This window comes from Sarcophilus harrisii, chromosome 2, assembly GCF_902635505.1.
Source record: "Sarcophilus harrisii chromosome 2, mSarHar1.11, whole genome shotgun sequence".
In the NCBI taxonomy this organism is placed as follows: domain Eukaryota; kingdom Metazoa; phylum Chordata; class Mammalia; order Dasyuromorphia; family Dasyuridae; genus Sarcophilus; species Sarcophilus harrisii.
Genome location: NC_045427.1, coordinates 291,706,443 through 291,994,800, shown reverse-complemented (window position 1 = coordinate 291,994,800; position 288,358 = coordinate 291,706,443). Strand labels below are relative to the sequence as shown.

The 288,358-nt window shown below is 33.9% G+C and overlaps 1 protein-coding gene across 10 annotated transcripts; it reads left to right on the top strand.

The window, feature by feature from the left end:
• Positions 1 to 130,307: 130,307 nt before the first annotated feature.
• Positions 130,308 to 244,037, top strand: FLRT2 (fibronectin leucine rich transmembrane protein 2). Of its 10 annotated transcripts, none has more exons than XM_031952416.1 (6): positions 130,308 to 131,318; positions 189,768 to 189,876; positions 196,805 to 196,807; positions 197,740 to 197,817; positions 229,506 to 229,637; positions 240,522 to 244,037. In XM_031952416.1, exon 6 carries the CDS (start codon positions 240,927 to 240,929, stop codon positions 242,910 to 242,912), a length of 1,986 nt encoding a protein of 661 aa, XP_031808276.1. In that variant the 5' UTR covers positions 130,308 to 131,318; positions 189,768 to 189,876; positions 196,805 to 196,807; positions 197,740 to 197,817; positions 229,506 to 229,637; positions 240,522 to 240,926; the 3' UTR covers positions 242,913 to 244,037. The 10 variants fall into 10 exon arrangements, with proteins under 10 accessions (XP_031808276.1, XP_031808273.1, XP_031808274.1 ...); XM_031952413.1 differs by having other exon boundaries at positions 196,579 to 196,807; XM_031952414.1 differs by lacking the exon at positions 196,805 to 196,807.
• Positions 244,038 to 288,358: the final 44,321 nt, after the last annotated feature.

Sequence of the window (288,358 nt, the reverse complement as noted above, 5' to 3'; positions counted from 1 at the left end):
ACTGGGACATTGATGCATTGTTGGTGGAGTTGTGAACGAATCCAACCATTCTGGAGAGTAGTTTGGAACTATGCTCAAAAAGTTATCAAACTGTGCATACCCTTTGATCCAGCAGTGTTACTACTGGGCTTATATCCCAAAGAGATTATAAAGAAGGTAAAGGGACCTGTATGTGCACGAATGTTTGTGGCAGTCCTCTTTGTAGTGGCTAGAAACTGGAAACCGAGTGGATGCCTATCAGTTGGAGAATGGCTGAATAAATTGTGGTATATGAATATTATGGAATATTATTGTTCTGTAAGAAATGACCAACAGGATGATTTCAGAAAGGCTCTGATGGACCTGGCCATTCTCAGCAATGAGATCATGAGCAGGACCAGGAGATCATTATCTACTTCAACAACAATACTATATGATGACCAGTTCTGATGGACCTGGCCATTCTCAGCAATGAGATCAACCAAATCATTTTCCATGGAGCAGTAATGAACTGAACCAGCTACGCCCAGAGAAAGAACTCTGGGAGATGACTAAAAACCATTACATTGAATTCCCAATCCCTATATTTATGCCCACCTGCATTTTTGATTTCCTTCATAAGCTAATTGTACAATATTTCAGAGTCTGATTCTTTTTGTACAGCAAAATAACGGTTTGGTCATGTATACTTATTGTGTATCTAATTTATATTTTAATATATTTAACATCTAGTGGTCATCCTGCCATCTGGGGGAGGGGGTGGGGGGTAAGAGGTGAAAAATTGGAACAAGAGGTTTGGCAATTGTTAATGCTGTAAAGTTACCCATACATATAACCTGTAAATAAAAGGATATTAAGTTTAAAAAAAGAAAGTACCATCATTCCCACCCCCATCACCTTTTCCAAAGATATTTAAGCATTCTGTGATCAAAGATTTCCCTCTGGTTACTGAGAGAAACCACTGACAATTTATTGATTATCAACTAGCCTAATTAATAAATTGGTTATTAATAACCCAGAAACTCTGTGGCTCAGGCTTTCCATTTGTCTCAAATAAAATGCTTCAGATATGCTGTTACAAGGATGGTGAACATTAGGAGAAGGGGTTTATCTCCCTTTTCCAATATGGTCCACAATGTCACAAAGACTAAAGGAAGAAGAAGTATCAAATAGCAGGGAGTAGTCCACTGGTCCAAATGGTAAAAGTGCAAGGAGGATAAAGATTGAGGAGATCTTTGGAATGTAATAAGGAAGCATCTTTGAAGGAAAAAATCTTTAAGTTTACTTTGCTTTCCTATCATTTAAAATACAACTAGTATTTTTTTTACATTATTATCAAATATCTGGACCTTAAGATGATAATAATTTGAATGGTGTCTTTATTTGAAGTCAAATTTTAAGTCAATCACTGTTTGAAGTAGTGTTGCTTTCTCTATAAAAGTAATTTTAACAATAGATAAGGTAGCCATTATTTTCCCTTTTTTTCTTTTTAATGTTCTTTTTAAAATTATACATTTAGCAAATATTGACAAATGTAAGTATTTCTAAATACAAAGGACAGAAAAAAAAAGGATTAGATAAAGTCATGTATCAAAATAATATCCAGTGTTTTTAAATACAAATCAAATTCACCATACTTGTCCTAATACTACATGTCTATTCTTTCATTATGTGTAACCCAGGCTTTTTAGTTTAGAATTGGGTATAAATTCTAACATGGAAGACACTAAATCCTCTATTTTATATATAGGGCAGCCCCCTTTGATTGACTACCTGTGTTTTTAAAACTGACTAAGGAGCTGTTCCTTCCTCCCCCCACCCCCTCTCCCCACCATTATCATTTTGGTTGTGGTACTTTTATGACTCCTATCCCCTCTGCTCTGATTTTTCTTTTTTAACCTGGATTATGAAAAATGGACTAGGAATGTTTGTTTTGATTTTTGTGCTATTTGTCCTCAGTTTCAGGTGTCAGGAAGTGATTTTCATTGGAAGAGGAGTACAAGTCATGGTGAACTTGGAGACAGGACTCTAGTCAGGGTGGTGCAGCCTGTTAGTCTGTCATGGAAACTGTAAAAAGCCAAGGATGCCTGGGACTCAAGCTTAAGAGGGATTTTCAGACTTACAACTGGGAATGTGCTCTGTGGGAACTGAGCTAAAGGGTGAACCTGACCCTGTTCCCCTCCCCAGAGACTGAGGTAGTACAAAGGGGATAAAGGATTATGTCTCACACATGCTGGGAGAAGGAATAAATTTGTATTTTTTATTATCTTTTGATGTAAACTTTTCTATGTAAAAGGCTCTTTGTTAAATGTGATAATATGAGAATTATGTATCTAAAAATCAAGTTCATATCCCATTATTAAATAGTGTTAAAAGAAAAACAGACTTTCTCAAGCAATATTCCAAAATGGACTGCATCTTTACTATCTCATAAACACATGAAAGATATAAAAAATATTAAATCCCAGTGGGCTTATTGTGCATTAGTCTCTGAATAATACTTGATTTAGGGAAACAAAATACCACTTTACAGGGGCTTGGTTTTTGTTTTGTTTTGTTTACCAAAAAGTTTTTTTTCTATCCATACACCAAGATTCCTTGAGAAACAATAATAAATTGTTTTGTTGTCCTTTGTTCTAGAAGAGGACCAAAATGACTTTACTATGTTAAAGTTCAGTTACATTGTATCTGAGTGTAACTGATCGGACCAATATGCTCTGCAACAGGTTAGATACAAATAGTTCTCATGGAAAGAAAATTATAGACCAATCTCCCTAATGAATATTGATGCTAAAATCTTAAATAAGATATTAGCAAAAAGACTACAGAAAATCATCTCCAAGATAATACACTATGATCAAGTAGGATTTATACCAGGAATGCAGGGCTGGTTCAATATTAGGAAAACTATCAATATAATTGGCCATGTTAATAACCAAATTAACAAAAACCATATGATCATCTCAATAGATGCAGAAAAAGCATTTGATAAAATCCAACATCCATTCCTATTAAAAACACTTGAGAGTATAGGAATAAATGGACTTTTCCTTAAAATAATCAGCAGCATCTATTTAAAACCATCAGTAAGCATCATATGTAATGGAGACAAACTGCAACCATTCCCAATAAGATCTGGAGTGAAACAAGGTTGCCCACTATCACCGTTACTATTTAATATTGTATTAGAAACGCTAGCTTTAGCAATAAGAGCTGAGAAAGAGATTAAAGGAATAAGAATAGGCAATGAGGAAACCAAATTATCACTCTTTGCCGATGATATGATGGTATACTTAGAGAACCCCAGAGATTCTACTAAAAAGTTATTAGAAATAATCCACAACTTTAGCAAAGTTGCTGGTTATAAAATAAACCCACATAAGTCATCAGCATTCTTATATATCACTAACAAAATCCAACAGTCAGAGTTACAAAGAGAAATTCCATTTAAAGTAACTACTGATAATATAAAATATTTAGGAATCTATCTGCCAAGGGAAAATCAGAAACTTTATGAGCAAAATTACAGACCACTTTTCACACAAATTAAGTCTGATCTAACCAATTGGAAAAATATTAAATGCTCTTGGATAGGGCGAGCAAATATAATAAAGATGACAATATTACCTAAACTAATCTATTTATTTAGCGCTATACCAATCAGACTCCCAAAAAACTATTTTAATGACCTAGAAAAAATAACAACAAAGTTCATATGGAAAAACAAAAGGTCAAGAATTTCAAGGGAATTAATGAAAAAAAAATCAAATGAAGGTGGCTTAGCTGTACCAGATCTAAAATTATATTATAGAGCAGCAGTTACCAAAACTATTTGGTATTGGCTAAGGAATAGATTAGTTGATCAGTGGAATAGATTAGGTTCAAGGGATAAAACAGTCAACAAATATAGCAACCTAGTCTTTGACAAACCCAAAGATCCCAGCTTTTGGGATAAGAACTTACTGTTTGATAAAAATTGCTGGGAAAATTGGAAACTAATATGGCAGAAACTAGGCATTGATCCATACTTAACGCCGTACACCAAGATAAGGTCAAAATGGGTTCATGACCTAGGCATAAAGAATGAAATTATTAATAAATTAGAGGAACATAGGATAGTTTACCTCTCAGACCTGTGGAAGGGGAAGGTCTTTATGACCAAAGCAGAACTAGAGATCATTACTGATCACAAAATAGAAAATTTCGATTATACCAAACTGAAAAGTTTTTGTACAAACAAAACTAATGCAGACAAGATTAGAAGGGAAGCAATAAACTGGGAAAATATTTTTACAGTCAAAGGTTCTGATAAAGGCCTCATTTCCAAAATATATAGAGAATTAACTCTAATTTATAAAAAATCAAGCCATTCTCCAATTGAAAAATGGTCAAAGGATATGAACAGACAATTCTCAGATGAAGAAATTGAAACTATTTCTAGTCATATGAAAAGATGCTCCAAGTCATTATTAATCAGAGAAATGCAAATTAAGACAACTCTAAGATACCACTACACACCTGTCAGATTGGCTAAGATGACAGGAAAAAATAATGATGATTGTTGGAGGGGATGCGGGAAAACTGGGACATTGATGCATTGTTGGTGGAGTTGTGAACGAATCCAACCATTTTGGAGAGTAGTTTGGAACTATGCTCAAAAAGTTATCAAACTGTGCATACCCTTTGATCCAGCAGTGTTACTACTGGGATTATATCCCAAAGAGATTATAAAGAAGGGAAAGGGACCTGTATGTGCACGAATGTTTGTGGCAGCCCTTTTTGTAGTGGCTAGAAACTGGAAACTGAATGGATGTCCATCAGTTGGAGAATGGCTGAATAAATTGTGGTATATGAAAATTATGGAATATTACTGTTCTGTAAGAAATGACCAACAGGATGATTTCAGAAAGGCCTGGAGAGACTTACACGAACTGATGCTGAGTGAAATGAGCAGGACCAGGAGATCATTATATACTTCAACAACAATACTAGATGATGACCAGTTCTGATGGATCAGGCCATCCTCAGCAACGAGATCAACCAAATCATTTCTAATGGAGCAGTAATGAACTGAACTAGCTATACCCAGAAAAAGAACTCTGGGAGATGACTAAAAACCATTACATTGAATTCCCAATCCCTATATTTATGCACACCTGCATCTTTGATTTCCTTCACAAGCTAATTGTACAATAATTCAGAGTCTGATTCTTTTTGTACAGCAAAATAATGTTTTGGTCATGTATACTTATTGTGTATCTAAGTTATATTTTAATATATTTAACATCTACTGGTCATCCTGCCATTTAGGGGAGGTGGTGGGGGGGGGGGGTAAGAGGTGAAAAATTGGAACAAGAGGTTTGGCAATTGTTAATGCTGTAAAGTTACCCATGTATATATCCTGTAAATAAAAGGCTATTAAATAAAAAAAAAAAAAAATATAAAAAAAAAAAAAAAAAAAAAAAGAAATGACCAACAGGATGATTTCAGAAAGGCCTGGAGAGACTTACACGAACTGATGCTGAGTGAAATGAGCAGGACCAGGAGATCATTATATACTTCAACAACAATACTAGATGATGACCAGTTCTGATGGATCAGGCCATCCTCAGCAACGAGATCAACCAAATCATTTCTAATGGAGCAGTAATGAACTGAACTAGCTATACCCAGAAAAAGAACTCTGGGAGATGACTAAAAACCATTACATTGAATTCCCAATCCCTATATTTATGCACACCTGCATCTTTGATTTCCTTCACAAGCTAATTGTACAATAATTCAGAGTCTGATTCTTTTTGTACAGCAAAATAATGTTTTGGTCATGTATACTTATTGTGTATCTAAGTTATATTTTAATATATTTAACATCTACTGGTCATCCTGCCATTTAGGGGAGGTGGTGGGGGGGGGGGGTAAGAGGTGAAAAATTGGAACAAGAGGTTTGGCAATTGTTAATGCTGTAAAGTTACCCATGTATATATCCTGTAAATAAAAGGCTATTAAATAAAAAAAAAAAATTATCCATGTGCAGGTATAAAAAAAAAAAAAGAAATTAAAAAGCTCTTTTATTGACACAGAATTTTTTTGTGTAAGCACAAATCCAACCTTTCTTCACTAAAATTTTATGAGTTGCTACATAGTAGCAAGACATGGAATAACAATTCCTCCAAAGAACTAAAAACAAATACCTTTCACAAGACAATCAAGAGGCATGTAGTACTTTGAACAAGATGTGCTATTTACTCTAAGAGTCTTCATTGTAAACTCAAACTGGAATCTGAAGGCCCTCAGAATGAATTCAACCAAGATATGGACCCAATAAAAAAAAATGAAACAAAAGTTTTCCTATTTTTGATGATAAATAAAAGAAAATAGTCACCACAGGTGCTTATTTTAGGAGAACAGGATTATCATAGTTTGCGTTTTCTTTGCTTCTGCACATGAAAAACATGATAGTAATATGATTTTCTATAGGTATGTTGCACATTGATCGATTTCCTTAAACTTAGTTTTCTAAGCTCATAGAGCCCAATGAAAGTGTTAATTCTATGGCAATCCTTTTTGCTTTAGTCTTTGATATTGATAATTTAATCTCTTTGATCCCCTTTGTTGTCTTCTCCTCCTCCTCCTCCTCTTCTTCTTCTTCCTCATCCAGACTGTGGTGCTTCTTTATATATTCTGCTACTGCTTCAATGTGTTAAAACACAGTTAATGTTAGGATCACATGAACTACCTATTCTCCTCTTTCCCGCCCCTAAAAAAGCACCATTCCCCAAAGGAGACTATACAGTCGGCACTAGCCAGATCAGGGAAAAATCAACTACATTTTTTTTCCTTTGAATCTTCTAGTCACTTTGTTTTCTGTTACTCAGTTCATAGTATATAGCCTTGAAGTTCTACTCAATATAGTTAAGAAAGACAAATAATATTTTAATAATTTAAAAATCTGGTCACTAATTTTTAAGTTACATTAATTTCTTTTTAAGGAAGAATGGGAAGGGGCCACTGAGGGATAAAAATTCACTTTTAGTCAAGAAAATAAAGCTAAAAGGGTTGATTAAAAGGAACTCTTTGCACAATTTGTAAAATGTAGTTGTTGGAAAACATTGCTTTAGTTTCCTTAATTTTTTGAATAATAAAAATGTCTTTTTTGATTAAGTATTTAATATATATTTGTCTTTAAAATAATAAATGAAATTACCTGTGTGCTCATTTTACTTAAAGTCAATTTGTTGCATACAGATTATGATGATTCTCCTCTCTTGAGGAGATTTGAAAGCCTATGTAACTGTAATATATAGCATTATCACCATCTCTGAGGATAGTCTAGGAACTCTTGATACTCCATTATTGAACCAAGTATGGTCATGTCTTACACAAAAAAGAATACTATTGGGGGAGGGGGGTCACAGCCAAGATGGTTGACAGGACACACATTTCTTTTTGTGCTCTTCCCCCAATCTTCAAACTAATTAGCAAATTCAGCCTTTGAATTAGTTCTGAACTGGCAAGACCCACAAATATTGGGAGTGTAACAAATTACCAGCAGAAGATAATTTTGAAGATCTCCAGAAAAGGTCTGTTTCAATTGGGCATGAAGAGAGATGGGCCAAGTGCAAGCAGGTGGAACATAGAGACCAGGGAGTACAGGCAGCGCAAAGTCCCAGGGTGGTGTGAACTCTGTACACTGGAGAATTTACGGGGAGGAATCTACAGCAGTGTTGGCTACTCTTGCCCTGGTTGCAAGCCAGTAGATCAGCAGAGAAGTTATAAAACATCCAACCCAAACACAAAAGGTAAATAGTGAACCCCCAAATGCCAGAATTTCAAGAAATCTGGCCACTTCCACCAGAACCCAAAGTCAGTTAGTGCTGACTCAGTGTAGCCTTCACTGACCCAGTGCAACTGCTGTTCCTTGTAGAGAAGGCTTGGATAATCTCCCTTGCCTAAAAGCAGATCTCAACTTAAAAAAAGAGTAAAAAAGCAAAAAGAACTCTGATCATAGACACTTTTTATGGTGAAAGAAAAGGACAGATTTCAAACCCTAAGAAAACTAAAAGTAGATCCTCTCCAGATGAAGCACCAAAGGGTGCTATAAATTGGCCCCCATCAGCAAGGCTCTCCTAGAAGAAAATTATAAAGATCTTAAAAGAGAGCTAGAAGAAAAATGGGGAAAAGAAATGAGAACTTTGCAAGAGGGTTCAGAAAAGGAAACACAGAAATTATCTGAAGAAAATTCATTATAAAATAGACTTAGTGAAATGGAAAAAGCATATAACTCCTTTAAAAAAATAGATTTGACAAAAAAGAAAAAGAAAACAACTCCCTGAAAAACAGAATTTGTGAAATGGAAAAAGAAAATAACTCCTTAAAAAAATAGAAGAATCCATAGAACAAAACAATTCATTTAAAAATTCAATTGGAGAAATATAAAAAGAACTAAAGAAGTAAGTGAAGAAAATAATTCACTAAAAATCAGAACTGAACAAATGGAAATGAATGATTCAATGAGACATCAAGTATCAGTCCAGCAAAGCCAAAAAATGAAAAAAAAATAGAAGAAAATGTAAAATACTTACTTGGGGAAACAACTGATCTGGAAAATAGATCTAGAAGAAACAATTTAAGGATTGCTGGACTTCCTGAAAAATATGATGGAAAAAAAGAGCCTGGCATTATTTTTCAGGAAATCATCAAAGATAACTGCTCTGATGTTATAGAATCAGAAGGTAAAATATCCCCTGAAAGAATTCACCAAACACTTACTGAAAGAGACCCCAAAAATTAATACAAAGAATATTGTGGCTAAATTTCAGAACTATCAAACTAAGGAAAAAACATTGCAAGCAACCAGAAAAAAAAATAATTCAAATACCAAGGAGCCACAATAAGCATATTAAGGATTACCAGAGACCTAGCAGCTTCCATCTTAAAGGATAAAGGGTCTGGAATTTGATGTTCCAAAAGGCAAAGGCACTTGGAATGCAGCCAAGAATAAACTACCCTGCTAAACTGAGCATTTTCTTTCAGGGAAGAAGATGGACATTCAATGTAAAAGGTGAATTCCATTTATTTCTGATGATATCCAGAGCTAAACAAAAAATCTGACCTCCAAATATAAAACTCAAGAGAAGCATAAAAAGGTAAAAAGAAAAGAACTCTTGAGAACTGTATTTCTGTTATGGGTATACATAGAGAGTGCATTATGATTTGATTTTACTGTTATAATATAAAAAAGAAAGTAGAGGTGGAAAGGAGATTGTACCAGAAAAAGAAGACAGTGGAGTTAAAATGAGGGAAATTACATCTCAAAAAGAGGCAAAAACAAAAACAAAAACAAACAAAAAAAAAACCTATTTTAATTGAGGGAAAGAAAGGAGGAGGATGAACATTGTATGAATCTGACTCTCATCAGATTTGTCTCAAAAAGAGAATATTAGACATATTTGGTTTTACAGAGAAACCTCTCTCACCTTATAGGGAATTGAGAAGGGAAAGAGAAAAAAGGAAGGAATAGGCTAATAGTAGGAGATACAGAAATAGTAGGGAAAAGGTAAAAGAAAGGGGGAGGGGGTCTAAAGGGGAAAGACTATGTTAGGCCAGTGGTGCTTATAAGTAAAATATTGGGTAGGAGAGAACTGAGAAAAAGAAAGAGAAAAGTATAATTTGGGGTAAATAAGAAGGTGGGAAGTATAGAATTAGTAGTTTTAACCATAATAGTGAATGGGGTGAACTCTTCCATAAAGCAAAAGCAGATAGCAGACTGGATTAAAAGCTAGAATCCTATAATATGCTGTTTATAAGAAATACATTTAAAGCAGAGAGATACATACAAAGTAAAGGTAAAAGGCTGGAGCAGAATCTATTATGCTTCAGGTGAAGTTAAAAAAAAAAAAAGCAGGGGAAGCCATTGTGATCTCAGATCAAGCAAAAGCAAAAATTGATCTAATTAAAGGAGATAAAGAAGGAAACTATATCTTGCTAAAGAGTACCATAGATAATTAAGCAACATCAAAATTAAACAGATATGCACCAATAGCATCTGAATTCCTAAAGGAAAAGTTGAGAGAGCTACAAGTAGAAATAAAGGGCAAAACCATAATAGTGAGAGATCTCAGTCTTGCTCTCTCAGAACTTAGATAACTCGAACCACAAAATAAAGAAGAAAGAAGTTAAGGAGCTAAACAAAATACTAGAAAAGTTAGGTATGATAGATCTTTGGAGAAAATTGAATGAAGACAGGGAGGAGTACATTTTCTTTTCCGCAGTTGATGGAACCTATACAAAAATTGATCATATATTAGTACATAAAGACCTCAAAATCAAATGCAGAAAGACAGAAACAGTAAATGATTTTTTTTCAGATCACAATGCAATAAAAATTTACATTCAATAAAAAGCCAGGGGAAAATAGACCAAAAAGTAATTAGAAACTAAATAATCTCATCCTAAAGAAGAAATGAGAGAAAGATCAAATCATAAACAAAATTAATAATTTCATCCAAAGAATGACAATAATGAGACAACATACCAAAATTTATGGGATGCAGCCAAAGTCGTAATAGGGGGAAATTTTATATCTCTAGATGCTTACTTGCACAAAATAGAGAAAGAGGTCAATGAATTGGGCTTGCAACTAAATTAAAAAAAAAAAAAACCTAGAAAAAGAACAGATTAAAACCCTGTAATCGAATACCAAACTTGAAATTCTAAAAAATAAAAGGCGAGATGAATAAAATTGAAAGTAAAAAACTATTGAATTAATAAATAAAACTGAATTGGTTTTATGAAAAAGCCAACAAAATGGATAAACCCTTAGTTAATTTGATTAGAAAAAGAAAAGAGGAAAATCAAAATGTTAGTCTCAAAAATGAAAAGGGAGAACTTTTCACCAACGAAAAGAAAATTAGAATAATAATTAGGAGTTATTTTGCCCAATTTTATGCCAATAAATTTGATAATCTATGTGAAATGGAGGAATACCTACAAAGTTGTAAATTGCCAGATTAAGAGAAGAGGAAATAAATTATTTAAATAGTTCCATTTTAGAAAAAAGAAATAGAACAGTCTATTACTCAACTCCCTAAGAAAAAAAATCTCTAGGGCCAAATGGATTTACATGTGAATTCTACGAAACATTTAAAGAACAACTAACTCCAATACTATATAACTATTTGAAAAAATAAGGAAAGAAGAAATCCTACCAAATTCCTTTTATGATACAAACATGATACTGATACCTAAACCAGGTAGGATGAAAACAAAAAAAGAACAGTATAGACATTTCCCTAATGAATATTGATGCAAAAATCTTAAATAAAATATTAGCAGATTACAGAAAATCATCCCCAGGATAATACACCATGACCAAGTAGGATTTATACTAGGAATGCAGGGCTGGTTCAATATTAGAAAAACTATTAACATAGCTGATTATATCAATAACCAAACTAACAAAAACCATATAATTATCTCAATAGATGCAGAAAAAGCATTTGATAAAATCCAACATCCACTCCTATTAAAAGCATTAGAGAGTATATGAATAAATAGACTTTTTCTTAAAATAGTCAGTATCATCTATTTAAAACCATCAGTTAGCATGTAGTAGAGATAAACTGGAACCATTCCCAATAAGATCAGGGGTGGAACATGGTTGCCCACTATCACCATTACTATTCAATAGCTGGCTTTAACAATATGAGAAGAAAAAGAGATTAAAGGATTTAGAATAGGCATTGAGGAAACCAAATTTTATCACTCTTTGCAGATGATTTGATAGTGTACTTAGAGAACCTGGATAATTAACTAAAAAACTATTAGAAATAATTAGAAATAAATTTAGCAAAGTTGCAAGATGCAAAATAAATTCACATAAATCCTCAGCAATTTTATACATCACTAACAAAATCCAACAGCAAGAGATACAAAGAGAAATTTCATTTAAAATAACTGTTAATAGTATAAAATATTTGGAAATCTATCTGCTAAGGCAAAATCAGGAAGTATATGAGCAAAACTACAGAACAATTTCCACACAAATAAAGTCATATCTAAACAATTGAAAAAATATCAAGTGCTCTTGGATAGATCGAGTGAATATAATAAAGATGACAATACTACCTAAACTAATCTATTTATTTAGTGCTATACCAATCAAACTCCCAAGAAACTATTTTACTGACCCAGAAAAAAACAACAACAAAATCCATCTGAAAGAAAAAGGGAATTAATGAAATTAAGGGAATTAATGAAAAAAATGCCAATGAAAGTGGCCTAGCTGTACCAGATCTAAAACTATATTAATAAGCAGCAGTCATAAAAACCATTTGGTAATGGCTAAGAAATAGAGTAGTCAATTAGTGAAATAGGCTAGCTTCACAGGAGAAAATAGTCAATGACTAAACCCAAAGACCCCAGCCTTTGGGATAACAATTCACTATTGGACAAGAATTGTTGGGAAAATTGAAAACTAGTATGGCAGAAACTAAGCACTGACCCACACCTAACACCATATACCAAGATAAAATTGAAATGAGTTCATGATCTAGACATAAAGAATAATATTAAAAACAAATTAGAAGAACATAGGATAATTTATCTCCAGGATCTGTGGAGGAGCAAGGAATTTGTGACCAATGAAGAACTGGAGATCATTATTGATAACAGAATAGATAATTTTGATTATATTAAGTTAAAGCGTTTTTGTACAAACAAAACCAATGCAGACAAAATTAGAAAAAAAATTTACATTCAAAGGGACTGATAAAGGTGTCATTTCTAAACTATATAGCAAAATGACTCAAATATATAAGAATTCAAACCATTCTCCAAGTAATAAATGGTCAAAGGATATGAACAGACAATTTTCAGATGAAGAAATTAAAACTTTTTTCTAACATGTAAAGGTGCTCTAAATCACTTGTTCAGAGAAATTCAAATTAAAACAATTCTGAAATACTACCACACACCTCTCAGATTGGCTAAGATAACAGGAAAAGTTAATGACGAATGTTGGAGGAGATGAGGGACACTGTTGTTGGTGGAATTGTGAACTAATCCAACCATTCTGGAGAGCAATTTGGAACTATACTGAAAAAGTTATCAAACTGTGCATACCCTTTGATCCAGCAGTGTTTCTACTGGGTTTATATTCCAAAGAGGTCTTAAAGGAGGGAAAGGGTCCCACATGTCCAAAAATGTTTGTGGCAGCTTTTTTTGTAGTGGCAAGAAACTGGAAACTGAATGGATGCCCATTGATTGGAGTTTGGCCGAATAAATTATGGTATATGAATGTTATGGAATATTATTGTTCTGTAAGAAATGACGAGCAGGATGATTTCAGAAAGGCCTGGAAAGGCTTATATGAACTGATGCTGAGTGAAATGAGCAGAACCAGGAAATCATTGTACACAGCAACAACAAAATTATATGATGATCAATTCTGATGGATGTGGCTCTCTTCAACAATGAGATGATTCAAACCAGTTCCAATTGTTCATTGATGAAGAGAGCCATTTACACGCAGAGAAAGGATTGTGGGAACTGAATGTGGTTCATAACATAGTATTTTTACTCTATTGTTGTTTGCTTACATTTTATTTTGCTTGTCTTTTTTTTACAGGTTCGATTTGATTTTTCTTGGGCAGCATGATAATTGTATAACTATTCATGCATATATTAGATTTAACATATATTTCTTTTCTTTTCTTTTTTTTAAATAACTTTTTATTGACAGAACCTATGCCAGGGTAGTTTTTTACAACATTATCCCTTGCACTCACTTCTGTTCTGATTTTTCCCCTCCCTCCCTCCACCCTCTCCCCAAAGATGGCAAGCAGTCCTATACATGTTAAATAGATTGCAGTGGATCTTGGATATAATATATGTGTGCAGAACCGAACAGTTTTCTTGTTGCTCAAGGAGAATTGGATTTAGAAGGTATAAATAACCTGGGAAGAAGAACAAAAATGCCAGCAGTTTACATTCATTTCCTAGTGTTCTTTCTTGGGGGTAGCTGCTTCTGTCCATCCTTGATCAATTGAAACTCAGTTGGATCTTGTCTTTGTTGAAGAAATCCACTTCCATCAGAATACATCCTCATACAGTATCGCTGTTGAGGTATATAATGATTTCCTGGTTCTGCTCATTTCGCTCAGTATCAGTTCATGTAAGTCTCACCAATCCTCTCTGTATTCGTCCTTAACATATATTTCTATCACATTTAACATATATTGGACTACTTGCCATCTAGGGGTGGGCATGGGGAAAGGGAGAGAAATTGGAAGACAAGGTTTTACAAGGGTTCATGTTGAAGAATTGTCCACTCAGATGTTTTTAAAAATAAAAAGTTTTAATTTAAAAAAAAGAATGGTATTTCTGAGGTTGGAAGAAGAGAATGATCAGTTGGTTCCTAGTGTAACTGTACCAATGCATGGGTTTACTCTACCTTACCCTTACTGCCCACCAAAGCCTATTGGTAAGGATCTGTATTCTATCTTAATGAGGGTAAGAAGGAAGGAAGGAAAGAAGAAAGAAAGGAAGGAAACAAGGGAGGAAAGAAAAAAGACAGGAATGATGGAGATATATGTATATGTATGTGTATATTTGTGTGTGTGTGTGTCTGTGTGTGCATACCCAGATGTATTTTTGTCTAATGGGGAAGGAAAGCCATCTTGGGGAATAAAAATAGTTATATGGTAACTTTATCATACATTTAAATGGAATAGCAATTTGTACATAAAAGATTTGTAGTTTCATGTGCAATTATCTTTTTTAAAATTTTATGTCGTGAAAATGTTTTCTATTTCATAAATTAAAAATAAAAGAAATATTTTTTTAAAATGAAAAGAGAAAAGAACTAAATCTGCAATTAATGGAATAAGAGTTTTGCAAGGGTCAATGCTGAAAAATTACCCGTGCACATATCTTGTAAACAAAAAGCTATAATAAAAAAATGATAAACAGCAAGCATGATAAATGTGGAAATATGTTTAGAAGAATTGCACATGTTTAACCTACATTGGATCATTTGCTATCTAGGGGTGAATGTTGAAAACTATCTTTGCAAGTATTTTGAAAAATAAAGAGCTATTATTATCTAAAATAAACAAACAAACAGATAAAAATCTGCAATTAAAGTCCTTTTTATAGATCTCATACAAAAAGGTGACTCCTGACTCACAACACTCCAAGCTAAACAATTGATGATCCTTAAATCTACACAGTCCAAACTAATCAATCCAATCCCAGTGTATGTCACTTGAGGAGATGCTTTCAAATTTCATTAATATGCTTCATTCTCTTAACCAGAAGATATAATCAAGGTCCAAAAACAGGATTCACCTTGCTGTAATCTCAGCAGTTTGATTAGGGAATTTCCCTGATAAACCTTAAAGACCTATACACTGACAAAAACATTGTCAGTGTCAATTGAATTTCTGATGCTTCTTAAGCCCCTTTATAAATCTTTATAATTATAAATCTTTATAAACCTGGGAACAGCTGTCCTAAGTTCACTTTTAGTAGTTACAGGGCTATTTAAGCATTTCAAAACTAAGGAGGCAATGCACACTCCAATTACAACTGCTACGATAGAATTAACCACCTTGACCCTAGACTAGAAGAAGCTGTTGAGTTCTTTAAGCGACTGAAATGTATTCACAAAGTTGTGAGGAAGATTATGACAGAAAATTTTCTCCGTGGAAATCTCCTGAGGCTGCTAACATCCTTTGGTAGCAGCAGAAAGGCAGCACAAAGAGTACAAGATAATTGGTCCCTGGAATGGTTTTGCTTTACTGAAACCCATCTGAAGATTGCTGAGGCTGTCACAAATCTGGGGTAAAAAGAACATAGAGATGGATAAGTTTTGCAAAAGTAAAATATTAATGAAGTGGAATAAGGCAAAATGTAGAGGGAAGAATATAATATAACATACATGGTAGGAGGATATGGAGCCATTGATGAAGTGGCAGCTTGGTACAGGTGGTAGAGTACCAGATTGAAGGGGTCAGAGGATAAGGGTTCAAACCCCAGCTTTGCTACTCCCATGATTTTGGGGAAAGCAATCAATCCCCCTGAATCTTAGTTTTATCAATAAAACAGACTTGATGTCTCTAAGATCTTTTCTAGCTCTTAAGTATGTATGATGAAAATCGTGCATTGAGAATAGAAATGAAATATATTTAATAACAATAATGAGCATTTATATAATACCTACTATGTGTCAGGCATTTGAAAATATATGTATTCCAGGGTTCACACAATTACACTGATAGATATGTGATATTATTCTCATTTTACAGTTGAGGAAACTGAGTCAGTAGCATTCAAATGATTTATTCAAAGTAAATTTCTTAAATTAGATCCAAACTCAGATCTTCCCAATTCCACATCTGTAGTTATATTATCTACTATACCACCAGCTGTTTCTCAAACACCTTGGCAAAGGAGAGTTTACAAGATGAAGTTATTTCATGTTTTTGTTGTTGTTGTTGTATTTTGCTTACAGGGTAGTTCCCATATGTTTTTTTTTTTTGTTTGTTTTTGTTTTTGCTTATAGGGTACTTCCCATATTTTTCCATCATATGCTGCTAGATGTTAGAGTTATATAGTCAAAGGACCTAGATCTCTTTTATGATTGTGACCTGGATCCAATCATTAACTTTCCTGGGACTCATTTTCCTCATCTGTAAAATTAAGGAATTGTTCTAGATGCTCCTTTAGGTTCCCTTCAGCTCCAAATCCATGATGGTATATTTATCTAACTGTTGTTGTTCAGTCATTTTCCAGTTGTATCTAACTCTTCATGACCCCATTTAGAGCTTTCTTGGCAAAGAGACTGGAGTATTTTATATTTTACAGATGAAGAAACTGAGGCAAACAGGATTAAGTAACTTACTCAGAATCAAATAGCTAGAAGGGGCCTAATGACAGATTTTAATTCAGGAAGATGAGTTTTCCTGATTAGAGGTCCAGAACTCAATCCACTACATCACCCTAGATGTATGTCTATCCTTATTTTCATATCACATTTGCTTACAATTTTATCTTTCTCCAAAATTGGGTATTTCAATTTGGACCTCTTATATAGTCTCAGACTATGAACTTCCAGGGGTCAGACATGATCTCTATTAATCTGCTTTTTATTGTATCTAACAAAGTGTCAAAGTTCAAACGTAAAGCCTTTTTGATTATGACAAAAGTCCTTGAAACAGAGTAAGGACAGTAGAAGGAGAGTTGGATTTGGAGTAAAATAATTTGGGTTTGAATTCCAACATGATTACTTACTACATATTTGATATTGTTGTTCTTCAGTAGTTTTTTTAGTTGTATCTGACTTTGTGACCCCATTTGAGGTTTTCTTGGCAAAGATACTGGAGTTTTTTTATTTCCTTCTCCTGCTCATTTTACAGATGAGGAAAGTGAGGCAAACAGGGTTAAATGACTTGCCCGAGGTCACATCTACAAGTGTCTGAAGATAAGTATAGCTGCCCCAATCTGATTTTACACAATTTATTTCATTTCTCTGGGCCTCAGTTGCTTCATCTGAAAAGAAGCTGAACAGTACTAGTTTACCAAATTCTCTTTCAATATCTAAAATCTTGACCTTTGATCTACTATACCACAAGAGGCTGTGTCTCCATAGCCCCACCTCATCATTTTGACTAAAACATGAATAAAGGATAATGTAATGCCTTGTATATAGAATACTCAGGAATGTTGAAGATACAGTTAATGAATACAGATATTCAAGATAAGTCTGGGCCCCAAATTTCCAAAACTAATTTATGTATTGTGTGTATAACACATAAACATGATTTATTTTAAAAACTTTAATTTTTCACTTAATTTAACTTAGAGATAGACTAAAATTTTTCCCTCCACAACAAAGATTAAGACAGTTTTCCTAATTTAACAGTTATGAGTTTCTGCTTATAACATTCAGATGAAAAGAGAAAAAATTGTTTCCATATAGCTGAAATGTGATGTTATTTAGATAACCATGTGGATGATTGAGTGATTAAAAAAAAAAACAAACTAATCTTCATTGATGTATTTGGGCAATAGACTGTTCCTTTGTATTGCTGTTATTTCAGAGGCAAGATTATTTTTCAACTTCTAATTGATTTTTTTTTTGGGGGGGGGGCATTGTCCATATCAATCTGAGGAAGATTTCTCTAATCCTAAGGCTTTTGGTGAAGTAACTAATGAGCTACCTATGAAATAACATTTAAATTCAGTAAAATGTAGTTGTCAGTTTATGTGACTTCTCTTTAAAAAAATAAGAAATTATTTTAAAATTAAATAGTTATTTTGTCTTCTCCCACCTCCTAGTTTTCATCAGTGGAGCATACATGTATTGATTTTATGTCTTTATTAGAATAAACATTATTTAGGTCCTAACAAGAATTCTCTAAAATATGATAAGATTTCAAAGTTTTTTCCGTTAATGATCTCTGACTCACAGGGAATTTTCTAGTTATAGCATGCCAGTTATCATGTGAACATATGCAGACATACTTCAATGACTTCAGTGAGGAACTGTAGTGAGAGCATCATTACTTTCTTATAGGTTCCTTAGAAATATGGTAACATTTCCAAATATCCACATATCTTATAATTTTCTAACATTTTCCTTCTCTTTTTCCCACTATAAATAGTCAAGCAAAAAAGTGCAATAATAAAATTACTCAAAAATATCCAACATCTTTTGAAGAAGGAAGTAATAGAAAAAAAAAAAAAAAAGCAAGCCAACAACAACAAAAAAGTGAAAATACTATTGTTGTGATCAACATTCAGTCCCCACAGTCCTCTTTCTGGTTGCAGATAGCTTTTTTCATCACAAGTCTATTGGAGTTGGCCTGAATCACCTCATTGTTAAAAAGAGCCAAGTCCATCAAATGATCATCACATATTCTTGTTGTCGTGTTTTCTTGGTTCTACTCACCTCACTTAGCATCAGTTCATTCAAGTCTCTCCAGGGCTTTCTGAAATCATCCTGCTGATCATTTCTTATAGAAAAATAATATTCCATAACAATCATATGCCATAACTTATTCAGCCATTCCCCAGCTGATGGACATTCATTCAGTTTCCAGTTACTTGCCAATACAAAAAAAGACTGCTAAAAATATTTTTGCACATGTGGGTCCCTTTCCATTTTTTATGATCTTTGGGGGATAACATGTCCAGTAGAGACACTGCTGGACCAAAGGGTATGCAAAGTTTGATAGCCTTTTGGACATAGTTCCAAATTGTTCTTCAGCATGATGGATTAGTTCACAACATCAACAATGTATTAGTGTCCCAGTTTTGCCCTATTTCTTCCAACATTTATCATTATCTTTTCCTGAAATCCCTCACTTTTAGATAAGAAAACTAAAACTGAGAAATTAAATCCCTTGACCAAAGTCATCCAGTCAGCAAGTGTCTGAGGCAGACTTTGAACATGTCTTCCTGATTCCACATTCCACATTCAACTTACTTTACCACCAAAGCACCTTCTATGTACATGTCTTTGAAGACAGAATATGAGATTCTTGAAGGCAGGGCTTGTTTTACATATTTTTCTTTGTATCTTCAGAGCATAGCACATAACTGGGATGTAATAATGCTTTTGACTGATGAAAAGGGTTTTAGTGAAAATACCAATTATTCCTATTAATAAAATTTATTATTGCTAGTACATTTTCCCCTTTTTCAAAATGGAAAAAAAAGGGTTTTTTAATTTTTTTTATTTTTCCTTATGGAGAGTGACAGAGCAATATCTGGAAAAATCAATTGCATCACCTGAAGAGTTGATATGATAGGTAATTCATGCATAACAGATGACTAATCAGAGTTATGATCTGAAGATAACAAAAAGTTTCCTGTCTCAATCTTATTAAGTGTCTGACTTCAAACACCTGTCTCAAGCAAAATATTTCAACTAATCCATTCAACTAAACCATTTGCATTTTGGCAAATTTTCCATTAGTACAAAAGGCTTGTTAATTCCCTTCTCCACTAGGACAAGCACAGACAGGGTAGGGGAATGATTTTGCCTCTCGAGGCAGGAAAAGGCATTAATATACTATTTACAATATTCAATATTTGAATAAAATCAGTAACACTGATGTGTTTGACACATCGATAGTGAAGTATCTATGGAAAACCATTTGGGAATCCATTTTTTCCCCTCATTAATAGATGAATGTCAAAAAGAAACTTTAGAATGCAGAATCAGAAAAATCAGAAAAAAAGTGTATTCTCCCTTTAACCCTTGTCTTTTGCTTTCATGAACAAATAATTGAGTTTTCATTTGTTAAAAACAAAACAAAACAAAACAAAACACCTTTAATCTTTTAATTCCCTCTGAATGGTCAGAGTAATAGCATCTTAAAATTGTTGATACACAACCTCAAATAAAACTAATTTCAACATGAGTAGTACCTGTTTTAAAAGTATTGACAATTTGTCACTAGAATATGTGGGTTTCCCAGAGAAGCTGATTGGTTAAAAAAAAAGTCTCTCTCTCCAATTCTAGGGTAGGTTACTGGGGAATACAGATCAGTCTCAGCTGTGAGTTAGCCAGGTGGCTGCTTTTACTTTATTAAGTGAACTGATGAATGAGACTTGCTTCACATTAGAAAGGATTGGCTTGTTCAACTCTATAAAAGCTAAAGTATAGAGAAGCAGTGGATTTGTTCTCATTGAATGTTTACCTGAATTATTGATAGCTATGTGAGATACAAAACAGCTGGTCATTCTGGGTTGTGATACTTTTCCCCCCTTTTAGTTACAAGAGCTGCACAATAAATTTTAAGTTGGATGGGGGTTTCTTTCATCTTTTACACTTGTGACAGGTGCCTCTTTGCAGAACTGACCTTGGGTCACTTAAAATTAATTGCTAATAAATCTGTGTAATGTTCCATTCAAACATCCACAGACTAAGTAGCATTTTAGAATATGTTCCCTTTGGCTTTGCTTTGACTAACTGTGTATTTCTTTTATTGTCTATGTTGGTTTTATAAATTTCCTAGATGCAAAAAAGAAAAAAAGTCCTGGGATTACAAACATATTAAATCCAAGAAGTAAAACAAATCATCTGTAAGTTAACTACAGCTCTCATGCTTTTGTCTAATGGCAGATGAAGTGTTTTGACTCATCAAATTCAAATGGAAGGGGAGTACAGGGCTTGCTTTGTAAAGTAGTTCAGTGTGGTGTTTAAATGGGGGCAACATAGAGAGGATCAGCTGGCCTGAGAAAAGGCAGCGATCTCACAATGCTTGGACCACCCAAATGCAAAATTGGCTCCAAGTACAGGAAGAGTGGGTGTCTTCCTGCATGGTGTGATTTGAAGGGAATTTAAAGTCTCATTGGCCCCCCCACAAATTGTCTCCTTCTCCTCCTTCAACTTATCCTGATGCCTAAAACTCTGATTCCCACAATCATTCCTTTATTTAAGTCTAATTTAATTAATTTTCAGGAACCCTGGTTAAAATGCAGGTCGCTAGCTCACAGATCTGAAAAGTGGAAAGCATGTGAGAGAGTATCTAGTCCAGTTCTCTCATTTACCAGGTGAAGAAACTGAGGCCCAAGGAAATATCCAAGGACATACTAGAAATAACCATCAGAGGAAGCATTTTTATCCAGTCCTCTGTCTCCTGAGATGTCATTTTCTACTGCTCCATACTGCCTCTTCAAAATTTTAATGGTGGGGCTATTCACTTTCCACTAACAATTTTTGCACACCCATAATTTTATTGGTCTAAGAAACTTCTATCACCACCCCATCATTCCCTCTTCCAATACAGATCAACACAGATTTCTGTTATTTAAAGAATTGCCTAAGAGGTTAAATGACTCAATATTTAATTAGCAGTGACATACTTCTCTTCTCCGGACATGTCTTCTCACCTGGAAAACAGGGAATTGAAGAAAATTTTTGATAAGGGTGTAATTTCCAAGTTGTCTGATATAGACAACTGACTGCAATATAAAAGAACAAAAACTAGTCCCAATTGATAAATGTTCCCAGCATATGGACACACACACAGGTAGAGAAAGAATTGCAAATAAACAACCATAGGAAAGAATGCTCCAAGTAACTAACAGTAAAAGAAATATAAATAAAAAAAATTCAAGTTCCACTTCATGTCCATCAAATAATAAAGACTGAGAATATCCAATTTTGGAAGAATTGTGGAAAAAATGGGCATACTGATCGGTCCAATCATTCCAAAAAGGCATTTGGAATGATGTGACAAAAGTGACTAAAATCTTCATACTCTTGGAGTTGGAAATTCTACTTTGAAACATACATTTCAAGGAACTCAGTGACAAAAAAGAGATCTCATATCCACTAAAATATTTCTATCAGTACTTTATATAGTAGCACAGAATTGGAAACAAGATACTCATTAGTTAGGGAATGGTTAAAAAAAAAACTATGGTACTCAAATATAATGAAATGTTACTTGCTGCAAAATATGATCAATATAATGAATATAGAAAAAAAATTGGGAAAAGACAAATTAATGCAGACAAAAAGTAAACAGTACCCATGAAAATAATGTAAGCAATGACAATGATATAAATGAAATTATTATTACACAGAATGACAAATAAACTTATTCTTATAGAAGAGATATTAGAAGATATCATTTTTCACTTCACAAGAAAAATGGAGGCTTTGTGGATATGGAACACTAAATTTAATGTCACATTCTCACTATGTGGATTAGTTTTACTGAACTGTTTTCGCCATCTTTTTTATTTATTGTAAAGAGTAATTGAGTGGGGGAGAAGAGAGAGATAATTGAGTGATGGTGCTATTATATATGTATATCTTTCTGTGTGTGAGTATGTAATTATTTTTAAGATGCTCCTCTGTTTCATGGTAAACAGCAAGAAAACCAATTTTAGGGAAAATAAATAGAAACAACCTACAAATTAGAGACAGTATATGGCTAAGGTCCAATTACTGTAAACAGTGAACTCCTAAGTCGTCACATTATTCAATTTGCATTGTATTTCAATTGGGTGCCATATTTTACATAATAATAACTTCACATAGTGCAAATTTGAATATAATGCAACCAATTCATGGGATTCATTATTCTCATTCATCAGGACCTGGCAAGGAATCTTGTACTAGAATTTTGAAGAACTCAATTCTAAGACAAACTTTGTTGTTGGGGATAAAATCTTGAACAGGTCCCTTCAAAATTTTGGATTTCTATTTTACTTCTCTATATAATAAGTAGGCCAAACTAGAGGAATTCTAAGCTTTGTTACAGTTCTGCATGCATGAAATTAGAAAACACATGGGATTTAGTGTTGAAAAAAATGTGTTGTTGTTTAGTTGTTTCAGTTTAATTCTTTGTGACCCCATTTGAGGTTCTCTTGGCAAATCATTTCCTTCTCCAGTTCATTTTACCAATGAGGAAACTGAGACAAATGGTAAAATGACACATGTCTGAGGTTAAATTTGAACTCAGATTTTCCTGGCTCCAAGCTCTATCAACTGTACCACATAACTGCCCAAAAGAAAACTTAGAAATCATTTAGTCTGAATGATTAATTTTATGGATGACACCCCCCCCCCCAAGAGATAATTTGACTAGTCCAAAGATATACATATAAATACTTAGCACAGTTGGAATTTGAAACTCAGATCTTCTGAGTCCAATTCCAAAGCTTTTTCCACTATCCCATACTGACTCCAAGTCATCAGTAAAGTGGCTAAAACATAGAATATTGTTTGGGACATTTCTTACTTCACCATGTCCTAAGGAGTTTATTATTGGGATATCCTCATCATCTTATTCAACCTGATTATCATTGGTATGATGGGTCTATGAATTCCAAACTTCCATTTAAGAAGAGAGCTTAGCTCAGATTTATTCTCATTTCTTACTTGATTGTACCATTTTGGGACTTTTCTGCCTTCTTTCTCATTTTGCTTTCATTTTATGAGTCATCTTCTCTCATTAGATTACAAGCTCCTTAAGAGCATCTTTCTTTTCTAAGTTTGTAGCTCCAGTGTTTAACATAGTGCCAAATACATAATAGATGCATAATAAGTGCTTATTTTAATCCAATAAATATTTATTAAAAACCTATTATGTGCCAGGCACTGTGCCAAGTACTGGGGATATAATTTGCTGAAAATTTTTGTCATTCTTTTTTTAAAATTTTGAATGTTATATTTTCTTCCTCCCTCCCATTACTCCTCCACATATTAAATAAAAAGTAAAAAGTGTGATATGGATTATACATATGATTTTAAGCAAAACATATCCATAGGAACTATATATTTCTTTTTCTTAAAGCTTTTTAATTTTCAAAATATATGCTTAGTTTTCAACATTCATGCTTACAAAAAACCTTGTGTTCCAAATTTTTTCTCCCTCTCTTCCTCTAACCTCCCCCTCATTCAAAAAATAATGTAATATATGTCCAATGTGTAATTATTCTGTACATATTTTCCACGTTTATCATGCTGTACAAAAAAAATCAGATCAAAAAGGGAAAAAATGAGAAAGAAAAAAGCAAGCAAACAAAAAAAAGGTGAAAATATTATGTTGTAATTCATATTCAGTCCCCACAGTTCTTTTTCTAAATACAGACAGCACATTTATTTGAATTGGTCTTGATCATCTCATTGTTGAAAAGAAGCACATCTTTCAGAATTGATCATTACATAATCTTGTAGTTGCTGTATATGATGTTCTCTTGGTTCCACTCACTTCAATTGGCATCAGTTCATGTAAATCTTTCCAGGCCTTTCTGAAATCATGCTGGTGATTATTTCTTATAGAACAATAATATTCCACAACATTCATATACCATCACTTATTCAGTGATTTCTTCCAACTGATGTTATCCACTCAGTTCTAGTACTTTGCCACTACAAAAAGAGCTGTAGGCAAATCTGTGAAGAAGAAAGGAATTTGTGACCAAAGAAAAACAAGAGTACATTAATGAATACAAAATGGTTCTACTCACTTCACTTAGCATCATTTCATGTAAGTCTATAAAATCAGCTTGTTCATCATTTTTTTTTACTTCTTTTTTAAAATTTTATTTAATAGCCTTTTATTTACAGATTATATGTATGGGTAACTTTACAGCATTAACAATTGACAAACCTCTTGTTCCAATTTTTCACCTCTTACCCCCCACCCCCTCCCCCAGATGGCAGGATGACCAGGAGATGTTAAATATATTTAAATATAAATTAGATACACAATAAGTATACATGACCAAAACATTATTTTGCTGTACAAAAAGAATCAGACTCTGAAATATTGTAAAATTAGCTTGTGAAGGAAATCAAAAATGCAGGTGGGCATAAATATGGGGATTGGGAATTCAATGTAATGGTTTTTAGTCATCTCCCAGAGTTCTTTCTCTGGGTGTAGCTGGTTCAGTTCATTACTGCTCCACTGGAAATGATTTGGTTGATCTCATTGCTGAGAATGGCCAGGTCCATCAGAACTGGTCATCATATAGTATTGTTGTTGAAGTAGATAATGATCTCCTGGTCCTGCTCATTTCACTCAGCATCAGTTTGTGTAAGTCTCTCCAGGCCTTTCTGAAATCATCCTGTTGGTCATTTCTTACAGAACAATAATATTCCATAATATTCATATACCAAAATTTATTCAGCCATTCTCCAACTGATGGGCATACAATCAGTTTCCAGTTTCTAGCCACTACAAAGAGGACTGCCACAAACATTCTTCCACATACAGGTCCCTTTCCCTTCTTTATGATCTCTTTGGGATATAAGCCCAGTAGTAACACTGCTGGATCTTGTTCATCATTTTTATAGAATAATATTATTTCATTATCTTCATATACCACAACTATTTCAGCCATTCTCCAAATGATAGATATCTACTCATTTTCCATTTCGTTGCTCTCACAAAAAGAACTGCTACAAACATTTTTGCACATATGAGTCCTTTTTTGTTTTTTATGATTTCCTTGGAATACAGACCCAGTAATGGCATGGCTGGGTCAAGAGGTATGCACAGTTTTGTAGCCCTTTGGGCATAGTTCCAAATTGCCCTCCAGAATGGTTGGATCAGTTCACAATCTACAAATAATGTATTCATGCCCCAGTTTTCCCACATCCCCTCCAACATTTATCATTATCTTTTCCTGTCATCTTAGCCAATTTGAGAAATGTGTAGTAGTACCTCAGAATTGTGTTAATTTGCATTTTTCTAATCGATAGTAATGTACAGCAGTTTTTCATCCAAACATAGATGGTTTTAATTTCATCATCTGAAAATTATCTATTCATATTCTTTGATCATTTATCAATTGGGGAATGACCTATATTCTTATGAATTTTACACAGTTCTTTATATATTTTAGAAATAAGATCTTTATCAGAAGCAATGACTATAATTTTTTCCCCTAGTTTTGTACTTTCCTTTGAATCTTATTTCTGTTGGTTTTGGTTGTGCAAAATCTTTTTAATTTAAATTTGTTCATTTTGCCTTTTAAAATGTTTTCTACTTCTTTGGTCATTCCTTCTTCAAAGATCTCATAGGTAAATTATCCCTTGTTCTCATAATCTGTTTATAGTATCATCTTTTATGCCCAAATAATGTACACATTTTGACCTTATTTTGGTATGGGATGTGAGATGTAGGTTTATGCCAACTTTCTGACATATTGCTTTCCAGTTTTCCTAGGAATTTTTTTTCAGATAGTGAGTTCTTATTCCAGAAGTTGGAGTATGGAGATTTATCAAATAATAGATTGCTATAGGCCTTGATTATTGTGTCATATGTATTTAATCTGTTCCATTGATCCACCACTCCATTTCTTAGCCAATATCAAACACTTTTGATGATTGCTGCTTTATAATATAGTTTTAGGTTTGGTACTGCTAAACCACCATCCTTTGATTTTTTTTTTCATTAATTCCTTTGATTTTTTTGACCTTTTGTTCTTCCAGATGAATTTTGTTATAATTTTTTTCTAATTCTATACATTTTTTTTGTAGTTTGGTATGGCACTGAACAAGTAGACCAATTTAAGCAGAATTATCATTTTTATTATATTAACTTGGCCTACTCATGAGTTATGGATATTTTTCCGATTCTTTAGATCTGTTTATTTGTGTAAGAAGTGTTTTGTAATTGTTCATATAATTGTTTGGTTTGTCTTGGCAGATAGATTCCCCCCTTCCCCAAAGATTGTGTTTTGTTTACAATAACTTTAAATGGGAATTTTCTTTCTATTTCTTGCTGATGGCCTTTCTCAGTAATATATAGAAATGCTGATAATTTGTGTGGGTTTATTTTGTATCTTTCCACTTTGCTAAAGCTGTGAATTATTTCCAGTAAGTTTTTGGATGATTTTCTAGGATTCTCTAAGTATATCATCATATTATCTACAAAGAGTGATAGTTTTATTTCTTCAATGCCTAGTCTAATTCATTTAGCTTCTTTTTCTTTTCTTATTGCTAAAGCCAATATTTCTAATACAATGCTAAATAATAGTGATGATAATGGATATCCTTGTTTCACCACTAATCTTATTAAGAATGTGTCCACCTCTCCATTACAAATTGTGCTTGCTATTGGTTTTAGATAGCTACTTTATTCTTATGGTATCTAGTGTTTTTAATAGAATTTAATAGAACTAGTGCTGTATTTTGTCAAAAGCCTTTTCTGGATCTATTGAGATTGTCATATGATTTTTGTTGGCATTGTTATTGATATGGTTATTTGTGATCATTATTTTCCTGATATTGAATCAGCCCTGCATTCTTGGTATAAATCCTACTTGGTCATAGTATATTATCTTGCTGATAAGTTGCTATATTCTATTTTTTTTTTGCTAATATTTTATTTAAAGTTGTTGCATAAGACTGGTCTGAAATTTTCTTTCTCCTTTTTGGCTCTTCCTGGGTCAGGTATCAGTGCCATATTTGTGTCATAGGAGGAATTTGGTAGTACTCCTTCATTACTTATTTTTGCAAGAAGTTTACATAGTATTAGAATGAATTATTCTTTAAATGTTTGGTAGAATTCACCTGTGAATCCATATGGTAATAAGGATTTTTTCTTAGGGAGTTCATTATAGAATTGTTCAATTTATTTTTTTTCTAAAATTGGACTATTTAAGTAATTTATTTCTTCTGTTAACCTGGGAAATTTATATTATTGTAAAAATTTATCCAAATTATCCAAAACTTTATCCAAATATTGTAAATATTTGGTTAGGTTGTTAGACTTGCTGTCATACAGTTGGGAAAAATAATTCTTCAAAAATTAAAAGCAAATTAAAAGAAATGAAAGCAGTAGTAAAGTTGTTCCTCATTATTGCTTTAATTTCTTTTTTCATTGGTGATAAGTTCACCCTTTTCATATTTTATGTTATTTTCCTTTCCTTTTTCTGATCAAATTAACCAAACGTTTATCTATTTTGTGGGTTTTTTTTTTCATAAATCCAACTCTTAGTTTTATTTATTAGTTCAATAGTTTTCTGGGTTTCAATTTTGTTAATCTTTCCTTTGAGTTCAGAATTTCTAATTTGGTATTTAATTAGGAGCTTTTAATTTGTTCTGTTTTAATTGCATGACCAATTCACCAATAATATCTTAATGTCTCAATTTTTCCACATCCCCTCTTACATTTGTCCTCTTTTGTTTTGTCATATTAGCCAGTCTGATAGGTGTAAGGTGGTACCTCAGAGTTGCTTTTATTTGCATATCTCTAATTAATAGTGACTTAGAGCATTTTACATACATATATATATATATATATGCATATATACAGCTTTGATTTTTTTTTCTTCTGAAAACTGCCTATTATATCCTTTGACCACTTATCAGTTGGGGAACTCAGTTTTCTATATACTTGAGAAATAAGGCCTTTATCAGAGAAACTCACTGGAAATTTTTTGTTTTCCTATTTTCCTTCTAATGTTGGTTGCATTAGTTTTGTTTATACAAAACCTTTTTAATTTAACATAATCAACATTATCTGTTTTGTACAATAAATGTTTGTTGATCAGTGGCTTTTCCTTCTAGAATGGACCTTAAAAATCAAGGAGCCTAACCTTTTTGTTTTACTGATAGGGAAACTGAGATTGAGACACAGGGAAAAGAGAAATGTAGTCAGGGTCACATATTCAGAAGAAGATCTAAAAAGCCTGATTTCATTTTTCTAATGAAAGTTATTGGGTATATAGGAGATGGACAGCTTTGGAGCTTATTATCTATTTATTTTCTAGATTATTACTCTTTTCTTCCAATTTATAATTTCTTTGCTAGAGAAATAGTCCTACTATCTCTTTCCCAATTGTAGATAAAAAATTCGCTTCATCTTTGAAGAAGAAGGCTTAAGTCCAAATGTTCATTCAGATAGCTTGCTTAAGAGAGGCTTATTAAAACAACTATATGTCAAACTGAAAAGGCAGGGAAAGTCTTGCTTTGTTAGCAAAGAGCATTTTAAAGAACCAGTCCCCAAATGTCATAACATTTCATACTTAATCTACACTCCAGAAGATGTACTGAGAAGTTATCAACCTTATAAGGTTTTCCATCTTTTCTTTCCTCCCCCACCCCCTTGCTATAATCATCTCAGAAAAATAATGTGAGTTCCTATAACTTCTCTTGTGGATATGCTTTGTATAAGGACATTTCATTACTACTTTAAGATTCACACTCTGTAATACTACAAGCAGCAGTATTCAAAAAGTCTGACAGTATGAGTTTTAAACATAGATTTGCCTCAGGTGTTTGACTTCTGAGGGTTTGGGGTGTATTTCATTAGTCCATAAGCTCATAAGAATGAGGCTCCCAGGAACACAACATGATTATGGGACAGCTTAAAGTTATGCCCAAGTGGCAATTAGTGATTTTAGAACTGACTATACTATATATCACAGAATTTGTGTGATGATATTCTATAAGAATTATTTTATTGCCAAAGAACTGGTGATTTTTTTTTCAGATTTGCTCTCACAGTTACACATTTCCAGAGGTAGAAGTCTCAAAACTGGATCATTTACTGTAAATAACTCAAATAGTTAGCTATATCAACTATCTCCCAAATCCTATTTTGAGAAAAAGTAAATGGTATCAGAGGTAATCAGCACTGAATGATAAGGAAAAAAATTAACTTAATTTCAGTATCAAATTTCATAATGTAGTGATTGTACTTAAGATCATAAATGAGACCTCATAGGTCATCTTGTTCAACCTCTTATTTTATAGAGGAGAAAACATGAAATCTGCAGAAGAAAAGTAATATGCCCAAGATCACATAAATAGTTTCAGAAGGGAGATTTGAACTTAAGCCATCTGACTCCAGTGCCAGTGTTTTTTCCACTATACTATACTATACTAAACTATACTATACTATACTATACTATACTATACTATACTATACTATACTATACTATATTGTACTGTACTGTACTATATTATACTGTATATAGTATATATATATTATATATACAATTTTTTCATTGTCTATCTTTTCATTTCCAGTAGAAGCCATTTATATCTTATTTATTGGATCTAAATCTTTTAAAAGTTCTTACAGTTGTTGGTAAAAGTGTATACTGCACTTAAAACAAACTGAATCTATGGTTTCACTAATAGAGGGAGAGCTCTTTCATGAATTATTTCTACAATTGTATAACACTGCATAACATTTGAGAAGTGTTTGAGGCACTGAGAGTTAAGTGATTGGCATAGGGTCAATAAGTATAAAGAGCATGACTTGAACTCAGATCTTCAAGGACAGCTCTGCTTCTACTATGCCATAGATCCCATTTATTAGGGAAAATAATATGTTTTACATTATTATAGACAGCTTAGTTTGTCCAAAAAAAGTTTGACAGCCTTTTCAAAGTTATAAAGAACCTAAACAGTCAACAAAAGCATTAAAAAAATTGGTCATCAACAATGGTCAGTGTTAGTAATTCACTGTCCATATTAAAGGAAGACACCTTCTTTCTATTAGTAATAAACACCCAAACTGTTTTGTTGCAGGGGAAGAACTTTGTAGGAAGGGTTATTTGTTGGAAGTTGTCTGTACTGTAAAAATAAAAGATGAGGGATAATGCTTAATAACTATTTTAAAGTAGTACAGTAATTTTAATTCTGATGTATTTTATTTGTGGGAAAAGCAAAAGTAGGCTTGTCTACAAGGTAACCACTAATTCCAGAACTTTGAGAGGGAGTAAAGTTTAGCCAGGGCAATGATAATCAGCCTGCTCTTTTTAATAAGAGGAATAAAGTATTGATTCTGGGTAGACAGATCAAGGACATGCTACTCACCAGATACTATTGTTTTGTTCCATGTTTACAGACCATACCACTGAATTTGACCAGCCATGTTATAAATATTTGCTGCTTGTCACCTTGAGAAAAATGGTGTCAGAAGGGAGATACTGGAAATAGTCCAGTTTAAAACTACTCCTATAAGTAGAAAAAATAAAATACAATAACAGAGACTAGCTTTTTCATTACCAGTTAGTTTACAAGACTAATTTCTTTATTGCCAGTTAGTTCATAGGACCATAGATATTATAACATCATAGATTGGAAGGACCCTTAGAGATTATTTAATTTACCATCCCCATTGCTTACTTTATCTTATAGATGATGACACAGAGTTTGAAAAAGGACAGTGACTTTCACAGTCATGAGTGACATAGGCAAAATTTGATACCTCCCATTATCTGACACAATAGAAAGAGTATAGCTTTGAATTCCGGAGAAGCTGGGTTTATATTCTACCTCTTAAGCATACTATGTGGGTGACTTTGGACAAGTAATTTAAATTCCTTGGACCCCAATTTCTTCATCTGTAAAATGAGGGGTGTGGATAAAAAAAATCTCAGCTTCTAACTCAAAATCTATGGCACTATAACTCCATATCCAGAGTTCTTTCTGCTGTTATATATTCCATTATGTCAATGGTCTTCTTTGAAAACAAAGTATAAACAACATCACCACCACTATATTATACTATACTATACACATTCAAGGACAATCAAATGGCAGAGAAGTGGAATAGAATTTTTAACATCTTAAAGAAAAGTTAATGGCTAAAAAATAAAAATATTTTCAAATTGGGCTTGAAAAGTAATTGATGAGTTATGAACTTCAATCAGGAACATGAGCTCAGATTTCCTCCTATAGATTCCCTATGCCCTGAAGTAGATCATGTGACAATCATAAGAGGTGATAAACTTGTTTGATTACACTTCACAGGTGCTGCTAGGTCCAATTATCTTGGTGCTAAAATACCCTCTAATTGGGTGTGAAATACACATCATAGTTAATTACACTGTACACCACTGTAAAGGCTTGAAATAATTAAGAATGTTTTCATTTCTCCTCTGGCCTAGAAAACGTAAATGCATTTCAAGTTCAAATCCTTAGAGGTTTCTTTGAAACTCATGAGATCAGCTAGATATGAATTTATGTAAATTTCTAACCCCAGAATTTTATTGAGACCATAAGCCTTTTATCATAACCTAGATATTTTCATCTAAGTATAGCTATCTATGTCTTATAAAAAGCATGTGCCCTTTGAAACAGAAGGCATCAAGGTATTAATGAAGGTGCTAGTTTAAAAGATCATATAAGCCATTAAATATGACATATTTTCCCATCTCTAGCTTTGCAATTCATAGTTCCCTAATGATAGAATGTTGGTTATATGAGTAAAGGATCACAAGACCAAAAAGTAAGTTAGTCCTCCAAATCTAAGAAAAAAGTGCGACAATTTATTTCAGAAAAGTCAGATAATTTATTTCAGAAAACACTGCTCTGTAAGTGAACAGTAAGAGAAACTTTAAATTATGCTTGGATTAATGATTTACACCTGACTTGTAAAAAAGTAATCTACTCTGCAGTGATATTTGAAGGCACATTTCTGATACAATAAAGATGAATTGCTATGTATCATCAGGAAACAGGTTATCTAAAATTCAATCATCAAAGCAAAAAAATAAACCAAAAAAAAAAAAAAAAAACCCTCTAACCTTGAAATTGTAACAAATAAAAGTTTGTGATCTCACTTTAAGTGAACACCCCACATCATAATCAAAAACTTCACTAATTATGATTAAAAAAATAAATGAAACTTTACATTCTGATTCATAACTAAAATGTAGTTCCTAATGACAAACACATAGTCTATCTCTGAGACTATATTTGAAGTTTTTCTAGTATGATAAGACCTTTCTGGATTTGTTTGATGCCATAGATTTGCCACAGACACTATTTATTTGATATTATTGATTTTGAGAACCCAACTTTCCTCCATATTCACAAAGTAGATATCCGACTAGGATTTAAGTGAAACTAAAAACTATATCAGTTATACATATATGTTGAAATACAAATAGAATGATTTAATGACAAATGCAAAGAGAAGATAATGGCCTTCCAGTACTATAGTACACTAGATGGAGAGTAAGTATATGTTAATGTTTATTCAGTACAGTCAAAGGGGAAAAAGTACCCTAGAGCCTTCTAACCCTAGAATATTTCTCCACCTTCATAGGAGGTCCCTTCTCCCTCCATCTTTCATCTTCCCTTCCCTACATTCTGACTCTGGACTTCAACACTTAACTTTTTTTTTTCCCCAGCCATTCCCCTCTACCCCTTCAACTGCTGTTTGTATGCTATCTTTGCTCATTAATGTGTAAATTCCTTCTAGGTCAGGGATTATCTCTAATTTTACTTATATTTGCATCCCAGCACATATTACAGTGTCATACTATAATGCTCTCCCTTTAATAAAAAGCTTGTTGCCTTGCTTTGCTACCCCATTAACTTGAATGTTGTGCTCTGACAGGTCAGTTTCAGACTTTCAGAGCCTATCATACTTTAAATAATACGTTCCTCAAGATCATCCAATTTGTTTGGCTCTAATTCAAAGCAATCTCTATTGATTCATTTGGTATCTCAGTGCTCAAAAACTGGGAAATTCCAAAACATTGCAACTTGCCTAAATAATGGCACCAATCATTCTGTATACCTCAGTATCTTCTATTTCCTAATGTTGTTTGAAATCTGCAATTCATCTTTCTAAAAGCTTAAAACCAATTTAGGTTTTTAGATTTCTTAGATTATTCCTAGATCAACCTGTTCTTTATAATCCCATCTGCTTCCTAGTACCTTTTATCTTCTTCTTTAAACCATATTTATCTCTCTGGACTTAGACTAATCCCTCCATCCTAGGGGGACACCAGGTCTTAGCTTCTCCAAACTGACTGTATCCCCATTCATATTTTGGTATGGCAATGTTTAATATATATTAAATCATGTTCAATCAAGCACATATTATATGCCTACTGTGATAGGTGCTAAGCTACATAGACAGAAATGAAAAGAATCCCTGGCCTTAGGTAGTGTATTTATATTCTATTAGAAGAAGCAACATATAGTCATTAGATTAAGAGTATCTTGAAGACAAGATCTGTCTTTTCCCCTCTTTTTGGATTCCCAGCTCTCAGCATAGTGCTTGGCAAATAGGCACTAAATAAACGTTTGTTGATTGAACATATACATACATACATATATAAGATAATATGGATATAATGTATTAATAATATGATATATAATAATATATAAAATATAAGTTAATATAAATACAATAAGATAATAAATATAAAGTAAAATATAGTGATTTTGAAGGGGAAGGCACTAACAGCCGGTATAGTCAGATGGTGCTTGAGCTTAATTTTAAAGGAACAAGAAATTCTAAGAGGGAGAGGTAAGGAGGGAATTCATTTCAGGGAAAGGAATGATAAGTTATTTTCTAATATGAAGTACTATAAAGATACTAAACAATAATGTAACTAGGGAAACTTTGAGTCATCTGCATAGTTTCACCGATCAAGACATTTTGTTAAGAGTTCTTCTAACTTATCTTTCTTTCCCAGAATAATTTGATTAAACTTAAGTCTCAAGTGATACATTTTGTTGCCTCTATTACTGACTGTAATAATATGAGTTCCAGCTCATGTTAGAATCTGATTTAACAGCTTTTCCCTGAAGTTTCAAATGCACTAGTTCATTAAACTTAGCTACGGTCTAAAACCAACTAATGTTCTTTTTTTTTCCTTTTTTCTTTTCTTTTTTTTTTTTTTTAATTTTTCTCCTGTGCCTCTGTCACTTTCCAGAATGAAAGTGTTTACAGAGTGAGTGTCATGTTTGCTAAATAGATTCTTGACTCAATAGCTAGGCAGTTTAGACACTATCAACGGAGAAGGAACACACTTGTTCTTTGCCCAGAAGTTTGTAGTCAGAGATTACACAGTATTCAGAAGTGTTATTGACTTTTCCTTGCTACATACTTCAGTTATGCTCTGGCTGATGTTTTGAAATTTCCTTCAACTACTTTGAGAAGGGAGAAAAAAAAATGTGTAAAAGGAGAGTACGCTGTTATTCTTTTATTAATCCTGGAGAGTCAGACAATTAACCTTTTATAATGAAGAGAACAAGACTCACCTACTCAAACAGACTTTCACCTTATTAACTTGGTGAAGGCAGAGTACAGCTTTGAAAGTAAGGTAAAATAACATTTCTAGCATGAGAATCTATTCATTTTCTTGATATTTCCTTGCACATGATTTAAAAATTTCTAACTGAGCTATGTAGCTTTCATATATGTAGAAAAATTAAGGTAACAGGTCCCTTGGACACTTGTTTTTATTCTCCTTCTTCCTCTATATGTAATTATTTCCAAATCTTCTTGACTCTATCCCTCACTGCACTTCTTATATTGGTCCTCCTCTTGATTCTACCTCTCAATGCTATTCTTGTTTTGGTCCTCTTCTCTCCATTTAATATCATCACTCTAGTTCAGGCACCTCTTGTCCTCACTACTGTAAAAGCATCTTAATTGGTCCCTCTGGCTCCATTTTCTTTTTTTTTTAATAGTATTTTATCTTTCCAAATACATGTAAAGATAGTTTTCAACATTCATTTTTGTAAAACTTTGTGTTCCAAATTTTTTCCCTCCCACCCTTACCACCCCCTCCCCAAGATAGCAAGCAATCTGATATAGGTTAAATATATACAATTCTTATCAATATATTTCCAAATTTGTCATGATATTATATTTCTATTTTCATTCCTCTTCAGTCTATTCTTCTTATCATTGTCAAAATAATCTTCCTAAGGAACAGATCTGATTATATTACTCCCCAACACAAAATTTTCATTAATTCCCTAGTACATCTAGAATAAAATAAAAACCCCACAGGCCTAATATTTAAAACCCACTATAATTCATCTCTGATGTACCCCTATAATCTCATGATGTTCCTTATTTCATACATGCTAAGCATGCCTAGCTATTCCTGAATTTCACCTTCCATAGTGACCAGATTACCAATCAGATTACAGTCCCTCCTTCCACTTTCTTTGTTCAGAGATCAGTTTAGGTGCTACCTCCTGCATGAAGCCTTCGTCCTGATCTTCCCAGCCAAAAATGGGATTTCCCTCCTAAAATATTCTTAAGAATTTTAAGATTCCTTTTATGATCTAACCTTATATTATGACATTTCACTTTATATTATGACAACCTTATATTGATCTGTATACATATTCTATCTCAACTATTTTCCTCATCAGCAGAATATACACTCCTTTAAGATACTTTGGTTTTTGTTTTTGATTTCTGCTGCCTCCTCACAATCATTGCTTTCCCTCTTTCAAAAATTATTTTTCACATATAGTTTGCTTTCTATATATTTGTTTGCATGTTGCCTCCTGTATTAGATTGTAAGTTCCTTGAAGACCATGAGTGACTTATTCTTCTTTCTGAATCCCTAGAATTTAATATAGTGCCTATCCATAGTAGATATTTGATAAATGTTTAAAGAATGAATGAATGACCCCTAATGTCTAAGAAAGTGTGTAGTACCCTTTCCTCCTCAATAAATTAAACACAAAATAGATGTAGTTGGAGTTTGCTATTAATTTTTAAATTAATCAATTAATTTTAAAAATTAATCAAATAATAGTTATTAAGAGCCAGATGTGTGCCAGGTACTATATGTCTGAAAATAAAATATCTACTACATAGCTCTGTAAAACTTCTTTTGAAAAGATATTGACTCATTCTTTGCATTTGTATTCCTAGCATCTAGCACAGTACCTGGAACACAGTAGGCCATGACTAAAGATTCAATACATAGAAAGAAAATTAAAAGTGTCCACTCCAATGCTTTATTATGTAGAATGCCAAAATATCAGAATGAGAAAGGTCCCTAAAAATCTCTAAGTCAACTTATACCTAATAGGAATGCTATCTACTACACATATACAATGCAGACCAAAGACCTAAAGTTATGGGGAAGTTTCTACCCCATTGAGGTGTCTCATTCCATTTTTGACAACTAATTACGTGGAAATTTTTCCTTTCAGAAAATCTAAATCTGTTTTCTTGTTTCACATCATGATTCCACTTTGCCATCTGTGTTCAAGCACAATGAATTTAAATAATCTTCCATTTGACAACTTTCCCTCCTAAATCTTCTCTTCCTTCTACTTATCCTCTTAACTTCAATTGGACTTAGAGGTTTTTTACATTTGCATTTTTACATAAAAATCTGTTTTTATATTTAATATATTTAAATTGCATTTTAATATCAAAATATCATTGTTTTCTTTATATTCCTATATATTTTATCTATTTATGTATTCATTTATTTAAAAAACATAATTCCGAGACTGAGATGCAGTCTACTGGCTTCACCAGGGGTCTTTGTCTCTCTCTGTCTCTCTGTCTCTTCCTTCCTTCCTTCCTTCCTTCCTTCCTTCCTTCCTTCCTTCCTTCCTTTCTTTCTTTCTTTCTTTCTTTCTTTCTTTCTTTCTTTCTTTCTTTCTCTTTCACACACACACACACACACACACACACAGGTTCAGAACCCCACCTCTAGTCTCTTCACTGTCCAAATAAAAAGGTTCATGTGCTAGACATTTGTGGGAGTAGAAATACCAAGAATTGACAATTAATAGGATTTGGGGGTGTGTGAATTATGAACAGTCATAGGTAACACTGAGGTTGTTAACCTTGAGTGACTAGAAAGTTGGTAGAGATCTCAACATTGATAGGGATGTTGAGGGGAAGATAATGTAATGAGATGTTCTTTGTAGTCATAACCTGTTCATAATAGTTGATTCTGTGGGACACACTTTGAAAAGGGAGAGTGGGGCAGAGCTCTTACTCACTCAAAGTGACTGCTTTGAAACTACACTTCAGGGATTTCCGCCACAACCAAGAGGTAGAATGAAGGGGATCTGGGGGATCATGAGATAATGTGTACAGGAAGTAGGGCAGGGAGAGGGAGTAGACTTCTCAATGGGATCTGTACAGCTGCCATTTTGTGACTAACAGTACTGAGATGTCCAAGGAACTTTCACAGAAGAGGGAAGAGATAGAATAGACAAATGAGGCCAAAGGGTAGGTGAGGTGTGTCAGAAACAAGTACTTTGCCTATCAAGAATAGAATGTAACACCTTACACTGAGCCCACTTGGGATTTTAGTCTACCTGTGAATAAGACCACAACCTCCATCCCCACTTTGAAAAACACTTGTCTATAATGTTTTTGTGATTTATTATAACTAAAGAAACTTAGAAACCTATAGCATCATAGAATTTAGAGTGAGAAGGGGCATGGCAGATCATCTGATTCAAATCTCTAAATTTTTATATACAAGGATATTAATCCAAGAGGATCAGTGATTTATCTTAGATCAAAGAGGAAGTAAGTGGCAGACTCATTATTTGAATGCAGGTATTTTGACTAAAAGGACTGTTCATTTTACAAAATATTTGGTTTTGAACTTGTATCTTCCAATAATAAAATAAGTGTTATTATTAAGAACAATAACTCTTATATAGCATTGTAAGGTTTGAAAAGCACTGTGCTGTTTCATCATTTGATCCTCACAACAAACTTAAGAGGTAGGTGCCATTTTTATTATTATTTTACAGATAGGAAAACTGAGACATATAGAAGTTAACTAACTTAACCATAGGCACACTAGTAATTGTCTACATCTGTATTTGATTTCTGTTCTTCCTGACTCCAGGTCCTGTGATCTACTCATCATGCAAGCTCACTGCAGATACAGCAGCACAAATATAGACAAGTTATTTTACACTTCTGGCCCTCAGTTTTCTCATTTGCATAGAATTAGGGGCCTAGATAATCTTCTGACAACCCTAAAATTCATTGAGTCACTCATTTTCATGAAGTCTATAGGGGCCATTTTGTAAACAGCATGATCAGTGACAGCACATTACTTTTTAATGAAGTCTGCTTTTAAAAGATAGTTCAAAAAAAAATTTGAGGTCCAGAACACATCTGCATCATGCCAGATTTTGTGCTGTGGCAGATTATGTTATTGCTGGTCATTGATATGTTCTCATCTAATCAGAATAATTTCAAAATGAAGACTAGATTTTGTCAAGAAAAATGTTTGAAGAGTTGTATTTGAAATGCTTCAAATTTTCAAATCAATGAGATAACAGTTAAAAGTGTATTTTTCCAGCCTTTAGTGTTTGTTTGTATCATTTGGAGGTTTCAAAGAACACTTTTCTTTTCTTTTCTTTTTTACATAAGCAACCTCCTACACCCGAAAGTTCTGAGGATTTTATCAATAAATAGTTCCTGAATTGTAGTAAAAATATATAATCAAGAGAAGAGGTCACAAAGTATTTTTCATAAACTAATTAAGTATGCTTCCTATTTCAGGAATTCTTCTCCACGTCAAAGTTTAGAATGAGCCTGTAGACAACTATGACCTGATATCTGTCACATCTGCAAAAGGTCCACTTACCTGTGACATGATTTTTAAAAAATAGAGGGAATCTGAAATAGTTCATCAATAAGCATACTTGGAAAACTAGCTGTGTGACCATAAGAAAGGCATTAAGCCTTTCTAATGTAGAGATAATAAAAGCTGTATTGTCTAACTCATATTGTTATTATGAGAATCAAATGAGATCATGAATATAAAACTTTACTATCTTAAGCTTTTATTTTTCTATCACTCCATTTTCTTGCATTCAATGTGACTTGACTCCCCCTGATGTAACACATCCTCCTTACTGCCTTCTAGAATCAATTATACTTCCACTTATACCCATGCAACTCATTAGTTATGGCAGGGAGTTGGAATGGTCATTGCCACTTCTGAGCATTCTTACTTCTGTCACTCAGCATTTTCTTTTTTGAGGTGTATTAAATCCATATGTGTCAAATCAATCAAAGTTCTGATAGCTATTGTCCATAGTCTTCCAGAATAATCTCCTTCCTTTCTCAATGAGTTTAGTACCTGGCTCACAATCTTTATCTTCTCTCCAACTCCTGCCCATGTATTAGGGGCTTTCAACATGTTATTTGTTGCTCATCTTTCATTCTCAAAGGGGACCAATGATATCAAGGTACATCATGATACTCCCTTAAGCACTTTAACTTCCTAATTCCTCAACTAACTCATTCCCCATAACCTACTCCTCCATTCCCCATAAGCTAAATGCAGAAATGGTTTATCCTTGATCTTGCCATTATATGCAAGTGCTTTGAAACTATTTCATTTCTACATAATCTATGATCATTCCACTTCTACTTTTCAACTATAATTCCTTGTCTTTCAATCCTGTGGCAGGGAGACCTTTGTGGTAGCATGCAGATTGGTCTCCCTGCTCTCTTCACACTTTAGTCCATGCCCTATTCAGATGTCAAATGGATCTTCCTAAAATTCAGGTCTGACCATGTCATTTTTCCTCCTCATTCATTCTACTCCAGTGGTCACCTGCAAGATCAAATATATGAAATTCTTTCCTGCTTCATTTCTGCTTCCTCATTTCCTTTACTTTCTTTAAGACTCAATTAAAATCTCACCCTCTATCAAGAAGCCTTTCCCATTCTTCCTTAATCTTAGTTCTTTCCTTCTGAGTTCTTTCCCCTAATTGTTCATAGTAAAGGAATGAATGATAGATAGATATGTAGCATATATAAAGAAATGAATATCTATCATCTATGCATATATGTATTATGTATTGTTTGCACATTGTCATTTGTGTTTTCTACTCCTGTTAAATCATGAACTCTTCAAAAGCAGAGATTGTTTTCTTTTTGATGTTTATTATTATCTTTTTCTTTTTGCCTTTTTTGGTATCATGAGTATCTTCCACAGGCCCTGACACAAAGTAATTCCTAATATTAGTTGAATGACTGAATGATAAAAATGTCAAATTTTATTAATATCACTTATATGTGTTATAATTAATAATATATTAAGGATTATTGTAACATTTTAGTAATATAACAACAATTTATTGTTGATAGTATAGCAGTATTTTGTAAATATCATATTACCATTAATAATATAATATTACTGATAACTTTCAGCCTTATTTTTTAAAAGAAGGCAAATTTTAGGGCCAGTTAATATCTTACTCATCCTCTTTACCCACATCATCTATATCTACATCAGCACTAAAAGAATATCAAAGTGGGGCAGCTGGTTGGTGTAGTGGATAAAGCACCAGCTCTGAAGTAAGGGGACCTGAGTTCAAATGTGACCTCAGACCCCTAATACTTCCTAGTTGTGTGATGCTGGGCAAGTCACTTAACCCCAATTGCCTCAGGAAAAAAAAAAAGAACATCAAAGTACTTAAGCTATTACTGATTATCCAGAGTTATCATTATGTTTGAATCATCACACAAAAGTTGTTTTATTTAGTCAACTCTAAATAAGAATTAGGAATCTGAGGAAATCTATATTCTAAAATCATTTCCAGCACAATCTGTAACCTAAAACAAATTGAAAGTAAAGATTTTATGCACTTTGAAAGTACATGTTCTATACATTTTAAGAAAACATTTTCATATTTCCTTTCCATAATGACTTTCTGAATTTGTTTAAGCTGGTCCTCCATCAAAAGTCATCATTAGGCCAGCAAAGTCTTTCCAGATTGCTAATACCTATTAGTTCCTGTGTGATACTGGCACAGCCCTGAAAACCCAAGTTCACTCACAGATCATGATAAGGAACTAAAGTTCCACATAGAACTTTAGTGGAGATTCTGTCAAAAAATAATGAAAATTTAAAATTCTTGGCACTTTTAAGCTAAAGCTTAACTCTAAGTTTACTAGGGAAATTCTACAACTAGACTATGCTTTATAAGCACAGGAACTATGTCTTATCTAAACTTTCTTCTCTTCCAACACCAAACAATAAAGAGGGGATATAATAAAGAAAGGGTAGGAAAGAAAAGAAAGAAGGCTGAAAGGCAGACTGGACAAAGGAAAAGAAAAAGGAAGAGAGTGGAAAGAAGAGGAAAAGGAAAGAAATAAATAGAAAATAGTCAATCCTTCAAATAACTATTGATAAAAAGAATTTATAAAAGACCATGTATTTTTTTAAAGAGCTGATTCTTGTAGTATAGCTTATGCCAAAGTTAGGGAATAGAATCTTGACAAGACAGACTTGGCCTATTATCCTGACCTACAATCAAATGGTGAATCTAAGAGAGGAAGACAGGCTAACCCAAACAGAGACAGACAAACATCTTGCTTATCTGTATCAGTTTCATATTACAGATGAATGCAGTCTATCCAGAAGGACCATGACCTTGAATACCACGACTGAATGTGAATAAAGACCACCAAATACTCTATTCTGACAGCAGCTCAATTACCTCCACTCTTCCAGTGGCAGGTTCCCATTTTGTATTAGAAAGAGATTCAACCCTAATTCTCTGGTAGGTGAGAAAATAAATACCTTGAAAATAGTAACTCCCTCCCCTCCACACACAAGGAAATTAGTGATTATTAATGGCTAAGAGTGAACATTATTCAATCTCACTGGAATAAGTCAGTTAGTGATTAGTGATTTATTTTTTAAATCAGTTATTAACAGCCACTGTGTCATATGTTTACAATCCAGGTGTCTGCTTTCTCAGGGCAAGTAAGAGGTTCACAGGGCTTCTTATCTCAATTCTGTGAGCAAATTCAAACATACCCAGGTCTAATCTAGATTACAGCAAGTCTGTTTGACTAATCACCATGATGGATCATTCACATGATGGCTAGTGTTGTCACTGCACACAGCCTAGCATGAGATAGCACATGGTTAACCCTTGACCTCCCAGGTGCCCTGATTATGCTGCTCCAACACTAAACCTCCTCCATCATCACTTCCTCCCTGTGGCAGTTATGGAAAGAGATCTGTTCCTAAGCAAATACTAAAGGCTCTGACCCCTTCATGAGTCACCAGTCTGTCTACCCACTTCTAAGATTCCCTCCCTGTATTTTTTCAGCTTGTCAGAGTTCCTAGTATGGAGAGTGGTGATTGTGATATAAATTGGGTTCATGAAAAGTCAGGTAATTGTAGTTTCATAAATCTAGAACTGCTCAAATGGATTCTATCACTTAGGATCATCTGAACCCCTTTTAAAAAGATTTAGCTTCTCTTCAGGCAAAGTCATATCCTAGTAAAAGCCTTAGGGGAAGTGAAATAAATAATTCCAGGTCAAAGTTTTAAAAATATAGAGGAATATCTCAATTATTCTGACTTTGGTGACACTGACTTACAAAGCAAGTTAAATGTAATCCAAATGTGTTTATATTTCACATTTAATTTGTCATTAATAGACAATGTGGCATAGTGAACAAAAAATTAGCCATGAAATCTGGAAGACCTGCCTTGTTGCCTTGCCTCTGATACATGTAGCTTTGTAATCCTGGGCAAATCATGTAACCTCTTAGAGTCCCAGAACAATTTTTTAGATTACTTTAGATTACATACACCTGGTATGGAAAGAATTCCCATGCCAGGTGCACCCTACATTAAGAAGATCACAGGTCTAGACTAAACAAAACATTTTCCCCACATCTTAACCAAAGCTTTATTTTCATCAACTTTTAACAATAAGCAGTTTAGAATTAGAGATGAAGTCTATTAAATAAAAAGAGTGCTTTGATTTATCTGGAGTCTCCTTATATATGCCATCTTCATTCACCATTAATGCTAGTAATCAATGAGATGTTTTAGTAAGTGTGTGCTTTTAATCAGTGTCCAAAGATCTCAGGCATTGATTGCTCATTTTACCAAACTTTTCTGGCAGGGCTTGTAGAAGATAATTCAATGTAAAAAACAAATCACATTGACATAGTCTCCTAGAATGTAAAAAAGAAAAAAAAAAGATTCTTCAGTAAATTCTCATTTTTTAAGTTGTATTATTTGCAATTTTCTCTGAATACCTACCCCCCAAAACTTTTCCTCATAATAAAGGAAAACATTTATGCAAAGCAAATCTATGTAACTTACATGACAGAATATATCCCATTTCCCACTTGCAGTCCCCACTTCTCAATTAAGTGGAAACTGTGTTTCCTTAGCTCTATTCCAGACTTAGGTTCATAATATTTCTAAACATCTAAACATCAGCAATAAAATTCAACAAGAGGTATAGATTTCCATTGTCTACAATCAAGATGAAGTGCTTTTTAGTCTGATTTGCCTGAAAAATACTGGAACTTAAGAATATCTAGAAGGACTAAGCTGTTTCAGGTGGCATAGTGCATTTGCAAAAATTACAGATAGTAGGATGAAAATTTTTATTTCAAATCAAAATTGTAATATTTGCTTATAATCATTTGTCTTTGAAGTATATTTGTCAGATAGGAAAAATTAAAGTAAATTTATCAAAATAAAAAAACACCTTTTCATCATTATTGTTATAGGAAATACAAAATAAAGAAAAAAATGATAAATAGTAATTTAAGGCTTTAGATGTTCTTTTCTGACAATTGCCTTTTAATAGATTAAAATTTATTTTTTAAATGAGCTTGTGTAAATCATAAGCATGAAAAATAGAGATAATTATGAGTGTAAATTTTACTTATATTTTTACAGAACCATATATTTCAAAACCTGTAGATTATAGTTTCCTGATACTTTAATGGTTTCTGTGAGCTTTAACCATCTTTAAACAAAAATGCACATTTGTTTTGTGAGGTACATTCCTGAACACTTAGATCATTATTAATCATTACTATCCATCCTGGATAATAATCCCATGGAATTTCCCTCTGACCACTGAGGAAGTAAAAGTTTTGACACTTTTAATTTTGCCTAGAGGGCAAAGTGGCTGACACTCTTGAAAAGTGAAATTAGTTCTGAATATTCATAGTAATGTTCATATTTGCTTCTAAGGAAAAGTGCTTTAGAAGAAAATCCAAGAAGGACAAATCTGTAGCAGGCCAACATGGAATCCTGGAAGCTTTTTTAAATGAAACCATAATAATGTTTTTCCTCCTTTTCTACTCTTCTGAGCAATAGTTATAGACATTTATGAAGTGATTTAAATTTTACAAAGCACTTTACACTTATCTGTGTATCATAACAGTCCCAAGAGTCAGTCTGACAATAAGTACTATATTAAGGACCCACTAAGTAGCAGGGATTGTTCATTCTTGGGGCAGGGAATAGAATCCCCGCTTTCAAAGACTTCATAGTTTCATTTAACAGCAAAGGAAACTGAGATCTATAGACAGTCACCTGCCCACAATTACACAGCTAGAAAATGTCAGAGGTAGGCTTTAAACTCAATTTTCTTCCGACTCTAGGCCTAGCACTTTTTCTATTACACCTTGCTCTTTGAAATAGGGGCAATCTTTCCTTTGAATTGTTCCCCCACCCAGAATTACAAACTTCTCAGTAAAAGATTTAATATCAGCTAGCTCTTTTAAAATATGAAAGAATTTCCATCATTAATATCCTGCTATCAATATTCTTTGAGGTTCTTAAAGGTTCTATCACCTGAGCTCTGGCACTTTTGACCAAAATGGAAAAGCTTTGAGGAAGAAAGGAAGAGGGAAAGGAATAAGCATTTGTATAGCACCTATTACAATTATTCTAATTTGATCCTCACAGCAATCTTGAAAGTTAAGTGCTTTTAGCTCCCTTTTACAGATAAGGAAATTGAGGCATAGATTAAATCACTTGCTCAGGATTACACAAAGAATAAATATCTGAGGTCAAGTTTACACTCAGGTTTTCCTATCTCCAGGCTACACACTGTATCAAATGAGTAACCTAAGCTTAACATCTCACTTCTTAGGCATGCTCTTTAAATATTAAAATATGTCAAAGAGTTTGGGATCCTGTATCCCCTCTGCATTGTAAATAGAGGGGGAGAGACTTCCTCATACTCCAGAAACTGTATCTCAAAAGCATCTTCTCTGTGGGTAAGATTGGTTCCTTAAGGCAATAGTTCTCAAACTTCTTGGTCTCCTTTATTATCTTAAAAATTACTGAGAACCCTGCAAAACAACTTTAATTATTCAAAAATATCAATTAACATTTACTATGTTATAAAAGTAAAATAAATTAATATTATTGTGAAAATCATTTTGACGTAATGAACCCCCTGAAAGGGCTTCAGGGAGCCTTAAGGGATCTTAGACTTTAAAGATTTACGGTTTAGGAAAATATGCTCTAGTCATTTCAGAAGAGAGGGTATTTGATTTCCTTTTCCCACTACTTCCAATGTTATGCTGATTACCAGAAAACAGTAACTAAGCAACAGTTGGTTAGACTTAATCCAGTGAAGTTCTAGTCCAGTGATTTTTAATAATACTCAAATTTTATAGAATTTATGTTTGAAGGGATATACATGTGAGCTAGTTTGCCATAATTTGTGTAGAACTTAAACTTGCAATTGGCATCTTAGAGGAACAGTCTCCCAATTCTTCTTATTGCATTATTTGCCACGAACCATGATGGTTTGAGAATCCTGTTTTAGTCCCTGAAGCTGTCAGGATGAAGAAGCATTAATTCACTAAGGGTTTCTTCCAAATACAAACATAAAATAGGAAGCTTGTATTGTTCATCCACCAGGCTAACCTCCCATCAAATATTGTCCCATCTCCTTTCTTATTCACGTCCTCTCCCATTTCCAATACTATCTAGACTCTCCCTAACTCTCTCCTTTTTCTTTGCTGCTAGATTATAGAACAGGAACAGAGACCCTGGATATACTTATTTCTGTTAAGTATTTTATGATTTCTTAGATTCTAAGGACATCCTTGATATATATGTGTGTGTGTAGAAATATATATATATATATGTGTGTGTGTGTGTGTAGAAATATATATATATATATATAGAGAGAGAGAGAGAGAGAGAGAAAGATTTTACATATATATGTATGTAAATATAGATTAAGGGTCATAATAGAAAAATCACAGTCAGGACTCAAAGAACCTGAGGTCAAATTTAAATTCTCTGGGCCTTAGTTTCTTCATCTATGAAAAGAGATTGTTTAATTAGATGGTTTCTGAAGTCCCATACCGTTCTAGATCTGGGATCCAATTACCTGATAGGAGTAGTAAGATTAGAGTTATTAAATGAAGTGAATCCCTTTCTCCTATTTTGCTATAGGGCACATATAGTCTAACCATACTTCATTTGAATTCTTTACATTCCATGGTATTGGTTTCTTTGATTTTTGCCAAAGAGGATAAAGGGAAAACATTTCATCTTAAGGAAAGCACATGAGCAAATCTGAATAGACCAAGAAATAAAGTATGCCTCTAACTCACACAAAGTGGCTGAAATATAGGGAATGTGTTGTGTATGAGATCCAACTCAGCAGCATTTAAAGCCCACCATAGTCTAGCTTCAACTTATCATTTTAGACTTTAGTATAAAATATTTTCTAAGAACAAAAACAACCCATTTGTTATTTCCTAAACTCAGCATTCCATTTTCCAATTCTGCCTTTGCAAGACTGTTGTGTTTGTCTGTAATTTTCTTTCTCCTCATTTGCCTTTTAGCATTTATATATCTATATCTATATCTATATATATCTATATCTATCTATCTATCTATCTATCTATCTATATATTTATAGCTCAGGTCAGACATTACTAACAATGGGAAGCTTTCCCAGTTTCTCTTAATTATGAGTGCTTTTTCCTCCTCAAATTATCTTATATTTACTTATCTGTGAAATTATTTTATTGCCTCATAGAATATAAACTCTTCAAAGGGAGAGATTATTTTTCCTTTAATCTCTATTTCACCAAACCTTATTAGAATGTGTATATAAGGCATTTAATAATTACTGGTTGCATTTTCCTGCATTTTTCTAGTCATTGTTCTAGGTTTATTTCACTTCCTTCACAGCTCTGACTGTGGTAATTTTTTTTTTTAACAAAGTACCATCCTGCATCTTTGAATTCTGTTCTCATTTTATCTATACAGTTCTTCCACTTCTACTAAATCACAACTCCAAGTCATTCCTCAAACACCTACCTTCTAGATTCTTGGCAGGTGGACAAAACCACAAAACAATGTTAACTAATACCAATAGAAATTTGCACTCTCTCACCTCAATTTCTTGGCAATGCTGGAATTCACATCTTATTGACCCCCTCCCACAATCTCCCCTAACTGTTCTTAATCTTTTTCCAGTTCCAAATTTGCTCCATTTCAGTCCTAACAATAAACTTTTAAATATTTTACTTTGAAGTTTGAGACTATCTACTTTGAGTTTTGTCATTTCCTACATGCTTACTTCAAAACCTATGTCCTCTTTTACTTTGTTGTCTCAGAAGATGAGGTGGTCTATCTTGCCATACTTAACCTTTCCACTTATACTCTTCATCACATCACCTCCTAGAAATTGGTCCACTAATGATCTCCCTTCTCTCCTTCCCTCTATCTCATCTTCTATTCTTTCCCCCTGCCCCTCACTACTGGCCTCATACTCTCTCTCTTTCTTTCTGTCTGTCTATAGATAGATAGGTGGATGGATAGATATAGATAGATTTAGATATAGATACATAGATATAGATAGATAGATGCAGATAAATATTATATATGTGTGTATATATATATATATATATATATATATATATATATATTTATTTGTTTATTTATTTACCTAATCTGGTTTCCAAACTTCCCTCCCTACAGAGAATCTGCTCTTGCCCATATCAAAAGTGAACAACTAATAAGTACACTAAGTCTTTCTTCAATCTTTACCACATATGAACAATGCAGAATATTTGTTCCCTTCCCACTTCTTTATACTTTTTCCATTGAACTATCAGGCTGTTTCTTCTTAATTTCTTTTTCTGTCACCATTTTCTTCTCATTTGCAATTCTGGGAGGTTATGTAAATTTTTAATGCTTCCAAGGTGCTATGACCTAAGGAGAGGTGTAATCACTGCTCTCAGGATTCGTGCTTTCCTTTGACTCTTGGAAGGGACATTGTTCCCCTATAGCTACAAGTTCTAGTGTTCCCCTTTACAATAGAACTGTGTATGGCAAATGCAACAGAGTCCTGCAACCAGGATTAGCAAAGAGTCCCCTGTAATTTCTTTCCAATATCCTTGCCATCTGTGGGCTATGCTATCTCTCAAAGCTACTGCTGCCACTGTTCCAACAGTCATCAAGACTTGCTTTTGGCATTGGCTTTATCACCACTCCAGTGTGACAGATCTTTCTTGCCAATTCTTGAGTTGTCTTGTGCTGGAAATTTATTTTACCCCATATTTTGTCATTCTGCTGCTTCAGAATTCAATCTGAGGTATTATATTAAAATAGCTTAAAGGGGAATGTTAGAATAGTCTGGAGAATTCCCTGCCTGTAGTCTGCCATCTTGGCTCCACCCAGTTCTCCTTGACATATTTAAGTGCCATGTAAATGTTAGTTATCTGCTATTATATATTTTCCAAATTTATTTCTCACTACTATCATTTTACATATTCTCCATTCTAACCCAACAGAGCTGCCAATGTCCATGTCTTTTCCTATCATTCTCTGTATCTATGAATTCAAGAATGGTCTTCTTCCATTCCTAGAATATTGCTTATGTTCTGAACATTGAAATTTTTATCTAATTTCAACATCTAATTCAAATGCTATACCTACCATAAAACCTTCCTTGATGCCTCCAGTTCAAGATGATCTCATCAAATTTTCCTTAACCACTTTATCTTTTAAACTATTTTATACATTTTATGTATAATCACACAATGGATAGAACACAGGAGTTAGAGTTAGGAAAACCTGAATTCAAAACCAGCCATCAAACTCTTACTAATTGTATGACCCTTTTAAAAGTTTAATTATAGATAGACAATTATACATGTACATATGTAATTATTGTTATAATTATTAACTCAGGAATATGGGGGTTGGCTAGATTTTGCCCTTATAGTATAGTTTGCTGACTCTTGGAATAGAGAGAGAAGAAAAGAGGATGGAAGACAGAATTTGGAAAATGTCTATATCTGAAAGGCAAGAGAAAGAAGAAAACCAAGCATAATTGGTGAAGTAAGTACAGAAACTGATAATACAATATCTCAGGAGCAAGTGATATACTGCTAAATGAAATGTGCTCTCAAAAAAGAAATTATATATAGTATATTTTTATGCTTAATCTAAATTAACTTTTTCCCATCACTTTCTTATGTCTAAATAATCAACAAATCAACAAATCAAATATTGACTTTTTGTGTTTGATGATTTGTGTATGTAAATACTTGCTTTCAGTAGCTCTTTTAAGTTAATTACAGCATACCTCTCTGCAGAAGCCAGAAAAAAAAAATGTATCAAGGAAGGTTAAAAAAAATGTCAGTAGTACCAAATGCCTTCTATTCCCATTGGCCACAACATTTAGACACATCTTTAATATCAATTAATGATAATATATTTTATATGTCTTGATTTTTTCCTCATTTCTTCATTAATTCTCTAGCCAATGGAACTCATTCAACTTAATGTAAATAGAAGATCGATCTGATCTTTAGGATCAACTCCAGCATGGAAGATTAACATGAAAAAATGTTTCTTTATGATATACATACTGAAATCCTAAAATTAATCTTCTATTCCATCATTTGGAATTGTTGATATACTACACTGTGAAAAATAATTCACCAGATTTTCAATGAATTTGATTAAATTTTGACAAACAATAGAAAAATTGGCTCCAAGACTCTTCCACACCTGGTGTCAATCTATCTGTATTTGTATTGTTTGATGCTCTGACCAAAAGCCAGAACTTCACAACTCTTTGTAGTTATTTAGTCTGCAATAAAGGAAACCTACAAAGGGGGAAAGGGATATGCTTTTAAATTTTATGGCAAACTTTGGAATTCTCCTCAGTTTAAACATTCCAAAGAGAATCTAAGGGCTTTGTAAGATAGAAATATTTTAAATTATCAACAACTGATAGGCACTTTCTTGTTCAAATGAGAAAAGGACTGTTGTTCCAGACACACCACCAGGGAAATGATGTTTTTATCCCCACACATTTCCAAAAATTTGATGCAAGTAATGAGATTTTCTTTGGAAGAGAAAAACATGATAGTTGTGTTGGCAAAGTGCTATAAATCTCAAAGTGGAAAAAAGAGGGCATAACAATAATTTATGCTCCAAAATGGAATGTTTCAAAATTTTTGTTTAACTAAACATATTTTATATTACTTACACAATAATCTATAGCACCCAACTGATTACAAGGTTGTAAATAGCATGAAGGGCTCTGTAGAAAATCTTAAAGAGCAACAAGGTGCCTTATGTTACAGTGTCACTGGAACTCTGAGATTCAAGCAGACCTGTGATATGTATTCTTATTAATAATGAATAGAGCCCCTTATTTCAATTTCACCAGCCCAAAACCCTAAAGAGGTGAAATTTTATTACCCATGACCTGGATAGTAGTTCTTTGGCAAAAATTGTCCATTTTTCAAATGTTGACCCAGTGTTAAAACAATGAAATACAACTTTTCCAATAATTTTGGCATGTTGAAATATGAAAGAAGAGAGCCTCATCTTTTTTTTTTTTTTTTCTGGAAGAGCTATTAAAACTGCTTTGCTCAACTTTATTTAAATACAAAGTAAAAATCTTAGCACTCATCCAAAATGATAAATCTCCCCCTTCCACATTCCTCTTCCCCAACAGCAGCTCAAAAAGATAGAAAACTGCACACTTATAAGCATTAGCATCTATTATGGTAGATTCTTAGCAATGCAAAAATAATATAGTCCAGACACTTAATTTGAACTAAGTCATCTTATTAACAGATGTTGTAATCTAATAGACTTCAGGCTACAAAAAATCATTGCTTATAAAGCTTTAAAGGAAAAACAGTATGGGATAATTTTTCCCTTTTAAAAATTTTTTCCATTAAAATATTTTTAATTTGATAAATATCTCCAAGAAGCATTTCAATATAAAATAGAACATAAAAGTTTTATATGTGAAAATATGAATCTATATTAAATATAGCTTGCCTTAAAAATATATATGTATTATGCAATAATGACATATAGTATACATATATACAAATTATATATATGTAGAGTCATTATCTATTACATATATTTGTATGATAGTTATTTTTTATATATTCACAATATTGTTGTTCTCCTGGTTCTGCTCATTTCATTTTGCCTAAAGTCTATAGTATCAGTGTTTCCCTATAATATGGCTTAGACCTACCCTCTACTGTCCCTTGTACTACTTGAATTAGTTTTCTCTCAAAGGAGTCAAAATGGTCCCACAACCTAAATGGCACCTGTTTCTCTGTGATAGTTTCTTAATTAGCTCTAAGGGTATAAACATCTACCTATGAGTAACTGAAAAACTCCAAGTCAGTGGATTTCTTTTTAAAGACAATGCTAGTAACTGTTTCCTTATCATATTCTGAGCTAATGACCAGATAGATACTTTTCCATTTGGAAATAGGGGAGTGGAGGAGGGGATAAAGAATCTAGAAAAATGAAATGCCACTGTATTCTTCTTGCATATCCTTATTGTATAAGAGAAAATTAAGCTTTGTTTTGTTAACTATTCAATGACTTTTGAGTCTGTCAAGATTATCTCAACATTTTACCTCAATATCACCACTGAACTAAAAGAGTTTTAACTCATACTTAATGCTTCTAAAATAATTCTTCTCAGATTTACTTGAAACTTTTTCTCTTATAATTTCTTATGGTGCAATAGTATTATTATCTATATACCAGAATTTGTTTAGTCATTCTCTAATTGATGGACACCCCATTTATTTCTAGTTTTTTGCTATAACAGAAAACGACTATAAGATATTCTACACTATTTTATACATATGACATATAGTATTCTTTCACTTTTTTTTGGATTTTCTAAATAAAACATATACTATTCTTTGATTACATTTTACAGAAGTAATTTGAAAAAAATCTTGAGAATCTATTAAATTTATCTATTTACATGTAAGGCAGAACTCCAGTGAAATCTAGGAAGAAGATAGCTGCAGAAATTCTCCAGTTAGCCTGTTCCCTTGGCTTATAACCCTGATAGTCCACAAGGTTTTTCTGATATCTAATCTAAATCTTTTTTTTTTCAAGAATGAAAGATCTTTTCCCTACCCTAGGCATAAAAAATAATTCCTTTGCTGACATCTGTTGAGCTACATATATGGTGTACATGCAAGCATAAATGGACAGGGGGAGAAATGGAAATAGAATATGTAAAGTTAAAACTTCCCCTATTACTTATTGGCCTATTAAATATGTATGCCTACTTACTTATCACTACGTCTAAGTAGGTTTTACCCAGTTCTTCAACACAAAATTGAAAACAAAAAGTTTCTGAAATAAATTATTTTGCAATTATATTTAGCTTCCTTTTAGTCATTAGTTTCCCCTCATAGATGGCAATGAGATTACAGAAGAAGATAAACCACATAATGAGAAAAAATTTAAAGAGTATTTCTTCTCTGTTATATTCTAGGACATTATCTTATTCACTTATGCAGATACTGGTTGGTTTTGATGGTCTCTGATGTTCCTAATTTTGAGATTCCATGATTAACCCATATGTAACATATTCTTGCCCCATTCTTTCAGGACCAAGATTGCTATATTTTACTCCTCTCCCTACCTTCTCCAATGGAGTTGGGGAAATTGTCTTTTGCTTAAATCCCACTAATTGTTTTTATTCATTTTAGTAGTCCAATAACAAGCAATACAGTTCCATTTAACTATTTAACATCAGATTAGCTATTACAAAGAGATACTTACTTCAGAGATATAACAAAAATAAAACACTTATTCAATATCTTAGGGATATAATTCTTTCTTTCTACAACACCTGAATTAAAGTGGGATGGATTAGATTCACAGTTTAGTTCAGTTCATATATAGCATTAATCCCTCCAAATCCAAGTCCCAAGTACCACTGGGCTGTTGTCCTTGATTTTTACTTCTCAGAAATTCTGGGCTGGCTGCAGAACTCAGCCTATATTTCCAAACTCCCAAATTTGCATTCCTTTAGCTCCTTTGTGAGAGAGTTTTTCTCCACATTTAGGACTGAAGAGGAGGAATGGAGAAGACCAAAAGCCAAAGCCCATTTCTCAGGGCTTTTGCCTAAGAGGTAGGAAAAAATGGTTTTAATTCTTCCCCACCTACATGTACCCTGTGACATTAGCTGCTATGAAGAAATGCTCACACATGAAAGAAGGAAAAATCATTAGTACACTGAGTCAAACAATTTTAAAGATATAGACATGGTTGGGCTGCTCCTAACCATGTGACAGACCGAAATAGAATGACCACATATGTAATAATTCTCTTATGTTCCAGAAACAGGTTTCTTAGAGTCTTCTACATCAAGTGGTTTCCTCTGCCAAACTCTTCCAATTCAGATTTTTTTTTTCACTTTTTCCCCTGAGGCAATTGGGGTTAAGTGACTTGTCCAGGGTCACACAGCTAGGAAGTGTCTGAGATCAGATTTGAACTCATATCTTCTTGACTTCATGGCTCGTGCTCTATACACTGCACCACAGTGCTATCCCCTTTTTATCTTTTTCTTATTTGTTCCCTGTCTTTTTTGCTCCTTGAGTTACATACATACATGTTACATACATATCCACCCTAAGGGAGGATTAAGCATGAAGATTATTATTATTAAATATAATTTATGTCTTGATAACTTCCCTTTCTTGGTTCGAAGAATTAATAGTTAGCCATGTTTTTGAAAAGACTAAAGTATCATTTTTCCTGACAAAACTTTTAGAAAAGGCTTCTAGGATGCTCATATTTGAGGAGTAATATCATGGTGTCATGGAATGGAGAACTGAACCAATTATCAGTTTTATTTTCTCTCTGCCATATATTTGATCTTTGAGTCTTAATTTGATCTATTCCATGAATTGACATTATGACCTGGGCAAGTCCCAACCACTCAGGATCTAAATTCCTTCATCCATCTGCTATTTAACTTATAAAATGATAGGGATGAACTAGATGCTCTGTGGAGTCTCATTTTACTGGAACACTCTGTGATTCTGCTAGTTATATTTAAGCATATTAATATAGACATCCTGATGGGCCAAAGCAAGATACTGGAAAACAGAAGCAATTGACCAAGCTCTCCCCGTATTCCCCTTCAAATAACTTTAAAATGCCAACTTAAATTAAATTCTAAAGTAGCAGAATCAAGAAAAGGTAAGAGTGAAATATCCTTCCAATTCAAAATAACATAGGAGGTCATAAAGAGAGATCTGTGACACAAAGAAGGAAACTGTAGGATCCCATATGGATGAAATACTGTCATAGAATTTGGTTGTGAGGAGAGAATCAGTGGGAACTTTCAAGTCACAGACAATAAGGGGACTTATCAATTAGTCACAAAGAGATTATAAGGTACCATTGTGCTAGTGTTTGACAAAGAATTAGGTGCTATTTAGGAACTCCATTGTTTATATCCATTTCTGCATCATAGTCCAAGTGCAGAAAGGAGCATTTTCACTCAAGAGGGAGTGGAAACCCTGAAGGACAATATCACTCCCTAGTCCAAGGGAATTTAAGGAACAATATTGTTTCCAGTCCCAAAGGAGGATGATCTCTGAGGAGTAGTATCAATTGTAATCCCAAGGGTAAGGGATCCTTCTTTAATAAGTACCAGAGTCCAAACCAAGAAAGCAGTGACACAACACTCTTCAGACCACATCACCTTGGAAGCATCTAAACTTTCAAACCTTTACTCTGCAGCATCCTCTGAAAACAGTAGTAGACATAGAAAACCCTTAATTTACAATGCCAGAAAGAGACCCAATATTATGATAAAATTCCAAATTAAGAAAATGGTGGGGAAATGAGCAAACAGGATGAAAAAAGAACTTTATTACAAAAAGCTCCTGTGGTGAGAGAGAAATCCAACACACAAACTCAAAGATAATGAAATCAAAACAGCTAAAAGCAAAGCTTCAAAGACAAATGTGATGTCTACCAAAAATTTCTGGAAGAAGTTAAAAATATTTTCAAAATCAAAGTGGGAAAAGAAAAATTAGGGGAGGAAATGAAACCATAGGAAGAATACTATGAAAATACAATTAACACCTTGGTAAAAGAGGCCCAAAAATGGGGAAAAAATAAGACAAGAAAAAAAGAGTTACCTTTTTGGAAGAAGAGAGAAAAAAAAATGCTGCTGAAAAAAACTTTTTAAAAAGCAGACCTAAGGGGGCAGCTAGGTGGTACAGTGGATGGAGCACCAGTCCTGAAGTCAGGAGGACCTGAATTCAAATCAGAACTCAGACATTTAACTGTCATAGGTATGTAACCCTGAGCAAGTCAGTTAACCCTAATTGCCTAAGGGGAAAGAAAAAGCAGATTTGACCAAATGGAAAAAGAAACACAAAAATTCACTGAATATAAACAAGATTACGTGATGATCAACTATGATAAACTTTGCCCTTCTCAATAATAGGATAATTCAAAGTACTTCCAATAGACTTAAGATGGAAAATGCTAATCACATCTGAGAGAGAATTATAGAGACTGAATGTTGATTAAAGCATAGTGTTTTCACCTTATTGTTTGTTTCTTTTTTCTCACTTTTTTTTCCCCCTTTTGGTCTGATTTTTTCTGGCATAACATGATAACAGATATTTAATCTATATTATATTGCTTGCTATCATAATCAGGGGAATTGAGGAAAGGTGGGAGAAAAATTTGGAACACAAAGTTTTACAAAAATGAACATTGAAAACTATCTTTACATGTATTTGGAAAAATAAATATTCTTGAGGAAGAAAAGTTCACTGAAGGAAACAATCCCTTAAAAATTGGAATCAGACAAGTAGAAGCTCCAAGAGGCACTAAGAAACAACAAAACAAAGTCAAAAAAAGAAAAACAAAAGAAAATGTAAAATATCAAAATGAAAAAAAACAACTCACCTAGAAAATAGAGAGATCATTTTAAAAATTATTACTTTACCTGAGAGTTGTTATAAAACAAAACAAAACAAAACAAAAACCCTAGACATTATAATTTGTGAAATTATCAAGGAAAACTTCCCTGATATTCTGGAACCAAAGAAGAAAGCAGAAATTAAAAAATATATACCAATTACCATCCAAAAGAGATCCTAAAATGAAAACTCCCAGGAATAATATAAATTCTAGAACTTCCAAGTGAAAAAACATGCAGAAGACAGTAACCTAGTCATACAAGACCTAAAATTGCATTATAAAGCAGCAGTCCTCAAAATCATTTGGTATTGGCTAAGAAGTACTGTGATGGATCAGTGAAATAGACACATTAGTCAATGACTCTAGTAATCTACTGTTTGATAAATCTAAAGGCTCCCTCTTGTGTGATAAGAACTTCCTATTTGATAAAAATAGATGGAGAAACTAACAAATAGTGTGATAGAAACTAGGTATAGAACAATATCTCACACTTTGTACCAAGATAAGGTAAAAATGAGTTCATGATTTGGACATAAAGAGTAAGACTATAAATAAATGAGAAGAGCAAGTAACAGTTTATCTGTCAGAGCTTTGGAGATGAGAGGAATCTATGATCAAACAAAAAATAAATGACATTATGAAATGAAAAATGGATAATTTTGATGGCATTAAATTAAAAAAAAGTTTTGAACAAACAAAACCAATGCAGCCAAGATTAGAAGGGAAGCAGAAAGCTAGGAAACATTTTTTACAGAGAGTGTTTCTGGTCAAGGCCTCATTTCTCAAATACAAAGAGAACTGAGTCAACTTTACAAAATACAGGTCATTTCCTAATTGATAAAGGGTCAAATGATATAAACAGACAATTTATAAAAATAATTATTTAAAAATTTATAATTTTTTCTATTTGTTTATTTTTTTATCTTATCAGACATTATTTTATGAATCATATTGGGGAAAAAAAATCACAGCAAAAGGGAGAAACCATAAGAAACAGAAAAAAAGAAGTGAACATAGCATGACTTGATTTACATTCAGTCTCCTTACTTCTTTTTTGAGAGGTAGATGGCATTTTTTGTCCAAAGTCTTTTGGGATTGCTTTGAATCACTGAGCCACTGAAAAGAAGCAAGTCTTTCATAATTGATCATTACACATTCTTGCTCTTATTGTATACAATGTATTCCTGGTTCTGCTTGTTTCACTCTGCATCAACTCATGTAAATCTTTCCAGGCCTTTCTAAAATTGGCTTGTTCATCCTTTTAAAAAGAACAATAATATTCCATTACCTTCATATACCACAACTTGTTCAGCCATTCTAATGGGCATCCACTCACTTTCCAATTCTTTGTTATCACAAAAAGGCTGCTACAAACATTTTTTTCATGTGTGGGTCCTTTCCCCTCCTTTATAATAGACAATTTTCAAAGGAAGAAATTAAAACCATCTATAGTCACAAATAAAGCTCTAAATCACTATTTATTAGAGAAATGCAAATGAAAACAACTCTGAGGTATACTTTATACCTATCGAATTGGCTAAGATGATGGGGAGAAATGGAGGGAATGCAGGAAAATTAGGACACTAATGCCCTATTGGTGTAATTGTGAAGTAATCTAACCATTCTGGAGAGCAATTTGGACCTATGCCCAGAGGGCTATAAAACTGTGTATAGCCCTTAATCCAGAAGTGCTACTTCTGGGCCTGTATCCCAAAGAGATCATGAATAAGGGAAAAGAACCCACATGTACAAAAGTGTTTACAGCAGTTCTTTTTGTAGTCCCAAGGAATTGGAAGTTGAGTGGATGACCATCAATTGGGAAATGGCTGAACAACTTGTACTACATGCATGAATATAAAGGAATATTATATTCTATGAGGAAATGATGTACAACCACGTTGTGATTCAAAACAATTCCAGTGTACTTGTGATGGAAAATGCCTTTCACATCCAGAGAAAGAACTAGGGAGACTGAATGCAAATCAAAGCATATCTTGTAGTCTGGGGTCCTACAGAGCTAACAATATAACTTAGCCTTTTTAGAAACTTAATCAAAGTTGGAGCAGATAAAAGGAGACCATGTGAAACTTGTTAGGAGAGGAATGAAGAGAGGACTGTCTTTAAGCAAATGCTATGAAATCTAGGTATGATGGCATAGTCCTTCACATAACAACTATTATTTGTCTCTAAGAGTCACATTTTGCTGAGTCTTATTTGCAAGTCTAGTCCATTATTTCAACCCTTATGTACAAAATCTCTCTTTTTAATTTTTGACTGCCTTCAGATCTGATATTTTTCTCTTTTCCTACAATTGCCATTTTGGTATTGTTATCCATCCTTTCATGGATGTACTATTGCACTAGGTTTCTGGCTGGTCTGTCTCAAGTATCTCCTCCCTCCAGTCCATTCTTTATTCAGCTGTCAAAGTGATTTTCCTTTAGCACAGGTCTAATCATATCATCTCTCTTTCCAATAAATCCCATTGTCTCCTATTATCTCCACAATCAAATCTGAGCTCCTCTACAGTTTGTTCCCAACTTTCTAGCCCTGTTAAACTTTTTCCCCTCCTCTTGTTTTATGGTCCAGTAAAATCAACTTTCTTGCTATTTCTTGCATATAATGCCGTATCTCTTTACTACATGCCTTTTGATGGTGTACCTCACACCTAGAATACTTTCCTTCTTTATCACTGTCTTTTGGTTTCCCTAGTGTCTTTCAAGACTTGGATTAAATTCCATCTTCTTCAAGAAGTCTTCTATCTTGGGTTACTTGATCATTGATAGTGCCTTCCTCCTGACATCACCTTCTATGTACTCTGTAGTTATCTTGCATGTATATAGCTACTTGCATGCTATTTCCCCTATTAAAATGTGAACCTCAAGAAGGCAGGGGCTGCTTTTGCCTTTTTTTTTTTCATATTTCCAACCTTAAGCACAGTGTACAAAACACATAGTAAATGCTTAATAAATAACCAGCTGCCTGGATTGAACTTCACACCAATCTTAATGCATATATGATTAGCTGAAATGGTAAGAGGCTCTTTAAAACAAAGGACAAATGGATAGAAGTGATAATAATGAAATACTTTATTGGCTGATCTGCTCTGCCTTTTAATAAAGGTTGAGTGTGAGAAATCATAATTCTAATGTGTGAGGTTTCCTCTTATCCTTCTTCATTTGTCCTTTGTTCAAAGCTTATTTCCAACCCCCTTAAGTTTAGGGAATACATTAGCGATTGAAATAATTTAGAGAAAACTTACTCTGAATGATGAGTTCACAGAGATGAAATTACTTTAGTAGAATTAATCTTGTAACTATTTAAAAACTTTTTTAAATTAATAAGGATCATATAGTACAAATATGCAATTTGTATTACTCAGGCTGTTACATAGTCATCAAACCACCTACAAGCATTGAATGCATTGAGAAACTTAAAAGGTAACTCTTCAAATATAATGCTCCAAATATATTTATCTTCATGGGCAATTTGTAGCAAATATAGAATAGCTTTTTTTTTTTTCTGCCAAATGAAACAGTGCAGTCAATGATTATTAAGAACAGGTTCTAGGCAGGAGATTATAAAAAAGGTTCTAGTCAAGAAAAATTATCGACAGTCCTTTGGGCCACATAATCTTGGAGAAGGTCATGGATATTGGCTCCACAGTAGGCTGTCTTGTGCAGAGGAAATAGCAGCTCACTAAGGAAACCAGGGAGGAGTAAATTTTCAAAGCCATGGGCAAGATGGAGCTACAAGACTTCCCATTAGCACTGCCAGATTGTTTAGGTAACAAATTTACATTCCTCCAGAGAAAAGGAGAGCAGGCATAATCCAACAATAGTGTATACTCCCAAGAAAGTGCTTTTAAATAGGAAAAAAAAATGATGGAATTTTACACTCATTTTCTAAATTGAACCTAGTGACAAAAAATAAATAATAAAGTCCATATGTATAAAATGGATGAAGCAAAGAGGAGAGGAAATCAGTTTCTTCTTTCCTTTTAAAAAATAAATTGGTAAATAAAAATTGAAGTATGGTTGTTTAGGATAAGATATATATATAAAAGTGAATTTTTTTTCCATGACAGCTTTACTATCAAAGGTGAGTTTATTGACATTAATCAAAAAATCAATGGTTCTTTTCACCTGAATCAGCAAGGAAAACACTGCCCATTCATCCTCTAGAAATAATGTTATTTGTAAACAAGGTCTGAGAAGCAGTACAAAATAGTAGATAAACTTTAGCTCCACAACTTAGTTCCAGTTCTGCCTCTGAAAAATAGTATCTATGTGACTAAGTTGAAAAGTCAACAGAACTGGAGTCAGATGTCTTTGTGTAAAATCCTGATCCTGCTCCATAATCCTGGCATGTGTCACATTGAACAAGTTACATCCCAATTACAGCCTTGATTTTTCATCCATTATGAAGAATATAGACTAGGCAATCACTAAAGTCCCTTCTAGATCCTAGGATCTAATGGATACCAATGATCAAGAATCATTTTACAAATTTTATTTTGCCTTGTTTCTACTAGACTGCAGCATAAGTAAACCCAAATTTTTGATGGAAATATATAGATGCATAAATATACATATCTTTGTATATACATAGGCAAATATAGAGATTTCTTTGAGTATATGTATACATATATAAATATATAACATATATATATATATACACAGTATACATTTCATATTTACATATGTAAATTCTAGTTGGCAGTGACTGTAGAATGGTGACATTTGGCATAGAGGGCACACTCGCTGCTGACCTGATTCTTTCACTTTTAAGGAAGAAAGAGGAAAAAGCATAATGAGGCCAATAGCAAGCACACCATAAATTCTAAGTACTACTGTCCTATAGCCACAGCCCACAGGAATACAGGAGACAGGCTAAGAGCAGAACCTGATATACCTCCTAAAATATAGACTATAAAGTGAAAAACAAACTCTTTTTTTCTTTTTCTGATTTTCTCTTCCCACAATTCTCAAAGTCAAGTTCAAAAAGATGTCACCAAATTAATGAATCCAAGGAAAGAGATGATATGACCATGTTTTGATGTCTGGTATATCTTATGGCAACACTGCCTCCGTATATATGCTTTTCCTTCATGTTAGAAGATGGCATTGGCAAAGTTGGTTTTCACTTTCAACAAGCACTTTAAGTGCCTCCTATATACTCTATATACTAAGTGCTGGAGATACAAAGACAAGTTCCCCAAACCCTGAATATATGGTCTGTATAGTACATTGATGTGCATTTGAGAAGCAACTTGGTGTAATGGTTCAAAGGCTGGCTTTGAAAGTAGGAAAATCTAAGTTCAAGGCATTTCTCTGTATATCAGATATCTGCATATCATTGTAGCTCAGTGACCATAACCAAATTACTTTATTCCTTAGTCTCCCCTTCCCCCAGGCAACTCTGTAAAGCTATAAATTAATAATGATGCAGATCTGGAGGGAATTTCTAAACCCAGAGTTCCTCATTTTGAGATACATTGTTAATGGAGTTCTGAACTGATCCAACCATTCTGGAGATCAATTTAGAACTATGACCAAAAGGTTATTTAACTGGTATTCAACTCTTTGATCAAGCAATATCTCTACTAGGTCTGAATCCCAAAGAGACCATAAAAAAGGGAAAAGGACCCACATGTGCAAAAATGTTTGTAGCAGATCTTTTTGTAGTGTGAAGGAAGTGGAAACAGTGGATGCTCATAAGTTGGGAAATGGCTGAATAAGTTATGGTATATGAATGTTATGGAATATTATTCTTCTATAAGAAATAATCAACAGGATGATTTCAGAGAGGGTTGGAGAAACTTACATGAACTGATGTTAAGTGAAGTGAGTAGAAGCAAGAGAACATTATACACAGTAATAGCAAGATTATGTAATGATCAACTCTGATGAACTTGACTATTTTCAGCAATGAGGTGAATCAGGTCAATTCCAATAGACTTGTGATGGAGAATGCCATCTGCATTGAGAAAGAAGAATGTGGGGAGTGAATATGGATCACAACATAGTATTTTCACCTTTTTTGTTGTTGTGTGCTTGATTTTTTTCTCATTTTTTTTTTGTTGATCTTATTTTTCTTGTGCAGCATGATAAATATGGAAATATGTATGGAAGAATTGTACAAAACATGATAACTATATAAATACGTATACAGATATTGGATCTACCATGCATTTCAGCATATTTAACATGTATTGGACTACCTGCCAGCGAGGGGAGGGGTTGGAGGGAAGGAGGGGAAAATTTGGAACAAAAGGTTATCCAAGGGTCAATGTTGGAAAAAAAAAATTACCTATGTATATGCTTTGTAAATAAAAAGCTTTAATAATAATAAAAAAGAATTGCACAAGTTTAACATATATTGGATCACTTGCTGCCTCAGGGAGGGATTTGAAGGAAGATAGGGAGAAAAATTGGAACATAAGTTTTGCAAGGGTGAATGTTGAAAAAACTATCTTAGCATGTATTTTGAAAATAAAAAAGTTATTATTTTTAAAAATTATTAAGCTTATTCTTAAACAAATAAAGAGCTAAATAAACAAATAAACCTAGTTTTTTAAAGCTACTCAGGCAGACTCACTGCTAACAGATGCATCATCAATCTGACAACTTCAAAGGTGAGAAGGTCTGGTGAGACTGGACTGAGATAACCCATTTGCCAAGACTTTTTATGCTATAATGTCTGGTGATACAAATTTCACCACTATGGGAGAAAAATTTGAAATCATATCTGCATGACCACACCAATAGCTGGACATGAGGGTTTAAATGAATGTAGGTCTTTAAAAAGCAAAATATGTCACATTCTTTTATAATAAGGTTAATCTATCTCATAAAAAGCTCTTGCCATTTCAACTAGTTATGTGTCTTAATTCAGACTTAATTCCATCCAGAGAAATTCTGCTCAGATTGGGAAGAAAACAATATAAACTAGATAGTTAAAATTTAACCTTGACAGATTAAATTCAAACTTGATGGTGTGAGGTCCCTGGAGAACCTGGAAGACTGACTTGAAATAGGGAAAGAACTCTCTAGCATCTGGTAGGAGTTAGGTTACTGTCACTCATTTATCATTAACCCCATCTCTTGTGATAGAGAACACCATAGGTTTGGTGTCTCAGGGCCCTAAGAACTACATAAATCTTTTGGTACCCACAGATAAGTGAGTGCTGTTTCTATTGCTTTTCCACTACTTACCGACAGCTTGAGAAGAACAAAAGCTAATGTAAATAACATGCCTAATATCCAACACAGTAGGTATTTTGTATCTAGTGTCATCAGTGAGTTCCTTGGCTACTCATCTGAAATAGTACACTTGTTCATTGTTCATACCTTATCAACTCCTATGATCTGAGAAATGGTAGGACTCTTTTAATTTATGTCCCATGCATTATGTTCTAATGTTCTTTCATGACAATGAAAGGGCTAACTTTAAAGTATAATTATCCTTAGCACTATTATCCTTCCCCAGTCAAAAAATAAATTACCTAAACCCTTGTTCTGACTATATTTGGAAGTTTAATAAAGTTTGGCTCTTTTCCCATTATTCTCCATTCACTGTATTTCTGTAGCAAAGTCAAAAGCTGTTTAGAGATGTCTGGTCTGTCAGACACTGAAGAGTTTTTACTTCATTCAGATCCTAGTAAAGACATATGAAAATGCTGAGCAGGATATCCTCATGATATGGATAAAGAAAGTTTTTTTTTTTTTTTTTTTTTTTTTTTTGTTTGTTTGTTTGTTTGTGTTTTCCCCTAACTGGTAAGCACTGGAGCTAAGACTTTAAATTATATCTTCTGAATGGCCAGTAATTCTAGTCCAGTCTAGTCTTGTCATCTGGGTGTTTGTAGTGAATATAGAACTGGGCTTAAAGTCAGGAAATTTAACTTCAAATCCACCCTCAGACACTAGTGAAGTGATACAGGGCTAGTCATTTAACTTCTATCTGCCCCAGCTTCCAAATATAAAACAAAAATAATAATACTACTACTTGATATGACTGTTGTAAAAAACAATTTTTGATCCTGTGTAGCAATTTGTGTCTCTTTACTTTTGAGTTGTTTCCACATACAAATGTAGAAAAGGCACATGAATATAAAGATACAACATTTCACTGTAAGTCGAGGAACCCAAGTTCTAGTCTTCAATCTGGCCATTCACAAACTTGAACAAGTCATTTCTATTTAATTGTGCTGTATAATCTCCTCATTAAAAAAGGAATACTCTGTGCCAATCATTATGGGCTCTTTCAATTCTGGTTTCTGTTACTCTCAGCTATTGAGTTATTTGCCTCTCACTGAATTGGCAAAGATAAAAAGAAAAGGTGTCATCTCCCTCAAAACTACTAAAAAATTGCCAACTTCCCCTCATAATCATCAAAAGCTGAGTGTCTTGAGCCAGGTCTTCAGAAAGCAGTCATTCTTGAAATGCCCAAACAAAGACACTGTTTAGGATGGTGAGGATATAAACACAAAGAGATAAATATAAGATAATGGGAGGGAACACTAAAAACAGATAGGAGAAGTAGACAGGAAGATATCATCCTGGCATCTAAACCAAGAGTTGGTGGAATATAAGAATTTTGAAAGGTGGGGATGAAAAACAAGAGCATTCTGGGGGAAATAATTTGTGTATATAAGCAAGAAATAGAATGTTGGGCTAGAAAAGGAAGGAAGGGGTTACATATATGCTTAGTTGGCTTGGATATAGAACACAAAGAGAAATACAAATTGAGATTGGAAGAATATTTTGGATCCAGATTGAGGCAAGCCTTAAATACTAAATTAGGTAAAATAACCAAAGAAAGAAGAGATAGGAAGTATCCTTTGATACTTCCTTAGATATTTTAGATAGATAGATAGATAGATAAGTATCCTTAGATATTTAGATACAAACTCCCTCATGATATGGATAAAGAAAGTTTTTTTTTTGTTTGTTTTGTTTTGTTTTTTTCCCCCCTAACTGGTAAGCACTGGAGCTAAGACTTTAAATTATATCTTCTGAATGGCCAGTGATTCTAGTCCAGTCTAGTCTTGTCATCTGGGTGTTTGTAGTGAATTTAGAACTGGGCTTAAAGTCAGGAAATTTAATTTCAAATCCACCCTCAGACACTAGTGAAGTGATACAGGGCTAGTCATTTAACTTCTGTCTGTCCCAGTTTCCAAATATAAAACAAAAATAATAATGCTACTACTTGATATGACTGTTGTAAAAAACAAATTTTAAAGTGCATAGCAGAGTGTCTAGCACACAGTAGTTACTTAATAAATTCTTGTTTCATTTCCACTCTCTTAAATCAATTAGAATATTCAAATAATTTCACAAAAGTTATATGGTCTGAATATTATAGAAAGATTCTCTCAATAACAGACTGAACAAGTGGGGAAATTTAAGCAGAATATAATAACCCTCTTCTTTAGTCAGCTTGTCTGGCACTTACCTAAGCTATATTCTTGCTTTTGCTTTTCAATCTTTGTTCAGACTTCCTTCCCTCTTCTTTTTCAAATGCCCCAAAGTTACTCACCTTTCAAGGTCCATTTGAAGTTTTGTCTCCTAGATTATAATGAATACTGATCTCTTACTTCTTTAACCTTTTTTATTTGTGTATTTATTTGGATTTTTTTTTTTTTTTGCTACAGGAATTCACAGATCAGATAATATCTTATATCTTTAAGTTAGTTATCTTTCCATCTAATTTGTTGATAAGGGCAAGGATTGTGATTTCTGCTTCTGCCTTATCTCTTACAGTCTCTAAAACAATATTTGGCACACCCAGGTAACTCAGTGGTTAAATTTCAATACTTCATTGCCAAGCAACAATAAGCCTTTAATAAATTGATTGGTTGAATGAATAAGTAATAAACATTTTTCTTCTATAACAAGATGACACTTTTCTCCAGAAATAGAAACTTTCCCAATTAGCTTTAATCCTAATCTGAGCTTAAATAATTTCCTTTGTGTCTTCTTTTCTTATAATGTATGATTTTCATTTGTTTTTTACTAGTTTTCACATGCTTCATGTGTGTTGGGTTTCCTATTAAATTCAAGTTCCTCTAGGAAAAGGACTGACCCTTACTTCATCCATATCCTCTTAATTGTGCCTTAGACTGTCTTTTTTATTTCTTCCAATAAAGACTCTCTATGGACCAGTGTACTAGTTCTTTTTACATGTTCTTATCCAAAACAAATATTATTATAAATAATATGAACATTTTAGAATTTTCAAATATGTTGCATATAGTTTCAAGAACTCAGAGTATTTAGGATCAGTTTGATATCATGGCTATTTCCTTTTCCTTTAGCCCATTTTAAAATAATTAGATTTTTTTTCTTTCTGACAATTATAACTTCTCTTTTCTGGCAGTATTATCTTCCTTGAATTCATCATCAGTTAATCTAGAACAGGCTAGAAATGTTTCTTTAAAAAATCATTTTGGAAGGTAGTTTTGAAATGAAAGAAAGTGTTTTTCCCTTTTGGGGATACTAGCCCTTCCACATGTCATTGTTCTTGACTATAGTAAATTAATAAGCATTTATTAAGTACCTACTATGTGCCAGACATTGTGCTATATCTCCTTTGTCTCAGTCCATTCTCCTAGTTACCACAATTTATCTTCCTTCTATATTATCTTAAATCCATTAATGATGTTACAATCCAGTAGTACACTTATCTATCTTTTATATCTAGCTTTATTCTCCTGTAAATATATTTCTTTTCTATTTAGAATAACAAAACTCGCTCACATATAAATGATCATTTATCTTTCTATGAAGCACTTTCCCCAATAAGAGGAGTTACAATAAGTAATATATTGTTACCTCCATGTCAAAGGTAAGGAAACCAAAAACTTTAGGTGAATTATTCACTGTCCCAGTGATCATATCATAGATTTGGATTTGGAAGGGAACTCAGAGATTACCTGGTCTAAGCCCTTAATTTTAGAAACAAGGAAACTGAGATCTTTCAGAATTAAATAATTTATCCAAGGTCACACATGGCTAGTAGATAAACCAGGATTTTAACATTTCTTATTCCAAAATCTATGCTTTTCCCTTGTTTTTTTCTTTTGGATCCAGAATTGAAGTGTTCTGAATAAAATAATTTCCTTTTTCCAGAATATATCATTTCTCATTTGATATTAGAAATACTCTGTCAAATATTACATAGTGACATATTCCATAAATTGACAGTTAATTATATACTTAAGAAATAGGCATTGGAGGATTGGTCCCCACAGGAACCAATTGCATTGTAATTCTTGGACAATTTCTTTTTTATCATGTTTAATTGTTTGTTTGGGGTGGGGAAGAGGGAGTTGCATGGAGAGATAGGGAAATGTACAAATGTTTCTTTCTTATCTCTTTGGATTGTTCAGAGACCGATTATCTAGTCTGAAAAATATCAGTCCTTTATTCAAAGTCTTTTTTGTTATTGTGCTGTTTAGTGCCAACTCTTATCAGAAGAGAAAACTCTAATTAACTCAAATTCCCCTCTTAAATGAAGCCACGGTAAAGGAGAAAACTGAAAAGATTGTCTAAATGATCAAATTTGGTAAAAAAGATGGTTTCCCTTCTCCCCTCCAGCAACCATGCTGTTTTTGAATGCCACTTTTGTGGACAATCAGGTGTGACCTATTTATCTAAATTAGAGAGTAAAAGTCTCTATCTCTTTAAGAAATCATGAGAGATGAAACTAAACTAGAATAAAGAATTAGAATCATTATTAAATAAGTTACTGGTCTTGATAGGAGGCTCAGTTAATTGTGAGTCCAGGAAAAAAGTGAAGACATAATAATAATAATAATATATTATTATATAAGCATATATATGTATTATATATATATGTAGAGGGGCATTGAGGGAGGAAGAGAAAGAGAAAGGGAAAGGGAGAAGGAAAGAGAAGGGAAAGTATAGGGGGAAAAGAAGGAGAATGAATAGAGGGAGAGGAAGGGGAAAAGAAGGAGAATAAGAGAAGTGGGAGGGAAAGAAGAAGAGGGGACAAGGAGGAAAAGAGAAGGGAGAAAGAGAGAAGAAGAAGAGGAGGGAAAAGAGAGGAAAGGAAAGGGAAAGAAAACACTTTTTATGAGGATAACAATCATTTCCATTTTCATACAGGAAAATTGATGCTCAGGGAGGTAAAGAAATCAGCTCATGATTGCAACAGATTGTTTAAGAACTGGAATTTTTATCCAGTTCTCCCAATTTTAGTCCCCAAACCTTCTCTGCTATAGCACATCATTTTTTTTTTCTTTGCTAGGCTTATGATATAAATGGCAAAGAGAATTTCCAGTGAAGACACTGCTTTGATCAATGAAGATCATCAAATATTTGGCAGCTTACAGGTTTAAATAGTAGCCTGGGGCACTGAGAGGTTTAATGAACTATTCAAGATTACACTATCAGTATTTATCAAAGTTGAGACTTAAACTCAATTAATTCCAATAAAGACCAACCCCCCCCCCCCCAATGGATTTAAAAAACTTTATTATGAAATAAAGGATATAAAGATGAAAAAAAAAAAAAAACACAGAAAAAATAGTTCATAACTTTAAGTAGCCCATAGTCTAAAAGAATCATAGGAAGAGATTTTAGAGAACATCTCAACTCTCTTCTCTGCTTTCCCAAACACAATCTGAACTTATCATTAGATAACAGATGAGAAAACTGAATGCAAGAAATATTAAATAATAATTTGAATGAGTGAGCTACAGCTCCAGGACTAGAATCTATTTATTCTATTTTCTAGTGTGTTTTCCTTTATTCCAATGGGAATAGATGCTTTGGGTGTCTGATAAATGGGAAAGCTTTAGAAATATGAATTGAGTGGGTGCATACCTGGGATGTTTCCAAACAAGAGAAACCTGTAAAGCATGGAAATCCCAGGAAAATAACATTCCTAACTGGACAACTTTATGAACAAGAGTTAAGAGCTTATCCTGTTAGTAATATGGAGAATTCTATGCTTTTTAGCATAACTCAGCTAGCTATCATAAAACAAACAAACAAACAAACAAACAAAAAAACCTTGGGTTTTAACTAGCATATTCTCCTATAAATAATACATAACATGAATGTTCGGTGTGCAAGCAAATTAATAATTTGTGTCACTTTTAAATGGTTTGTTGCTTATGTGTGTGCATTGTATTTGTGAATATATGCACACACATACATACACAAAAGTGAGGGAAAGGCACCCCTTCACATTAAGGTTGGGTATTTGTTCTGAACTTTTGTCCCAAATTGTTTTATAAACCTAGTTTAGAGGCATTGACTCATACCTAACACTGTATACCAAAATAAGGTGGAAATGGGTTCATGATTTAGACATAAAGAATGATAAAGAATGATATAAGCAAATTAGAAGAACAAAGGATAGTTTACCTCTCAGATGTGTGAAGAAAGAAATTTGTGAGCAAAGAACTGAAGTACATTATTGAACACAAAACAGATAATTTTGATTATATTAGTTAAAAAGTTTTTGCAGGAGTTTTTTGGGCCTCTATCCCAAAGAGATCATCAAGGAGGGAGAGAGACCCACATGTGCAAAAATGTTTGTAGCAACTCTTTTTTGTAGTGTCAAGAAACTGGAAATGGAATGGATGCCTATCAGTTGGCGAATGGCTGAATAAGTTATGGTATATGAATGTTATGAGATATTATTTTTCTATAAAAAATGATCAGCAGGATGATTTCAGAGAGGCCTGGAAAGACTTACATGAACTTATGCTAAGTGTAATGAGGAAAACCAGGAGATCATTGTACACAACAACAAAATTATATGAAGATCAATTCTGATCTTTTCAACAATGAGATGATTAAAGCCAGTTCCAATGATCTTTATTTTATTGCTACTTCCTACATCCCTTTCCCACACCCCCCAAAATTAGTAAATTAATAAAAGAACAATTATAATTTATATATCATAAGTTATAATGTCCATCATAGTTTCAGTTTGATTTCGTATACATTCTATATCTATATCTTCATCTAGAATCCCATAATGGAAAAGATTTTGGTCCAGGATGATCCAAAGAAGGAAGAGACCACAGAGTCTATCAAATTCAACTCCTTTCTGAAATGTGAATTAGAGCATCTCAGACAAGTTGTAACCTAGCCTCTGCTTAAAAATTCCAGTGAAAGATATTCCTCCTTTTATAGCTCTCCATGAAGGACAGAAACTGTCTTCTTCCTAAAACAGTTGTTAATGCCTCCAATAACACTATATCATTAACAGAGATCATTTTAAATTTAGATAGTGAAGATTCTAGATCCAATTGAGTCAAACTTTCATTCCTGAATGCCAAGTCTTTTATCTGTGATTTATATGTTACTAAGCAATGTTTGGCTTCTTGGAGTTTCAGTTAAAAGGACTGGATATGCCACATTCATTTGGTTTAAAGGGTTTTGTTAACAAATCTATGTTTAAAAGTGACTCATGAGAGAATTTCAAAGATTTAAGAAATGAAGAATACAACTCATGGATTCTATACCAATATCCTCTTTACCTAAAACACATTATTATTCAAAGAACAGATTAATTAATACTCTTGTAACTATATAACATTCAGCTCATAGAGACCAAAAAGTCCCAATATGAGTGACTTCTAGTCATAATAAAAGACTAGATGCTAATTAGTGTTCCTAATAATTTATAGCATTGTGCTAATTCCATGTAAATGAGTTACCTTAAACACTCTGTGATTTGGCCCCTTGCAACTAACTATAAATAGTAAGATTGTTTTGTTCTTGTGAGTTTCTCTCTCTCCCTCCTTCCCCGACTCCCTCTTTCCCTCCCCCCCTTTCCCTCTTTCCCTCCCCCCCCTCTCTTTCTTTCCTTCTTTTTTTGCTCAGAACTCCTTTATAATATACAAAGTTAAAAGTTAAAGTAAGTTAAATCCTTCCAAATTCTCCTAATAAGATGTATGGAATAATGTGAAAATATGCTAAAAATTTGAGACTTACTGCTAATCCTAATAAAATAAACCAGGAAATATCAGATGTTAGTGCACTTTGTCATAGTAAATATTTCTGAAATATTTAAGAGTAAACTTTTATGTTTCCACATCTAATTTGCCCTATAACCAGAATCTCTGACAGCCAACAATACCACCCTGTTCTCCTTTTAAAAATAAATACTTAGCTTTGCTATTTCTAATCCCCATTTGAAGTTATCAATACTCTAAACTTTTCTGTATCTTGGGAATACCTGTTAAAATTTCAGAAAATGTTTATAAGTCTCTAATAGCATATTATATTTTAGCAATCTCCAATACATAGGCTATGGAACCCTGAGGCATGGTTTGACCTTATGGATATGTGAGCAAACAATTGGAGGGTGAAAAAGTGGATCACATTATGTCATCCTACCATTTATAGGAAATTATGAACTTGTCTCCAATATATTTGTTTCAATATATTTGTTTATAAATTCACCCATCTACTTCCTACAACTAATCTCCCCTGAGTATAGGTCCCTCTTGTAGAATATAACCCCATGCTGACTCAAAGTAGCTAAGCAGACAATACCCCACACCTGTTGGAATCCTTACAAAGTGTTAAGTCATTAGAATTGATAGAGACAGTAATTATCTAATTTAGCATAGTTCAGTATGATTGATCTGATTCTACAAGGATATGTTATGGGCCAGAACTTGCAACAAGGTACTAAGTGGAATTGAGGAGACAATGTTTAAATCTAGTTTAGAATTGATTTAATCCTACAACAAATAATGGTTTCCCAGTGATATAATGATTGGTTGCACTCAGTGTACAGCATATAAGCAAGAAGCTCTCAGGGCCAAGGAGCACTCTGGGAGATTGAGAACCAAGATTGAGAGGGAGCTGGAGGCGACAAAGGACAAGCTGCAAGAGGTCTTGGAACCAAGGAGGGAGGTAGTCCTCTAAGAAAACTAACTGGGCTATTTTTGAAGAGACAATAAAAGATTTGAACTTTTAACACATGGCTGCATTTGGAGTGATTATTACTCTGAACCAAAACTAAGGCTGCCTCCAGAAACCTCAAGAAACATGCTCTCACAGAGAACCATTATATTATAAAAAAGAAGAGAACACCACACACACCCATTCTCATCTTCCGTTTTCCAATCCCCATAGTAGTAGGTTCTGGACTTTGAGGTAGTGGACAGCGAGTGAGCCTTCTCTCTTCATTTTTCAGTAGGACAGAATAACAAAGAATAAGCAGGAATAAATGAGTTGCAATTATGTTCTCCCTTCCCCCAAATCTACCCTTCTTTCAAATTTCCCTAAATTGAGAGTGCAAACAACTTTCCAGTCATCCAGATTTGTAAACTAATTCTTGACTCCCTATTCTCCTTCACCCATTTATGAAATCAATTGCCAAGTCCTAGCATTTCTTCCCCCAAAAGATGTCTAACATCCATCCCCTTCAGTGCTCACTCAGACATTACCCTAAGGCTCTAATCATATCTCTCCTGAACTATTGCAATAGTCTCTTACTTAATATGCTTGCCTTATATATTTCCCCACTTCAATTTGTCCTTTACCCAGGTACCAGTGATTTCCTTAAAGCATAGGTCTGCTAATATCACTCTTTAACTAGATAACATAAAATGGCTCCTTACTAACTCTAGGATTTAAAAAAAAAATCAATCAATTTTAATTTCTTTCTAATTTATATTTTCATATTTTATTTCATACATAGTTATTAGTATGTTAGCATATATATAATACATATGTGTATATACACATTTAATTTATAAACAAATATATTGGGCTCATTTTTATTATTATTATTATTATTACTTTCATTACTTCTAAGAGAACAATATTAAAAAGTTTGGAAACTATTGTTATAAATAAATGAATCTGGAGTTTTGAGACCAATGGATGTCTAAAATAGCTTCATCACAGACAGCAGTACACCAAGCAAATATAATTTCACTTTTTAAAATAGAAAATTGTCTTCTTAAAAGCAAAAAGTCAAAAAGTCACTACCAATTTGGAAAGCCAAGAGGATATGCAAACAATCAAGTGAAAACTACACTGCCAGTGACTATTCAAAGACTGAAAATCACTAAACATTTGGCTGCAATTTTGAAACAAGGAATGCCTTTTATTAATCTGTCTTGGATGGTAGGAATAATATGTGAATAAAATGTACCTAAATTTGTTTAACAAGATTTCCTCATCTGTAAATCAAAGTTATAGATTAAGATGTTCTCTACATAGCTTCTTCATTCCAAATGTGGAAATATAAGTATTAATGCTTTAGATGTATCATTAAATATTTAAAAATATCATTATGTTACTGTCCTATTTGGAAATAGTTTGGATTCACTTGAATGAAAAATCTTATCATTTCCTTGAACTTAATGCCAAGGAAACCGTGTCCCGGTCTAAGTTCATTCAATTTCATTGGAACCTAAGTTCTAATAAATCTTGAATATTAGACTTAATCAAGTATCTGGAAAGGATCTTGAATTTTTTGAACCAAAAATATTGAATGTTTTGGGGTTGTTGTTTTCTTAGTTTTTTTTTTTTTCTTAACTGAAATGGGAGTGGAGATGTTTTCCTCTCTTTGTTCAACTTAACTAAATTGAAATATGACTTCTTTAAGGAAGTGGTAAAAGTGGTAATAGTCCTTTGTTAACTAAAGTCCATTTATCATGGACTAAATAAAGAGTGAAACTGGTTAAACTGAAGAGAAACCTTTAACTTTTCAAGAAGGTATCTATCTATTTCTTCAAGTGTAAATTCAATGATGATCTGATAATCACATCTGTATTGTTCTATTAAGCAATTAATTTTTTTAAGTTGGTGTCCTTGCTTTATATCTCTGTGCAAATTTGTCTTTATTTCCTAGTTGCTATCAACATTTAAGACCATATGACTTAGTTAGAGAGAATTTCAACAAATAGCAATACTTGGGTAATTAATAAACCATCTCTGACAGATATTTTCTAAAGGCTTAGCAAACTGAGTTTTCCTTCATATAACATTCTGTTCTTTGGTGTTTCTAGGTTATCAAAGGATATTTGTGGTGTGCACACACAAAATAATTATTACAAAATACTTTATATTGATCAGCTACATTTGTTGATAGAATGTGGGCACTAGAACATCAATGTTTTTCTTCCCAAGATTGGCAGAGGATGGGATTAATAAATGATGGAAGAAGACTGAGGGAGAAATAAGAACTAGAGAGAGTGGGCTTTACTGGGTCTAAAGGAAAAAAAGAAATTTCTGGAGTTGGAGACCCTTTCTTTTAAGAATAACAACAAAAAAATCAGAGAATTCAATAAACATCCTCTCACTGCCTGATAGAGAAACTGATAGACCAGGTGCCCATGATACAGACCTTGAGACCACTAAGAACAAGAGAAAGTTGGAGATAAAGAAGAAAGCCTCCTCCTGCCTCTTTGTTGCTCATGGAGCAGAGAATAAAGGAAGAATTTAGTATGAAGTAGTTACAGACTTCTGCCAGAGGGCTTGAATGTTAATGAGTGAAGATTGAAATTAATTGAAATTAATTCAAAGGTTCCCTCTTTCATATACATGTACACTTTAAATTTTTTTTTCTATATTGTTATCAACTATATGCTTAAAAGTAAGAAAGCATAACTATGCTGGGGATACTATGAATGCATTTTCCCTAGTTTGTTATATGGGGACTCTCTAAATCAAAAGAGTAATTAGATCCTCTGAAGTGCAAATTCATATGAGTATTTTATGTAAGAATTACATTTATATAAATCATTAGAGAAGGGTGGATGCATATATCTTTGATTTTATCAGTACACAGATTTCCTATTGTGAAAATTTCCTCTTCCACTGGTATAAATTGTTAACTCATCTGAACCTTATAATTTTAGAGTTGCCTGGAATTCTGAGAGTTAGAGTTGTTACATTACTAGTCAGAGGCAGAATTTAAATCCAAATCCTCTTAATTCCAAAACTAGCCCTTTATCTATTACACTATCTCATAAATCAATTAGCAAGATTACATGTTATATCAAATTTTAAATGATGCCATATAAGTAATTGTGGTTCCAGATAGTCAGAAAACCATTAAAAACATTCAACTCATCTTAATCCAGTTAAATCTCTCAGTAACTTTCCATGGCTCAGTCAATTACACATGAATTTTACAATAACATTAAGAAAGGAAATTCTGCGATTCCAGGAATCAAGCTTTGGGAGCAAACCTTAGGCCCAATCTATCCCAGTATATACTGCAAAGATCTCTTCCATAACAGAGAGAAATAAAGCAGATCATCTAACTTGGTTGAAGGGGGTAATATACCTTTTCATGGCCTGGAGGTAATTCAACTGAACACATTACCATCCTATTTACATTAACTACAGTACATGAAACAAAATCTTAGTATGCAGATGTGCATGTATATGCTTCAGCAAATATTCATGAAGTAAGGCATTATTTAGTCCGTATATATACATAATACAAAGACAGCTAGATGAAGCAATGAATAGAGTATCAGGCCTGGAGTTAGTAAGATTCATCTTTCTGAGTTCAAACCTGTCCTCAGACAATTACTAGCTGGGTGACCCTGGGCAAATCACTTAACCCCATTTGCCTCAATTTCCTCATCTGTAAAATGAAGTGGAGGGGAAAAAAAAAACCAGGAAACTACTCCAGTATCTTTGACAAGAAAACCCCAAATAGGGTCACAAAGAGTTGGAGTCAACTGAACAATTATATAAAATCATGAAATGGATCTTTGATATTACTGCTGCAGATGTTCTCTGTAATGATGCAGATGGTGACCCATGTATTGCTGCCCACTCTGTATATGTCTTTTTCACTGTCCTCCCAAAAGTCCAATGCAGATGATTCACTCAATATGCTGTAGGTCTTCCTCACTTTATCCTGACATTGAGAGGGTGCCAATAGAACATCTGGCCTGTCCATTAGTTTATTCATTATTCTCATCCACATGTGGCTTTTTTATTTTAAATCATACATTATTTTGAAAATATTCTTTACTCTAGTAATGTCTTCGTAGTTTCTTATTTGTTATATGTTGCATCCTACTCATATCCACTGTGCACTTCTCTATTGTTCTCTGAATGATAATTCTTTTTAATTCTGTGGAGATTGAAGAATCATCCATGACTGGAAGCCATACAGCAACACCAGATGCTACTGGTTAATGACAAAGCAGGAAGAGGACAATTGTGGCTATTAGCATTTTGGTAAGTGGTAGTTCATATGAATGTGCAAATGTGATGAACTTCTTTATTACAAAGAACTTTTCTGTGTGAGGAGCTAGTGAATTCAATATATACACATTGATAATTCTAAATTATGTAATAATTGGTTTCTCAAAAGCTACCTTAAAAAAAGGAATAGCAATTCCCTGTTTATTTATGCCTCCTTTAATTTGAAAATATCCTGAGTTAAGGATTAATGATAATAGAAGAAGATGGGAGGTTATTTTCATAAATAAATGAAAACTGAATTTTGATTGGTGGAGTTAGCATTTTTTTCATCCTTTTTGTTAAGGTGATAGAAAAAAAAAATTACTCCATAGTCTTTAATTACACAAAGTCTGTCATTAAGGAGGGAAGTACCCAACAATTTTGCCATCAAAATGCTATCCATAATCAGTAGAAAAGGGATGATTCTATCCCTAATAACTAATTAATTAGGTGCCAAGTACAAAGTACTATAGCCAAGGTATACAAAAGAGGTTTTTTTTTCTTTTAAAACAAAACAAAACAAAACAAAATGAACAAAAGCATTTGTCAATTATATGGGCTAATGCTGGTTTCTGCCAAACATTTTGTATTAGTTTTCAGTGGAATTATTTTCTTTTTAATTTTAAGAGTGGAATGCCCAGAATATTCAAATTTGGAGAAATATACCATTTAGTAATAGATTTTTTTTTACATGAAAATAATTATTTTCCATGAGTTAGTATTAAAATATCATAGTGCATAGCTTGGATACATGGGTGCATATAGACAAAATTGTATTTGTACATATTTCTGTGTTTGTATTTCATATAGAAAAAGATTACTTATACATATTTTTACAAAGAGTAGGGAGAAATAAATTTTAAGTGTGCTAGTTCATTGCTAAAAATACATTGAAGTAAAGTAAAATTACTGAAAATGAATCTATCAGTAATATCACAAATTGTAAGAGCAGTGTGGGTTATTTTTTTTCTGCTCACAAAGCCAGTTTATGTTTCCTGTAGAGTAGCACCAGGAAGTAAAATGTGAAAAAGAATGGAATAAAGAAGCTGCCTTTGACCATTATATTTTAACTCTAAGAGAAGAAATTGGGAGTGGTGCTGACATTATTTTAGGTGAATTGGTTTATACATTCTTAGTTATTAACCAAATTAGAGTTATTAACCAAGGAATAGCGGTCCAAGAATAGATCTGGGGAAGACGCTACAGGCAGCATTCTTTGTGAGTGAACTTGTAGTGTTTATAGCAAACCTATCCATTTTTAGACAACCTCCCTATAATTGTGAATAACTTCAGAGAGGTTTTACAATAAAGGATTAACATTTGTAGAGATTATGTAGCCCAGAAGGCAAAAATTAGATTGGAATTCAGAGAAACTTAATTCTCTTCCCCCCAAATAAACCATTTTATCAAAAGTTAAGGGTTCCTAACTTGTAGATAAGAATCTACTTTGTGGCTCAAAGTATCATGATTTTTAAGAAGTAATTCCATGCATGTAATAAGCAACAAATCCCAAAGAGGAAAATCCTTTTGGAGGATAAAATGAATTTTATGTATGATATTGATGAGATCCTGAATTGCATTCTTAATCAAGAGAAACTAAAGAATTGATCCATGAGGCAAACAGGCAAAAGGCTCTGATAGAGATCAGGTTGGCTCCTTGGTCCCACTCTTTGGGGAGGTGATCCAGTCTGAAATCTAAGTTATGTCAAACTCTTGAGACCCATCCTCTGTAAAAATCCTAGTCAGGTCTCTAAGGTTAAATTTCCCTATAGAACCTACATGTGGGGCATGCTGTCCTCCTTTGGGTCAGTCTACCATGGGCATTCTACCTCTTGATGTCTTTGTGCTTACCTCTCCTCTCCAATGCCATGTGGTATCTTCTCTAACTCCACTATGCTTCCCAAATACCACTTTTCCTCCTTACAGTTAATTAACTCTTTTAGGGGGCTAAATCCCTTTCAGGATTTAGCCTGCCAGCTAAGGGCAGGGCCAAACATCATGGAGTATGTGAGTTCCATTGAATAACTTGTTTTTCATATGTTCTCCCATTCTTTAATATTTCCCACCATTCCTGGTGTCTGTTTCCTCTCATTTTGTCTGTAACCTCCTTCTCTAAATAAATCTAATTTTTGCCAAAGAGAATGGCTGTTCTTTTATATGAAGAAATGAATTATTCACATAACCAAACACCATCATTTAGTGACAAACCCCACATCATAGTTCACATCAATATGACAATCAATCATTAACTATTTAATAAGATTTTACTATGTTACAGACTACGTTAGGCTTCAGGGATGCAAAAATAGTGAATGAAATAATCCCTACTTGTGAGCCAGTTTTATTCATCCCTAACAGCTTATTACTTTCTATATTTCCTTCAATACTTTGACTGTTCATCCCTATATTTGTGTAAACATTTTCATTTCCTACATCTCCCACCATGGCATGGAAGTAATTCTTTATTCTTGGAGGATTTGTCAGTGGAGTGCTGGTCCTAGCAGATCCTGTTACATTGAAAAAGACTTCAATTAATGGCCTGATCAGGAGCTATATGTCTCATGCCTAACTATCAGTTTATATTTGGAGAGGGTCTTTACCTGGTTGGTTGCAGCGAAATGTATTTTTCAGGAAAGTTTCAAAAACTATTTATTTTATCACAGAAGAGTTACCATCTATATTATTATTTAAAAGCAGGCCTCATGTAGACTCACTGTTGGATGAAATGAGACACTCCTGGGTCATTCAACAGTTAACTAAAGGAAATTTACTTAGTTATAGAATGGAAAGGACAGCAAAGAAGGATACTTTAGTGTATAGTTTAGTTGTTGGCAATATGGTATACAGCAGTTCATCATATCCAACAATAGGCATATTACAGTAGACAAATGTAGTCTGGCAAAGCAAAACCCTCCCTTAGTTCTCATATGTCACAATAATTGAATTTAATTTGTATTAAATCAACTTGGATTCATTTTTAGAATGCATACTAAATCTAATAGTGAATTCTTTGATTTTTTTTTTATTGTAATTTAGCTAAACTGAAATAAGGATATAATCAATTTATTCATTGTTTTTATTGGTTCTTCATTTTGCATTCCTTCATATATTGTATCACATTTCACCATATTCCTTCTTTATATTATTTTTAAATGCTCTAAAATTTTATTATATTAATACTCCATATTTTAGTCAGTCCAACATCAACTAGTGGACATTTAGATTGTTTCCAATTTGCATTGATGAGTGGAATGTCCTCAAGTATGAGTTCCTTATGTTAAGGAAACCACAGATTCAGTCCTACTACCAATCTGGAATCTTCACAATAATAGTTACATATTTTTGCAATATTATATATATATGTGTGTATATAAATACATAAATATATATGATATATTTATGTATTTCTAAGTCAAGCACTCATTTTTCTTTCCAACACAAAATTGGGGTATATATATGAATGAGTCAAAATATATGATAATTTTTGTGATTTTTTTTCCCCAACATCAAATGTTTCTCAAAAATAGCCTATCAATTTGCATTACCACTAAACATAATATAAATAGAATTATCTTTCTATATTCCATTAGTATTATTTTGTTACTGTTCTACAAAGTTACTTTAGCTTGTCATTTTCTGGTGATTAATTGGATTGAAAATTTCTTTATGTGATTAGACTATTTAATCAATGGTGATAATATTCCCCCTTAAATATTTGCATCACTTTCTTATACATATTAGATATCAGGTTTTATCTATTTGCTACAAACACTTTCTTGTGTCCATTTTTTTTTCGAAATCTCAATTAATTTGTATTTGCATGAAATTTGTAAAAAGTTTAATATAGTAAAATTCATAGTCAAGTTATCTACCAATGTCCTATCTACTTTTGCAGAAGCAACCATTTATTTTGACAGAAGAGAAAACCATACTAATTATATCACAGATCCTTAAAGCAACAAAATGAAATAGATCAGATTTGGAGTAAAGGGAATCTGAGTTTGAATCCTCACTCATATTCTCCCTTGCTATATAAGCATAGACAATCACCTAATCTCTTTGTACCTCAGTTTTCTCATTATTTAAAATGACTGTAATAATAACAAGTAAACAAGTTTGTTATATGGATCACATGAAAGAATATATGTAAAAACCTTTTATAAGCTTTAAAGCAAAATCCTCTTCATCATCATCATCATCATAATCCACCTTATCTGCTATTATTCCAGCCAGTTTATCTGCTCTCTACAACAGAAATGTAATTATAGAATTTTAGTATTTGTATACAGTATTTGTATTTGAATACAGAGTATTTATGGACCAGATTATGTATTACATTGGACTATATATTATGCAGTAGAAGGATTCTGAAGCCTTATCTCTATGATGGTTGGAACTACCAAATCATTTTTCTGAGGTTTTTCAAGTTTTACCATAGAGATGGGGTAGGGTATAGGTAAGGTTGAAGGAGGGTGAGCATAACCAAATAGCTATGATGATATCAAGGTTCCTAGAAAATAAATAGTAGTTCCATCTAACTGAAGAAGTGTCACTTTCTCACAACAGGAAAAGATATTCAGCTGTCAGTGCTTCAGATCTAAACAATAATATTAATATCTAGAATTTATATAGTGCTTTAAAGTTTACTAAATGCATTATGAATATATCATTTTATCCTCACAGAAACTTTGGGAGGTTGGTGCTCTAATTTCCATTTTATAGATGAGGAAAATGAAGCAGGCAGAAGTTCAATGACTTTTCCAAGTTTACACTGCTAATAATTCCTTGAGATTAAATTTGAACCCTGAACTTCCTGACCCTAAATATAGAATAATCTGAGCATTTTGCCATTTTGTTACCTACAGTTATAGAATAATATGTATCAAGCACTACTACAATACTATGTGCCACCCATAGGGACATATAAAGGAATAGAATATATGGTTCCTAGCTTAAAAGGGATAGCTATAGTCTAGCTGGAAAGACAAAACCAGCATATTTTAAAACAATTATGTTTTACAGTTGTGTGCTAAACTCTCTGCTAGATTAGGAACTTGCCATCTTAATACTTTTTTCAATAATTAATTTCTAGCTGCTGAACACATTGTTGCAATAATGAGATAAGCAATCCATGTCTGTATTTGAAGTTCTCTTTAGAAATTCCTTTAAAGAATCTTTGATCCTTTTTTTTTTATTATTATTATAGTTGTTACATAACAGGATAAGGTCCCAGAATTGGCAGGGGGAAGGGAGGAAATGGAAGGCAGGGGTAGGGGGTGGAGGTTGGAGGGTGGAGACGAGAGAAAAGAAAACATCTCATAGAATATCAGGTCCAACCCACATCAGACTAGGAATCTTCTCAACATTTAGGAAGAATGTTCAAGCCTTTACCTGAAGACTTGTGGTGATAGGGGACATGCCATCTATAGAGTCAGCTCATTCTCTTTTGAACATGTCAAATTCACAGGCATATTTACAACCCATTTCATTAAGGTATTTACCCAGTGTGTACAGTTATTTTGTTTGAAGTTATACATTTATTGAATATTCATAATAAACATTACTTATATTCATCAACTAAAGAAAGTAAAACAATAAGCAATCATAATACTTACGCATAATACAACATATTTTAACTTAAAAGAGAACATCATGAGATTAAATTTAAAGACAATCATTATTTTCTCTAAGGTGTATTAAAATACAACTGTAATTGATTATTATTGAATATTAAAATGTATTTAAATTATTTATTTAAAATTATTATTTACCCTAATTTGGTGATTATTTTTCTCCAATTCTGAGATCCTATCCAGTTATATAACAATTTCAAATATTTGATATGTCATGTAGAAATTTAAAGTTGTTAATTTTTTTCTTTACATCAAACAGAAAGTTTTTCACTAAGACTTGCATCCAATGTTCCTCCAGGGCCAAGAAAAAAAAAAAAAAAGTAACTCTAGTTCTTCTTATACATTTCAACCCTGAAAATATTTCAATTCAATAAAACTTATTTATGATTCTATAAGTCAAGTCAATTAAAAAAACAGGAATTAGCTACCACATTTTTCCTTCCCTCTTTTCTAATGTGCAAAGAGCACTCTGCTAGACTTTTTTTTTTTTCTCAGATAGCTATTTCTTTTTCAGATCAAATACTTCCATTAAAAAAAATCATTTTATATATGACAGCTTTGAGTTTCTCTCCCCCCACACCTGAGCACTCTCCTCTGAAAATAAAGTCCAATTTACAAATTTCCTTTTCAAAATAAGGTGTCTAGAACAGAAAGGAATGTTTCAAATGGGATTGGTCACAGAAAAATTTAGCAAGATTCCCATGTTCTTAAACACTGTGCTTCTATTAGTGCAGTTCCCAAAAGACAACATAGTAATGGTTAGAGTACCATCCTCAGAATCATGAAGATCTGAGTTAAAGACTTGCCTTCAACATATATTGATTATGTGACTGAGCAAACTATTTAATTTCTTATTGCTGCAGACAACAATGACTCTAGATTTTGGAGTAGGAAATAACCTCATAAGGAGTTCCCTTATACCAGTGAAATACTCCAGGTTTAAAAAGAGAGAGAGAGAGAGAGGGGATGGGGACTCTATAATGACATTAATTGTTCTAGCAAGTGGGTGGCATAGAGGATAAAGTCCTGGACAGGAAGACATGAGATCAGATTTAGCTTCAGACACTTACTTGCTATATTACCCTGAATAAATCACTTAACCCCTGTCTGCTTCAGTTTCATCACTTATAAAATGGGGATAGTAACAGCATTTACCTTCCAAGATTGTTTCAAGGATCAAATAAGGTAATATTTGTAAAATGAAATATAAATGATATTATTGTTCTTATTATCATTAATATAGTTGATTCATGCTAAGTTTTCATTTCACTAAAAGCACAAAATAAAGTATATTCATTTTAGAGAATTGGGATAATATGAGCAAAAACACCCATGAAAAGAAAAGACAAACAGGACATTTTCAATCAGATTTGAAAAAAGTAGAACCCACACTGGTGAAATCATTCAACTTTCAAAGGATCAAAAGGATGTAATGAACTGAAATAAAAATGTAATATTCAGTGTATTCTTGGTTCACCACCTTCTATAAATGAAAGTAATGTTAATTTGGTTTTAATTAAATGGTCAAAAAAAAAAAAGAGAACAAGTATACCTCAGAATTTTTATTCTTTTCCTCTGTTCAAATGTTTTGAAAACATCATCATATGGTACTAAGTGTTAAAAGTGACTATTTTTAATAGGTTTAATTAAGATTTTTTTTCTTTTCTGCACAAATACATAGAACCATCTTCAATACTTTGTAAAAGATACATTCCTTGTTAGAAAGAATAGAAAACTATTTACTTATTAGAGTAGTTTCTTTGCAAATACAGGAATGCATTAGGTAAATTATTCATTTGGGTACTTACACAACTTATTCTACATATACAGACAGCACTTATTTATACTACTTCCACATTGACTGATTGAGAATAATATATTGTTCATCCTCTTGACATGATTATGAAGGTTTGTTGTTGTTGTTGTTGTTGTTTAACTTAGCAGTGCCTCACTTTGGTGATGTGTACTCTGTTCAGAGTTTGTCTTGAATATTTTAACATCTTCCCCCACAAAATAATATAAAACAATATTAACATGTAGTCAGAACTACTCCCTAATCCTAACTCTGATAATATGAATTCTACTACTAAATACTACTAAAACCTTATATGCCTCAGTTTCTTCATTTGTAAAATGAAGATAATTATGATTGTCCTACCTATTTAATAGGAGAGGGAAAAAAACAAACAACTGGTTGTAGAAAAAAATTCATAATATAGAAACCATAGGATATAACCCTCAATGTTGTTGCCTCTTCCATGGTATGAGGTGAGGTCTAGCTTTACTGTAATGGAACTTCTGGAGGTGTGGGTTATGATGCAGCAAGTCCCTGAAGACCTTCCATTTCCTCTAATTATATGCTACATGGCTTCTTGACCCTTGTCAAATTGATGCCATGGCTTTCACCAAAGCAGCAGGAGAAAAATACATTACTAAGCTTGCAATATCCATTGTGCAGTTTTCTTTTTCCTTCCTGCTACAGGAACTATCCTGGACAGTGGTTGTATCAAACCGAACAGCAGGCCTCGTTGGAGATGCCCTCTTTTCCTGTTCTGGGGTCTGCAGTCAAAGGGAGAGAAGCTAGGGAGGCAGAGATGGCTGACAGTGTTGTGAGGAAATGGGAACAGGCAGCTGTATTCCTGTTGCTTCAGGGTGGGGGAGGTCCTTAAACCCAGATTTTATGTACAAAGACTAGCATCACCCAAGTATTCTTTTTTATGTATACCAAGTCTTTAATAAAAAATTGAAAGTATTTTGTATATAGTATAGTGAAAAGATTTCTGGTTTTACAAATCAAAGATCTAGATTTAAATCCTGACACTGTTACTTCCTGTAACCTTGAATAAGTGACTTCACTTTTGGCAACTGGGTAAGATGATCCAAAAAATCCCTCCCAGATCTAAATCTATGGTTTTTATGAAATGCACATTTAAAAAGGGAGGGAGGGATATGTTTTTAAAGAAAAAGCAACTGCTTTATAAATACATACACACATATACATACACACATTCTGACATCCAAAATAATAAAATCATAGACTTTGATAAAGGGATTTATAGCTAAAATTGTTTTAGTGTGAATTTCTGGATTTCTTAAGATCAGGGTTTGTTTCTTTTTTGTCTTTGTAATCCTACCTCCCAGCACAAACTAAATGATTAACAACTATTTCATAAATTGAATTGAGAGAAAATGTTAGTCTGTGGTTGAGATAATCCTAGAATCAGTATGGTACTCAGATCATTAGGTTTGGAATCAAAAGACCTTGGTTTGATTTCTGATACTTCTCTTTCCTATCTGAGTAGCTATAGGTAAGTCACTTTGGATATATTTCCTCTTCTATAAAAATGGGGATAATGATGCTTATCTTAATATTATGATAAAAGAAAATAAAAATTGAAGAGAATAATTGAATGGAAAACAATAGAAGAGTAGCTGTATGGTTCAATGGATAGAGAAATGGGGCTAGGGTTAATAAAACCTGAGTTCATAACCTGGTCTCAGACACTTAATATCTATATGACCCTGGGCAAATCACTTAAGTTCAATTTGCCTTAATCTATTGGAGAAAGAAAAAGCAAAACATTCTAATATCTTTGCCAAGAAAACCTAATATACAACATTGGTGTGCTATGGTCCATGGGATTTAGTCAGAAATGACTGAATGACTGAACAATAATAACAGAGGAATTTTATAGAAAATTAATAGTAGTAATAACAATGATTAACATCGAATGTCCATAACAACTCTGAGAGGTTAAGTGGTATTATTATCCTCATTTTAGAGATGAAGAAACTCAGGCAGATATTAAGTGGCTTGCCCAGGGTGAAATAACTAGGAAGTATCTAAGACTAAATTTAAAGCCATTGTACTGACTTTAGATCCAGTGTTCTATATCGAAAAGATGTTTCTGGTACTTAGTTAACCTTATGGTTTCCGTGCAATCCTTATGGATTCACGTCCTTCTGATTTGGTGTTCTTCTGAAGATCATACTCATCTAGCACCTGCCATATTCCCTTAAAGTATTTAATGTCTTATATGATCAGACTCTAAACAATTTGATGCTTGAGCTACCAGTTTATATAGTTAATATCGGGACATCCTCAAAACAAAAACAAGGATTGTCATTTTTGTTGTTGTGTCTCTATTGGCAGCCATTGTATCTGGCATATAGTCAGTACTTGATAAATGCTTGTTGTTTGGCAAGTTAGTGGTTGCTCTTGGGAAAGTGTTCTTAAACTGAAGAGACAGAAAGTCACTTTAAAATATCTTTGCCTCACTTAAACTTTATAGCAATAATAGTCTTACTGATATACTTTAATGGCTTTTTCATGTCAAATGCTATTCATGCTTTTGCCTCAAAGTCTTATCCTGATACCTCCTCTTGATGTAGAATGTGTCCAGCATATTAGGGTCAGGTCCAATGTTGACACAAAATGAAACATTCACAATTCATTAAACAGATCACAAAAAGAAGTTTACCCTATCCTAACACAGCAAGGATATGCCCAAAAGACATAGTAACATTTAATTATTCTCTACAGATCCTTATTATTTTCACACAGTCCAACTTGTCTTCATGGAAACATGTTTGGTCAGAAGGTGAAATATGGTGATGAGTATAATCTTCAGAAGTACATCAAATTAAAAGAACCTAAATCCTCTAATAAGGGTTGAATGTTTTTGATGCCCTTAGTTGGCCAGTAAGGTGAATCAGCAAAGTCAGAGGCTAATAAAGTTACAGGAACATCTTTGTTGCCTTTGAAGGAAAACTAAGCCTTATTGAGGAAGAATTAAGGAACCCTACTCCTATCACAAAAGAGTATTCAAAGGCTAAGGATCAGTCTAGCTAAGTACAGAGAAGCTCGTTACCAGAATATTGTAAACCAAGATGAAGTCTTCAGTTATTGTGATTCATAAACCAAAGTCAAGGTGGTGGGGGAGGGGAGTGCAAGGGTGAGGGAAAGAAAATTATTAATGATGCCCTTAATGTTAATTGAACTTGAATATTTCAAGTTGAAGGATTCATGGACTTTTAAGCTTTCTCAATATTGAGTTTTATCTTTTCAACTGTGGCTGATAGCCTTAAAATGATCAAGTAACCAAATATATAAGAATTCAAGCCATTTTCCAATTGATAAATGATCAAAGGATATGAACAGACAATTTTCAGATGAAGAAATTGAAGTCATTTTTAGTCATATGAAAAGGTGCTCTAAATTACTATTGATTAGAGAAATGCAAATTAAGACAATTCTGGATTATCTCTACACAGCTCTCAGATTGGCTAAAATGACAGGAAAAGATATTGACAGATGTTGGAGATGTGGGAAACCTGGGACACTAATACATTGTTGGTGGAAATATGAATGGATCCAACCATTCTGGATAGCAGTTTGGAACTATGCTTCAAAAACTTATCAAAATGTACTTACCCTTTGATCCAACAGTGTTTCTGCTGGGCTTATATCCCAAAGAGATCTTAAAGGAAGGAAAGGGACTCATATGTACAAAAATGTTTGTGGAAGCCCTTTTTGTAGTGTCAAGAAACTGGAAATTAAGTGGATGTCCATCAGTTGGAGAGTGGCTGAATAAATTATGGGTATATTATATGGGTATATGAAATTATGGGTATATGGAATATGATTTTTCTATAAGAAACAATCAGCAGGATGATTTCAGAAAGGCCTGGAGAGACTTATATGAACTGATGCTAAGAGAAAGAGCAGAACCAGGAGATCATTGTACATGGCAACAACAAGATTATATCATGATCATTTCTGCTGGACTGACTCTTTTTATTAATGAAATGATTGAGGCCAGTTCCAATGATCTTGTGATGAAGAGCCATCTACACCCAGAGAAAGGACTGTGGGAACTGAGTGTGGACTGTAGTTCACATAGCAGTTTGAACTCTTTTTGTTGTTGTTTACTTGCATTTTGTTTTCTTTCTCATTTTTTTCCCTTTCTGATCTGATTTTTCTTGTGCAGTAAGATAATTGTATAAATATGTATACATATATTGGATTTGACATACATTTTAACACGTTTAACATATATTGGATTACTTGCCATCTAGGGGAGGGAGTGGGGGAGGAAGGGAGAAATTTGCAACAGAAGGTTTTGCAAGGTTCAATGCTGTAGAATCATCCATGCATATGTTTTGCAAATAAAAAGCTTTAATAAAAAAAATTATCAAGTCATTTCCCCTTTTAGCCCCCTAATTCTTTCTCAGTAGAATGAGAAGGATGGAACAGATGTGCAGAAAAAGTGTTGGAAGTAGTATTGGAGAACCTGAATTTGAATCTTATCTTTCCTATTTGCGCAAGTACTTAAATACTCAAAAGAGATGATATTTGTTCTTTGTATATCTAAAAGTACTATATACATTCTATTATTATTATTATATTATTAATGGTGAATGATGAAAATATTTGACAACTCTGATGATCCATTTTTGCTCTAAATCCATGATCTTGAAGGATCTTTGCCCATTAGGGGAAAAGTGAAATAAAAACATCTTAAACCTATTTGGTAATTTAAGAAAGGTACACACTTTATAAAGGCAGAACTACTGAGAAAGTATCTTTTATTTACTCATCAAAGACTACCACTGGCATCTTCATTTTCCAGCTTCAAGAAGCCCTTAAAATGAACTGGAAATGTATGCAGCAATAATCAGAATTATCTAGTTTTCTTAAAAATAGGAAGCCTGGGGCAACAGGCTGAGCTCTAATATTCAATTCTGATATGACTCAGGAAGTTCAGATAAGGTTCAGATAATGGCCCTATCATTTTACTATTTTGTGAACCTCCCTCCAATGCTTTTTCCTTTTGCCAGTGGCAAACTTCCTTTTAGAGGACTGTATTTGTGAATTAAGCATCCAGCTTTTTATGGAAAATTGGATATGGTGATAAAAATCTGGGTTAATCTTAAATAATTTCTTTACTTAACAAAAATAAATAAAAATACAAAACAGCATCATCATCACTATAATTTTGGTTAAAGACAGTGAGGAGATTATAAGCAGCATTAATATTTGGCCAGGAAAATGAAAAGCAAAAAGTAGCTGGAAATCAGTAATGCATCATTACTGAACAGTAAATAACAAGAAAAAAAGATCATCTTTGCAAAAGATGTATGACATCCCCAAAGTGCTTACACATGACAGACAGTTCAATACAGACAAATGAAATATAATTATGACTCTGATGAGTCTTCATGACATCACGCAATTCTTTGTAAGAAATAAAATATGAGTTTTTAAAAAGGATAAAAAAAGAATCTGGAGACAAGTCTGTGTATCATTAATGAATGAGGAACAGAAAGAGAAATACAAATCAATGCAGTAAACGAGTCTTAATGGCTCAATTGTGTGTCCACATCACCAAATCTGTGTGTCCTTGAAAGATTCTCATACAAAAGAAAGCTTTTGAATGATAAAATCCTAGAAATGAACAATTCAGAAGAATAGCAAAGGTCTTGTAGTTAGTCACTGAATGTGAAAAATTACTTCCTGTACCGTTCCTTCTTTGTGTTTTGCCCATATGGGTTTTAAAGTGTCCATAGTAATGAAGTTTCACTATTCCCCAAAGGATAATATTTTATAATTTGCTTATTTTCATCAAACTTAAAACATACTTTGGATATAAGCCAGAAGACTTTAGAATCACTACAGATTGTTAGAACAGAAGCCCCCCCAAGGTCAGGGGGACTCTCCTTAATGCTATCTCTCCTAGAAACTACACTCCTTCAGTTCTAAAATACAATAGGGCTAAATTTGATCAGGTAGGTGCCTGCCTTAATTCTGGCATTAATATACCAGAAAACCCAAGGAAAAAAGAACATGGGTAGCACATTTTACATATCATGGTTTATTCAAAGTGGCAAAAGAGAAAAAGATACCATAACTATTCATAGTAGTCTGTAACCCCCAGCTATAGAATATGGCTATTCTAGCCCTGAAAAAATGAGGCCAGAGAATATATCATTCATTAAATCTAAGGCTAATTTATTTTATTTCTGTTTTGATATTTTCTTTAACTGAGAATACTTGTCTTGTCAGAAAAGTTTAGAATCTATTTGGATTGCCCTTCTTATACCATGAGTACATATGAAAGAAAGAAACAGAAAAAATTTCCTGGACCTCTAAAAAGGTCTGTACTATGGTACAGGGACCACCAGAATAAAAAACATTGGCATATAACTGTGTAGATAGCAACACTTAAAATTTTTGTCTAGTCCCCACTTGTATGACTTGGTGAAACTAAGGGAATCACAGTATAGTTTGTACCCAGACTTGATTTTTTTATTAAAAAATGAATGGATGACTTCTAGTGCATTCCAGCTCCTGAAGCCTTATGTAGAGAGCCTCCAGGGTCCTAAAATTAGAGTAGTGGTTCGGTTTCCCTCAGAAATGAAGATTCATTTTATTTTATTTAGGAAAATATTTTATTATTATTATTATTATTTTATCCAGTGATTGAATTTGCCCTGTGAAAATGGTCCTGAAGAAGAGGAGTAAGTTACTATAATGAAACAGAGAGAGGGTAAAGTACTTGAATTTCTCCCTTTCTTCTTTCTCCTTAGGGGTTAGAGCTGTTAATCAATGAATCAAGTATTTGTTCAGTGTTAAGCAAGCAATAATTATTGGTGAGCTTTATCAAATATTCCTTGTTTTCTTCTTCTTTTTTTAATCTGTAAAACTGTATTTGGGATATAATTGTGATTTTGACTCTATATTTGGAACTATTTAAGATCATGCTATATTGAATATATATATATATATATATATATATATATATTTTTTTTTTTTTTCCATTCTTTCCCATATAGCACTGAGAAAGCAAGTAGAATAGTCATGCCTTCCCAGAGATCTCAGAAGACTATTCTTAACTGGGAACATGGAGAATGTGTTCAAAATGCATTCTTGACTATTTGCTGAGGACATCAAACATTTTTATACAAGGAAGATAATTTATCGAGGCTTTGGCACATGTACAGATCCCATCAGCTTACCCAACTGAAACAGACTCTCCTTGTAGAGAGATTAGGGAGATGTTTTCCAGGAAAATCACATTACTATATAAGAGAAGTATATTGGAGAGACTGTAGTAGAGACCATGTAAACATTCTATAATTGGCTCTTATTGGCTGGCCATCTAGTTGATAGCAGACTTTTTGATTGGCTTCATAGCCAATGTTGAATGTTGAAAATACTAACAGTTCGTATTTTCAAAGAGGTCTGAGTCAACATTGGCTATGTAGATGCTGTTTTCATGTCTGGAGGAAGCTTTTACAATATGAGGCCACATGGTAAAATGGGATGGTGTTAGAGATTCTGTCCTAAGATCATATGGCCCCCAAGAAACAGATCTTGATCATTTGGGGATTTTTTGTTTGTTTTGTTTTCTTTATTCTTTTCTGTTTCAGACGTAGTGAGTGATGAGAGAGCAAGCCACAGCAATGCAAAGTTAAAATTCAGTCAAGATTGACAGCCAGTACAGCCTTTTTGAGCAAGGAGCATCTTTTGGGACCCCAGTCTAGCAGAAGAACCAATCTGTCATTCACATATCTTGCCATGACCTTGTTAGGTCCAATACTTTGTAGCAACTGAACAAAGTCTTTAATCTATTCATCCAGATGAAAGTTGATGTAGGGGAGAACAGAGATACTAGGGGAGAGGGTGTTGAAAGTAGTTTATTTTTTTCTTGATATATTGTTTAACTCAATATCCCTTTGTTAAAGCCAGTTTATATTAAGTTATTAAGTTATTAAGTATAACTGCAGTGTCAGTTTCTGGTCACTAACAAAATGGAGGGCACATAGCCAGTGGAAGATTTAGCCATAGTAGAGAAAAAAATCTACTATTTCAATCTACTGGGTTAAGAGGAAAAGATATAACTATAGGTTCCCTTGGTATAGCAGTTCAGAATGTACTAGTTACATATCAATCATTTGCAAACTTTCTTTTATATGTAGAATACTGTAATGATACTGGGGAGATGTAAAACTTTGTTTAAAAATTATTCTTTATCCCATAGAATTTCTAGACTACTAAAAGGATTTATGGCATACACTCAGGTAGATTTTTAAGATGAGATAACTTTAAAAGTTCATTAGAGGAATGAGAAACAATGTGCTATCTATATGAAGTCTGATTAGGAAGATTGTTACCAATATTGGGGAAGAGAGGCTTCTTGGAGGTATTATTCAGGTTGGGCTTTAACAAATAGATTATTTCATTAGGCAATTAAGTGGCACCGTCAAGGTACTAAACCTGGAGTCAGTAAGACCTGAATTAAAATTGAGACTCAGACATTATTAGCTTTGTGATTCTGAGCAAATCTCTTGACCTTTGTCTATCTAAGCTTCCTCAACCGTAAAATGAAAATAATAATAGTACCTATCACTCATGTTAGAGTTAGGATAAAATAAGTTAATATTTGCAAAGTCCTTTTTAAATCTGAAGTCACTATAAAAATGATAGCTATGATTATTATAAAGAAGAAATTCAACTAGAAAAGTCAGCCAGTTAGTATATGTATATATATATATATATACATATATGTATATGTATGTATATATGTATGTTTATAGAGGCGTCCTAGGCATAAGAAAACAAAAGACAGCCAGGCTGGAGAGGACATGGTATCCTTGAGCATCAAAGAGTATACTAATTGAGGCAAAAAGCATGAGGAAGGTACATTCAGTCATCCTTTGAGTATGCTACTCTGTAGTAGCCTTTCATATTAGTTTTGTAAGGTAAAAATTAATAGGTTAAGAATCAAATGCCTAAGTGGTAATTTATTATACCTTATCTGTTGCAGAATTTTCTGCTGTATTTTCTCCTGGCCTTTATCAAAGAAAAGATGATGCTTTTCTGCAGAATTAAAGCTTCAGGAGCCACAATCAGTTTTAACATACTCAACATTGTCTTAGTTTAAATGAAAAAACAAAAAGCCATTATTGTGCGGTCAGCAATTCCATGTATAATTAAATTCCACTTTTGAATAGAATGTGGTAGTATTCCTATGTAAAAACCAATTGATGTTAAATAGTTAAATCAGAAATGGGGTGTTATTTTCTTGTCCTTAACAAATGGCGTGCCCTCTTGTCTATTAAAAAAAAGAGATAAACCAATAGTAGTTTGGATAGTTGTATGATGTAGAAAAGACATTAATTTTAACTGATTGAAAGAAGGGAAATCATTTTTTAAAGCTTTTTATTTTCAAAACATATGCATGGATAAATTTTTCAACACTGATCCTTGCAAAACTTTGTGCTCCAAATTTTCCCCCTCTTCCCCTTACCTCTCCCCTAGATGGCAAGTAATTCAATATATGCTAAACATGTTACAAATATTTATTAAGTCCAATCTATGTATACATATTTATACAATTGTGCTTCACAAGAAAAATTAGATCAAAAAGGAAAAAAAAATAGAAAAAAAGCAAAATGCAAGCAAACAACAAAAAGAGAGAAAATGAAATGTCGTGACCCACACTCAGTTCCCACAGTCCTCTATCTGGGTGTAGATGGCTCTCTTCATCACAATATCATTGGAACTAGCCTCAATCATCTCATTGTTGAAAAGAGTCAGTCCATCAGAATTGATCTTTGTATAATATTGCTATTGCCATGTTCAATGATCTCCTGTTCTTCTCATTTCATTCAGCATCAATTCATGTAAGTCTCTCTGGGCCTTTCTGAGCTCTTCCTGCTGGTCGTTTCTTATACAACAATAACATTTCATAACATTCATATACCGTAACTTATTCAGCCATTCTCTAACTGATGGGTATCCACTTAGTTTCCAGTTTCTTGCCACTACGAAAGGGGCTGCCAGAAACATTTTGGCACATGTGGGTCTCTTTCCCTCCTTTAAGGTCTCTTTGGGATATAAACCCAGTAGAAACACTGCTGGATCAAAGGGTATGCACAGTTTGATAGCTTTGTGGGCTCAGCTCTAAATTGCTCTCCAGAATGGCTGGATCTATTCACAACTCCACCAATAATGCGTCAGTGTCCCAGTTTTCCCACATCCCCTCCAACATCCATCATTATCTTTTCCTGTCATCTTAGCCAATCTGACAGATGTATAGTGGTATCTCAGAGTTGTCTTAATTTGAATTTCTCTGATCAATAATGATTTAGAACATCCTTTCATATGACTAGAAATAATTTCAATTTCTTTATTTGAAAATTGTCTGCTCATATCCTTTGACCATTTATCAACTGGAGAATGGCTTCAAGGGAAATCATCTTAACAAAAGACAAATAAGCAAACCACCAATGTGTAAACTGGTCATGTTATACATGTTTCTTGTGAGTGGAGGGAAATTCACATAATGACATCAATTTCCTGATACTGATAATTTCAATATAAATATATATATATATATATATATATACATGTATGTACATACATGCATACACACATGTAATTGTGATTACATCTCATGGGCAAGGAAATGCCAGGTCAGATAGGGCACATATGCAACACTTTCTAAGACAATACTACCGTAAATAACTTGAGGTTTGCTAGCACTCTGCAATGGATTCGAAGACAATGATTAATTTCAATTGTAAGAGGTAGACTCTATGTTTTTTTGTGATACTAAGATGTCATTGAGATTCCCTGTACATACAAGTCCCAGAATCCAGTTCATCTACACACAAATAATTACATTTTGCAACAGTCTCTTGCTTTCCTTTCAAACTCTGAGTATTTTTGGCATGGATCACTATATATATACCTACTCTTATGAGTAAAAGGCAACTCATATCAAGCTCTATGGATTGAAAATCAATAATATCATTTTCACAGATGAAGATCAATACTTTATATGAATATAGAAAGCTACAAAAACATAACTCAATATTATATACATTTTAATGAGAATTCAAAAGTGTAAAAGTATTCATAAGTATTGGTTGAACATGTACCGTGGATTAAATCTATTTTTGGTTCAGTCAGAGCTATCAAATTAATATTTTAAACATATGTTGCTGTTGGATATTTAATCTTGAGGTTATACAAAAATATATTCACTTTCCTGAAATTAGATGTAACCTGTAGACCTCATGGGATAATTCAACTTGTTTAATTTAACCCTGTTAATACTCAAATTAACCCTGTCTTTGCTCACTCTAAGCCATGTCTTGCTTACCCTAAGCTGGACCCAAATTGTCCCAATTTAATCACATTAGGCATTGAGACAGCTCTTGAAAATATAACTGGATTTCCAGAGTAAGGTTTCACTGATTGGGAAACTATCACTCCTTTCCCCAGGGTACACAAGAGCCTTAGTTCTTATAGGAGCTACACTGTTCCTCAGCCCCAATAGAATAATCTTATTTTCTTTTCCTGGACATGTTTCCAGAGGGTATAAGAGGTGAATAGAACAGTTTCTAATTCATATGCTATGTCCAAATTAAAACACATGTCATATCTGACTTAAATTCAGAATCCTGAAATCTATACCCTTGGATTGCTTTTGAATTGTTTTATGCAACTAAGTAAAATCTTTGAAAAAATTATTGGAAGTGACATGTTTTGATCGTCTCATTTATTACATATCTTAAATTTGGGAGACTGATTCATTTAGAAGTGACCTAACACATATCTAATGATTTGTTCATTTAACTGTCCACAGTTTCAGAGACCATGTAAATTTTTTGAAATCTTTTTTTAAATTATTAGAATAAAGCATTAGAAAGAAAATAATAAATACAGTCAGATGCACTCATTTTGCTAGGTTTGTCTGGATATATTGGATATACTGAAGACCCCTAAACAAAGATGGACACTATTAGTTAAACAAAATAAAAACAAACAAAAAAATTTAGAACACGTGTCAACCCAGGCATATGATCTATGAATTTGAAGATGGGTAGTAGAGTTTGTGGGGTTTTCACTCTGATACATTCAAAGAACATTTCTATTAAAAATATTTAGTCTTATTTTGCAGTAACATAGTAAAGGATGGGTAACTATGCAATGCCTCAAATGAAATTTTGAACTATGAAATTTTGAAGAAAGAGTTTCATTCTTCTGAATACCTATATTAGTTGATGACTAAAGCCATAGTTTATTCTATAGAGACCAAGGGATAGCTCTAGGAAATGAGTTTGCCCATGGGGAGTCTATCATCTGATAAATCAGTAAGCCCTGAATTACTCTAACCTTTGTTCTATTGACATATAGTTTATATGCAACTTGCTGATATTAAAAGGGTACCATGTCTAATTAAATGATTGATTGGATAAGGAAATTTGGTGTTTTGCTGTTGGGTGTGAGGAGAGTTGTGGTAGATATTCTCTATTTTATTATTATTAAGGAACATAGTTAAACATGTTTTGAAAACCATAATTTGTATAGTTTCACAAATAACTACCTCATTTGATCCTTATAGAAATCCCTGGGAATGTTATTTCGATTATACAAGCAAAGCCAAGTCAAACAATACTTAAATGACTTATCTAGTTCATTTGGTTTGTAAGTGATCAAGACTGAATTTAAACTCAGGTTTTCCCAATTCAAAGTCCAATGCTCTACCTCATTGCTTCCTTTTGGCCAAGTTTCTGGGTTGCGTTGTTCTTCTTATTAATTATTTTGAGTATTTTTTCACATAGGTGTTACTAATTTTACCATTCTTCTTTAAAGCTTAACCACTTCTCTACTACATAATATTTTTTGTCCAACATATTTCTGTTAGTTTACTTTATCTTGGATATAAGATCCTTAAAAAAGATAGTTGATGTAAAGACTTTTCCCCAAGTCTTATCTTATGTTAATTTCTTTTGTACAAAAGTGTTTGATTTTCCTATAATCAAAATTATCTACTTTATCTTTAATAATTGCTTCTATCCCTTATTTGGTAAATTTTCCTCAAAATTTTGGTAAAGTATTAATTCCCTATCCATAATTCTGAAAAATATCTGCAATCTATTCTGTTCTAATTTTAATGGTATTACTTATAGTATTTCAGTCATGTCAATTTTGAATTTATTGGGAGGTACAAAATGTTAGTCTAAAACCCAATTCCCATGGATTATTTTCACATTTTTACATCAGTTCTTGTCATATAATTACTTATTCCCTAATTAATTTATGTTTTCTGGTTTGTTGAACACTGAATTATAGAATTCCAATTATTTCTGATTCTTCCTTTTGTAATTCATTCTTTGGTTTTGATGATTTCTATTTCATAATATATTTTGAAGTCTTGAAGTGCTATTGCTCTTGATTTCTAGCCTATGATGATTTCATTATTTGCTTTTAAGTTTTTGTTCCTCCAAATGAGTTTTTACTTTTCTATCATGCCCTATAAAGGGTCACTTTGATGGTGTAATTAATATAATATCAAATCTTTAAACTAACTTTGATAACATTATTAATTTTATTTTATTGGCATGACTTGGCCATGACAACTAAATATTCCTCTAGATATTTTATTTTTCCTTATTTCTTTAAAGAGCATTTTTTCATCATATTTATATATGTATTGAATATGCTTTGATAGTTTTGAATCATATTGTGTGTGTGTGAGTGTGTGTGTGTGTGTGTGTGTGTGTGTATAACTTATTTTGAGTGGGACTTCTTTTTCTCTCATTCTCTTACTGCTTAGATTTTATTATTATAAAGAAATATTACTAATTTTGATTTTGTGGCTTTATTTTATTGCCTACAACTTTATTGAAACTAGAAATGTCTCAAGTTATTACTTCGCTATTTTCTACATAAACCATCATGTCATAAGTAGATAAAGATATATTCATCTCTATGCCTATTTTTATGACTTTAATTTCTTCCTCTAGTCTTATTTGCTAACATTTCTAGAATTATTTGGAATAATATTGGGAAAAGGAAGCATCCTTGATTTACTCTCACATTTATGGAGAAAACCTGTCACTATATGCAAAATTTTTAAATGTAGGTTTTTATTGATGCTTTTTGTCTTTACATAAATTATTCAGTCCTCCAACTTCCAAGTGAATATCTCCATATCATAGAGAAATAATAACACAAAAACATCTAATAAAGTAAAGACATTCGTCAAGGCATACAATATTTTGTCCAAGTCAGTCTAACACCAGTCAAAATACACTTTGCAATAGGGAAAGAAGCACAATTTTTGTTGTTCACAATCTTCATTGATTTTTTAATTACTGAAAGATAAAATTCCTTCTAGTAATCTTTTAAAATTTACATTATGGTAGTAATTATATACATTGTTTTCTTAATTTTCTACTCTCACTATCAATTAATATAAATCTATTCCTCTGAATTTCTTATATTTTACTTGTTTTTATACTATATTTCACTATATTGATACATTCTATTTTTCTATCCTTTTTCAGTCAATATGTACCACTTTATTTATAATCTGCAACGACTATTACTATGACTTCATTATTATTATAAGGGATTTTTATTTCTGTCATTGAGTCCTTTTGGAGTATATTCCATTGTGTTAATATAACAATAACTATAGAACACTGAACCAATTTCTTTATTTTTGCCCTTTATGATTTTACTGGATTTTTTTCTTATGTAATATATAGTAAATTCTTTAAAATATTTAGACCTGGGATAAATATTTAGATCTGTAATTTTGTCTTTAGGTGTGTCCAAAAATATAATCATAGCAATAGATAGGATGTCGCAAGCTTATTTGCTGGCGGGAAAGTATTGGTACTCAGCAAAAATTCTACTAGATATATCAGGTCAATTATGTAGACTATGGACTTAGTAACCAAAGATAATCTTAATCTAATCTTAGAGTATGAATCAAAGAACAAATCATAGAAACAATCAATAATTCCATTAAAGAAAATGACAATAATGAGACAACATATTAAAACCTATAGGATATAGCAAAAGCAGTGATCAGTGACATTTTTCTCTAAAAGCTTACATCAATAAAACAAAGAAAAAGTAGAACAATGAATTGGTTATACAATACTTTTTTAAAACCTAGAAAAAAGTTCAAACTAAAAATCCCCAATAAAACACTAAATTTGAAATCCTAAAAATTAAAGCTGCAATTAATGAAATTGCTATTTAAACACAGAATTAACAAATAAGAGTAGTAATTGGTTTTATGAAATAAACAACAAAATAAGTAAAGCATTCACTTGATAAAAAACAAAACAAAACAGAGACCAAATCACTAGCATCCAAAATGAAAAGGATGAATATACCATTAATAAAGATGAAATTAAAGAAATTATAAGCAGTTATTTTGTCCAACTATATTCCAATAAATTTAACAATTTAAGCAAAATGAAAGAATATTTACAAAAAGTACAGATTAGCAGAAAAGGAAATAGAATATCTAAAGAGACCTATTTTAGATCAATAAGCTAAATAGGTCATAACTGAACCTTTTTTATATGCCAGATGAATTTACAAAGGAATTCTATCAAATAATTCCAGTAATAAATAAATTATTTGGAATAATAGGCAAAGAAGGGATCCTAACTAAACTTCTTTTAGGAAACAAATATGATACTGATAGCTAAACAAGGAAGAGTAAAAATAGAAAAAAGAAAATTATAAAACATTATTGATGACTTATTAAGGAATATGGATGAAAAAATCCTAAATAACTGGTTGAAATATCACAATATTTTATTATGAAGATTGTACCAAAAATTATGACCATAATAATTTGTTTCATTTTTTGTCTTCACATTGTCTGTGTGTTTTAAATATTCTTCTTTTATTTAGATTCTAAATTTTGTTTTCTTATCTATTCCTTCATTCTTTGTTGGGGAAGCTAGGTGGTGCAGTAGATAGAGCACCATCCTTGAAATCAGGAGGACCTGAGTTCAAATATGATCTCAGACACTTAACACTTCCTAGCTGTGTGACCTCGGACAAGTTACTTAACCCCAATTGCCTCAGAGGAAAAAAAAATCCCTTTGTGGATGCCCATCAGTTGGAGAATGGCTGAATAAGTTATGGTATATGAATATTATGAAATATTACTGTTCTATTAAAAGAAACAATCAGCAGCATGATTTTAGGGAGACCCCGGAGAGACTTATATGAACTGATGCTAAGTAAAATGAGTAGAACCAAGAAAACATTGTACACAGCAATGACAAGATTATACAATGATCAATTCTGATAGTTGTGACTCCTTTCAACAGCAAGGTGATTCAGGCCAGTTCCAAAGGACTGGTGATGGAAAGAGCCATTTGCATCCAAGAGAGAATTATGGGGACTGAATGTGGGTCCCTGTGAAGATCGTGTATTTTTAAATCAGCAGGAGTCAGGAATTCAGGTTAGAGGAAAATCGTCAGTCTTTATTCTCAGTGAAGAAGGATCGGAGGTGGAAGAGAATCGGCGATGGCAATGTATGCAGCTGAGTCAAGAAGCAAGCTCGACCAGCAGCCACACAACCAGCAGCTCGGAGTCTCGAACCCAGGCCCAATCTCTCCCAGCTTCTCTTCCTCTCTCTCTCTCTGCCTCCACCCACCAAAATCGTCATTTCCTATACAACACATCAGGACTTGCAGGGAGAGTGGGCAGGGACCATTCTTTATCCAATCATGTATATTAATAGAGTATAGCCCAATTACTATTTAGCCTCATGTACTTGGGACCTCAGTGCATCAACTCAAACCTCAGCCCATTACAGGTCCCAACATAGTATTTTCACTGTTTTGTTGTTATTTGTTTGCATTCTATTATCTTTCTCATTTTTTCCCTTTTTGATCTGATTTTTCTTGTACATCATGATAAGTGTGGAAATATGATAGAATTGAACATGTCTAGCAAATATTGGATTGGTTGTCATCTAACGGAGGGGTTGGGGAAAAGAAGGCAGAAAAATTTGTAGCACAGGGTTTTGCAGGGGTGAACGCTGAAAATCATCTATATATATATTTTGAAAATTAAAAAGCTTTTAAAAAATGAATTCTCTTTGTAGGAAAAAAGTACTCACATGAACAAAAACGTTTGTAACAGCTCTTTTTATAGTAGTAAAGAATTGGAACTGGGGGGATCCCTATCAATTGGAGAATGGCTAAGTAAGTTGTGATATATGTATATAACAGAATACTATTGTGCTATAAGAAATGATCAGGTGGATTTCTTTTTTAATTCCAAAAACTTGGAAAGACTTACATGAATTGATGCTGAGTGAAATGAGCAGAATCAGGAGAACATTGTACATAGTAATAGCAACACTGCAATGATCTATTGTGATAGACTTGACTCTTCTTAGCAATACAATGATCTGAGACAGTTCCAAAAGACTCATAGTGGAAAATGCTTTTCACATCTAGAGAAAGGTCTGATGGGTGTCTGAATACAGATCAAAGCAAAATATTTTCATCTTTTTTTGTTCGTTTTTTTTCTTTCTCATGGTTTTTCCTTTTTGTTCTGATTCTTCTTTGACAACATGACTAATTGGAAATATGTTTAACAGGATGGTAAATGTAGTTTAACAAGATTGTATAATGCATCTCAGATCACTTGCTTACCCTCTTGGGAAGAGAGAAAGAAAGGAAAGAGGGAGAAAAATATGGAGTTCAAAATCTCATGAAAATGAATGTTGAAAACTATCTTTACCTATAGTTGGAAAAAGAATATTGTTAACTACGGAGGGGAAAAAGAATTATAATTTTTGCCAAGAATGGTGGCAAACTCTTAATGTCCTTGATTCTGGAGAGGCTCAGGCTAAGGTGTTGCTTGAGTCAGGGTATCTGAGTTGCAGCAGACCAAAGCTAAATGGATGTCCATATTAAGTCCAGCACCAATATGGTGAGCCCTCTGGAGCTGAGGGTCACCAAGGAAGAATGTCCTATCATAAATTGGGAAAAGAAAACAGGATTAGCTTCCATGGCTTTCCTTATTGGTACTGGACTCAAGAATGACCAATGTACTTCAAGACTAGACAAGAAAAGGAGATTCTATCTCTACTTCCCTCCTGACCTTCCACCTCTTAAAAAAATTATCTTGTGTCTGATCCTTTCACTTTTCTTCTTTCTGTCATTATTGATTTTTTTTTTTCATTTTGTAGCTCCCAACCTTTTTGTTTGTTTGTTTTTTGGTACAGTCAAGGAGAGCATTTTCTAGCACATTATTGACTATATTCTCTTATCAGGACTCAAATCATCTTGAATTGGAGCATGTTCATTAGATCATGAGATAATAGATTTAAAGCTGAAGGGAACTTTGACATCATCTAATCCAATCTTCTCATTTTATAGTAAAAGAAAATGAGACCCAGAAGTCTTATATAATCTGCCTAGGGTCATACATGTAGTAAGTGGGATAGGTGATTCCTTAATCCAGATCAATTGATTCTAAATCCAGCATTTTTTGTGCATACTATCATTCTGTAGAATATTTAGCATTAAGAGTGATAACTGTCAGTGAAGAGAGTTAGATATCAGACATATAGTGTTTATTTATCTCCAACTCTTGGTTTCCTTGGCTTCCTTCAACTTTCAGTTAAAATACCATTCTCAACAGGAAGCCTTTCCCAATATCCTTTAATTCCAGTGCTTTCCCTCTGTTGATCATTTCCAATTTATCCTTTCTATATTTTATCTTTACATAGTTGTTTGTATACCTCCATTAGACTGTCAGCTCCTTGAAACGGGGATTTGTGTGCTTTTGTTTGCCTTTTTTTGTAAATCCAGTGCCTGGCACATAGTAGGTGCTTAATAAATGCTTACTGACTGTCTGACCCATGTCTACTACTAGGCAGTGAAAACAAACACTGATCGACTCCTCTCATATTGAGAATTCAGATCATAGAATGTCAAAATCTAAAGAAAAATAGCATCTAGTTCAATTCTCTCATTGTACAGATAAGGAAGGTAAGGTTCAGAAGGGCCAAGTGACTTATTCATAGTGATTTAATACATGAGTGATACAGTCAATATGAGAATCCATTTTCCCTGATTTTCCACCCCAAATTTAAGTAAACTGCCTCTACTTGTTAGACACCTGCCAAATTTGTTTCACTTGTCTTATTAGATACATTGGATCAACCCCTATTAAATTAAAATTTATCAAATCAAAGCCAAAGCTATAGATTTATCCCGAGGATTCCACTTATTTTCAAATGACAGGGAAAAGGCAAGCAGAATTATCTTTTAAAAACTGGGGAAAGGGGTTTGTGTTTTGTGGTCTGCTTTTTCAAAGACAGAACAGGCTTTCATATAACATTCAGAACAATGGTTTTGCATTTCCTCTGGAAATGTAAACCACACGTCTGGCCAATGTGAGTGTAGCAAAGCTTTAAATGAGCAACCTCCTACTATAGGCTTCCAAGTTTGATTTTAGACAGGCTAAATGAAACCTTCCCCATATACATCTGGACATGCTCAAGACTTGTCATTTTGGAATTACAGAATGCATGATGGCATAAGCCCCACTGTCAATGATTTTTGACATCATTTCAATGTTCAACTTTTAACAATTGGGGCATTTGGACAGCTCTTGGAGGGATCATCAAGATCTAAGAAACCCTGACATAGCTCAACATACATGAAAAGGAAATGTTTCATTGTTTGGTGGTGCTTCCCCTTGCCAAAAGTTTCCAGACTCAAAGACATTGACTATCAAGACAGGATGAGAATGGAGTAATATTGTATGGGAGGGGGAAAGAGTATTTCTGAATGTTGGGTGCTTAAAATGATGCTGGATGAGAATGTGAAACTCCAAATTCTCTCTAAAAATCATTTAAAAGTAATATTTTCTCCCCTTGATGATGTCCTAGCTATGATGACCTAAGAGACATGCCAAATATAGCATGAGACAGTCACTGGAATATGAGTGTGCAAATATATATATATGGCATGTCTCTTAGGTCTCATTGACTTCATGTTTATCCACAATAATAAGAAACAGTTTGGGCACAGCATCCACAGGGAGAGAAATTGCTGGGCAGCTATGTGACACAGTGGATAAAGTGCCAGGCCTGGAATCAGGAAGACCTGAGTTAGATAAGTTCTCAAACAATTACTAGCTGTATGACCCTTGCAAGTCACTTAACCTCTGTTTGCACAAGTTTTCTCATTTGTAAAATGGATGTAATAATATCTCAAAACATTGTTTTAAGGATTAAATGAAATAATAATTGTAAAACACTCAACACAGTACCTGGCACCTAATAAATGGCAAATAAATATTAATTGTTGCTTCTTCAGAATGATAACAGTAGTCATCTCTGGACAATTGATAGACTTCCTATCTGGAATGAGAAGGAATTATAAACGAAACCACTCATAAAAAGAATGGAATGATAAAAACAAATATAAGTTATATACTTTTTCAAGGGGAAAAAAGCATATTCTTAACTGTTCTTATCTCTAAAAATGAGATATATAGCACCATCTGTCCCACAAACCACTTATTTTCCTTCTCTACTCTGGAGATCTTCTCCATCTCCTCCTTATATTTCTCTGTGTTTTCAGATTGGCAGTCTTCTTATGAGTCACATCCTTCCTTTAAATGTTTCCATATTTTCTTCCTTTTCCCTTAAGTTTATGTATAAGTCTTTGTTAGAAGCATTTCAAAATATTACATATTGCTGTACAGTAATACTTAACTTGTATCTAGCCCCTTTTATTCATAGAGAGTTCTCAAATAATCCTATTTGAATTGGTGTGTTAAAAAATGTTTAGTTTATACAGGTGTTAGATAGAGTAGAGGATATTAGCAACTATTAATCTCTTCTTTGTAAATTGTTTTTATTCAGATTGTTATTTGAAGAAGCTTTGCCTTTAAATTCTGGCCAAAGAACTTTAAATCAATGGTTAGATGAAGAAAATGTTCTGGAAGAGCATGAATTGCCCTATTTTCAAGAGCACTTCAAGTGATTCTATTATTGGTTGGTCCTTTGTTGTTACATACAAGTTCCTTCTCTGAATAATACATAAAATATTAGACTGAATGTCTTGGGCTACAGTTGCTCAATTCCAAAAGGAAGTTTAAAAGTAGAGACTAAAATCAAAGACACAGGGAAGAAATGGCTAGATAAAATATTGCCAAAAGAAAGGACATGGGATAGCTCCCAGATAAAGCTAAAGGAGCAAATTAATAATATAGGTTAAATATAGCATGAGACAGTCACTGGAATATGAGTGTGCAATTTCTCAGTATACCTGATATTGGTCAGGACCTTGTTATAAGAATATGATTTATCTTGTTCATATTCTTAATTCCTCAAGGTTCCATGAATTCATTGATATAGCTACAGTCTGATACAGAGTACAATTCTTCAGTGCTTTAGAAGACAGTCTTCCAACTTCACCATTATTTGCATATAATTCCTTGAACTATATAAATAGTACTGAGAACTCTGAGTCAAAAGCTATGGGCATACTTCCAATTGCTTAGCTTCTTTTCTCTTTTATATTTATTCTTTTTTATGAGTGACAGCTTTCTGGGCTTTAAAGAAATATATTAAGCAATTCAGGAGATATAAAAACAAAAACTATTAATATGCTTTTTTCTAAAACAAGTAAAAATATAGTTGTACTAAATTGCTACATGTGCATTCATGTATGTATATATGTACATATATACCTACACCATACATAGGAGTATGAATTGAATTAGTTTGATTAGCTGATATGTAAGTATATTTATAAAAATATCTATATTGATATCTATATCTATGTATCACAGTTTGCATGTTTAGCTTCTTGTTCTTTCTCTCTCTCTTTCTCTCTCTCTCTTTCTCCCCCCCCCCCCCCCCTTAGTAATCAATGCTCTGGTGATGAATATGTCCAAACCTGGCTCAACTATTCTGTTATTAGGAATTAGGGTAATGCATCTATTCTTTCCAATTTAATATTAATCTTCTAGAGCTTTGCTCTGCTTGGAAAAACCTCTGAAAACTCAGGATGATCTCTATGTGACAATGAGATACAGGACAGAAAAGTATCATATTCTCTTGGGGGTTACTTACTAGTAATTTACATCAGCACACAGAAAATTATAAAACAAATCAGAAAATGTCTAGAAAATATCAATAGATATTTTCCCCCTTTTAGGGAAGCATCTTTTTTAAGGGAGCCCAGGAGAAACTTGATGAATCTGGAGAAAGTCATTTGCATAGCCATGGGAAGACAGCATGTACTGGGCCTTTTTACGATTGATAGGTCCTGTGTCTTGAATAGTTTATTCAAAGAGGAGGGATGGCTTTTTGTTCATCTATAGTCTCCTGGTCTATCATTTGCATACATTTATGAAACATTTGCCTAGGATTCCCCATGAAGTCTGGGGTAATTAAAAGGAGTAAAGATTACTGATTCATTGAGTTAAGTGTAATCTTAGCCTCATTAGCATCTTATTCAGAGCATTATAAAAGAAGACTTAGCTACCAGATAAATATGGTAAAGAAATAGAGGATGATAAGGAAAAGGTATTCAGTTGGTTTCTTTTGGCACAGTGTCACTATTATCATCACTGTCATTATCATCATAGATGATATTTATATAATACATTAAAGTGACAAAATGTTTTATGCATCTCACATTTAATCATCACAATAGACTAATGATGCCATAAATATCTACATTTTACAGATAAGGAAACTGATACTTGTCTATGCTTACACAGTATTGGGAAGAAGGAAAATTTGAAACCCAGTGTCCCTGACCACAAGTCTAGTACTCTATTCACTATATAACCCATAAGTAAAACTTGAAAGAAGAATTGGTTTCAACTCTTTTTACTAACAAAATTTGTGAATTATTTTAAATTTTAAAATATGTTCCCCTTATTGGAAACATGGCCACTATAAATGAAAGGAATTTCAAGGGGTTATGCAGGAATCTAATCCACTCTCCTACATCCAATGACTAAGTTCAAGCCAATAATTAGTCTTCTTTAAAAGAAACAAAACAAAACAAAAACTGAGGAGATGAAACAAAATTTGTAACTAAGTAAAACCGGTCTAGTTTCCATATTGTTAGTCTCAATACGGAAACTAGGACTGTTTTACTTAGTTTATGAAAAAAAATAGGACATACTTTGTTGGGTCAAAAATAAATGCCAAATACATTCTGATTTGTATTCTCCCAGAATAAAAGGTTGGCTCTAGCTATCCTCAGTGTAGACCATATTTAACCTGCAAGGCTTTTAATCATTTAGAAAATTTGGACAAATAAAATTTTAATCATGTCTAAACTATCATTTAGAAATCTAGAAACCTCTTTTTTTGTGATGTCATGTGACCAAAAGCCATCACTGAACTATAATGTATTCAATCTCTCAGCTGTTCTTCAGGGAACATGATAATGTCCTTCTAACCTCCTAACTCTGATTTTGAAGCACTATTTTGCCTGGGGCCTATAAGAAATTTTTTTTTCTTTGCACAAATTAAATGCTTGTTTTACTTACCATGACAAAAACCCAAACAGTTCTTTATAACTTTCTGGCTATGAACAAACTCTACTTGTAATATTTGAAGACAGGGGTTAGGGGAGGGGGGAGAAAGACAGAGACTAAGATAGAGACACAAAGAGGGAGAGAGTTGGGGAGAGAGGAAGGGAGGAAGGGAGAGAGGAAAGGAGGGAGAAAAGGAGGGAGGGAAAAGGGAAGAAAAGAGGGAGAGAGAGAGAGAGAGACAGAGACAGAGTGAGAGACGGAGAGAGACACACACCGAGAGAAACAGAGAGATATAGAAAGAAGGGGGGAGAGGAAGGGAGGAGGGAAGAAAGGAGGGAGGAAGGGAAAGAGAGAGAGAGAGAGAGAGAGAGAGAGAGAGAGAGAGAGAGAGAGAGAGAGGAAAGAAGGAAAGAAGAAAGGAAGGAAGGAAGGAAGGAAGGAAGGAAGGAAGGAAGGAAGGAAGGAAGGAAGGAAGGGAGAGTGAAAGGAAGGAAGAAAGGGAGAGTGGAAGGAAGGAAGGGAGAGAGGGAGGAAGGAAGATTCTATTCTCTCCATGAGTTTACATTCTAATGGAGAATAATATTAAAGGGAAGTTAGAAACTTGCTGTGATACATACAGAATAAGACTTCTGGCAAAGAGAAGAAATCAGGAAATCAAGAAGTCAAGTCAAGTTCGAAATGAACATGGCCCATGTAATGAGGCCTGGGTTATGGGCAGTCAGAACAACACACATTTATGAAACACTTAAAATGTGTTAGGATTCAAAAATAAGAGAGGGTTTCTGAGTGGAGGCACCTCTAGGGTAAGAAGATTGCTGGTGGAGAAGTGATTAAATCTAGAGAGTGAGAAGCTGGAATGGTATATATTCATTACTTATTCCTAATAAGATTTACAGGTACCTTCTAGATGGCATCTACTGAAAATGGAACAGTCAGTTAAGGAATTTTCAAAGACATCATAGAGTTAAGTTTAAAAGAAAGTTTATGTTCAAGGAGTTTTTAATGTTTTATGTTGCCTATGAAACAATAGAGCATGCATGCATAATGCAGTCTTTAAGTTACCCTGAGTTAAAGTGGCTAGGGTTTGGAGTTGTTGGATTCATCAAGAAAGCCAACTACTTGCTCTTACATGGTAAGGGAGTCTCTGGGAGACACAACTATTTCTAGATGTTCCCTTCAGATGTCTCTTCTGTATGACTCTCATTTAACTCCTCCATTGTTCCTTGTGGTAGGTGATTTTTTTTTTTTAACTTGCCAGGTGAAAACAATGAGGAAATGACAACAGCTCAAGGTCAGCCGAGGGGTTCCCAGGGGCTTAGAGAGAAAATGTAACATTATCAAGAATCTTTCCCCCACCTAATTCCAATGCTTAGCTCCTTTGTTCCGGGGAATCCATTACAATCCAGATTCATTTCAGGGATGTCTAATAGTATGCTTTCAATTAAAAAATTTAAAAAAAAAAAAACATCTCTGGCTCTCTAAGCCTCTAATTCATACCCCCCTCAATTTATGAAGAAGTTTTCCTTCTGTCTTTTTTCTCTTTCACTGTCTCCAGAGCAACCATAACCTCCCACTTTGCTGCTTCTTTTCATTCCTACCAAGGACACACCCACATACCCTAAATGACATTTTAGAGAAACTAGCTCAATTTTAAGAACACGTGGCCAAAATAGAAAAGGAAGAGAATTTCTTGAAAGAGTAAGCAGGAGGCATAACCACAGAAGTTAAAGTATGACTGAGGAAGACTTCTTAGCCTAATTGGAAAGAGATGGGGCTGATCCTTCATGGCCCATGCTCAAACTGGCTCATGAGGGTCAGCTGTTAAATTTTTAATATGAGCATTTATACTATGGAAACTGACAAACCCTATATACCTGGTTTGAATTTATTGTTTTGTTGATTATCTACATTTTAATAAAATAATGGGGAAAATATTATTAACATTAAACTTAAAAGTGCTGTCTTATGTATATTTTTTTCACATTTTTCTTAAGAGTAAGTTGTTAGGGCGGAGCCAAGATGGCGGAGAAGACACACGCGACTTTCTAAGCTCTTCTCTTACCCTCTTTATCAATATTATATCTAGCCTCAAAAATAGTCTTGACTGCTACAATTCGTAAAGATAAGAAGTAGAACAACTCACCGGCAAGAAAATCTGCAGTCTCGCCAAAAATGGTTGGTCCCGGGCCAGGGGGAGATCGGCGCAGACGGGAGAGAAATTAGGTCTCGAGGAGAGTCCTCAAACCGAGGGTGAAGGCACAGATCTCAGCACAAGCCAGCCCCAACCCAGGACGGGCTTTTCCTTGGGCAGTTGTGATCCTGCACGGCAGGAGGACACAGCCCGGTTAGGCTCCAATCTGCGCAGTGGGGAGCTCGGCTTGGGCCATAGAGCTTTTCCAGGGCCGATTTGCATTGGGCAGAGACACTGGGACAGAGTTCTGGGCGGTCGGTCGCAGTCCTGCGGTCAGCTGCTAACTACTCACAGTCCCATAAGAGGCCTCGCCTGGGGCAGTAAACTTTCACCCCTTAGTCTCTAGCCGAGGGCAATCACTAACCCACTCAGCCCACTAAGCAGTTTGATAGCTCAGCCAGTGCTGAATCCACTTCCTGTTGGGGGAAGGGAAAACTCTCACCAGAGCACCCCATACCTCGGAGCCGGAAATCGGTTTACATCTCTCCCTGCTCTGCAGAGGAAGCTGGTAACCCCCTTGCCTAGGAGACCTACCCTAAAGGCTTTAAAACATGAATAAAAAGATGAAAAGAACAATCGACAGCTTCTATGCAGAAAAAGAGCAGGTCAGCAAACCTGAAGAGACCTCAAACAGCAAAAATGCATCAGACTGTCCTCCTTACATGATGCTCTCATAGAAGAGACCATTAAAAGTCTCAAAAGAGAGTTAGAAGATAAATGGGGAAAGGAAAGAGAAGCCTTACAAGAGAGCAACAACTTCCTGAAATACTGAATTGGAAAAGTAAAAAATCTCAGGAAAGTAAGAATTGTGAATTGAAAAATAAAGAATTCACTAGAAAGTAGGATTTGTGAATTGAAAAGACAAAGAACTCCACAAGAAAGTAGGATCCGTGAATTGAAAAGACAAAGAACACAAGAAAGTAGGATCTGTGAATTGGAAAAGAAAATAATTCACTAAAAAAAAAAAAATTAGTGAAATGGAAAAAATCCACAGACCAAAACAATACATTCAAAACTCAATTGGACATATACAGAAAGAAGTAAAAAAGCTAATGAAGAAAATAATTTTAAAAATTAGAACTGAACAAATAGAAACTAATGATTCATTGAGACAGCAAGAATCAGTCAAGCAATAACAAAAAAAAAACCATGAATTATCTACTTGCAAAAACGACAGATTTGGAAAATAGATCTAGGAGAGATAATCTGAGGATTATTGGACTTTCCAAAAACTATGATGAAAAAAAGAGCCTAGATACTATTTTACAAGAAATCATCAAAGAGAACTGCCCAGATGTAATAGAATCAGAAGGTAAAATAGGCATTGAAAGAATTCATTGAACACCTTCTGAAAGAAACCCTAAAATAAAAACCCCAAGGAATATTGTGGCAAAATTTCAAAACTATCAGATTAAGGAAAAAATTTTACAAGCAGCCAAAAAAAAACCATTTAAATACCGAGGTGCCACAACAAGGATCACCCAAGATCTGCCTCTACATTAAAGGAAAGAAGGGCCTGGAATATGATATTCTGAAAGGCCCAAGAACTTGGGATGCAGCCAAGAATAAACTACCCAGCTAAGCTGAGCATTTCTTCCAGGGAAGAAGATGGACATTTAATGAAACAAATGAATTCCATTTGTTTCTGAAGAAAAAACCAGAACTAAACAAAAAATTTGATCTCCAAGCATAGAACTCAAGAGATGCAGAAAAGGTAAAAATAACTCTTGAGAATTGTATTTCTGTTGTGGATATAAAAAAAGAATACATGTATAATTGGATTGTACTGATATAACATAAAAAAGGGAAGTAGATATGGAAAAGGGATGATGGTAGAATAAGGTGGGAAGGAGGGATAAAAAGAGGGAAACCACATCCCACAAAGAGGCTAAGGAAACATCATATCTGAGGGAATTTAGAGAGGGGGAGGAACATTGTGTGAATCTTACTCTCATCAGAGTTGGCTCAAAGAAAAAATAATTGACATTTGTTTTAGAGAAAATTCTCTCTCGCCTCATTAAAAAGGGGAGAGGAAAAGGAAAAGAAAATAGTAATAAGGGAAGGAAGGGAAAAGACTCCAAAGGGGGGGGGAGGGATTATAAAGAGGATAAGTATCGTGATACAAGAGGGGTACATAAGTTTAAAAGGGGGAAAGAGGGTTGGGGAGGCAAGAATAACTAAAGCACAATCTGGGGTTATTAGAATGGCAGGAAATACAGATTTAGTAATTCTAACCGTAAATGTGAATGGGATGAACTCCCCCATAAAGAGGAGGCAGATAGCAGACTGGATCAAAAGTCAGAACCCTACAATATGTTGTTTACAAGAAACACATTTAAAGCAGGGGATACATATAGAGTAAAGGGTAAAGGCTGGAGCAAAATCTATTATGCTTCAAGAATAAAAAGAGGAGCCATCCTTATCTCAGATCACAAAAGTAAAAATTGATCTAATTAAAAGAGATAAGGAAGGAAACTACATCCTGCTAAAGGGTAGCATAAACAACGAAGCAATATCAATATTAAACATATATGCACCAAGTGGTATGGCACTCAACTTCCTAAAGGAGAAGTTAAGAGAGTTGCAAGAAGAAATAGGACAACAAAACTGTAATAGTAGGAGATCTCAACCTTGCACCTCAGAATTAGACAAATCAAACCACAAAACAAATGAGAAAGAAATTAAAGAAGTAAATAGAATATTAGAAAAATTAGGTATGTTGGATCTTTGGAGAAAATTGAATTGAGATAGAAGGAATAACTTTCTTTTCAGCAGTTCATGGAACCTATTCAAAATTGACCATATATTAGGACATAAAGACTTCAAAATTAAATGCAAGAAAGCAGAAATAGTAAATGCTTTCTTTTCAGATCATGATGCAATAAAACTACATTCAACAAAAAGTTAGGGGAAATAGACCAAAAAGTAATTGGAAACTAAACAATCTCATCTTAAAGAATGATTGGGTGAAGCAGCAAATTATAGATACAATTAATAATTTCACTCAAGATAATGACAATGATGAGACATCATACCAAAATTTGTGGGATGCAGCCAAAGCCATCATAAGAGGGAATTTTATATCCTTAGAGGCTTACTTGAATAAAACAGAGAAAGAAAAGATTAATGAATTGGGCTTGCAACTAAAAAAAACTAAAAAAAGACCAAATTTAAAAACCCCAATCAAATACTAAATTGGAAATTCTAAAATTAAAAGGAGAAATTAAAAATATTGAAAGTAAAAAAACTATTGAACTAATTAATAAAACTAAGAGTTGGTTCTATGAAAGCCAATAAAATAGATAAGCGTTGGTAAATCTGATTAGAAAAAGGAGGGAGGAAAATGAAATTAGTAGTCTTAAAATGAAAAGGGAGAACTTTCCACCAATGAAGAAGGAAATTAGAGAAATAATAAGGAGTTATTTTGCTCAACTTTATGCCAATAAATTTGATAACCTAAGTGAAATGGATGACTACCTCCAAAATACAGACTTCCCAGACTAACAGAGGAGGAAGTAAATTGCTTGAATAGTCCCATTTCAGAAAAAGAAAGAGAACAGGCAATTAAACAACTCCCTAAGAAAAAATCCCCAGGACCAGATGGATTTACATGTGAATTTTACCAAACATTTAAAGAACAATTGGCCCCAATGCTATATAAATTATTTGATAAAATAGGGAATGAAGGAGTCCTACCAAATTCCTTCTATGACACAGAAATGGTACTGATACCTAAACCAGGTAGGCTGAAAACAGAGAAAGAAAATATAGACCAATCTCCCTAATGAATATTGATGCTAAAATCTTAAATAAGATATTAGCAAAACACTACATGAAAATCATCTCCAAGATAATACACTATGATCAAGTAGGATTTATACCAGGAATGCAGGGTGTTCAATATTAGGAAAACTATCAATATAATTGGCCATGTTAATAACCAAATTAAGAAAACCATATGATCATCTCAATAGATGCAGAAAAGCATTTGATAAATCCAACATCCATTCCTATTAAAAACACTTGAGAGTATAGGAATAAATGGACTTTTCCTTAAAATAATCAGCAGCATCTATTTAAAACCATCAGTAGCATCATATGTAATGGAGACAAACTGCAACCATTCCCTAATAAGATCTGAGGAAACAAGGTTGCCCACTATCACCATTATATTTAATATTGTATTAGAAACGCTAGCTAGGTAATAAGAGCTGAGAAAGAGATTAAAGGAATAAGAATAGGCAATGAGGAAGCCAAATTATCACTCTTTGCCAATGACATGATGGTATACTTAGAGAACCCCAGAGAGTCTGCTAAAAAGTTATTAGAAATAATCCACAACTTTAGCAAAGTTGCTGGTTATAAAATAAACCTACATAAGTCATCAGCATTCTTATATATCACTAACAAAATCCAACAGTCAGAGTTACAAGAGAAATTCCATTGAAAGTAACTACTGATAATATAAAATATTTAGGAATCTATCTGCCAAGGGAAAATCAGAAACTTTATGAGAAAATTACAGACCACTTTTCACACAAATTAAGTCTGATCTAACCAATTGAAAAATATTAAATGCTCTTGGATAGGCTTAGCAAATATAATAAAGATGACAATATTACCTAAACTAATCTATTTACTTAGTGCTATACCAATCAGACTCCCAAAAACTATTTTAATGACCTAGAAAAATAACAACAAAGTTCATATGGAAAACAAAAAGTCAAGAATTTCAAGGAATTAATGAAAAAAAAATCAAATGAAGGTGGCTTAGCTGTACCAGATCTAAAATTATATTATAGAGCAGCAGTTACCAAAACTATTTGGTATTGGCTAAGGAATAGATTAGTTGATCAGTGGAATAGATTAGGTTCAAGGGATAAAACAGTCAACAAATATAGCAACCTAGTCTTTGATAAACCCAAAGATCCCAGCTTTTGGGATAAGAACTACGTTTGATAAAAATTGCTGGGAAAAATTGGAAACTAATATGGCAGAAACTAGGCATTGATCCATACTTAATGCCGTACACCAAGATAAGGTCAAAATGGGTTCATGACCTAGGCATAAAGAATGAAATTATTAATAAATTAGAGGAACATAGGATAGTTTACCTCTCAGACCTGTGGAAGGCAAGGTCTTTATGACCAAAGCAGAACTAGAGATCATTACTGATCACAAAATAGAAAATTTCGATTATACCAAACTGAAAAGTTTTGCACAAACAAAACTAATGCAGACAAGATTAGAAGGAAGCTAAACTGGGAAAATATTTTTACAGTCAAAGGTTCTGATAAAGGCCTCATTTCCAAAATATATAGAGAATTAACTCTAATTTATAAAAATCAAGCCATTCTCCAATTGAAAAATGGTCAAGGATATGAACAGACAATTCTCAGATGAAGAAATTGAAACTATTTCTAGTCATATGAAAAGATGCTCCAAGTCATTATTAATCAGGAGAAATGCAAATTAAGACAACTCTAAGATACTACTCACACACCTGTCAGATTGGCTAAGATGACAGGAAAAATACGATGATTGTTGGAGGGATGCGGAAAACTGGGACATTGATGCTTGTTGGTGGAGTTGTGAACGAATCCAACCATTTTGGAGTAGTTTGGAACTATGCTCAAAAGTTATCAAACTGTGCATACCCTTTGATCCAGCAGTGTTACTACTGGATTATATCCAAAGAGATTATAAAGAAGGAAAGGGACCTGCAGTGCACGAATGTTTGTGAGCTTTTGTAGTGGCTAAAACTGGAAACTGAATGGATGTCCATCAGTTGGAGAATGGTTGAATAAATTGTGGTATATGAAAATTATGGAATATTATTGTTCTGTAAGAAATGACCAACAGGATAATTTTAGAATGGCCTGGAGAGACTTACATGAACAGATGCTGAGTGAAATGAGCAGGACCAGGAGATCATTATATACTTCAACAACAATACTATATGATGACCAGTTCTGATGGATCAGGCCATCCTCAGCAACGAGATCAACCCAATCATTTCTAATGGAGCAGTAATGAACTGAACCAGCTATGCCCAGAAAAAGAACTCTGGGATATGACTAAAACCATTACATTGATTCTAATCCCTATATTTATGCACACCTGCATTTTTGATTTCCTTCACAAGCTAATTGTCAATATTTCAGAGTCCGATTTTTTCTACAACAAAATAACGTTTGGTCAGGTATACTTATTGTGTATCTAATTTATATTTTAATATATTTAACATCTACTGGTCATCCTGCCATCTAGGGGAGGGGGGGGGGGGGGTAAGAGGTGAAAAATTGGAACAAGAGGTTTGGCAATTGTTAATACTGTAAAGTTACCCATGTATATATCCTGTAAATAAAAGGCTATTAAATAAAAAAAAAAGAGTAAGTTGTTAAATATTTACAAGCATACTCCTATTCCTAAAGCTTAATTATATCTTCCAGTCTGGTGTAGGAGTGATCTTCCCTCTAGACCCTAATTCTACTTTCTCTCCTTTACTCATGTCAAAGGAAACTTATTGGTGCTCCTTACATAAGAATGATAAGAATGACCTTTTTCTGAGTAAGAACAATGACACATTTAACCTAGGGGAAAGAAAAGACTTGGGACCAGTTTAAATTCAGATTTTCACAAAGTTTATAAAACTGTGTAAGTTATTCATTTTTAAAATTACATCAAGGTCTTAAGACCCCCAGGTAGGAAGGATTCCTAACATCTGACCAGAGATTTAAATTTCTTATCTACTGAAATTTCATGTATCTATTCTACCTTATGTTTTACATGGTTCCTACCTCCCTCTTTCCCCCACTCAAAACAACTAATAGATAGATAACGTGGCACACCATATTCATGCAGGCACACACACACACACACACACACACACACACACACACAGAATGAGAGATTTGAGAGTTCTTAAACCATTTATTTCACATTTCTTAAGAGTTGCTCAATTCTCATTTGAATTTATTTAATAAGCAGAGCAACAAACAAAAACTTCATATGCTAGCTACCTATCATCAATCCAATATAAAGAAATGTCCATCATCAATGTTGCCATTTTTGTGATAGATTCTCTATTTGTCCTTGGTATCTGCTTAGTCATTTGTCTCTGTTTTGCCAAACTGATTCCAAACTCTTTTCTATCAGAAAGCTCTGTGCTCTCATTCAGAGTCTGTAAGAACTCACTTTGCCCCCAAAAGGATAGATTACAAACTTCAGCACCTCTTGCAGAGAATCTGGGCCTTACACTACCTATAATTTAAGCTATCTTAAAGATTATTACCAAATAATTATCATCATCACAATAATAATAAGAAATGAGAAATAGGATCAATGAAAGAAGCAGAAGAAAAAATATGTATCATTTTGTAGTATTCTTTTATTATTATTGTACTCAGTAAACCAAGAAGTAATTACAATCTCTTTCCTTTTCATCTCAGGATTTTCTTTACTTCAAGTTCAAGGTCACTTCAGTGGCCACAATAGCAATAGTAGCTGCAGCCCAGGAAATGGACCACTTTTCCATCTTCTCCATTTCCTATTTGTACCTTGTTGTGAAGCTTTCACATCCTACCCCCAAGTACATTGTTCATCTCTTGCCTCTCCCTAAATTTCAGGTCTTTCCTGCCTTTCAGAGGAGAGGAGAAAGAAACTGTTTTTGTTTTGTAAAAACTCAGTCTGTTGTCTGCTGGCTCACATATACAGGCTTTAGGAATTTTAATATTCCAGCAGATACTGTTCTCCAATGTTCTACTATTTAGAATTTGATATTCCTAAAATTTGTCAAGTGCATCCAACAAGAATTCATGTATTAGGTACTAGGACACAAAAGGTAAAAATGAAAACTTGGGTTATATCTCAAAGAGCTTGCATTCTACTTTAAGAGAAAGAACCTATGTAAAGATTTTCTGGGAGAATGACTAATGGAAGCCCTGCACTCAGAGCTTGTACAATCCAGTAGTAGATTGACCCCTCAGCCAAATTTCCAGGTCCTACAAAGGATCAACTTTCCTTTGTTAAGCCTACATATGCAAATGAACTTGGTGGTGCAAATAATTTTGTACTGTTTTAATTTTGAATCCATTTTCCCCAGGTACAGAGTTTGCATAAAGGAGAGTATATTCCTAGGTAGGAGACAAATATATTTTGTACTTTTGTTTCTTACTGTATCTTTTCAGTAAGCATTTCTTCATAAAAGCTAACTGACGTGTTAATTAGTTTAGTGATACTGAGGCACAAATCAAAGGTGAATGATATTGGGAAAGAAGATATTAGAATGGGGATGAGCTGATGGCATCAAAAGGAGGAAATCTTTACTATCTTGTTGGGGACATGTAGCCAGTTCAAATACTTGAAAAAATTCCAGGAACATCAGCTCAAAGTTAAAGCAGTGCTACAACATATGTACCCCAAGTTCACTTCCAAATCCAGCATGTCTAAAAATCAGAACTAATCTTTACTTATGGGACTCAGCATTTTCCGTACATAGTGAATGCAGTGTGGGACTGGATTCTGGTCTCTTTTGAAGCTTTGATTGAAGATTAAATTTGATTTGGCTATAGTCTCTAATTCCTGGACTTCTGGTAGCCCTCTTGACCTTTCAAAGATCACAAGTCAGTCCATTCTATTTCCAATATTTTCCCACCTAAAATAGGAAAGAAGGAATTAAATAGTCACAGTAACAACAGCAGGCCTATATGTTGATGTCTTCATGTTGACCTGGGTTGGACAAGAATGCTGCTGGGACTAGCTCTCTCTCCCCACCTGGATGGAGGCTTACAGCGGTTCTTGCCTCCTCACTCAAAAACACCAGGCAGGAAAGAGGGAAGGCTAGATCTGCTTAGTTGCTATCTTTTAAATGCACATCCATTTCTGGTTCAATAGTCTATCAGGATTTCTTTTCTTCATCATGTGGTAAGCAAACAGGAAATAGTTATAGAATAATTGCAATTGAACATGCTCTGAGATGGGGAGCAGGTACTCCATTACATTTCACCACATATTTCCCAAAAATCATTCAGCAAGTCTCCTCATTCTGCTTTACCAGCAGGCAGAGCATACAGTACATACTCTGAGGATCAGACTCCCACCCATGAGTTCTAAACTAATTACAATATTATATATATATATAGATATAGATATAGATATTACATATATATACACACACACACATACACACACACACACACACACACACACACACACACACACACACACAAAGTAATTGGGGGTAGGATTGGAAACAAACAACTTAAAAGACCAGGAAAAAAATCAGCTTTTACCTTTTTGTGTGTGTGAGGCAATTGGGGTTAAGTGACTTATGTAAGGTCACACAACTAATAAATGTTAAGTTTGTGAGGTCATATTTGAATTCACATTCTCCTAATTCCAGGGCCAGTGCTCCATCCACTGTGCCATCTAGTTGTCATCTAACTGTCCCCGCCTTTTAATATAGGAATATAAATAAAAAATTGATCATTTCCTGGAGGAAGGATTCTGATTTTTCTCAGAAAAGAAAATAGTGTTTGGGGTTAGAGGACCTGGATTCGATTCACAAGTTTGCCAATTTCCAGCTGTGGATATATTAAACAAGTCATTTTCTCTCCTTATACTTTAGTTTTTTCCTCTGATTACTTCTTCCATCTTTAGATTTATGATCTTATGATCTCTTTCCAGTTTCATGTCTTACTAAAATAAAAAGAAAAAGAGAGTAGTACTTTCATGGATTCATATGATATTAATTAGTAACCTTACAATTGTGTGGTTTTGAATTTTTCAAATGGGTTGATATTTATCATTTCATTTGATTATCTTAAAATAAATTCCATGCAATGGCATGAAAGAAATAAAAACCTCCTTCTGACAGTTAAGAAAATTGTGTGTCAAAGAAGAGGAACAAGCTTAAGGATACAGAACTAGTAAATTGCAAAGCTTCACTGTAATCCAGTTGTACTAATCCTGGATCTTATGTATGCTATTCTTTTAAATTAAACTTTTGCACTTCTTTGTATCACAAAAAGAGGCAGAAATAGTGGGGCAAGGTGGAAAGAAGATAACTTGAATACAGTAGATCTAGGTTGATTCAAGTTCTAACTCAGTTATTTATTAGGTTAGTAAACATGGAAAATCTCCTAATTCTCAGTCTATTCACTCTTTCCCTTATATGACAAGGATTTCCCACCTCAATGCTTTTTTTTTGGAGGGGGAGAAGGCTGTTCCTCATGACTAAAATGTTCATCTCTTTCTGTCTACCTGTTTTCTGGTTACTCTCTTCTTTCATCCAACTCATGGAATCCCAATTCCAAATAAACCTCAACTAAAGTATATATATGAGGCTTTCCCTAATCTCCTTAATTATTATTGTTTTATAACCACCTCCAAAATTATTTTTCTTTTATTTAGTTGCACAAATCCCACATTTATTTATCTGTGTTTAACCCCTTACCCACTCCAGGAAAATGTAATTCCTTGAGGGTAGTAATTATTTTCATTTTTAAATTTGTATCCTCAGGGTCTGGCAGTGATTGACTAATGAGTGTTTCAATTGAAATAAATTGGAGCATATAACATAGGAATGTGATCATCAGTAGATTTTATAAAATTCATCAAATCCAATGCCTTTATTATTACTAGTAATGATGCTAATTACAATGAGAGTAATAACCACTCATGTTGCTTTAAGGCAGGGCTTTTTAACTTGAGTTCCATGGATAAATTTAGAGAGGATGAGAATTTGGATGGGAAAAAAAAATCTTGATTTTCACTAATTTCTAATTTGAAAATAGCATTTCATCAATTATAAATATTAATCCCCCCACACACCATTATTCTGAAAAGGGATCACAACACTGACAAAGAGACTATAATATGCACCAATAAATGAAGAACCCTTGCATAAAAGTTGATAATATATTTTTATCCTAAAACATTGGAGTGATGTTATGAAAAAATGTGATTCATATACAGATTCCCTTCAGACCTTTTGGTAGTGAATTTTCACTTCTATTCATGCCTCAGAGTTCATTAAACTAGCTTCTCTCTATCTCTCTTCCATTTGGGAATATTTTCATTACTGATGAATGGCTCATTGGTTCAGTAGATCTACTCAGAGTTCTAACCTTGTTCATTCTATCAACAGTTCCCCAAAGCCTAAAATATAAGGTCTTCCTGGTCTTAGCAAATAATTAGAAGGCATAAACTCTGTTTTACTGGATTTTATGCAAATTTTTGGCCAAGAGAAATGAATTCATTTTGTCAACTAGAGCCTGAATTAAAGGGGCAGCAACTGTACTGACTGTGTTAGGGCCTCTTCATTCATTGTCCACAAATCTGTAGTCTGTGGTCTTTCCATTATTAAAGATGTTAACTAACAGTTTCCATTGCATATTTCCATTACCACTAGATCATGAAAATGTAATGTTAACTTATCAGAATGCAAAATAGCTACCATCTGTTTAGTTAAACTACCAAGTTTTCTCCCTAAAATTTTCAGGGCATAGACCAATAAAGTGACATTTTTATCTGATGCAAAAGTAATAAGTTCTATAAGTAGAACTTTCTTGGGAGAGATCATTGGTGGTGATTTTTTTTTTCTTTTCTTTTCCTTATTTATCTTCTGGCAGTACTCACACCCTGTGCTTTCATCATCTGAGAAAAGAAAGACTCTTGATCTAAGCACTTTGATGGACAAGATGTTGTCTTTCTGCCTTTTTCCTTTGGCAATTGATACTGTGTCTGATTTGTATCCTAATTCATCTGTCTTTCACTTGCTTGATTCACAAAAGACCAGGAGGTAGTGGGGGAGGAGTGGGCAGAAAACCTTGATGCCTTACAAAATACCATTTTTATTTTCAAACTGGACAAACTCAAAGAAGGCTGCAATTTCTTTCAGTATTCATTTTTTAAATGAAACAATAAAACCATAATGAATATATTACAATAATGGGCTTTTTGTAAAACATGTATTCTTCATATGCAGTAAGAATAAAGTATTTATATACTTTTGGTAGGGTAGTATCTGGTAAAGACAGAATCTAGTTTAGGAGAACAAATAATTTTTTTTAAATATACATTTATGGCCCATGGACTTAATTAAATGAAATCTAAGGTCTTTTGATCCAGAAAATATTTTCAGGGAGTGAACTGACAAAAGATTTTTGGTTTTCAAGAAGCAGAATAAAGCAAAATTACGCCTTGATTTGTATGAATATCTTGTCTGGGGTGAAAGGTTGGAATGGTTAATTTGGGCCAAATGGGTAGAAGTAAACAGGCTGTTTTGAATCAGTGAATACTGGAAAGAAAGACTAGTAGAAATGATAAGGTTCCAGTTTTACTATTCACCCTGACTTTTATCAGAATTCATCACCCCTTTTAAAATTAAAAAATAAGTTAAAACCCTATTGATGTAATAATGTAGAGATGTAACAAAACCATTTTACCATATTAAAATATTCATAGACATTAAAACACCTTCTCTTTAGAGCTATTAAGGCTTATTTCAGTAATATCTAAAGCAATCTACATGTGGCAGAGGTAGGAGAATAAAAGGTCATTAAATGTTTCTGTGTTTTAATTTATAGAAACATGGAAAAGTTTCACCTTGAACTCCTTTATGAACAAGGACAAATAGCCTTGGTGACTGGTAGGTGGATAGATTTATTGTGGTTTAGTGTAAAAGCACTGGATAATTGTGATGAGGGGAAGGTACTCTTTGTAGAAGTGTGGGGACGGAGGAGGAGGGGAACCAGGCGTCAGGAAGATATGAATTCAAATCAGACACTAGATGTGTGGTCCTGGTCAAATCACTTAACCCTTATTTGCCTCAGTTTATTACCAATAAAATTGGGACACACTAGAGAAGGAAATGGCAAACTCTAGTGGTGTTCAAGGGGTACTGTAGAGTTGGACATTACTGAACAACAACAGTGGAATCCAGAATCAGAGGTCCTGAGATCAAATTCTATCTCCCATGTATACAATCTGATTGACCTTAGGCAAGTCACTAAAGTTTTAATGTTCAGTTTAATTAAGGCTTCAGGTTCATCATGTACTATTGAATGGGAATGGACTTTGAGCTCCAAATTTATGATCCTTTCATCCAAGTTCTAAGAAACTTTAACCTCCATGTACTTTTCAGTAACATGAGGTTAATATCTTGGTGGACTGGTTTCTTATCCTGTCACTTTCTGAGCCTTAAGCCAAAAAGAATTTCAGATCTGCTACAGTATTTTCTATAAAGCTTCATCTCTTAAGTCATGTAGGAAAAAGGAAGACCACTGGCAGGTTATTTTGAAAACACAAACATTAAAAGCCTGTTCCTTTCCCATTAGCAAGAAAATGACCTACACATTAGAAGTGATAGACTGAACATCTACAAAAGCTTATAATTTCTTCCTATAATTTAAAGTGTATGAATTCTGATACCAAGTCACTTTGTTTTGTGAATAATTAAAGATTTCTTCATAAAGCCAAGGGAAATGGGAGGGGCTTTCAAAGCCAAGCTCTGTTTAATTACAGTGTCTGACTCCTTAGAGAAAGGAGCCTCTAGGCTTTTGTTAGGAACCTGTCTCAGCAAAGGCTTTCACATCAGAATGACAGGCCACATCATTCTTTCACTTCCTAGGAAGAGGAGTTTAATCCCACTTACTACAGAGCTGATAACGTATTTCTAACACTAGAAGAACAACTTTTCCTCTTAGTTAATACCTTTCATACCTTCTTGAAATGTTTTAAACCTGTTGAAATGTTCCTTTAAAAACTGATTCCTGGGGGTGGGAGGGTGCAAATTATTAACTTTAAAATTGTATTATTAAGTTTCCTTTTTAAATCTTTGTGACAATTCACTGCAGGGGGAAAGAAAGGAATGATTAGAATTTTTCTACTTGGACAAGGTGTTGAGATCTGGATTATAATTTAAACACACACGCGCAAATACACAAACACACACGTACACAAACACAAACACACACACACACTGGCACTACCACCATAACCAACAAAAACACCAACTCTAAGAACAGAAACAAGAGTATATAAATAACATAGAACTTCCTGGTTGCTTCTATGATCTGGGAAGAGAAAATGAGCAAGGAAAATGGATGACAGAAACCTTGGTATAATTTATGATCTGAATAGAATGGGAAACACAGAAATTCCCTTGGACTAGCAAACTGGCATTCTGTTAGGTCAATACTCTGTAGAAAAGGGTAGTATCTGAAGGTATTCAATTCGTGTAATATCTAAGCAGTTCTGTACCATCAAAACCAGAATGTTTCTTGTGGGATTAGAATAAATGGAAAGATAGAAATCCAAATATAGCCAAACCTCCATCACAGCATTGCTCATTGCTGCAATAATTCATCTCTGCTTTGTATGAAATTGTCTTGAAAAACATGCACAAACTTGTTACCATAACAACTACATACATTTTTAAAAGGCTAATAGAATACTTAACCTTTAACAAAGGTGCTTCTCTTTTCCTTAGACATCTACTTTATAAGGTCTATATACATAGTTATCTGTCTAAGAAACTAAAGGACCCAGTAGATGGAATGTTGGGCCTGGACTCAGAAAGATTAAGGTTCAAATCCAGCCCCAGATACTAGCTATATGACGCTAAGCAAGTTACCCTCTGTCTGCCTAAATTTCCTTAACTGTAACATGAAGATAATAATAGCACCTGCCTCAAAAGGTTATTGAAAGGATCAAAAAGAGAAAATGTTTCTAAAGCACAGTGTATAGTCCATAATATAAATACTAGCTATTATTAACTATAACTAAAATGGGTAGATTATTATCTGAGGAAATTGGGGGTTTAAGTGACTTGCCCAAAGTTACATAAGGGTTATATGTCAGAGAGAGAACTTGGGCCCAGGTCTTCCACTCTAAGTTTTTCCCTTTATCCTTTAACCCATGCTGTCTCACAGGAAAGGCTCCAATATCTATTTTTAAATATCCGAAGCACATGTATGTAGGACAAGATTTAGACTGATAAACTATTTAAACTTTTTATGCCTTAAGACACACATATGTATATATGTTTATGTTTAAAAGATATATAAGAAAACGTAAAACTGTGTCTATATACATAAATATATATATTTTTATTACACAATAAATATGTATATACAAGCATATATGTATATATGTAAACATATATGTTTATGTATATACACTTATATGTGTTTTTCTTTACCTAATCTACAATTATATTCAGGTAGGAAGCTCTAGGTGATACATAATTGCTCTTTCTCCATAACATAAGAAAGAGTTTTCCATTTTCCTGGGGGTATTGACAAGTTAAGTGAATTAAGTTCTTTAAAACCAGAATACTGCAGATTCAGACCTGAACCTAGATTTTCCTAAATCTGAGGTCAGTTCTTTCCCCAGTACAGACTGCATCACACACCATCATATATCTCTATGTACAGATGAATTATCCCATGATGGCTATGGAGAAGCATGTGAAAATGTGTATATGCCTTAATTCTAATTAAGAATCTCATAAAGTAACAAAAAAAAATCTTTACTTTTCAATTACTCTTTAACTTGAATGATAATCACTTAGATGTTGAAGGATTAGTAACATTTTCTGGATTGGTAGCTTCCAGGACTGGATAAATGTTTGGATGAATCTTTCATCCCTTCTTAATGAAGATTTCACCCCTCCCTCTGTCCCCTCTGTATTCCAAAGCTCCTTCAAAGAAGGGAGTTCCCCACACTTATTCCTTTAGAACTCAATTGGAAAAGGTTTGCCTTTAGTTCCTGCCAGCTTCCCTTTGGAATAGAGAAAGTAGCTGCTTAACAAATGGCAGGTTTATGTAGAGGAAATCTCCAAGGTTTAAAGTGCTTTTGTTTCCTGTCAATATGTACCTTTCTTTTTGTTCATTCATAATCATCATGTAACCCTTATTGAAAGGTGAAGAAACTAAGGCTTTTGGGGAGATGGATAATCAAGCAATCATTTCCACAGAAATCTTCCAGTTCTCTTGGGAGATATGGGAAACTATAAAAGCAAAATTCCAGAATGGGAATGTAAAATCATAGGTCATAGATTTAGAGCTGGAAGGGTCTTCCGATACTAACTATTCCATTCCCCTCTTTCAAGGTTGAGGTATCAGAGACTATAAGAGGTTACTTGACTTGCCCAATGTTACACAGGTAATAAGTAAATGGCAAAAGCTTGATTTGAATCCAGGTCCCATGATACCAAATCAGGCAATCTTTACTTTTACCATCTCACATGAAAAAACGATGATACTGAATTCATTAAGAAAGACTTCTACAGTAGTATGAGACCTTACATCAGCAAAACCTGATTGTTTTCTCATTATTGATAATAGATTTGTATAGACTTAACTAATGAGGATCAACTAGTGGCCCTATTAACTAAAGATATGATTGGCTGAAAATAGTTGGATAGATTAGGAGTGGGTCCTGTGAGCAAACACTACATATAACTGTGCCCAAATAGCAGGAGGTTTAATCTAAATATGATGCTAGTGAGTTTGACCTAAAATTTTTAGTCAAATCCAACAGATCATTTAGCACAAGCCAGTTCTTTATGTAGGAGTCCAGTTCTCTCTACATTGTCCCTAACAAGTGATTGTCTGGCTTCTATTTAAACACTTTTTTTTTCAGTGAGAGGGAGTCTACCACTTCAAAAAGCAGACCATTCATTCCATTTTAGGATAATTCAAAGCTTTCTGTATTGAGGAAAATTATTTACATTGTGCTAAAATCTTTCACCTTGTAACTTCATACCATTGGTGCCATCTCTAACCTTTGGTGTCAACCAGATTAAAAACTAAACAAAACAAAAACTAAATCCTCTTTTTTCTATATGACAGCTTTTCAAATATTTAATGATAGCTATTCTATTCTTGAGAGGCTATGTAGGAAAGTAGATAAAGATCTGATCTGTGACTATTGGGAAGTCAAGTTACTTAGTCTTTTATTTTCATTCAAGACCCTTCCATTCTTAAAACCTTAAATTTCAGATCCTGATACTCTGCAATCAGTGGAAGGAGTTTCCATATTGGGAATTCTCTACAGTAATGAAGTCACAGGTTTGGACTGAATCAAAGCAAAGCAAACCAAACATATCCATTGCTACAAGGGAGAAGAGAGAAGGAATTTTTATCTGAGTATAATATTAAAACTTCATAGTACATGGGAAACATTTTATTGCATTACTTAAGAGCTGTCCCACCATAGGGAAGTCAATTAACATTTATGTGCTTCAATTTTCTCATCTCTAAAATGGGGATAGGGCTACTTTCATTAAGTACCTGACAAAATTGATATAAAAGTGCTTTGTAAATCTAAAAGAACACTGTGAATATGAGCTATTAAGTGTTCATTTATTTATAATGATAAGTTTGGTAGTGACCTAAATTGAAGATTGCAATGGTCAACTTTGCTTCTTGCATTTTATAGGTTGGGACACAATGATGTAGTGCTGGTAACTGTCCAAAGCATTTTCCAATGTAGATATTAAATGGTCTAAGTGTAGTTTGGGGAAGGAATATTGAATGTGAAGAAAGGCAGGGGTGTGGGGACCTAAAGAGCTTAAGGTTGTAATAAAAATTTACCTTAAATCAAACTGAAAATACTTTTATTGCAGTTTTGAGAATTCTAATCCTTTCTGTAAGCAGTTTCTGAAAATCTGAAGATAACTTTAAATGTGCTGATTTTTTGTTATGATTTGAAGCTAACAATTGAATCTTCAAATACATTTTAAAATAAACACTGGCAGGTCACCCATTTGCTTTTCCCCCCAGCATTCCCTTCCCCTTTGTGAATTTTTTTTCTTTGTAAATATTTTGTGTCACAGTTTTGTAAATTGCTCATTCATTGGTACATCAAATTTTATTTAAATCTGTGACTATTGCTTTGAATCCTCCAAATATCTGCTTTTTCTCTGCATTCCCTCACCATCAATCAGACACTTAGAATCATAGAATTTAGGACTATTATGTTATCCAGTTTAACTCCTCATTTTATAAATGAGTAAACTAAGCCACATACAGGGTGAGTAATTTGCTTAAGGTCACAAAGCTAGTAGGTATCTAAGTCAGAATTCAAACCCTAGTCTTCCTAAGTCAAGTCCATAAGATTATGTACACCCAGTCACAATGTTCTCTGTGAATGAAAGATTTTTGTCAGAAAACATGTACAGCAAATGCTTTTGTGTGTATATATATGTATCTTCTCCTGCTGAACCCGTTTCCTCATTTCATTTTCCTCCTCTTGCTATGACAAGTAATTGCATTAATGGCCTCTAATTGGGATCAGGGACACATAACATAGTGTTCTTACCATTTAGGGGCATAGATAATCTACAACATAAATATTGTGCATTTGGGTCCCCCTTTCAGTCTGATTTCTTTTATAGCAGTCTGCAGCAGCAAAGCAAATCCAATGAACTTTATTCATTTATATTCCCTCCCCAAACATAGTTAACCGTGAAAGAATCGGTGAATCATAGATTAAAATTTTAAACCTCTATATAAGATAGACATATTCATGCACGCATGCATGCATGCATACATATATACATACATATACATACATACATTGTCCAAAAGGAATGATTTTTAAACGCGAGTAGGTTACTTCTCCGATGTTTTAAAATGTAGTCTCCGGTGTTCATTCTGCTGCTTTTCCTCCTCCTCCTCCAAGTTGCCTAAACCTGTGTTTTGCTGCCACCTTGGCCAACTAAACGGATTTGCAACGGAATTCTGAAGCCAGTCTGCTCAACGCTCTGAATGCTCCAGTGGGCACTGCTTGGCGATTTGCAGATTTATAAAGCTTTCTCTTGGCATGAATCTTTGGGAGAGAATTTAGGATAATATATGAGCTCCGGGGAAATCACCGGATCTCTTCCTTTGTCGCCCAGTTTCCGCAAAATCTGCCGAGTTCAAGCCTCAGATTTTGTTTGCAAAGTCCCCTTTAATTTTTTTTAAGCTTTTCTCTTCTTTAATTGTAGGATAGAAGTCTGTTCGAGATGCCTGAGTTTTGACCTGAGCATAAGATGAAGGTAATCATCTTATGTGTATTTAGGTGTGACCGTGTAATTAGCGGGGCATCAGGGGGCATTTCTTTTTCCTAAAGCTTTCTTCTCCTTTCTAGCTGAAGATATGCCTGAAAAATAAAGCTAACTTTTCCCTAGTTAAGAGAGTATTTGGTGTACAGTTGTTTTCAAAGTGCAAAACGCTTGGGATGCAGAGGCAAGAACCTCTTTGTGTTCTTTATTTAAACTGTTTCAGAAGACACCAGAGTGGGGTGGGGGTGGGGAAAGGGAATGTCACTGATCAAAATCCCGAAGTGGAACTGACCGGTTCCTTCCAATATTGTGACTCGATTATTTTTGTAATCATTTCCGTTTGTGCTTCCACTCCCCCCTCACCTCCCCTTAGCAATCTTTCTTTCCGCTCCCTTCTGCAGCATCAGCTCCCAACTCCTATTTTCATTCTCCTCCTTTCCCTCTCTCCCTCTCTTCCTCCCTCCCTCTCCCTTTCTCTTTCTCCCTCTCCCTCTCCTTTCTTTCCATCTGTCTCTGTCGGTCTGTCTCTCTCTCTCACACACAAACACAAACCACAAAAAAAACAAACAAAAAGCCCTGCACTCCTCAGTCAGATCATTTCCTTTTGAAGGAAGGTTGCCTGAGGGTAGGAGAAGGTTATTTGTATTTTTGATACCACACAAACTTGCATGATCGATATAATTAGCGAGTAGGGGCATACAAAAACAGAATTTAAGAAGTTACAAAAAAGGACTTTTGGTCGGCTTGAGCTTTCGGATACTTTTCTGTTAATTACACTCCGCGGGTTTACAAAACTGGGACAAAGGACCCTCAAGGAGATACCGAAGATTGGAAAAAAAAGGAATGCCAAGGCTTCCCTAGCAACTTTTGATAAATACAACCACAGACGGTTTAAAGGATCCGGAAGATTGCCTTTTGTTTAGAAGTATAACCTAGAACAGAAACTAACTTTTGAAGTTATGCTACTGTGAGTACATTTAGGGCATTAAGTACCAGTCTAACATTGAAAAAATGCACGTGGGCAAAGCATACTTCTACGCCAGCCACCCGGCGTTGTTTCCTCATGTGTTCCTGATTCCCGCTCCATTTCCCTCCCCCGGAGCACAAAGAGTTAAACTAGTTCCCTCCCTAGTTGGAGGGAAGGCCAGGGGGGCGGGAGGAGAAGCAAACTGTCTCAGGCTAGGTACCTTGTAGCTGCAAGTTCGAAATCTGTCATCCTCGCTTTAGACTTTGGCATCTCCCATTGTCACCAGTGAGTAATGATTACAGAGAGATAAGATCGCTCAGCAGGGTTGGGCGGAATCTGAGAAAAGACTTTTAACCACTTCAATCGTTCTCTTGCCGGAGCCCTCACTTTAGCGTCTGGGTTAAAGAAAGGAGCCACAAGATCTCTGCAGCTCGCTCGCTTCCGAACCTCCAAGCCTGATAAAACATCTGGGACAAGGGTGGCGATTGTCAACAATGGGAAAGGGAGACCTTGGTGGCGATCCTTAAAACAATACCATGCAGCAGGAGCCCAGCTACTACTGTACCAGCTTTTTCTCTTTTCACCTTCCTGACCCGGTGGGATTTGGATGAACTAACTCGGAGATTTCACCAACAGGTAAACAGAACTCTGGAGACTCAGGTGAAGTTGATGAGGTTCTGCCAGAGCTTCCGAGGCACAAGTTACTGTCAGTTTTTTTTTTTTTTTTTTTTTGCTTTTGTTTTTGTTTTTTGGGGGTGGATTATTTTCTGAATTGGCTGGCAAGGGAGGCAAACTGCAGGTTTTAACTTAATACTTAGGGAAGTGAGAAAGGTACAAGCTTGCATTACATTGTAACCTTACCTAGTTTTAGGTGCAAGTTCCAACTAGCCAATCCACTACTTTAAAGTAGTTTAGCAACTGACATTTACCTTCTTTGCCCTATATTCTTAAATTAGGGTGTCGGAGTCCTGTGGCTTGTCAGAGAAACAGCACCCAGTTTACAGTATGACTTGCTGTTACCTTACAGACATCAGTATTTCCCCCTCTTCCCACATCAATTACTGTTATTATTGGTGTTCTTGTTGGTTGGTTCTAAAACCTCCAGTCTCCTATTCCTTTCCCCTCCCCCTTTTCTCCTCATGCAATCTGTTTTAGATTATTAGTCCTTTAAGAGGATCCAGCCGTCCCGGTTCTTTCTACTTTGACTTTAGTGATTTCCTAAAAACCTAATGTGATTATCTGGAGACGTACCACCTCCAACTGGCAGTCTGGACTCTCTGCTAGGAAAGGGCCTCAGTTTGGCGTGACTCCGGGGGAGTTGTGCTGAGACCTACTGAATTCGTGGCTGCAGTATTCTGGAGAAAAACAAACAAACACAAAGACCAAGCAGCGCCTGGGTCAGTGTAAGGAGAGAAGAAGGTGAATGGTAGGGAATGGAACTGAATGACACAGCCTGCTACTTGCTTCTTTGAGTACACATCTAGGCAAACTTCTCCCAGCACCTCCTTCTTTGCTGCTAAAGGCAGGGTGGAAAAATCCCTTCTGTGATCGACTCCGTGTGTGTGTGTGTGTGTGTGTGTGTTGGGGATAATTCATCATCTGGAAGAAAGATCAAGGTCGTGGGGAAGATCAAGTACTGGGTAGGAAATTCTAAGGGGAAGGAATTGGGCGGGGAGTCGGGGTGATTGGACTGGGCAAGATAGTAACTGCCCCCTCGAGTGCCAAAGAAACTATTCCAGGCAGGAGCGCTTTGAGCTGCCGGGTTCTCAGCAGGGTTTAGCGGCTAGGGTGGCGGCAGCTGCTGCTGCTGCTGCTAATCAAGCTGTTAAATTGTGCTGCTGGTGCTGCTGGAACCTCCCAGCAAGATGGCACTCTATGTCTGTCCTTCCTGGATCAGAACTTCTCTCCCTCCTTTCCTATTTCTGTACATTTAGTCACCATTCAACACGTTTTGAATCAAGTGGGACATATATATTTTCCCTTTCCGACCTTGCAGAAGTCAAGCTAAAGATCTTAAGGCATGAGCCATGCATACAGCCATGTATGCGTGCATATAATTGAATTTTGCCCTTGCAAACAGATCAGACTTTTCTCTAAATTGCATTAGCATTTCTCAGGCTCTCAGAAACATGAATTCTTTAGAGACCATTCGAATGCGGGAGGAGGGAGAGAAAGGATTGGTAAAAGTACTCCCCAGTGACTCAGGCTTTGATCTGTGGTTGAGACCAGCCTATTCCTCTTCAAGAAGGTGAGGATTATCGTTCCTGACTACTTATTCTGCCTTATAATTCAATCACATCTCTCTTGGTTTCCTTCTCTGAGTTTACAACCCTAGTGTACCGACTTCTAACGCAAATCAACTAACGTTTGCTGCTTTAGGAAGTCGGGGTTGTAGAACGAGAGCGCTCTCCCTCTTCTGTTCAGAATCAGCCTGTCTCTTGACTTGTTAAAACATGACAGGAACTTACTGTAGGCAGAGAGACCTGCAATGAAACCAGAGAAGAAAATCAAGAATATCATTTGTTTGTTTGTATTTAAACGCTATTTCCTGTTTTCCGAGACATCACTTTTAGGTCTACCGAACAATAAAAAGGAGTACTTGGCCATATAAAACTCCTTATTTCTTTAGCAGTTTGGAATCCGATCCCTAAGTTCTTGTTGCTGAATCTGGGTACCCACTACAGTCTATCATCACATTAAGTGGTCCTCCTAGGAGGAAGAATAAGGAGAAATGAAAGGGAAGGGGGTCGACAACAGTTTAGTTGAAAGGAAGGAGTCTTACAAAATTATAAATATTTGGTCATTTTCCCGATTAGAGTTAATTGAAGAAGTAAGGTGTAGGGAGAATGGAGAAAAGGCCAGTGGGGAAATAAAAGGGGGTGGGTAATCGTATCACCGAAATTCCCTCTACTTGAAATAACGCCATCTTTATAGAAAGGTTTGATTTTCTTTCTAATGTCATGTTTTGGACGTTTCTTCAAGTAATAAATCCTTCTCATAGGAAACATCGAAGTGTCCAGACTATAAAAAGTGTCCTTCAGCGATTTTCATTACCGAGAGTTTTTATTACTGGGGAATGAGAAGGTGTGGGGAAGAGGAGAGAAAGGAGGAAAATGATATCTATTTTGGTAGCTGACTGAAGAAGCATAACCCTCTTTTTTAAACCTTCCTTCAGGGAAGGACAGGGTTAAAAAACCTTAGTCTGACTTTGCCTCTTGGAAAGCCTTGGGTTGCAGCCCTGCCTTCCAAGCATTCTTTAAACTAGAAATGTGGGAGGGCCTCCAGGAGGGAGAGGGAGGGAGAAAAAGGGAGAGGGATAGAGGAGAGAGAGCTAGTGAGCAAGCCAGAGAGGAGCGAGATGGCTATCAGCTGAATTCATTACTGTAAACATCTCCCAGGGGTGTCAGGCTGGGGGGCGGGGGGCAAGGCACGACTTACATTAGCGGGGAACAGTCAGATCTAAGGCATCTAGATCAGCCTCGCAATCACCGTCTGAAGAAGGCGCAAGACTTGGAGCGAGACACACGCGCGCGCGTGCACACACACACACGCTCCCGCTCCCACATACGTGTGTAGGGTATCTGGAGACTTGTCCGAGTCCCGAGGCTCGGTGCTTCCTCCTGTGATCCTTTCATCGCCTCTAAAGGAGACCTGCGAGAGAGCATCCTGCGGCTGCATTCTCCCCCTTCGGTTTTCCCCAGTTTTCTCTCTCTTTTTTTTTTTTTTTTTTTTTTTTGGTGGGGGGTAAGAGAAGGGGGTGTCATTTTTTTTATTTGCGAAGAGCACCATTAGGGGAGCGGGGGCGCTAGGCAAAAGGAGGGGGTGGTGGTGGTGACAAGAAGGCAGGAGAGAAGAGAGTGGGATGCCAGAGCCCTGGGCTGCGCGTTGGAGGAGGAGGTGGAGGAGGAAGGGGGAGGACGATGCCGCTGCTTCGTAAGGGAGGAAGGCGAGAGCGAGGGGAAGGGAGCGCTCCGGTGAGCTGGCAGAGACGAGCCGCGGGGTGCGGAGAAGCGCGCCCGTCACAGCGGCTCCGGCTCGGGATCCAGCTCCGGCAGCCGCTAGCCCAACTGCTGGATACCCACCCAGGGCACCCGCAGCCTCCACCGCGATCCAGAAGCAGCAGCAAAAGTTTGGATCCCGGGGAGGGAAAAGCGCAAAGAGGGATTATGACCAGGGCTGGAAAAGGACTGCAAGAACCTTCCCAGGTAAAGTGACGCCCCCACCCCACTCTTCCTAAACCCCCGAATCCCTTCTTTATCCCTAGCTTCAGCAGAGTCAAGAAGGAAGCAAAGTTAATGATCCAGGATCTGCTCCTAGAACCAAATGATCACTTGTCACCTAATAGACAGGATTGGAGCCTTTCTTATCATCTGCGATAGTGTGGAGAGGTGGATCCTGTAGCTAGGGGATGGAACGTATGTCCAGCTGTTGCCCTGTATATCTATTTGTCGGTTTGGATGTGAATTTGGAGGGCTTTGGTATCTTTCACTTGAGGTAGATAGATGGTGCATAGATTTGAACATTCCCAATTACAGCAAATGATTATAGCATCTGTCTTTTGGAAACCCTTAAAAACGATTGAATCTACCACCTTCACACCCCAATTTGTTAGTACTTTGGAGGGAAACATTTAAAAAAAATCACAAAACCCAAGTTGAAATCGTGGGCGCCCCTCTCCATCTCCCTTCACCTTCAGCCCTCATAAAATGGGAACTTTAGAATTCGAGTTTTCATTGAGGGGAGAACTGGTTTGTATTAGTCATTGCTGACGCGAATTTGCGATGAAATAAAGGGTGGGGGGAAGACTTGTGCAGAGAATCAGATTCTCCATCAGTAGCTACATTCACTGGGGAGGCTCAGGAAGTATGAGTGCGCCTGTGTGCTCTGAGGTTGGGGGCAGTGGAGAGAATGCTGTCACGTCTCTCAAATTTCTTCCTCACTTAGGGAAACTGGGGGAAATTACTGGTGAGCCTTCTAGGGGAGAAAAATGGGAAATCCTCAAAGAAATGTTTCGAGCAAGCACATTTATTACTGCTATCATTGTTATTAGTAATTCACCTGGAAACTCAAGAAGATGTCATCTCTTGTAAATGGAAATCAGTCACCTCGAGCCTTAATTAATTTTAGTGGAGGAAATCTGTTTTAAAGCTTGCAGTAAGCTAATAAAGTGCAAGACACAAATCCGTGTAAACGCCTTTATAGTGTGTAAGGCGCTGATTAGATGTGCTGCATTTGCCTTGCAAAACCCCTTTCTTTCAACAGCAGAGATTGCTTCCTACTCAACTGGGAGATTACTTAAATGAAATGGATTGTACTGCAGGGGTGGGGGGTCATCTTCCTGCCCATACCCCTCCACCTCCACACATTCAGAGGCTTATTGTTAAATTTATTACATCTAACTTCTTATGGTAAAAAGCTAATGAAGGCTAGTTTAGATATAGAACCTAATATGGAATTAACCTAATGACCTTATTTTATTAAATCTTAAATGAAAAGAAAGACAAACTTTGGATCCACTAAGTGTTTTTTGAGGGGAATAAATTGAATGCTGGCATTTTCCCAGGCTGATATTAGGTTGTTGTAGTATGGATGTCAATTTTTAAGGCCAATATTGTTATAACTGGGATATGAGGGCTTTTTTAAAAAATTATTGATAAGCAAAATATGCCAGATGCTTATGGGATCTAGAGGCCAATGTATTGGAGCAATCATATTTAGGTGATATACATAGAAGTTAAAGTTACTGATTTTTCTCAAAATGCTTTTGCTTCTGAAAACCTACCTCTCCCCCATTTTTGGTTTTGTTTTGTTCTAAAGCCTCATATAGTCCAAATCCTGTAAGGATTTCCAAATAATTGAGAATGACAGTGTGGCCTTATGCTGTCAGGTTGGACAAATTCACCTCAGTGGCTCTAGGAGTTCTGAAGATGAAATTTCAAACAGCATTCTAAATCTCAGATAGCAGGTACAAGCAATTCTTAAGTAGGAGCATGCTGGTTGCTCCATGGCAGAACACATTACAAGCCTAGTGTCAATGGAATGCTAGTAAAATGTCTGTACTCTGAAACACTTGAGTAGTTTCATTACAGTTTTCAATATTTCAGGTAATGTTTCTAATACCATAAAGCAGATTTCTAAATGACACCATGCTTTTTTTTTTTTTTTTTTTTGCTCACTATATCCAAAAGAAGTCCAGATTTTTTTCTGTATACTTTATTTCAGATGATGTGAGCTTATCTCATGTTGACTTTGACTTTCTAGATCTAATTTGAATCCTGTTGCCTGTTACATTTTATTCTGGTCCAATGGATAGTATGATTTAGCTGCTTTAAAGATATATCCCTAAAGCAAGTTTATACTTCCCCAGTTGGAAACTACATTATTATAGGATACAATTTTAAGGAAGAATCAAGAATATTTAAGCCTGGGAGGCCTTAAATAAACGAAAACCCATGTGAAAATCTTCTCAAGTTTGATTTATCAATTTTTCTCTTTATAAAAGAATATCTGTGATGGGTAGCATCTGAAATTTAAATATTGAAAGTCCCATAAACTTCTCTCGTGGTTACCTTTCCGTTTAGAAGGTTAGAGAAGGCCAAATAGCATATTCTTTTCATTCAGGTGGTATTCTTTAGAGTCTAATCATCTCTTAGTATCTCTTCTTTAATCTCAATTCAAATTCATTTTTCACTAGATTACTTTTATAACTTAGAGGCTTCTTCCAGAGTGATTCAAAATCAGTCCATTAGTGACCTCTATCTGTGAGAAGTGAACAGTCATTGTTTTTCCCCCCATTTCCAAAGCCCAGAATTACACGGAAAGCAGACTATATAATGCTTTGTCTCTATACATGCTTAGATTTCCTAACTTGCAGTTTTCCAGACAGCCCGATGTGGGTAATGGTATTTAACAAGGGCATTAAAATGTTACATGATAACAAGAACTATTAAATGGTTATTTCATGTAGCATTCATAGTATGTTCAACATAAATAACAGTGCTGTCCAATTTTAATAAGACTTGTATGTCTGAATACAATTAATTTAAGGCATACAATCCTACTGAATATATGTGAAAATTTTATTAATCTCTAAATACTTATATAAAGACCACACAACTTTAAGACATATATTGAGAACAGATACTTATTACATCTAACTGTGTTTGTGTATCTCTGCATATGGATGCATGGATATATATCACAATATTTGTATGCATTTAATTTTGCTTCTACCTGCAGTGATAGATTTGAAGGAAAAGTTGAGTCTTCATGGGATGTCTTTAAAGAGAAGGTCTCTTTAGAAAACTTTAAAAACATGTTTCTTAAAGTTTTGCCTTCTACTTGTATTCAGTTTCAAGTTTAGTTGATGATTCTGAATGGAAATGGAAGACAAAGTTATTTCATTTGTTAAGTGGGTGGATACCATTATCTGACATTTTCCAGATGGTTTATAATGCAGTGGTATTTGAGAACATGGAATTTTGGGCTAGTTCTCTTTTTCCATGAGTAGGTTGTACTCAGAAGAACCTTTGTAGAATAATTTAAAAAGAAAAATAAAATGGCCATCATTATGTTCTAACCTCCTCCTTCATCCCTCCCAAATTACATTTGCTTTGTGAAAATATCTTTTTCTTCTAAAAAATAAATGTTAGGTTATTATTTTTAAGAGTGGCACAGATGGAACTATTAGTTTCTTTCTTCTCTCTTCAGCAATGGGTGACCTCGTCCCTCCAATTAACTGTCTTCTTTTCATGGGGGAAAAAAAGCACCCCTAGAACCATTAGTAGACAGAGTGCCTTTTCAAGGTTTTAAATAAGGTTCATTTTTTTAAAAGCAGCTATGACACAAATATTGTAATAAAAATATCCTCTGTTAAGCTGAATACAGAGACTTACTTCAGTTGCATGAAACAGTAAAAACACTGTATTAGAAAAATAATCTTTGGCATTTTCTCTAGATGGCCAAAATCTGTTAGAACCTTCATTACTCCTTTTCCTTGACGATTTTCACATCTACTGGTCTTTGGTTTTCTTTGATTTCTTCTGCTCTGATTCTTTGAAGTGAATCAAAACCAAACAGTGGCTACTTTCTTAAGGAAATTTATCATGTTATATTCAGGATCCCAGAAGAGTTAATGATGCAGAAAAAGTCCTGTATGACATCCTTCTAAAAGGAGCCTTTTGGTTGCAGGCCTGCCACGGACTAGCCTCTTGTACCTTTTGCAGTGAATTGGAACCACATTATTTATTTTTCAAATACTGCCTCTAGCTTAATTTAAAGGGGGTGAGAGTAGGATGGTGTTTATGCAGAAGTATGCAGAGCCATATGTCCTTTGCCTCATTCAAGAAAACAGTGTCATTGTTATAGAGGCCATGTGCAGGAAGGTCAAAGAAAATGTCCTTACATGATTTGAAAAGTCAAAAGGCCATATTCATAATTCTCAAACACTGGTCGGCTATTCTACTGATATACTATGAGAATGATTATTTTCGACAGTTTTGGGTTAAATGCCTTAGATATTAAAAAAAAAATCTAGTGATAGCCATTAGGTATTCTTGTGACTAGACTTACTCCTCCTCATTCCAACACACTGTCCTCCCCACTTCAATTTTTTCCATACTGTTTATATAGGAAAATGTAAAATGACACAGAGGGATCATAAACCCTCAATTCACAGACCATTTAATATATTTTAGTTCTGTTCATTAGTACTTTCGAGATATAGAGAAAAGAAATTCCCACTTAAACTAGAGAGCTTTATTTTTTAAATTTTGAAATAAGTTTAACAGGTCAAAAAGGGAGTGGAAGCCATTAGTCCTTGGAGCAGTGAAATCTTCACCTTTATCAATCATTAAAACAAAGTATTCAGGTTCTCCTGAAAATAGCTTATAAATATATTGTCCATTACAAATAGCAAAGGTCACATGGCTGAATGGAAAGCATTAGAACTTTGTGCCTCCTGAAATAGGTTCATTACCAAGTGTCATTTCCAGGCCCAGTTGGCTATTCATGTCACTTTCTTTTACAAGTAATGTCCCTGCTCACTGGAGTAAACAAATGGTTCTTCAACCCATTGCTTTGTGATTTGATCCATACATTCATTATGTGTCTGATTATGAATAATAGAGCCAAATGATTTAGAAGTGGAAAACTGAAATCTTTGCCTCATTTTAAGATAAAAGCAGGTTGAGAAACTTGAAAGAGTGGAGAAAAATCTAATGATACTTTGAGATTCCTGTGATCCTCTGAGAACTGAATCAATCAACTGGCATTTATTAAGAGCCTTTCTATGTGCCAGGAACTGTGCTAGGCAATGGAAGATAAAGGGTTTTAGAATGCATTACCTTTCAATTAGTATTTATCAAGCAACTACAATGTACAGAGGGTGGGAAGAATTTAAAGAGTAGACAAAGTCTAGGGGATGTGGCAGGGAAAGGAGGTGGACTCATCTTGTATTCAGAGAGGCCAGTAACAGATGGAAATCCCTGTTATGTATTATTATCCATGATACATGAAAATATCCAGAAGAAGGCGTTCTTTGTGTTTGGTAGAGCCTATATAGAAGATCGAATGGAAAGGCGTAGATAAAAATGGTGTAGAGGGATGGTATCTACTCTGCTAGAGACAGAAGATGCACATAAACTCATTAACTCACTGGGGTCTTGATATGGAATACCTTCCATGTAATTAGTATCTTGTCTATTCAAATGGATTCATCTAGTGTTCTCTCTGTACCAATCCTGTGAATTAGGTATAGGGCAAATGCTTATTCTCTCCATTTTTCTGATGAGGAAACAGGTATGGGGGAGGTTAAATGAGAGCCTAGAAAGTTCACAGTGACAAGGTGATACAAAATGCCAGTGTCAGGATTTTAAGAAGTCAGTTTGGTTTCTGATTCCTACTTGTATAGTGATTTTTCCATTATGCCGTATTTTTTTTTTATTTGGCAATATAGTGAAGTTGAATCGAAAATAAGTTTGCTGTTGAACTTTCCAATTTAAATTTTAGAAATTTTATACTTTACCATTCACCATAATCATTCCTATTTGAATAGAGACTACTTGAGAGCAGAGCAACAATATTTTTAAAATAAAGATGCATTTCATTGACATATTTTGTTTTTATATTACCTGTATTTTCTAGTGTATTCTTTCCTCTCCCCTCCCTCAAAGAGACATTCTATATGACAAAGCAGGGAGGGAGGGAAGTCAAGTTCTATTAATATATCAAAAAGTTTGAGGTATATATAGTATTCTACAGCTATAGTACCCCACTTCTATAAAGAAGACGAAAGGTGTCTTTATCTTTATCTTCTTTGGGATAAAAGAGCAACTCTATCTTCCTCATTTGAGAATGTCCTACACAGCACAGTGTCTTGATTACTGGAGATGCTTAATAAATGTTTGTTGTATCTGAAAGTATATGAGATTTTAAGAAAGGTAATAATATTATAACATATAGTTTTAAAATGTTACTAAATCCTTCTAACTTCCAAATTACTTTGGATAAAGGGTTCTACTTTTCTAAATGATTTTTAAACAATTTTATATTTTAAGTATTCAAGAATTGTATTAGTAATGGCAGGACAGAGTGGGGGTAGAGAAGCAATGTGCATAAAATTATCATATATAGCAGAATTTCAGAATGAAAAAGGATCTAAACCAATAATCTTATTTTTATAGATGAGAAATCAGAGGCCCAGAAAACTGAAATAATTTTGCCAAGATAACATACTAAATAAGCAAAAGAATTTCAATGGTCTTCCAGTTGCAACTATTTACGACATCCTTGCTACCATACTCATATCTCTGTGTATATGATTTTCTCACCCTGCCATATTCCTTTATCACTTGCCAGTACTCCTGAAATCTCCATTTTGAGGAAGGGACAGTTATGCTCACTTATTGAATCTTCTAGCTATCTTCTGATTCTCAAGATTTCTCCCTGATGTCCCCACATGGGTATCTCCCTTAATCTATCACCATCCTTGCCGGTTTAGCTCTATATATGTGTTGTCTTTGCCCATTACACTGTAAGCTTCTTGGAGATAAGGACTTTCTTTTTGCTTACATTTGTTTTCCCAATGCTTAGTACAGGACCTGCATGTAGTAAGTACTTAATAAATTCTCACTGACTTATTTGACATAAGATTTAAGTGATATAATTTAAAATTATTATCATAAAACACATTTTTAGGATTACATCTGTCCATTTACTGTGCAATTATTGCTTTATAGCATAAGGTTTATATGTATGTAAGGAACTGGAGAAGGGTTTGCAATTAGCTTCTTTCACAAAATGAAATTATTTTCACAGTTTGACTAAAGAAAAGTTAGCACTACAGTGAACAAGTGTGACTGAGACCAACCCAATATTTTTAGAGAGGGAACCTGGCATTTGTCATATGGGAAGATAGTTCTTTTCCTTCCTGTGAGAGTTTGGATAATTTTCAGGAATTGAGACTGATTTATTATGAGTGGATTCATAAAGCACTGCTGCCTTCAGAGGCACTTCTTTAGATGAAATGCTCCAAGTTTCTTGAAAATGTGGACTGATTTTTGCCTTGCTATTAACATACTTTGTCTTTCCAAGGTACTTTGTAAAAACATATTGTATTGGGAAATCTTCCTTTTTAAAAATAATTTTGGAAAATAAAATAAAGCTAAAAGATTGTTTTTTGAAATTTAAAAATCTTATATTTTCATTTTTAGAGAGTCTAAAGTTTTACTATTCTGGCTACATATTCTGATTTAATACTGCGCAGTCACAGAGGCTCTATCTTGCAGATGTATTCACTGTTGGGCATAGATGTATTTCACAGTATACTTCCCCACATTTTATGCACTCCTGGAAAAGAAGATGACAAAGAAGAAGAAATCACATAATGAATGGATTTGATATATTTTGACTCTTCTACAGGTGTTTATGCTTTTGTTTTCCTTCTTAAAAAAGCCTATAGTTGGGCCTTTGGAAAAATTTAATTCTTAGATGTTCCAAAATTTTTCATCCATCCCACCATTTATTAAACACCAAATATATGCCTTACTTCATGCTTAACTTTTGAGAGGAAGAATAGGGCACTTATGTTATGCAATTCATGAAAGTACACAATGTACACTATTGTACTTATATAAAATTGACACCCTTTCCAATAGCTCACACTGGTACTTGGCTGTGGTATAATATGAAGTTTGACTTGACTAAAATCGACATAACCACCACAACAAAATTATTTCCAAGGACAAATAACATCATCAAATGAACCCCTTTGTAATGGATAACTGAATTTAGTATTTTGAGTATGTATTAATTGACCAATTTTCTTGAGATTAAATATGAGCTCATCCCAGAAAATGGTTTTTCATAGGCCAAGATTTTTGTCCAGACACTTACTGGAAAAGAAATATTTGCCATGCTGATATATTTAGATATGGAAAATATTTGTCTCTATCATAAAGCTTCATTTTAACTTCAGATGTGCCCTGTTCTTGATTTTAAATTCATTTCCTTAACAATTTCTTCTCCTTGAACCTTCTACTATTTTATTTATTCTTGTTTTCATGCATAAGAGTTTGAATTTCCAAGATAGAGGGCATTATTTGCTGAGGTTTCTGATATGGTAATTAAGATTATTATTATTATCTGACTTGATTATCTCCATTTATTTACTACTATCACTTATTGCCATGTAAATTAAACAATCTTCTTAATTGGTTACCTTCTTTTTAGTATGTTTCAAAATCCTCTTGTTTTCAGATTTCTGTGTTGCATCTGTAAAACTTTCATAACTTAATTATGAAACCAAAGATTCAAAATTAGAGGAGTTAAGGGTGTGTGTGTGTGTGTATGTGTATGTATGTGGGTTCCTCTCCCCCTCACCTCATTTTGGTTATTACCTGTGGAAGTTCTCCTAAGGAAGTCTACATTAACTTTTCTCCTAATTGCCAGACCTATATTCTCAATTTCTTGGTACACATAGGATTGTAACTCTAGACCTGGAAAAGTCCTCTGAAGCCACATATCAACATAGATGTTCCTTGGCACCTCGGATTCACCATGATCAAAATTAGTCATTATGTCCAAAACAAAATTTATTAACCTTTTCCAGGAAAATTTTCCCTCCTCTGGATTTCCTTCTTCTATTAATGATATCTCTTCCCCCTCCCTACCCCACACCTACTTTCAAGATACTCAATTTAGCATTTTTCTTTTTTTCCTCCTCATTTTTCTACTTCTCCCTTTTTCTCCCTCCTTTCTTTTCCCTCTCACCTTTTCCTTCTCTCCCTCTCTCCTTCTTAAAAATATTTCAGTGATTTCCTATCATATGCCACCAAAAATCTAAACTCCTCAGGCAGGAATTTAAAAATCTAGCTATATTTCTATGTTTGCCATCACTATCCTTTTTCCTTACCCTATGCTCCTATATCCCTCTGTCACAATAATTATTTTCATGCCTATTTAGGGGTCCTCAAACTTTTTAAATAGGGGACAAGTTCACTGTCCCTCAGACTGTTGGAGGGCTGGACTATAGTAAAGAACAAAAACTTTGTTTTGTGGGCCTTTAAATAAAGAAATTTCATAGCCCTGGGGGAGGGGGATAATCGTCCTCAGCTGCCACATCTGGCCCTCGGGCCATAATTTGAGGACCCCTGTTTTAGATATTATTTGCTATGTGCTGATGATAAAGAAGTATAACAAAACACTCCTTTCCATCAAGAAACTTATATATATATTTTTATATATAAGATAATTTTAGGGGTAGGGAAGCAATAATAGTTGTAAATGTTAAACTCCCTCCCTACCCTTCTCATTCCTCACTGCACCGTGTATGCTGTTTGAGGGTCTAACTTAAACACATTTGGAAGGACTAAACAAATTTCAGATTATCAGCTTTGTGAGGGTAGGACTCCTGTTTCATTTATCTTTCTCACTCTTTTACTGCCTTGTAAATAGTAGATGTTTAATAAATGTTTACTAAACTTAAATTCATTTGAAATTTGAAAAATGTCAAACTTAATTTCAAACTTAAATTCATTTGAAAGCATAGAATTGTATAAACAAAGCACTGTCGGACAAAGAAAAGAGCACTCCTGGAAGGAGGAGACTTGGGTTCAAATACTGCCTATATTTACCCTTACTACTTGGTGACTTTTGTCGATTTATTTAACCTCTCTGGGTCCAAGAGATTATCAAATGTAAAATGAGTACTTCACACAGAATTAACTGGAATAAACCTTTGAGATTATCTAGTCCAATTTTTAAATTTTAAAGAGGAAGAAAACTGAAACCTGGGGAGTTAAGAGTGAGTGACTTGGCCAATGTTGCAGTTGGTAAATGACAGAACCAGGACTTGAAACTAAGCCTTTTTAATCCAAGTCTAAGTCTCCTTAAAAAAGTCATTACCACTATAGTTTTGTTTTTCAGTTAAAAAAAAAAAAAGACTACTTCAAAAAAGCTCCTCCTTTTATAGTTACAGAATTTAGAATTAGAAGGAACTCTAGAGGTCTTCTATACTAATTTTCTCATTTTACAAATGGGTAAATTAAAGTCTAGAGAGTAAATGGCTTTTCTATAATTACAAAGCAGGTTAGATAAGAACAGAGGTTTCCTAGTTATTGGTTGGTGGTACACTCTACCCACTATAACTCACTGCTTCTTCACATTCTTTAGTTATTCATTTTTTGAGAAAAGCCTAGCAGGTTCAAAAGCAAGTGTAGCCAGATTTCAATATGTCTTCCTTGGATTGGCAGTGGAAGAAGAAGAAAAAAAGGCTTAGAATAGGCAGTTTATAAATGCCTTGTTGGTTAATTGGTGTCAAGACAAAGTGTTGTAGATTTTAGGTTTCTCTCTAAGGAGTTGAGTCTTCAGTGTAGTCCATCTATTCTCATGTCTGGTTACTAGTCTCGTTCATCTTGCTCACATGTCTCCTTTTAAAGGTCAAGTCTAAGGGTTCAATTTAGGCAATTTCTGGGCCCTAAGTATCCATGAATTTCAAAATCAAGGTGGGATAAATTTAATGATTCCTAGGATGAGGTCATGCTTCATTAAAAAGATATTGTCAGTGCAGAAGGAGGACCTGTCCTAGGCTAACCTTTTTAACAAGATATTGACCTCAATAAAAAATTAAGCTTGTCAAGGGACTCTTACCTTCTTAAAAAGTTATAGAAGCTTCAGAAAACTTTCACTGAAATTCTTTTGGGTCTACTGTTTATAAATTTACAAATGCAGACACATAAAAATACTTCCTGGAGAATCTATCAATGGAGACAAAATGGAAAAGTTTATAAAATTCTAGTGAGTAGAGTTACATCCAAATGGGAGAATATTCTAAATGTTTCTGTTTTGTGAAATTCTTCCATATAGATTTTGAAGAATTTTTCCCAAAAGAGCTTAAAGGGAAAAATAGTAAGAAGCCAAAAATGAATCAGATAAATTGATTAATTATAGACATCATGGTAGAAGCAAAGACATGAGAAATATTTTTTTTGGCAGTTATGTCCCCTAGTATTCTGTGTTCCCTATGGTCTATTCCTTATGCTTAACCTAAGGTCATCCAAAGTTGCCAAAAATGTTTTTCATATCATATTACCCTTCAACCCACAAATTTATGTTCCTGGCACATACTGATTTCTCTGACTTGAAGAGAGCTAAGCCTTAGTTTCTATTTCATTTCAAAACAAGCCTTAGATTGAGAAAGGGAGAAGAGAAATTTACAAAAGAAAAATTGTTTAAAAGTATACAAACAATACTATAGATTCAAGTCATGTTATTGTTGTTTCCTTTAGTTATACATGATTCCTTTCTTTGAAAATTAGGGAATGGGTTACTGGGGGAAAGTGTCAGTTTCTTTCAGTTAAGGTTATTAAAATCAGAAGAGATTATCATCTTGTAAAATGGTTTAAGGGAGTCTTGCCAAAGGCATGGAGCTAATCTAGCTGACTTTTCCAGATCTCTTTAAGATCTATCATTCTTGATTTCAAAATCCAAGTTAGCAAACAATTAATTGATTGCTTTATAATGCAAAGCATAGTGAAGAAGGAACACTATGAGAAGTATAATAATAAATGAGTGGTGCCTTTTGCCAATAAGAAATGATAAATTAGTGGGTCATAAAGATATAACACTACTTCATTCCTGAGAACTTGGCACTGAGGGTCCAAATGCAGTTTTAATGGAGGCCCAGATAGTAACAATATTCATAGAATTTTATTGTTAAGTTGAGCTACTATTGTAAGCTTTCAAAAAATCTACATGACAACTGGCAATCTCAATCATATACACAGGAGATATGAAGATATTTTTTTAAGTATTGTGTTTGGGTAGTGTAAAATATCATTATAAGATTGTGAGCTTCTTGAGAGCATGTCTTAATTTAGAGTGGTGAGAGTAGAAAGAGTAGTACATTTAAAGTCCAAACACCTGATTTTGATCAAGTGATTTCATTTCTGAGCCTCATTTTGTAAAATGAATAACTGGATAAAATAATCCCTAAGTCCCCTCCTAATTATACATTTTTATCAACTAATGCTTTCCTCTATAGCCTTCATAATATGTACTTGTGTATACAGAGTAAAAGCTAATCAATCTTTGTGAACTGAACCGCATTGCAATTTGAGAAATGTGATTTAGTGAAAAGATCCTTAAAAAAATGCCTAGGTGCCAAGAGAACTGAATTTTAAGTCTAAGCATTGTCATGGGATAGCAGTGTAACTGTGGTCACCCTTATGAGGTCCCATGAGGAAAATGAACATATCTATTGCTTTCTTTTCCCAAATATTTAGATGATATACCTGTTTTGTGATCATTGAGCATCTTTGATTAATTCTCCTTCAAGCCTTTCCATCTAAGCAATTTCCTTATTTTGTCCATGTGAACTTACTATCCTTTCATTCTTTCTGTAAGGCTTCCTTCAGACTTTCAATACCTCTTAAATGGAATGCACTAATAAACTTCTAACTGGAATCTCCAAAGCTCCCTTTACCCTATTTCAAATTCTCCTGTAGAACAGGGATTCTTAATCATTTGGGAGTCTTGGATCTCTTTGATGATGTGGTGAAACCTATGCCTTTCTTCTCAGAATAGTATTTTAAATGCATAAAATAAAGATAGAGAAATTCAAAAGGAAACTAGTTATATTGAAAAAAATTACAAAATATATTGAGAAAAAAAGCCAGATTAACAACTTTGCTATAGAGTGTCACATCTGATATGGTTTCTCATAGTTGTATGTGGAGGGCATGAAATTATAATTAATCAGAAAATGTTTGATTTGTATACCTATTTTATATACCTTTATGCCCGAGTCACATAAAAATTTCTGAGGTGAAAAGGATTGAAAATGGAAAAAAAATTAAGAAGTCTTGCTATAGAGCAATGAAAGATTATTCTTTTTAAATGATATCTCTTATGATGTTGGCCCATTACTCAGAAACAGTTAAATTTCTCACTGTCCCCGCCTTTTTGTTGCTTATTAAATTAATTTAAATTACTTATTCTAGGAATTCTTCCACAATGTACCTTCTACCTATCTTTTCAGTTTTAATTATGTAATATTAGTATTGTTTCTTCTCTTTTAGAAACCTTCCCTGTTCAGTTTTGACTGTGTACTCCCGAGTCATTCTTCATTGTCCATATTAAACATTCTGTCTTTCATTAAGATCTTTTCGAATCTCCTAAACTGAATAGGATTCCTTTCTCCTTTGTACTACTTTTATCCTTCTTGTGGTATTTAAAAGATCTCGATTCCTCTGTTATGTATATAAATTCATTTTTATTCTTTACCTATTAATCAGTGAACTCCTTGAGCAGTGGTTTCAAAGTCAAATAGAAATGGGGCCAATAAACAGTAAATAAGAATCCTTATAGATGGCATATTAATGTAAAAACACATTTTAATATTATCTATATTCTATTATATTTTTATTTTGCAAAATATTTTCCAGTTACAGTTTAATCTGGTTCAGGAAGCACTGTGGAGTGTCATAGACTATGTGTTTGACATTTCTGGCCTTGAATTCAGGAACCCATGTCTTCATAATTTTTGATTATTGCACAAAACCTATTTCAGTGCTAAAAGTATACTAGATCTTGATCTAGATATTTCTTAAACTAATCCACACTGATGATTATATTGGATAAGATTTAAGACCCCTCCAATTCAAGTATGCTATAATTTATATTATCTCCATGAATTGCTAGTCATTGGTCAAATATGAAGTCCTCAAGTTTATGCTCTAATGGATAAGAGAATATATTAATAATTATATATGAAGAAGAAATATGCAGTATAAGTGGAATTGTTAGTGGGACTAGGAAAAGCCTGTAAAAGGTGGAATTTATTTTGAGTATTGAAGGAAATCAGGGCAACTTAAGAGAGGGGATGTGAAGAAGAAAATGCATTGGAATGGAGGAATGGAAAGAAATGTGAGGCAAGGAGATCAATGAGAAGGTCATAGTCCAGATAGGAGTGATGAGGATCCTTAAATTATAATTCCATCTGGAATCATATGTTACAGAGCTCATTCTATACCTTATGATAATTCTGATTACGGAAGGTAAAAATGGCAAGATTTGGTAATGGATTGGACATGGGGAATGAGTGAGAGTGAAGAGTTGATGAGGATGATATGAGGTTGCAATTCTAGGTGACTAAGAGATAGATACTGATCTCAGGAACTTGTCTCTAATTTAAACCCAGAGGAGGGGTTACTTAAAAGGAGGAATTTCTGAATGTCAGATGGTGATCAGATTCCTATATTAATATAATATGATAATGTTGTACAGAACATACTCAGAGAGCCCTGGTCTCTTTGGAAGGAAGGCTAATAAGTCCGGCATGATGCCAGTAGTAATACTGGTAACATTATACAAGTTTAGAATGCCACGGAGAACATGTGTATGGAAACGTTGCATTTTATAGCAGAATTTGGAGAGCTGATTTTGGAGTCTTTGAAGTAAATGGGCTGCTATTCCTGACATTTTTCAGACTCTTTTAAGCTGCTGTAGCTAATGAGTCCTGTTACTCATATATCTGATGAGCCCAGGGTTGTAATAAGTCTCTGAAAATTTTGCCAGCCTAACCTTCAGCTCCTCATTTTTAGAAAACTGCAGGTGTAATGATTTTTATTGAGGAAGTACTAGGCATTTGGTGCTTGGGTTAAATTTTAACTGTTGGATATTAGTGGCTTAAAGACTTTCATTCACAACAGGAATGCTGAAAAAGGAAGGAAACGTCTTCATAAGTTACTTCTCCACCTGTTGGCCACCATCTCCTTTTGATTTAACCAAGGCTATGGGCAACTAAGTTAGTCAGTGATGTGAAAAGTATTGCCACTTTCCTTTGTATTATCAAGACAAATCTAAAGAATTCAGTGGCTGGTGTAGTGATTAATATCCTTTGACTAAGGAAACTATTGATTTGGAATTTAGGGCAAACTGCTCCTGTCTTACCTTCAAACAGAGCAGGAAACAATTTTTAAATGTTGTAATAATATATGTAATAGTCTGCCTCTTTGGTGACTAGAGGTGAAAGCTGTTTTTCTGTTCTGGAACACAGCTCTTAAGTAAAAAAATAGCATCCTTTGCAAAAGTAAGGAAATCGGAGTGAATAGATGAACACTGGGTTCAGTTATTTAACTATATCAGCATATTCCACAATGATTCTCCCAATAACTATAGAAATACCATAATTTTAATTTTATAGCTAATAGCCTGTAGGTATAAATTAAGACATCTATTAAGTAGATGTTTTTTTTGCCAAATTTTAAAAACATTCTCACGAAATTTAAACCCAATCATTTCAATTACATTTGAAATATATTTGTGTTATTGCTACATGCTAGGTTTTACATGAGAGCTTTGGAGAGATACAAAAGCCTACAAAGAGTTAATTTTCTTTTTAGAGTAACAATATATACCAGATAAGTAAATACAAAATGTTTTTGATAAATATGTTTGAAAATCACTTCTGAGAAAAGAACATTTGTAGGGGGACAGAGGGAGACAGTAGGGGGAAGTAAGAAATGAACTATTTAAGCTAACACTTTGGGGAAGCATAACATTAAAATTCTTAGCCTATAAGATGTATTTTGGAACTGTATATAATTCATTTAAATTATAAAGATGTATAGCTCAATCAGTCCACCAGGATTTCTTAACTACCTTCTATGTAAAAACACCTTACTAGGTGAGAGTTTGGTACGGTTTTGAAGAGATGAAAAAATTTCCAGGTTGCCAAATATCTATGTGTATGTATATACAGATATAAATATTTCATATTTATAAATCATTTGTATAATATTATAATATATAACATTTATATAAGGTATATTTTATATTTATATAATATGAACACATACATATACATTTGTACATACATATATGCATGCATATACATAAACATATATATGTATATATATAAATATATATATTTATATATATATACATACACACATACTGATTTATCATTAGTTTCCTCCATACTTCAGTATCATGATATATCGAACTTCACTCAGCATTAGATAGGCTAAAAATGTATAATACTAATATTATTGCTAATAGGTTTCCATTTCTACTAATGTTCTTCCCCGCTTAGAGGAAGAGGTATACATATTTTGATTAGAATCCATCTAAGGGCTTTAATGTTTAGGTTCAATGGCTCTGTATGGTTTTAGACAAGCCTCATTTCTTTCAACCTTAGTATCCTCAACTATAAAATGGGGATAATAATAATAATAATAACAACAACAACAACACCCATCTTTCAGAGCTGCTGTGAAAATCAAATATGATAGCACATAAAACATTTTGTAACCTTTTTAAAAAAGTTCTATAAATGCTACCATTATTGTTATTATTTATTTCTGGATTGAAATTTGTAGATTATTGGTTGCTAAAATATCCAATTTTATTTGTGTATACATAGAAACTAGTTTCTGTGAAGAGAGGAACTATAATTTGAAGTTTCTTTCCTTTCACCTTTAGAAGATCTCATTTTGAGATGGACCCCCGGTCAAAGATGGTTTGCTCTTCAACTGATTTATCAACACAATTCCATCTACAAGCCAGCATCAAATGCACACATGTATATGCATGCATATACTTATCCCTTAGGCATTCACAACCCGCAAAATGCATTGATATGAATTTAAGACCTACAAAACCATTTAATAATGCTTATCTCATGGAGATAGCTATCATCCTCATAATGTAATTTCTATCCTTGGAAAAACTAGAAATTTGATTTTACTCTGTAGGTAAAAGCTATTTTTATTGGGAGGGGAGAGACAAGAGGCGAAGAAAAAAGGAGGGAGATCAGGAGGAGAGAAGGAGCGAGAACAGAGGCAGAGAATTAAACAGGGACAGAGAGAGACATACACAGAAACATACAGATAGCCCGAGGGAGATGCTGAAGAGAAGACAGAGAGACGGAGAGAGACAGAGAGACGGAGAGAGACAGAGAGACGGAGAGAGACAGAGAGACGGAGAGAGACAGAGAGACGGAGAGAGACAGAGAGACGGAGAGAGGGATGGAGAGAGAGGGATGGAGAGAGAGGGATGGAGAGAGAGGGATGGAGAGAGAGGGATGGAGAGAGAGGGATGGAGAGAGAGGGATGGAGAGAGAGGGATGGAGAGAGAGGGATGGAGAGAGAGGGATGGAGAGAGAGGGATGGAGAGAGGGGGATGGAGAGAGGGGGATGGAGAGAGGGGGATGGAGAGGGGGATGGAGAGAGAGGGATGGAGAGAGAGGGATGGAGAGAGAGGGATGGAGAGAGAGGGGAGAGATATAGAGAGAAGAGAGAGACAGAGAGAGAAGGGGGGAGAGGGGAGAGAGAAGGGGGGAGAGAGAGAGGGGAAGAGAGTAGGGAAGGAGGAGAGAGAGAGGGAGGGAGGAGGGAAAGGAGGGAGGGAGGAGGGAAAGGAGGGAGGGAGATGGGAAGGGGGAGAGAGAGAGGAAAAAAAAGAAAATATGGTTAGATGTTATAAGGTTAACATTTTACCTCCTATAATATGGTAAAGCCAGATCCTGCTTTATAAGGCACAAACAAGTTAGAATTTTTCTAGTCTTGCTTCTACAAACAGAAATGCAGGAACTAGTTTATTAAAAATTCACCCAGATTTCTAACAGGCTTCAAAGGTGAGCATAAACACTATTTTCAAAGAGGGTTATTGGAGAGAAGGAAAATTGGGAGAGCAGAGTCTGATGCAAGTCACTTTTAAGGCCTGAGAAAACATTGTAGCTGTCAAGATGGAATGATTCTCCAAAGTTCCAGGACAATGGTGCTGGTATATTTCCATTATGTAATACTGTTTCTGGAGAAACCCTACAATTAACCAGGTAATGGTTGAATAGTTTTCTTTATTCTGTCCTAAAAATAGAAACATTTGTGTGGAATATGTGGGCGATTCTTAAAATTAATTCCAAGGAGAGTAGGATTAATGATCAAGTTCTGCTTAGATGTTTCAGAAGATGTTAATGTATTCTGGAAACAGGACATCAGCTTTATAAATACCATTCACATTTGGTTAGCACCCACTGGTATTACAGAGTTGCTCAAAAAGTAAGTTTACAAGGTTAATTGCTATTGCCATGTGTATAGTACAATCATTTTGTTAGTAGCACAATATTTTTTCAAGTATTTGTGGAAAAAGTGGTAAAGTGGATCATTTGCAATCACCTATGACTACTGTGCCTGTAATTTAAAAGAGGTTCTCTCTCTTGTACCCATAATTTAAATAAGGCTTTCTCCTGACACAGTTCTCAGAATTCTTTTTTTTTTTCTAAGCATGTAGCAGGTTTTGCTATCACTCACTTACATAATAACAGATTAATCTACCTAATGTAAAACTCTTATCCTTACTTGCTCAAAAATTTTCAATGATTCTCTTGATTAATGAACAAACTTTTATTCAACCTGGTAATCAAGATTCAATCTTTTCCTTCAGAAGCTAATGAGAGATTATGCCTTCTGAAAACACTACAAGCTATCCTTCTTTTATCCTTTCTTTATACTGCTCTCTATGCTTAGAATATGTTACCCATCCTCACTAAAACCTGAGCAAGTTGCTAGAATTTTAGTGTTGGCATTTAGAACTCGAAATTGAAAAATGCTTCAAATCAAAATCTTAATTTTATTGTTTTGTTGATTATCCACATTTAGTAATAGAAAAAATATTAATAATGTATATTAAAAGTATGTCCTATGTACATTTTACCAGCACAACCCTACTCTAAGACTTAAGTAGGCTATCAATTCTTTCATGAAGCTACCTTTACTTTCCTGGCAGGAAGTGATGTCTTAGTTTCTTTATCTTTATACTTTTTCTTAACTGTTTACTTTCTACATAGTACTACAGTTTCTCTACATTTCTTAATTTGTCTGCTAGATTATAAGTTTGTTGAAGGCAGGCAGTGTACTATATTTATCTTATTATCCAACCCAATTGTACTTGGGTTATAAACTTTATTTTATTAGCCTAAGAAAATCTTGAGAAACTCTCTTCACTGGTACACATCATTTGTTATGGACCACCAGTAGCACTAAGAGGTTAAATAATTTTATGTTTATATGTGTTAGAGGCAGTGTTAGAACCCAGATTTTATTTACCCTAGAATTATATAATACTAGTTTTAGAGCTGACATGAATCTTGGTGATCATTGAGTCTAATAATCCTTCATTTTGGATAAAGCATAGTGGATAAAGTGCTGAATTTAGAATCTTGAAGTCCTGTGTTCAAATACTGCCACATGATACTATCTGTATGACCCTGAGTAATCACTTAACCCCTCTGTGCTTATTTCTACATTTTAAAAAATGAGAATTATCGTAGCACCTATTTCACAGGACTGGTGTGTGGCCTAAATAAGATAATATGTAAAGTACTTTGTAAAATTGTTAGTTATCATTATAATATATCATAACACATATCATATCATTAAATTGTAGAAACTGAGTCACAGAGAGCTTGAGGGACTTGTTTAGTGTCACATATCTAGTAAGTGTTTGCGATCTGAATTGAATTATATTAAAATATAGTGCCCTATCCACTGCCTCTCTCATATTAGGTACTTAATAAATTTTGAGTAGTTTGCTAATTGATACTCTGCCTTCTTTCCTCATGCTTTAGCACATATCTGTCATACTTGTTGGCTTCTGAAAACATAATTCATTCATGATATTGAACAAATTAGTGGTTAGATTATATATTAGAAACATTACTTTGTGCTTCAAAATAAAATCATATATAGCTTGCACTTCAGGAGCAACATGACAAGGATATTCTGGCAAAATGGTGTAAGAGGGAATCTGAAAATAGCTCTCTCTTCTCCATTTTAGATAATCCAGGGTCATCAAGTATGGAGTGCTCAACAATACATAAAGATGAAAAATAATTCTTATAAGGAAAAAAATAAAAGAATTGTGGAATTACTCACCAGTCTATTGCTTCTTGAACCTCTTGTCCCAGTTTCTTTCCTAATATTATAAACTCTTGTCCAGGGTAGTCTCAGTGATCCTTGTGATTGCTTTGGGTTTAGAAAATAACTTTTTGAGTAAACTCATTAGCAGTCTGTTGGGAGAGGTTTTCTTTTCTTTTTTTTTCTTTTTCTTTCTTTTTTTTTTAAACCAAAATGAATAGAGGCTCCTTGGATTTGGAGGCTCTCGTCCTGACTCTCTTCATCATTAGCACTGGCAGAAACAACCCTATAACCTTCCTGGCTTTTGCAGTTTGGAGAACTGACATTTGGTGTTAACCCTTTAAATATATGAGGGTGAGAGGAGGTGTGGACTGAGTATTCTTGATGAGGTTTGCTGTTCAGTCATTTCAATCATTTCTCGACTTTTGAGACCTCATTTGGGATTTTCCTGGCAAAGATACTGGAGTGCTTATCCATTTCTTTCTCCAACTTTGGGTAAATCAAACCATCCCAGAGGCACAAGAAGAAAGCAAAGGCATGACTGAAGAAGAAATATGGAGCACATGGGAGGGGGAATATAGAAAAGTGAAGAAGAAAGGGACAAGGAAGTCAGATCTAGCTAGAATTATCAAATTCAGTTCATCAGCATGAAGTGGCTAGTAGAATTGAGAAGGACTCAGAGACCTCAGTGCAAAACATTCTTGGACTACCCCAGTCCAATTTATTACCCTTATTCTCTGAAGAAAGCAAACTTTGTCCAACCCTGAATATCTGAGAGAAAAGAAAATGGGACACAAGTTCTCTGGGCCTTCCAAAGAAAAATGAATTGGCTAGTAAGCACATTATAATAAAGATATCATTGAAAAATCTTCAGTTAATTGGATAGACAAAAACTGATGGGAGAAAGTAACAACTATGTCTATATACATCTATTTTAAGGGACAATATCAATACATATATATTTTAAAACAAAGAAAATAGAGCCAAAATCTTATGAGGGAAGATGAAGATAGCATAACATGGTCTTGGACCCCTTTAAACAACAGTGGAGTAAAATGTTTCAGAAAATCAAAGAAGTAAAATAATTTTTAAAAATACATGAAAAAATTAGGGTTGTTAAGGAAGAAAATAACATATGAGGGGATTTAGGATTTATGAAAGACAGACACAAAAATGTTAGGTTCCATGAAAAAGAAGGCAGCAGAAATGGAATGTAAAAATCAGAGATAAGAGAAATAATGAAACAAAGTTAAAAATTAAAATAGAAGTCTGTGCTAATAGCATAAAATAAGAATATTGAACTTGAGGTAATCTAAGGCATTATAAAAAAAGAAATCCAAAATGCCCATATCATACAGAATCAAATACAAAAATACCCCAGAATTATTAGAAGGCTAAGTAGGAATTCAGAGAGAATATTCCATAGCACATCAAGAAACTCCAACTTTAACTTATAAGGAATCATTTTAGTAATTGCAAAATTACATAATCAGAAAAAAATTGTAGCCATCTAGGAAATAAACACTTCCAATTCTAAGATACGGTTAAAATAGAATGGAATTATTCTTTGGTTATGAGAGATCCAAGAGAAAATTAGAATATGATATTATGAGGAACAAAGATGATTTGTTCCAAAATAACATATCCTGCAAATAGATTTTAAAATAAAAGATTCACTAAAAAAGACGACTTTGAATTATCCTTTTAAAATAAACCCTTAGGTGAGTAGGGTTTTTTAAATGTAATCTGATAAAACATCAAGAAGTTAAATCTTGCCAGATAATAATGAAAGAATGAAAAATGAAAGGTTTATTTTCATGTGGCTAGGGCTAGACAAGGACATAAATATCAGATAAAGGAATCATTGGTTATTTCATTATTTTATAAAATTGTACAAATAGATCTACATAGGGTAACCTACACAAGGTGTCTGGAACCATGTCTGGAACTCCACTGAGGGCTTCTCACAATATTACTTTACATGATTTATATTACATATCCTCAAGCCAAGCCTAACTGTCTGGATGTGGTTGTTTTAGTTATTGAGGATAGCTGAATATTTTGTGGTTTGGACTATTCTAGAGAGCTTTACTAGAATGCTTACCTATGTAAATTTAATGCCAAAAGGAGAAGGTTATATAAAAGGGTCATACAGCAGCCGTTTCCTATAGTAACTTCTTTAGCTGCTCCCTTTTCAATCTACCCTTTGGCCTGAGATTAGCATTCATTACTAATCCCAATTAGTATCTCTAGAAATTTTAATTTAATTTAAAATAATTAGTATTTTTATTAAAAGGGCACAGGGTAATTATAATGATATATTTTGGCATCCAGAAATGCTTTTGATGATTTCTTATGCTAATTTGCTAATTTAAATCACCCTCCAAACTAACTTGTTTTATAGTCAGCAGTTTTAATGGTAAAGTATTGGATCAGGTCTGTAGATTTAAAGGCACCTGTTATATGTCTAGAATAATGTCACTAATATTTTGATACATTAGAGCTATATAGGGTATAGGTTAAAGAAAACCATGGTTTTGGGGGGAATATCATTGTCAAAGCAGTGGTTAAATTAAGTGATTTCTGGGCTTTATGAATTAGATCAACCTGGGAAGTAGCTATAAAATGACCTGGTATATTTGTTAGTTTTACTAAAAATGAAAGAATGGATGAATGAATTAATGAATAAATGAAATAGGCATTTATTAAACATTCATTACATGCAAAGCCCTGTGCTGAACACAAGGGATGCAACAGAATTTGTAGCAGAGATAACACATTTGAAAGGTTTCAGATGTAAGTCAGATTCAAAGCTCCCATGATTCTTAGAATACAGTTGCAAAATTTATTGGTAATGCCTCTTTCTTCATGCTATTTCTACTAATAAAACTGTATCAGTTCCTGATTCCAAACAATTTAATAGTATTTTGATGACAAGAATGTTCTATGCTCATTTTTTTTTCCACAATAAAAATTTCCCCTTTTTATATTACTTCATTTGTGGATTAGGGTTTGCATAGTAACCACAACTGATTCATCACAAAGCATTGTCTTCTTCAAAAATCAAAGGAATTAACTGTGAAAAATTGAGGAGAATATTGTTGTAATAGCAGCAAATTGTTGTGTGATCCTGAATGCTTACGATTAACTTTTCATATATATATAGCATGCCAAAAGCTCCTGCTGTTGTGCTTCATTCTGGGTAAAGGTCTAATGTTTTGAAGACAGTCATTTGATGGATTATAAGTTTTCACTATTCAAGCATGTTTGACCCATGGTCTGAGGTGGGAAATTTTCTTTTTTTTTCCAAGGGGAAAATGAGGGTAATGGGGAATGGATCTCTGAATTATTTCTTATTTTTTCAGGAAAATATGTCCACCAGAAACTCATTTAAAACTTTAATTTGCTACACAGAATAATGCAGTAGGTGGGCCCTCTGGCATTTTCCCTGTGCATGTTGGATTGCTGATTTCATCAGCATGAACCCATTTACCAGGATCAATGTGAGGTCATGAGCAATAAGCAAGGCATATTTATAGGCCCAGGTGGTTCTGCTTCATCCAGTAAGGTCCACTGCTTGCAATTGAGACAGGGTGCAAGTATTTTAAGTTGACTATCAGCAGGTATTGGAAGAGGTTTTCAGTTGTAGCACAATATATGGAAGCCGTAAATAGGTTATAATTGGAGGGTTTGTATTTCCAGGAGACAAATTACCAATGTGCAAAACCAATATGCAATTGGGAGAGCTATGGAAATTTATTAGAGGCCTAATAAGGAGAGCAGTTAGTAAGAATGGAAAGGGCACATCACTCCAAAATATACTGGAGAGATTAAACATGTTATTCTCTTCTGGTGATTTCTGTCATTTGATTTTTGTTCCTGCATAAGAAAGGTACATAAGTAAATTCTATTTAAAAATCATTTACAAAGATATATTAATCTTAAAGATATAACACAAACTAATATACAATATTTTGCCTCAATTCTTCAGGGAACATAATCTCCTCTATACTACTTCATTGAGAATAGCAGGGAAAAGAGGATTGGATTCAGAGCTTTATCTCAGTTGCTACACAGAATTTGTCTCACTAAGTTCACATTAGTGGAGTCTCCTCAGAGCATTATTCTGGTCTGGCTGCAACATCTAGTCTGTATTCTTAGACTTTTAGATCACATGCCCTGGCCAGACCAAAAATTTCACTCCTTCTAACTAAAACAGAAAAGAATGACTTAAAAGAACCTTTTATTTATTTATTTAATTATTTATTGTGTGTATGTGTGTGTGTGTGTGTGTGTGTGTGTGTGTGTGTTCCATGTGTTCTAAGGCAATGGTGAATGGAGAAGAATGTGACCTTAGATCTTCCCTCACCTTGCTACATGGAGCCCTTTGCCCTCAGACATGAATGCCTCAAAATAATAGTGACAATGTAAATCATTTCTAGCAAAGAAATATCAGGATTAACTGAAGTATGAAAATCTAATCACATTATACCACTTTCAGTATTCTTATTCTTGTTGGGATGTTCTTTCCATACTGAGCTTCTGGAAGGAATGGTTTGATAACAGAGGAAAGAAAAGGTCATTCTTTGAAAAGTATTTTGATTTTACATATCTATATAGTTTAAATACATAATAGTGATACAGTTGCCAATGTAGAAACAAATTATAGAGTTCTCTCAAGACAATAGGTGAGAAGATAGCACTTAATTTTTAAACTGGGAGATAAAAGTTGACTCATTTTGTGCTATCACACATACAGAAGAAAAATTATAGCCATCTAGGAAATAAACACTTCCAATTCTAAGATCCAGTTAAAATAGGATGGAAGTTATTGACTGTGTTGAAAAGACTTTGTGTCCACACAGAAACACTTTTACACTCAAAATTCAGACACCCCAATGTTTCTTCTACTTCTTTTCCAAAGCCAAATTAATTCTATTTTTTAAAAACTAATAGGTTTTATTTTTTTTTCATTAATAGCTTTTTATTTACAAGTTATATGCATAGGTAATTTTACAGCATTGACAATTGCCAAACCTTTTGTTGTAATTTTTCCCCTCCTTCCCTCCACCCCCTCCCCCAGATGGCAGAATGACCAATACATGTTAAATATGTTAATACAAAATAAGTATACATGTCCAAAGCGTTATTTTGCAGTACAAAAAGGATCAGACTCTGAAATAGTGTACAATTAGCCTGTGAAGGAAATAAAAAATGCAGACAGATTGGGATTGGGAAATTCTATGTAATGGTTCTTAGTCATCTCCCAGAGTTATTTCGCTGGGTGTAGCTGGTTCAATTCATTTACTGCTCCATTGGAACTGATTTGATTCATCTCATTGCTGAAGATGGCCAGGTCCATCAGAACTGATCATCATATAATATTATTGTTGAAGTATATAATGATCTCCTGGTCCTGCTCATTTCACTCGGCATCAGTTCACGTAAGTCTCTCCAGGCCTTTCTGAAATCATCCTGTTGGTCATTTCTTAGCAAACAATAATATTCCATAATATTCATATACCACAATTTATTCAGCCGTTTTCCAATTGATGGGCATCTAGCCAAACTAATTCTGATAAACCAGTGTAGAAAGGAATAATACAGCATTCCCTGGGGGGAAAAACCCATATTACTTCAGTACGGATATATTACTTGAATTCAGTGGGAGAGTTCAGGATTATACCATTTATTAGAATATGCATAAAAATCAATAAAATCTCCCTTTTCTGGTAATGATTTTATGTTGGTAGTGATGTCAGATGGGATCACTTCAATAGGAGCCTAATTTGAATTCACAGACATGACTTCTAATATATTAACCACGAGAAAAGGCTCTTTAAGTCACCAAGGAATAGAAAACTGTTTCACTTTAGATAAGATATTATATAAAATGAGCATTTCAACTAGGTAGTATAGTAGAATGCTCAGCAAGATCTGAGTTCAAATGCATTCTCAGATACTAGCTGAGTGACTCTGGGAAACCCATTTCATTCCGTTTGCCTCAGTTTCCTCATTTGTAAAATGAACTGGAGAAGGAAATGGCAAACAACCCCAGTATCTTGGCCAAGAAAACCCTAAAGGGGACATGACTGAAATAAGCTGAGTGAAATAAAATTTATATATATATATATATATATATATATATGTCAACATTAAGTAAAATGAAAATTAACTCAGTTAAACTAGTTGCATAAAGTATTTAACTTAAAGTAGCTTCTAACAATAATCATAGTTTTGTTTTGAGGGAGAGGGACAAGGATAGGGACAGGGACAAGGATAGGGACAGGGACAAGGGAAGAAGAGCATAGTACACTTTGTCATTTCAAAGGCTCAAACTTCAGAAGAGGGATCTACTTCTAAGGCAATGATGTATTTCCATCATGTAAATAATTGTAGGGAGTAAAAGGTTTAAGGATAAACTCCAATGCTTAATGATCTCCATTTCTGTGCCAGGAGGCACTTATAGTATTGGGAGAGACACATATACATAGAGATAGATAAAGTACATGGAAGGGAACAAAATAATATTAGAATGTGCTTAAGAAAATGTTCTCCAGATGTTACCATATGAGTTTTTCAAAATATCAGTTCCATCCAGGAAAACTTTAAATTTAGAATATAATTAAACTATATAAAATTATCTTGTTTTCATTTTAATTCATACTAAACCCATCTAGTTTTTTTTAATTAAAAATCATGCCTTTTTTTCTTTTTGATAGTCATAAACAAAACTTTTAAAAAGTAGAAACAAATCTTATCTTGTTGGTTTTTACCTATATTTATTTATATTGCTTTCTCTTTCTCTTCTTGATGGTCAGATCAAAAGAAAAAGAAATCTCAAAATGAGCTATGTTTCCAACTAAGTATGAGAAGATTTCATTCTTGGAAAACTCCCCTTTCTTTATAAAATCATTCTAATTTTAATAGGAGTTAAACAGATTATTTATCACATTTAAAAAGGAACACACACACACACATACACACACACACACACAAAGCAGGAACAAAATAACTTTGTCATCATTTGCTCACACATGGAAAAAGGACAAAATGATAGCTAAATTTCCTGGGATTCACTTTCTTACAATTTTCTCTACTCATTAGGAGGGAAGAAGCCACCCCCACCAAAAGCCAGTTTTTTTATCTTTAATTCCATGTTCTTATTACTAAATTGATATGTGTGTGTGTGTGTGTGTGTGTGTGTGTGTGTGTAAGAGAAAGAAAAAGAGAGAGAGAGAGAAACCCAAAACAAACAAACAAAAAAAAACCCAAAACATCTCTGAGGCATTTAAGCTCTGTTTTTGTTGTTATGGTTTTGTTGATTAATCATGTCCAACTCTTCTTGACCCTATTTGGGGTTTTCTGGGCAAAGATTGGATTAGTTTGCCATTTCCTTTTCCAGCTCATTTTAGAGACAAAGAAACTGAGGCAAAAAAAAAAATAGATTAAATGACTTGCTCAGTCATGAAGTTAGTGTCTGAGACTAGATTTGGACTTAGATCCTCCTAACTCCGGGGCTGACCTCTATTTACTGCATCTGTTTACTGGATATTACTTTTTTTTAAACACACTTTCACTAATATTTTGGGCTTGCTACAAGCTATTTCTTCCTCTTAAGCATAGCTGTGGCTAAAAAAAATGGAGGAGACAATGTTAAAGTATTATATGGGACAGAGAGTTTCAGCACCTTAATTTGTTTCATAGGCACTTGTTTTAACTGATTTGTGCTGTAACTTTATAGTTTAGCTTACTGCTACTGTTTAGTTTAAAGCAGCTGAAGCACAGTGTGCCAGAGGGAATTCCTCCTGTCAATCTGAATTTCCTTTTTAATCTAACAAGCTAAATCCTTGAACATCCTAGGGATGTCTTTGCTCCCCTGAGTGAAATGCCCAACATAAAGAATGTTAAGACCACTGAATTCTAGGGGTATGTATGTGTCTGTCCTGGAATTAGGGAGAAAGGATAGAACATATTGCTTCATTCTTATTTTTCTTCCAAATCTCAGTTGACATAATTTTAGGTTCCTGTTGTTACAATCAGTTATGTCGGGCTCTTTTGTGAATACTGAAGCCATGAGATAGACGTGGGACACTGTTGTCCGAGTCAGAGTATGGAGGTGTTCATGATGGGCTTTCACAGCCTGATTATAATGCAGCTTCCTAAGTTATCTTTAGACATACAGGTATAAGCAAGATTCATAAATCAATAGTGGCTGAAATTGGGTAGTCTTCCAAATCTGAGAAGTCACATGGAGTTTCACACAATAATTGACCTGAAGCTGAGCATTATTGCCTTGATGCAGCCTATATATACATATACATATATATATATATGTGTGTGTCTGTGTGTATGTATATATGTGCATATATACATACATATATGTGTGTGTATATGCATAGATATATGATTGCTTGGTTATTTGGGGGCCAATTTAACAAGCTTACTAGAGAGCTCAGCTAAATATAAATTTAAGGTCAAAGAATTACAAAACAGTATCATCCAGCTAGTGTTTCCTAGAGTAATTCTATGCTTGTTCCTTCTACAAAGACGGAAGAATGTAAATTTGTTTTCATCATGCTTGCTGCACCCAATCTTTGAGCATCGTAAAGTGACTTCACAGAGGCAAAGAGTATTTTAACAAATATGCTGTGAGGTATGGACTGATCAGGAAGTCAGATTTCACAAAAAGGTGTGTTTTATCTCAATATATAACTTTTCCTTTGAATAAAGAAGTAGTTGAGTACCTGGGAAAGCATGCCTCTTAGAAGACTGAACAAGGGTCATAGATTCAAAGGAAGAGATGTTATGATATTAAAAGGAATAAGTAATGAAGAGGAAGAGAAAATAAAGAACAAGATTCTTCCCTTTGCATCCTGCTACATCTATTAAGAATTAATATTCCTGGGAATAGACTATACAGATTCTTAGAGGTAAAGCATAACAAGAGAATGGAATAAAAAAGAACTATTTTTGGAAAGTATTACCAACTAAAATACAAAAATAAAAGATGAAATGAGGTAGAAGAGTAAATGAGGTATTGTATTCTTATCTGACCTGGGAAAGGTCAAAACAAGTGAAAGAGAATAACATACATGAATTCAAAAAGGTTGAGAATAGGAAGGAAACTGTTCAGTTAAGAGTTAAGCAAATAAAACTGCAGCAAGTAACTACTGACTTAAAGAAGATAAATTCATATATAAATCTACATATACATTTCTACATACAAATTGCATATATTTAATGGAAGAAAACACCAATTAAAACTCAAAAGGTGGCTAGGTTAAGTTCCTCATGAAAAAGAATAGAGGGATGGATAAGAAAACCAAAGCTAAAATTTTGTTGTTTATGAAATCCCACTTAAAACATATAGGGTACAGAGAAAAAGAAAGAGTTGATAGATCAAAATCTATTACTCTTAAGGCAATTTTGAAAGCAGAATTTTCCAACATCTCGGGTAGGGAAATAATAAAAATTGCTAAAATCAAGAGAATCAAACAAGTAATTAGCCATCTAATTTGCCTGGCAAGTGACATTGAAGAGAGTTACCTCTCTCTTTCATACAGTTCTTTCCCCTCTCTCTCCTGTCATCTTCTTCCTTTCTTGGTTTAGCACCTGGGTCTTATATACAAATGACCCTAGTCTCTCAGTTAGAAATTATATCTTCATCTTTTGCCTAAGTCAGGTAAAGTGCATTTATACCACAATGATAGAAATGTTCTAGTATACATATTTATTTTCCTTATTATTAACCAAAAAAGGACTCTCTGATTCTTTATTTATTCACATGTAATTCACTGAGGTACATAGTATTATCTATCTGTGCTAACTTTCTTGAGCTTGTCCTCATATGAGCAACTGATATCTCAGAAATGAACTGAATGAATCAGCTCTGTTATTTCTCCTCTTGGAATTCTGAAACATACTTATGTCCCAGCCAAATTATTATTGTTTTTGTTGTTACTATTCATATAAATATATGAATAGTATATTCATATACTTTATACTTTATACTTAAAGGAGTAATAGATAACAGTGATTGCTTTCACCATCATCTATTTTGCTTACAGCATACATTGTCATGATCACCATGGTTATTAAATAATAATAAATGTATATGCTTCAGAATATGGCAGCTAAATTCTTAATTAAGCTAAACATGCTCCAAAAATGTTCATAAGTTCCATCTGTAAGTTCTGTAAGTTACATCGTACAAATCTCCTGAAGTTGGGTGCTACAAACAGAATTATGTATTTTGTACATTTATTGTTATGAAAATTATTATAATGAAAATTATTTTTTTAAACATCATCTGTACAAGTTGTGCCAAACTCAAAAAAGAAGTGGTGCTCTGAAGGCTAAATATTGACTTGGAAAATCACAAATTAACATTATCTATGTTGTGTTATACATAAACACACACAATTCTGTCAAACATTTTCTAATTACATTTTAATCTGGTTTGGGTTATCCTTGAGAGATTTCTGGCCTCAAGGTGGCTTATTTCACCAGGAATTTACTTTCTTCAGTCTTCTTTGTACTATTTTCATTGAATATTGTAATTTCTTTTAAGTATTTGTTGTTGATGAGAAACTGAAAGGATTCAGTCAGACATTTTAAAGGCTAAAATGTGGTATGCAAGACACAATAGTACTTTGTTTAAGAAAAAAAAAAGGAATTTCATGTAGGAGCTCCTTCTGATGGTATAATAAGTTAATGTGATATCCCTTATAATTAATTTCATGTATAATGCCAGTCTTCATACTTTACAATCTGTGATTATGTGGAATTTTGTGTAAGGTCAGACTCCATCCAAGGAACTTTAATTACAAAAGGCATAATCATAGATAACTTCTTTAGTAAGATTTGAGACTCAAGAATGGTGCATTCCAGCAAAGCTTGTTTTCAGCTTTGTGCTTTGTATCTTTCCAATTCAGTATATATCAAATATGAACATATAATTCTGGAAGAGGTGAGAGGGAACCACATAACATCCTCTTAACCTGAAAAAGAAAGTAGAGATATATTTTCTCTTGGAAATTCTTTTTTAATCTGCCCCATTATATCTTTTTTGAAAATGTAGAAAAAGTGAGCAAAATTCAATAACCAAAAATGAGGGTAAAATAATCAGAGTCATGAGAATGGGCAGCTGCTTGGATGTTTTAAAATGAGAAGTAATGCAGAAGCTGATCTCCCTGGATAAATGTCAATATGCATTATTAAATGAAACAGTGGTAAAATATAGACTGTCAAAGGCATTTTTCTTTTAGAGACATGGGAAGAATTGAAATGCAGTTTCAAAGGAGAAGTCTCTTTCAGTGTTTCTTCAATCATTTTCTGTTTGAAGCATTAATTATAGGGCACCCTACTATCTAATGCTTTCAGTTTAAAATCACCTCATAATAAAAAGGGGGAAGAAGCAATTTTTCATCTGAAAAGGAGCCAAAGCACGGGGGTGTTTATTCATCAGAGATTTCTTTCTCTTATATATGACTCATTAAATCAACATTTTGTTTTTCATATTCTTTCAGAACACACATATTAGGCATACTGTTTCTTTATAGTGATGGCTGTGATATGACTTCTGACAGGTCAAGTATTCACTTTTTTTTTTTTTTTTATAAGTAACACAGTCAAAAATGTAGTAACTGATTACTGTGAGAGCTAGATTAAGTAAATTTACATTTTTATAGCAATGTAGCAATAGTGGGTAGAAGATTGATCTCAGAATCGGGAAAATGGGATTTTAATTCCTGATTTGACATAAACACCCTGAAGAAACATTGTCCCTCCAGTGTCTCAGGAGACTCTCCAGGAGGAAGATCTTTGTATTTTATAGCAGAAGAATCTCCAGACCTAGGTTTATTAAATCCTATGTACACATGTATAAGCATCCATTCTTATAAAAATGTATATGTGTATTCATAGGCATGCATATCTGTTTATTGTGTAATGTACTGATCCTTGATAACAGTTTATTTGTATAGAGAAGACAGCTGTTTCAAGTTCTCACAGAGACAATTGAGGTTACATGTGCCTTTACAATTCATGCACTTTGAAAACTTAAAATGTTATAGAAATACTAGATATTTATATGAATAGTAACAACAAAAACAATAATAATTTGGCTGGGACATAAGTATGTTTCAGAATTCCAAGAGGAGAAATAACAGAGCTGATTCATTCAGTTCATTTCTGAGATATCAGTTGCTCATATGAGGACAAGCTCAAGAAAGTTAGCACAGATAGATAATACTATGTGCCTCAGTGAATTACATGTGAATAAATAAAGAATCAGAGAGTCCTTTTTTGGTTAATAATAAGGAAAATAAATGTGTATACTAGAACATTTCTATCATTGTGGTATAAATGCACTTTACCTGACATAGGCAAAAGATGAAGATATAATTTCTAACTGAGAGACTAGGGTCATTTGTATATAAGACCCAGGTGCTAAACCAAGAAAGGAAGAAGATGACAGGAGAGAGAGGGGAAAGAACTGTATGAAAGAGAGAGGTAACTCTCTTCAATGTCACTTGCCAGGCAAATTAGATGGCTAATGAGAATTTGTGTGTTTTCTAATGCTACCTACTGCTAAGAAAACAAGTACAAATAAGAAACATAAATAACTCTGTACTACTAGATTTGCTACTGAGAATAAGAAGAGAGAGTACGGAGAATATACTATTCTGCATAATGAATTTCTGTCAAAAAGAACATAAGTTAGAAGATATTTCTCTGCATTACTTTCAGTTGTTGATGAGAGGTGGAGAAAAATTCTATGAAAAAAATGAATTGTTGTTTTTATTAACTTTAGGGTAAAATTTTTCTTTTTATAAAAGAGCATACTTCCACTTCAGGAGAAGGCATCAGCTAAACCTAAACCTAGTTCTGCAGTAGAGTGAATAGCTTGGAAGTAGAAATTAAGAAAAGCTACTCAATAGATTAACCAATCTGGCTTATAGTATTTTAAGGTTTGCAAAGTGCTTTATGTATGTTATCTCATTTTATCCTCAGAACAAGCCTAGGAGGTAAGTGTTATTATTTACTCATTTTAAAAATGAAAAAAACCAAAACAAACCTGAGACAGACATGTCAAATGACTTGCCTGGGGTAATATAGTTAGTTAGTATCAAAGGAAATATTTAAATTCAGGCCTTATCTGAAATTGAAAGCTTACTGTTTCTCTTTAATACTTTGAATTCATAAGAACTTTGTCCTTCTTAATATGCTTTATTGTTTTTGATGTCGTTTTTATTTTTATAAAACCTTGATAATTGAGCAGATCAGATGGTCTTATCTTTATTATGTGAGTAAAGAAATATATAGGCTAATATGTTTAAAGTCACCTAACTAGTTAGTTTAAGAGATTGAAGTCTTAAGTTGTTTTGGCTTTGAAGTCAGAGCTCTTATTAGATATGAGATGTGTAGTTCAGAGAGAGAGGATGTGGGATTATTCACTAGGTTTAGCTAGAATAACAGAATACCTCTCCAAGGGATTATGAAATTATCTTTCTCATCAGTCTTTCTCAAAGCTCTAAAGGTCTTTTTAAGAAAGCTCAGTTGGGCAAGAAAATTTCATTTTTCCTACTTTCAGCCACTGGATGCCAAAGCACCAATTCATTGGCTGGAATCAAGAAGCATATGGACCAAAAATGCTTCCATCCATCAGAATTAAAAATAAAATAGCATAAGAAAGAATGACAGTAGGTGAAAGCAATTTCCATGGATAGAATTCAAGCTATGTAATGAATTACTTGTAACATCCACAAATCAATTTTGATTATGAAAATTGAGAGGTGCCATGTGCGATTGCCACCAGCCTGCATGCTCAGAGGCCATGTAATTCTTTGGGGGAATTAAAAATAAGAAGTGTTTTACTCTCTGTTCTTTTCTGCAATTAGAACTCTGTGACTAGGAAAAAATGCAGAATACCAATTACTCTGTTACTTTAATTACTCTCCTAATTATAACGATAACCTTGTCACATTGATCATAATTCCCCAAACAGGAAAAAAAATACAACCTCTACATTGCACTAATACTTGATCATTTTTACCTTATTAACAGTTTACTGTCAATGCTTAGAGCTTTATTTTTCCTTCCATGGAATAGTTTTTTCTCTGTGAAAGTACAACTTAGTCCCACTTAGTGCAAATAATGAATTTACTGAAGTAGAAGTATTGAATTTACACTGTATATTTCCTTTGAGTTGAAGCAAGTGACTGTATTTTGCATAATTATAATTTCAAATAGTGTAAATTAAAATGTAGCTACTTTAACAAATTAATTATTCTATTGATGAATTAAGACCTGCTTGTAGTGTCAGTGGCATTACACACATTTTCTGTCTCCCCAAAATTTGAATCCAGTTTTGGAAAACCTTCTGCAAAGTTTTCATAGCTGATGATGAAGTATATAATTTTTCTTTTGATGCTGGATGGTAATAGGGGTGATACATGTATCCAGAGAAAGGAGAATGCAGCCTGCAGTGAGAAGCTAGCTATTTATCAAGCTATCTCACAATCTCAGTTTATGTTGTTATAAAATGTTAGTGTGAATGTTCCATAGGATTCTATCTGCTGGAAATTTGTCACTGATTGTCAGTATCCTGGAAGGAATAAGAATATAAGCTCCGTGTTTTATACCAGTCAACTTAATTTTATTCACAATTTCTTTGCTCTCATTTTCAAAAAGACTGACTACCAGGGACACTTTCTTAATGGTGCCATCTGTTAGATTATGAATTGCATGGAATGAACACTGAAAATATACTGATTGTTGCGATACTGTGGCAGGTAGACAGACAAGGCAACCTGATACATTGCTTCTGCCTCATTAAAATACTATTTCCATTATAATAGCAAATGAAATCCTTGACAGCCAATAAAGTTTCAGAATGGCTGCCCTGGTATACAATGATACAATAAGAATAAAATAAAATAGTAGCATATTAGAAACCATCTGAGTTAGTCTGGTATACTTCTTTTAAAATGTACCTTAACATGGCTTTGCATATAATTTTCTAGATTCATTAGTCTTGCAAATAGCACCAGCCTTTGGCAGTATTGTAAAGAGATGAAGCTTAAAGGCATCGATGTTATCCAAGTCAGATAGCTTTAAGTTTTTTTTTTTTTTTTTTTCTTCATGACATTTTTGGAGCCACTTTTCTTTTATGTCCACTTTTCTTAGGCATCTAATAGCTTCCTCTTCTATCCCTGTAAAACAAAAAACATTCTCAGTTATTAGAAAGTATCTGAAATGCATAGATTCTAAGGTATAGTTGATTACCTGTGGTGGTAAAATTTTTATTCTAAGAATTTTCAAAGAAATGAAGTCTTATGGTAGAATTTCAAGGATTGACAGGATCATTGGAATATGATTGGGAAACTTTCTCCTAACAAAAGATAGCTGGTTCTATTTTACATCTACTCTATAGGCAAGACTACATCTGTGTGCAGAATTTCTATGTGGTCCATCTAACATTGGCTATGTTTTTCCACAGTCTTCTGAAAATCAAAGATTAGTGGCAAAATGTGGAAATATTTTTTGTCCTATGTATTTTTTTTTTAAAAAAAGATAAGTCCTGTTTTCTTTTGGGTTCTCACCACTTGGCAACATTTTTTTTTTTTTTTTTTTTTTTTTTTTGGAGCGAAGGGGTTTGTTTTGTTTTGTTTTTCATGACTTTTAATGGCTAAAGTAGTTTTTAATGGAAGCACGTGAATTCCCCATACTCATAAGGTAATAGTAGGTCCATAACAGGAAAGAATGCTATCATGCAATTACATTACTATTTCCGAAATGAAATGTATTGATATTTGAATAGTATAAACAGCAAGGAGAGTAATTGCTCAGAGAGGCCCAAGGGAAGTAATTCAACAGAATACAGCAAAGGGAATTTTAGACCAAGGGGAAAAATCAATTACATTGTAATAGAATCTCCCAAGAAGAGATATAGTTGAATGGGTGGTAAGAACTGAGAGATATTGAACAACAGTGCAGTATAAAGATAACTCTTCTTCCATCAGGAAATAGAGAATTTTGTATGTATAAAAGTCATTTGTAGACATCTAGAAAAATAATACCTAGGGACAACTTGGACAACTCACTTTCTTTCTGTGGGCATCACTGTAAAATGAAGGTATTATATTAATTTACTTCCTTCTTGATCTAAAGTTCTATGATGAAATTTTTTTTCCTTTAAAATTTCCCCCTCAATTATTAGACACTTATTTTTTTTTCTTCCCCTGTATATAAGAGAGTAGTGACTAAAGAAGAGAATTTTTGTTTGGAAAATTATAAGGATAATGAGTAGAGTCATGGAGCAGTCAGTCTTTAATCAAACTTATTTCCAGAATTGGTGGTAGAATTGGTTTAAATTTCATTTCCATAATAAAATGATTGTATAGATGGAAGAGGGTGGAAGAAAAAGGGGAGGAAGGTTTGCAGATGTGACCATGACTTAACTTGGAAATGGATTCATCCACTCAATGTCCACAACCATGGAATCTTGGGACATTTTAACTTAACTCTACTCTTCTATCTTTATCCAGGGCAGATGGATATGAAATACATGGCATGAGGAAACTAGATATAATCATTTAATTTAGGTGTCACTCACAAATCATGCTCACCCCCACAGTGGATTTCCATATTGAATAGATTAACACATCAAGAAAGAGAGATCTGGTCTATGGGATGAATGGTGCTATTCTAGATATAGAGCAGGAGGAATGGCAGGACATAAGGCAAAATATCTGTGTTAAGTAGATATGAATAGATTAATTTGTTTTAATAAGCCATAGAATGAAAATCATAACTTGACCAATTTCTTGTTTGTCCTTCGTTCTTGAGAAGTCCCAATGACATCAGGAAGGTAATGTCTTGATTTGCAAGTGAACTCAACCAATTTATCAGTCAGTCAATAAGCATTTAATAAGTACCTATTATGTGGTAGGTACTATGAAAAGCACTAATCAAAGATTAAGATTATGGTGGTATTTTAATTTCAAAAGAGGTCCTATGATTTTTAAAAATCTGAACATTATTTTACCTAATGAGTTTCTTTTATGTCATTTCTGTTATACCAGTGCAAAAGAGATTTATATCTATATTGGTCATTTCATAACATGATAAAGAACCAAATTAATTTTTTCATTTTATTTGTTTCATTTGACCATTTATTAGATTATAGGTTAGAGATCTTTAACTCTGGAATGAATGATCATTTAGTTGAAATGGAAGAGGAAACTGAAGCCCAGGGAGGCTTCCAACTCCTAGAATTCTGATGTTCTTACATACTAGTTTAGTAGTAAACTGCTACATCTTTAGTGTATGTGTAGTTGGAACTAGGCTGAAAACTTAGGCTTGAAAACTAGCAGATGTGATATAGAACTAAAGAGTTACAAAGGCATAGACAGATTTGTCTTGCCTCATTTTAACATTAAAATCCCGATTCTGTCACCTGTTTCTCTATCCCTTATTCATAGCTCTTTGGGACTAGAATAAAATCAATCATTAAAACAGTTCTTGCTGGAGTAAAAGAAATGCCTAAGCTGACATAAATGGGTGTACTGCTCAAAGACTATATTGCTATATACTGCTCTAAATACTCAAGGTGGTACTAATAACCTCAATCTTTATATAATCATAAATTTACCTTGCATCTGAGTGTCTTATATGCCATTACCTTTCTTAAAATAAATCTTCTGTCACATTGATTTGAAAATAAAACATAGATGTATGATACAAGACAAGTGGAATTTTCAGTTGTTTAAATGTGTTGTGTGTAAAAATGATCTTGATAAGAGCCTGCTACTTGGAGCTTATTCAGTATCTTTAAATTCAACGGCTCCTTAGCATTATTAATAGTGATAACATTGTCTCTACAATGCAAGCAATGTTAGTGTCCAAATTTAGCATCACCATTGGTGTCAATATGTGTTAAAATATCTTGGGCTCTATTTCCTCAAGCTCAAGTCATTGGTTTAGATATCAAATTAGGATAAGGGCAGGGGGAGGACAGAGGAGTTGCTATTTTGGGTAATCATACTTGAAAAGACACTTGGATACTTCGAGAGGAAAAAAAAGGAGGGGAAATACTTTGGAGCAAATAAGTTAATCATCAAGGGAAATGTATTCCAATTGCTATGAATTTATATGCACTGTTTAGAATCTGTGGGGCCCTGGATATGTTTAGGAAATTGTAATACATTTAGCTTCAAAATAGTTACTATAATCTTAAGGAAGTACATAGGTTACTTTAGCACTATTCCAAAAGGATTGCATTAGTCTTGGGGGGCAGAGGGAGAAGAACTTTGACAGAGCTGAAGAAAGGCCCTTGCTGTCCCAGTTTCACCCCTCTTAAGTATGCTGAGGAAAAACAAACAAACAAAATAAAATGAAATATTGTCAGGTGAATAAAGTTAGGTCTAAGTGTGTGCAACAAGTGTTGATTTGGTGTCCTGCTGACAAGACTAATTCTACCGAAGGAAATAGAAATGTGGAATGGAAATATATATATATATATATAATAAAGCTGAACACTTTTTTTATTAGAACAAGTCAGATGGTTCAGCAATGACAATTGGATAAAGATTTCAATTTGCCACTTTGCTTGTCTGAAAGTAATTAGGTGGTGTAATGGATAGAGCACTGAGCTTGAAGTCAGGAAGATTTGAGTTCAAATTGTATCTGTCATTTCCTAGCTCTGTGACCTTTTGTAAGTCCCTTTAAGGATTGCTTAAGTATCCTCAACTGTAAGATGGAGATAATCATTGCATTTACCCCCCAGGATTGTTCTAAATATCAAATGAGGATAATTTTTTTTTAAGCTGGTGCATAGTAGGCAAGTAATAAACTTTCCTTTTCTTTCTTTCTTTCTTTCTTTCTTTCTTTCTTTCTTTCTTTCTTTCTTTCTTTCTTTCTTTCTTTCTTTCTTTCTTTCTTTCTTTCTTTCTTTCTTTCTCCTTCCCTTCTTTCTTTCTTTCTCCTTCCCTTCTTTCTTTCTTTCTCCTTCCCTTCTTTCTTTCTTTCTCCTTCCCTTCTTTCTTTCTTTCTCCTTCCCTTCTTTCTTTCTTTCTCCTTCCCTTCTTTCTTTCTTTCTCCTTCCCTTCTTTCTTTCTTTCTCCTTCCCTTCTTTCTTTCTTTCTCCTTCCCTTCTTTCTTTCTTTCTCCTTCCTTCTTTCTTTCTCCTTCCCTTCTTTCTTTCTCCTTCCCTTCTTTCTTTCTCCTTCCCTTCTTTCTTTCTCCTTCCCTTCTTTCTTTCTCCTTCCCTTCTTTCTTTCTCCTTCCCTTCTTTCTTTCTCCTTCCCTTCTTTCTTTCTCCTTCCCTTCTTCCTTCCCTTCTTCCTTCCCTTCTTCCTTCCCTTCTTCCTTCCCTTCTTCCTTCCTTCCTCTTTCCTTCCTTCTTTCCTTCCTTCCTTTCTTTCTTCTTGCATATTTGATGCAGTTGTCTGTGAAATCAGGAATGATCAATCATGAATGATCCAAAAGGTCCAAACTTATTTTCAGTAAAAATAAAAATAGGGTGTCTTGGTCCAAAGTAAGTATGTTAACATTGATTTAGTCACTATATAATTGTTTAAATATTATTGCAGTAAATATTATTGCATTAAACATTATTGCATCAACAATGTTCTTTCAATAGATAAAAGAGGACTTAAGAACAGTTTATTCTTCCCCAGGAGATTCCACGAGTTGGATTTTCAAAACCTGAGATAACTTTGCAACAGTATTACTCAAAAAATAGTATTTGGTATATTCTTTTGATTAATTTTTCTAATAATATCAATACTCTTTGAAAAAGTGAGTCAATTTCAATCTTCTATTTACTATACTTCTGCCCTTACCTTCACCCATTTGCTTCCATTTCTATGAAATAAAACTATTTTCCCTATCTGATTAGAGGGATTTTGGAAAATGTGCTGAGTAAACCTATTTAATTCATATCTGTATTTCAGAATGTTGCAGTTTTTTTTTCTTTTGGTATTTTTCTATTCTCATTCTCTGGATGCATGAAAAGAAAATGTTAGTTGTGAATAAAAAGAACTATTTAGCATTTTAGTTCCTTCCAAATTGTAGCATAAATGTGTATGTATTATATGTGTGAATATGTATAAATATATATTTATAGATCTCCTTATTTTACCTCAGTTTACCCAACTATGAGCCAAGAATAAATATTTTCTAGAGTTATAGTTAAGTCCTTCAACAACTGAATACAGTTGTAATTGTCATCTAATCACATTCTTTTAGAGGAACTTTTAGAGAGCTAGTAGTTTTTAATAGTGTGTTAATGTACAAAAATGATTCTATAAAATGAGGATTTTTTTTATAGTGGTCTATGTGTTCTCCATATATGTGTGCAGTATGCATGAATCCATACATATATTTCTCTCAAAAACATTAAGACAATAATAAATATTAATTTTATAAAGCCTAGTTAAAAATATACTCTCTTTACCTTAAATCAGGACTATCTTAGGGTATGTGGGACCTTTAACTGGCCTGTAGAAAACATGAATCACCTAAGAAAATCTTTATCACTGGTTTATGGTCATAGAAAAATGTCATTGAGAGTTTAAATTTTTTATTTGTTTGTTTTTTTTTATTTTTTGAGAGGTTAAATAAAAAAAAAAAAAGAGAGAGAGAGACTTGGAATCTCCTTAAATTGAAAATACAAAAGTTACAGGGATAATTGTTGCCAATTTTGTTGTAAATTATCCGAGGGTATTTTTAACTTGATAGTTGTTGGCTGACTTTTCAAGGACCAAGGAGGTAGTAGGAGTCACCTCAGGTTAATCCTGCTATTTGGAGAAGTCTTAAGCTAGGTTAGGGAATTCAGTTGACAGTAACCATCCTCCTACCCTTCTTTGCCTAACTCCATAATATCTCCTCCTTTATGTTGGTGGTGCTATGACAGTGCCCTGTGTATTTGCATCTGCATCATCATCCCTATGCCATAACTCTCAGAGAAAATGAAACTTCCTATATACTCAGCATGTCTCTTCTACTGTCAACCAGCCTGAGGCTAATCTAGGTGCCAAAAACAACTGGTAGGATTTTTGGAGTGGGTAAAGGGATCTTTTTTGGTATCACTTGAGTTGTATCTATTCCACCTTAGTAATGTAAGACTTGACCCAAAATTCATTGTTGCAAGTTTTAGGTTCCATAGAGAAGGGTTATTTTATTTTATTTTTTTCCTTATAGAGTGTAATGGAATTTCCAATTTGGCATTCTAATGTAAATTGTTAGGTGACTGTTCTTGGATTTTCCACGTGAAAATTCTGATGTGTGGGAGGACATAAGATCTTAACCCTAGCACTCACTCTGCATGTACCCATAAATGAAGGAATTTCCCTAGGGGAAAATTCAATATTGCTCCACATTAAGAGACCACCATAGACCATTTATACCAATTCACAGTTATGTGCTTTTTGTTTTTCATGCTCTGAATCACACCTCTACTGTCAGTGTCAACTCCATCACTCTGAAGATGTGTCAAATCTTTGACTGTTCGTACTGCATTCTATCAAATTATAAGGGAGTAATTATTAACAATTAGAGGAACCAGTGAACCTCCTTTGCCCTTTCATATGTAGCTCTTTGCCTTTTAAGTGAGACATCCTGAGATCTTATTTGATCTCTAAGAGAGCAGGAGACTGTACACGGCCATTCAAATCCTGAACATGGAACTATTATAAGTACAAAAAGCTGAAATTCTCCATTTGAGTACCATAGCTGAATGTGCTCTGGATAGTGTCAAAAAAATATGCTCAATCAAAAATATACCTGACGACATTATAGGATCAAAGATTTAGAGCCAGTTAAGAGCGTTAGAGATTAACAGACCCTTCATTTTACAAATAATGTCACTTACACCTTACTACTCTTTCTTTGGATGATGTTTAGCAGCCAGTCTTCTTTCTTTCCACTATGGTAAAGGACAAAAGAAGACTGTTGAGATCTTACTTCCTTTCCTGACCCAGAAATATATGCTTTAGAATCCCTCATTAGCATGCTGAGGAAAACAACATGACTCGGGCATTCTTTTCATGACATTGTCTGAAAGATAGGGCAAAGGCAACATGAGAAATCATTTTTGAGTGGTAAATCCTACATCGTATGCATTAAGTTCAGCCTTTAGAGATTAACATTAAAGAAGGAAACTATTAGAAATAAGCACATCATAAGTTGGTTTTACAGTCCTAATAAAAATCTGAGGACAGTCAGAGTAAATAATGTTGTTTTCAAATCTTTAGTCTTAGTTTATCTAGTTAGACACTTAGTTGCTGTTGTTTGCATCAATTTCATTATGACTGCTAAAGAAACTAAAGTCGACTTGTTAAACACTGATGGGGCAATGGCAGAACACCAATATTGCAGTATGCGATGATGTTTTCGAGGCATTTAGCCTGGGTCTCAGAGGGATTATGCTTTGGCAGTAAAAATGAACCAAAGTGCTGTCATTACCAAGCCATTTTCCTTTAAAAGGTTTGGCCAGATTGAATTTTAGGATCATGCCAATTAACTGTGACAGTGAGCCTTAGTGGTATATTTATAATATGCTGGTATGTCCATTTTAGCCACAATGCTATGCTGCAGAACACCCCTTCCCAATATGGGCATATCATCTTTCAACTTTAAGAAAAGTTCAAGAACAGAAAGTGACAAGCTTTCACACCAAATGAGACTGTGCATCTGCACTGTCCTTTTTCTATGGCTTCTGGTATTGACAGCCATTTCTGACAAGGGCGGAGCTGGCATTTTGACATATAAATTATGCCTTGTATTCTTTGGCAGACATTTTTTTTGTTCCTGTGTCAAATTGGCATCAAGTTTGAAAGGTGAAAGGCTAAGTTATGAAAAGGTTTCCAATTCTAACTCTAGAATATGGTATATGGATGTTGCATATTATTCATTAAATTATTTGAATACCAAACACAGACAGCATGCATCTTCTATTTTACTTTGACATGTGGATTGAAAATTCAGTTCCTTTACAATCCTAAATACAGTACTAAGAGCAGCTAAATGAATCCTTGCATTTGGTGCTCATATAAATATTGCATATTTATATGCATATAGGCATGATTTAATTAGCACACTTAAAGGCAAAATGGAGCAGAGGATACCTGGTTTTTATAGTAAATGTATTTCTTTATGTTGTATTTATTTGCTAACTATCCTTTTATTTTTTTTTCAAATCATCATTGACATTTTTATATATTCTACTACAGTTTGTTTTCATAGCATAAGGGGTAGAGTAATAAAAAGAGGTTAAATATCAAAATAATTACTGTTTCAAGTGTTTGTAATACTTTTCTGTGACATGAACAAAGTATCTGTTTTAATTTGGCTGAGTGTTAAAATCAGATGTTTTACAGCATCAGATATCTTACGAGGACAATATTCTATCTTTGTCCCTTATGACATTCTAAATATTCTAAACCAACAAAAAATATTTGTACTGTTTTATAAATAGTATAGTTTTCTTCAGAATAGGATGATTCTTGGTTATACAGTTTTATAGTGTAGCATGTCACTTTAAGAATTATTATCATGTGGGTTTGAAGCCTTTTCTGGAATTACTCTCAGAATTGAAGTGGTTATATTTTTCTATCCAAGTTGGCCTCAATAAATTTGATCAGAAAAAGAGAGGAATTTATTCATGATTCTTCTCAAATTCTTAGGTAGTTGAAAGAGTGCTGATTCTTAAATTTCTGCTTAACCCTTCATGGTTAACAGCTGTGACCAATATAACTTAATATAATAGTGAAATTTTTTTCTTGAGAAAAGGGAGGGAGGGTAGATAGTCTATACCTTATATACTATATTTGACTCCTCCAATATATGTCAGTTTTCTTCTTTAGATTTTTTTGAGAACTGGAAGAAAAGTTCAAGGAACAAGTATTGAAGATTAGTGCAGAAGATAGTTTCTTAGATTTCATGAAAAGATAAATATAATAGTTTATATTTTTTGACATCTATACTTGATAATGGGCTGATCCCAACCAATAATGAGGGGATTGAAAGAGTAAATGTTTCTCTTATTCCTTTTGTATTTATTGTCAAGACAGCAGAGTTAATTAACACTTTATTGAACTTAGTTTTTCAAACTCTGAAATATGAAATGTTGTATGTCCTTGTCTGCTTTCAGAGTTCAACATTTTTTTCTATCTGATTCTTTTAAGAGGCATCAGGACTAAGTGGATAGAGAGTTGCCCATGAAGCCAGAAGGACCTGGGTTGAGTATTAACTTACACATACTGGCTGTATTGCTGTTCATTTATTTTCAGTCACATCTGTACCTTCATGACCCCATGTGGAGTTTTCTCAGCAAAGATACTGGAATGATTTGCCATTTTTTTTTTCATCATTTCACATTTACAGATGAAGAAACTGAGGCAAATAGGGGTAAGTGACTTATCAGGGTCATACTGTTAATAAATATCTGAGAACAAACTTGAACTAAAAAATGGGAGTCTTTCTGACTCCAGAGCCAGAGTCCCAGCACATTGACTGTATAACCCCAGACAAAATCACTTTATCTCTCAATGCTCAGGATAATCCTGTAGTGCTATAATTTCAGAAACTGTTTAGATTTGCATTGATAAAAAAAGTTCTGTATATATTCTCAATCCAATGAAATCATAGGTTTAGCCTCTATTTAAGTAGCATTAGTTGCTACCAAATAATTTAGGAAGAATATAGTAAGGACTCTTTCCTACAGATGCTCTTAAAATCATTTTTTTTCCTCTTTTGTCCCTCTGAACCCTTCCAAAATAGCTTGAGGTTTACTGGCTAGGTTTCTTTCTTAAGGATTATGCCTTAGACTAAAACCAATGTGATTCTAATTGGTTCTAGGTTAAGCCCCATTTGGTCATTATTTGGGTTCTGATTGATTCAGATTGAAGGTAAATAGCAATCATTTCTGCTTTGGCCAGAAACTCTGAGGGTCCTCCCCTTCCATATTATTTATTTATTTATTGGGATTGTTGTTGTTGTTGTTATTGTTGTTGATTAGGTGAAAGAAGAGATTTTCTTCCTCAATTGCTACTGGTCACTGAATGGATGTGACCTCAGTCAAACTGAGACTCGTGAAAGACTTAGCTTAAAAAGGCCAAGGTCTCCCATTCTCAGGGTCATTTCCAGTCATCTTAATATGTACCTTGCCACTGGAGCCAGATGACTCTGGAGGGGAAAGTGAGACAAGTGATTTTGCACAACCTTCCCTCATTTAATTCATGATCATCTTCAAGAGTGAAGGACAAACAACAACAGTAGGAAGAATAAATAAACTCCCTAGCTCCCAAAGTAGCTCCAATTCATCTTTTTAATTCAGTTCATTTCAAGTTACTTTGTACTTACTGTGCACTTGATGTGCGAGAGACATTATATTATATTAAATTCTTCAGATTATAGGATCCTTTAATTCAAACATTGTGACCTGTTGGGTCTCTTTAATAAAGTTTTCATACCCTCCTGCCTTGGCTTATATTAGCCGCCTTTACTATTTAAGCTATTGTTTCATGAACATAATGCATTAGGATTTTTTTTTTCTTCACCCACTCCTATCCTAAGAATTTTCTAAGATCCAGCTCAAATCTTCCACCTTCCATGAAAAGCCCCATAGTCCTCTAAAATTCAAAGTGATCTTTTATTGCTCTAAATTCATTAGCACTCATTTATAGTACTGCATATTTAGCAGTCATATATGTACTGCCTTGTCATAACTCTTACATTTTCGTCATTTTTATTCCATAGTCTCTCTTTTAGTCTCTCCCTTTCCCTCTTCTCTTTCTCTTTCCCTCTTTCCTTTTACTCTCCCTCCCCTCCTCTCCATCATTCTCTTCTGCTCCCCTTTCCACTTTTCTTCTTCCTTTCTCCCTTTTCTTCTTCTTCTCCTCTCTCCCTTCCCTCCTCTTTCTTCTTCCTCTCTTCCTTTTTGTATCTTTCCTCTCCTTTTTTTTAAAAAAAGGTGCCCAAGCAGCTATCTACTGATATAAAGAAAAGCATTGACAAGAGTTTTTTCTCTTTAGCTCAGGACAGAAAAACCTCTATGACTCCTTCTCGGGGCTCTGCTGAGAATCCCAGCAGCTGTTGGAGTAACAGAATGCAAGGGGGGATTGTTTGGTGATTAGAACATAGGGGAAAATTCAGGCATCAAGTGTCTTTAGTTCTATTCTTGGCTTTACCACTTATCTTACTTATCTGCAGTGGTCCCCTTTACCTCCTTTTCTTCATCTGAAACAATGGTCATGAAGCAACAATGTTTTAGACAGTTTCCATGTGCAACAGGGTAACTTGCTGTATTTAAGCATTTGACCTTAGACAAAAAAAAAAAATGTATTGCAATTAGAAGTGGGCTAGTCCTGAGTGCTCATTGGAATGAGTTAAGTTTATATTATTTGTATCAATGAACTATATTGTCTTTTGTTGCTATGTATCATTCATGGTCTCCTGAGGGAGGGGTTGGAACAGTGCTGTTCTGAGTGTGTGGTTAATGAGGTTTCTGTAGGTGGGCCATAGGTTAGTTTCTGCTGGCATTAATACTTATAATATGCCATTGCTACCCTTTTGATCTTTCTGGCATGAATTATATTTTATTTAGGATTGCCAGATATGGGCTCTTTGTCATCTGAGAAAGAACAGGGCCAGGGTTTCCATTACTTTTGGCAGAGTTATGTTTTAGTGGTAGATGAAAATGAATTTGACTAGGTGATCTTTGAAGATTTTTGCTCCCACCCATAGGGTCTGTATATGTTCAAAACAACAAAGACCAGTGAAGAGAGAAAGCCAGAAGGGTTTTGTTTTTGTCTCTGAACTGCCTTGTATTCTGCTTGAATTATTCTCACTTTACTTCCACAAATAAGTTGAAGCCTTTTCTTTTCAATCTAGAGGAATTTAACCACATGGCTCCTATTAAGCCATTATTCTATGCAGAAAAATGTTCCAAAAATTTCTTGTGTGGGCACAGCCACCTTATCCTAAATAGCAATTCATCTTGGTTTAAAAACTGTGAGAATTTAGATTAAGCTTTTCTAACTGTGCTCTCCAGTCAAGCAATAAATGTTTCAAATGAAATGTTGTGTCAAAGGATACTCAAAATTGGAAGGTACCTTAGAAATCCTCCAACCCAACTTCCTCATAACTAAGAATTCAAGTAAGTGCCCAGTGTGGATAAGTACTTTGCTCAAGGTCACAAGCTAGTTTGCTTTATAACTTTTATTTCCAGGCTTATTATGCTTTTCTCCTACATTTTCACTAAATCTAATCTTTCATTATCTCTTTCTTATCTTCTCCATGAAGCCCTTCCCTGGTTTCTTCAATTGTTAATGCCTCCCAAACCAAATTGCTGTTTATAATTTTGCTAGGACATGACCTTTGGAGAGCCACTGGCTAGAGTTGAGTTCTTCTTCCCCATAAAAGAGAGAAAAACAAAAGGAGACTTTGACTGCTTGAGAGAAAATGGAAGCTCATTGAGAAAAGGTCATAAAAAGCCCTGGTGAGCATGCTGCATCAGTGGAAAAAAACATTAATGTGTAAGGAGGCTGAGAACAGAGATGATGATCCCTTTTCTTGTCCTCTTTCTTTTCTGTCCCTTCTTCTTTCCCAAAGAAGAAAAAAAATCTCTTTTATCCTTATTTTTTAAGAATTTGCTTACTTTTTGTACATAGCAAGCGTTTTCTTTCTTTTAAAACATTTTTTTTCAATTTATCAAGCAGTTATTTTTTTTTTCCTTCCAATTTTCCCCAACTGAGCAACTGAGCAAAACAACAACCAAACAGACTTCATAATAAACACATATTGTCCAGTAAGGCAAATTCCTATATTGGCCATGACTAAAAATATACATTTTATTCTACATTCTGGAAGGAGATCAACTTATTCCTCTGGGCTATCATAGTTTATAATTATGCTGATCAGAATACTGGTCAGTTAAAGTTGATTTTCTTTATGATGTAACTATCATTGTATATATTTTCCTGCCTCTGCTCAGAGCAGCAGTTCATAGAAGTTTTAATACTTTTCTCTGAACCTGTCCATTTTGTATTTTATATTTTATGGCACAATAATATTCCATGTCATCCATATAACATATTTATATACTTATGAGGTCTTTCCTGATTTCTTTGATATCTTTGCTGTAGTGGTACTGATGAGGTTTTGGGGTTCCTAAAGGTCAGAGAATCAAATGAAGAAGTTCAGGGTTATGTCCACTTAGAATTTGGCACAGGCAGGAACTTGTGGGAACCCCCTTCTGGCAGTGCAGAGGTCCTTCATAAAGGAATTTACGAACCCAAAAAGCCAGACTGGCAAAAAAAAAAAAAAAAAAAAAAAAAAAAAGTTTTATTGGCATTGGGAAATCAGTTTTTGCTGTGCATGAATAGAAAGACTGAATTCCTTGGTGGCAAGGTCCTGACATAGAAGTTTCCAGCAGAGAACTCCCAACAGAGAGGTTTAAAGTCTTGTTAGGGAAATAGGTGAGAAAGAGATAAAGAGCAGGTAATGCTGAAAGAGAATACCATTTCAGTAGGTAGAAGGTTGCTGCTATGACAAGGGGAGAGAGAGGTTCCTTGGCATAGCATGTCATGGCATATTAGGTCCTCTGCAAAGACTGAGGTTCAAGTTGCCTCTTTTTATAATTGAAACCTAGTCTAGAAGCTAGGTGTAGCTCTTGATGGCGGCAGGGTGCAGTTTAAGTTGGAATCAGAATAGAGAATCTTGGAATTGAATGATCGGCTCTGGGCTAATCTCCAATTCAATAGGGTTGGAATCTCTAGCTCTGGCTAAGTAGGAGTGGTACTCAACTGGTCCCACCTAGATAACAGAAGGAAACCACTTTGCCTGGGACAGGTCTTTCACAGAGGCAGGGTTCAAGAAGAATCTCCCCCTTCAAGGAGCTTCTCAAATGTTTTATTTACCTCATGGCTCATTCCCTAAGTCAGAGAGAGAGAGAGAGAGAGAGCGAGTTTCAGGGCTCCCCTTGTCAGTAACATGGGGTGAAAGAGTATACACAGATTAATGCTTTTTTTTTTTTAACATGCTTTTCAGAGTGGTTGGATCAGTTTACAGATCCAACAGTATATTAGTATGTTTTTCTCCAAGCCCTGCAACATTTCTGATTTTCATTTTTTATGCATGCATATGCAAAAGAAACAGGTTTCTCAAAAATATTATTCTGTGTGTATATGTATGTTCTTGGAGAGAGGTACTAGAAAGGGCAGGAATGTGCTTGTGATGGGACACAGAAAGAGGGAAACATTCTCATTGCAAATTCCTGGGGGGATTTTGAAATGAAATAGATTTTTTTTTAATGAAACAGGTTTTTTTTTTTTTTTTTTTTTTTTTTTTTGACAGAATTTAATTATATTCCATCAAAGTAGAGAAGACCAAGTGAATTTGTACTTAGAATACCCCTGTTTAGCTAATGGAATATTTTTTTCTAACAGGACAGGTAATAATAAAAGTAGTCTGAGGAGCAAAAGAAATAATGAGTATATTTTGCATGTTTAAAGTGTTAAATATGACACACTGGTGCTCAAAATAACATTTAAATATTATTATTATAATATAAGATTCACCAAAGCTGTCTCAAAACTATTTTAAGCCTGTAACACTTCCTCTCTAAATCATTCCACTAGAGACTTCTCTAACTTGATATTTATCCATTGTTTATCATTTATTTATCCACATCAGAATCCACCCAACCATTCTATTATCTAGCCTATATCTTGTCATCTTGTTCATGGCATTTACTGAAAGATGGTGTCAAATAATTTGTTTAAATCCATGTATATTATGCCTAGCATCCCTTTCCCCACTGACCACAAAGGAAATGAGGATAAAATAATTAGTATAATTTATTTTGGAAGATATATGCTGGTTCAGAATATTCCCTTTTTTTAAGGCCTCAAATTCCTTCAACAATGAATTTTCAGAGTTTTTTTTTTTTTTTTAAGCTCATCTTCCTGTAGTTTGAACCCTCTTTCTCCCTTTGCACAGATATAAAAAACCAAAAACAACCTCCCCTCAAGAAGAAGAAAAAAAAAAACTAATAAAAACAATACCAAACCAAACCAAAACTCTGGGATGGGATATTTTTTGCATCCAACTGTATTTTTTTGAAAATATTTTGCATATATTTATGTGTACACCCCTCCCTCCCAAATAGAATACAAGCGCCTTGGGGGCAGTGATTATTTTTTCCCTTGTATCTTCAGACTTCCCTATAGTGTTTGACACACAACAGACACTTAAATGCTTGTTGATTGCTTATTTGCTTGATTGCTTGCTTAATGAATACTTCGCTTAAGTTGCCAAAGAAACCTGTTATTAGCTGAGGAGTTACCCCAGTCTCTAAACCTTTCACAATAGGGCTTCACTGAAACCATGAACACATCAGTAGAATATAAAAGAGTAAACTCTCTTCCATCTCAGATAGCTCTTCATTGACACCATCTGCCTTCAAAACGGCAGCTGTCTGGGTTATACAAGACTTGGTAAGGATACTTCTGCTGGCAACCACAGATGATTTACAAACTTGCTTATTTGCTAACTTGCTTGTCTTTCTTCTGACTAGGCAAACCATTGATTTCACCAGTGACTAATAATCATTGCACAATGATCTTCAGTCACTCCCAATCTGTGTTGTTCTTGAAATGCTATCTGGTGGGGGCAGCTTCTAAATGCCAGTTGCCAAATTCACTGGAAGCAACTTCATTTTCATTCATATTCAGGAGGATTAGTATTCTGTAGGTTTGCTTGTCTCCTGTGAGGACAGGAACTCCTATCTTTTCCTTGCTCTTATCAGCTGACTTTTCAAACTCTGACTAGCATGATTCTAATTTTCACAATTTCAAGCCTTCAGTAAGAGGCAAAGGCATTAAAATTAACCTAAAATTATCCGCTTCTCAACAGTAGACAGACTTGCATTTATGAAGTGCTAAAACATTGCTATTGTTATTGTTATTTTATTCATTGCTTGCAAACTAAAATCCTTTACATGTTTTTAAAAGCTTTCAACACTTTTTGTCTTCAAAAAAATAATAAGCATATTGTATGCCTGAAAAGTCCTTTCAAGGAGAGCTGAAGCTTATTTTCTGAAAATCTGATTCCTAAAATCTATCTAACCTTTGGGCTTGAAGTGCTGTTCAAACAGAGCACTTCATGGATGTTTGGGAGGTGGGGGTGGGGAATAGGAGGTATCTACTTAGTCATTTGTCCTTTTGTTTTTAAACCTTATTTCAGATTGTATGGCTGTCCCCATATTTAAAAGTAATTGCATGTTTGGCACACTCTACATAAATCATGCTCTCTATATTAAAACTGAGTGCATTGTTTTTGTTGCAGTGGTGAAAAGTCTTTGCAGACACACCCTGAAAGTATTTTAGTTATGTTGCCCATGAGTCTTTGCATCATGCCCACAAGATGTTGGGTGGAAGGAAGGGAATGATTATGCTCTCAGTATATGTACATATTCTCAAATATTGTTATTCTTCTAAATATAGTTCAGGACATTTGTCCTAAATTATGAAGCACTCATCATAGCACTTAGAAGGACAAAGCCTGTCAGTTGACAGGGAAATCTATTTGATAATAGGTAATTTATTTCTCCTATCTTAGCAAATGCACTTTAAAGATAAGTAATCATAAATATAATTTTACTTTGAAATAAAAGTGTTCATTTGATTTCCCAGTTGACATAGTTTGTTTCTTGGAGATGTTCTTAAATTTCAGTTCTTCTAGTAAATAACATAATAATAAAAAAAAAAGAAAACAAGTCTCAAAATAAAGGAGGAGTTTTTGAAGTGCAGTGTTCTTTGGTGGATTCCCAAATGAAAAATTCAATCTTGAGAAATTCAGTAATCTATCCTGCTGACCCTATCTAAATAATTATTCAAAGGTTATTGAATTGCATCATCCCAGTGGCTATTTTTGCTTTGGGGCAGAAAACTACAAGGCTAAATTGATTTTTTAAATGTATTTTTATATACTGTCAATGTGTATAAAAATGAGAGGAAAGGCAGTGAAATGATTCATTTTAAATGACATACTGATCTATTTCCCCCTTCTGATTCAGCTACAAAACTCCTATTGACATTAGAGAGAGTTAAGTACATACATCAAGAGGAGAATTCCAATTTCAAGCTCTTGGTTGATGCCTTTAGAGAGAATGCATAGATTTTCATTAATTCCCTGCAGCTGAGTTTCCCTTTTACTATTCTGCTTTCTAGGCAGGATGCTCTGTTTCATTCTTTTTATTAGCCTCTGAGGACTATATCCTGCCCTCAATATGCATGTGCAACTTCCATTACTGTCAATTGGAGTAAAGCAAGACAATTGAGAGAGAGATTCTGGCCCTTATTCAGCAAATGGCAAGGCTAGCAATACCTCAAAAGAATTTTTCATTGTAGAATTTGAGAAAGGCCCAGATAAATGTGTTTATTTGTATGGTTGGTTTCTTTTTGTCTTGACCCCCAAGGCCCCTTAGTATTGTTTCTTTATAAGAAGAACACTAAACTGTATTGTTTTAAACAAATAAATTTCACATCAGTTGAGTATAGAATTATTCAAATACTCTTCAATATTTCAAAAGTTATATGAGTTTGTGAGTTTTGCTGAAATAAAACCTCTGGCGCTACAGCTTCAACCATGAGGACTTAAAGAATATTACAAAGGTTATTATCAGACATGAGCATCTCATTTTGAGTAATAATGGTGGTGATAAAGAAGATGATAACTGATTGATGTTGAAATGAGAATGAATAGCTGAATGACAGTGGTCCTCAAGTCATCTTGAAAATCAGTGGCTGGGCACTGAGGAGAAGGCTTAGCCATTACTTCCTGCAGTAATTCCAACCTATTCTCTCAAAGTTAAAGTCAATGTACAGAGAAGATATGCTGTGTCCCAGTGGGAAAACTGTATTTGATAGAGAGTCTCTTTTATGAACTCTGTTATATTTACTTATTGATGGGAGGAAGGACATTTGGATCTTCTTTTTTTTTTCTTCCAAAAATGGGATAGAGAATAAGGAATAGTTAGAGGGATGTGCATTCCCTAAGTCCCAAATGCATAAAACAATCAGTTGTATTTGAGAGTGAAATTCTGCCATCTTGCTATGTAAATTAATAATTGGATGTAAATGAGATTTGCTTGACATCACTGTGTTATAGTGAATAGGACATTGAATTTGGATTCAGGAAGATCTAAGTTTAAACTCTGCTGGAGATAGGTATTAATGATATAATGTTAAGTAAGGCACTTAACTACTGTTCCTCAATTTATTGATCTGTGAGAAAAAGGGGTTGATACTATTTGGTCTCTAAGGTCCCTTTTAGGATTACATTTCTGATCCTCTGATCTTTTGGTATCAAATCTAGTACATCAAATTTCTGGATATGCTTGTAAAAATATCAGAGCAAGTTGAAAGAAGTCATTTTTAATTTTACTTTTACATCTTCTTATCAGACATATCCATGTATGTAAATAGAAAATAGCTTTTGGAGAGGCAAGTTTGATTTCTTTTTTTTTATCTCATTGCAAGAGAATCTTAATTCTTCTTCACTAATACAAATATTAATGAAATTCTCATAGCCTAGAAAATTGCATGTTCTTCTAATATAGGAAAAGTGTCTTTGAAGTCAGTGGGAGATTTCCAGTAGGATGTATAGGGATGTGGAGTTGGTGGAAATCAGGCTGAAATTTATTAGAGAATCCTATTTCCTGTGCCTGTCTTTGTATTGCAAAACTAAAAAGAGTAATAGAAAGTATAATGTTTTATAGTCAATTTCCTCATTTTGTAACAATGGGCATGATAATATCATCCCTATCTCTATAATGTCTATCTTAAGAGACTATTTTGGGGATCAAATAATATAATCCATTTAAGTGTTGTATAAATAATGATAATATGCCTTTGTCAAATTACAAAAAGAAGTCATTTTATTCACTTGTGCAATAGTCCAAAGAACATTGATTTTAAAAGAATAAAAGAAGTGTTAAAAGAAGTGTTTCAGTCTGTCCCAGGGTAATTTTTTTTCTGAATTCCATTGAAAAATACAGAAGAAAGATAAGATTATATATTAGTAATGATAACTCTTTTATAATAATTCCTCTAGGTTTCAGCCTGGTCAGAACTCAATAGAACAGACCTTCTAAGTAGGGAATTAAGTTGTAAAACAAATAAGCAGTTGTAAGGAGGAAAGCCCATTAAAATGTGGATAAGGGAAAACTGGATTAATGTCTGTTTAGTAAGTTAGGTCAGACTATGTTTTAATGCTATTGTGTTCCAGTTATAATCTATAATGTGGTATATCTGCATCTGTTCTAGAAATGACAGCAAAGCTCTTTTGTACTTACCTTTAGACAGTGAAGGCAGAGGTTTGCTGGCAAGATCTGGAACAGCCTCGTGGGAGTAAATGCATAATATAGGAAAGGTTGTTGGGATCTGAGTTTTCATTTTGCTCCAAGTACATTATGATATTTCTAATGTAGATATGAATGTGATTGTTTCCACAGAAGGTTATACATTTTGATGTCTACAAATATTCATTCAAAAGGGCTATTGTGTTTGAATTTGGTTACTCAAAAATGACTTAAATTTTGTTTTCCTTTTTGTTTCTAGATATTTAGACATCTCTTCCTTTCCCTTTCCCTCTCCAGGTATTTATGGCTGGAATTCGATTTGGACTCTAAGGCTGACATTCTACACGAGGTTTTGATTAGAATCCATAGAATGTCAAGGTGCCAGGCACATTCAGCTAAATAACAGGTGGGCGTCTGCTGAATAGAGAGCCTGATGTTCTCAGCAGTAGTGAATTTAGGCTGGAATTAATGAGCCAGGGAAGGGTCAATGTTGAAAGACTTTTTTGGTGGAATTTTCTCACTTTTGCTATAAATAATTACTTCCCTCCACCTTTATCTGAGATTGCGATTTCTCAGAGTTTCATATATTTATTTCTATGTTTATAATATTTTACTCCTGTTGGAAAACATTCAGATTTTTCTTAAGACAACCTGTTTCCCAAGCCCATGGAAATGTCTAGTTTAAATTAATGATGTGTCTTAATCTGTGTAATGTTTATGAATAAGAAACATTTATTTTGAACCAATATGAGTCATAGAAGTTTTCTGCTTCCACCAATTAGAAAATGTTTTTGATAGAAGCACACATTGCTAAAGTGAAAGATGGTTTGAAAATTGAAATTCAAAGGAACATTTATAACACAGAAAATCTTATCCTTTTACTTTTAAAGGTATCTTTGAATTTTTTTTCCACAGACATGTTGTAAAGAGCTGTCACATAAATTGTCAAATTCCATATAAATGCAAGATTATCATTATTCCTGCAATGAGATTTTTAATAATAACTTCAAAGAGCATTCTTCACAATCATCCTGTAATAAGTAGTATAATTATTACTATTCCTGTTTTTAAGGGTTTGCTGTTGTCAGCTCTTATTGACTGAGAAGTCAGTTGTTAAATTTTCAATATGAACATTTATATTTTTGGAAATAGGCAAATGATACAAATGTGGAATTAATTCATTCTTTTGTTCATTGTCTAGACTTTAGAAAATTAAAAAAATTCTAATAAGGCAGATTCAACTTACAATTGTGATGTAATGAAGTTTTAGAGAGCCAGTTGTTAAACATTTACCAACACACCTTTGCTCATTTTTATGATGAAGAAACCGAGACTCAGTTTAACTTGCTCCCATGGTTGTCTAATTAAGTGCCAGAACTGGTTATCCACATTTAGCCTTGACCCTTCTGATCATTTCACTCACTTTACTGAGCATGATATACTTAAAAGAAAGAACACTGAATTTAGAGTGAGAGGATCTCTGATTTGTAAACTGGTATTAGTTACCAGCAGTATAATCTTGAGCAAATTAATTTGCTCATTTTGTAAATATTTAATAAACACCCACTATGTACCAGGAATTATACTAAGTGCTACCGTTACAAAAAGAGACACAAGATGTTATCTCCCCTCAAGTAGCTTTACCTTTCAGTTTCTGCATTTACTGATCTATAAAATGAGAGAGTTTGGATTCTATGACTTCAAAGTTTCTGGCCCTTCCTTCCTAAGTCCATGGGGATACCTTGGTAGTATAGTGAAAGAAACCTAAAACTGGGAAGATCTGAATTAAATTCCAACTCCAGACACTTACTGGTTGTATGGTGCTGGGCATATCTCTTCATCCTGTTTACCTCAGTTTCCTCATCTGTAAAATAAGCTGGAGAAGGAAATAGCAAACAACTCCATTGTTTTTTTGCCAAGAAAACCCGGAATCATGTCACAAAAAGTTGGCCATAATTGAAAGGATTAAAAAACAAATCTATTATTAAATGGTTTTAAGTGCAGTATTCTTTTTTATGTGTTACTTTGGACAAACATGTGTTCTAGCTTTTTTAAAGTGAAGCCCTCAATGTTATTTAAACCCTGGAAGTATGCTCTTATTTTAACTACTTTCAAGTACTGCCACCTAGTGCAACAGGAAGATATTAAAGTGTGGTGACTAGATTTGGGTACACAATGGCTTGAACTGCAATTTGAAAATGCATGTCTGACAATTTAAAATACATATAAAGGCAAACAAAGTCATAGAATTCTACACTGAGTATTTCTGGGCTGAAAGATGAACCAGGTATTATCCATGGCTTCTAACAGTTGTCATTAGACAAGAATAGATTGCACACTAAGTGACCAGAGAAAGGAAAGCAATAAACTCCTTTTTAAAAAATGGGATTTTCTTTAACTTTTCCCTGGCTGCATAACTTTTCTCTTTTTGCTTCATGGTCATTCATATTCATAAGTAACTTTATTGCTGTTAGTATTAGAAATTTGTTCCAAGATGGAATTTTTTTCCATTTCATGCAAAAAACGCAGTTTTTCTGTATAAAATGGGGAAATGATGCAGGCATATGCACATATACACTCATGTCCTCAACACTTGACAAATATCAGGTGTTTTATTGTTTTGTTTTGTTTTGTTTTTCCCTCCCAAATGTACAAAAACAGAAAAGCTTTTGTGAAAAACAGACATTATCATGGACTTCCTTTTTTCCCTCTTTCTCATTCTATTTCTTTCTTCTTCCTATTTTCCTTTCCTTTCCTTTTCTTTTTTCATTATTTTTTTCTGTTTCCTCCCTCCTTTTATTTTCCTTTCTTTTTTGTCTCTTTCTTCTTCCTTCCTTTTTTTTTTTAACCAATTAGGTAGGAGGAAGAAACAAGATAGAAAACAAAATGGATAGTCAAAATTCAAATGAGTGAAGGGTTAAAGATGGTATATTTTTCTTCCATAATTCTGCAATCAGATTCTCTCTCCCTATCTTCCACCTAGCCTTTAACACTTATCTTTTTTTGTCAGCTCTGTTCCTTGCCAGAGAAAAAGGCAACTATTCTCTGAGTTACATATAAGAAATATGTACACATAAAAATGGATGGCAGGATAAGAAAGAGAATTTGATAAATATTGATTTTCAGGTCTATGTTCTCCATTTTGTCATAGGTTTGGGCTATAGTTAACATAGCCTCTTAGGGCTTCTACTACATTGCTTTGTTTGCTCTTAGATATCATTAAAGTGGATAGTCTGAATCACTCTGAATCTGAATCTGAATTTAAGAGTTGTTAGGAATCTCATTGGCTATCTTTTGTTGTTCTATCTTTTTGGTCATCTTTGAGCTTTGTGATCTCATCTGCGGTTTTTTTTCACAAAGGCCTTGGAGTCATTTGACATTTTCTTCTCTAGATCATTTTCCAGATGGGAAACTGAGACAAACAGGGTTAAGTGACTTGCTCAGGATCAAAAAGCTATTAAGTGTCTGATTCCAGATTTGAACTCAGGAAGATGAGTCATCTGATTCCAGACCCAGCACCCCATTCATTGCATTATCTAGCTGCCCACAATGGCTATCTAATGTACCCTATACATGAAAGCAGTATAATCTTCTAGTCAACCTAACTAGTAAACATCTAGACTCTGCTCAAAGATCTCCAAAAAGAAAAAAAACAAAACAAAACCACATGGCCTCTTTAAATGGTCTATTTCACTTTTGAATAGCTCTAACTAGTAGAAAGTGTTTTCCTGACGTTTTACATGAATTGACCCCTTTATTAACATTTACCCATTGTCCAACTTCTTTAACTCCCTAGATAGCACAATCTTCACTATTTTGGTTGCCCTTTTAGACTCTTCAGCTTTTCCATATTCTTAAACTGTGGCAATACAAACATATGCACATATATATGTATATGTATATATATATATATATATATATATAAATTCTAGAAGATTATATATTAAAATATTTTCATTTATATATATATATATATATATATGTGTGTGTGTGTGTGTGTGTGTGTGTATTTCTGTGTATTCCTATTCAAGGATACATAAAAATTCCATGTGGTTTTTTAATGTTCCATCTTAAGTAATGGCTGCTATATGAATGATGCAAATATTATCATTGGCTATATTTGAGTTTTGTATAAATTTAATGAATATATATGTGGGATTGTAAGGTAGGGAAGAGTTTCCTCTGTATTTATTTCCATAATTTTTCCAATCTGGTGTTCTACTTCTCAATCTCTAAGATTTTAATTCATTCTGTTTTCTCTTACACCTAAAAGAAAAAAACAAGTACAAAAGAAACGGACATCTTTCTGAATAAATGAAATAATATATAGAAATAGGATTCAGAGAAGCAACATGCACAAGAGTTAGTAGAAAGTAAACATATTAAGATGTTGGAAATGGAGTTATCTTTGAAGTAAATTTTTGCTTTTAATACTCTTTTAATTATAGCTATTATATTGATATTAGGGCCTTAAAAGGTTTTTAAATTCCTAATGCCTACCATAAGGTTTTTCTTTTTTTACTAAGTTTTATGCATTATCTTTAGTATCTATAAGAAGCTTGATTACATGGGGGTTGTGGGCTGGGAAGGCAATACACTTATTTCACTAGAAAAAAATTAACAGAAGATTCAATCTCATCGAAAATTGTTGCTTCTGGTGAGTTATAATCACTAACGTTGTTGATCAATAGGGATAATCCATCTAGCTCTCAGATACTGATTGCTTCGAGTTCACAAACACAATTTAGATGTATTTCAAGGATGAACTTTAAGAAAGAGAACTCTTTCATTCTTGAATATCTAGATGTTTCCTAGATTGGATTGACATTCTCTTTATCCTGGGGATGATTGCCCAGAGCATGTCCCAGGATACACATAGCTTGAATTCATGTTCACAGCTTTTAGTTATTTTCTTAGCTATAATAGGAAGAGGACAATCTGAAGTTCCCTGGAGATTATGGACAGTTGAGAGAGAAAAGTGCTGTATGCTGATTGGAACACCCCAGAGAGAGAGGAAGAAGGGGACCCTTAGGGAGCCAGGGGAGAAAAGGAAAAATGACTCTTTATTCAAGCTAATCAAAACCTGACAGTGGCTATATGGATGTTTCAAGAATGAGTGGTGATTTGAGTTAGTTCTTGGCTATTGATTGGATCTTGTAGACTGAAGGACTGTCATTATCTATGCAGTATGATTTATTTATTTATCCCTCAGGGAATATGGTCATTTATTTTTCAAGGAATATCATAGCAAAAGAACCATGGTTACTGTTAGAAATTGGTTATCAGAACTAATGTGGCCCCATCAAGCTAGACAATTAAACTACTTTGTTATTGAAACAATGGTATAGTTATAATTCATTTTCTAGTTATCACACGAGTTTAAAAATGGGATAATGAATATTTGTGGAACACTTGAAGATACTTTTTTGAATGAGGGATGGGGAATATGAAGGTTCAAAATTTTAAAACTTTGGAAGGACTTAAGCAAGGTCTTAGGTACTTTAAGCTATACCTATTTTAAAAAGTTAATCATTGTCAGAGTAAAAATATTGAAACCAAAATGAGAATTTGTAAGTATATATTATATATATATATATATATATATATATATATATACAGACACATGAGATTTCATAATGGGTTAAAGGTCCTTGCTACAAGATATTTCTTATATATTAACTTTATCATTTATATTAACTTTATGATTTTTAAGGTTACCTTCATTATTTGGGGAGTGCTTACTACATGCAGTAAAGATTTTAGGTACATTCTTATAGAATATACCATTCTTCTTTCTTCCCTTGCAGCTTTACAGGATATAACAATATGCCCTCCAGAGCTGCAGAAAGGAGAAATTCTTCTTTCGGCACCTCTCCCAGATTCTCTGTTCAAACTGGGCTTCTGCCTGGTTTAAGCAGAGAATTACTTACTATGCAGTAGCTAGTGGCTTCTGCAGCTGCCAGCTAACACAGGCTCTGAAAGCAGCTTTATGAACCTTGTCAGAGTTGATGTGTTTGGTCTGCAGCTGCATATCCCAGGGAATACTAGAGTATAGGAACTATTATTGGCCCCACCCTAGTTACACCCTTGACATAGGGCTCTGCTGATGTTTGTATTCATGTTTAACACTGCTGTATTGTGTCCTTGCCCTGGGAACATGCAAGGTAAGGGAAGGCTTGCTTTTTTTTTTTTTTTTTTTTTTTTCCTTTCAAAACCTGTGAAGAACATTCCCTTTCATGTTTGTGTGAGCTCAGGCTCCTTCTGACCTTTGGGTTAGGGAGGTGGGTTTGTTCTCCAAACTGTTCTCCATTCATCATAATGCTATCTTCTCCCTCAGGTTTTTTTCTATGGAAGATTATAATCTCTTTGGGCAGGATCTGTATTAATACTTTATTCTTCCTGCCTGTCTTAGACAATGAGTACTCAGTGAACTGTTAACTAGGAATAGGAATACTAAACTGTTCCTAAGCGTTTTATAGTGGAAATATAGGCCACAGCTTCCCCACTCCTCTTTAAAACAAAACAAAAACAAAAACTTTTGAAATTATTAAGCAAATGAACATGCTTTGAGTTACAAAACAAGTTGATAGCATGACGAGTATTGCAAAGTGGAGCAATTAGTTATAGTGAAATACATTTCTCAAGTATTTGGGATTTTTGCTTTGGCAAAATAATTTGTTTAAAGAGCTACTGACTGATATGATTGAGTCTTCACAGGTCCTAAATCAGGATGATTTCACTGGGATATTTGGAAGGTTCTATGATTGGGTATTCCTCCTTTTTTGTCCAATGTGGTTTTTTTACTCCAGTTTCCATATAAATCATAAGATCAGAGCTGGAATGGACCTCAACGATCATTTACTCCAGCTTCTTCTATTTTATTTCCATTTACTCAAGTCCAAGTCATACAGGTAGGGAAAGAGGGAAAGCTGAAATTCAAACCCTATAACAGGAAATGCATTATCTTTTTCACTGCATCCTACTGTTTCTCTGAATCTAGCACAGAGGGCCTGCACAAGAGACTATAGACTTTCCATTCATTCTTTTACTGTTTTGGGAGTGTTTATACATTATTTGTGTTGTCTGTTTGATTTTGTTTTTGCTATAGAACTGGCAAACCTTCTTTTGGTGATTGTAAAAAAAAATAGCTGGAAAGGAACTTTGAAGATGATTCTATACATCTTTCATGTATACATATGACTTGCCCATCAAGGTCAAATAATTATGTGTACTTCTCATCTTGTGTTCTACTTCTTATGTGCTATTTTCTATCTTCTATCATGCCCTGGAAAACTGTAAAATCTTCTCACCGAAATCTACATTAAATGTAAAAGGGAGTAAGTATAACTAACTATACAAGAAGACTAAGTTAATAAAAAAAAAATACAAGCTGTTCAGATAATTATCCAGATATCAAGTTAGTCTGTATGTATTATATACACATATATGCATATATAAATGCATGTATGTAGGTTGGAGCACCTTAGAAAGTGAGTTAATAAGTATGGCCCAGATTTCATCTATATAATATTTGGAAAATTGTGTAGAGCCTTTTGATATCACAAACTGCTTAGTGCTAGGAAAAGACCATTTTGGAAAAAAATAATTTTTCATATTAAGTGCCAGAAGTCCATCTCTAGTGGAGAAGGAAATGTTCTGTTTTATTTCCATGGAGCATAAATTGAGGTTGGAGAGGGGTGGTATTGACTCAAGTTATTTAATACTATTTCTTTTGTGTTGCTACAACCTAAGTCATTAAATTCTTCAATTAATTTGAAGTGACCAAGAGAATTGGCTGGGAATTTCAGGGACATCTGTTACAATCCTAGCTGGGTCAAAGTGATCCTATCTGAAAATGGTTAAGTCTCAAATGGCAGAGTCCATTTAACTTTAAGTGGTTTAATAACCTTTAAAATGGTTATTCAAAGGTAGCTGCTCAAATGTTTGGGCAATATCTGACCTCTTACATGAGTTCATAATCAACTGGCACCAAGAGAAGAAGTCTGGATTTTTGAAACTGAGCCACGTGATTCTGGTAAGAAGCAGATGAATAATAAGGCCTCAGACCTATACAGATTAGTGTTTTACTCAGATGATAAATATGAAATGCAGTTTTCCAGTTTCCTGAGTTTATTTAGAGAAGAAACATAGAAGCATTTCAGGAAACTAAGTTTTGGTTATTAGGTGTTTCAGACAAGATGGAGATATAATTGAATCAATATAGAAAATATCCTGATTTTTATAGCTTAATTCTTTTTTGAAATTACAGGACTATGAAAACCTATACAACCTACAAATCTAATAGTTTAGGAGAACTTCTACCTTTATCTGCATATTTGAAAACAAGGTAAACTTGGACTTTTTAATATTGTTTCTAGTTCTTCAATAATACTTTTAAGATAAATTCATAAGTTCATATTCATACTGCTGCCTTTGCAAGTTACTTGTCTCCTACTTGGTCTGAGTTACCATCTAACTTTTCATTTTTATCCTGGATTCATGATATCACTATTGTAGAAAATTCCTATTGTATGGTTTCCTGCTACCAGATGCCCATTAGTGACCCAGGTATTCTTATTAATCAAATTTAACAGATGAGGAAGCTCAAAGGTTAAGGGATTTGTCCAGATTTACCACTGCCAGTATGTGTCCAAGGTAGCACTTGAATCCAGGTCTTTTTGATTCCAAGATAGGTTCAGTATTTGCTTCACACTCATGCCTCTGTATCAGATTTGCTGATTTTTATAACCAAATCAGGAAGTTCAGTTTGACTTTGGTTTCAAAATGATATTGAAAAAAAGCCTTAGGTCACATTCTCTCTGTGTGTCAGGAAATGGGCACATGCAGATTTTGGGCAGGAAACCTGCTTTGTCATCCAATTTCTGGCTGACTGGGGAAAAAAAAAAGTAGAACTTATCTTGGTCACTCTAATTGGCACTTAGAGCAGACACTGACGTGCAGGCATTTCCAAAAATGGCTATTGCAAAGATACTGCAGCTGTCAGAGGTTTTTCCTGATTAGTTTTGTTTGCTCACTGGGGCATGGCTTTGCCAGCTTTTACCCTGACCTTACCATACAGTAACCATGAAGATTTTGCTTAGAAATCTCACTTTTTCTGTATCCTTCAATTTCATTAAATGAAAGCACATTAGCAGTGGTTTTATGCAGATAAATTTCTTTCTGTGACTATAGCCCACTATACTAATATTAGATCCCTGTGTCAAGACATGGAACTCTTGCAAAGACCTATTTTGTTTCAGTATTGCAACACAACAGAAAGACGAAAATGCCAAAAGAACTAAATTGAAAACTTTAAATGAGAAACTAGACACAGAATGAGAGAACTTCCCTTTCAAAGATGATCTGGGTGATAAAAAGATTTTCAAATAATTCTTTTTAGTCTGAACTTCATCTGATTGAACACAGCCCAAGAAGGTTATTTTTGTCTTGTCCAAGGATTTTTAGTGTTGCCATAAGGAGGGAGTTGTTGACTGATCTGGAATTATAATGGAGTAGGGGAGATATCTTACCTTTTGTTCTTGTCTGCTGTGCTACGGTTACTTTATGCCAAGATTTAGCCAATTCTGGCTTCTGGGATTATCATTTTATTGATTTAATACTGTCTTTAGCCTCCCAAAGAAAATGCTTACTGACTGTATATGATGAATATGTGATCCCTTGTATAGTTCTCTACTCGTATTGTGTTAATAAGTAACCTGGGGCAGACCACATGTTTGTACAGTCTGTAGGAATAAATGTGAGCCAGCCCCACCTCTTCCTCTACTCCTTCCTTCTAAAAACAGTTTCATTGGGTGAGTCACCAGCTGCTATTTATTCATCTTTAGCATCACCTATGTAGCATTGGTATAAACTTTTCTTTTCTTTTTTTTTTGTGGGTAAAGATCAGTTAAATGATCATGTAAGAATTCATTGTGCAGATCATATGATAGGTGTAGCTGAATATGTGAATAGTCATTTCTCTCCATGAGTTTTGCATTGCTTAAATTCTTTTGAATTGTGAAATGGGTCAGTGACAGATCACCATTAAGTCATGCTTGTCTAATCTTTGCCTTGCCAGTAAATTGCTGACTAATTTTCAGTAAAGCAATAGGCAATTATGTTCTTTAGTTTTCCTGTTTAGAAAAATAATGTTATCTTTTTCATTGAAAAGGGACCATATACTAGAGGTAGTTGATGAGTTAATTTTGCTAAACTTTTTCTTTTCTTTTAATTCATTTTAAAAGGGATGAATGGGAAGGGAAATGAGAACAATAATTTAGCACATATAACTGATGTTAAAACAACAACAACAATAACAAAAAAACCAACAATAAAAATATTTTTGAAAACAGGTACCAAAAAGAAAGGGGATAGTAATTGTAGGAAAACTAGAATTCACTGGAGCTAATTTCTAAAAGATAGCTGAGCAAATGAGGAGTGAAGTGGCTTAATGAACTTAAAACAAGACTTAAACTAAAAGTCCTGTGCAAGTGCTGCTGCTTCTGACAAATCTTTTGACCTCTTGGTGCCCCCAGGCAACTTTCTAAGACTATACATTGCAGAATAGTTTTTGACAGGTATTTGCAGAAAATATTTCCTTACCAGAGAATTCCCATCACTAATGAAATTAAAAACAAAGACTCTTCTCCCACCCCCTTAGCCATGAAAAAGAGACCAAATTTCTGATCAGTGATTACCAGTGTATAAACACTGTTAAAGAAGAACCATCCACAATTTTCCTGTCCACATGATTTAATAATCATCATCATAATTTGTATATATATATATATATATATATATATATATATATATATATATATATATATATATATAGCACTTTATGGCTAGAAAAATACTTCACATTTCCCTTGGAAGGAAGGAGGCAGGGCTTTATATAATCATCCCCCTTTTACAAATGTCAAAAATGATGCTCAGAGAAACCAAATCATATATTCAAAGACCTGTTAGGCGATAAGAAAAGAGAGAGACTTAAATCGAGGCCTTCTTGGGCTGATCTTCGTTCTTCTTATATCTACTTCTCTTTGTTATCCTGTGGAAGGAAAATTTGTAGGTAATACAAAAAATAGCTCACTTTTTGGAAACATTTGCATATTTGATCTTTCTGGAAGAAATTCAACTGGGTATAGTAATTAGTGTTTTCTTGATACTGATACCACCAATCTGATTCCAAAAATTAAAATAGAAGATAGGTTTTAAAATATTATATAATGTGATTTTTATTCTTGCCAAACCTCTTAATAATTAGAATTTGTAAATCATCTTGATAGTGTTAACCATATGGAAGAGAAAAATTATATTCAATGGATTTTACCCAAGAGGACAGGATTTGGAGTTAGATAATCTGGGTTGAATTTTGGCTTGCTTGGAGCTCTGGCAAATTATTTTACCACCCTGGGTTTCAGTATCCTCAGTGATAAAATGAGAGTGAGAGGTGATGGTTGGATTATGGGACCTCTAAGACTTAGACTCAATTTTACCTCTTAAGTTGCTTGATGAAACACAATTATAGTGACTTTTATTGGTTGGCACAAAATTATTTGCTATTAGATAATATAAACATTATCCTATTATATTGGATCTGTATAAATATTTTTATTCTTCAGCTACATGAATAAGGAAGTGACTGTGTCCCAATAAAATAACTAGATTGTAAGATTTTTTTAAGGTGAAGACATTGTCTTCAATTTCTTTTTTTTTCCTTTTCCTAAGAAGTACCTATTTCTTTATTATAAATGCTCAGGCAGCATGATATATTGAAATGAGTACTGGATTTGATATTGGAAGACTTGAGTTCAAATGTTTCTTCTGTTACTTATTATGTGAGTAAACAAAAGCAAGTTTCCCTCTCAGATTCTTTATAAAATGAGGTTTTACTAGATGTGACTCAAGTCTCTACAACTCTTAAATCTGTGATTCTAAATGCTTGCTAATTACTTAAATGGTTCCTCTGGTGATGTAATTGGTCTTGCCAATTAGTGTCTAGACTTTTTTAGCCTAGTTTCCCTGTAGGAGGTCTGTTGTTAGTGTGACTGGCACAAATAATCATGTGTCCTGAGTACCAGACAAGCAACTAACCATTTCATTCTTATTTATTGCTTTTGCTTCTGTGAGTAATGGGGAGTATGACTACACAAGATTTGTAAATTAAGTTATCATTTCTTTCAGGACAATTTACAGGTCTTTATCTTCTTTTATAAAGAGAGATGATTTAAGGGTAAAAAAAAAAGCAAAGAATAATATCATTAGTTTGATATGTTGTTTAATTTCACATTTGCATTTCTGTTTTTATTGAAAATGTGCCTAACAGCTCAAGGTTATGGATGTCTTCCCTAAATTGAAATAATACTATCTATATGAAGAGATCAGAATTATTGAGTGCAAAAGGTAACATTTGCAAATATGAGCCATCTACCTCAAGATTATGTCTCAATATTTTCCCTTTTGTAAGTTGTGAAGGTTCACACTAAGTACTATTATTTTACTGCATATTTCTATTTTAAAAATTTGACATTGATTGCCATCAATAATGTCTTACATTTTGTGGAAACATTGCTTCTGAATTTGTTGGACGTGTGTTTTTTTATTATTTTGTTGTTTCTTTCCCCTCAAAGTTCTGTATTGGCATTTATTATAATAAACAAGTTCTAAAAGTCAAAAAAAAAAAAAGAATTATTGAGTGCAAAATAGACTCTCACATGAGTGACCAGATCCATTCTTCCTGAATAGTGTCTTCCTCCACTACTTAATGGTATTTTATTTTTTTCAATTACATATAAATATAGTATTCGACATTCATTTTTGTAAGATTTTGAATATCAAACTTTTTGTCCCTATCTCAGATATCAAGCAATGTGGTGCAATAATTTTAAACATTTCCATATTAAACATATTTCCTTGTTGTGAGAGAAAAATCAGAAAAAAAACAAAAAAATTGAAAATATCATGATTTGATTTGCATTCGTTCTCCATAGTTCTTTCTCTGGGTGATAATGACATTTTCTACCCCTAGTCTATTGGAATTATCTTGGATCACCGTATTTCTGAGAAGAACTAAATCAATCATAGTTGATCATTGCACAATCTTGCCGATGCTATGTACAATGCTTTCCTTGTTTTCTTCATTTTACTCAACATCAGTTCATGTAACACTCTGAGAAATGTCTTTAACCAGATTGTGATGAAGGATAGGGATGGGCACTGAACCTGTCATTCCTTTGGTACTAAGAACTCCTGAATGAGAAAACTTCCTCTAGCAAGGAAGATTAGTACTTGAGAATTAAATCTAGGTTTTCATTACGTTCAGAAAAGAGCTCTTTCTCCTTTTCCATGATACTTCTATATTTGTGATAATGACAATAACAAATGAAAAGTGGAGGAGAAAAAGATGAAGAGGAGGACAAAAAAGAAAAAGGAGAAGGAAAATAAGGAGAAGTAAAAGAGTTGTTTCTCAGTGACAGATTTTAAAGAAATAGAAGTATTCTTGAAACCAAGAGACCTGTGCTACAGTCATTTATCTGCTACTCTGATCTTAGGCAGATAATTTAGCCTCTTTTTACCTCTTTGTTTATCTTTAAAATGAGGATGATATAAATGTAGTACCTGTTCATAGAGTAACTATGAGATTTAATCAAGATAGTGTCACTAAGGAGAGGCAGGGTGGCATAGTGAAGAAAGAATTGGCCGTGGTTAGGATGACTTTGATTCAAATCCAAATTCTGACATAGATGTCTATGTGACCTTGGGCAAGATACCTTATCTCTCAATGCTTTAAGGTGCTGACCCGAAAATGATAGGTTCTCCATCAAGAAATTCCATAGATCAATGAAATTATAGATCCAACTCCTATCATTAATGTAGATTTAAGATAATTATTAGTGAATGAAGGACTTATTACTATGTGTAAAGCTGTAACTGAAAATACATGAAGATATCTTTGATTTTTATTCCTGTGTGATATATTCCCTCTGCCTATGCACATTGCAACCTTCCTTCCATGTTTTAGTAAATAATTTTCTGAATTACTATAGATTAATAATTATATTTTCTAGTGGCCAAACTTCTAGTGATAAATTTCTCTTAATTTAAATAGACTATTTTTTGAAGACAAAACTTCTAGTCTGGTCTGGAAACTTTTTAGGTTGAGGGGACCTCTAGAGCTTGATTTTCTTTGATATTGCTTTCAAGAATCCCATTATACAATGAAACATACTAATAGGACTTTAATTGACATGTAGCCACAAATTTTTGTATACCTTGAAGCTATTACTTATCCAATAAGCAAGTGTATGTAAGAATTGAAATCTGCCCTAATGGTGAGAGTATTCACAATGATGTTATTGAAATAATAATTATGACAAGCTATATATAGAACTTTTCTCTGTAGACTATATATTCTTAACCTCTCCCTAATATAGTAAAGATATCTCCTTATTGTTCAATATAGAATACTTTGTAACCCTTAAAGCCTCATAAGAATGCCAGTTATTATTATGTTAAAGCAAAGGAAAAAAAGAATGCCATAGAAATGAAATTAGAGAAGAAAAAGAGTATCATTCATAGTTTCATTGTTAACCTTATCACAATATCTTTACTTTCCTTGCATATCTTGGTAATAATAAGGCTGCAAATGATGGATGACTTCTTAACTCTTTACATACATCTCTGTCATCTTTTGTAGTAGGTGTTATTGATATCACAGTTTACCTTAGGTGACTAAAAAATAAAAGTAACATTATTTAGCAGGAGAAGTAGGGTTCAGGGTAGAAAAAGAAGATATGATTGATGTCATTACTTACCTTGCAATAAATGATTTCATATACTGATAAACAAACATTAATATTGGGTCTCTTGTCCTCCTTAAGAGCAAGAAATATGAATCCTTGTTCTTTTTTTTTTACATATTATTATATTAGCATTGAAGAGAATACCTTGCAAGATGGAATTTTGACCTCTCCTCAAGTCAATATAAATATAAGACATATATAACTAGCATTTCCATCTGTATGTCAATGAGAAGAATGGAATGGCCTATTATTGAGTATTGTGCCTTTTTGCTTCTGATAGGAGCAACAAGGATAACATGGAGTAATGAAAATTAATAGAACTTATTCAGTGTAGTCAAGAACAGCACTTACTAATGTCAGTAGTAATTGATAACATTTTCAAATATGTTGTATACTTTAAAACATTATTTCATTTAACTCTCACAACAATCTCTTAAGGATAACTACAGTTATTATTAGAGACATCACTTTCTTTGCTGTTGCACCCTAAGAACCATAGGACTTTCAAATGTTTTGGTTTCTCTATTAGAATAGGAGCTCCTTAATCAAGGATCTTCTTTCCTTTTTTTTTTTTTAATCCCCAGTGATTTAGAATAATATTTTACACATAGTAAGCATTTAAATGGTTACTTCACACACACACATACATACATATATATACACACACATATACATATATATAATGCACACACACATATGTCTAATCTTACCATTTCCATTTTATAGATGAGGAAAGTAAGAGTCTTGATAGTTTGTGATTTACTTATGATTCCTTGAATAGGTAAGAAGAGAGTGAGGCAAGCTTCAAAGCTAAATTGTCTTGGTTCCCAAAATTAGTCATTCTGTTTACTATGCAAAGATCCTAGAGATGAATCCAAGGGAGAATTACTTAGAGATCAGTGGAGATTTGAGAAGGAGAGGGTGGGAATCCATCATTTAGATGGAAAAGAGGCAAGAGTAGCCAACATTGTACTAAACTGGGCATTGGAAATCCTGTAATCTAGCTTTGGCTCTGCTCACTAATTATCTGTGGAATCTTTATCAAGTCACTTAACAACTCTTGATTTCTGTTTCACTTTTGGAGAGTGATAGAATTGTATTTAAATTAAATGATCTCTGAGGTACAGGACCAAATGATTTTTAAACAGAAACTCAGAATTCCTCTCAAAAGGTTTATGCATTCATAGTCAGGCCATATTGACACATTTCAGGTCTTATGTTAATGACTTACAATTGGGGGGGGGGTGATCCTTGTTTCATTATAGAATAAAACAAGTTGATATACAGAGGAACAGAAAAGAGCCTTTGGCTCCATGTACATTTGTCTTTTTACAATTTTAAAATTTATCTAAAATCAACTTCCAATTAACTAGTAATTGTTCTTCCAGATTATTTTTCCTTCAGTTTTTTTCTCTTCTCTCTGCCCCTCCCTATTTTGCAGAAACCAAAGACTACAAAATTTCAGACAGCATCTTGAATTTGCAGGTTGTTCCATTTCATTTTCATGGTATTTAAGTCTATAGGATTAGATTGCCTATTTAAAAACATCCTGTACATTTAATGTACCTTTAGCTAAAATTCTGTGATGGAAACAAACAGCATGATGGAAACACAGAAATAGCAGGTACTCTAAGCATGTCAGAAATTTTATGTGATGTCTGAGGCTTAGAACCAGGAGTCAAGATGAAGGGTTTCAGTTCAGTTGAACAAATGTGGATTAAGCATCTCCTATGAAAAAGACACTTTGCGAAGTGTTAATCAAGGCTACAAAGTGAGATTATACAGGTATCACTGAGATTGTAATTGGATGTGGGGAAGTGGGCACACCTGTATAAACAGATAATTATGATTCAGCTATATATTCACCAGATTAAACGAACATTTATTAATTATTAGATATACTTTACAATCATTCTTCCATGTAAAATATTGAGCTTGGAGTCAATTAGACCTGGGTTCTAAAACTTATTAGCTTTGTGACTATAGCAACAATCACAACTTCAGTATGTCTCAAGAAACTGCTTAAAACTTAACATACTAGTCATGGATGAGTTGCATGAAATCCATATTTAGAATTCTGCTTATTGAGGAAATCATGTGTGTGTGTGTGTGTGTACACACATATATGTGACTTGTTAGATACTGGGTGTATAAAGATGAAAAAAAGACACTTTTGCTAAAAGAACTTATAATCAAATGAAAAGGAAAATAAGCATGATAAGGACAGCAAAGTGCCACAGTGGATGGAGAGCTGTGCTTGAAGTCAGAAAGATATATCTCCTGAGTTCAAATACCGCCTCAGGTACTTACTAACTGGGTGATTCTGAGCAAGTCATGTAACACTGTTTGCTTCAATTCCTCATCTGTAAAATGATTTGGAGAAGAAAATAGCAAATCATTCCAATATCAAACATTTAGGAAGCAGTGGAATTTATCCCTAGACAAGCAAATAAAACTTTCTTGAATGGCTATTGATATAATGATGAATATTATATACCCAAGGTTAAATTGTGCATAAGTTGCCTATCTACCTGTTGTGGCTATTTTTAAAACTGCAACTGCAAATCTCTCACAGCAACATTTTCATTCAATTAATGTTTCAAGCCCCTACTATGTGCCAGTTATTATGCTAGATTTTGAGGATACAGATTTAAAAATAAGATAATTTTTGTCCTCAAATAATCAACAAACATTTATTAAACCCTTATTATGAGTATGATACTATATTTACAAAAAATAAAATCCAGATTCCAAGGAACTTACTTCCTACTGGAAGGATTCATCATGTCTGTAGATAAGTAAATTTAGCATATACATACATTAAATATAAAGTAATTTTTTCAGAGGTGAGACTAACAACAGGAGGAATTAAAATGGGGCCTATTTTAACTGCATCTTGAAAATAACTGGGGGCTCCAAGAGATAGTAGACTTTTTTTCATATTTGAAGCCATTTGAAAAATGAACATATCGGGCGGGGAGTATTTCATCAGATTTGCAGGTAAAATTTCATAATTATTGACTAGCCTTTTGATTTAAATAATGTAACTTGGTAATGAGAATGATTGAAGTATAATGGTAGGAAAATGGACTGTATATGTAATTTGGGGGAGGGAGATTTCAAAGATAAATTTAAACTACTTGACAGGTTTGCCTAGGCCTAACCTTGCTCCCAAAACCTAAACGAATCTTAAAAGACATAGGAGTTTGAGTTATGCGAAAAAATCTGACAAAGTATGAAATATAGGCCATCCCAGTTTTATAGTACAGACCAAGGAGAGAATATGAATTGTAATCAGGACCTATCACTGTCCCTGTTTTACATTCAGTGCAGGAGAGAAGTTGGCAATGTGAATCCAGACTGTGACCAGTAGGGCAGAAAAGAGATGCCAGTTAATGCATATGTCAGGAAATGAGCCATACCAAAGGAACAAGTAAAATGAGAACTTTCCCCCAAGAGCTCTCTGGGGCCTTGGGGTAGGGGCAATTATCTAGGGTTGAGTTTGAGAAGTTCTCTGCCTAATATTGGCTGATGTTAGTATTTGGAGCTTTTTCAAGAAATTAAATATTTTCTCTTTTTAAATTAGCATGTGCTTCCCAGAAGCCTTTGAGTTTCTTGGAATTTTTATGAAGAATGCCAGATACTCCAATAATAATTTGCAGACACCATAAGTTCCATTAATAGAGGACTAGTTTGGTTTCTTATGAAAAGAGGTGTGAAGGGACCCTTTTGAAATCTGTGGGGAAAGTACCTTGAAATTTAGATTGTTATAGCAGTCTCTCTCTTTCTCTTTCTCTGTCTCTCAGTTTAATATTTTATTTTTTCTCAATTACATGTAAAAACAATTTTCATCATTTGTTTTTAAATTTGAATTCTAAATTCTCTTCTGCCCTTCATACTCCCCTCATTGAGAAGGCAAATAATTTGCTATAGATTATACATGTATAGTCATAAAAATGTTTCTATATTAGTTATATTATGAAAGAAAACATAGACCAAAGTTAAGAAACCCAAGAAATACAAAGTAAAAAAAAAAACAGTATGCTTCTATCTGTATTCAGACTCCATTCATTCTTTCTCTGGGGTGGATAGTATTTTTTTTTAATAAGTACTTCAGAGTTATTGTGGATCATTGTATTGCGAAGAATAGCTAAGTGCTGTTATTGTGTACAATTTTCTCCTAGTTTTACTCATTTTTTTCACTTGGCATCAATTCATTTAAATCTTTCCAGGTTTTTCTAAGAGCATCTTGTTCATCAATTGGTAAAGTCAGAAGTATTCCATCACAGTCGTACTATACCTTGTTCATCTGTTCTCCAGTAGATGGACATCCCCTCAAATTTCAGATCTTTGCCATCAGAAAGGAGCTGATATAATTATTTTTGTACATATAGGTCCTTTTTCTTCTTGATTTTATTTCTTTGGGGATAGATCTACTAGTGGTATTACTAAGTCAAAAAGTATGCATGGTTTTTATAGGCCTTTAGGCATAGTTCCCAATTTTTCTACATAATGATTGAATCAGTTCACAAGTCCACTATCAGTATATTAGTGTTTCTATTTATCCCCATCTCTTTCAATATTTGTTAATTTCCTTCTCTATACTAAGGCAGTCTAATAGGTGTAAGGTAGTACTTCAGGTTGGTTTAACTTGCATTTCTCCGATCAATAGTCATTTAGAGCATTTTCTCATATGGCTTCATCTGAAAACTGACTTCATATTTTATCAGTTGGGGAATGATTCTTAGTCTCACCAATTTGATTCTTTCTCTATATTTTTGAGTATTTGATAAATGAGTACTTCATCAGAGAGGTTTACTTCTTTTTTTTTTCTCCATAGTTGTGATTCCATTCTGTTTCCTCCTGTTCATTTTATTCTTTACCTATTTTCACTTTGTCCCTCCAAAAAAATGTTTGCTTCTGAATACCTCATTCCCCAATTCTTCCTCCCTTCTATGAGTACCCTTCCCACCTTCTCTTACCTCCTTCCTCTTCTATTTTCCTGTAGAGTAACATTGATGTTAATTACAAAACTGAGTGTATATATTATTCCTTCTTTGAGCTATTTTCAAAGAGAACAAGATTTAAGTATTTCCTGCTACCTTCCCCATCTTTCCCTCCCCTATGAAAACTCTTTAATGCCTTTTTTATGTCAGATAATTTAACCCATTCCTACCTTTCCCTTTCATTTTTTCACAATGGATTTCTCTTTCTCACTCCTTAATTTTATTTTTTAAGATATCATCCCATCATATTCAATTCACACCTATGTCTTCTGTCTTATATATACTCTTTTTAACTGTCCTAAAAATAAGAAAGGTCTTATGAGTTGCAAGTATCATGTTCCCATGTAAGAATATAAGTGGTTTAATATTAAGTGCCTTATGATTTTCACTTCCATTTTTAACTTTTTATGTTTCTTTTGAATCTTATATTAGAAAGTCAACTTTTCTATTAGTTTTAGTCTTTTTATCAGGAATGCTCAAAAGTTTTAATTTTCATTAAAATCCATTCCATTCCACCCCCACCCCTTGAAGGATTACACTCAGTTTTGTTGGGTAGATGATTCTTGATTATAATCCTGGCTGTATAATATAATTTTCCAAGGCCTCTGATCTTTTAATGTAGAAAACCTCTAAATCTTGTGTTATCCTGACTGGGGCTCTACAATACTCCAACTGTTTCTTGGCTATTTGAAATATTTTCTCCTTGACTGCGAAGCTCCATAATTTGGTTTTGTGAGTTTTACTTTTGAAATCTCTTTCAGGAAATGATTGGTGGTTCTTTCAATTCCTGCTTTATCCTCTGATTCTAGAATAAAAGGGCAATTTTCCTTGATAATTTCTTGAAAAAATGACGTCTAAATGATGCTTTTTTTTTGATTATGGTTTTCAGGTAGTCCAATATTTTTTTAATTGTCTCTCCTGGGTCTATATTTCACATTAGTTTCTACTTTTTCATTCTTTTGGTTTTATTTTTCTACATGTCTTATAAAATTATTAGTTTCTGCTTGTTTGATTCTGATTTTTAAGGAATTATTTTCTTCATTGATGTTTTGTACTTCCTTTTTTATTTAGCCTATTCTATTTTTTAATGAGTTACTTTCTTCCCTGAATTTTTGTGTTTCTTTTTCCATTTGGACTATTCTGTTTTTATTATGTTACTTTTTCAGTATTTTTTATGCTTCCTTTATTTCCTTCCTGTTCTTTCTTTTTCGTGATTTTTTTGCATCACTCTCATTTCTCTTTCCAATTTCCCCTCTACCTCTCTTACTTGATTTTAAAATTTATTTTGAGCTCTTGGACTGAGAGCAAGTCACATTTTTCTTTAAGACTTTGGATATGGGAGTTTTGACTGTTTTTTGATTTTCCTTGTCAGCATAGTAACTTTCTACAGCCTAATTTTTTCCTGCTGTTTGCGCGTTTCACCCACCTATTTCTTGACTTTTACTTCTTTGCTAAAGTAGGGTTCTACTTCCATGATGGAGGATGCACTGACCTAAGCTTCAGCAGTTTTGTGAGCAGTTTTCAGAGATACTTTGAGATACCTATAAGTTTTCACTTCTTCCAAGATGGTATAATCCAAGGAGAGGTACGTTTACTACTCTCCTAGCAAGTGCTCTAGTCTGTGAGTGATCACAAATACTCTTATCTGTCCTGGAACTGAAATGAAGGTCCTTGCTCCCTTGTACCCACAAACTCTGGTTTTCTAGTGATCATCCTTGCCTTGGGAACTGCCACTCAGTACTGTGATACAGATCAGAGTATAGGCAAACCAATGGATTCCTGCTTCCAATGCCAGCAAAGAGACTCCTATAATCTCCTCCTGACACCATGTATAGGCAGAGAGCTCTGGAAGTGGTCCCTGCTGGTGATTCAGCCATCTCCAGACTTGCACATTCTTTGCTGGAGCCTGGTTTGTGTTGGTCTGGTCTGCATTTATTAAACTGTGCTTTTCTCTTACCCCAGTGCAATAGACCTTTTCTGCAAAACTTCCTAATTGTTTTGGGCTGGGAAATTTTCACCCCATTCTTTTATGGGTTTCATAGTTCCAGAATTTGTTTTAGGGCATTTTTTAAACATCTTTGGAGAGGTTTGGGGAGACGTCAGACAAGTCTCCCTGCCTTCTCTCTGCTCTCTTGGCTCTGTCCCTATTGTACCAGTAATTGGTTTCACCGTTTCTAGCTTCTTTCTCCAATCCATCTTCTATGTAGTTTCCAAATTGATATTCCTAAGGCATAGATGATTCCCCCGTCCCCTGAATATTAAATACCTTCCTATTGCTTCTAGGGTAATATATAGAAATATTACCCTTTCCACAATGTGGTTCTCCACTTATCTTTCCAGATAATTTATAGCCCTTCCCTAAACTAGTCTCTATTCTAGCTTTTACTAACTATTGTTCATATATTATATTCCATCATCTGCTTTATGACTTTGTGTCTTGGTGAAGACTCCCACCCCCATGGCTGTAATGAATTCCCTCCTAACCTCTAACTTGTGGAATCCTAGTTCATTAAAAACAACACAACAAAAACGGTGCAGGCTGAGGATAGTGGCACATATCTGTATTCCCAGGTACCAGGAAGGTAGAAGCTAGTAAATCTCTTGAACTCCAGAAGTGTACACATTAATTCATTATTAACATGGTGAACTTCTGAGAGCAGCAGATGATGGGGAGGGAGAAATCATCTTGCCTAAGAAGTGATGAACTAGCCCAAATTGAAAACAAAGCCGAAGTACTTGTGTCCTCAAGTAGTGGGATCAACTAAAGTAGTCCCTACATTTCCAGCCTGGGCAAGATCAGAAGAACCAAGCTTTTAAATTTTTCACACGCACACATACCCACATGAGCACATACATAGACACACAGACACATACACACACACACACACACACACACATATATATATACACATACATACACATACAGATGTATGCAAATATAGGTACTGCTTGCATACTTATGCATATATATGTATGAATACATACCTTAGGTATGGCTTTCTATCCACCTCCCTTCTTCCCCCATTATTAAAGCTTACTTTTTCTTGAATTTACTTTCCATTTCCTTGGGAATTTGTCATATTTCCCTAAGAGAATGTAGGTTCTTCTAGGGTATAGATTATTTCATTTAGTCTTTGTTTCCCTAGTACCTAATAGTACCTGGCACAATCTAGTGTTCACTAAATTCTTGTTTACTGAGTGATTGATAATCATGCTTCTAATCGCTCTTTATAAATCATTTCTTCTCCAAAAAGTCTCAACCACTTTCAGCCTTAGTTTCTTTTTTTATAAAATGAGGAGGCTGATCCTTGCATTACCTACCTCAAAGGGTGGTTGAGCTGATAACATGATGTGTAAAGAACCTTGTTAAGCATCATTTAGTTATTGGTTCTTGTAAAATCTCTCAGTGTTTGGGTATCAGCAAGGACTATAAAACTACTGTTAGTGAGGCTCTTTGAGGTTCTTTTAATAAAAGTCAACCAAATTTGAGATCCATTGACATCTCTGCAGAAAGTTGAAATGCTAAAAGCTCACATCTCAGATAAAAGAGAGAAAAGAGTTACTTTTCCAAACATTTAGGTTACTTCCTATTGTTGGGATGTATGTTTTTTTTTTTTTTTATAGGAGAGAAATTCAAAAGAGAATACCTAAACTGATGTGATACACTAGCAGTAGTTGTCTGTGATCTTTTTAAGAATAAGACAAGACCATTTCCTTTTTGGAGACAGGATCTTGATCTCTCTTGGGGCATTCTTACAGAAGAAAAGCCTTTAAAGATGACCACATTTAGGGTTGGGCTCATTTGTGTTTATATTTGGACCATTGGACAGTATTTCTCGGGAAATGTATTGTTTTGGGTAGGTTTTTTTTTTTGGTTGAAAAGACCTGAGAAGTGTTTTCAAATAATATTATACAATAAACAAACACTGTGGCTTTGTATTAGATAGGTCTCAATCTCACTCCAGGGGCCCTGGAAACTTGTTGTTCTGAACATTTGCAGTTGCTTGTTTTTCACACCTTATCTTATAATACAGGTTTAGAAATTGATTTCTTACCTACACTAGGGTACTTAAGAGAGGTCGGTTAAACATCTACCAAGCTCCAATCTTGACTGCAAAATCACAATAATCTTGAATTTACTATTTTTTCCTAAGCATTAAAAAACTGGAGCTCAGACTTTTTATGACAATTTAAAACACACACACACACACACACACACACACACACACACACACAAAACTTTTAGATAAATTTCCCTTTGGTATTTTTGACTTTTCTGAATTTTACAACTGTGTATCTAATATACAGATTTAAAAGAAAAATTGTAACAGATTAACCAATGTAAGGCTTTTTTTTTCTTTTGAAGTAGGTAGAAATGGGAAGTTGCGATAATTCATAGAAAAAAACTTGTTTTTATAACATTGTTAATACAGATTTATAGATGCAAGAATTTTAGTTTACAGATCTTAAAAAATAGTAAGTGACTCTGCTAAAGAATGTGTACACTTTGTACTTTTCTGAGGTGCCTATCCCCATGATTCCTACATTTTTATTGGTAAGACAGATGTGATAATCATCCCTTTTTCTTTATATTTTATTTTTCACCGTACTTTAATAATGAAAAGTGAGACATAATTAAGCATGCATCTACTCTTCTCTTTCCTCCATTTTCATCTCTTTTTCAAAAATCTATTATCTACTTTTAGGCCCAGTTTCCTCATTTGTCTATCTTCAGGGTTATTGTGCTGATAAAACAAGAAGCTCATATGTAAAGAACATTGTTAAATGTTATATAGGTATCGATTGTCAAGTGTTTGATTATTACAATGGGCACTATGAAAATTTTATCATTGTTGAGTCCCTTTGAGGTTTTTTAAATAAAAGTGAACCAAATGTGAGATCCATTGACAGAAAGTTGAACTACAAAGAGGTCAGATCTCAGGTAAAATGTAAAAAAATCTACAGTCTTAGTCTAAGAAAGACAAACATTTAAAAAGTATCTTGGGTTTCATTATTAAGAGGCCAGGCGAATTCTAGAAGATCTAGAAGATCTTATTGATTTTACTTTTTTTTAGATGTACTTTGCATGGATCCATGATTTTAATGTGATTCTTCCTCCTAATCACTCCTTAATAGTGCAGATCATAACTTATTCATTTACACTCTCTTATTTTGTTCTATTCTGTTGCATAGATTTTTGCAGAAGTGCCTATCCAGTGTACTAAATACCTTTCTCTAGTTCATTTACTATTTTGTGGGTACCACAGAAAGACTTAGATTTTTCTATCAGCCTCCTTCATTTTCTGATAATAAAGTTCTCAATTATGTTTTGTAGGCTACTTTCCAGAAATTGTCATTCGTAGTAGACTATATATCTACTATGGCTTATCTTTCATTGTTGTTATTATGAAAAAGAAAAATCATAATTTGTATTTATTTAAAATTTTGAATAAATTGAATATTATGTAAAATATATTCAACAGTTATGACTTACTTGAAGCTCTTGAAGTCAAATTATGCTTTAATGCAACATTCAGCATGAAAGGTTTAAACAGTAATGAGAAAAATATTCAAGGAATAAAAAATATGTATAAGGACAAGAACAAAAAGAGAAATAGTAACCATTTAGATGTTAATGTTTATTTAGGCTGAAAGAGGAAGAAATATTTAATAAGTGCAAATTCATGTCCCCTTCCCTTCAACATCTTTTAATCAGTCCCTTAGTGTACTCCAATTCGTGGCCTAGTGCTCTTAGAATCTTTTAGACATGGAACAGTAGAAAGTCAAAAGAGCTTAATTCCATAAAATTAAGGTGCAGTTTTGCTTGAAAGAAAGAAATACTTAACTGGGAGAATATGGGAGGAACATGGGAGAATTGGGAGAAATTAAAGTTCATGAATTTTAAAGGAAATTATAAACTCAGTAGGAAATAGACAAATACAATGTAAGTAAAATGTAACAATTTCAAGGATTACCAGGAAATTCCTAGATTAGTACAATCTACAAATGTATGAGAAATGACTTCTCATACACACAAATATATAATTTTTATAATTGCAAGCAATTGGACATACAATTATTTTGGAAAAATATTATTAGGTGACACCTAATTTAGGGTCAGAGGGGTTACTTGGAAAAGGTGGTGGTACAACTAATAAGGCTAGTAGTTCATGAGGAAAAAAAAAGCAGAACTGAAAGAGGACTTTGATATATGGTAAATGAGTAAGCATGAGAACAGAAACTTTGGTTCCCTTGCTCAATTGGAGGAAAGAAATTGAATGTGACTTCAGAAGATAAGTGTTTCCAAATCTCGTTTGTCTCATGTCCATCACTCAAGTCTATCTTTGTTAGAATTCAGGCTTACAAACTTTACCCTTCCAGAAGTTTGGGAATCAGGGCAATATTGTCTTTCCTACAATCCAAGATTTGTAGAAATCTGAAAATCAGAGATTTCTCCCACACCAAAGAAGAGCTCAGTCTTGTGTCAAAGAGGTTTTGACCTACATGCTAGAAATCCTTTGGGAACCATTCTTTTTTTTAGATCTATTGTATTTGTTGGAGGATAAAGTATTCTGTCTTACCAAATAGTCAAGTTGTGAAAAGTGACACCAGATTGGCAAAGAGTCAGAGTTTTAACATGACTCCCCTAAATAGTGGCTGATGACACTTATATTAAGCCCTAAAAACACATAATTTGTGTGGACATAGTAATATAGTAATAGAGTAATAGTTGATAAAGTTACTATTCTGTGTGTTAACAGTCATGTTTGTGAATAAATGAGATATTTCATTTACAGTTTTTTGAACCTCTCATGAGAGATATATTATTAATATATAATATTATATATTTTATAGAGAGATATATTCCAAGATAAAGCTTTTAAAAATTTACTTCACTTTTCAAGATTTAGTTTCTTTGTCATACTGGGAAAGATCTAAATACTAAAAAAATCAGTATTAATGAGCTTGAAATCACACCTGGAGATTGCAGACAATGCTAAGTTTCTGAAAATCAGTTTATGCATTTAGTGGTCTTTGACAACTCCAACATATAGTAGCAGTCAACTATTTTGAGTTACATAGCAATCAAAAGATGTATGGTGGTGAAATCACAGGCAAAATTTTGTGTCTACCAGTTATGCAGTCATAACATTTTAGAACTGAAAGGATCCTTGGGTATTATTTAGAGTGCTAGAATGAGAGATCTTAACATTTTCTTGGAATATGTGCCCTTTTGCCATTTTGGTAAAACCTATATACTCCATCAGAATAATGTTCTTTAAATACTTAAAATAGAATTGTTGTTGTTTATCCTTCATTCTTAAAAATGACCATGACTCCAGGGAGGTTATGTTGTATCATGCATGTGAATTGGATTTGAGTGAGGGAGGGCTGTACAAATTCATCACCCTCACTTTCTCCTCCAGAACTATCAGAATCCAGCGGCCATATTTAGTTGAACAGCAGTGGAGATGGCCTTGAATGCAGAGGGAGACCTTGGCCTTTTTGAGCTAAGGTCTGAAACAATTCTCAGTTCCACTGAGGCAACTGCCCATTCAGTTATTAAGGGTAGATAAGAAAGAAATGAGGCTAAGAATAGCCTTTTTTGACTAGTCAATTTAATAAATTAATGCATGAATAAATAAAAAGGAATCATCCTGAAGGAGGGAAAGACCCTCAGGATTTTTGACTAACCCAACAACAATTGCTATTTACATTCATTCTGAGGCAATCAGGGCTCAAATAATGAGCAAGTCAGAGTTGATCCAATCAGCCAGAGTGATTTGGATTGATTGCAAAGGAATGTCATTCTATTGGAATACAGTTATAATAACAATAATAATACTAATAAATTCACGGACCCTGTTAGTACTGAAACAGATCAGTCCCCTTATTTAAACACTGGGTAGTGTACACTGAAGTATAAATAGGTCAGTGACTAGTACAAATTCATACCATTAATTAGTTTAGAGATTACCTGAGGTTTGGAAATCTAGGTTCTAATCCTGGTGGGGAGTGAGGTAGTTAAGAACAAATTGTTTCTAAATCACATCTTTCTTCTCCCATTAGGTACTAGGAGTGTTCCTTTCCTTTGGCCCACACTACTACTCTATTCCTTTTTCTCATAGACTGGAATTTTTCTTGAGTCCCTTGTGTTCTAAGTCACATCTGGTTCTTATTACAGAAGTGACATTTTCCTGCAAGATGAAATGGCCCTTCACATCTCTCTGGGCGATTTATGAACTTATAAAATTATTAATAATCAAAACTGGAAGATTCTTTACCCATTGGATCAATTAGTAAGATAAAATGAATTATTGGTTAGCTAGGAAAAAGATTATGACCTGTTTTTTATTCAGTATATACCAAGGCAATCACATGTAATTCATATGTATACATGCATTACAAAGCAAATACATCAATGGTAAGACATTTTGCAATACATAGATTAATTCAGGTGTTACAAGCCGACTTAAAGAACGGAGAAACATTGTAGTAATTGCCTGTCAATATAGATGAAACAGGATTCAGAAGAGAGCAGTAGAAATTGAAGCACATCATCATATTTTACCTAGTCTCTTTAAAAATCAGCCACTTTTCTCAGTAGGGGAGGTTGAAATATGTAGAGGTGACTTAGACCTTGATGCTCTAGTCTCAGCCATTATGCAAAATGCATGTATTCTGCATATCTAGCTCACTGATTTTTTTCCCCCTCCCTTATCCATCTTCTTTTGTTTATCTCTTATATTGAAAGCAATAGCCTTCAAACTCTCATTGCTCATATTATTGCTGTCTTGCTCAGTCCCTTTTTCCTGGAATTCTAATACTCATTCTCAGGATCCTAATATGAGTTTTTGCTCATCTCTCACAACTTCAGTTTCCCTCTTACATTTCTGTGTACATTCTTACATTCACATAGTAACTTGGGTAACAGAAATAACAGATTCAAAAGGAAACAAATTTGAAGGAGAATGTGGTCACCAGAAACATGCAACATTTCTAATTTATTATATCTCAAAATACAAATTTTTAATTGATAATCCTAGTTCTCTGACAGACCCAAGACATGAGTTATTTTGGCTCAAAACTCTCATTGAGAGGAAACCTTTGATTCTTTCTAGATTGCTTCTGGCATGGATGACTTGATAGCCTTGCTGATTCCATTAAAGCACCCCTTAGCTCAGAGAACAAAGTGGAAAAATCAAGATTGATTACCTTCTTTGCTCAGTCTTGTCTACTTCAGAGTATGTTCAGAGCCAAGACTTTGCTTTCAGAGTCAGAAAAATCTAATGGAGCTCTATTCTTCATACAGAGAATAATGATTTGGCAAAAGTTTCAGTAGTTATGAAGTATAATGAAAAGTTGGAAATAATGTTTCTGTAGGAAATGTGCATTTACCACACTGACTTTATTTGTTATATAGTTGAATTTATTATCTTAGTAGGGAAACAAGTTACAAGGTTACCATAAATTGATGGCGTTGTTTGACGTAGAGGAATTTTGAATGGGACACTTTAGTTGTGTTAACAATGAAACTAGTATTATGTTGGTAAATATTCTGAATTCTGAGAATTTGAGAATTATTTCCAGTTGTTGGCTTTTACCCTTATTCAATCATTTATTTATTCATGTGGTCAGAGACAGTTCCTTTCTTTGCTATTAGGTAGAGATGGGAGGGGGAAGAAGGAGATGATCTTTAGAGGCTAAAAAGGAATGAAACTATATAACTCAGTGGACTGGATCTATTATATCTGTAAAGATAGAGTGAAGGAGTTAATTGAGGCAATGGGTGAGGGAGGATTACAATTAATATTTCCCATATTGAGAAAATGAGAAGGAGAGAGGGGAAGAGAGGGAGAAGGGGAAGGGAGAGAGAAAGGGGGAGAGGGGAAGAAGTAGGGGGAGGGGATGAAGAGGGGGAGATTATGGTATGAATTATTATGCTTTCTATAACCATCGAATTCCTTGGTAACTCCTCAGCTCTCCATTTTTTTTTATTAGTATGTAAATGAACAAAATGTATTCTGGCCTACTTCTTGTTGACATATAGTAACTAGTAATAATTAAGAGCTACCTTTTATGTAGATTTTAAAGAACTTTACAAATATCTCATTTTTTTCCTCACAACAACATTGGGGAGGTAAGTATAAATTATTTTCTCCATTTTATAGATAAACTGAGAAAAATGGAGGTTAAGTGACATTTCAAGGTCACCCAATTAATAAGTCTTTGAGACCAGATTTGAAGTCAGGACTTCCTGACTACCACCCTGTAATTCACTGTGCCATTTAACTACTTGATACCTAGTAATCATAGGGAGATAAGCACACTGAAAACCAAAAAAGATTAAAATAAAGAGGACCATTTTAAAAACCTTTGTGACTGCCCAAGTAGACCCTCTATACAGAAAGGAAAATTAAAAATAAATAGAAAACTCAGTGTAATAGGAGCAGATCCTAAGGTTCCTTTTGTGAGTTTTAAGCAGGAAAATATTATTTCTTATTCATTATCTCTGCCCCTCCCATTCAGGAAGATAATATTTTCCCTTCCTTATTTTATAGAAACAAAGAGTCAAAATTAGAAGAGGCCTCAAAAATTACCTACTTCAGTTCATACTGATTGAAGCTCATACTACTTAGAAATAGTACTGAACTGGAATTTAGTCTCAACTATTCCATTAGTGTTATCTTGGACAGTTAACTTCTTGACTCACAATTTGGCATGTCTTTAAAAACAGACTAGATATAATTGTTGTACTTCAGAATGTTGAATTTGAACTTGGAAGAACTGGGTTCTTGTTTCCTCTGTGACTTTAGGCAAGTCAGTTAATCTCCCAAATTCTGATTTTCTTCATCTGTTTAATATGTCTTATAAATGTCTACATTTGTGTGTGTGTGTGTGTGTGTGTATGTGTGTGTGTATATATATATATATATATATATATATATATATATATATATATGTCTCTCTTGTTTGAATATTGAATGTTTGAGGACAGGGACTGTATAGATTTTGTCTCTCTATCCCTATTACTATATCAGTATTGCTATGTGCTTATTAAATATTTACCTGCTTGATTGATATGGCAAATTTTGAAATAGAATGAAATTGATTAAAGGATATGGCTATTTCACCCATTCTTCCAGTCCAGTTTTGTCGCTTCTTTCAAAATCTAACTCACAATTTGCTTAAGAAGCCATTCCAAGCTCATAAAGCCCCTAGATTCTTTAAGATTTAGAGCTAAAAAGGATATTAGAATTCATATTATCTATCCTCCACATTTTATTGATGATAAGACTGAGATCTAGAGAAACTAAATGACTTTTTGAAGGTTACACATACAGCATGATTTCCATCCCAAGGTGTTTTCCATCAAAAATACCTAACTTGCACATATTATATACTGTCTTCAATTCCTTCTTATTGTTTCATATATGTGCTTTGTCTCTTTAGCAAAATGGTAAACCCCACATGGAAGCAACATCAGTGCTGCACTTTTGGAAGAGAATTTATACATTATATCATATCCATAGAGAAACAATCAGATTGATGAGAGGACTTCCATATGAGGATAAGTTGAAGGATCTAATTGGGTACATAATAAATAGCCTTTAATTATTTTGTGAAAGAATATTAAATTACTTAAAATCACAGAATTTGTAATGAAATTCTGGGAGAACCAAAACAGAAAAAAAAATACAGACTCATTATACTATGATTGACAAGTAGTTGGCCAGTCCCTTATTTTTATTTTATTTATTTATTTATTTTTTTTGCTGAGGCAATTGGGGTTAATCGATTTGCCCAGGGTTACACAGCTAGGAAGTGTTAAGTGTCTGTGACCATATTTAAACTCAGTTTCTCCTAACTTCTGTGCTGGTGCTCTATCCACTGTGCCACCTAGCTGTCCCCATATCCAGTCTCTTATTAAACCCTTTCCCAAAAATGGTACCCCATCATCTTGAGAAGCATCCCATTTCTGTTTGGAGCAACTCTAATTGTTAGGAAGTTTTTCCTAACACCAAAATTCAATTTAACCCTTTTCAATTTTTAACTCCTTGTTCCAATTCCCTTTGGGACCAAACAGAACAAATTTATTATTCTTCCACAGGAAAGCCCTTCAGATACCTGAAGAGCATTATATTCCCTCAGAGTCTTATCTCCTCAAAGGGTAAGATGTCTGTTTTTTAATTGATTTTCATCTATTATAGAACAAAGGATTTGCATTATCCTGGTTGCCTTCCTCTGGGTATTCAAATGAGGTAATTATTGTTAAGTTGACACATATTAAGTAATATATAAATGTCAGTTATTGTTATTATTTTCTAGCTTATCAGCGTCTTATTAAATTTTATCACCCAGAACCAAACATGATATTCCACTTGGAACCTGAAAGGACAGAGTATACTCAGATTATTAAATCCCTATTTTGCAAGCTATATTCCCTTTAATCTAGCTTCTGATCACATTAACTACCCTATTCACTGGAGCCAACTCTAATAATTTTCTTAAGAGATTGCTAAATTTTTCAGTATGAGCATTTGCACCTCAGAAATTAGCAATTGCCATGCATCAGGGTTAGATTTATGGTTTTGTGGATTGTCTAGACCCAAAAAATGTTAATAATGCAGATTAAATTTAAAAATGTGTGTTTATGTGTGTGCAGCACGTGCATATTTTACAAATTTCCTTGCAAACAGTTCATATGTTAAAAATTTACCAATATACACCCTTGTCATGCTTTATAAACATTGCTGGAGCTTAGCAGGAGAGCAACAGAATACCCCCATTTAACACACATCTTAGAGGCTGATGATTGTAAACCATCACCACCAACAATAATAATAAAATTTGCAGTATACTTTACATCCAATATATCTCACTTGTATCTTACAACACCTGCAATGTCATATCAAACCATTGATTCATGTTTTTCAGAAAAACTGCAGAGGGCAGAACTACATTTAATAGGTGAATATAGCAGAGAAGTAGATTAAGGTGTGATGTAAGGGGAAGAAAAATCATTTTTAATAAAGTTTTTTATTTTCAAAACATATGCATAGATAATTTTCAACATTTACGTCTGGAAAACCTTTTGCTCCAAATTTTCTTCTTCATTTCCTTCCAACCCCTCCCCTAAATGGCAATCAATCCAATATATGTTTAACATTTGCAATTGGAAGAAAAATCTTAACAATTAGATCTGTCTAAAAAGTGAATTTAACTGTTTCGAAAGGATTTCCTCTGGTAAAAATCTTCAAGTGAAGGCTTGATGGGGGGGGGGGGAAGTGCCAGTGGCTTATCATTTACTGAAAAAAAAAATGCTAGTTATATAGTGGATAAAGTGCTGGCCTGGGGATAAAGAAGACCTAGTTTTGAGTCCTGCTTCAGAAACAAATTGTATGATCCTGAACAATTATTACTTTTGCCTCAGTTTCTTTATTTGTAAACTTAAGAAGTTAGGCTCAGTGACCTCTAAAGTCCTTTCTGCTCTTAAAAGTGTGATCCTGTAATTCTTTCTGATTGTCTTCTCATTTAAAAACTGAGGATAAACAGTCTACTCCTGAAGGAATTGTGAGAATCAAGTAAGATAATATACATAAAATCACTTTGTAAACCTGAAAGCACTATAGAAATATTAGTATTATTTATGTTAATATTGTTCAAAAATATCCAGTCTGGTGCCAAACTCCCTTTTTAGTCTTATCTAGTACTAGTAGCCATCACATACTGTATCCTTCAATTAATCTGTAATATTTGCTATGCCTTCTTGTAAACCCAGTTCCACTCCATCTATAATTGCCCCAATATTAATTTGTTGTTGTTCAGTCATTTTTCACTCATGTTCAAATCTTGATCCTGTTTGATATTTTCTTGGAAAAGATACTATAGTGGTTTTCCATTTCCTTCTTCAGCTCATTTTTATAGATGAAGAAACTGAGGTAAACAGGGTTAAATGACTTAATCCAGTTCACACAGGTAATAAATATGTGAGGTCAGATTTGAACTCAGGAAAATATCTTTCTGACTCTATGCTCAATACTCTATCCATGTACCATCTAGTCACCCCTTTTGTAATATTACCAGTTCTTAAAGTTTCAAATATTCCCCACTCCCTAAAATCTTCCCTTATCCTTTCCATCTTATCAACTCATATATCACATTGTATATTTTTCCTTATCTTTTTGTATTATACTTATATGTGTCTATGCTTTATTTCCCCTACAGCTTAATAATAAGCAGTTTTAGGCATTTAATATCTCTTTGTTGAATGAATGAATGCATGTACACAAGCATGAATGCTATTTTCTAAGTTTGTCCTTCTACAACAAAATACAAAAAAGTCTTTGAAAAGTGTATAGAAACAAACCCAAAGCAAGATAAACAAGTATAATACATGGTGTCCAGCCTTGGGAAGGAAGCTTCAGCATATTTGAGTGCATAAAAGAAGGAAAAGAAGCCATGATTTAGGGGTAACATTCTTTATTTTGGTCTCAATGCTTGACCAGCAAAATTCTTTCCTTATCATGTTTTCTTTACTGACCGGTTCTAGATTATTATTTGCATTGATCTATCCAGGATATATCTTGCCATCTTCCTTGCTGTCTTTGTTATTTGTTTTTTCAGTAATGTCCAACTCTTAGTGACTCTATTTGGGGTTTTCTTGACAAGCTGTTTTACATATGGGGGAACTGAGGCAAATAGGGTTAAATAACTTGCCCAAGTTCATACACAGCTAGTATATAAGACCAAATTTAAACTCAGAAAGATGTCTTCCTGACTCCAGGGCCAGCTGTCTATCCATTGTGCCATCTAGCTGCCCCGTCAAACATAAACCATTGTAATTAATCTCCTCCCATCCTTGTGCTGTGTTTTCTGTGCTTTTTCTAGGAAAAGTAATCAAACTAATATTAATTTTGCTTCTCTAAAGGGTGCGACAATCAACTGCCATATGATATCATATACCATTCCTATGACTTCCTCTATAAAACTTTTCTTTCCAGGTCAGTACTATTCTGTCTGTGTTGTGAACTTTAAAGAATGTTAGTTGCTTGAAGTCAGGGGCTATTTCATTTTTGTATCCATATCTTCCAAATTTAACAGTATATGGCACATAGTGCTTAATAAGTGCTTTTCTCCAATCACTCATTTTCCTCTGGAGCATCTTTAATTTTATGTCTCCTGAGCTTGTGCTGTTTTATAATTCATGGCTATCCAGTGTCATTGGAAGAGAGCTGGTCATAAATAAGTTTGTTTTAGTGATAAGGTATAGTTTGAAATTGTTGACAGGGCTGCAAAGTTTATTAAATAGAATTCTATCAAGTTTCTTTTTCTTATTCAATTTTAGGCACAGCACATTAACCACACGTAGTATGCTTTTGGACTAACATATATAAAGTAAAATTGATTTAAATAGCAATTAAACAAAACAATTGAAGTCAAACAAATGCTGTCAAGATGAGGATAGTAAAGGGAAAAAGTAACTTTTCAAGATTAAACTGTGCACAGTTGTTTAAGGTTTGCTGTTGAAGGAATTAATTGGAAGGAATGCTTGACAACCACTATGATGCTCCAGTACCTTCTTTCGATGGCTTTGCAGGAGTTAGTATTTCTATTTTGAATGTGGAGCTTCAGAATTATTGAAATGTTGCAAGAGAAAGCTAAATTAAGTATTAGCAGTCACCTTGGTGCCAAATTGCAGTGAGTGTATCTGATAAATAATTCAGTTAGTCAGAGGTGAGTGGATATTACAGACTTAACTGTTCATTTTTCATCTATCCCTTTAATATCTTTCCACAAGCTTCCCACATGATCTGATTAAAACCTCTGTTTCTTTCAGCAGTGTTACATTCAGGGAGTTCAGAGACTATGTTCTGTGGAATCTAGTTAGATTTTTTGTTTAGAAACTATGTTGCTATAGTTGCTAGTTTGCAAAAGAAAATCAAAGCATAAGCAATGTTTTTAGTTTACTGAAGTAATTAGAGCTTAAGCAATATTACTCATAAGAATCCACTGTAGTGCTTTTGACATATAGGACAGCATTAAAGCTAAAAGAAAAATAATGATTTTTTTTAAAAAAATGTGTATGTCATTCTATCAAAAAGACTTTATTATCAGATTTCCATGCACCAGGCACTGCTTTAGGCACTGAAGATAAAAATATAAAAATGAAATAGTTCCTGAACTCAAGGAGCTTATGCTCTATTGAAGACATCTGTGACTTGAAGGAATTTCTGATGTGTGAAATTACATCCACTAATTCTGCAACCTTCAGATGAGAATCTTGTCTTTAATTTAAAGACTGGGAGGGTTGACTGGGGCATGGAGAGAATTAAATGACTTGTCTTTTGGTCACATAGTTAGTAAATCTCAAAGGTAGAATTTGAGCCCAGGAATTCCTGCATCCAAAGTGGGCATTGTATCCATTACTTCATTCATGATTACTTAGTAATAGGAAAAGTGTGGTCAGAGATGGGGAGAACAGTGGGCTGTAGAGGGAAGAGGTCTTGGGTTGTCCTAGTAACAAAAGAAGGAATTTTAATTTCAAATACTAGTTGTATTTAGGTTTCTTTGCGAGGAATGGTTAGGAGCTTTGAGACATTTAATTCAATCTGAATGCCCTTCAAGTCAGCCCCCGAAAGAATTTGGATTGAATGTTAAACACCCACAGTGGCAAAAAGTTGTCGTTGTTTTGCCATGGAACGTCCATAGATAGCTTTCCTGACACAGACATCTACCAGTTCCTGACCCAACCACCCCATCTCCCCTTCTCTGCCCCCACCAACTTAGGTAATTAAGAGTCCTTTCTAGACTCCTGTTTTAACCATCCTCAATATCAGAAGCACTGGATTCTTCTGCTGAACTGAAAACTTGAAAGAATCGCAGTGATCACTAAAAGCTAAGACAGTTTTAATAAGACCAGGCCATGACAGATTAACCTCATTTCCTTTTTCTGACTGGTTAACCAGGGAAATGAAAGAAGCATACTTAGCAAAGTGTTTGCTAGAGTCTTTTACATTCTTTAAATGCATAAGATGAAAAGATTACTAGGTGCATTTTGAACTACTTAGGTTACAGAACTCAAAGAATAGTCACTAATGGATCAATGCCTAGTGGAATGATCTAGGAATCTGTCATTGCTCTATAATGTTTGTTATTTCTGTTAATGATGTTGTTGAAGGTCTAGATGGTGTGCTGGTTAATTATATAGTCAACAAAACATCAGGAGGGATAACAGGTTGAGAAGTTCAGGATACAAATAAAGGTTTTCAACAGACTAGAATTGTGGGCTAAATTTAGGAAGATAAAAATTCATAAATATGAAACTCCTACACTTGGTTCAAAATATCTATTCTACAAGTACAAATTTGGACAGAAGTGATTTGGTGGGAAGGAGGAGGGTATATGAAGATTATTAATAAACGATGAGTTCTACTCTATTATTTTCTTGCATTTTGTTTTCTTTCTAAGTTTTTATTTTCTTTCCTTCTTGATCTGATTATCTTGATCTTGATTTTTCCTGTGCAGCAAGATAACTTTATAAATATATTGGATTTAACATGTATTTCAACATATATAACATGTATTGGACTACCTGCCAGCTAGGGGGGAAGAGGGGGAAAGGAGGGGAAAATTTGGAACAAAAGGTTTTTCAAGGATCAGTGTTGGAAAAATTATCCATGCATATGTTTTGTAAATAAATAAATGAACTATGAGTTCATCATGTATCAGCAGTGCAAGATGGCTCCCCAAAATGTTGTTAATGACTTAGACTGCATTAAGATAGTTCAAGTGCCCAGAACAGAAGAGTTATAGTTTTATTATAGAGCAGACCACATATTGAGTAATGTTTCTAGTTCTAGATCAGATACTCAGTTATTCAAACAATTGTAAATGAGCATTAGAGAATTGGAAAGTTGAAGAAATTGGGAATATTTAAACTAAAGAAGAAAAGACTTAAGGCAAGGTACTTTAAGAGTCATGTGGGAATATTATTAGAATTTTTTTGCAGCTTCACCCCAGATAGCAGAATTTGGAGCTGTAGATTTAGAAGTCACAGAGGATCAATTTTTTATCCTTGATTTAAGGAAAAATTTCACAATGATTTGAACTATCATTATAAAAGGATGGTGATTATGCTGGGTTGTCTTTGGAAGTATCAGATTGCCTGTCTTTAATTTGTACATATTTTCATAATACCCTGGATGATGGTTTGTTGGGTATGTTTGGAAGGTTCAAATGTAGACTGGATTAGATTAGATTAAATGTAGACTGAACCTCAGAATTCTTTACCAGTAGATTATGACAGTCTCTCCAGGAGGTTTTTCTTTTTCTCCTGATTGTCTAATATCTGTAATCTTTCTCCTCTTTCCCCCCATCCTCCTTACTCCCATTAACGCACCAATATGCAAGTTCTTTAAGGCCAAGGACTTTCTTCTTCATTCACTATAATTTTCCTTCATTAGAAATCTTTATTTTGACCTATTGTGTTCTAAGCCCTGGAGAATTCTGGGGGGGGGACAACACCTCCCCTCTGCTGATGTGACAAGGCACAGCATCTCATCAATGATGCAAGGCCCTGCAATATAGCTGGATGTGTCAAACTGTGGTCTCCAGTAGCAACTTTGTTGTTGCTTGGGTCACTAAAAGCCACTTTTCCAAATTATCTATGGATATTTTGCCAGGCTGCCCACATCTCTTCACATAAAAAGGAATTGTTTTCTTCACCATGTAGAATAATTTATGGGTAGAGGCCAATTTACTTTCTAAAAAACAGCAGGTAGCCTTCTCTTTTCCCAGTAGAAAGTATATTATGCTAAACATAGTATAGGATTCTGATATTCATCGGTGGAGAGGAAAAGGCGTCTTTTAATTAATTAGGTAGTTTTTTTTTTAAACATAATATTGGTACCATACTTTACCATCAACATTCATTTTCTTTTTAAGGAGTATTAGATTCTTTTTTTTTCTTCTGCTCATTGAGCAAGGTAAAATTTAAATTTTATTTCTGATGTACCTAATCTCCCCTTAAGGAAACTTTTATCCCTTCTATACTCTTCTTCACTGCCCCTTTCCACCATGGTTCACAAACTTTCTTCACTCTGTATTTACTAGGTGATAAAGTCTTTCATAAGTAAGAAGTCAAACAACTGATTATCATTGCTTTGTCCTAAACTTTTGTCTTTAGTTAAAATAAAGACATCCTGGGGATGAATTTCACATTATGGAATTTCAGATACATTAAAAATCATTGAGAATAGAAAGCTCTCTTGATAGCCATGAAGTCACAACATATAGCTGACAATCTATTCCAAAGACCATCCTTGCTATTAAAGGCATATTTCTTAGTCTTTTCACTCAACTCATTCATCTATTTTTTTTTGTGATGGTATCATTGATGTGTTTTGGGTTTTTCTACTACTATATATATATACATATATACACACACACACACACATACACACACTCCTCTTCATTGAACTCTGCCTCATAATAAAGACAGTTCAGCAAAACTCACTGACAAAATGAACATAGGTCGTAGCTTATGAAACATTTTAGACTCTTTCTATCTGTCTCAGAAGAGGAAAGATCTATCCTACATAACTTATTCTCTGGGACCAATTACTGTTCTTCTTTAGTACTTTCAAATATGACTACAGGACCAGTCTGGTCCCTGTAATTTAATCTAAATTGGCCTCTCTTTAATGTTGTTTTTGTTGATATTATTGTATATTATTGTGTTGTTCTCTTGTTTAATTCTGTCTACATAAGTTGAAAAAATATTCCTATTTTTTTCCTGAATTCTTCTATTTGTTTTTTATGGTAATGATTGCATTATACAAATATGCCATAATTTATTTAATTCTTCTTCAAGGACTTAGCATCCATTTTGATTCAGATTCTTTTTGTCTCTTAACCACTTTAACAAATGTTAAATAGAAAAACAATCTCACTGTTTCTTAGATCCAGGCTGATTTAAATCTTGTGAGAATTACTGAGATTTCTAAGAAGGAGCACACTCTCACTTGAAATAAGTGTCCTTTTGTAAATAAACTGAGAGGATAGATGAATCTAACTTGCTTCTTTAATGAAGATTTTTGGAAAAACATCTAAATTCAAATGTAATTAATTATCCTCTGATTCCCCTAGGGAATTTTACATGACGGTCACCCCAATCCTCATATTATGTTTTCAGGTTTGACTTTTTTTTTTTTTTTTTTCAGTAAGGAGACCAGCATAGTGACATATTCAAGAGAGCACTAAATTTGGAGTCAGTGGACCTTTGAATTCTACCTTTGACAACTTAGTATCTATGTGTCTTTGGATAAATTACTTAACCTTCAGTTCCTCTAGCAGTAAGTAATGAAACAGTTGAATATATGATCTTCAAGGCCCTATAATTGAAAATCTTAAAATCTCCCTAGTAGTGAATCAACTTTCTAGGCAATTTGTGGTTAAGAGGAAAATAGATTGAAAATGAATGAATCTATAAATGATTTTTCTTTTTTACATGCAGTGTATGTCTTATTTCCTGTTTTTTTGTTTTTGTTTCTTTTTTTTTCTGTAATTTGTTTTTGTAATCTTGTGTGTGTGTGTGTGTGTGTGTGTGTGTGTGGTTTCCATTTTCTTTTAATTTGGAGAGCTCTGCAATTATGTGATCACCCTCTAGTGGCACTGCAGAGTAAAATCAATTTGGTTTTCAAGAATGAGATCACTAGTGGTTTTTATGGTCCTTTGTTATATTGTATGAATAAAATAATAACTAAGGTATGATATAAGTAAGAGTTTCTTGAGTTTTTTAATATGATGATTTTTTTAGATAATTTTCAAGTAGAGAGTTGATTAACAATTACTATGTGAGAAAATAAAAGAAAGATATGGTACCTACATTGAGACTTTGGTGTAGAAATTTTTTTCTTCTTAAAAGCAAACAAACAACAAAAAAATCTTTCCCAGGTCTGCTTGATTCTTCCAGTGTCTCTATGAAGCTGACATTATCAAACTCATTCCTATTTGTTTACTCGACCAGGACAATCAGAATAGATATGATAGTAACACCTTCAATATTAATTGGTCAACAAATATATATTGTTACTACTAGGAGTCAAGCACTATGCTAGGCCTTGAGAATAAAAAGACAAAAATAAAACATTCATTTCTCTCAAGGGACTTGTCTTCAATTAATAGTAATACCTAGAATATGAAGAAAGGACTTTAAAAAGTTATCTTTTTCCAAGTGCTAAGTCATTTTAATCATTGAAATCTTGAACTAATTTAATTGCTTCCCTTTTGCATTCCTTTAACCACTGCCTTACATGAGCTTTAAAGATGTTATTCTGAACTTTTTGAAAATGTTTTTCATGTAGCTTGTTACCTATATCTTAGTCTTGTTCTTTGGGAGGAAAAACCTTTTGGGAAAGTAGAATATCAAGGTTAGAACACAACAATAATCCTCATCCTTTCCTTTCTCCTTCTCTTCCCAATTCCAGATATACACACCCACCCACAGTCCAAGACTGCATGCAATATGACAGGTGTTTGCAAAAATGAGTATTATAAAAGCTTATTTATTCAGAGAGGAAATTTCACACCATTTAAATTCATATCCATCCCTATGATACTGAAATAGGCTTAAGTATTAATTTTTCATTTTTTTAGACTCAAAACCAGATAACTTACCTGGAAATGCATAGTGTAATAATTTCATTTTATGGTCCTAATCAATATAACAGAAACCAGTCTATATTCAACCTGTGGAAACTCAGCATTTTATATCCGTATATATGTACATCCATATATATATATGTGTGTGTGTGTGTATACCTAAGATTTTTCAGTAGAGTGTATGTACATATATACAGGTATGTTTATTTATATGTATGTGTATATAAGATATACATATCAGGATATGTGTATATATGTAAATATAAACATAGATAAGTGGATATAATATGCAGAATGTCTATAGATGGTGTTTCTGTTCAACTGATTATAACCATGAAATTAATTTACTTTGTGTGCATGTACACACACACAAATTGTTCTTGTTTAGTTCTTTCAAACATGTCCAACATTTCATGACTCCTATTTTGAGTTTTCGTGCCAGAGATACTGGAGTGGTTTGACGTTTCCTTCTCCAACTCACTTTAAAGATGAAAAAACTAAGGCAAATGGGGTTGTCACTTGCCCAGGGTCACACTTCTAGTATGTGTCTGAAGTCAGATTTGAACTTGGGGCCTCCTGGACTTCAGGGTCAGCATTCTTCCACTGTGCCACCTTGTTGCCCTTACACATAGACATATTCACATATATACTCATACATGTACATGCATATTTATAGGTTCTCCATATATGGAGTAGTGTTTATCTGGAAAAAATGCCATATTTATGTTTCTGGATTCAATATGTTGTTTCTTTGAAATTTTCTTTTATAATATGATAATTGCAGATCTATTTTCTTCAGATTTTCTTTGCATCAAAGCATTGGTTAATTAGACTTCAGTTGAATTGTCATGGGGAATTTAGGTTAACTTTCAGGGGTTGTAGAAGGCACTTATATGATCAAAATCATTCACAGGTCATTACTAGACAATTTAGAATCACCTGAATTCAGATCAAAACAAGGCAGAACTGGGATGTTTTACCTTTCTGTCTATCTATCTGTTTGTTCAGACTTTCTAACACTCAACACAGGATTGAAATCCTGGGCCTAAATGGCCCCAATTTGAGCTTTGAAGCTCAATGGGAAACTTGAACTTTGATCATAGGTTGTAATACCAGTTTAGTGCCTGAGATAATGGAAGTTAGTTCCTCCCCTCTGCCAATTTTCTTTCATGTGTTCTAGAACTGTTATGTGGATGAATAAAGCACAGGTATCTTTATGAGCAGGGATTTGATTTTTTTTAATAGAATAAGGTAGGATAGAGTACATAGCTAAAGAGACAGAAAACATTTATATTTAGTAGATTTTCTTTTTTATTGATTCCTTAGAGGCACCTAAATCCCAATAGGTAGTGAAAGAATGTCAAACATGTTTCATAGCATGATAGATTTAGAGTTGCAAGAGGCCTTAGAGGTCATTTAAGTCTAGTGCTCTCATTTTTACTCATGAAGATGCCAAGCCTAAAGGGTATAAATAACTTAAATCTTGTTCACAAAGGCAGAATGTACAGAATAGGAATCAAATTCATTACTTCTGTATCCAAAGCTCCATGCATTAAATAGGAACACAAAAATCAATAATACATAATCATTTAGGACCTCATTTGGAACTCTACAACATGTTTGAGTTTTTACCTTTCAGGTTAGCACCTTCTATTACTGAGAAAAGATTCCCTATGCATAATTCCAGTGGACATCAGCAGAATGAGCATGAGGATATTCCAGTTGAGAACTAAAGGCAAAGAGATAGAATTGAGCCTAACACATTATATGAGAATAGATCCAAATTTTTTTTTTTTTATGAATGCAGACATAGCCTTCGATAGAGAATAAGAGAGTTTAACAAACTGAATGGCTCTGATTATTATTAATGCCAATTCCTTATTGGAAACAATTCACAGTTTTAGCAAAGTTGCAGGATATAAAATAAACCCATACAAATCATCAGCCTTTTTATATATTATTGACAAAGCCCCTCAGCAAGAGATAGAAAAATTCCATTTAAAATTACTATAGACAAAATAAACTACTTGGGAGTCTACCTGCCAAGACAAGTCCAAGATCTTATATGAACAAAATAAAACACTTCTCATACAAATAAAGTCAGTTCTAAACAATTGGAAAAATATCAATTATTCATGACTGGGCAGAGCTAATATAATAAAAATGACAATTCTGCCTAAATTGGTCTACTTGTTCAGTGCCATACCAATCAAATTGCCAAAACCTTGTTTTATAGATCTTTTTTTATGTAACAAAATTCGTCTGGGAACAAAAGGTCAAGAATATCAAGGAAATTAATGAAAAAAAATACAAAGGATGGTGGCTTAGCAGTATCAAACCTAAAACTATATTATAAAGCAGCAATAATCAAAGCCATTTGGTACTGGCTAAGAAATGGAGTAGATCAGATACATATGATACAATTATCAAGGACTATAGCAATATAATATTTGATAATTCCCTAAACTCCAAACTTTCAGTATTTGACAAAGATTGCTGGGAAATCTGAAAAATAATATGTAAGAAACAGCATAGACCTACATCTTATACATATCAAAATAAGGTTAAAATGGATACATGATTAGGGCATAAAGGATGATACCATAAAAAATTAGGAGAACAAGGGATAATTTACCCATCAGATCTTTGGAGAAGGGAGGAATTTATGGCCAAAGGAGAATTAGAGAATATTATGAAAGGTAAAATGGACAACTTTGATTGCATTAAATTAAATTAAAAAGTTTCTAAAATATATGAAGAATTGTGTCAAATTTATAAAAATACAAGTCATTTCCTAATTGATAAATGATCAAAAGAAATGAATAATTTTCAGATGACAAATCTATAGTTATATGAAAAATTGCTTTAAATCACTATTGATTAGAGAAATACAAATTAAAACAACTCTGAGATACCATCTTACACTTCTCAGATTGGCTAAGATGACGGGAAAATATAATGATAAATTTGGAAAGGACAGGAGGAAATGGGGACACTAATACATTGTTGATGGAGTTGTGAAATGATCCAACCATTCTGTATAGCAATCTGGAATTATGCCTAAAGGGCTATAAAGCTGTTCATACTCTTTGACACAGCAGTGCCATTACTGGGTCTGTATACTAAGGAATTTTAAAGGAGAGAAAAGGACCCACATGTGCAAAAATGTTTGTAGCAGCTCTTTTTGTGGTAGTAAAAAAATGGAAAATGAGTAGATGCCTATCAAATGGGGAATGACTGAACAAGCTGTGGTGTATGAAGGTAATGGAATATTATTGCTCTATACAAATGATGAAGAAGTTGATTTTAGAAAGATTTGGGGACAATTTATATGAACTGATGCTGAGTGAAACAAGCAGAACTAGGAATACATTGTTCACAGTAACAGCAAGAATGTGCGCTGATCAACTATGAAAGACTTGCTGCTTCTTTGTAGTTCTGTGATTCAAAGTAATCCCAATAGACTGCACAGAAAATGCCATCTACATCTAGAAATAACATGGAAACTGGAGCCACCTAAGGGTGAACCAGGACTGCTGTACTGGGCAGATGGTTGATTATTAATGGAGGAATTCAGAGCATTGATGATAATCTTTTAGGGATATCATTTATAATAAGAGGGACTTGGAGGAAAAATAGTCTTTCTGGTCCTTGATTCTAAGCTTCTTCATGTTGCATTAAGAGGACTGAATGTTGTGTCTGAGGATATGAGTATGAATTTTGATTCTGCCAGTTTGGGGAAATTATTTAACCTCAACAGACCTGAATTTTCTCATCAATAAAATGAGGGTGTTGAACTAGATGACGCTAAAGTCTCTTGCTCTATATCTATATTTTTGTGAACTGGTCCATGTAATCAAAGGCAAGTCACTTCCTGTTTAGCCTTATAGACTTATTGTTTCAGAGCTTGGGAAGGGATCTCAAAGGCCATCTAATATAATTTTCCATGTTTAATTGTTATTTTGTTAAATATTTTACAATTACATTTTCATCTGCTTCAGGTTGGAAATGTTGAGATCCCCTGTGACCTTCAGAATTCATATTTAATAAGTTCACTCTAAAGCCCATTATAAACCTAAAAGCATTAAATAAATGGATGGTGATGATAATGATGAGTCATGTTCATGGTGCTAATTATGAGCAGAAGATAGAAAAAAATATTGGCGTCAGAAAGATCGAGTTTGATTTTAGATACTAGCAGTGCTACATTGAGCAAATCACTCAGCATTCTGTTTGTCTCATCTTCTTCTGTAAAATTGGGATTATAAAAATATCTACTTTCCAGAGTTCTTATAAAGAACAATTAAAATAATATATGTCAAATCCTTTGCCAAGTATGAAATGCCTTATAAAAGTTAGCTATTATTATTGTTTGCTATAATTAATAATAATAACTATCATTATCCTCTTGTTAAGTTTTTTTTTTTTTTGGGGGGGGTGGACAGCAAGCAAATGCCTTGATTCTTCTGGCACAAACCTAAAATTCCTAAAATTTCTTCCTAAAATTTTCAGGATCATTTTCTATTCACTTATAAAATTTAACATTTATGTTTTGTATGGTATTATGGAATTATCTATCAAACCTCTATGTACCAGCCATGGGCAATATGTGGTACTATCAAATACCCCCCCCCCCAAGTGAGGACTTCAGGCTTATGTTTGCTCATGGCTGTAATGTTTGGTTACTGTCCTACAGCTTACTCATGTTATCTGAACTAACTGGGTTGGAAACCACAAGAAGATCTTTTTTTATATATAAATTCAGCATTTTATGCTTGCCAGGAGAATGGCCCTTTTGGTGGTATTTTAATGTTTCCAATTCTAGACTGGCTGGAGCCAGGAAGTTTTGAGGTGTTAAAAATGTCCTTAGGAAAACAAACATCTAATCAGAATTTTCCAGAAATTTGGTTCAGAGTTTTCTATAAAGAAATAATTTCAATTTAGAGGCTAGTGAATGTTTTTTGTTTGTTTTGTTTTTTGTTTTTTATTTTGTTTTGCTTTGGTCACTAATGGGAGTTTGATGGATGTTCAAGCCCCAAACAGCAATCTTGTGTCCTCTACACTACTTGATAAGGTCTTGCATTAGACTAATATTACATTTTATTTTATTTTAATTTTTCTAAATAATTTTGCTGATTCCTACTAACTGGATGGTTCAAGATTGTAGCTTTAAAATGCAAATTTTGGGGCTATGCAAAAGATTGATCAGTTTTTGGTGTTTACAGATTTTAAAAATATTGAGTGTTGTATTTACTTCTATGCTTTTATACTTTCATGTTGTAATGAATAAAGTTTCCTTAATCTTCCTCAATTTGCATTAAGACATATGTCTCTTCATGGAACCAAATGATCACAAGATTCTAGAAGCAGTGAAAACCTTATAATGTTGGGAAGACTTTTCAGGTCAGCTTTATTTGAACCCCTTGACACTCTCTATTGTTCTCTCCAACTACTACCAAAAGTGAAGCCATTTAGACTTGCTTTGCATTGTTGTGTAACACAGTCAGTAGCACCTGTGACAATTCCTGTTTTCTTAACCATGATTTTTATGATCTTGCTTATTAAAACACTCCTGGAATAGGGTTTCCTGAAATTAATCAAACTCCTCAACTAACCCAGTAGTGCTAAGAGAGAGATTTTTCTTTGCAGAAAACTTTTAAAAGCTTCATGTACTTATAACCCAGAATCTTTGAAAATAGTTAAATTAAAGCAGCCTCTCTGCTTTACTGTTATCTGTAAGTGACAGGCATGATGAGCATTTTAGAGTCATAGAAGAGCATCTATTGCAGGGTGGTTTACTCTCAGGCTTTTGAGTTTGTATTGCCTCCTATAAATGCAAATTCTTATATTTATTCAATGCCTTCCATTCAATAATTCTCAATAAACTCCAAAGTTTCCTTGAAGAGAGGATGTAAAAGAACTTGCTTGCTGTTTAACTAGACAAAGAAAACCTTGCTCTCAACATATGAAAATCATTATGCAGGGGGAAGAAGCTAATAGCTGAAAAACATGGGTTTGTTTATTGTCATCAGGGAGGCTCTGTGAAGTAGAATCTTTATTCTATCCACAAGCTGTCTTTCTATGCATCTTATTACTTCAGCTACATAGGCAATGCTGATTCTACCTTGGTATTGATTATTTAGCTAGTATTCTGCCATGTAGACTCAGTTAGTAAATTTTCTCTGATAGAAAGTGATTGTCAGCTCTTATTTCTTAGAAGTTCTGGATTGAACGCAGTCTGACTTTCTTTTGTGCATTTAAGTTGATCTTAATATTGAGATATGATAAGATAATATTGAGATAATTTTCTGCCCTTATAATAGGAGTCAGAGCTATTTTTGAAAAAACAAAAAAAGAGATATTTTGCTGAGTTGTTTTTAAGAGTTCACTTTATTTTAATGAAAATACTCCATAATGGCAGCTTCATTCAGACTTTTCTGATCATTAGATCATATCTAAACTATTTAGCAATATAATTTTGTGAAGATTCCCAATTAAAATCCAAAAATAATTTAGTGTGATCTAAATAGGACTTTTCTCATATTAAAGATGACAAACATGATAGTTTGAACCATGTAATCCTGTTAGGGATTTTCTTCAGTATCACGTCATTGTACATAATTATAAAAGAGCCATTCATGAGTGAAATAGGCCCACAAGAGAGCAAGGCCTAAAGCCCTGGATCGCCTGATTGAGTTTTTTCTATAGTTACAGAAGACACAGTCCTGCAAGTAGAAAATTTACCATTTGGTTGCATAATGATAGTTTCAGGAATAATCCAGAGTTTTTTGTGAATTTCCAAGTATGTTAGTCTTAGGGTCTGATACCTGATGAGCTTTCTAAATAAATACAGTAATCTTTAAGAATAGAATTTGTTCTTTTTTTTTTTTTTTTTTTTTTTTTTTAAGGATATACTATCTTGGTTCATAAATATAGTTACAATTTTTTTTTTTTTACCTATTTTGGAGTCCCAAGGGAAAACTTTTAGAAAAAACTGCGCATAAGCTGTGCTACCACTGGCATGCATGACAAAGCTTTCTCCATTGCTAGAATGTGCCTTGAACCTGCCTTTCTAATCTTGCTGATGGCTGAATGCAAACAGAACTATAAATTGTATTTATTTGAAGAGGGGTTGAAGGGGTATATTTTATTAAAAAGTGCAGTCTCTTGAATGCAACTAGCATTTCTTTAGAAGGTAACTTACACTAATATTTTCTTAGTCTCATTGGATCTCTGTATAAATTTCTTCTCTCATTGCATAGGTGTACATAACTTGACCTGCAATTTCATTGTGGGACATTCCCAGAGTGTAGAGGTGTAACTTCTCTGTAACCCAAGCCTCTTAGAAGTTTCTGTGCTTTGACCACAAGGTCACATATCTAGTATGAGCTAGTATGGACTTGAACCTTAAACTTTTGGACTTCACTGAGCTATTCTACCTCTGGTTAATACTTGGAATTGGGGACTGGAAAAAATAGCTCATAATTCTTCCTCAAATGACCATTTTAACTATTATTCTTTTTAAATTTAATACTTTAGAATATTGGAATAAATGAAGCAATTAGTCATTGTATATGAAGGGACTCCTCAAATAATTTAAGACATAAATTAGTATTTCTTTATTGATAAAATAAGAAGAGAATTTTTTTTTTTATCAAAGGTGCTTCATATTTTTTGTCGTGCCTCCATTTGCAGATTGACCTTTTCTTTGATGCTGACCTGTGTAACCTTGGATAAGTCAATCTACTTCGGTCTTAATATCCTCATATTTACAATTAGAGAGATGATATGACCTCCGAGGTTCATTCCACTTCAGGTTCTACGATCCTGTGACTGGCCCTTTTTTGGTGGAGAGTATGATTATAGTTTAGTGACAGAGCAGTTGCTTGATTATTTCAGTTTATATAAAGGTATATTTTCCTTTTCTTTGATTTTAAAACAAGATGATCCTTTAATGCATACACATATATGTCAATATGTATGCATCTATACATATGTATGTACTCCTGTATATACATGTGTATCAATGTGTATAATATAAAGCAAAAATATGTATAATTAGAAAGAATATAGATATATATGCATATATATTTTACCTAAAGCAGAGCTCATATATAGCTCCTTAGGCATTTAAATTATATGTTGCTCATATCATATTTGCTAGTTTCTTTCTTTTTAATAGAGTTTCTTCAGGTTATTAAAGTAACTGTCTCAAATAATTCTTTTGTGCTTTTAGATTTCAGTGACTTCAATTTCTTTATATTGGTGAGAATTAAGAGACACACATCTTACTGTGTCCTGACATGTTGGTTTTATAGGGAAATCAAAACTGGTACCTTTCAATTAACTCTTTTATTTCTTTCATCTCAAAAATGATGGCTTGAAATTGTGTGCAAGAAAGAATAATTGGTTTCTTAAAAGTATCTTAATTCCCCAAATATTCCTTCAACCATAACAAAATGAGCTATAAACATTCTTCCTTTGGGGACACAAAGAAACCAGCTAATTCAATGGAGGAAGAACTCATGCCTGGGCCTGGATACCACAACTATATTAACATTATATATATGGATCACTTGAGAAGGGGGCTTATTTGATCTGGAATTATAAGAGCCTAGAATTCATTTTACCTAGGAGCTGGGATATTGAAGGGTGAACATGTGGTAGTAGTGGAGAGAAGATGGAAAAGAATGGATTATACTATTGTTTCACCTCCTTTTTCATACAAAAGAAAGGAAACATTTTATAAGCTCATGAGACATTGCATGTCTAGGAGGGAGAGAGGACTTAGGGCAAGAATTAAGCAATTTCAATTAAATTGCTTGCTATTTCACATTTGTTTCATAACTTTTTTTTCTTTTTTATGTTTTATTAAACATTGTATTTATCCATAGTTGTTTTTTAATAGTATTGTATTTTTCCAATTATATGTAAAAGTAACTTTTGGCATACATTTTTATAAGATTTTGAGTTCCAAATTTTCTTTTCTTCCTCCCTCTCTTATCTCCCCCTTCTTCAAGATAACAAATAATCTGATACCGATTATGCATGTACAACATAGCTCTTTAGAAAGAGTTATTTGATTTTGACCAAATTTGGTGCATTGTTATTTATATCTTGCTACAATTTAAGTCTGACATGTCTTTTGGCTACCTTCTTGAAATAAAACATAAATTCAACAAAGAAAAATAAAAATAGCCAATGAAAATTGCAAGTAAATATGTTTTAGTAATATTATATAATGTAATTTGGCATAGGATAGAGGTTAAAGAGATAAATGAAGAGGCAGAGAGATTTGTAGGTCACAAATTCAGTGGTGCTGGTTGAATACAAAAACATGGTTTTTATTTTGAATTTCATACTTTCCATCATTAAGTCTTTTCTGTATATACATATTTTAAGCATAATTTTGTATCATTATCCAACATATGTATTTGATTAAGACTAGATTTTCTCATAATTATGCCTATTTAACTATTTTTTTTCTTTTTGGGGAAAAAAAGTAGAAAGGAAGAATTATGATTATTCCTCTTGTCACCAGTTTTATTGACATTCTTTCTTTTTGTCCATAACAGATCAAGAATTGAGCTAAACTGAAGTGCTCACAGGCTGAACCACGTTGACCTGAGCTCCAACAGAAGACAGAAGCCTTGCAAGTCCATTGCGGTTCCTGTGGTAGTGAACAGGTAGTATTACCTGTTACCTATTAGGGAAAAAAAAAATCCATCTACTGCATTTTAGTGCACATGGAGGAAGGCAGTAAAGAAGGCAACCCAAGAAGGATAATAAGACTGGGACTTTCCTAGCTAATTATCAGAAAACAGCACCAAGAGGATTGTTTTACTGTTCTCCTTCAGGACTTTACTCTTGTTTGAGTGTTGGACGCTAAAGGAACCATTTTTCTGCCTTTTCAGTTTTGCCACCTGCCTTTATTACTTTCCACTCCCCAGCCCTCTGTATTTTGTTTCTTTACTTCAGAGATGGGCCTAAAGACTACAAAGTGGCCTAGCCACAGGGCTTTGCTTTTGAAATCTTGGGTTATCATTTCCCTGGGGCTCTCCATGCAGGTTTCTAAAAACATGGCGTGTCCTAGTGTGTGCCGCTGTGATCGGAACTTTGTCTACTGTAATGAGCGAAGCTTGACCTCAGTGCCTCTTGGGATACCGGAGGGCGTAACCGTACTCTACCTCCACAATAACCAAATTAATAATGCTGGATTTCCTGCAGAACTGCACAACGTACAGTCGGTGCACACAGTCTACCTGTATGGCAACCAACTGGATGAATTCCCCATGAACCTACCCAAGAATGTTAGGGTTCTACACCTACAGGAAAATAACATTCAGACCATTTCTCGGGCAGCTCTTGCCCAACTTTTGAAGTTGGAAGAGCTACACTTGGATGACAACTCCATCTCTACAGTAGGTGTGGAAGATGGGGCATTCCGAGAAGCTGTAAGTCTCAAGCTGTTGTTTCTGTCTAAGAACCATCTGAGCAGTGTGCCTGTGGGCCTCCCTGTGGATTTACAAGAACTGAGGGTAGATGAAAATCGAATTGCTGTTATATCGGACATGGCCTTTCAGAATCTCACAAGTTTGGAGCGTCTGATTGTGGATGGCAATCTCCTTACCAATAAAGGCATTGCTGAGGGGACTTTCAGCCACCTCTCAAAGCTCAAGGAATTTTCTATTGTGCGGAATTCACTGTCCCACCCTCCACCTGATCTCCCAGGTACGCATCTGGTCAAGCTTTACTTACAGGATAACCAGATAAACCATATCCCTTTGACAGCATTTTCCAATCTCCACAAGTTAGAACGGCTGGATATTTCCAATAATCAGCTGCGGATGCTGGCTCAAGGGGTCTTTGATAATCTTTCCAACCTGAAGCAGCTCACTGCACGGAATAATCCTTGGTTTTGTGACTGCGGTATTAAATGGGTCACAGAATGGCTCAAATTCATTCCTTCATCTCTTAATGTACGTGGTTTTATGTGCCAGGGACCAGAACAGGTCAGGGGCATGGCTGTCAGGGAGCTGAATATGAATCTGTTGTCATGCCCTACCACTACACCTGGATTATCTCTCATTACCCCACCTCCAAGTATTGTTCCTCCAACCACACAGATTCCCACTCAATCTCCAGCCACCCCTAGCAGAAATTATACTCCTCTGACATCCACTATATCTAAATTCCTCCCCACTGTGCCTGACTGGGATGACAGAGAAAGAGTGACCCCTCCCATTTCCGAACGGATCCAACTCTCAGTCCATGCTGTGAATGACACTTCCATTCAAGTCAGTTGGCTTTCTCTCTTTACTGTGATGGCATATAAACTCACCTGGGTGAAAATGGGTCACAGCCTGGTAGGGGGCATTGTTCAAGAACGGATAGTCAGTGGTGAGAAACAGCATATGAGTCTGATCAATTTAGAGCCCAAATCTACCTATCGGGTTTGCTTAGTGCCATTGGATGCTTTTAATTACCGAGCTGGAGAAGATACCATTTGTTCTGAGGCTAGCACTCATGCCTCCCATTTAAACAATGGCAGTAATACAGCTTCCAGCCATGAACAGACAACTTCTCACAACATGGGTTCCCCCTTTCTTCTGGCAGGTTTGATTGGGGGTGCAGTGATATTTGTGCTGGTGGTTTTGCTCAGCATTTTTTGCTGGCACATGCACAAAAAGGGGCGCTACACCTCTCAGAAGTGGAAATATAATCGAGGCCGACGGAAAGATGACTACTGTGAAGCAGGCACCAAGAAGGACAACTCCATCCTGGAGATGACAGAAACTAGCTTTCAGATTGTCTCCTTAAATAATGATCAGCTCCTTAAAGGAGATTTCAGACTGCAGCCCATTTACACCCCAAATGGGGGCATTAATTATACAGACTGCCACATTCCCAACAACATGAGATACTGCAACAGCAGTGTTCCAGATTTGGAGCACTGCCACACGTGATATCGAGGGTGGGGGGGCTGGGAGATAACCAAGCGGACACTGAAACTCTTGAGAACACATACACACACACACACATGTGCGAACATAGAGATACACACAAATTACATTTGATAAATGTTACACAGATGCATTTGTGCATTTGAATACTCTGTAATTTATACGGTGTACTATATAATGGGATTTAAAAAAAATGCTATCTTTTCTATTTCAAGTTAATTGCAAACAGTTTTGTAACTCTTTGCTTTTTAAACCTTTAAAAAAAAAAGTTGCTGAAGTACTGTACAGGGTTGTACAATGAGAACCCAATGCCATGGCAAAGGAAAGAGTAATTCTTCCATACAATGTACATTAACCATTTTGCTGTCAAAGCTGTCAAAGCTGTTGAAAGAGATTTCCTTTTTCAGAGCCACTGGTCAAGATCCAAGTACAAATTAGAGGGGATTCATTAGGACAGGATAATTTAATTTTTATTTAAAAAAAAAAGCCTAACCAAGCAATTCCATGATATTTTTGCACTTCCCAATGTTTTGTTTTTTGTTTTTGTTTTTTTGGAAGGGGGGGTATGAGGATAGAAATTACAAAATAAGTAGGCAAACTGTACCAAAATTTTGGTTTGACCTAGTGCAAGAAATAACGGCTGATCCCAAGGAAAGAACGTTCTTGTGAGATAATTTGGCCCACTTGACAAAGCCCAAGAGGATTAATTAAAATTTCAAAAAGTCTGAAAACTTTGGAGGTGGCTGGGCAATTTTTTTTTAATCATCATAGTGTCCCAACCTTATATAATTTGACGAAGTTGGAGACCAGAGTTATATTTAATTCAAACATGTCGAGGAGCTGATGATTCAGAAAGAAAATCAACTCCTTTTAAAAGTGTTTATGTTCAAATTAAGTATAAGGCTAAACCAAATTCAACTGAAAAGTTTTCAATACATTGTTTTAAGAGACTAACAAAATAGGGTAAAAAGAGATACTGAATTAAATTATTTTTGATAAAGAAAATTATTTTGGGAAATTCAATAAGGCTGTGTCTACATGACTGACAAACCAACTGAGGGAAAAATAATCATTCAAGCTAGATTTTTTGTTGTTGTCCTGTAGTTTAATATATATATATATATATATATATATATATATATATATATATATATAGTTATTTTACTTAATCTTTTATTTTTTATTTTTAAGCTGGTTGTGTTGGTTTTATGTAGACAAAGCCCAAACTCATGCCTTTCTTTCTCTCAATTTCTTGTCTTCCATTCAGATACTTTTTGGGAGGAAACTCGACAAAATTCTATTGATTATATTCCATTTGGTTCTTATCTTTCTTCAGTTTTTCAGGAAACATTATTTATAACACTCTGGGATGCACAAAGACTCACCCAAGTGCACCTATGGCATATGAAACTAGTGTCCATTATCACAGCAAACAGTAGATCATAGATCCTAGACTTAGAATTAGGAGGGACCTTAGAGGTCACTATTAAGGCCTACCAGTGCAGGCCCCAAACATTATATATATTTATATATTCTCCACCCACATCCTCCTCAAACAATTCCCAGGTTCAACAGATACATCGAATTTCTTTCCATTTTGCAGTTTACATTTAATTGATGAAAAAAAATGAGCGAACTGGGTGTTTTGTAAATTTTTCTGCCTAATCCTTTTTGATCCTGGGAGATGGTAAAAGGGGGAGTAGAAGAGGAGTTGTCTAAGTTTTTGAAACTAAGTTTTTGCTACGTTTTTGAAACTTTGCCCCTTCCATGGGATCCTTGGGAAGCCTAAATCCTTTTCTTCCTCAAGATATAGAAGGGCTGTGAATGGAGATGGTAGGCATTATTTCAAAGTTTGCCTTCTTTTGAATTTCTAGTTAAAATATCAAATTTATAAATCTCACTCTATACTATATGTTTTCTATTTCTCTCGCTATAACAGGTATTTTAGGGATCCATGTGGCAAATGTCACAGAGTTGTCTTTGTTTCTATTTTGTTTTGTTTTGTTTTTTAAGGAAAAATAAGCTGTGATGTGTCTTCTTTGTATAACCTTAGGTATAAAATGCTATGCAAGTTTTTTCTTTATAGTAAAAGCCTTATTTCCTCAATACTTTCTCTCTCCCTAGTATGTTAACTACTCTGGCCCTTTGGGATAAAGAAAAAGAAATGTAACTAGCTATATATTGTTATAGACACCAGTGCTCCAGTGTGCATTCAGCCAAGGTGAAATTCACTTTGTATAAATTCTAGAGTGGCTGAGATTTCCAGTTAAGTCTAGCAGTTCAAATCTTGGATTGCTTACTTAACACTATCTCTACAATTAAGGGTGAAAGGGATTAAGTTGAACAATGAAAACCCAGTCTAGAAATTTAGCTAAATACCCAAGGGGATCTCACTTAATTGCCTAATCACTTCAATTCTCCAACATACTTAGACTTGATAGACAAGAAGATATGTTCAGAAAGGATGCTTTGGCTTCTTATTAAATACAGATTCAAAATATTCATTTGTATTTATGTGAATTCACTCCCAAAGGGCCTTCAGCCATCAAGACTCAAAAACTCAAGATGGATGGGTTTCCCATTTTCTTAAATTTTCCTGTGGCCTATACATTATGTGGAATTATTTGACATTAAGAGGTGCAACAGAGTTCTTAGCCTGAAGAATGAGTTACAATTGCCTGAATGGGTACCAAACCTGCGATGCTAGATGAGTTGTAAAAGTTTCATTTGTCATTAACCTTGCTCATTTTGATTTTCTGTGTGACATAGCAATTGCTCTGTGAAAAACAGGATCCTTTTCAAATATGGTATATGGGAATCTCATTTCATTTTAAAAACATACAGGCTTTCATGTAATAGTGTTCTGTTCTATAATGCTGCCTCACCATAGAACTTGTGTTTGAAATGTTTCAGATGATGGTTGCTTGTGCAAACCTGTGTGCATTCTAGCTTGGTCTCTCCTCTGGTTGAAATACACTAGAAGAAAGGTGGCCAGGATTAAATGTGAAGCCAAATCCCATAAAGCAGAACGTTCACTTGCTCATACATAAAAGCAAGACCTGTGGTCTTGATTTTCATAGCATGATATTTTAGCCAACTGAGTTAATTTGCTTCATAATTTATACATTCAGAATTATGTGACTCTTTCCTGGCAGAAAATACTAAAAGAACAGGAATAAATCAATATTTCATGATAGTCATTATCCATCCTAGGTTGGCATTTAATAATAATGTTTGGAAAGAGATTTGATGATGGAGATGCTGCATCCTTCCCTTCCTGAATCAACAACACTTGTCTATTAAATTTGCAACTTTGTTGCATGTGTTAGCAAGAAGACACACCTGGTGTTTCCCTGCCTTTATTTTCCCAGGGCTTCTGAACAAGAATACTGAAAGTGAAATTCATTCTCCCATGTGAGCACTATTATATTTTCTAATTATCTGAATGTTTGTGGAAGATAAATTAGGAGTTTCCCCCAAGGTGAAAAAAAATATAATATGACTGGTTTGAGGGGAAAAAACCCAATGAAGGAGCTAATATTACAGCTCCATTTTCTACTAGAGCAGATCATAATCTTTTTAGTCATTTCATGGGCGTTAGAAAATACCTCCCCACTGGGAGAAAACTTCTACATGTTGTGAGCAAAGCAGCCATACAAATCACAAGGCAATTTTGTTGTAACCCATGGGGAGAACAAATAATGTATTTTATCTACCAATCTCTGCCACGGGTTCAGCCACAGCTATTGACAGTGAAGTGGTTAATTTCCATTTAATCTTATGTTCATAGCATTTCTTTATTCTAATTTATAACAAGGAGACATTAAAGTTTTACTTTAGAACATGAAAATAATGGTTTTACTCATTCCAGCCATACAAAAAGCAAAACAGAAGTGAGTGCCCCAAAGAGAAAACAAAAATAACTTAAGTGCTAAGCCTCTTGTAGCCTTTCCCGATGCTTCTTTTCACACAAGGAAGCCAGAATTTTCAACTTTCTCCAGTGGTATAACAAAGTTCACTTTGGTCTCCATAGTTGCAAGGGGAAATAGATTGAATAAAGTTTGGCAAAACAGTGATACTGTATATATAATGGAATCAAAAGGCTTGTTATTATTTTCTTAGTAGCACATCCACCAGACTAGCACAAAATAGGGTTATAGCAATCATAGATTTTCCAGGTATTTAAAAATACCCCTGGGGCACTGGAAAGGTATTCCCTATGACATAAAATGTGTATCTGTTTAGAGGCAAATTAGGCCAATGTGTGTCCCTGGTACAAGCAAAGTGGCATCAAGTATATTCATTAAAAGTTTATCATGATTTTGTTGTTACTAATTGAGCCATATGTTGATTTGATTCTTGTTTACCTTGACATGGGACTTCAAGGGGCTGGAAAATCTGCATTATACATCTTCTGAGACATGTTGCACATGTTAACTTCAAGACTTCACTCTACACTATACAGTACCTTGTTGATATATTAAGTAAAGACTTATTTTAAAAAAAAAAAACTGTGGTTATTTGAGCTGGTTTATTGAAATACAGTAATCTTAGTTGTTTTGAATAGGAGAAATGAAAAATGGTCCTGGATGATATAAAAGGGTGATAGAAACAAATTGGCTAATAGGATTTTTATTTCCTTGTGTCCATGATATACTTTTATTTCAAAGGCCAGATGACCTTTTTCATGTTTGGTTTTGAGGTGATTTTAAATTTCCTGACAAGGGTATGTGTGTTCCTACATGTAGTTTTCCAATAACACAAATATATAGGGCATATCCTTTTATAGGCGGATAAAGTAATCTCATACAAATATCTTTCTCTCCCAAATCTAGACTATTCCTTTTCCATATGCCAAATTGCATATACATCATTTGTTAATAGCTCAGATGTATAGGACTCTTAAAATTTTCAAGGTATTTCCCTCACAACAGCTTCATAGAGAAGTACAGACAGATGAATAAACTATCATTTGATTTCTTACCTTAGCTATTTCAAGGTTGGAACTAGTACTCAAATCCACATGCTCTGATTCCATTATTCTCTGTTATGCTATGCTTCTTGTCATAGTTCTAAATATGTGCTTGGAACACTTTACATTTAATTAAACTTTCTCTTTTCAGTGAGTTGTCATACCTTTCCCTATACATTATATATAATGTGTATATCATATAATAGACATATAATTATGTATATATATATGTACATACAAATACATATAAATATAACACTATACACACATATAATATACACTCATATACATATATGTGTATATATGTATATATATATATATATATATATATACATTCATACACCCCTCCACATATGTCTAGATTTATATTATTTATCAACTCGATTATTCAAAAACCAATTCTTTACTTAATGGATTATTCATATTTCCTTTTTCTGAAGCATTTATAAAATGTCTAGGTGTCAAACTATACTAGACCCTGAGAATGCATTTCCTGTCCTAAAGTAGCTCCTACTCTGGGAAGGAGAAGAAATATAAACTGCAGTAAGGAACCATGCTTTAAAAAGCTATATCAAGAAGAGACTAGAGCATTCAACCTGGAAGAATCAGGAAGCATTTTACTCCATGTCAATCTCTTTTGAAGGGCTTTACTGTAGAAGTCAGTAAAATCTAGTGACTAAAATAAGATTTTGGGTCTAGGATGCTATCTTAATCCACTCTGTTAAAAATGACTAGTTCTATAGGGAATATGGAGGCCAACCAGAGCATTATTTTCCTATTTTCAGAAAGAACTAAGATTCTGTAATTCTAACTTTTCCAATATGGCCATCTAATTGGAAGTAAAAACAATACTTACCATTTATATAGCACTTTGAAGTTTGCAAAACAAAAAAAAAAAAACCTTTTCATATGTCATTTCAACTGCTTTTCATAATTTTGTGAAATAGTTTCTATTCTCTCTATTTTACAGATGAAAAAACTGAGGTTGAGAGGCTCAGGGACTAGCCCAAGTCATACAGCTAGTAAATATTTGTTAGGATTTGAACTTGGATCTTCTTGAGTTTAAATCTTATCTTCAGCAAGAGATATAGGTTTTAGAAGCAGTCGTATCCTCCTAACTTCTCACTAAGCACATATAATTGAATAAGATACATAAAGAGTTCCTAGAAAATTATCACGTCAAAGTACATCTTCCTGACCCTCATCCATGTCTAAAGACATAAGAATAAAATTTTCAGAACAGATGGATTGACTATTCTTTTCTTAAAGAATTTTGGAATAACAACCTACAGCCTCAGGGAAGCTTGTTTTATTATATGTTATGATTATGCTTACAGAAAACATTAAGATACCAGTTCCTCCATTTTTTTTTATCTTTACCTGTGATTTCATTGTCTTGAGAACTCAATATTTCCCAAGTGAATTTATTATCTTTTTCCAAAAAAACTTCTTTTTCTTAACTTCCCTACTTCCCAGTTGTACAGCTAGGCATTATCCTTAACTCTACTTTCCCTCCACCCCCATTGCCAATCCTCTGCCAAGCTCTGTCAGTTTTTTCTTTCTTGACATTTTTCTCATGTTGACCTCTTCTCTTCTCTGATGCTTGCTTTGGTGATTCTTTTTACCCTATGTCTAAAATATTATAATAGCCTGCTGGTTGGTTTCCCTCTCAAGTTTCTCCCCATTTAAGGCCATTATCTACTCTGCTGTCAAAATAATCATCCTAAAGTACAAAGCAACTGGCTCATAATCCCCTTTCTCCCCACTCAAAATCCAGTTGTTATATATTACCTAGGATAAAATAAAATCCTTTGGTAATCAAAGGCATTAATAATGCCCCCCCTTTTCCAATCTTTTTGCATTATTCCCCACTTACCCCAAGATCCATTAATTGGCCTCCTTACTGTATCTCAAATAAGCAGCCATTACTCACTCCAAACATTTTCAGCCACTATCCTCTGCTTGGAATGCTCTTCCTCATCTGTACTTACTGACTTCCCTAGTTTCCTTCAAACCCATGTTCTACAGGAGGCCTTCCCTGATCCCTCTTAATTCTGTTGTCTTCCCTAGATTATCTCTATTAGATTGGAATCTTCTTGAGAGTAGGCACTATTATTTTTTGCCTTTCTTTGCCCCCTCCACCTCACATATAGCATAGTTCACTTAATATTATACTTTTTATTGACTTGAGAAAAATTCTCCTTATAAAGAAAAATTGGCATCATTTTTTCCAATTTCCCATGATTAGACAGTATACATTTCAGAAACGAGGCTTAATTAAGCCAAACTCTTACTGATTCCATACATGATTATTTCTGGTGGGGGTTAAGGAAGCACCCTTGATCATTACACTTTTATCCTACTTGAAACAGTTTAAATTTAAATGAAATCATTTTACTTTTGGTGTATTGCTCAGGGTATTTGGGTGGCATAGAAGTTATGAGAAGAATGCCAGTCCTCTTCAGTAGCTAATCTACATCTGGAGCAAAGTTTACAATCTCACTAAGGATTCACAAATTTTGAAATCTAATAGGATCATGTCATATTGTCTTTTATTTTTCTGAAATTGAAGATTTATGCTCACTATATTCCCTGAATAAATATATACATAATCCTTATGGAATGTAATTTAAGTTTTAAGTATACTAAATTTTACAAATGATAAAGCTAGACATAATTTTATCAAGTACAGCAGCCTATCATCCTAATTATTGATCAGTTTGGCTCTTGTTTCTCAAAGCAAATATAAAAGATGAAAGTCCATATCCTTTTAAAGGACTGCTAAAATAATAACAGCTTTATAATGTTCACCATAATATCCATCAACACTGGCCCCAAATTTTCCCTTTTTTATGGTTAAGTATGCTAGGACTATTCTTTTGAACGTAAAGTCAAACCGTTAAATTCAACACAATAATCTATTTCTTATCCTGGCAGAAAAAATAAAAAAGTAATAATAACTAACATTTGTATAGTGACCACTATGTTCTATGCACTGAGCTAATTATTTTATAAATATCTCATTTGATTGTCAAAACAGGTCTTGGAAGTAGGTATTATTATTATACTTATTTTACAGATGAAGAAATTGAGATAGGTTAAGTGACTTGCCCAGGTTAATATCATTTGCTAAGTGTCATTAGCTAAATGTCACATTAGCTAAGTAATAGCTAATAAGTGTCTAAAGTCAGATTTTAATTCAGGTCTTTTAGACTTGAATTCAGGTCAAACAAGTAATAATTGAAAGGATCAAGATTTTTGACACTGATCTCAGGAATTCTAAAATCGGTCCCTATTTCTCCTGCATCAAAACATTGAAAGTAGAGTTCTGGGGGCATCTAGGTGCAGTGGATAGAGCACTTAGCCCTGATGTCAGGAGGACCTGAGCTCAAATCTGGCCTCAGAAACAATACTTCTTAGCTGTGTGATCCTAGGCAAGTTACTTAACCCCCAATTGCCTCAGGAAAAAAAAAAAAAAAAGAAAAGAAAAACAAGTAGAGTTCTGTTTGATGCCCATTCTTATTGGAATAAACATATTGGCTCCCAATATAGCTTATATTCCAGTATTTATTGTCATTTATTTCTCAATAGTCAAATATTATTATTTTACCTGGGAAATCATGAAAAATGGAATTATTAGGAGTATCAACCATATTATTTCATCTCTGTATGGTACAAAAAAGACTTCAAATCTATATATATTTGGAAAATTTAGTGGCCCTTAGGGGATAGAGTGAGCTATTCCTTCTCTTCTGCTTCATAGACAAGCATAGCATACCAACCATTTAGAAATTTGTCACTGTATATAATGTAATGACATTGTTATTCAGAATTACACTATTCCAATTGGATATTGTCATCCAACTTTTTTCTATGTGCTATGGAAGTTTAAAAAATCTTATAATACTGTTTTTATTTTTTAAAAATCATTGGCTATCTTCATGGCAGTGACATTCTATATTTCAAAAGTCCTGCCAATCATAAATGCTATGGATGGCAGAAGACCAAACAAATTGATTGTTATACAAAACATATGATGTTTTGAGTTTTGATGGGTATAAGACTGCAGATACATGATTCTAGGACTAAAAATTTTTAGAACTAGTGTGTCACACATTCTCTTAATTCTGAGACAAGTCAAACTTATTTCTGTGCCTACTTTATGATTGAAGGAAAATATGTACATGTGGCTATTGTATATCAATGAGTGAAAAACATTAAGCATGTACTGTGTGCCAAACATTGTACTAAGCAGTAGATATGTAGATGTCAAGGTGATACTGTTCCTTCAATCGAGGAGTTTACATTCCAATAGGGGAGAAAATAACTTTAGAGGAAGGGGGTCCAGGACTTTCAAAGATGATAACAGAACAATAACCCATGAAAACCATAGCCTTTGACATTGAAGAATACAGGGAACCCTAAATTCTCAAAGTTAAGAGACTACTCAGACTATCTAATATAGTCTGTATATGAACATGATTCCCTCCCATGAAATACCAAACAATACTGCAACATGCACCCTGAGTATTTTCTTCTCTAGTTAGCAGAAACAAAAACAACCCAAAAATCTAAAATAATGTCACACTGTTGTGGAAAGAAACATGGCATGTAGGGCTAAGGACATGATTATTTTGCTGTGCTCTACTTGGTGAGACCATTTTGGTCATCACATTTCTAGACATTTCTATTAACTGGCTATATCAAGTAGAAGGGGAGAGATAATAATGAATAACCATGGATCATGTCAATTTTTAATCAGCTGATGAACTGGGAATACTTAGCCTAGAGAAAGCCAAACATAGATCTAAAGCCCTCCACAAGAAATATTCAGAGTTGATGTGTGTTGGGCCATTCAACCATTCTACATTATTGTAGAGATTTTTTTCAAGTGTTTATTAAAAAGAAGGCAAACTATAGCTGTACCAATATCCTTGCAATCTCATAATCTTATCAAAAAGAGGAGATGAGATTAAGCTGTCATGACCTGCCCCTAATTGAAATCATATTAGTTCTTTATGATCATGACTTCTGCTTACAAACTAACTCTTTGGGGGTAGAGAACACTACTGTAAGTGGTATGAGCACTGAATCTTTGGGGGAATAAAAGGGGAAATGGACTAGAAACTCATAGAAGCAGCAACAAGGATCAGAAGAGGACTTTAAAGGTGGTTACTGGATAAAAAGTAGCAAAAGAAGAATCTGAAAAAGGTAATGATTAGGTGTTAACATGTCAACTTCTCTCAGCTCTGTGCGTGGATCTGAAAGAAGAATTGCCCAGTTTTGGAGAAGTATGTTACATCTTTAGAATGATACTAGACTTTAAAGAGAACCAGAAGATGGAATTAATGTGAAAAAAAAATTAGATCTGATATGAGAGTCATCATTTGGAGAGTAAGTAGACCTTATCTAGTTTATCCTCTTAATTTTACAGATGAAGAAAACTATGCTCCCAAAATTTATGTAATTGCCTATGATTATATAAATTGCAAGTGAAAAGTCTAAAATTTGAATTGAGGACCTCATACTTGAAATTCTAAGATGTTTCCAGAAGACTACAATAGATGACTCTGGTCACATAGTAAAAATAGAAGGCTGAAAAGGATTGGGACTGGATAAGATTGGTTCTGATCTTACTAAGGTGGTTAGTGTAACTAGAGAGGGATCATTTTGGCTCTAAAACTCAAATTGATCCTGAGCAGGAAGGGTCACCAGGTTAGTCTCCTTAAGGGATTCTGGGATAGAGCATGTAGTTGTTCTTTATATATGTCTGGAGGTGGCAGCTGAGTGAAAAGGGTAAAGAATATTTTAAGTATTCTGAATACTGGGACATGAAGCAGAGACCAACTAGTTCCAAAGTAGCTTCCTGATAGTTTCAACTCTGATATGTCCTAAAGTAATTTTATTTTAGAATAACTCTGTATTTGGAAGTCTACTGTTGAGTATTATAGTTTGCACCTAACAATTAACAAGTGCTTAATTAATTAGCACTTGAAGATGCACAAAATGCAAGAATCCTGTGATGTAGGCAGCACATTTATATATTTTGGTACCATTTTACTGAATTTATCTAACAAAACACTTATTTCTCCAATTTATAGGTAACTGAGCCAAAATTGTAAATTATAAAATTTATAGAGAATTATATAGTTATAGGGAAATTATAAAATTATAAATTATAAAAATTATTAAAAAATTATAAAATTAAGAGCCTTTTCCTGATTGATAAATGGTCAAAGGATATGAAAAGGCAGTTTTCAGAAGAAAAAAAGCTATCTACAATCATATAAAAATCCTCTAAGTCATTATTGATTAAAGAAAAACAAATTAAAAAAAAAAAAACTTTGAGATACAATTTTCCCATTTTAACCTTATCTTGGCACACAGTGCAAGGCATTGGTCTGTGTATAGTTTTTATAATGATGCCTTTCTAACAGTTACATAAACATTGCATTGGGGCAAAGGAAAAAAAAGTTACAAAGCATGAACATTTATTAAATAGCTTAGGACATATCTTGAGAAAACACCTTTTCTGTGAACCAAAATAAAATAAGAAAGAGAAGATCATAGTGTGTGTAATGGGGGAAGGATACAGATTGTTTCAGAACAATGGACTAGCATATGGTTTCTTATAGTGTGGTTTGGAATATTTTTATATTAAGAGAAAGCATCTTTGTCCCATATCAGCTTTGCACATTAGACGCAGTCTTGTATAATAGAAAATATTGGAGTCAGGAAAGATTTGATATGCCACTATATTTGCCACTAACTGGTTGTGTGATCAAGGGGGAAATCAGTTAACTTTGTGGGGGAGTTGGTTTCCTTATATAAAATGAGGATGGATACTAATACCTATCACAATATTGTCGAGGAGGAAAAATGTATTTAAAACATTTTCTAAATTATCTAAAAACACTGTTATGACACCTTCAAGTAACTATAACAAATGTATATTATTTTATAGTTTGGATAAAAATAAATATAACAACTTGCAGTAAACAACAGAAAATCCTATAGCATATCAACAGGGACTTTGAATAGTAGGGCAGTATAGTGGTTTAGAATCTTGAACATGAAGTCAGGAAAACCTTAGTTCGATCATTGCCTCACAGATTTCCTAGCTATGCAAGCTATATGACCTCTTTTAGATTCAGCCTCCTTATCTGTAAAACTAAATAATAATAGTTCCCACTTTACAGGGTTGTGAAGAACAAATGAAATAACACATGCAAAGTTGTTTGTGAAACTTTTAAAGTATCACATAAATGACACTATTATTCAACCCGAGCCTTCTAAATCCTACATAGGTCAAAGTACCTTTGTTGTTTTTCAGTCATGTTTGACTTTCTAGGACCCTGTTTTTTCCTTGGAAAAGATATGGAAGTAATTTGACACTTCCTTGTCTGGATCATTTGCAGATGAGGAACTGAAACAAACAGGATAAAATGACTAATCCAGAGTCACACAGCTAGTAAGTATCTGAGGCCAGATTTGAACTCAAGAAGATGAGTCTTCCTGACTTCAAACCAGACACTCTATCCACTACTCCACTTATCTGTCCCAGTTTATGTATATGCTTTGTCAAATCTTAATCTATTATATGTATAAGCTATTATTGCTTTGCAAAAATTAAAACACCATATATTAGATATACGTTACTTTACAATAATAATAACAATTCATATTTGGAGAATATGGCAAAATAAATAGATTGGTCTCACAATTATGAAGATTTGAGTATAATTATCACTTTTGATGTAAATTGGCTTTCCTGCTCTATAAATTTAAAAAAAATATTGTTACTTTGCATTGATAGAGGAGTGTCCTCACTCAGGGATTCCCTTTACCAGTTAAATTACAGGTCGAAGCCATGTTCTAATTCTTATTTCCATGTAATGTATGTATATATATATATGATCATTATATATACACATGCATATACATAAATATATGGCCATAAATACACATAAGCACACAGACATAAGTGTATGACCTTTTAGTATAAATTTCATGCATACAAAATATACACATACATACATATTTACATGTATATATGTATATAGAGAGACACCAGAGAGAGAGAGAAAGCAAGAGACACACAGAGAGAAACAGAGGGAAAGATTTTGATTGGCTGACTGCCCATCTTTATAATTGTAAGACAATATCATTACCTTAGCCAAGGGGAAGTATTAACAAGATCTAAGACTATAGTTGTTGGGTGATCTCTTCTAAAGTATTCTCTCTTTAGAGTATGAGATAAAATGATATCTATTTTGCAATACTCAAATAACTAGCCTAAGAGCATGAATCTGGATTCAGAATGGAAACATTTCTCTGAGCCTTCTTAAAAGGAATTTTTAGTTTAAACTCACCAACCTAGCCCCTTTCCACCAAACTTTAATAATAGGGGAAAAAACTTCACAAAGAGCTAGTAAACTTTTTTTTAATAGAATTCATCAAACAGAAATTAGAAAAATTATACAGATGATAATATACCAAAGAATATCTAACAGTCAAAGAGGTCTTTGGATGGGATTGAGATAAAATGTCAAGAAGGGAACCAAGGAGAGAACAGAACAATCTCAATTAGAGGGAATCCATTCTCAGTAATCTCTAAAACTTCAGGTGTTGAAAGTCCAGAGACATAATGAGGGGCAGCTATAACTACCGTGTCTGTCGCTCTGGAATTCCAATCTATCTTTCAATATTCTATGCCTCATCTCACTTGTGACTCATTTCTTTCAAGGGCCTATCTTTTTAACAAAATTGAAGTTCTTCACACACAGCTTTTTGAATCAACATGGTCTTAGTAAATAAAGAGTCATATCCCATTACATATAATGAAACACCAATCACAGGGATATCCCTGAGGAAAATCACACACCTGTCCTAAGCAGGAGTGGGTATTATATAGTACTTTGATGTTCAGTAACAATTTTAGCTCACAATTTCAAGATATTTTAAAGTTTACAGCATCTCATTGAATCTCAAAAAAACAAAATAAACCCAAACAACCAAACAAACCCCAACTCAAAATAAATCCTGATACCAGTTCGATTATTATCCTCATTTTGTAGATGGAGAAATTGAGGCTCAGAGATGTTAAGTGACTTGCTGAAAAAGTCAACTAGTAAATATCTGGTGTGAGGTAACTCTTGGACAGACAAATGTAGTGTTCAAGCTCACATAGAACCTATGTGAGTTAAGAAATTCTTAGGGGAGAGCTTTAGCTATAGCTGTGGAAAGTTTTTACTGAAATGTCTGTTTTCATACCTTATTTCACCCTAAATCCATGTAGAAAACAACAACAACAACAACAACAACAAAACAACAACAACAGCAACAACCACAACCACAACCACAACCACCACCACCACCACCACCACCACCACCACCACCACCGAAAAAAACAAAACAAAGGGAACTTCTGAACAGTTATCCCCACCTGCAGCCTATCCCTTACCCCTTAGCATCTAGAAAATCAAGTCAATTAGGATTTAATATCACTATATTATTTACAACAGTTGTAAATTTAGATGCCTAAATAAGGTCCACATAATATTGTGGACCCATTCCCATTCAATTCTATAAGGTTGGAAGCTAAGTTCAAAGACAAAAGAGAAAGTAAGTAAGATCAACTATTTGAATAAAGTAAGGATTATTAGTTTGATATGAAAAATTATCAACTGGGAAAATGCCAGTATAGCTAAATGATATTATAGGGCAAGCCCTTCCTGTAACTATGAAAGTGTTGAGTGAAAACAAACTACATATTTTCAAAACAGGATGCTTTTTTTCTAGCTATTTTAGGTATTGATTAAGTTATTTTTATTGTGGCAGTTTCATCTCTCAGATTTTCTTGTTGGCATGATATATATAAGTACTGTCTTTATCAGTCTGTTTCTCCTTTTCTTCAGAAAAGTACTGATGAATTCATCAAATCAAAAGCCAACTAGCTTATTATCTTTCGCTTTTCTTTTTTCTTTCTTTAGAAAGCAGGCAAAATCTCAAGGAGGAAAAAAATAGAATTGGGTTCTGTTGTAGAAAAGGTGTGTGTGTGTGTGTGTGTGTGTGTGTGTGTGTGTGTATGTGTATTTGGTCACAGTTAATAACAGAATTGTGAACACTGTCAAAATAGATTGTAAAGATAAGTGGTAACTTTTTCAATTAATGAAAGATTTGGGGATTTTAGTAGGTGGTAAGGTCAAATGAGTCAATAGAAGAATATAAACCACTCCACCCAAAATAAAGCTAGCAAGAGACTGCATTCATTGAGGCATTCAGCATGAGGGAGGTAATAACTGTATCACACTGCCTCAGTTTACATCTAGAGAATTCTTTGTTTACATATACCATAGTCCTAAGAAAAATAAATATATACAGATGAGGTTGATTGGGAAGTTGAGAAAAGTAGAGTTTATATAATCTAGGAACCAATAGAAGCAAATATTCCAAGTGAAGAAAAAAGTGATTTCTGCCTTTAAATACTAAAAAGACTACCACATAGAAGAGGAAAAAAAGCTTGTTCTGAATTGAGACTTCAGCTACATGTAAGGGAAAACTTCCTAACAATCCTAAATTGTCCCAAAGAATAATGAGTTTCCTCAAGAAGTAGTGTATTCTTCATGCAAGTGTACGTGTGTCATTCAATGTGATAAACTGTAGGAGAGTAGGGGAGATTGCAATTCAGGTCTTGGTTGAGCCAAATGACATGGAGGTGCTTCCAAATGTGATTCTATGATTTTCTTTTTAAGTTTTTGTTTATTTTTTTGTCCTTACCTTTCTGTAATTTTTAAAGATATCTTTCATCCCTTCATTCAATTCTCTGATTTATTTTTATGCTTATAGTTCAAGGTAAGAGAAAATATTGTAAATATTGTTCAGAGTTCTATTTTCTGTGTCATTTATGCTTCTTAGTGAACTTAAAGGTAATAACAGTCAAAGCCCCTTTAAACAGATGTTGAATTTTGTCTAATCAAAACTATAATTAGGAAATATTTTCAAAGCTATTTTGGTTAAGTGTTCTTGGAGTGGGGTGGAGAAGAGATGGCAAATTAGAGAAGCAGTCAGCTGAAATCTCCCAACATAATCCAACAAACAACTTAAAAATAACTTTTCAAATCAAAGTCTGGGTTGGAAGAGCCAACAAAAGGTTAGAGTGAGACATCCTTTCAGTTAAAGGTAACAATTCAGAAGGGGTGGGGGGAGAGAGAGAGAGAGAGAGAGAGAAAGAGAGAGAGAGAGAGAGAGAGAGAGAGAGAGATATCATCTCACAGATATGATGTCACAGAGATATATCATACCAGCTGCATGAAATATCAGTGGTAGAACTAAATTGTGGTTTCAGAAACCACAACAGCTTTAGGGGCTCTAAAGCCATTGATGATAAGGGAACCTGGAAAACAGAAAGGAATTAAGTTTCCTCTGTGCTAGCTTTGGATGAAAAGCTAGATTCTGTTTGGCATCTCCATCGCTTATATTTTCTTCTGGATCAGAGTTCAAGGACAGAGAGGAACATTTTCAGTAAATAGAGAATGGAAATCTTGAGGGGAAGAATCATTTCTGATCCTAGACCCTAAAGAACATTTTCATTTTTGGTCCCAAGGGATCAGGCCCCTTTCCTGGATAAGACCAGAATGCAGATCAAGAGAACAGAGACCATGCCTCTCCCCAGATAACACCCCATTAGAAACACTAAAAACTTTCAAACTCCCTGAATTTGCTCTAAAAATCTGAAGCTGTACAAAGCCTCTTTCAAACTCATTATACTGACAATAGAGTAAACATTAATATCAAATTACAAATCAAGAAATAGGATGGAAAAAATGAACAAATGGCAAAATAGTACCTCACCATAAAAAGCTACTATGGTTACTAGGAAGAATAAGACACAAACTCAGATGACAGTGAAGTTAAAATAACTAGAAGCAAAGTTTCAAAGGAAAAAAAAAAGAGATGTGACTTGGATACAAGCCTAACTAGAATTTCTGAAAGAGCTAAAAAAACAATAAAAGATGCAAACATTCTGAAGAAAATAGCACCTTAAAATAGGCATAATAAAAAAAGACATAAAGATTCACTGATAAAAATAACTCCTTAAAAAGCATAATTGGACAACTGGAAAAAGGAGTACTAAAGATGTCTGAAGAAAAAAATATTCCTTAAAAATTAGAATTGGGCAAGTGGAAACTACTTACTCTAAGAGACATTAAGAAACAATAAATCAAAGTCAAATGAATGGAAACAAATGGAAGAAAATATGAAATATTTCATTAGAAAGGACAACTGATGTTGAAAATAGCTAGAGAGATAATTTAAGAATTATATGATTACATGAAAGCACTGATTAAATAAGAAATTTAAACATCATGTTTCAAGAAATCATCAATGAAAACTGCCTTAAAATTCTAGAACTATAGGGTAAAATAAAAACTGAAAGAATCTATTAATTACTACCTGAAAGAGATACCAAAATCAAATCTGCTAGGAATAATATAGTCTGAATTCTCAGATTAAAAAGAAAATCTTTCAAGCAGCAAGAAAGAAATTATTCAAATGCCATGGCACCAAGTTAGAATCTAACAAGATTCTAACGGGTATAGAGTTAAAAGAGCTGAGAGCTTAAAATATGATATTCTGAAAGAGAAAAGGACTGGAATTACAACTAAGAATAATATAGTCAACAAAACAATATAATCTTTTAAGAGGAAAAAGAATAGATATTTAATGAAATAAAGTACTCTCAAGCATTTCTGATAAAATGGTCATAGCTGAATTAAAAAAAATGCTTTCAAATACAACATTCAAGAGAAACATAAAAGAGTAAACATGAAAGAGAAACCATAGGCACTCAAAAATATTAAACTGTTTACCTTTCTATATGGTCAAATATTATATGTATCTTCTAAGAAAATTTATCATTAGAAAGTTAGAAGCTTTCTATACAGAAAGAAAAAACAAGAGTGAGTGATTATTTTGGGATGATATAAAAAGATTGGTATGGAAGAGCAATGTTTTGTGATAAGGGGGAAGAGAGAAGAAGTATGGGAGAATAATTTTATTTAAAAGAGCCATGAAAAAATGAGATTTTACAATAAAATTGATAATCATGAGAGGGGTAGGCAATTTAAATTGGTTGAAAAGGGAAAAAAATACACATACATATTCAATTGATGATAGCAATCTATTTTATACACCAAGAAAGTAGAAAATGAAGAGTATAAATGAAAAGACAGTGATAAAAGAGAAGGCAGATAAAAGAAGGCAATGGTCAAAAACAAAACAGTCATTAGAGAAGGAACAGGATAAAAAAAGAATGATAAATAGAAGAAAACATAATGGAGAGAAATGCACATTTAGTAATCATAACTATGAATGTGAATGGTATGAACTCACTTATAAAAGATAAAAGAGAGGATTAAATATCAAATCCCAACAATGTGTGTGTGTGTGTGTGTGTGTGTGTGTGTGTTTTAACAAGAAAAACTTGAAACAGAGAGACAAAGAGTTAAGAGCATAAGCAGAATTTATCATGCTTCATTTGATATCAAAAAGGGGTAGGGGTAGCAATCAATCATAGACAAAGTAAAAGCTAAAATAGATCTAGTTAAAAGGGATGAAAGCTACATTTTGTTAATGACACCATAGAGCTTGCCCAAATTCACAGAGGAAGAAGTAAATTGGTTAAACAGTCCCATTTTAGAAAAAAGAAATAGAACAAGCTATTAATCAACTCCCCCAAAACAATCCCCAGGATCAAATGGATTTACATGTGATTTCTACCAAACATTTAAAGAACAATTAACTCCAATGCTATCTAAGCTGTTTGAAAAAATAGGGATTGAAGGAGTCCTACCAAATTCCTTTTATGACACAGACATGGTACTGATACCTTAACCAGATAGGTTGAAAACAGAGAAAGAAAATTATAGACCAATCTCCCTAATGAATATTAATGCTGAAATCTTAAATAAGATATTAGCAAAAAGACTACAGAAAATCATCCCCAGAATAATAGACCATGATCAAGTAGGACTTATACCAGAAATGCAGGGCTGGTTCAATATTAAGAAAACTATTAATATAATTGACTAAATCAATAACCAAATTAACAAAAATCATATGATCATCTCAATAGATACAGAAAAAGCATTTGATAAAATCTAACATCCATTCCTATTAAAAACACATGAAAGTATATGAATAAATGGACTTTTCCTTAAAATAGTCAGTAGCATATATTTAAAACCATTAGTAAGCATTGTATGTCATGGGGATAAATGGGAACCATTCCCGATAAGATCAGGAGTGAAACAAGGTTGCCCACTTATCAAAATTACTATTTAATATTGCATTAGAAATCCTTGTTTCAACAATAAGAGTTGAGAAAGAGATAAAAGGAATTAGAGTAGGTAATGAGGAAACCAAATTATCACTCTTTGCAGATGATATGATGGTATACTTAGAGAACCCCAGAGATTCTATTAAAAAGCTATTAGAAGTAATCCACAACTTTAGCAAAGTTGCAGGGTACAAAATAAATCCAAATAAATCCTCAGCATTTTTATACAACACTAACAAAATCCAACAAGAAGATATACAAACAGAAATTCCATATAAAATAACTGTCAAAAGTATAAAATATTTTGGAATCTATCTGACAAGGAAAGTCAGGAACTATATGAACAAAACTACAAAACACTTTCCACACAAATAAAATCAGATCTAAATAATTGGAAAAATGTTAAGTGCTCTCAGATAGGCTCAGCAAATATAATAAAGATGACAATACTACTTAAACTAATATATTTATTTAGTGCTATACCAATCAGACTCCCAAGAAACTATTTTAATGACCTAGAAAAAATAACAACAAAATTCATATAGAAGAACAAAAGGTCAAGAATTTCAAGGGAACTGATGAAAAAAAAAAATCAAATGAAGGTGGCCTAGCTGTACCTGACCTATTATAAAGCAGTGGTCACCAAAACCATTTGGTATTGGCTAAGAAATAGACTACTTGATGAGTGCAATAGGTTATGTTCACAGGAAAAAATAATCAATAACTTTACTAATCTAATGTTTGACAAACTGAATGACCCCCAAATTTTGGATAAGAACTCGCTGTTGAGAAAAATTGCTGGGAAAATTGGAAACTAGTATGGCAGAAACTAGGCATTTACCCACACTTAACACCGTACACTAAGATAAGATCAAAATGGGTTCATGATTTAGGTATAAAGAATGAGATTATAAATAAACTAGAAGAACATAGAACAGTTTAACTCTCAGACTTGTGGAAGAGGAAGGAATTTGTGACCAAAGAAGAACTAAAGATCACAAAATAGAAAATTTTTATTATATCAAGTTTAAAAGCTTTTGTACAAACAAAACTGTTGCAGACAAGAATAGAAGGAAAGCAATGAATTGGGAAAACATATTTACAGTTAAAGGTTCTGATAAAGGCCTCACTTCCAAAATATATAGAGAATTGAATCTAAGTTATAAGAAATCAAGCCATTCCCCAATTGATTAATGGTCAAGGGATATGAACAGATAATTTTCAAGTAATGAAATTGAAACTGTTTCTTCTCATATGAAAGGGTGTTCCAAATCACTATTAATCAGAGAAATTCAAATTAAGACAACTCTGAGATACCACTACACACCTATCAGATTAGCTAAGATGACAGGAAAAGATAATGACAAATGTTGGAAGGGATGCGGGAAAAGTGGGACACTAGATGCATTGTTGGTGGAATTGTGAAGAGATTCAACCATTCTGGAGAGCAATTTGGAACTATTCTCAAAAAGTTATCAAAAGTTATCAACCTGTACATGCCCTTTGATGCAGCAGTGTTACTATTGGGTTTATATTCCAAAGAGATGTTAAAGAAGGATAAGGGACTTGTATGTGCAAAAATGTTTGTGGCAACCCTTTTCATAGTGACTTGAAACTGGAAATTGAATGGATGAAAGCCCATCAATTGGAGAATGTTTGGGTAAATTGTGGCATATGAATGTTATGGAATTGCTCTGTAAGAAATGACTAGCAGGATGAATACAGAGAGGTTTGGGGAGACTTACATGAACTGGTGCTAAGTGAAATGAGCAGGACCAGGAGATCATTATACATTTCAACAACAATACTATATGAGAATCAATTCTGATGGAAATGGATATCTTTGGCAATAATAAGATCCAATTCAGTTCCAATTGATCAGTGATGAACAGAACCAGCTACACCCAGAGAAAGAACACTGGGAAATGAATATGGACTGTTTGCATTTTTGTTTTTCTTTCCAGATTATTTTTAACTTTCTAAATCCAATTTTTCTTGTGCAACAAGGGAACTGTAAAATATGTACATGTATATTGTATTTAAGATATTCTTTAACATGTCTAATATGTATGAGACTGCCTGCCATCTAGGGAAGGGGGTAAAGGGAAAGAAGGGAAAAATTGGAACAGAAGTGATTGCAAGGGATAATGGTGGAAAATTACCCATGCATATGTTCTGTCCAAAAAAGAGCTATAAATAATTTAAAAAAGACACCATAGGCAATGAAGTATTGTCAGTGCTAAACTACACTCAAATAGTGTGGTGTCCAAGTTCTTAAAGAGAAAGTTAAATGAATTACAGGAGCAAATAGACGATAAATAGAAATAATACTATGCTGGTAGGGTATCTCCACATTCTCCTCTAAGAACTAGTTAACTCTAACTATAAAATAAATTGCAAATAATTTAGAAATAGTCTTTGAAGTTAGATATGCTAGACCTCTAGAGAAAACTTAATGGGAATAGAAAAGAGTATACTTTTTCCTAAGCTATGCAAAACCTGACCAAGTATTAGAGCATGAAAAACTCACAATATAATACAGAAAAGCAGAAATAGCATATGTATTCCTTTTAAACCAAAAAACAATAGAAATTACATTTAACAAAGGACTGTGAATATATAGATAAAAAAAGCTAGAAACTAAATAATCCTATATAACAAGTGGGTCAAAAACAAATCATAAAATCAATGTATAATTTCATTAAATAGAATGAAACAATGCAACAACATTACAGAATGTAAGGAATGAAGTCAAAACTGTACATTGGGGAAAATATAACATAAACACATACCAATTAAAGAGAAAAAAGCAGATAAATTGGCCATGCACCACCAACAAAAATAGCAATAACAAAACTAGAAAAAAAAAACAAATTAAAACATTCTAATTATACATCAAGATGGAAATCCTGAAAATCAAAGAAGAGATTAATGAAATTTAAAGTTAAAAATAAAATGAACTAATAGCATTAGGAACTGGTTTTATGGGGGAAATAAAATAGATAAACCATTAAATAATTTAACTTTAAAAAGAGAAAATCAAATTCTGGCATCCAAAATTAAAAGAGTAATTATATGACTAAAAAAAAAGCTGAAATTAAAGCAGTTATTAGAAATTATTTTGCCCAGATACATGCCAGTAAAACTCACCTAAGTCAAATGGATGAATGTTCACGAGATTAAAAACTATATATATATTAACAGAAAACAAATAGAGTTCTTAAATAACCCATTCTTAGAAAAACAAATCAAACAAGTTAGTATTGAGCTCTGTGGGAAAAAAATTCTCAGAACTAGATGGATACATATGTGGATTCTACAAGACATTTAGGAAACTAATTAATCCCAATATGATTTTAAAAAATTTTGGGAAAAATAGGCATGGAGTTCTCCTAAATTCATAGTTTTTATAACTACATCAAGGAGAATAAATACATAGAAAGAATATTATAGAATAGACCATTTTTGAAACAAAAATTTAAATAACCAAGAAGATTACAGTTCATATAGAATCACAAAGATCACACCAATGCTCATAGAAATCACCAAATACAGATGAAATTTAAATCAGAAGAACAGGACTCGTCCAGTGTTAGGAAAATTACTAGCATAATCAACCATCTCAATAATAATAACAATAAAATATGATATATCAACATATAAAGAAAAAAACTTTTAACAAAATACAATGCCTGTTGGAATCCTTACAAAGTGTTAACTCATTAGAGTTGATAAAGACAATAATTATCTAATTTAGCATGGTCCAATATGATTGATTTGATCTTATAAGGAGATGTTATGGGCAGAACTTGAAACAAGGTACTAAGTAGAACTGATAGAAACAATGCTTATGTTCACACCTTTAGAGAGCTCATATAAGCAAGAACCTCTCAAGGCCAAAGGGCACTCTGGGACAAACAAAGAGGCACTCTGGGACAGACACAGAGGCATTGTGTGACAGACACAGGAGGACTCTGAGAGGAAGCCCACAAGCCCACTCTCGGAGGTGGAGTCAGATTCATTCACTTCATCTCACACCACCATGGTGGCTGGCCTCCTGCACTTCCCCCACTGAGACCAAGGTTGATCTGAAAGTTGCCCAGCCCCAGGCAAGGAGACAAGAGATTCATTCCATTTTCCACCTTTGTGCTGGGTGGAGGCTGAAGGACAAACCTTTGGATTTGGAGACATTCAGAGGGAGCTCTTGGAACCAAGCAGAGAGATAGGCCACCAAGAAAACTAACTGGGATATTTTGGAGGAAGCAATAAAAGATCTGAACTTTTAACACCTGGCTGCATTTGGAGTGATTATTACTTGGCACAGAAACTAAGGCTGCCTCCAGAAAACCGCCCCAAGAAACCTGCTCCCAGAGAGAATCATTATATTATAAAAAAGAAGAGAACACCACAAATGCCCACAACTATTAAAACACTAGAAAGGATAAGAATCAATCGAGCCTTTATTTTTTATCTTTTTTTTCTAATTGCATGTAAAAATAATTTTTAACATTATTAACATTTTTGAATTCCAAATTCAATCCCTTCTGTAATCCCTCATTGAAAAAGTAAACACTTTTATATAGGTTATACAAGTGTAGTAATGCATAGCACATTTCATATTAGTCATACAATAAAAAACAAAACAAAATAAAACAAAACAGGAAAAGAATGCTTTGCAACTTGCCCGGGGTCACATAGCTAGAAGTGTTAAGTGTCTGAGGTCAGACTTGAACTCAGGTCCTCCTGACTTCAGGGCTAGTGCTCTATCCATTGCACCACCTAGCTGTCCCCAAAGAACTTTTTAAGTATGCTTTTATCTGCATTCATTCTTTATCAGTTCTTTCTTTGGAGATAAATAGCATTTTTTATATGAGTCCTTCAGGAATTGTCTTAGCTCACTCCATTGCTAAGAATAGCTAAATCATTGTACAACCCTGTTGTTACTGTGCATAATATTCTGCTGGTTCTGTTCACTCCACTTTGCATAAATTCATGCAAATTTTCCCAGAATTATCTGAAAGTCCCCTGCATGTTATTTCTTATAGTACAATGATATTCCATCACAATCATATACCACAACATGTTCAGCCATTGAATTTTGGTCAACAATAGAGACTTTCTTACAGTTTTAAGTATTATCTATTTAAAACCAAGAACAACCATAGTAGATTTGAAGCTTTTCCAATAAGATCAAGAATAAAGTAAAGATGCCCATTAGTATAACTATTATTCAATATTGTACTAGAAATGCTAGCTGTAGCAATAAAATAAGAAAAAGACATTAAAGGATTTTAAAAAGGCAATAAAACAACCAAAACTATCATTCTTTGCAAAATATATGATAGTATAAGTAATTCATTAAAATTACTTGAAACAACTAACAACTTCAGCAATGTTGCAGAATACAAAAAAAAAAAAAAAGCAGCCTACAGAATCATTAGCATTTCTATATATTACCAACAAAACCCAGCAGGAACAGGTAGAAATAATTTAAAATAATCAGGGATAACATAAAATACTTGGGTGTCCACCTGCCAAAACAAATGCAAGAACTATATGAACACAATTACAAAATACATTTCAACAAGTAAAGACAGATCTAAAGAACCGAAAAATATCAATTATTCATGGGTTTGTTGTTGTTTCTCAATCATTTTTTTAGTAATGTCTCACTCTTTCTGACCTCATCTGGGTCAAATGCTGCTGAAGTGATTTACCATTTAATTTTCTAGCATATTTTACAGATTAAGAAAATGAGGCATATTGTGCTGACTAACTTTTAGGGTTAAGTAATTTGATCAAGAATACACAACTTATAAATGTCAGAGGTCAGATTTTAATTTATGAAGAGATGTCTTTCTGACTCCAGGCTCAGCACTCTATCTCCCGAACTACTTAGTTGCCCTGATCTTAAGTTCACCAAATTAATATAATAAAATGACAATTTTACTTAATTTATTTATCAAATGACAAATCAATCAATAACCAAATTATTATAGATTTAGGAAAAATGTAACAGAATTCATCTGGAAGAACAAAAGGTCAATAATTAGGGGAATCAATGGGAAAAAAAATTGAAGAGGCCCTAGCATCAAAACAATCTAATTCTGGCTAAGACATAGAGTGGTGAATCAGTAAATAGGTTAGTTATACAACGCACAGTTAATGACATGAGTTATCTAGTATTTGATGAACCCAGAAATCCAAACTTTTGGGTCAAGAATTTACTATTTGATAAAAAATTGCTAGGAAAATTGGGAATTTAGGCATAAACCAAGATCTTGCACCATATACCAAGAAAAGTCAAAATGGTTATGTTATTTAGACATAAAGTGTTACATTATAAAGAAATTTATAAGCACGAGAAAATGATCTGTCAGAGCCATAGATAAGATAAGATTTTATTGACCAAATAAGAAATAGAGGAGTTTCCCAGAAATGGAATACATGATTTGGTTTATATGAAATTAAAAAAGCATTTTCATAAAAAACTAATGCAGCCAAAATTAAAAGAAAACCAGAAAACTGAAAAATGTGATAGTAATCATTTTCTACTAAAGGCCTCTTTCTTCAAATATATAGGGAACTAAGTCAAGTTTATAAAAATAAGATCATTTTCCCAGTTGATAAATGGTCAAAGGATATGAAAAGGCAATTTTTAGAAAGATAAATCAGTGATCAATAATCACATAAGAATATGTCCTAAATCACTACTGATTAGGTTGAAATAAATACACCACTTAACATCTATCAGATTAGCTAACAACAGAATAGTATAGTGACAAAGACTGTACAATGTGGAAAAATTGGGACTAACACACTGTTGGTGAGTTGTGAGTTGATTCAAACTTTCTGGAGAAAATTTTGGAAATATGCTTAAAGGATTATAAAACTCCACATAGCCTTTGGCCCAGCAATACCACTACCAAATCTGTATACCAGAAAAGATTAAAAAGGGGCAATAGACCCAAGTGTACAAAAACATTTTTAGCAGCTCTTGTTATGGTAGCAAAAAAATTGGAAATAAGGAAATACCTGTTAGTTGGAAAATGGGAACATGTGGTATATGATTATAATGGAACACTGTTGTGCTACTAGAAAAAAAGAGCAGAATGGTTTCAGAAAAACCTGGGAAGACTTATATGAACTGAGGCAAAATGGACTGACAGAAGAAAAAGAACATTGTACACAATTACAGCAATATTTTAAGAACGAACAACTATGAAAGACTTACCTACTTTGAGCAAGACAATGATCCAAGACATTTCCTAAGGACTCATGATAAAAAATGCTTTCTTCTTCCAGAGAGAGAATTCATCAACTCTGCTTTAAAAAACCCAAACAACTTTAAAAAATTTTATTGTCATTATTTTGTGTTTTCTTTTGCAACATGGCTAATGGGGAAATCTGTTTGGCATGACCTCACACATATGATCTAAATCAAATTGCCTCCCTTTTCAAGGAATAGTGTGGCGTGAAAGGCTGGGAAATAATTTGGAACTCAAATTGAAAAATTATTGTTTCATTTTTTAAACATGTGATTGTTAAATATTTAATAAAATATTTTTAAAAGTCCATTTTGCACTAAAATGTCAATTTTTATTTTGTTCATTTTCTTTCTTCATATAAATGTTAAAATGTTGTACATTTTTAGTTTCCCCATAGAGAAATAGTAACAATGGTCATGATGTAGATTTTTTTTTTCTGTCTATGATGATCCAAGGGTCTAAGTCTGGCAGTTATCCAAATACTTCTCAGGTTCCATTTGTAATAATATTATGGCTGATTATATTGTTTGTAGATTATACCCAGCATTTTCTTATTAACTCCAAAGAGAAATATAGTCATCTATAAAATAAAGACCAAACATAAGTCTTTTTAGAGATTTTTTTCAAGCTCTTTTAGCAGTTGAATTTAGAAAGTAACAGAGGTCTCTTACTAAATGCATTCTGGGATGAGCTTAATTCATAGCAGCTGTATGATAGACAAAGCCCTGGACCTGGAGTGAAGAACTTTCATTCCCATTTCAGATACTTAATAGCTATGTGATCTTGAGTTAATCATGTTTCCTATATGGGTGTGGATTTCCTCATTTGTAAAATGAGGAAGTAGGACTTGATGACCAATGAGATCATGTCCTGCTGTAAATATGATCTTATGAAGAGAAAAGTGTTGCCATGTTAAGTCATGCCATCACAAGTCTACATTTCTATTTCTCTGTCTCTCAGTCTCTCTCTCTCTCTTTTTTTTAAAATAACTTTTTATTGACAGAACCCATGCCAGGGTAATTTTTTACAACATTATCCCTTGCCAGGAGATCATTATATACTTCAACAACAATACTATATGATGACCAGTTCTGATGGACCTGGCCATCCTCAGCAATGAGATCAACCAAATCATTTTCAATGGAGCAGTAATGAACTGAACCAGCTACGCCCAGAGAAAGAACTCTGGGAGATGACTAAAAACCATTACATTGAATTCCCAATCCCTATATTTATGCCCACCTGCATTTTTGATTTCCTTCACAAGCTAATTGTACAATATTTCAGTCTGATTCTTTTTGTACAGCAAAATAACGGTTTGGTCATGTATAGTTATTGTGTATCTAATTTATATTTTAATATATTTAACATCTACTGGTCATCCTGCCATCTTGGGGAGGGGGTGGGGGGTAAGAGGTGAAAAACTGGAACAAGAGGTTTGGCAATTGTTAATGCTGTAAAGTTACCCATGCATATAACCTGTAAATAAAAGGCTATTAAATAAAAAAAAAAAATAATGATCTCTAGTTCATCTTTGATTACAAATTTCTTCCTCCTCCACAAATCTGAGAGGTAAACTATCCTATGTTCCTCTAATTTATTTATAATCTCGTTCTTTATGCCTAAATCATGGACCTATTTTGACCTTATCTTGGTGTACGGTGTGAAGTGTGGGTCCATGCCTAATTTCTGCCATACTAATTTCCAGTTTTCCCAGCAGTTTTTGTCAAATAATGAATTCTTATCCCAAAGTTAGGATCTTTGGGTTTGTCAAACACTAGATTGCTATAGTTGACCATTTTGTCTTGTGAACCTAACCTATTTCACTGATCAACTAATCTATTTCTTAGCCAATACCAAATGGTTTTGGTGACTGCTGCTTTATAATATATCAGTACAACTAGGCCACCTTCATTTGATTTTTTTTCATTAATTCCCTTGAGATTCTCAACCTTTTGTTCTTCCATATGAATTTTGTTGTTATTTTTTCTAGATCATTAAAATATTTTCTTGGGAATCTGATTGGTATAGCACTAAATAAATAGATTAGTTTAGGGAGTATTGTCATCTTTATTATATTCGCTTGGCCTATCCAAGAGCACTTAATATTTTTCCAGTTATTTAAATCTGACTTTATTTGTGTGAGGCTCTGAGTTCAAATGCTACTTTTGATGCTTTCTACTTTTATGATTTGACATAAATAAGCTATCCTTTCTGGACCTCACTTTCCCATTTGTAAAGTGATAGGGTTGAACTAGATGTCCTCTGAAATTCCATCCATTTCTATATCTATAAGCCTATGATTTGTTATTATAAAGGGTTAAAGCTTTTTTATAAGAATATGGGGAAAATTCAATATTTTATTTTTTTCATTTACAAACAAAAACAGTTTTTCACATTCATTCATAGGAAGATTTTGATTTCCAAATTTTTTCTCCCCTTCCCCTCTCCCTAAGCAATTTTATAAAGATTATATATGTACAGTCATGTAAAGCATATTTCCATATTAGTCATCTTGTGAAAGGAGAAACAGAACAAAAGGAAAAACCACACAAAAAAGTGAAAATAGTATGCTTCCATCTGCATTTTGGTCCATTAGGTCGTTAGTTGGATATGGACAGTATTTTTCATAGTGGAAAGCTCACTGCTTTGTTAAATATTTCTTTCAGCACATTAGCTTAAGAGGCTGAGAGAATAAATGCCTGAAAATTAACCAAGTATTTTTTAAGTGCCTAGCCAGGGCCAACCTCAGACAAACTATGAGGAGAAGTAGGTTTTCACAGCTTACTTTCTAACATTGCTTTTTAGGGCCCTGATTCTTTATTTTCAAGGCCTTTAGCTCTTTCTTCCCTTTATTCCCCCACCCCAGGCACTTGTCCAATTCCTGTGAAGATCTTAAATGAATATGAAGATTTTGGCTTATGAGAGACTAATGGGGTATTCTTTTTCTGGGGTATTAGAGTGTTATTGTGAAATTCCTAGAGAAAGATAAGTCTTTAAGGTTCTGATGAATGAATATATATGTAGATATTGATTGATAGATCTTTATCTATTAATCTATCTATTTATCTGATTATCTTTTTTTTTTTTTTAGCAAACTGACATTTTTATCTTGCTCCATTCCTTTGATATTCCTGTTGCTTTAAATTTCTCTGCCATGTAAAATCATCTTTGAACATGTATTATATGATTGAGTTTTCATTGCATCTGAAATGTTTCTCTAGAGTCAGAAAATGTCTTTTACTATTGGCCTCCCAAGTTTATGCTAACAAAAATAATACCAAAGTAAGAACAGCTTTATTTAACTATTTACTCTTATTAAATTATAGAAAGACTCTGTGGTGCAGTATAAGATGTCTTAAATTTTAGGTTGAGAACTTCGTTAAATTCTTCCTCAAGCATCCTTAGTTTTTTGAGCATGGATAAGTTAATAAAACTTTCAGAGCCTATTTCTTCATCTGTAAAATGCAATAATAGGTTATACATATTGAGACGTTTAGAGGTCATTAGGTCCAAATTCCTCACTTTATAGAGTAAGCAATTTGTTTACGGTTAAACAGCACTAGTATAGGTATAAAGCAAAATTCAAAATCAGTTCTTCCTGATTTCGAATCTAGTGTTCTGCTTATACTACCTCTTTTTCTGAACTGTGAGAAAAACACTATGCAAATCTTAAAAGAAGATATAAATGTGACTTATTATTTTATGTAGCTCCTTAATTATTTCTTTCAAAAATCATGTAATGTGCTAGTATTATGAACATTTCACACCAAGGAAACTGTGACTTTTGACTCCAAGTTCAAGTTCTTTCTGCTATATCCCACATTTGACTATTTATGTGATTTTGTCTCTGCTTCAGCACTTAAAGATTTTGCTTATGGTTGTTTATTCACTTTGTAATAGTTTTATATGTGTACATGGAAGAGCCTGGGGAAAAATGCATAGCAGGTGAAGTTTGACTTCTGGTGTTCCCCCAGTTCCCGACCATAGCTTCATATGTTAGGTTGCCCATAATAATTTAGTGCCCCTGTTTGCCAATTTTTTTTCTGGGTTTGCTTTTTCTTTCCAAGATTACCTTTCTTCCCAATCTCACCTATCCATTATTTCTTCTTAACATTGCTCAGAGTTATGTGACAGGTGGATAATATGATATGCTAATCTAGATTGATGTACTAATATGCGCTGGGTACTAATGTGTTTCCCATTTTCAGAGAGATGAATATCTTAATGAGAATTGTCTGGAGAAAATTTCTTAACCTAGCAAAGTGGTGGAAGTTTCAGATACCCTAGCAGGCCAATTAGGAAGGAATCTTTGATCAGAGAAGTTTAAATACACCTCACTCCCCACCCCCATTCCTATATTTAACAAGCTATAAACATCTATATATGCATTTTATCCCATTCTTTGTAGCATATGAATGTGTAGGTGTAGATATGTATGTATGTATGTACATACATATATGTACACAAGACATGGATTTGTGTATATTTGCACATGCATATTTATTTGTATACATATGTTTTTGTTCTTCAATAATTTCAGTCATATGCAACTCTTCATGACCCCATTTGGGGTTTTCTTGGCAAATATACTGGAGTGATTTGCCATTTTCCTCTCCAGTTCATTTTACAGAGAAGGAAATTAAGGCAAACAGGTTAACTGACTTTTCCAGGGTCACAAAGCTGCTAGTGTCTGAGGTCAGATTTGAACTCAAATCCTCCTGATTCTAGAGCCAGCACTCTACTGTACATCCTTCATGTGTAATACACATGTGTATATGTTTTTCTTCCATCTAGACTTTAAGTGACTCAACAGTAAGAATCATAGTGATTGTGACTTTATTCTTTTTTCTTTCTCTCTAACCCCCTTCTGTCTCAATATTTAGTACATCTGTCCACAGTAGAGGATATCCCCTGATAATGGTTCCAATGGGAAATTTGATAGTGGTAGTGCATTTTTAAGAATTTTTGCTTAAGATGGTCCCAAATCTGACAGCAGATTCAGAAACTTGCTTAGGAATGATATCAGAATCTTTAATTTTACAAATTATTAATTTTTCCTTTACATGTCCTTTCAGCAAACCCCTGTGTATTTGATGTGGAGAATAATTCACTTGAGCTGAAATTACTTGACCCAAATTTAAATGATTTAATAGCTCATCTAATGAACTAGCCTGAAGCATATACCAAAATTTGTAGGAGATGCTCTTGAACATCTCCATTGGTTCTTTGTCATCTATACCTTATTAATTTGAAAACAAAAGGATAAAAGTTGCTGATGAATATCAAAGCAGAGCTCAATTCATAGGATTATAGTTTTATCATTTGGACAGGACCTTGAAGGTCTAGTTGAACCTCCTCATTTTAATAGAAGAAGAATTGAGAGCCTAGACAGGTTAAGCTACTTTTATAATTCAAAATGATGCATATTTCTATTATCAAAAGAGGTTTCCAATACATTAATTAACATATATATTTTACATATATATATTTGAAAGCAAATATTTATTATAAAATGTATTTTGGGAGGAGTAGCAATTGGTTCTCCTTCTACCTTTTTAGTCTGTGCATTCTTGCTCATTCAATTTTCCCCTTTCAGAAAAAGAATAATACTTTCATTTTAAAGAGTTAGTACACAATTCTTACCAAGCCTTTAATTACTGAATCAACATTACCTAGGACAAACTGGGAAAGACATTTGCTTAAAGAGGCTAAGATCTCCCACTGCCTCTGGGGTCATTGTTAGCTAACTTAAACCTATGGCTTTCCACTAGATCCCAATGACACTTAAGGAGAAACTGTGACAGATGAATTGCATAGTTTTGCCTCACCTAAATACAATTCACTTTCAAGTCAAGATATCACACTGCTGAATGTCATTGGTCCTCTTTTAGAACAAAGGATGAAAAACAATATAAGATTAAAAAAATATTCTGTGCTTTATTACCTCAGACTAATCAATTAATTCTACATCCAAATACCCAAAATACTGTGATTAAAATGCAAGAGAAATAATGATTTCAAAAAAAAGTTAGTTATAATTTAGATCCTAGTTAAAAATATGTTCCATTTAATGAGATGTTTCAAACTGAAGAGGGGAGCCCTGAAATTCTTTCTCATTCTCTCTTTCTGATTTTGGGAATGAGTCATGAGGTAGAGCACTTGAGAAGCTCCTTGAAGGAGAAATTCTCCTTGAACCCTGCCTCTGTGAGACCCACCCCAGGGAATCAAGATAAAAGTGGTTTATCTAGATGGGATTAGTTGAGTCCACAGATGGAGAATCCCAACTTTGAATTCCAAGATTTTCTTTGATTCTAGCTCAAGATATACCTGCCCCCATCAAGAGCAAATCCCAAGTTGTAGCTAAGGCTTTTACTATAAAAATGGCGATTTTAAGCTCAGTCCTTGCAGAGGACCTAATATGCCATGCCAAGGAAACTCTCACTGGCATAGCAGCAAACTTCTGCCCACTGAAATGAAATTATCTTTCAGTGAGGGTATCTCTTTCTCTGTCTCACCTATTTCTCTAACAAGACTTTATACCTCTCTGTTAGGATTTCTCTACTAGAAATTTTACTTTTCTGCCAGGACCTTGCCATTAAGGAATTCAGTCTTTCTGTTCATGCATAGCAAAGGCTGACTTCCCAATGCCAATAATAAACTTCTTTTTATCAGTTTAGTTTTTTGAGTTCATAAATTCTTTATGAAGGACCTCTGTACTGCCAGAAAGGGGTTCCCACAACTTCCTACCTTGTGCCAAATCCTAAGTGGATTTAGGGGAGCCAAGCCTCTTCATTTGGTTCCCTGAACCTTGAACTGCTACAAACATCATCATCTAATTCCCTGACCATCAGAAACCCTAATCTCATCAAAACCAAGTCCAATTGTTCAGTGATGAAAAGAGCAATCTACACCCAAAGAGAGAAGGTTGCTGAGTGTGGATCACAACATAGCATTTTCACACTTTCTGTTGTTGTTTGCTTGCATTCTGTTTTCTTTCCCATTTTTTTTCTTCCTTCTTGATCACATTTTTTTTGTGCATCAAGATAACTGTATAAATATGTATACATATATTGTATTTAACATATATTTTAACATATTTAACATGTATTGGACTACTTGCCATCTAGGGGAGGAGGTGAAGGGAAAAGAGGGGATAATTTGGAAGAAAAGGCTTTGCAAGGGTCAATGTTGAAAAATTATCTATGTATATGTGTAATGGGCTGAGGTTTGAGTTGATACACTGAGGTCCCAAGTATGTGAGGCTAAATAGTAATTGGGATATACTCTATTAATATACATGATTGGATAAAGAATGGTCCCTGCCCACTCTCCATGCAAGTCCTGATGTGTTGTATAGGAAATGACGATTTTGGTGCGTGGAGGCAGAGAGAGAGACAGGAAGAGAAGCTGGGAGAGATTGGGCCTGGGGTCCATACTTCTAGCTGCTGGTCATGTGGATGCTGATCTAGCTAGCTTCTTGACTCAGCTGCACACATTGCTATCGCCGATTATCTTCCACCCCTGATCCTTCTTCACTGAGAATAAAGACTGACGATTTTCCCCTAACCTGAATTCCTGACTCCGACTGATTTTAAAATACGCGATCTTCATACATATGTTTTGTAAATAAAAAGCTTTAATAAAAAATTTTTAAAAATATGCTCCATTTATCCAGAAACCTGGATAAATGTCCTGTCCAATGACAGTGACAATCTCACTTAATCAGTCTAAATGTGATAACCTAAAAATAAATAAAAATCTCTCAGTATGTCAAAAAAGGCTTCATTAATTTAAGTATACTCTACTTAGAGGAAAATTCTTCAACCCTTTACTTGGAATCTTTTTGTTCTTAATTTAGAAACCATTTTAATAAGTGTAGTTATTTGGTGTCCCAGTGTTCCACAGATTAAAGTTAGTAATCTAAAAATGGTGGAGAGACAGAGAGACAGAGAAAGACGGAGAAAGAGAGACAGGCACAGACAAAGAGACACAGAAAAAGAGACGGAGAGACCAAGACAGACAGACATACACACAGAGACAGACAGAGAGACAAAGACAGAGACAGACACAAAAACAGACAGATAGAGAAAAAGAGACAGAGAGTTAAAGGGACAGAAAGAGAAGAGAAAGAAGAAAGGAGGGAAGAAAGAAAAGGAAGAAATGAAAAGAAGGGAGAAAGAATAGAAAGAAGAAAAGAAGCAATCATGAAAGAAAAAAAGAACATAAGATACTGAGAATCTTAATGTATGAAAAATAAACTTTTACATTGAATTGCAGAGAGAAGCTAATGTTTTTATTTCTGACAGTACCTTCATTCACTCCTCATTCACATTCACTCTTGCATATCTAATCTTTTGGTTAGTCTCTATTTTTACACCACCTCTCCAACTTTTCTTTTTTCTTTAAAGAAATCACAAAAATGTGACTGTGGAGTAGGCCATAAGTTCATTGAAATGGTTAGGTTTCTCTTGATTCCTTATGCCACAGAATTGAATGATATCATGTTTCTGTTAGTATGCATGTTTGTGTTTGCAAATTTTATTTCGAAACTATGAAGAGAGTACAATCTCAAGACCAATTGAATCAAGTGCATACATTCAAACAGAATTATACATGTTTCCAGGAATGAACATGCAATGTAATAAACACCATGACAGGATTTTTTTGAACATCTAACAGTCTTAAAGAAGAACTTTTAGAAAACATGTCAATCAATTTAACTAACCTTTTCTGAATTGAATTTTGCAGCTCCTGATGTTTCTTTTCTAACAGGAAGTTTCAGAGGTGGGGGAGCCAATTGTTATCTTCTCTCTACAGTTTTGCTTGCTTGTTTAACTTTCTTTTTAAGCAATGGGTATGAGTTCCAGAGTTTGAACTTCATCTCAGCTTTTTCAGCTCTAAATTGAGCTGAAGTTATTGCATCTTATAGAAAGGTATTGTTAATTTCAAGTTTCTATCTATATACTCATAGCCAAGTTGAGTTGTGCTTGGAAACTTTAATGTTATTATAAAAAGCAGACATCTCCATTCCTGATCCCAGGGCTCCCAATATTTATCACGAGGTTCCTATTTCAAGCACAGTATTTAACAGCTACCTTCTGCAGTAAGACATTGCAGTTTTCATGTTGTTTAATCAAGATGACGCTAGGACTAGAATTCTCCAACCTAGAATAAGTATTAATACCTCTAAAAACACATTGCCCTTATAAAATCACCTCCTAAGTGAGTGATTTGAGTTTAGTCTTTGAGATCCTATCCTTTATATTATTAGATTAATTAGTAGAGTGCTAGAATTTAAATAGAGAAATATAGTTTTATACTTGTTCAAACTAAAACTAGTTTATTGCTAATATACAGGTAGAGGGTTAAGAGCATTAACCAGCAGTGTCAATGTGTCTATCTGATGGAAGAGACAATATGAAAATAACTATGTGCAAGCTAAATACAGGATAAATAGGTGATAGTCAACAGAAGATAAATACAAAATTTTGAGGGATTAGGAAAAGCTTCTTGTAGAAGGAAAGATTTTTAACTAGGACTTCCAAAAAGTTGAGAGGCAGAGATGAGAAAAGAGAGAATTCCAAATATGGGGCTCTATCATGGAATCATTCTAGTTGTTTCTATCTGTCCTCTCCTTCCTATAGGGAAAGGTGTCTGGTCTGACTAGAGTATATCATTCAATTATATTCTCTAAAATTTATGGGAATAAGCAAACCATCATGAAGATAATTGTCATTTATGTAATTGATGTTGTAAGAATAAATGAAGACTGAAGGAAAAGGGGACACTTGACAAGTCCAAATCAAATGAACATGTACTTTTTGCTTTGACATCTCCAATGTGAAACTTGGTACAAAGGACAATGGTGAAAAATATTCCAGAAAATATAACTTTAAGAAACAAGAGAGGTGAAAGATGTGGAGACATTCAGAAACATTGCTCCATATTACAAATAAATTATATTTTCATCAAATAACATTTTATTGATGTTTATGGCTTTCACAAAGACTTCCAAATATAGTAACCCCAACCCACTCAGTGATCTTTTCCTTACAATAAAATAATATTATTTAAGCATAACTAAATTATCCAATAATCAAATAAGGTAGTGTTTGCAATGATGAATGTCATCTCCTAAAAGAGAGTTTAAAGACACTGGATGCATGAACATAGAATGCCATACAAAATATAAAATTGTCTGTATCTTAAGAAGCAGGAAATAATAAGTTGCTGTGGTAGAAACCTTCAACCCAATTCAATTCAGCAAGAATTAATTAAGCCTTTACTATGTGAATTGGGATGTTCTAGTCTTGGTATACAAACAAATGAAAACACTAGACCTTATCCTTTTTTCCCCTCAACAATATTTTATTTTTTCAGACACATGTAAATCTAGTTTTCAGTGTTCATTTTTGTAAAACTTTGTGTTCCAAATTTTTCTCCCTCACCTCTGAAGCTTTTCTCCCCTCTCCAAGATAGGAAACAATCTGATCTAGGTTAAATATGTGCTCTTCTTTTAAATATATTTTCACATTTGTCATTTGCAAGAAAAACCAAAAGGGAAAAAAACCCACAAGAAAACAAACAAATAAAAGAGTGAAAATACTACATTTCAATCCACATTTTCTCCATAGTTTTCTCTTTGAATACAAGTAGTATTTTCCATCCCAAGTCTGTTGAAATTACCTTGAATCACTTCATTGTTTAGAAGAACCAAGTCCACCACAGATGATCATCACATCATTTAGTTATTATACTGTACAATGTTCTCCTGGTTCTTCTCACTGCACTCAGCATCAGTTTATGTAGGTCTTTCCAGTCTTTCCTGACATCATCGTGCTTATCATTTCTTATAGATTCCCATTGCTTTCCATTCCATATCCAACCATTCCCCAATTGAGGGCCATCTATTCAATTTCCAGATTCTGCTACTAACATTTTTGCATATATAGGTTCTCTTCTCTTTCCATTATCTCTTTGAGATATATATCCAGTAGTGAGATTGCTGGATCAAAGGATATGTATAATTTTATAGTCCTTTGGGTATAGTTCTAAATTGCTCTCCAGAATGGTTGGATCATTTCATAACACCACCAACAATGTATTAATGTTCCATTTTTTCCCACATTCCCTCCAACATTTATCATTATCTTCTCCTGTCACCTTAGCAAATTTGAGAAATATGAGTTAATAACTCAGAGTTGTCTTAATTTGCATTTTTCTAATCAATAGTATTTTAGATCATTTTTCATATAGCTAGAAATGGTTTTAATTTCTTCATCTGAAAATTGTCTGTTCAAATACTTTGATTATTTATCAATTGAGGAACTACTTGTATTCTTACAAATTTGAGTCAGTTCTTTATATATTTTAGAAATGAGGCCTTTATTAGAAACATTAGTGTAAAAAACAAAAAGCTCCTAATTTTCTGCTCCATTTCTAATTTTGGCTGCATCGGCTTTGTTGGTACAAAAACTATTTAGTGCAATGTCATCAAAATTATCCATTTTGCATTTTATAATGTTTTCTAGTTCTTCTTTGGTCATCAATTTCTCCCTTCTCCACAGACCTGACAGGTAGTCTATCCCTTCCAATTTGTCATAATATCACCCTTTATATGTAAATCCCCATTTAGACTTTATCTTGGTATAGGATGTTGATCAATGCCTAGTTTCTGCTATATTATTTTCTAGTTTTCCTAGCAATTTTTGTCAAATAGTAAGTTCTTATCCCAGAAGCTGGAGTCTTTGGGTTTATCAAACATTAGATTACTATAGTCATTGATGATTGCACCTTGTGTACCTAACCTATTCCACTGATCGACTACTCTATTTCTAAGCAAGTACCAAATGGTTTTGATGACTGCTGCTATTTAGTATTGTTTTAGGAGAAACCCTGTCCTTCTTGAGGGGTTTTGCTTTACTGACAAAGGAAACACTAAAAACACTAATAATAAAGCATTGATGATAATAGTTTATGTATATTATGTATATATACATACATGCATAAATATATATATATGTCATTTACTATGTGTCTAGCCTTGCGCTTTATAATTATTATTTCATTTGATCCTCACAGCATTTCTAAGAAGCAGTGTAGTTATTATCCTGCAAATATTAAGTGATCTGCTTAGGGCCACACAGCTCATAGGTTGGATTTGAACTCAGGTCTTCCTGACTTTAGGCTCAGCACTCTATCCACAGTGCCACTTGGCTAAACTTTGCCTTAAAAAAGGTTACTTCTACATCACTTAAAAATAAATATAATGGAACAACTTTTAAAGATTTTTATAGTTATCTATTTTTATTATCAGTGACAATAGAATCTTCACATTTGAACTCAACCATTCAGTCTCAGTGTATGATAAAATCTTGTGAAGACAAAATTAGGGTGAAAATGGCTGAACTGGAACAAGAACACATAGGAAAAATTGATTCTGGAAGTAATACAGCTTTGAAAGCTTGGAGAGGTCATAAAATCATAGATCTAAATCTAGATCTAGAAGAAGTCTTAAGGTTCATTAGTCCAACTCCTTTCCTTCTTGTACAAAATGACTAATATAAAATATTTTATATGATTGCATGTATATGACCTGTGTTAGATTGCTTAGTTTCTCAGAGAGAGAGGAAGGAAGGGAGAGAGGGATACAATTTGGAATGCAAAACTTAAAAAATATTAAAAATTATTTTAACATGTAATTGGGAAAAAATAAAATATTGCTTAAAAAGAATAGTAATTGAAAAACCTCTATCCCACAAACAGAGTACACTTCCCCATAAATATATGTCACCCAATGGGAAAAGCAGACAAAACCTTAGAGTAATAAAGCACATGGTAGAAAATATGTTGTCAAGGCTATTCAATTTCTTGTATAGCTCGGCCACCTTTCTGGTATTATATAGTCTTCTATGAAAACCAAGTATGAATTCTTAGAACAAGCTAATTTGAATCAAAAGCCTCCTATATTTTTTTGTTACCATAAGACCCTTTTCTTGAAACTGGCTTTTACTTGTCCATATTCATCTGTACTAAGTGTCCCCAATCCCTCAACTGTGTTTTGAACTAACTTTGTAAATGCGGGATGGGATATCTCCCTCTGAATGAATAGCTCTGTTGCTAAATACTCTGATTGATGGTATAGGACATGGGGGTAAGGAGGAACTGGGGAAGAGAGGAGAGAAAAATCTTTTCTTTTCTCCAAAGATGTGACAAGCTCTATGCTTTCCCCTGACTACTGACTTTTGTTTCTACTCATATGAATTACTAAATTCTGGATTTTGTGAGGGTTTAACTATATAAAATTCCTGAAGCATGCCAATTTTGGGGTGAGAGAAGAGAAGAGAAGAGAAATGGTGGGGGTAGAAAGAAAAAGAGAGAGAGAGAAGGAAGAGGGAGAAAAGATGGATAGAGAGCAGGAACAATGGAGGGAGAAGAAGAAAAGGGAAGAGGAAAAAAAGGAAGAGTGAGAGGATGAAAGAGACAGAGCAAGTGACCCAGGGATAGAGATACAGAGAGTAACAGAGAAATGCTAATACTTTTTAAAGTGACCAACAAATGTTAATTTGTTTTTTCTCCACATCAATATGACTGTGACCATATCAACATGAGTGTAGGAAAAGGAAGGAAATCAAAGCCTCCCTCCTCTATGATGAGGAGAAGATTTTGAAAAACTGTGAAAAAAAATCATGAGAATTAGATCCAAGATGATATAGTAAATACAGAAATTTGCCCAACAACTCCCCCAAACCACTCCACATTTCTTTAAATAATAGAGTGTTGAAACACCCCAAAGATGGAATAGAATGTGTTCTAGCTGAAGATAATTTAGAAGGCCAGCAGGAAGATTTTTGGTACCAGGATGAGATTCTAATTTGCAATTCCAGTGCAGGCTGTGCCAGCACAACTCTGACTCTTGCTCCAGCTGCAGTCCTAGCCACAGCCCCATGTTGGCAAAGCAGGAAATGATCTAGGGAGCTACCAAAATGAAAACTCCCAGGAATATTCTCAGGTTGGAATTCCCAGTTCAAGGAGAAAATATTGCAAGCATCCAGAAAGAAACAATTCAAGTATAATGGAGCCATAGTCACTATAACACAAGACGTCACATCTTCTACATTAAAGGAGGGAAGGATTTGGAATATAATATTACAGAAAGCAGTGGAGCTAGGATTAAAACCAAGAATCACTTACCCAGCAAAATTGAGAATAATCCTTCAGGGACTTCAGGGAGAAAAGTGTATATTTGATGAAATAGAGGATTATCAAGCAGTCATGATGAAAAAACAAGAACTGGATAGAAATATAAGGAGGCAATTAGAAAAGTGATATCATAAAGGACTTAATAAGGTTTACTTATTTACATCCTCTTTGGGAGGATGATACTTATAATTCATAAGACTTTTCTCATTATTATGGCAGTTAGGAATATATATATATATATATATATATATATATATATATATAGACAGAGAATGTAAGTGTAAATTGAATATAAAGGTACTCTGGTACCACAAATCTTCCTGCTGGCCTTCTAAGTTGTCTTCAGCTAGAACACATTCTATTCCATCTTTTGTGGTGTTCAACACTCTATTATTTAAAGAAATGTGGAGTGGTTTGGGGGAGTTGTTGGGCAAATTCCTGTATTTACTATACCATCTTGGATCCAATTCTGATGCTGTTTTTTCACAGTTTTTCAAAATCTTAAAAATCATAGAGGAGGGAGGCTTTGATTCCCTTCTTTTATATTCAATCTTTAATTTCATCTTTTAAAATGAAATTAAAGGGTGAGAGAAAATTATAATAGAAGAGAGGGAAAGGAAACAGTGGAATAATGTAAATTATCTGCCACAAAAAGAGGCAAGAAAAAGCTTTTACAGTGGAAGGGGAAAAGATAGGACAGTTAGTGAGTGAACCTTATTCTCATCAGAATTGGATCACAGAGGAAGTAACATACACACTCAATATGAACTTATAAATTTATCTTACCCAGCAGGAAGGGAAGATGGGAGGGTGATTAAAGATATCATATTGGACTAAAGTGAATGATTAGTAACAAAATACTTTTGAGGCGGGACCAAGTGAAAAGAAAGAGAGAATAGAATAAATGGAGGGAAATATAGTTAGCAAAAATATTTGTAAAAAGAATTTTGAAGCAGGTTCCTCTCTGATAAGGCCTCATTTCTCAAATACAGAGGGAACTGAGTCAAATTTGTAAAAGAAAATAAGAGTCATATCTTAAATGATAAATGATCAAAAGATATGATCTATGCCCAAAGCACTATAAAGCCATGCTTAACCTTTGACCTAACAATATCAGTACTAGATATGAATCTCAAAAGAGATATTTTTTTTAAAAAGGAAAAGGTCCTATAGGTACAAAATATTTATAACAGCTCTCTTCCCAATGCAAAAAAATTGTAAATTGGTGGGATGTACATCATTTAGGGAATGGCTAGAAAAATTGTGGTATGTAATTATGATGGAATATTATTTTTCTGTGGGAAATGATGAGCAGGATGCTATTAGAAACATTTGGAAAGTTCTCCATGAACTTAAGAAAAGTGAAATGTACCATGGACAAAGTAATAGTAATGTTCTAGAATAATCAGCTGTAAATGACTTTGCAATTCTCAGCATCACAGTGGTCTACAACTATCTGAAAAGTTTATTATGAAAAAATCTGATAAATACCTAAAGAAGGAATTGAATATAAATACAGATTGAAACATTCTCTCTGTTTCTTTCTCTGTCTCTATCTGTCTGTCTCTCTCTTTTACTTTATTTTTCTTGAAGATTTTTATTTTTATTTTTTAGGGTGGAGGACCTATCATTTCTTTCACAAAATAAATTATGTGGAAATGTTTTGCATAGCTTCACATGTGGTTTCCTGATGGGGACTGGAGTAGGGATGAGGAAAGAATCTGGAAGTGATAAGTTTTTAAAGCAAATATAAAAAAATACATTGTTTAAAATGTAACTGGAAAAATATAAATCAACAACAAAGAAAAAAGAAAAAAAATCATGAACAATATTACTTCCCCAGACATACTGAGATGGCTTAAATAACTACCAACCCATTTGTCTATTTTCTTATCTTTATATAAATTTATATGAGGATGATCTAGATAGAAATTGAGAGTACCTTTATTAAATATATCAGAAAGGAATGAGCAAACTTTTACAAATGATCCTCTACAACAATGCAGATCTTTTTTTTTTGTTAGCTTTTATAATTGACTCAACAATGTAGAGAATAAAAAATCAAATTGTCTTTACTGTTTGTTGATACTGAAAATTACAGCATTTAACTTGGGAGAGCAAATTCAGCCTTAAAGCTTCTCCCCAAAATTAACCACTCTTAAATATGATAAAATTAATTGAGATTCCTTTATTAAGTTCCACCACAACTATGAAGCTGTTCAATGACTATCTTACTGTTAGCAGTAAGTGATGTAAAAGGCAGAAGAAATTATGGTTGCCAAAAGTGTTTGGAATCATCAAAAAGAAGCTTTGCTTCTGATTTTCTGGAAGAGAGAGTTGTTTATTGAGTTTTGTTCTCTTGCCTCTTGGTTTCTTAAGAAAAGTTACTTATAAAACAAAGTCTAACCATGTCTTGGCTAAAGGAAATGATATTTTTTCTTTTTTTAAATTAAAGTTCCCTTTTCATTTTGGACTTAACCATCATCAAGAGACAGAATCATTTCAATAACAAAGAAAAATGAGGGACATGCTCACATAAGAAACTTTGAATCTCTGTCACAAATCACCTTTCAATGCTAGACACTGCCTCTTTCATTGCAGATTAAGAGCACATCAGCTTTTGTGTTTGTCTTTAGATAACAGATCAACAGGTGGTTAAAATAAAATAAAATGTTTTTCATCAACTGTTTGCAATTTAAGGAAGTTATACATCTTAGAAGCTTCAAAACAGAAGCATGGAGAGAATGTGTTCCAGTAATATTTGTGTTTCTAAATGCAGTTAGCTACCTTTGTTTATGTATTACCCATACCTTGCACAGTATTTGGCACAAATCACGTACTCAATAAATGATTATTGAATGAATGAATAGCTGGATTTAGTAATGGAGCCCTTTTGCTTTGCTTGAGAAAAATCTCTTTATAGAAGAGTAACATTATGCAGGGCAAAAAACTTTATTGGGGCAAATGTTCTGATTGAGGACTGGCTATCTTGAGAATTATAGCCTTTACCTTCCCTCCTGCCCTAATTTCCCCACAGCAATATGTTACTGAAGGAGGAAAAAAGACATTCTGGAGAGCAATTTGGAACTATGCTCAAAAAGCTATCAAATTGTGCATACTCTGTGATCCAGCAGTGTTTCTATTGAATCTATATCCCAAAGAGATCTTAAAGGAAGGAAAGGGATGCACATGTGCAAAAATGTTTGCGGCAGCCCTTTTCATAGTGGCAAGAAACTGGAAACTGAGTGAATGTCCATCAGTTGGAGAGTGGCTGAACAAGTTATGGTATATGAATAGAGTATTATTTTAGAGATACCTGGAGAGACTTACATAAACTGATGTGAAGTGAAATGAGCAGAACCAGGAAATCATTGTACATGGCAACATCAATATTACATGATTATTAATTCTGACGTACGTGTCTTTTTTCCAACAATGAGATGATTGATGCCAGTTCCAATGATCTTGTGATGAAGAGAGTCATCTACATCCAGAGAGAGGACTGTGAGAACTGAATGTGGACCACAACATAACATTCTCACTCTTTTTGTCATTGTTTGCTTGCATTTTGTTTTCTTACTCATTTATTTTACTTTTTGATTTGATTTTTCTTGTGCAGCAAGAGAATTGTATAAATGTGTGTCCATATATTGTATTTAACATATATTTTAATGTGTATAACATATATTGGGTTACTTGCAATCAAGGAGAAGTTGTGGCGGGAAAAAGGGAAAATCTGAAACACAAGGCTATGTAAGGGTCAATGTTGAAAAATTATCCATGTGTATGTTTTGAAAATAAAACAGCTTAAAAAAAAAAAGAAAATGCCCAGCTGCATCAAGAAAAAGAACTATGGAGATTGAATACTCAACACATGCTATGTTCACTTCTTTTTTCTATTTTTTTCCTCTTCCATGGCTTTTCCCCTTTGATTTTTTCTTTCTCCCAACATGATTCATAATGCAATATGCATCAAAATAAATAAATTTAATTACAATAAAATTAAAAAAGAGCATTTTGTCTCTCCCAAATATTTGCAACTGTTCCTAATAGGGAAAGAGAAAGAGACAGACACTTTTTGGCCTTTAATCATAATAATATTGCCTTCAAAAGTCCATAATTTTTAAACTCATGGAACTTTCAGTCCTTCCCCTAATAATCCTCCTTCAGAAGATAGTATATTCTAAACTGTGAAAGCATGTTGGTTTTAATTCTGAGGATAGTTAGAGATAATTAAAGACTTTTGATCTATGTCTGCTTGCAAGGGCTGAGTCCAGTGTTCTGATTGGTAATTGTAAAAATATCACATGCATCCAAGCTTTTTTCCTAGGATGTATCTCAGCTCTAACAAAATGGCATGGTGGTGGGATTTTTTTTTTCAGTTTATCCTGAGAAATTCACAATGCTTTGGGGCATTGAAAAGCTATGTTCAAACTTAATCCTACCTTTTTTGTTTCCACTCTAAATTTGGATATGTTCAATAACCTAGTTATTTTGAGATTTTGATATCCCAATCCAAAAGTCCATATGCAAATCACTGAGTGAAGTATCAGCTACCCTGCTCCATTTGAAATCTGATACCTTAACCTTAGTGAGAACATTTGGCCTTTAAACTAAAATAAGTTCAAACATGAATAGTGTTTTGCTAAACCCAGGAAAATAT

Coding starts and splice junctions, on each gene's coding strand:
- FLRT2 (XM_031952418.1), top strand. CDS start 240,927: ATGGGCCTAAAGACTACAAAGTGGCCTAGCCACAGGGCTTTGCTTTTG.